The 243,279-nt window shown below is 38.9% G+C and overlaps 1 protein-coding gene across 14 annotated transcripts; it reads right to left on the minus strand.

The window, feature by feature from the left end:
* Positions 1-50,460: 50,460 nt before the first annotated feature.
* PTPN3 (protein tyrosine phosphatase non-receptor type 3) lies at positions 50,461-223,754 on the minus strand. 14 transcript variants are annotated; one of them, XM_065052842.1, is made up of 28 exons: positions 182,589-182,754; positions 181,807-181,985; positions 149,883-150,037; positions 139,869-139,976; positions 139,699-139,756; positions 138,560-138,638; positions 137,658-137,702; positions 136,700-136,752; positions 126,810-126,930; positions 122,607-122,694; positions 115,490-115,578; positions 110,313-110,376; positions 103,526-103,698; positions 101,310-101,444; positions 99,901-100,077; positions 88,869-88,892; positions 86,455-86,653; positions 85,416-85,493; positions 84,374-84,430; positions 80,073-80,229; positions 78,158-78,324; positions 75,276-75,366; positions 74,953-75,014; positions 74,073-74,219; positions 70,580-70,708; positions 62,788-62,933; positions 61,986-62,121; positions 50,461-57,761 (listed from the first exon to the last, which is right to left on the minus strand). In XM_065052842.1, the coding sequence occupies exons 3-28, from the start codon at positions 150,018-150,020 to the stop codon at positions 57,684-57,686; spliced, it is 2,799 nt and encodes a 932-aa protein (XP_064908914.1). In that variant the 5' UTR covers positions 150,021-150,037; positions 181,807-181,985; positions 182,589-182,754; the 3' UTR covers positions 50,461-57,683. The 14 variants fall into 14 exon arrangements, with proteins under 14 accessions (XP_064908914.1, XP_021137042.2, XP_064908913.1 ...); XM_021281367.2 differs by lacking the exons at positions 181,807-181,985; positions 182,589-182,754 and adding an exon at positions 223,582-223,754; XM_065052841.1 differs by lacking the exons at positions 181,807-181,985; positions 182,589-182,754 and adding an exon at positions 223,582-223,753 and having other exon boundaries at positions 139,699-139,741.
* Positions 223,755-243,279: the final 19,525 nt, after the last annotated feature.

The following is a 243,279-nucleotide window of genomic DNA, read 5'->3' on the forward strand; positions in this document are numbered from 1 at the left end:
TCCAAGCTTTGTTCTACTCTCTCTTCGCTCCCTGGATGAGTACATCCTGATATTGCCCTCAACATATTAAAAATTTGCTTGATATAGCCATTCATTTCTGGTTAAAACCTTCTTAAAAATACACCATAAAAACAAATGCTGATAGTCAGTAGCTTATTCTGACAAGTAATTTCCACTTAAAGAGCAACTATGTGCTCAACTGCAATCTTTCACAGAAACTCCCTGGCCATAGAGGATGGTTACTGGTTGTCTCTGCAGCAGGAAGCCTGCGATATTTGTCAAGACAAATAAATGGGAGGAGGTGCAAAGTACCTAACAGCTTATATGTGAAAACCTATTTCCAAATTTCCAATTACAGACTCTTTCCAAAAAGGTCCTCTCAGGAAAATGGGGCTGTCATTTACTTAATATAATTATCTCAGAGCATGTCTTGTTTTGCTATATCAATAAATGCTGTGTTGGCGAGTGCACTTGAAAAACTAGTACACAGAAATGTGGTATTTTACAGGAAGCTATTATTGATATTGAAAACCTTTCAGAAAAAAATAATAGCTGTAACATGTGCAAAATCATTGTAATGTGGAATAAATTAACCCAGGAATACTATATTTAAAAACTGGATAAGTCTATATGAAAATTGTGTATTAAATTGTAAATTTATTTTGTGTGATATCAATTATTATTGATAGCAACATCAAGCAGACAAGCAGATGAATCGAAATTATTCTTCTTCCCATATATTTTTAAACACATATAATATAATAAGTGTAATAATTATTTAGACTATAATAAATATTTTGACACAAAATATGGCAATGTGTCAATCAGGCTTGACTGGCCGGTAGTATATCCACTACACTACCAGTAAACAGGAACATGGACCTGAAGCCACCTCATAGCAGGCACCTGCTTTCGTGCCAGCCACATGGAAAACCTCTTGCCTAGCTGATACATGTACCATATCACTTTTTCTCCACCCCATTATGTTCCATTTGTGAGCTTTTGGCAGGTCCTTCCTAAATCCCACCCTTGTCACAGGCAGACCAGACTATTCCTCCTCCCCACGCAGTTCTGAAAAATCCAACTTCTTCTAGCTCGGAGACAGTGGTGCTGAAAAACTGGCAGTGGGGTAAGAGTAAAGCACAGTGTGGTAAGTACAGTGTAATAAGTACAAGTACAGTGTAGGAAGGCAACTAGTATCAGATGTAGGACTGGTAGGAGAAGGGACCCAGTAAATTAACTTCTTAGTTATTCATTTGTGTTAACCTTAGCCAGCAGCCAGATGACCACCCAGCCACTCTATCATTCTCCCTCCTCAACAGGGAGCAGGGGGAGAAAATAGGATGAAAAAGCTTGTGGGCTGAGATAAAAGCAAGATCACTTACCAGCTACCAGCACAAGCAAAGCAGACTTGACTTAAGGATAGTCAACTTCATTTATTGCTGCTTAAAATAGATTTGGGTAATGAGAAACAAAGAAAAATGAAAAAAAAAAAAAAGAAGAAAACTACTCTATCTCCCTACCCACAACCCCATTTTTTCCCAGACTCAACTTCATTTCTTCATGCCTGACTCTTTTATGTCCCACCACAAGAAGCACAAAGAGCTGCACCGTCCCCAGTGTGCCCATCCATGGCTGATGGGCTCAGCCGTGTCCTGTGGCAGGTCCATTGCAGAGGTGGCTGGGACTGGCTATGTCCAGTGCAGGGCAGCCCATGGCATCTTCTTACTGTGTTTTTAAGAAGGCTTTAATCAGGTAATAGACCCAGGCCCCCTCGTGCTGTCAACACCTTGCCACCTACACCAAATACACATTGCAATTGGTTTTGCTTAACGTTTCCAACCACTGAAGCTCAATTTAACAAAGCGGTAAGGTGAAAAGAGGTAGGGCATTGTATTGCATTGCTATAACAAAGCAGCAATCTCTAGGACAGATTGTATGGAGAATATCAGATTGTTCTTCCTTGCTGACCTTCATTGTCATTAATAGCCATAATGCAAAACAGCCATTCAGCAACCTTATACCACTGTTTACACAGCTGAGCCTAAAAAGATTTTAGGATCTCATCACCTGCTTTTTGCTTAACCTTACTGTGTCTTTGCAATGACACTTGTCATTACCATTACTGTTCCCTGGCACAGAACCCAAAGTGCCATTTGCAAAGGTACCTATGTCTCAGTCAAGGCAGGATGCAGCCAGAAAACAACAGAAAACAACACCACAAAGTGCTGAATTTGAGTTTATTATGTGCAACATGTGCAGAATCCCCTTAAGTACTGCAAGATGGAGTCCTCCTAACTCCCTTCTGATTTAGTGCCTCCACCTCCTAGAGCAAAAACAAATATCTATTACCTCTTAAATGAAGTAGATGAGAATTTTTTTGCTTTAGGGATCTTGACAAATATACTCAAGTTTTCCCAGTGGAATATCTTGCAATGGTTCATTTTTTCTTAAATGAGCACTCATGTACTGATGTATATTTACAGCATCTGGTTATGTAAATTTTTAATATAAATCTGTATTGAGTAGGAAAACAACACCTATCACTATAAAGAGATTTGCATGGATGCAAAGCTTTCCCTCTAGGGATTTCAAACATGTCTCATTTGCACTTACTACAGCTTATCCCTAGGGACCTGACCTCTCTATGACACTGAAGGAAGTCAGAGGCTTGGCTGCATTAGCACTGATACCTGTGGGCAAATGTAGCCACAACTATGCCTGGATGATTTTGATTTGCAAAACTAGGTTGGAGGTATTCATCTGCCTCCAGAGAAGTGCACAGCTACTGTTCAATGGCAGCAGCTTGTCACTGCTTTTAAGATCCCCCTTTCTGAGTAGGGAGTAAATACATTATGTTGAATGTTGCAAGATGAGTACTCATAGTGGGGAAACACATTTTCTTTTGTTATAACTTGTACATCTCTCTACTCTTGGGTGAGCTCTTAGCACAATCTTACGTAATCCATATGTTGTTGGATTTTTTTTCCCTTCACCTACATCCTTCTCTCCAGCTCGTGCTCACAGGTGTACCTGTTTTCCACCTTCAGCATAGATTTTAGAATTCAAACTCTATGTCTTTTGAGTTTCCTCTGTCCCTCTGGAATGGCTCTGCCTTCTACTTCCTCTGAACATTTGCAATTCCATCATTTACCCAGCAGTAGGTTGTGTCCACCCTTATCTGGGCTTCCAATAACAGGAAAAGTATTCTAGAAAGAAAGTCTTTGTTCCCACCAAAACATGCAGTCCAACATCTGTTTAAAGAAAGTGAACATTTGGTACATGGTGCTATGGCTTTGAGTGGCAATCAGACAGTGCTACATGGAAGAGAGGGTCTCGCTTCCAGAGACAACTCCTCCTGATTCAGGCCAAGTAGATCCTGTGTAGGCAATGCAGAGGAGGCATGACCTCCAGGCCTGACTGCAGACACTCACCCTCTGGCCTTCAAGAAGTGAGCCTTGCAGAAGCAGGAGAAGACTGTCTCCTGCCTGCAGGATTTGCACACTGTCTACCATTTGTGCTGTGCTACCTCTCCTCTTCTTGCATAAGTTCTCCAATGTTGATGGCTATAAAACAAAATGCAGCTGCCCTTCTACTGAAATGCTGATAATTTGATGTCCTCCATTGTTTTATTGCTGGTGCTGATAATGAGCCATTTGTTGTGGCACTGATATAAGAGATATCTTTTCCTGAAGAGAAGGAACTGCTTCTTTGAGGCTTTTAAATTGTTCTGGCCAGGTTAAACCACCAAGCTTGTTATTAATCTTTCATGTAGATTATTACCAACAACATTAGCATATTAACTATTCCTCTCTGAATTCCAATAATGTTAATCCAGCACATACTGCTAATAAAAGAGGGCACAGCCATGAAACTAAACAGAGACTAGAGTCTCGTACCCAACAGAGTTTTCTGTTAGCTGACAAATAAGTCAGCTTTCATTACTCTTTTTGACACTGAGCTGGAAGGACTGCATGCCTTGGCTCATCAACACATAGTGACTTCCCACAGAAAGCATGGCATCCTCAGGATTATTCCTGGTTTGCCCCCAAAATGTGGACTCCTAGATATTACTATATAATCTAATTCTACTCTTTCCATAATGGCTTGATCTGGAATTGGGAGATCAGGGAAAGTCTTCCATTTATCTTCCTGGGGACCTGAATTAGGCCATTAGCAATTCGAGACAGGCTGACCTTGGATTTGGCTTCTGTGTTATGCTGCATCCCATTGCAGTTGTCTCCACCTCAAAATTCAGTTTCAGTTTTAGGGTTACTGCTTAAGACTTCAATTTCATGTACAAATACTCTATCAATGAATCTGTGAGAAGAGCCACTACTGCCACAACCAGGCTGCAGTCATCTGATATTGCCGAACTTCTCTTTTTCTTTCCCATTAAAGGATGTTCCCCAGTGTCTGGCAGGACCAGGCAGAACTGCTGGTGGTCTGCAGGACTCTGTCCTTCAGAAGAGAGGAATTTCCCTAGACTGTCATGTGTATGGGGTGTTTCCAGATCTTCTCTGGTCAGACCAATATCCTATCAGAAGGGAGGCCCAAGCTCAAGTCTGAGACTCGGATTCAAGGTTCAGGGACTATTAGTTCTTGCATTTATACCAAATAGGTGCAGAGAATCCACATCTGCTTCTGATCTAATTCCCTCATTTGGCTAATTATTATGGCAGATTAGGGTGAATACGTCTCCTTAATATGCACTTTTTTACCACTCTCCATAACCATCTAATTTACCAAACTAGTAAACTTTGTGAAGGAAAACCCGAACTCCTGTGTCTCCCTTCTGTAACACGTACCACAGGAGATGGGAAGCCCAATTGGTAGCTCCATGTAGCACCAGCCTGACCTGCATGACTTCTCACTCAAAATCTTAAAGCCTGATTAATCAGACTGTAGAGACAGGTGTATGTTAGAAGCCCTCCAGAACTTGTTTTATCTCACTGTGCAAAAGATGGACTGACTAGGTCGAAAAATACCATTATTGTGAGCCATGAAAGAAGAGAAAGTACTCGTGAAAGTGTCACTGAGTGTGTAGACTAGAAGGGCCAAAGTCTGCAAAACAGAACTGAACAAGCCCTTTGGCTTCCTGATCTCAGCCAAAATACAATTTTTCTTATTTGCCCTTTCTTTACTCGAGTTAATGTGAAGTTGTATTTAGGCTTGCTGGTAAAGAGGTCTGGGATCTTCTGATGAGGACTGCTGTAAAAAGTCTAAGGCATTGTCAAACTGGGAATTTTCTAAATCATAGGGAATTAACTAAAGAAGATAAAGCTATTAAAAACTCCATAACACAATTGGTTTGGAGGAAATGCTGAGAGATAATTACTAGTGGGTTTTTTTTAGAAGATAGAAGGGTGAAGAAATGAAGTACCACTAATACATCTTTTGTCCCTTAAATAAGAAAATTAATGTATCTAGAAAAACCAGAATGCCTTTTTCTTATAAATAAAATGACAATTGCTAGAAAAAAATCCCACATGCATTTTGTGCCCTCATAATTCCTAATAGGCCTTGAAAGCATGGTTTGAGAATTTTGTATTTTTGGTAAATTACGTGCCAGTTTTACATATTGGATGGAAAGATCCCCAGACTTAATAGCATGAGCAAACTGTTTCATTTGGGGTATAGCTTTGCTTTGCAATAGCTTGAACAATATTGTTTCTATTGGTCAAATACAGCTGTTTAGGTGAGAGCAGTGTTAAAAACAGACACATCATGGCTCCCATAAAATGTCATTAGGCTGGCATACACAGGTTTACCCAAAGAACAGAGGAGGGCATGTGAGCAGAACTATATCTTAGCTATTCTATCAAATAACGGTATTGTTTAAAAATCACCACAAGAATATTGTATGTCCCAACTCCCTTATGAGTTCCTTCCCAGCAGAAAAAATGTGTAGGACAAATCAAGCTAGCAGAACCCCCTTGGCTTCATTACTGCTGCACTTGCTAAAGCAAATGCAGTCTTATTTTAGTACTTGCTCACTTTAAACCAATATCTATTTCCAGGTCTTCTTTCAGCTGCACTCAGTATTGTACTGACACCATGGAGTTATACCGTTCCTACATCAGCCTTACAGTTTGAAATAAAGTAGGGAATCCTTATTAACACCTCACAGGCAAGATCACTGCAGTTCTTTATTCAAGCTGTTTATCTAAGTACTGTGTTCCACTTCTTGCAATGAGATTTCATCTGAAAGATGGCAGAGTGCCTCTGTTTATCAACTCCACAATACATTTTTTTAAAAAAGTAATGTTTCTCTTCTCACATATTCAGCTGGTTTTAAGATCATAGCTAAAGGACACATTTTCAGTCAAAACTGTGTGTGATCCCGCTGAAAGTCATAAACCTCCCTAGCTTTAATTGTTCTACAAGAGTACTTATTTAGCTGCTATGGAAGCATAATGTAAAGACATTCATTGGGAAGCAAAGTTCATATCTGTTCAGCTGAAGCGAGCCCTTGGCTCAGCACAGCAAAATTGCTCTCTGCGTGTTGGCCCCACTCTGCTTGCAGACACTGACATTGCTGTGCTCCTTAGTGCTGCTGCAGTTTTGCTACTCCTCCTCCTTCTCATTTCCCTACAGCACGTGGAAGACAGGAACGGAGAGACTGTAACAGAGAAGATCTACAGCTGTAAATGCCCCTAATCCAGGTTGTAAAAGACACAGAACAACCAAAATCCAATTTAAGCATGACACAGAATATGGGTCCTGGAGCATTTTGAGTCTGCTTTCTTCTCTGCATGTGAAATCTCAATGAACAGCTAGTTTCCACCATCATCATGGGGAGCTTAGCTTGTAAACTGTCTGACCAGAACAACAGAGAAGCTGAATGAATGGTGGTCACACAGTTGACACATTAATAACTAGCATTTGCTACAGTCTTACAGTACATTTCATCCTCCAGATTTCCATCTGGAGGTTCCATAAGCTGCCAACACCAAACTTGCTGGCCACACTTTGGCTTAGACATAAACCCTGAACGAGAAGAGCGTATATAAAGAACCGACTATACCTCTAGGATGCATGGGGTGGTCCTGCTTTTTGTTCGATCATACCTGATCTAATTTGCTTTTTCTGCCTGCTCCCTGTGCTCTGGATTGGGGCAAAAGCAGCTAGTGGAGTTTGTCTTCTTGCTCTCCAAGGTCTAAATGCAAAGTCTAAAGGCAAGCCAGTTCTGCAGGGCAGGGTAAGGGTGCTTCTTCCTGCAACCCTCAGTCCCTGAATGGGGATGTATTGCCTGAAAAATAGTCCAGCCCTTGGAACATGTCTGTTTGCACACTACGGATGGAGGGAGAATAGCCTCAGCATTTATAGAAAGAATTTTTTTGACTCATCAATGAGAATATATTTAGAGTCCAGTTCTGGAAAGGGTGCGGAAAATCTGATGATGAAGAGACAAAACTGACACAAAGAGGAAGAAGGATACAGCTAAGGTATGCGTAATGCAGGCCTTAACTCTCTCTTCTAGGACAAACTGAACGTGAAGCTTACTTGAATCAAAAAAAAATAAAGACGCCAATTTGTACAGTAAGAATGAAAAGACCTAATCATACAGTGATATTTCATCCACTTTCAGGGCTCTGGGTGAAGCTGTGGTGTGATGTTTCCACTGGCGGCCACCAGTTTCAAGCTCCTCATGGAGGGAAATAGAGGAACAGAGGGAAAATGAGAGACATATCCAAGAATTTGTGTGTGTGGTGAGTTTTTTTGTTTTGGTTTGGTTTAGGTTTTTGTCTGTGTGTATGTGTGCATGTGTGGGGTTTTTTTATCCCTCTGCAGTCCTCAGCTTGCAAATGAGCTTCCTTCAGCTACATGTGCCTGTTCCAGGCCTTACTTTTGCTCCACACTGGGATTAACTTGGGAGCAGATCAAGCAGTCAAGCCCACATTCATTCATTCAGGGCTGAACTGCCTTGCCATCACTTCTAACCTTGTCCCCTGACACAGAAGATCTCCCCTGTCCCCATGCGCCCCAGCTGCACGGAAGCCTGCTGCTTGGCACCAGGAAGGATTCATACAATTAGAGGCCATGTTCAATAAACACAATGGAGTGGAAATGGCCAAGGTATATTAGTAACACTGCCAAAATAGGATTCATGGAGAATAGCAGTTTTATCAACTTTGAAACAAACAGCAAAAGCCATCCTTAATGGAAAGGTCACTGTGCTCTCTGCATAGTGAGTGATGTGACAAGTTAAACAGTTTAACATTTCAAGAATGGTGCCCAGGAGAAGACGATGTGTCTGGCACCCAGCAGTGACCTTGTCACTGCCTGTGGACTTCCCATCGTAGAGCTGGCATCACTGTTCCCTACTTTCCCAAGGCAAGGCCACAAGAAAGGCTTGGGGAAGATGGTGGAGAACCGAGGTAACGCAGTGCTGGTGAGAAATATCCAAGTCAAGCCAAGTCAGCCAAACATGACACCTTGTGTAGCTGAGGGTATGTTGCTGTAGTACTCCATAAGCACATGATCAAGAGTTCACTTCGATGCAGTGTTGTGAAATTAAAGTATCACCAAACCCAAGCTAAAAGTCTTTGTATGTTCTAAGAGGGCCCTGTGCCTACAAGATACCATTTAGACCTATGGTAGATCAGTTCACTGCAGATTTCAATCCTAGTTTGGGCTGCAAGCATGTAATTTGCTCTGCATGAGTAATACAGAAAGATTCACCAGAAGTCTATACCTTTCGGCATCTTTTGCACTTGTATAAGACGGACCCTGTCTGATCTGGCAGGATTTTACACATAATTTGCATGAGCACTGAGGACTGCAGCAGAGATCAAGTCAAAGAAGAATCACTTTCTCTCTCATTTATGATTCAATTTCCCTTGGGTCTTTCTCAGTCTCATCAAATAGCCTGTAGAATTCTAATTTCTATTCCACTTTAAGGAATCAAAATAAATGGCTCATGATACTCTGTGTCCCATTTTCCAGCTATTTGTTGTAATGAAATTAGAGTCTTTTTTTTATTGTTGAAAGCTGATACTTCTAAATAATGGACAGACCAAAACAAAAGCCTTAAAATAGTTACTGCCACAAGAGCATTTGCAGTGCACAGTGAACACCTCCCAGCTGTAGCCCATTCCTCCCGCTTGCCTGCGCAGTTACTCTTGCAAGTGCCAGGATCTTCTCCCTTTCAGCATCGAGGGCACAAACTCCCTGAGTTGTCATAATTTGGGTTTATTGATGAATTAGAGTACTGGACAAATGCAGTATCAGTGCACGTGTTTGACATAGCTTGTTTCTCCTCCCCCAGCCAGTTCCATACAGACTGTTATCTCTGGAAAGTATATTGCCAGTGAGGGCTAGTGTGCAATGCTTCTGATGTCCTGATAGTGTGTACTCTCATTAGGCAAACCCCAAGGATAGCTCAGAAGTTAATGAGAATGGTTACAGATGCATTAACAAGGTCACTGATAAGAATATAGTCACAAATCACCTAATTAGGAGGGGATAAAAAAATCCAGGCACGCACTTCTATATTTCTGCCTTACAAGTGACCCTCTGCAGCCAGTTGCCAGCTATTGCTTCTCTTTCCCCTACCTGCATGGATAGCTGCCAAAATACCTCTCCCAGCCTTCGGGCCTGAAAAGAGAGGAAGAAGCAGGAACTCCTGAATTCTGGTACTTTGATCCTGTACAGAATTTGCAATTCTGGACATATCTTTTCAGGCCCGCTTCTCCTCTACCCTGAAGAGCTGCTCACATCCCTCTGACATGGGAGTTTCCCTACTCCTCCCCTGAGTCAGTCACATTCTGCACTGATTTTATGTCAAAGGACGCTGAAGGTGATGCAGCACTCACAACACTGAATACAAAAGCCACAGAAACCAAGGGAAACATCTGTTTGGTTTCATCAAATCAGACCTCACTGTATGAGAATTAGGGTGAGTGAAACTTCTCAGACCACTGGAAATTCTGACTTAGCCAGGTTCTGTTTGATTTGTTATAACCAGGACATAAAAACAGTTATTCCCTATGGGACCAAATAAAAAAATTAACTTCATTCTGATTAAATAAATGGGCTAGAACCCCAAAGTTACATGATTCTGTCATTCAATAGGAAATATAAAATCAAACCCCCTACATAACCACCAGGTCAAAAAAAGAAAATAAAACAAACCCTTCAACGGCATGAAGACTAGTTGTTTCAATTTAACCAAGAGTTTTTAGCTTAGCTAAATCCGTACTTTTTGAGAAAAAAATTCTTCAGAAAAGTTTTGACAAACTACAGAGACATGAAAAATAATGAAATGTCCTGAATCTGCAGCTGTACTCTGAGTACCTCCTTACTGTTACATCAGCAGGAGATCTATTCTACTAACAGTGAGAATTTACCTGTTAATATGAAACTACTACAACCTTATGTATTATGGGTTTACAATACAAATAATTTACAAACTAATAATGATGTAGTATACACATAGGTACAATAATATGTGTACACATCCACAGAATTCTATAAATAGTGAACACACATGTTTATAATAGTCATACAAATGTGCCTAGATATAAAACCCTTATACCAGTCATACTGAATGTGTTTATATAAAAGGAGTATATATATGCTAACTGTTTGTAGTAGAGGATGATACCTTGAAAGCAGAGGTAGTGTGCAATCAGAATATGGCCTTAAAATAGAGATTTATCCTCCTCTCCATTAATATTCACCAAATACTGCTCACTCTTGCTCAGTATAATGAATTTCCCCACCATCCTTCATGAAGAGAGGCAACTTCATTCTTTCCTGGCACTTTCAAGGTTGCTTTCTGCTTGAACAAATGATACCTATAGTACCTTTTCCCAACTTTGACAGAAATCATCTTGTCCTTCAGGATCAGTGTGCAAATGTGTGTGCACTAATAAATAACAACACCACTCATTCAGACAGTCTCCTTCACAGAAGTGCTTTCCAATCCACTAGAATTAATAGCAACAACAAACAAAACCCCTGCTAGCTGGGATATAAATATAAACACCACATTGACTGCCTGAATCTGAAAAGAAGTTAAGGTACAGAATAAACACGTGAATTTTACTCATATGTTTCTGAAAAAATTAAGCAAAGGTCCTTTATAACCTGGCAGCCAATGGCACCAGCAGCAACAGTGAAACTTTCTTGGGTGCCTTGGTGTCAGGTACCCCCTGCACACACAGGAACAGAGCATTGTGTATGCTGAGGACTTGCTGGTGGCAGGGACTTCCATAAGAGAGAGAAGTTATCTGGTTTTCTGTGTAGTCAGCAACACAGATACTCTCTGGAGAGAGGTTAAGTCAAGTCTTGTGCTCAGGCAGCTCTTAAGCCATGTCTGGGAGGCAGAGGTGGAGGAGAGGAGCAGGGACTATGCCTATGGGAGACACATAACGAAGCATTTGCTGAAGTCTGCAGAGATCCACAAGAGTGGATCCACAAGCCTTTCAACTATTGCTGTAAAGGTTGGCTGCTTGGTTTGGTATCCGTACCCAGGAGGCTTTGGCAGATGGTAACTCTGTGGGTCTCTAACGTAGTCAAGCAGCTGCCCTGGAGTTTAGGTTTGACCTTGCTGTTGGTTGCAAGAGAACTTTAAAGCAATAGGAAAAGGAAGTTAAAAGGTAGCGAGAACCAATTCAATAATAGTAGTGTTTCAGAGGCAAAGTCCCAATTGTAATTTAAATAAATCAGTAGTTTAAGAAGAAAACTGGGTATTTTTTCCATTTTCAAAGATCTCCATGCCCTTTGGATGTGTCATGCATTCAAGTACACTATTTAGCCTGAATGACTGTAAACCAAAAGATTAGCTTTAGAAAAAATATGTATGATTTGAATGCCGAGTACCACGGCTAGTGCTGCTCAGAACTACAGTGGCTTGGTGGAGACAAAGCAGGTAAAAGTCTCCACTGCAGCAAACAGCTTGATGATAAATGAGGAAACAAGGTGGCCTGCCCAAGGCCCTGAGCAAAGCCCATCAGAAGGCACTAGAGAAAAGGAAACATGATGGAATAGCAGCTTGAGAAAGCATAAAGCATAAATAAGAACCCACAGGACAAGCTTGAGTGCATTTGGGTGCCAGTCTTGAATGTCCCCCTTTCCACCCCCACTGACATAAAAAAATAACACAAGACTTTAAAGCTGTAAAAAACACAGTCACAACCTGTGGCCCAGCATTTCCAGTCACCTCCTCAGGCTCAGCAGCTGCTGCTGGCCAAGGGCACGCTGACTTAGGGGGGCAGGTAGGGCAGGACTTGGTGAAGAAGGTGGCAGCTGCCAGGGACCAGCCGTTTGCGGGGAATATGTCAGCAGCAACTTGCTTGGCAGGCTCTAAGACAGCAGGCATATGCATAAATAACTCTGCATATTATTATTTCTTGTTCGAATTAGAAGATGAAAAGAGTAGGGAGCTCATCAGTGCAGAATAGGACAAAGAGAGAACTATCATGCCTGACAGCCACAGGTTTGTGGAAACTTCATGAACTATTGCTCTGAGTTACTTGTGGAGGTTTGCACCCACGTCTGTTCATTGCTACCGTGCAGCTCCGAGCTGAGTCAATTCCAGGATGCTCCATTTATTCTCTGTAGTTTTTAAGAAAACTGAGGTATATTTAGGAGATTAGGTTCCTGCTGATTTTGTTAATAACAGAAAAGGCCAAACACTGTCTTTTGGGACTTGGAAAAAACCACCATTGTGTATCGGAAAATTCAGACTGTGATTTAAGTGTGCTTTCCTCTTGTTTTCAAAGTCAGTGTATGTGCCTTGGTGTTTTCTGTAAGGGCTTAATAATCAAAGCTTTTGACTGATTTTGGAATACAGATGTGTAAGCCAAACAAAAAATCTTCACGTTGTATTTCAGGTTTTGTTTGTTTGGGTTTTTTTAGGGATAGATGTTTTAAACAATGTTACCTATAAGACTGGAATAAATAATATCTCTGTCTTGAGGCTGGCATGCAATAGGAACAATATATTATAATTTAATCTGTCTGTCTAACTTGTATGGTTCTAGGTAATCAAATAGAAAATAAACTAATAATAATAATACTAAAAAATTGCGACTAGAACATCAATCCTTTCAACTTACTGCTTTCTCCCTTCCTAAAACAGTGTGGGAGAAGTGAGACTACTTATTTATTTCAACACATACTTTACAGTTTGAAGGAAAAAATATTTTACATTTATAAGACTCTTGACAGCAGGAACAAATTCAGACTTCACATTAAACTTAGGCCTTCAAAACATTGGTTAAAAAAAGGGTATCATGTGCTTCATGTGTGAAGAATGCCCTGTTCTTCAAACTGAATCAGAGTTATTTTCACATATGGGTCAATATTTTATCTTGATTTGCCATATTTAGCTTTCCCACAATGAAAATAGACAAAATAGAAAATATTCTAATTATCACAGATTCTGTGTGAAGCTACAATGGCTGTATGTCACCTTGATAAGCAGCTTAGCCCGTACAAGAGAGCTGTGTTCACAAATTAATGTAAATTATGTGAAAGCACCCAGGAGTGGAACGCGGGGCTATTATTCACTGAAAGGAGTGACTCACAGTATTGCCACTGGAGTAGAGCACAGAACCGTGCTCTTCAAAATCCCTGCTTCAGTTTCATTTCTCAAAATACTGTAATTCCATTTTCTAATGAAAGTAGCTTTGGCCTTCAATTCAATAGTCTCGCCGTATTAAAAATGTATCATGTACAATTTAAATTAATATTTTATCCCTTTTTGTTCCCTGTGGCCTTTCCATTCTGGGGGTAGCTGCACTCGGGTGTCGCATGCAACAGTGGTTTCTGCAGGCACCATCCCACCTGGGCTGCAGGAGCAGCATGCTACAGGAAGGCAGAGTTTCTGCCTGCTACATGTGGAAGAGTCCCCACCTCCAGTTTATAACTCTGTGGCAGGATACACGAAGGTTCATCCTGATGTCGTCTTGCCTGGGAGATACAGCTGGTTGTGAGCTCCTCGCCCTGGGGAACATACAGTAGTCAGCAGACCCCAGACCACCCAGGCATCTCACAGGCTTTTGGGCTAAGGCCTTTCACCCTAATGCATGACAAAAATGGGTGTGTGGGAATTTTGTATCCAGAGGGGTCCAGCTTGGGGCCAATCGTCATTGCACAGGACTTTGCCTACTGAGGCACCAAGCTCAAATTTTGTCCAACACAAGCTGCAGAAGAACTTTTCCAAGGACCAGCCCTGCAGAGATGGCCAGGTCTGTCATCCAGGGAGCTAAATGAACCAAGACTACTTGTGTCTAATGCTTTACTAATTCCAGGTGGTACTTTTTTTTTTTTAGTTTCACTTTACTTTTTTCCCAGAATTATCAAAACAGTTGGAAAACGCTCTAATCACAGTAAAGTCATGCTTTATAGTTGTTTTGTTTTTCATGTTTTAATTGTCAGTTGTTAAAATAGAAATGCCTTGGAGTTTCACAAATGCAAACGGTGCTCAGAAGCTGCAAGCAGGTCTCTTCCCTCTTCTGTTTAGAAATTCACTAACAGCTGGAAAGTTGCTGCCCTTTCTTTCAAATTGAAGGCAAAATTTAATTGTGGATGAGACAGTGTTTATTAAGCATGATTTGTCATGATCTTAGAAGAAAAAACAAAACAAAACAAAACCAAAACAACACAAGGTCTAAATCAGCATGTTCCAGCAAAAGTTTAAAGTCTGTCCATACTTTTATCTTCTGCCCTCAAAAAGAAGAACCTCCATGTTGCTCTTAGTCTTAAATACTTCAACCTTTATTTTAGGATTCAGCTCCAAACTGTCCACAGCCTCTTCATGGAGTGACTATAGTTTAATCCCAGCCTTTGTCTCAGTTTTTTGTCCTCTAGACCAGGCCATGCCTCTGTTCCCACATGTGTCAGTTCTGGGTCAAGAGGCTTCTTTGATTAACTCTTGTCAACTGTATAGTGCTTGTGTGCCTCCTCACCTCTCCCATCTGGCCCACCCTCTTAATTCTCTGTTATCATATTTAATTTTAACTTCGTATGATTCAGCCATTAAAAAGCATTTTACGGCACAGTCTATAGACAGGCATTTGACAAAATAAAAAGCTGAAGTGCATTTCTTGGGAAACAAAACAAAAAAACATTCAAAAATGGTATGGTCTCTATTTAAGTTATTTGCCATTTTTAAAATGCTTTTTCCTCTGCGGCAAAAGCTTCACCCACTCTTGCATTCCAGCCCACGGCCACTGTGAATAGTTTGGAGCACCCACACATGCATTCAACTTCCACAGGTCTAATCACAGAGTCCTTTTCCCAGACTGATTTTCAGATCAACCTAGAAGGAAAGAAAAGAAAAAATAAACTCACAGTCCATTTAAAGTCTGGGAATTTTTCAGATGGTTCTGCAGGAGTCGGGAGAGGCTCAACCACAAGGTGAGCACTGTCACAGAGACATGATGTTGTGCCTACCTCCCTGGCATCAGCTGCCGTGACTTTCCAGTCTTTGATCTTTGTGCACAAATTCCCTGCGATATTGCTGTGAACAGCCTGCACCAACAAATCTGGCTTGTTATTTCATTTTTATACCCTACACTGTCTTATCTTTTTACCAATGAATGTAATTACTGACAAATCAGCTCAGAAAGTAATGGCAATCACTTGCACAGTGGGAGGAGAAATGAAAGATAAAATAGTTTTTCTCCTATCTGTCTTTTTAATGACCGTGAAAAAAGCCTCTGAAATTAGCTGAATGAATCTTGGCATTCCTTTCTTGGCTGAGATCATCATTTCATGGTTAATTATTCTGTATCTAAATTCTCTTTGCTTGCAGCTTCCATGAACTTCTATTGCTTTACCAATATTCCTTAGTATCAGAAGTCTTGGTTTCTGTTTACCAGGGCAGCAATACACACACTCAGGACAATGTCTCGGCTTAACTTTGGACTGTATAACTTCAGGGTTTCTTTTATGCGCACAAGATAGAAGGTCAGGTTACGTGTTTGTTCTAGCTGCATTATAGCTGTTGAGCAGTGTTAGCGCAGGAACAAATGAACTTTTGTTTCCCTTAAGGGTACAGCTAACTTGATATTAAAATCTGAGAAATTAGTTAAAGGAGGTTTCTGTCTCTTCTCTTTGTCTGTTGCAATGCCAGCTGGGCATTGCCATTCTTTAAAGTATGCTTTTCTTGTCTACTGCAGGGAGACGCAAATTGGAAATTTGGTACAAAATATAATGAAGTACTTACTCTGAAAATCTTAAAGTGTGTTTTTTTCCTTTTAATGTCTTTCAGTTAAACGTTATTTGCAGTAATAATTATTTTTTAAATTCTGTTAGATGTGATTTTAAGCTGTGTGTGTCTAAAACATTGCATGCAGTAACTTACACTTTCATACAAATACTAATGAATTGATGCCAAAATACACCTCATACAACAGCTAACAAAAACTCTCTGCTCCAGAATCATTTAGCTATTGAAATCAGGGTCAGTGAAGAAAAAGAAAAACGTTCAGTCATTCTCCCCTTGCCTTATTTAGAAGTGTTTTTTCCTTGGCATTACAATTTACTGTGGAAAAACAAAAAGTAATTGTCAGCATGAAGACAGTAATATTGAGTAGCAGGGACATGATCCTGTTCTCAAGTGTTGCTCTGGGAAGGCTCTCACAAATTTCAGGTGGATTCATAACTAATGAGTGAATGTGGATCAGGCCAAAGGCCTGTGTGACTACAGGCACTTGACCTTCAGGCAATCTTCCTGCAGCTGCTGTCTTGCAGCTTTTTGCCTGTACAAAGAGCACCATGAGAGTCACGGGCTGGGGTCCCCCCCCACCACAGGCAGATGAGGTGGCTCTCATTTATCCTCGGCTTCAGAAGAAGCTGATGGTACTCCATGCACTGCAGGTTCAGGCTTTTAATCAGCTTTCTTCAACTTACAAGAGAAAATGTTTATCAACACCTGACACTTAATGTCCCTCCTCTCCTGCACACATTTGTCTAAGAGCACACTGGTCTTTCATCAGGCACCAGCAGAGCTTGTTTTGACAACAGGGTTATTCATGGTGGTTCCTCCAAATGGAAACATTTCACAGCAAAGTTATTCATGCTCAGAACGAGATTTCTGAGCACAACCAATGCAACCACTGGATGCTACCTGGACCACTAAGTAGCTGTTAATTGAATGATAATAAATGGGTTCAAATCTGACTTGTTGCAGGGCAGAGAAAAGACTTGAACCTGGATATTTTCACTTTAGATGAGTTTGCTAACCACTAGGTAGTTGGTTTTTCCAGTCTAAGAAACATTCTCACTTCTCAGAGCTAAATTTGCAGGTTTCTAGACAGGTAGAACAGGAAATGTATCAAAATTAATATAATTTCTTTTCATGCAATGAGGTAGCCTTTGTCTGTCCAATCTCTACAGCAGAAAACTGCTTCTCAGGTGATCTCCATAAGGAAACATACTGCATTGCTAATGTGATTGCGATGAAGATAGTATGAGAGTGGTTCACTATAACAGCTTAGGAGCGATGTTCCTCTCAGCAGCACAAGCATCAGGATGTCCAGCACACCAGACAGACATGAAAAGATGCACCAATGTGCTACCTGAGGATGCACCTCCTCATGATCTAATACCTCACTGTTCTCTGAACAAACTTTATTTTCTTCTCTCTCTATGTGAAAATAATAGCTTTTTTATGGTAATATGGTAGACACTACTTATAATCCTACACATCTTCAGAGTGCAAACGGACATCAGCAGCTCCATGCTCCACACTGAAAAGTAAACAAACCCCAAGAGGAGAGAGACAAATAAAAAATAGTTATAATAAAAATAAAGGGACCTGGGGGTCCTGGTGGACAACAGGATGACCATGAGCCAGCACTGTGCCCTTGTGGCCAGGAAGGCCAATGGCTTCCTTGGGTGTATTACAAGGGAGGTGGTTAGTAGATCGAGAGAGGTCCTCCTTCCCCTCTACTCTGCCCTGGTGAGACCTCATCTGGAATATTGTGTCCAGTTCTGGGCCCCTCAGTTCAAGAAGGACAGGAAACTGCTGGAGAGGGTCCAGCGTAGGGCAACAAAGATGATTAAGGGAGTGGAGCATCTCCCTTATGAGGAAAGGCTGAGGGAGCTGGGGCTCTTTAGTTTGGAGACTGAGGGGTGACCTTACTAATGCTTATAAATATATAAAGGGTGAGTGCCACGAGGACGGAGCCGGGCTCTTCTTGGTGGCAAACGATAGGACAAGGGGTAATGGGATCAAGCTGGAACACAAGAGGTTCCACTTAAATTTGAGAAAAAACTTCTCAGTGAGGGTGACAGAGCACTGGAACAGGCTGCCCAGGGAGGTTGTGGAGTCTCCTTCTCTGGAGACATTCAAAACCCGCCTGGACATGTTCCTGTGCGACCTCACCTAGGCGTTCCTGCTCCAGCAGGGGGATTGGACTGGATGATCTTTTGAGGTCCCTTCTAATCCCAAACATACTGTGATACTGTGATACTGTGATGATGGAAATTAAAGGTTTCTAACTATTGAAAAGGCAAAGTTCTGGAGCAGCTTTACAGAGAAATCCAGATTGGAGAAAAATGAAGTAAACAAATTAAAAAATCCACCCAAACAAGCTAATGTTTGGCTATCGAGCTTCATAAAGTTAAGAAACTGTAGCCATAGTACCACAGAGCTTGTCCTTTTGTTGAGTGTATCAACATGTTTTGGACCACCAGCTTCACTGACCTTAGAAACAAGCAAACTCCTAGTTGTTTCTCAATATTATTCACCATTTTTTCATTCGTTCTCTTCTTTTGCTGTAGGCAATGTAATTGGGCAAATGAGTGTTTACAGGTATCAGATACAGGGATAGTGCCACAAGTCAAGGTAATACAGAGAATGTAGCTTTTAAAAAAGCTGTCAAGGAAAATCATTCTTAGGAAAGGGAGGAGGAGTATTTAAAAATAAAACAGAAACATTTCTCTATGCCAAAGTTCTATTGAAAAGAGGGAGGTTTTTTGCCAATTTCTTCTCCGCTGGCCCCCACTGCCCCCCCAGATACACATGCTGGGGGCCCAACTGAAAATGAACTATTAGAGAAGACTCATCTGGGCTGTTTTGACGTGGGATGAAATGTCTCCACTGCTGGAAAGGCATTTTCTCCAGGTACGGCTCTACAGGAGAGCTTGCCAAGGCAGAAGCAAGTGAGCAGTTTCGGGGTTTGTTATGCTTTCATAACCGGAGAGTAACTTGGAAAACCCCTATGTGCCCTGCCTGAGACAAACAGATGCAAAAAAGCCTTGTCATTGGTACTATTCATGACCTGTGGGAGACAGAAAAGGATATACAACAGGGAGCAGTGGGAAATCTATAAATTGTCCTGTGTGTAAGGCCCCTGTGCTTGGTGTTTCAGCACCACTGAGCAATACAATGGGAACAGAGCTGTATAGAAGTTTGCTTTCAGTGCTGCATGGTTCTGAGAGTGTGCTGGCTTGATGAGTTGCACTACCAGTTCTTACAAATATGAATTATTTTCCCACTTGTTCATATTTCAGAGTCTTTTTTTTTTCCCTCTTTTTTCCTCATGGACACACAAATGTATGTATCATCAATGAAAGGCAACTGAGGGAAGTGAAGTGAAAAAAATACAGCTGATGACTTTTGAGTCCCTTCCCTTATTCTGTCAAGGGAAAAGCTCACTCAGCCAAGAAAGGGAACTGATAAACCTTTGAGTCTGACTAATTCATTCAGCCCACCAAAAGGCGAGAAGATACACACACAGCCCCATTCATCCTGGTGTCCTTGCTGTATGTTAATAAGAGATGCATTCACCCTTCCAGGGGCTCTCAGTACATCCTTTCATTTTGGACAGTGCCTCATTCACCTACTCCTGAAGCACATCATTCCAGTAATATCAACCTAGGCGGCCATCAGCCCTGCATACTTGATCATTTCCAATTAAAACAGCAACACGTGCATTGTATAGGAAGTAAAAATGCTGGAAGATTAAAAAGGCCAGTACCTAAGTTTAGATATCAGAGGTGAACTGAATGTAACCTAATTTTAATGTGATGAAATTAGACCATTTGCCCTAATTTTCATGCCTTTAGTGTTGTCTCAAGAATACTGATAAGGATGGAGCGAGCACTTGAGAGCTGCCGGCAGGCAACATGGTCACTGTGCTGCACTGCATGCAAAGTTTGCTTTCAAACAGAAAGCTAGATTTATAAAAATGAGAGATAAGGGTAAGATATCTGGCTCTCCAGCTTATTTAGGTGGGAAAGCGAGAATACCAGCACCCTGTCTTCTAAATCGCAATGATTCCTTCTGCCTTGGCTAGCCTGCTCTGGCTATATATTGAAATCAACTTGATACTGTTTGTCATTTCAGGGGAGAAGGCTGCTCTTTGAGAGGTGTTAGTGGGAAAATTGGGATGGGGGGGATTATTTGTTTGCATTTTCCTTTTTAATTAAATGAAGGTAGGAAGAAGAAAACATTGCTCTTTTGTCAGGCCATAAGTAATGAAGACATTGTTGGTTCCATCTGTTGGTAGAAAGGCAAAAATGATGTTACTTACTTTCTAAAGAAAGGAATTCCAAGAATTTCTAGTGCCATCTATGAGTGAATACAGAGAACTGCCAGTATTCCTACCCTTGTTTTACACACACACATGTAAGAATATAATACAGAAGAGAGCATTGCTTATCTTGCCTTCTCTATATCCATATAATATCTTTGTGAATACAATCCTATTTCAATTATTTAATACACGCACTTAAATAAATCCAACTAGCAACAGGAAAACTTTAAAGCTGACGTTCAGTCTGCCATCATGATGCCAAATTCTTATGGGAAAGCTCAAAGGAGGTACCTGGGCTCAGATGTCTAAACTTCCTTAATCACAATGGTCTAGAGTCAAAATATACCTTTGACCCAGTACACACCAGAGAGCAATGCCTTCCCTGCTATAGCTCATTTTTTCAGAAATGCATCCTAATGCAAAACCACCTGAAAATGGCAAGAGCTGCTGCAAAATCCACTTACCGTCCTCCACTCACTCCTAAAAAGGCAAGTACAATCTGCCTGGAATTCCCCCCTGAATCTTTCTGGGAAGCAATTTAAAACCTCAGAATGATAATTATCTTTTTGTGATATGCTATAGGTTGAATTTAAAATGCTATTGAAAACACATCATTAGAGACTGTCAGAAGAAGGGATGTGGGAAATCACATAATTTAACATTTCCTTTTTGAAGGTTCCCAATTGTACCCATTTTAAAGTGCAAAACTTATCCCTGAGACTTTTTTATTTCTCCTCAGTCTGTTTCCCATTTTTTCTCTCCAAAGAGAACAGCAGCAAAGGAGAAGTGGCAATCCAGAAAATAAAGACGCGTTATAGTGGATTTCATTACAGAAAAGTATTAAGAAAAGGACTACAAAATATATTGAAAAACATATTCTTTTTCCCTAGAGTAAAAGTTAGGAGTTCACATTAAGGCTATATTCATTTGCGGAACTTTCTCAACAAAAATCTGCAACAGAAAATGTAAATGTTGTCATAAAAAGTAAAACACCAAGAAAATATTTCTCCCCCCCCCCCCCCCCCTTGTTTGTGGAAACAAACAAACAAAAAACAAACAAACAAACAAAATAAAACAACTTAACAATAAAAAAAAAAAACCCACCACACAAAGCACCAAGAATGCAAGCAGCTGTTTGGGGTAAAGTATTAAAAGCAAATCCCCAGCACTCAGAGGTGTGAATGTATAAGCTGCTTGGAGTCAGGGGGCTGTGGAGCCTCCACCTCTGGGGATGCTGAAGGACAGGTGAGAGGATGATGTTCACCTGTGGTCTTTGCACAGCTCAGGGCTGGCCACCCAGCAGTCTGTGGGTGGTATTGGACTCAGCACAATGAGGTGGCTCCTAAAGTGTACTGGCCAAAAGCAGACCAAGCAAACTGGGAATGTGTCTCTGTGTGTCTAGCGGGGAGGGATGCAGGACCAGGTCAGATCTGGAAGCATTTTCTAGGCTGACTGCAATGTCATGCAGGCACACATGTTGTTCTGGCTGCTAAAGACCTCCCTGGGAATAGAATCGACCCTGCAATACACAGATGTCATTGCTCCCAAGCAGCAGAGCCCCTTATTAAGCAGAGCATGTTAGATTAGCTCAGCTTTACCGTTTCCTTTCAGCTCTTTGCAGGCATGTTTTTGCAACAGTAAAAGCAATGTGTGTATTTTCATTACAAAGTTGCACATCCATATTGGCTTAAGTCAAATAAGTATGATCACTTGGGCCAAAGAATGACCTGGGTTTTCATACATAAGTAGACAGCATCTCATTACATTATGGAGAGATGTGCACAGGAGTAAAAATTGTAACATCTGCTCTGACTGCAAAGTTATTTTTAGTTTTAGGACAAGATTAAAAGAAAAACCTCGTAGATTATGAGACAGTTTCTGTATTAATCAATAAAGGAAGTGTAATTGTGTTGTGCTTCTTGCAGTTTCTCTAGAAAGCAGAGATTAAAGCAGGAGGTTTTCATTACCCAGGGACTTGCATTCTCTTGACATCAGGTTTATGGTAAAAATACAGCTAAACATGGATTACTGAAAGAGCACTTAACCCAAGAATTACACCCCAAAAATGAGACTCCCAGCAAGCAATGTACATAATAGTGCATTTCTCATCACTAGAAGGCATCAACTGAAAATGTGAGGGGAATAGAGGGTGTCATTACATCCATTGTATTTTCACCTGAATCTTTCCATCTGAATATTTTCTGTTAGTTTTAAGGTGACACCTGATTTACGGTAGACTTAAATGAACTAGGAAACATTTTCCAGAATCAAGTGCAAGGGAGACCTATAAAACTACCAGCAGCATTTTCAAGGTAAAACATTTTAGCTCAGAGACCATGGGTGTATAAAAATATTAAAAGATATGTGTTTGGTTTCCAGTAGCCAAATGTCAGCAAATGATTAAGAAGGGCACAGTGTAATAGAGTCCTGGACTGAGACCCTTTGTTTCAAAGCAGGTATAACTCAGTGAGTAAGGGGCTGGATCTTGCAGGGGTTAGTACTATGGCACAGTGTTGTGAAACACGCCCGAAGCTGTATTGTCCTCTTCTGATCTTTCGCTCATCCCTGTCATCCCTCACATTTCTGTGATGTATGTTCATACGATAGTGTATTCCTAGGTTTTGTCTAAGGCTAAGGACACAATCCTTATTCCATATAGTGGAAAGTTGGGAAAGTATGCAAGTACCTCTGAATTTGGGCCTTCTTCACATGTCCTGAGGCAAAAATCTCTTCTAACAAATCCCTGTGTGTCAGTAATTAAAATATAACTGCAGACAAGTATTTCCCATACAGAGTCTCTGCATGCCTCATTTTTTTTCTAAGCCATGTATTACCAGACAGCAAAAACTTCAATTTATTTACCCATAGTTTATGTATTTTTGCATGACAAGAATCTGTGTAGACACACCGTGAGAAGCAATAGCATAACCACTTGAAAATTTATCATAGGATGTGTTACTGAAATTTTAGCACATTTCCAAGAAATAGTGATAAGTTGGTTTTAACCAAAGTCCTCTATCTGACCTGTTCGCCTGAAGAATTACTTTTCTTTCTGTAATATACCACCATGGAAAGGACAAGGTGTGGCCCCTCAACTGGAAAAGGAGGATCTTCAATTATCTAATGTGCATTACTAGATACTTTTATTTTCCTAAAGGCTGATAAGTCTTTGTAGTTTTCTTTGGAGTATTTTTGTTTGTTTTTTTTCTTTGTTTTACTTCTTTTGGGGTTGGGGCGGGGAGGAGGGCTGTTGGGGAGGTGGGAGTTGTGGGGTAGGATTTTAGGGGAAGCAGAAAGGATATGCTTTGATATTAGGGGAAATTTGACTATATGGTAATTTCATGGTTGCAATTTACCTACTGCTACTTGTGTGTGTGTGTTTAAATTGCACAAATAAAACAATTGAGAAAACAGTTGAATAAATGAAACAAAAAAATCACAACCATATTTTAAGAAACGAAACAAAATACAACATAAACAAAATAAACAAGCAAACAAAAAATGACGGGAGAGATTTCTAGGAAATACACTCCCAGGCAGCAACTACCACATACATTCCTGCATGGGAGCTGAGCCCAGAAGATGCCCTTGGCTTTGCCCTTGAAAATAATCAGTCAAGGGAAGGAAATTTCAATTAACTAGAAAACAGAAGGACAAGTTTCTAGAAAATTCTTCTGAGAATTATGAAAATGGATCCTTATTTTTCTCCTTTTTTTTTTTTTTTTACTGGCTGCATTGATGTGGACATATAACAAAATCAACTAGAAACACAAATCTCTACTAAAACAACCCAGAAATCCAGAGCAAATCAAATTAACACCATTTAACAAAAACAAGGGTGTTAGAGGAAGGATTTAGAAGAGTTAGACCAGTTTGTCTTGGCTTTCTCAATAAAACATTTTGGTTCAGTCCTTTCATATTTTCACTGGGGCATAGAATTTTTTAACATGAATTGTGAAAATGATTCCAAAACTTCGTAGAGTAGATTTCATACAAAAGGCCTTATTTAGAGTCACACTGGTAGGCTTTTTCCCCTTCATTTTAAACTTTAAAAAGACCCCAACCAACCAACCAACCAACCAACAAAACACCTGCAAGAGAATTATTTTCCTCTCTAAGTTTTTCTTCAGCTGTCAATTCCCCCCTCACCCCGCCAAGTTCCTTGCTCTGCTCCATTGACGACCTTTCTTTTTATTTTATTTTATTTTTTTTAAGAGAAAAAAGAGGAAATAAGGTGAGAAATTGAAAATTCATGGAAAATAAGGCTGCCTGTTTGACTAATGCAAACATTCACAATCAAAACCCTGGAATTGATCAGCATATCAATTTGTTCCTGACACTGCAGGTAGTATCTGAAACAATGATACCTCCCCCACTTGATTGTGATTCAAACCCAGCATGTGTCATACCTCTGCGTACGTTGTTCTTCTGCTCGGGCTGAAAAGAATTAACAACCATAGTCTTATGAGTCAGTGCCTTCTCCAGGGAGCCTTCAACTGTAGCATTGTAAAGGTAGTAGTTTCGTTAATTCAATCTCAAGAGTATTTGCCTTCAGCCACTAATGATGGTAAAGTGAGTAATTCCTTTCATATTTTAGGAAATCCATCTTTCACATCATCAACAGAGTGGGTTTTTTGGGGAGAGTTTGGCCAATCTGGTATTCACCAGGACCACTTTCCCCCTGGTTTTGGGTCCTTACCTGCACGCCTGGTTTGGCTCAGTCTCTTCATGCAGCTGAGAGTAATACAGCTGCCTGCTCTTACTAATATGAGATTGTAGTATATTTGTATTTATAACCTGGTAAATCAGAAGTGCCTGAAGAAAAAAACCCAGGCTATTTCTACTTTTGAGATTATTTCCATGGTTCAATGCAGTTTGTGTGTTAGCGGCTGGCATACCAGAGTGGGGCACATGTATGAATCCAGCTTGTTTCCAGGCTAATCCACATGTCTGGCAGCCCTTCATGGGGTTGTCTTCATGACTTGTGCCAGGCAAAGCCTTAAAAGCTGAGGTCCCTACGCATGTCTGTGAACTAGCTCATCTGGCAGAAATAGACAAAGTAAAAACCTGCTGGCATACATCAGAATGATCTTACTATTAAGCACTATTCGGTACTTAAAAGGGGCCTATAAGAAAGATGGGGACAGGCTATTCACCAGGGCCCATTGCAGTAGGACAAGGGGTAATGGTTTTAAACTAAAGGAGGACACATTCAGGCTAGACAGAAGGAAGACATTTTCGACAATGAGGGTGGTGAAACATTGGCACAGGTTGCCCAGAGAGGTGGTAGATGCCCCATCCCTGGAGACATTCCAGGCCAGGCTGGACAGGGCTCTGAGCAACCTGATCTGGTTGAAGATGTCCCTGCTTATTGCAGAGGAATTGGACTAGATGACCTCTCTTCCAACCCAAACTCTTCTATGATTCTGTTTTCACTTATATTAAATGAGTTAATACTAGCTTGCACTAGTTGTAAAACTGGCCTTCAGCATGTAACTGATGACACATAGCAGCTGCTTTGGAGGAACAATAGATACTTCCCCCTTTCTTTATGAACAAGCTCTGTCCTTTAAAATGCTTGACAGATAGCGATGACTCCAAAGAAGTCAATGTACATCATGTTTTAAGATCTCAGATATTCCACTAGTAGGTGATAATTTTATTTTAGCTTTAGCTGTCATCAGTTATTAATTCTAATGCTAACGAATGTTGCTACACTTGCGTTACTTTGGTATAACAAAGGGGACATTTCACACCAATCTGTGCTGCTGTTTTGCTACTTGTGCTCTCAAGTAATTCTCAAGATATACTTTGTATTTAAAAGGCTCTTCTATACATCTAAGGGCTAGGAGTCTCGTCTTCAAAACAGGTTTGCTTTATTCCCATGGCTTGTGCAGCTGAAAGAGCAGAACCAGCAGCAAATAGTTACATCCAGCTCAGCTTGTTGTATATGGAACTTTTGTTAGTTATTTGTTCCCTGAAAAAACTTAATGCAAAAAGATATATGAAAGTTTATAGAAAATGTTTATTTGTGTTGTTAGCAAAGCATGTAGAAGTTGGAGTTGGGTCTATCTGCCATAACTGTCATCTCTAAGGGCTATGAGAGCTGATTTTAAGAGGTGTCTGACACCACAGCATCAGAAGAAACTAATGCTGGGATGACTTATTGGAGTCGCCATCCTCAAATGTTTCCTTTCCACAGCCCATTTATGGTGACAAAACAGACAGCAAATCCTTTCATTTCAACAACTTCTGGCTTCAGCATTGCTATCTCAGCAGGATGTGAAGACAAGATAAAAAGGCCAGCAGTGACTTTGCCTGTAGATGGGTCAAAGAAATTTTTCACGAAAACAACTTTCATTTCATCCCTAGGATGAAGTTCAATGACTGCAGCACAGTCGGGTCCCAAGCTATTACACATGTAAGTAAACAGCTCAGAGGTTAATAGCTGAGAAAATCTGTGGCTTCCTTCCTCCCTCCTTTCCTTCTTTCCTTCCTTCCTTCCTTCCTTCCTTCCTTCCTTCCTTCCTTCCTTCCTCCCTCCCTTCCTCCCTCCCTCTTCCTCCCTCCCTCCCTTCCTCTCTCCCTTCCTTCCTCCCTCACTTCTCCTTCCCTTCCTCCCTCCCTTCCTCCCTTCCTTCCTCCCTCCCTCCCTCCCTCTTTTTCAGCTGAAAAATTATTCAGGATTTTGCATCTACAGACACATGGGTTTCTACTCCATATATTATAGGATTCCCTGTGATTCAGTCCTCAGGAGGGGAAGCCAAAGAAGATGGAAGATGTTGACTTCTGTAATACCTACCACCACCTTTTCCTGGCCCATTATTAGGGTACAGTAACCAGCAACCACTAAAGTAACAGAGAGCAACATAGGACTGGCCCAGCCTTTCCCAAAACCATTGAAAATAGATAAAACAAGAGCCTAACATATAAGCCGTGTTTCAACAGAGGTAAATTTCAGAAAACAAGCTTGAGATTAGATAAGCCAATGCCCAGCTCTTGATAGCTGAAAGTGAAAAACTTGGAGACTCAGGGTCTGAGCAGTTGCTGAAACCATGGCTCTGCTGTACACACTTGGTGATCTGAAAGGTCTTTTCCAACCAAAAAGATGTTATGTTTCTGTGATTCTATGACATCGAGACCAGCAGAGGAGAAGGCTGGCACTTCTGGATTAGCTGCCTGTGAGCAGCTCCCACAGAATTGCCCAAGGAAATAGAATATTTTATGGATGGAATAACAGTGGTGCAGAGGGGTGAGCAAGATTTTTCTCCTGCCACTCTCCAGCAGGCAGCTTGCAGAGATCACTCGAACCCCAGGTTGGTGCAGCATCCAGAAGGCATTGAGGGTTGTTGAGAGATTCGCAGGGCATTTGTAGTGCAAGTGTCCTGTGCCCAGGACTTCATGTTTAAGGCAGAGGAAGGGCAGACTGCCCACTGTTTTCTGTCCCTTTTTAACCCTCTGAGGACAGCTAATGGCATCAGAAGGGGACACAGATAATTTCTACCAGGCCAACCATGAGCAACGATGTGTATTTGGAAAGGGATTTCAGATAGATGCTGAAGTGAAGATGACCTTGCCTGCTGGGCTGTCCAACACATGGGAGCCATCTCTGAAGAGCCTGTCTGTAAAAGTGGCAGCCAATGTCAAACTCCTCATTCCTCCATGTCACAGCAGAACCACCATAAGGATGGCAATTAATTCAGGTCAACACGTGTATACATTTAACATGCATGTACATGTGCATGTCAGGTAAGGATATTTGCTTTATATTAAACTACTTTGTAACAATGATGTGTTCAGACCTATCTGTCTGCACCAAAAGTGATCTGGGAACATAGAGATAAAGCTGAAGCTCTCTTATCAAAGATGCAATGTCTAAAGAATTACAAAAGTATTTTTCTGAATCATTGGGGTGGAGCTCTTAGACTGGAGCATTTTTCATCTACAAAGACTTCTATGCCCATCAGAGAGAAGCATTTCTATACATGTATCCAAACACAGACAACAGAATTGGGGAATTCTGAGCTGAACGTACAGACATGTTGCTAGCGTGTTCCCTGCATTATTAAGTGGCCAAGAAAACTGCTCTTAATCCACTTTTACATATAGATAGGAAATGTGGTTCTGTCAGATAACTTGTTACCAAAAAATTATTCCTTGTTTCAAACAGGTTATGACTATGTTGCAGATACCTCTGCTACAATCCTTTGTTACATTTGTTTGAGCATTCATAGCTCATTCTTAGTTCAAGAACGGCAGTAACTTTCAGAGTTACTTATTAATCAATGTACACAAATTTCTGTGTCTTGAGTCCCGTAAGAGGAACAGAAGGAGGTAGCAGCTATTTTTGCATCAAAGTGGCTCAGGCATATTGCTCTACATACTGAGCACTTTCTGTTTACCAGAGAGCATTCATACTTTCCTCTTTCAATGGCAGACCTCAGAAAAGTGCTCTTTCAGTTAAGCACACACTCCACAGATTTTCAATGTAAGCTTGAGAGAGGACATCTGAAAGTCCTACACCTAAAATGCATAACCTTGAATACTTGAAAAAGAGAGGTTTCCACATGTGTCAAAACACAAATCGTTCAGCCAGGAATTGTTGGTGTCAAAGCCAGAGCCTAGTTTTACTAATCTAGTGCTTCCACCTGGAAAAAGAAACATTAGAAGAAAACTGAAGATCACCAGCAAAATGGAAAAAAAAAAACAACGAGTTAGTGTGGGTGCCCTGTGGCAGCTCAAGGGAAAGAGACATAACTGTGTATGAAGAAAAGTCTCAATATGTCAGGAAGAGAATGAATTGGGACAAAGACGCTTTACCATTCTGACCTCCACAATCTAGAGGAATTACACAGGGGAGGCACGTGGCAGGGAACAGGGCTGGAGACACATGCCTGGGAGGTGGCTCTTTGAGCCAAGAAGGACCCTAGAAGGTCTGTGGCCCATGAAAGACCCACACCAGACAGAGCAGAAGTGGGTAGCATGGATCAGCAGAGAAAAACTGCTGTGCACTGGCCCCAACGTCATGTGTCACCTGTCACCTCACTCAAGGGACGGGGCAGGGACTGTATGCAACATGCGGTGAGAATAAGGGAAGTGGGGACTGGGAAAGGTGGAAGAGAAGTTTTGGATTGAAGCTGGGGATGGGGGAGGAAAGGAATTTCCGTCAGTTTCTTATCACTTGACATCTTATTTTTCTCCTCAGTAGCCAAATTAGTTATTAAAATTTGTGTTAAGTGGGTGTGAATTAAATTAAATGAAATTTGCTGAGTCAAAACTGTTTTGCCTGCAACAAGAGGTCTTAATTTATTTTCCATTTTCACACAGCTCTGAGCTGCTTTTTTTGCCAGTCACCAAAATGTGCTGATAGAGAAATATTTCTTCTTTAGGATAGGCATGTTCAGCACACAACACGTGGTGTCCATGGAAGGGGGTTATGGGGCTATAACGAGGTGCAGCTATTCCTGGCCGTTGCCTGTTCTGAGGACGTCATTTCTCTTTCTCCACCGTGGTGGAGACTTGCTCGGGGACAAGTGGCAAAAGCAGCTGTTCTCTAGCCAGTTTCTGAAAACTGAGCATGAAAGGAGGCTGCTGCTGTTGTAATGTTTCATACAGCTTTGCTCCTGGCCAGGAGCAAAGAGGGACTTATCTGTGCATAAACACCAGCTTAGCTGGTTGCACCACCCACACCTTGTCTGTAGGCATTTAGGAAATCCAGCCTTCTCAAGATGTGTTCACGAACTGCTGATCGCAGCAAGATGCTAGATGCACGTACAGCAGTGGGACTCATTGCAAACAATTAAGAGTACCATCAACATAAACCTGAGAGTGACAAAACCCTTTCTTAATGCATATGATAAAGCCCAAAATAGCTTTTGTCTCTTGAAAAAAAATATGCATCTTTATGGTCCACAAAGAAAACACTATCCTCTTGTTTCCATAAATTGTCATATCTCAAGAGAAACTAATACCTGCATAACAAAGGGATTACAAAATGTTCCTTATGGGGTCAGGAGGTTTCATAGCTTTTTAAATCAGCTCTTTGATATTTGCAATCTAGGCAATGTCCTAGGCCACTGGCTTAAGGGTTAGAAAAATGACAGAAATATTTCTTAAGCTGGTTTTGAAATCTTTAAGTGTTTTGTGCAACAGGGTGACCCGGCTCCAGGAGCAAGGGAGTCCCATCAGCCTGTCCATCAGCACAGGAGATGGCCTCCATGCAAGAAACATTTGGATGGGACCACAATGCAGGGTTATAGAGGATAACAAAGCTATGTGGGGCATGCCTTCATAGTTTGTTATTAACACCCAAAAACTAGCTTAAAACTGAAGCTGTATTGTTCTCAATTAATTATTACATGATTAAAAAAAAAAAAAAAAAGAAAAAGGCTTGAAGACACCAAGGTTCATAAACTGTTCTCCATTATCTGAAATTGAGTTTCGTTTCCAAGTTTTGCTGATGACACTGAGCTATTCTGGGTGTACTCCAGAGGGAACTGAAGAAAGGTGGAAAACCAGACATCACGTTGTCAGATTAAATGTATGCAATTTGAACTGTTTCCAAATGCTGAATTGAGTACATCAATTCAGAAGAGACACCGATGCATTTTAATAGACAATTTAGTTACAATATCTGGACAATCTGTCAGTAACCAAAACCAAACATAAAAACCAAAAGAAAACAAAATATTACAGAATAAGATAGAAAAGTATTCTACTAATACCTAGCTCATCATACAAATTACACTTACTTTGTTATGATAAATATAGCTGAGGCAGAATTTGAAGGCATCACAGGAGAACTGAGTCCCACAAGATTTTTGTGATGATTTAGACCACCTTTTTTAAAGGTCCACTGCAGTAGCTATTACATGTGGCTTTGAAATGCTGACCTCATTAAAGAATGGCCTTGTTTGGGAGGGGTATCTGTCAGCGCAGATCATAAGACTTTTAAAGAAATCAAATTATATGAGTAGCTGCAGCATACTTTATTCCCTCACCTAGCAGAGCACTCTTTACCTTCAGAGAAATGTAAAGGACCAATGCTGCCTCAAAAGCTTCTGCCACTAAGCTCTGTCAGCCTCAGGAAGGTTCAGAGGGCCCAGGATGTTGAGAGATGTGGGAAAGGTACTTTTAGAGGGAAATTTACTTTGTCATATCTCACCCACAAAGGTAATGGCCCCAGAGAAGGTTTAGCCATTTACCTGGTAAGTTCAGAGTCTCTGTGTCAAGGGAGCTATGACAAATGCTTACAGGGAGAAATCTTCTTTAGGATGGATCCCATTTAACATCCGCCTGACTGACCTGGAAAAGATTAATAATATGCTCATGACATTTACGGATGCTGATTAATTAGAAAGTGAGGTAAAGAGCTAATACACAGGTGAAAGAAAACTAAATAATGGTGCAGTGAGGCACACACAGTCAACACACGTGTGTGTGCACATCTGCTGCCACACATACTTAAGGAAATTATTCTCTAAATGACTGTTTTTATTGACATTGGACTCATTCTGCTGAATGGCTGATTGAAAACATTTTTCCATCAAATGCAACCATCTAACATCTTTTACCACTGTGGGCAATGTTGTTTGTTTCCACAAATGTGATTTTAGAACAGATTCCTGATAAATTTGTTTCCTCCTACCTTCTGTGTAAGGCTTTGTATATCTGTGTTATGAAAGCAGCATGTGGACGATTTACAGGTATATTTCAAACAGAAAAGGGTAAAAGTACAAATAAGCATATTAAAAACTATTAATTTATACCTGAGAAAATAAAACTCCAGTTTGACACATGTCCCGGAGATGACCTTGTGGTGAGAAGAAGAAGTGAAAGGGTGTGATTGCTCCACATGAACAGCATTTGCAGCAACAGTCAGGGAGCCGGTTCTCTTTGCCAGACAAACACACTCAACTATTTCAAGTCCTTTCCAAGCCTGGCTTCCAGATTGGGCTGCCTGGCTGGACATGATAACAGGGGAATGGCAGCCAAGGCGTGAACACCTTCCCACCTGTTTGAGGTCACTGGGGAAGCTCTTTTCTCTGCAATTACTCTGTGACCTGTGAAATAAAAGTTTTTCATCTTTGACATCTTTCACTGGGAGTCAGAGCTGTTCACAGTCAGCGCAGGGTCAAACCACTGGATTATGGCTCACTTTCCAGCTCTTCCTTCCCTTGGTAAAACAGCTCTGCCCTTTTCATATACTGCTTGAAAAATATCCTTTCCCGATTCATGGGTCAACACACAGGACACCTGCAGCAGGGCCACGCTAGGTCACAGCACAGAGGTGCCTGTCGTGCGTGCTGTGCTGTGCTGCCAGAAAGACAGAGCATCCCTGCCCAGGATCAGAGCTCCCCCAGGCAGGTGTGGGACCCCTGGCAGCACTGGGCTGTCCCAACAACATGTATGAGGTTGGCATGTTGTCTCCTAATGCAAACAAGGTCCAGCAGCATTCATGGGGTTTGGGCACCTCAATAGGAGACCAAGAGGTGGAAACAAAAGGACAAACTGTGTGTCGAGTACATGAGACCTGAGAGACCTGACTGCCCACTTAAACACTGCCTGCAAGTCTCGCCCTCACAACTAATTAACCTGATGCCTACCCCTGGGCTCCATGTAGCCTCTCTGCTCTCAGGCAGTCCCTGTTTCCACTAGCAGCTGTCAAGCATGTCTGCACACACACAAGGATAGGGTGGGGCCATGGGGTCACCTACAGACAGCAGGGACAAGTATCAGGAACATTGATCTACACTGTGTACTTACTGGCCCCACATTTTACACTCTGATACACTGTACCAGGGAGGCCTTGGTAAGCTAAAAATGTCTCACAGATTTGACCGGGGGCAGATTTTTAGCTTCTGAATATAAAAGCTAACAATATTTAAGGTTGGAGGGTTTTTTTTTTCCTTTTTCAGATACATCAATCTGCAGAGAAGAGGCTCCCTAGGGGAAACCAGCAACCCTCACACACACTCACAACTTCAGAATGGTTTGGATAAGTTTCTTCAAAAGATTTTTTCTTTAAATCTGTCTGCTTGTAAACCCAGACATGTATTCTATGTTAGCACTGCCCTGTGACAAGTCATTCCCCAATTTACATGGGTTAAATGAACCACTCCGCTCTGGTAGGACTGAGCCAGAAACTCCTGGCACTGGCATGTGTGCTGCTGACCTCCTGCTTCTCTCCTGTTCCTCATCTGTGGGCTGTTCCCCCAGTGCTTTCTCTGCAACACCTGTCCTGTGTGTAATGGAAATGTAGGAGGAGAAGGAACAACTTTGCAATTAGCTGGGTGATGAAGCCAGTTGATGTGGTACCCAGGGCAGCAGGTCAGATGGACTGTGAAGAAAATTATATTGGTTTTGCTTCACTGTGGTGTGGCCTGCCTGCAAGCCCAGGTTCATATAGCACACTGGGTGGCCTGCAGCATATCCTTTCCTACATCACAACCCTACTGTGTCATAAATGAGAAGATGAGCCTGTAATTCCCCTAGCATCGTTGCCACAGGAAAACATCTTGGCGTAATGAAGGTAATTCAGACTTTTATTAAATAGCATGTACAGCTTTGCAAGAGAGGCTGCCAATTTGAATATAAGAAGCAGAATTAGTGTGAATTCCTCAGCCTCTTTCCAAGGCATCACAGCTCTGAGGAAGAGAAAGACTCATCAGTATGTCACTCTTGTAGCTCATTGGGTGTCAAATAGCTTAAAGCTTCTTTCCGAAGCCAAAAGAAAAGCAGGAACTACTCTCCATTAGCAAAGAGACCTCTGATAGCATTTGTGTCTCTCTAATAGTCTCAGATTGTGGCAGACAAAAGCCCCAGACTTTGCTCTGGCAATAGGTGTAATTGCATATCCAGTGCTTGGCCTTCCAATGAGAGAACAGGCACAAGGTGGAAGGCATGGACAGAAACTCTGGGGAAATGCTATGTCAGCCTGCAGGAGCTGCAGCTCTGCACCTGCCACTGCTGGGTTCCTGCCCACCTGCCTGTCCCAGACACCCAGCCAGGCTCCATCCGTGAGGCTGCCTGTGCCAGCTTCAGGCATCGCTGCCTGCTGACTTTGCTCCTTTACCTTGCACACCTGCAGCAGAGCAGGACATGTCTCTCACCCCATCCACTGGCATTCACAGCACAGCATCTTATCGCAAGGCTGCATTCATCAGCCTACTGGTGTGCTGGTGTGGGAGAGAGAGCAGCTGCCTGATGGAAGGGAAAGGTTTTGTGTTTGAGTGAACAAACTGAAACCTAAGTGCTTGAACCCAAGTCCAGTAGCTCGTTTATGATATAATGCCAAGATATGTCACAGAGATTCATGTTCCACTTTCCTCTGCCCACAGCCCAAGACATGGCACATTTTTTACCCTCCTGGTGCAGCCAGAGCCCAAGCACAGCAGCTGCATCCTTGTGGCACATCCCCAGGCACAAAAAGCTTGTCTTTCTCTCACTATGTAAACAACAGCAGCCCAGGAGCAATATCTCCTACTACTACTGGAAAAGCAGCAGTGATGTTCGTGATTGAAACTCCTGAAAGAGAAATATTTCATGCTTGATCTGTAACACAGCAAAAGGTCCTTACTGCTTTGGAATGTATAGGTCTTAACCACTGTTTGAACTCTATATGGTACCGGGAGATGCACAGTACCCCAGAAATGTGGTGTTTCCCTACCTTTCATAGTTGTGTCATGTTGCATTTGCATCCTTCCTTCAGCAGGGATGCTTAAGATCTGTGCACTGTATTTACATTACCATCCATGTGGCTATGTGGAACTTAGTCAACTTAATATCAAATCCAGCACTCACAAGTCTGCCTGATCAGAACAAGTAGAGCTGAATGAATTGACAAAAAGTAATCAGCTTAAGCTGTTCTGATACAAAAACATCTGAAGCTGATATGGGATCACATATCTGCGTTATTATAGTGGCACTCAGAATATTGTGAATAATATGTGCTGGGTGCCCTAGTGAAAACCCTGAATCAGAGTAGTCATGACTAATGCTGATTTCTAGATGTGCATCATTCGAGGTCAGGAGGTCCCTCTGCACTTAACTTCAGATATGTTCAGATAACTCTGAGATCCTGGAGTCCACATGCAGCAATTCACACAAACAAGAGACAGAAAACAAAAGCATATATAATATTTAGTACAGTGCATGCCAGACAGCAGCTGGCCAGATGAATAATTTACCAGGAGAGCGTGGGAAAAAGTTTTTCTTTAGAAAGACTTGATGAGACTTATGCACACCATTCATGATCCAGAGTCTGGCTTGACCTTCTAGAGCAGGCCACAGAGCCAGGGTCCAGGTCATTTGCTTGACACTCCGACTGAACTGGACTGGGGCAAATGGGTCAGGATTCACCCCTGCCTTTTCATTGTCCTACAAAACAGATAGTGGCCTAGCATGTCCCACAGCATCAGGAAAGGAAAAAGTGTGATACCAGGTCTTTCTAGGACCAAAACTCAGATTACAAAAAAGAAAAATTTCTATTTTTTTTTTAAAGACTAACTAATGGAAATTTTCTTCTAAGAAGTAACAAAAAATGACCGACCCAACACAATATTCGTCTGTAAATATTTGTGTAATGAGGCAAAGACAGAGCACAGAGCAAAACTGATCATTTTTTGAGATTCTGCCTTCCTGTGGAGCAGGAAACTCTTAAGACCATTTAATTTCAGTTTCCATGTAATTAAAAGCATGATCAAATAAAGCCCAGGACACATGGATCTTTGCATTTGCAAATCTATACAAGTGATATGCAAACAAGAAACATGCAGGCCTGTGCTTTGTCCGAGATGAGAGTCACAGAATAAAGTAACTGTAACAGCAAGCATAAAGAAAGTTGAGTGAATTCTCATCAACTTCCTATTATCAATGATGTGATATACTATCAGCAGCAAAAAGGCATGCCAGGATCCCCAAGGCCTTTCAGAGAGGCAGGGCCCTCTGGCACAGCCCCACCAGGTCTCAGTGTAGATGCTGCAAGGCCCTTGCTCAAGCTAGAGGAAGGCAGCTTGCACATGAAGCGTGTGCTTCAGCAGATGACTGCTGAGACCTGATTTGCTCCTTTGAAAACATGCACACATTCCCATGGTCCCGTGAAACTGTGGGCTGCCAAAACAGATTGCCTCAGCTAAGCTGGCCCAGCGCTTTCCCAGCAGAAAATAGGAATATCTGAGAGAACTGTGGCTCCTTTAGCCTGGAGAAAAGGAGGCTGAGGGGAGACCTTGTTGCTCTCTACAGCTACCTGAAAGGAGGTTGTAGCATGGAGGGTGTTGGTCTCCCAAGTAGCAAGTGACAGGATGAGAAGACACGGCCTCAAGTTGCGCCAGGGAAGGTTTAGATTGGATATTAGGAAAAATTTGTTCACAGAAAGGGTTGTAAAGCACTGGAACAGGCTGCACAGGGAAGTGGTTGAGTCATCATCCCTGTAGGGGTTTAAAACATGTATAGATGAGATTCTTAAGGACTTGATTTAGTGCCAGAGTTCGGTTATGGTTGGACTCGATGATCTTGATGATCCCTTCCAACCAAAATGATTCCATGATTCCAGCAGTCTCCGATTCTGTTACACCTATTTCAACTTCTGCAAAGGTTAAAACCGATTCACGTCTAAGGCACTGAATGGGCTCATGATTGCACCCTCACAAATGCTTGTAGGGTGAGAAGGCAAGATGATTTTACCTGGAAGTGTTCCTGCAAAAGGTGGCCACATTGTTCAACTAAGCAGCCTGTGGGCTGGTTCTGCAAGAAGCCAGTGAATCTGCTCAATATATTAATTCTGTTTTCTCAGGGCTTTTGGTTGCTTCCTTGGGCATAAACATTATTGTGCTTGTTGTTTTACAAGTCAGAAGGTGAGGTGCACCTGGCTGTAGGGAAACTGATAGGAGAAATAAAGGGCTCTCCTTCTAGTTTATCTAAATACCAGGCTTTTTATGCAAAGGTACAGCCTGCAATGTGCTAAACTCACAGGCCTTAAAAAGTCATGAGCAAGTTATATGGCTTGCCAGATAGACTTTAAAAAAAAGCAAAAAAAGCTTAAGGGCAACTGTGTTTAGTTATAATTTTGCCTTGCAACAGCATAGTAACTCTCCCTTGCAGAGAAGGTATTATAATTTCTTGGGCTGTGGAAAACAAGGGATCTCATGCAGGCTCTTTCACAACACCCATGGTTGGTTTTCTTTCTCTGGAACAGTGTTAATCCATCCAGACCAAGTGCTGTAAAGAGACCTACAAGCCCAGGTTTCAGATGAGGACCCCAGAGTGCCTGGGAACACAGGCACCAGTGTGTGTTTCTCTTGCACTGCATGGAGCAGACTGGTGATCAGGCTGGGATCTACCATAGTCCTTGCTGTGCCTTGTCAATGGTGGTATCAGTAGGTGGCCCTGCTTGACTCTCTTGTTTCTTCAGAGAAAGCTTTTAATCGTCAAAATAAATCATAGTGTTAGGAATTGGGGCTTTTTTTTTTTTTTAACTAAGGTGTCTTGTTTTGAGAGAAATTGTGGCAGGAAGCTGGAAACTTGCTCTGAGACTAAGTCCCTGTATTTAGAGAGAAAATCTGCAAAACCACAACTCTGGGCTCATAAGGAAGAACTTTCTCTGAGAAGCTGCTTCTTTGTACACTTCTTGAGATGACCTTTGCTCCAAAGATAGTACATGTATATAAATGAAAGAAGGTGGGCTTTGAGTAGCTGACAGTCCAATTTGCTTTAGTACAAAGCAGTTTCAGAAGTTTGTTGTGATTTGGCCCAGTGCAAGGAGGAAAAGGAGAAGTATTTTTTCGAGTGGAAAGGCTGGAACATTTACATGGAACCCCTACATTTACCTGGGCCTGCAGAAGGACAACATACCAGCTTTGCGATTCTGTCATGTGTTATCTTTCGTCTTCCTCTAAGAGGTTATTTGTGCTTCTGTGGAAGAAAAGCCATTGTGACGTTCAGCTTTTTATCGCAATGCCTTTCAATTCAAAAAATCAAGAATGTTTATATAGTGAAGCTTGTAGTCACTTGTACGGCTACAGCATGAAGGCACCTTGGGACTGGAACAGTTTGTAACTAGAAAACCCTATACAATCACGCCCCTCATCACCAAGGAGCTGGACCAAGGCTCTGGGTTTCATTCTGTGTGCAGCTGCTTGATTATTCAGTCCTGTGAATTTACAGGAGAGCACAGAGCAGCAGCACATTGTGCCAAACTGCTTTTGGGTCTGCTGGGAGAAGGAAGGCCTAAAATATAAGAAAAGAAGTCACAAGTGCTGGGGAGAAATCGTGGGACCGGAGGAGATGCTGAGTGGAAGAGGGTGATGCAAGCACTCAAAAGTTACTGCTGAGTTATTTCGTGCAAATGGCCACCTCTGCTACCAAAGAATGGTTGGTGCTACAGCAGTTTAGGAAAACCCAGAGATTGGTTAGGTTCTTCAGAAGCGAACTGGCCTCTCATAGTCTAAACACTTGATATCTGATGTAGTTAAAGATTATACATGCTACAGAAAACCCATTACACCAACACAATTTAAGAAGATAAGAAAAACAAATGAGCCAAGAAGCCCACACCTCTCCACCTTATTCGGGGTAACTGTAAACAGAGCAAATCTTGGTCCTCAGAAACATGTCAAAAGGGAGGGGATGGAGCAAAGACTACATTTGTCTAGCTGGCATAATATAGCTGGAAAAATTATGCAGCTTAAAGTGCTCACTGAAAGGAGAACAAACCCCTAATAGCAGAGGTTTGACACAGCACTAGTTGCTTTATGTGAGGTGACCAAGCAAGTGATGAGTTTCCTTCATTTGCATCCAAGCCAACAGACTCAGTAGAGACATCTCCTGATATTAATGGAGGGGAATCCACCCTGGGCACTGCAAAAACGCTGGTGAATGCTCTTTTCATAACACAATATCATCAGTCCCAGTAAGAGAAAGAAGCCCAGCTTCTCAAAGCAAATAATTACATTTCTCATCATCTTGACTAACAAAAACATAAAGGGGCTGTTCAAGACCCCAAACAAAAACCGCCACTTTTTCTAAGCCATTTGGCTTCCACAGTGCTGGGATTCCCCTGGGCACTTGCTGGGGAGCTGTTACAAAGGCTCAGGCAGGATGGTATTTTCAAGTTGACAAGTACAGGAGATTCTGGAGAGCAGACTCAGATCCAGAAATAAGCAAGGGCTACAAATATGTGAGATGCCATGTTAGCTTAGGAGCCTCTAGGCTCCCTTCCTTTCCTGAGAACACAGCTTCCAGACACGTGGAGCTTTGATATGAGCCCATGACCACCTTTCTGATTAGAGCTGGCCATTTGCAGGGCTCTCCAGGAGTTATATTCTTCTTCTAGTCTTCCACTTGAATAAGCTAAGCCATCACATTAAGTGGTAGAAACTGCAGCAAAGCTATAAAACCCGCTGTCTGAAATTCCCCTTTGCTTACCCTTTGCTCCAAGGAAGGTCCTGCAATTACAAGTGAGAAGGCAATTTGGCACAACAAGAGGGATTTACCATTTAGCAATTCTCATGATTACAGGGGATCAAGCGCATCCAGTTCCCAGTGGCAGAGTTCCCTTTCCAGCTCTACGGGAGCAACAGCAGTCACTAAAGACAGCTGGTATGGCTGGCTGTAAGCTGAGCTGTAGGGACACATGTCACCTTTCAGCTACTCTTCTTTAAGGTGAGTGCATGTCTCCTGTTAAGTAGGAAAATTACATACACAGCAGAAATAGATTAAAGAATATTTATTACAAGGAAACCTCACAGAGAAGATGTTTTCTCTGCCTGCATCCCTTTCTCCAGCAGCAGCACCTCTTAGCCCAGAAATAAATTATCCACATATTTCTAAGCACTGAAGCAAACACAAGGGCTTTTTACATCACTCCCAGCTCTGCCTTCTCCACACAACAGTTGTTTCTAGTTACAGCCAGCTTCCACCAGCATCTCTCACTCTCCTTGCTTGCAGGGGCCAATTTGGATACTGACTTTGTGTTTTCACCTTAGTTGGGCTGTGTGGGAGGAAAGGGGAAGGAAGAAAAAGTGAATGTGAATGTCAAGAACTTGCCTTAGATAAAATATTCAAATCTTACAGTGAATAATACATGGGGATGTAAAACAATTACCCAGCTACATCCAAGCCCAGTGCAGTGGAGCAGAGGACTGTACCAGCCTGGCTAGCAGCACCTGACAGAGGACCGAAGAAGGCAAAACCTTTTGCATTACTTCTGTTATTCATTAAATTCCCCTTCATCAGTCCAACAGCAAATGCAGATGCAGGCTACGCACACACAAAAAAATCCTTTACACTTCTGCTCTATCAGCACAGGTGTCGTGCTCACATGCAACAAATCAACATGCAAACTTCTACAGAGGTCTCAGGGCAGCCTCAGCTGGAAGTTACGCCATTCTGTGCTGCTGATGGGCAGAACTTCTCTCAAAATTATTAACAGAGATTTGCCTCACAGCTGCCTTGTCACCTCCATTCTGTGCTCCTGTATTCCCCCCACCCCACTCCCTGAGCTTCCTGGTGGCCATAGCAACATCTCCAGCATAGCCTGGAGTACCAGCTCTTCCCTCCTTTCAAGCAGCCCCCACTCTAGGAAACAATCCTCTTGAGTAGCAAACCTGTGTGGCACTTAGAGCCATTTTAATCTGTGACCATTTCACAGCAGGCTGGTTTCTGACATTTACTGGTTGCAATTATCCCAGCACATCCCCCTGGCCTTCCCCTGCCTGTCACCAACACTGATAGGTGCTGATTAGCTCCACAGGAGAGCAAAACCGCAACACACCAGCCTGAAAGCATGGATGGCTTTACCTGCTGGCAACAGTTCTTAGCCACCCTCTCAATAGACTCTTCTGCCTGTTATGGAGGTGACATCATTGTCCTTGCTGCAGAGCTCAGGTCTGCTTGTTGCATCCCAGAGGGCTGGGTCTCTCTTCATTCTGCGTTATCCAGAGCTTCGGCTGGACTAAACCCCAGCAAGTCCTTTTGTAAGAGCTGCTGAATCAACCTGGGCACCATCTACAGTTGGGAAATAGGCATCTCACTGCACCAGACATGAAAAAGCCCATCTAAGCACATATTGTAACCTGGGCAGTTTGAGCATCCATTTGTATGGGTGCCATGCTAATGTGGGAGCTGCTCATCTCCCTGGTCTTACAAGTTACAGATGTTTGCTTTAGTGTTCTACTTTCAGGCACAAACTGCACAGAGACTGAAAAATAAGGAGCCCTAAAGGATTTTGTGAAACCCCCTAGGTGCAGCCTCCAGGAGACAGCATCCCTGCTGTCTCAAGATGCCATGAACATCTAGAAATCACTCTTTGGAAATCATAGTGGGGCCAAACGGGAGGGGAAAAGAAAGAAGGAAGGAGAGGGAAGACAGAAGCCATCCCTTCCCTCACACAGGCTCCAGGGGACACCTCAGCACTTGTACAAACCCAGGAACATGGACCCCTGCCCATAAACTGCCTGGCAGTTAATTCAGATAATGGCGTTGCCTGGTTGAAACTGCTACTCTGGACAGGTTCTATCCATTGCATTTCTCTTTCAAATTGCTGTTTGAACACACCTTGCTTCCAATGCACTTTTACTGTTAAAACAAAAAAAAAAAACCCAGACTGTCTCTAAGGCATATATACATAAGCATATATACAGCTTGAAGGAAAGATCATTTTCGTTTTTAAGCCCTTCAGTGCTTCCAGATCTAATTCATTTATGCGAGGAGATAAAATTCTACTTATTACAGGCCAGCGTATTTCCAGACAGATCTAATCATCATTAGCCTTTCTGATTACTAAGTAAACAACTCGCTCAAGTATTGATAATAAATCCACAATATCGCTTGGATTTGTTTTAGCTTCAGACGTTAGCATCAGCTGTTGCAAGATGCAAATACAATAGATTCATTTTCTCATTGTGTTTGCCAGAATATTGTGCATGTGCTACTTCAGTATCCCAGGCTCAGATATTGCATTCCTCCCCTAGGGTCTAGCAAACAAGGATTTCAAGAGGGCAGAAAATGAATTCCCAGCCCAAGGGAAAACATTTGATGAAAAAAGTCACATTGTTAATAGTTTTCATGGAGAATGAGATGAAAGCGGGGGTGAAAAAAACAATACTGGGCTGTTTTTAGCTGTAAGTGCCACCGAGGGCCTGGTAAGAGCCGTAGTTTGATACTGTTGAGCCCAGACTCTTGCATGCTGGGGACCCCCGTCAGGCTTACACACGCCTCACCGGGTGTAGGGTAGAAGGAAGGCTGCTGGTCCCCACAGAAGTCAGGCAGGAGAGGCTGTCTGGTAAAACACAAAATACAATTCAGGAAGCATTATGACATCTGGATTGACTACAAAATCATTATTTTCATTGGAGGTACTCTTTTTTGTAATGAGAAGTCCTTTATTCCTGTGGATAGCATGCACTTTCCACAAGAACTGTGAAAGCTTGATATGTCCAAGAGAAATGTCAATGGAAATCATTCAGGTGAGCTTTCATAATACCACCTTTACTTTGCTTGCAGTTTTCAAAGCACATCTTCCTGTTTTACCCTGAAGGAATTGATGGCAGACAGGGCAGGCAGATCTCAGGGTTGGACAGCAAGTCATTTTTAGTGCACAGATCTGCTGTTCTGCTCATTGCTTCATCATCAGAACAGGGGAAAGACGTACCAATGTATTAGTCACTGCACACATTGACTACATTCCCTCCTTGAAACAGAGGGACGGTGAATGCAGAAATCCATCTTTATTGTTCTTGGATTCACTACTAGTAGCAAACTGAAGTGCAAAAATTCCAAACCACAACAAAAAAACCCCACATATAAAATCCAAGAAGGCTCAAAGTGCCAAGAGATCTTACAGGAGCTCCTGGCAAGGCAACATGCAGCTGAGGTAACCAGCTTCTCCAACCTGCTAATTACCTGGATCCATTTTCAAGGAAAGGAATAAAATGTCACGATGACATATCTTACTTTAGCTAATCAATGCTGTGGGCTGCAAAGAAAAAGAAAATAGTGCCATGAATTCACAATAACCTTCTTCAGAAACCTTGTGGTTTTTTATGCTTAGCTACTGCAAAACAGAGGAGGTTAGACAATGAAAATGCAAGAGAAGCAATTGCTTCCATCTCTGCTGGGCAGCCCTTCAGAACAGGCACAGCTACGAGCTAAATGCTCTGTTATGATCAAGACCAGACACAGCAGCTCCCTCACGCTTCTCCGCCAGCTGTATTTCTAGTGTTCACATCGGTCAAGTGTTTGGCTTTTTCGTCTGTCCCCAAAAAGCAGGGGCTGGTGTTCACCAAGGAGCACTGAGCTAACGGTGTAGCAGCATTTGAACTCAGGATGGTTGGGAGCCTCAGGGGGTGAGAAGGACATGTCAAGCCATTTCCTGTGTGCTTCTTCAAAGAGCTGGATGAATGAGCCAAGTCCAAGCTCTTTAACAAAGGCAAAGCTTGAGGGTATTCCGGTGGGTGTGTCCTGTCCTTCCTCTTTCCCAAAACTGTCAGATCACCACAGATACGAACATGCCCTCCCTGCCTCACTGGCTCACCCAGATGCTTCTTCCAACCCTTTGTGTATCAGACTCACTCTGTACTCCAGATCACGTGTGCACTGAGAGTGGAAAGAAAGCAGCTTTCCTAGAACAAATGTAACCATCAAAATGAATCTCCATGAACTTAGAAGGCTTTCAGCACTTTTAAATTTTTTTTTTTTTTTTAATAAAAACACTCTGTGGAAAACTTTCCTGTAAAAAGCAAATAGACTAGTTGAAAAGGAATTGATGTAATTGATTAGAAAGCGATTAGAAAGTAATTAGAATATCACAATAGCTTGTTAGGTGACACATGTGACTGGACTATTTTGAGTAAGTTTATAGTTGTTTAGGAAGGGCCAACAAGAAAAAAAATCAGTTTGGTGTATCAATGAATCATTTCATTTATTTTTATATTGTCTTTATTCTAACAGGACACAAGGATAAACTCAAAAATCTTGACTTAGTAATGAAAATGAAAGAAGCATCATGGGACACACCAGGGGTTTGCTACAGGTCATCTAACAAGGAACATTAGGCAGACAGTTTCAATTTTTTAAAAATGTTTTTTAAGCCATTAGTTGGAGACTTAGGTAGCCTTCTCCTTTCACAACAGAAAGCTATGAAACAGGCAAGAGGCTCAAGAGCTTCTTGGGATGCGATGGCAGAGATTCTCTGGAAAGTTAAAGGGAAGAGGGAGTTTTGGAGGGTGGGTAGCTCTCTAAAGAAACTGTATTAAAAGCACACACACGCTATGCCAGTGCGGAGGAAGCATAGCAGGAGAGCAACTTGGCTCTGTCAGGAGCTGTGCAACAGCCTGAAACTTGAGAAGAAAAATAGGAAATAGGGTAAGTTATTCAGGAGAAGGATGACAGAAGAGCATGAATTTTTAAGGGTAAAATCAAGGGCCAAAGACACAGAACAGATCCAGAGAACAGCAACATTAACAGGAAAGTATGTAAATTACTCTGTTAGCAAGACAATAATGATCACATCTCAGTGGGAAGGGAGCAGCTGGCCGTGAGGATCAGAGCAATTAATGCCATTTGGCTTTATTATTCACTGAAAAGGATCCGGCTAGGATGCAGATGGGCAGAAGAATAATGCCCAGGGAAGGGGTGGAAGAGCAAAGATGACACCAGAAAAGGAGCAAGCCAAAGAGTAGTCTGGTAAGGCAGAAAACACTTAAGCTTATTTATCTGGCTGTACCTGAGGAAATGCACCCAGGGAGCTGGTCAGCCTGCAGGGGAACACATCAGAACTGCTAGAAGCTTTTGCTGAGCTCTTGGAGAAAGAATGGCACTGCATAATGGGAGAGACAAGCAAGATGTTCATCTTTAAAGGACGGAAATGTCCAAGGGATAACAGAGCAAACGGCAAATGGCTTCAATTTAAATTCCTAGAAAAGCACTGGAACAAATTATCTAATTATATGTGAACAGGCAGTAAGCAACCAAGATACAATCAACCACCATCACCAACTGATCAAAAACAATCACTTCAAATAAATCTAGTTTTTAACTCTTTGCCATACCAGGATGTAAAACCTAAGGGAAATTTTTTGTTTGTTCAGTTTTGTTTGTTTGTTTTCTCTGTTGTTTTAGTTTTCAGAAGGAATTTTTTGTTCCACATTCAGCTAGGTTTGGAAAGGAGAAATAATCAGTCGCCATGTGAAATAGACCAACCTTGCGGGTCTTCAGAAATACCGGAGTTAAATAATGTGCCATGAAATAAGATCTATTTAATGTGCATTTTTTTTTATTTTACACTCTCTGTTCTATATCTTTGCATATCCAGACCACATGAGATGGCTCCCCACTGTGACACTAGCCCTACAAAGTATTTCTTTAAACCACATGGTAAGAATAAGATTTACACAGCACCCTGGGGTTCACAAACACCGGATGAATGTAAACACACATTTCTGCGTGCACATGAGAGCACACTGCAGTGGCACCCAAAGCTGATTTAAAAATATTTATCTGCATTAGTCATGGGGTTGAGCACAGAACACTTTTATAAAGGCGGAGTTGTCAGCCTCCATCCACACGCAGCAGAGCGTGGGGAGGTGCAGGCAGCACTTTAATCTATTAAACCAGTTGATAAATACCTTACACCACTCAACATGAAAAATTAAGCTGTGAACTATACAACACACGTGAATTATCTTCTAATTTTATTACACAGGAGCTCACAGTATGATGTGACTGAGAAGGCATTGAAGCTTGAGTTGCAACTCCTAAGAAGTCAGACTCTTTGCTGCAGAACTGAAGAAGGGAATTTGGTGCCTACTGTCAATATCACAGGTCTTCAAGGGACATCTGCAATTTATTCCATATAAAAAAGTTCGCGAGCTGTTCAACATGAATACTCTACCTCCTCCTCCATGTTTTGCCAGATCTTCCCCCACATAGATCAAAATCGCTTTGGCTAAAAAGCCCCATATCCACCACAAATTAAACACTACAACAAAAAGTACTTTTATCAAGATATTCATTATGACTACAGAAAAAGGTTCTTAAAAAAAAAAAACAATGCCCAATGAACCAACCTTGGATGCCCTTCATAAAGGAAACCATTTGTACAGGTGGGTTGACTGGGATCTCATAAGACACATCAAACCACCTCAGAACCCAACACGGCCACAAATCCAGGAGCCAGGCATGGCCCATTACAGGTCACCAATGCCCTAGGGGTGATTTGCCAGCTGTTGCCCTCAATGGGTCCTTTACACCTTCTTTAATTTGTTCCCTCTACGGAGAGGGGGATCTTCAAGGACAGGGGCAGGGCACACCAGTCCCTGGGGAAGGGATCAGATGGTCACTATGCCAGGAGCTAGTGAGGAACCTCTGAGTGCTGGAGCTGCCTGAGGAGGGACATGTGGGCTTGGGGAAGTTCAGGTGAGAGGCAGGAGGCCATGAGATTTTGGGGATACATGTGAGAAGGAACCTGGTGGGTGGATGCAGGCTTTTCACTGTGAGGGAAAGAGACAATCTTGCAGGCTGTGATACCATGTTGGGCAGGCAAGGTGTGAGTGGCAGGTGATCTGAGTGAGGATCTTGGTTGCAGTAAGTGATGGGGACGTAACAGAGGAGATAACAACACCTGGAAGTTGTAGACTGTGGTCCAGAAATCCAGCTACTTTCAAGTTACTGAGATACAGAAAATAACTAGTTAGATTCCTCTCCTCTCAACCATCCTGTCATGCTACCTTGGCTCAATGAACCAAGTTCCCCTCATCTAAATAAACCAAACAACTGGCAACTACTGGTCACTGGAAAAAAAAAAATAAACTGACCTCAGCTTTTGAACTGTACTGCCCCCAATAAGTAAGAGAAAACTAACAAATCTTCTTTAACAAAACCTCCAAATTATCCCCTTTTCCCTTAGCAACCACCTACAGCACATGCACATAGCTGGTGGCTGCACTGCAGATGCCATCTGTTCCAGCACAACAGCAACTCACCCACTTCTACCCACTCGGCCTGACCAGAATTTAACACTGCCTGCTGTGTGCACAGGGGAGGCACATGTGTTGCAAATGATGGAGAAGAGTAAATTAGGATAAGGAAGAGATAGTCACTGGTAGAGGGGGAGGAAGGTGCAGCTGAGATGAACCCTTCTCTTTGGGAGGACGCTGAGTTGGCTCTACTCAAGAAGGGGGGGAAAATTCACACTGGGAAAACCAAATGTTTCACTATCTTGTAAGCTGCTTAGTCCTGATGCAGCCACCCAACCCTATTGCTACCTTACCACCAGCTGCAAACAGCAATACAATTGTTTTTGGTGTGAAGCTTCTCCAGTGCAGAACTCCACCGAATCATTCTGAGAGCTGGCATCAGCCCTGGCATGGGCAGAGGAACACAACTTAGCCTGCAAGTTCAGTTCCCTGATACAACAGTTTTGCTCTGTGGCTGTGAGCACCAGACAGTCTCTGCACCTAACCTTATTTATATTGTTCTCTGAATGGGTAACTGCATCTCACACTACTGTAAACCAAACTTTGCTTGGCAGCAAGATAAAGATGTTCACAGTCCATTGGGTGCTATACAAAAAATGTATTCTCTTTTGCAAAAGTTCAGCTATTGCTATCTTTCCTCCCCCCCACCCCATAAACAGGGAACAAGAAAGCTAGAAAGATCCTTGCATTAGAAAAGTAGCTTTGTTTGTTTATTTTTTTAAATGAACTTTTTAAATGATCCGTCCAGTTCCATCAAAATCCTGTTTCTGTGAAGCAACAGGATCACAGTGAGGACAAGTTCTTTGTCCAGGGTTTCAATTCTCTTTCCAGGAAGGGCTCTGCACCTCATGGGCTTCCTCTTGAGGCACATTGCCAATGCTTTACTTCCAGTTTCTATGATTTCCTTCTTGCTTGCTATACTTGGGTAATCCAGGCTCCATGCAATACCACTCCTTTTGTGCTTGGATGCTTCGGAAACTCTCTCAGTTCACATGGCTCAATTTCTGCTCCTAAAATGTCTACTGAAATTGTGTGTGGCATCATTTCTATTACTGAGCAGTTATTAAAACAGAGTACATTTACTTGTTTCCGTATTTAGCCTCACTAAGAGGAGGCTGCCACACACCTGCTTCCTTATATACCATAGTTTTGTTGACCATGCACACATAAACTGTTTTGTCTCTCCTCTGAATTGGCTTGAAAACTTTTTAAAAGTGGGATTGCGTTTAACAGTTACTTATTCAGTATCAAGCACCCTAATTGTATCAGGTAATAAACTTGAATATTAATTGGTTTTATTAAGGAAAGAAGACATGATATACAATTCAGTCTGTTTAAATATATGCTGAATGCAACCATGGCTACATAAAGAATTTTATTTTTCTTATTGTCTGCCATCTAAACTCCGCCAAATATCAAGAAATCACTTTCAGTCATTAGCCTTAAAAAGTCCTCAATTTACATAACCTTGTAATGAGAAAAAAGCAAACAGTTTCTACAGATGGCAATAAAGCAAGCAACATTCAGTGTTAATTGAACAAGTAAATCTATGCATTACGGGAATCTGCAAAAGCAAGCACTATGCATTTAAATAACAAAACCAAGTTATATACAGTTTTTTCTTCAGTTGTGTGAATCAAGATTTTACTTTAATAAAAAGATTACTATGGCACAGCAGAAAAAAACACTACTTATTTATACACTGTTTATATTACCTGTATTGCTACCTTCATTTTAGAGTCCCCCCTTTTTAATTCTTTTCATAGTTGAGATGTCAAACTGAATTTATGACTTCTCTGTCCTTTTTGGAGCTACTTCCATTGTTCACTTGTATCTTCTATTTTATATAAATATATATATATGCACACGTGCACATGTATCTCTCTCTATATACCCCTTTGATAAAGGGACAGTATTTGAAAGCAATGCCACTTAAGCAAACCTGTACGATCCCTCTTGTAATAGCAGTTGCTAAGATAGGGATTCTTAGTTACACAGCTCAGGAGCTTCAACTATTTTCCCTTTTTTAACCAGGCCAGTTCTGAGTACTCACAGCTGTGGGGTTGCTGGTACCAGAAGGACTTTAAAAGCTTACCTTGTGCACAGGAATGGAATACCTTGGTGCTTTGCACTGCCTGAAATCACCTGTAACACATTAAGGTCCTCTTCTCCCCATGAGCGATCAGCTGTGAAAGTCTTGGTGAGGCAACCATGGTCTGGGAGTCTGCTTCTGCCTTATCTCCTCCAAAAGCTGCTTCTGCACCCCATCTTGCTAACAAGCTGCAAAGACACTGGCACATCTTTCTCTAAGCTGTTTTGGATGGATTTCCAGCAAAACTTTTGTCTTGGCGGCTCTCTATACACCTGTAAGAGATTCCAGTGTGCACATATACCCCTTGTCAGAGCTGCCTGGATGGATGGTTGACAGCCACCCTGGAGCAACGGAGAGTGTAGAAGATATGACTACTTGGACACCTCTGGGAAGTACTGTGAGATGTGGGAAATCCCAAAAGGTAGGATAGTCTGCACGTTTTATACACAGTAGCAAAAAAGGAAATCTATGCTCAAATGTGGCCTTGCATCCCATGAGTGCAAAGGTTTAATGGCCTAATTAATTGAAACAATCCTCTTTTATAAAAATCGTTGCAAGTGAAATATTCCTAAGAATTCATGGCTTACTTGGTTGCTTTACTTCCCTAGCAAGAGATTTATGAAAGATTTACACACTGTATCTATATGGAGCAGACACTTTCCATACATATTTGCTTGATTAGATAAAATTCAAGCTGCAGCCATGTGTTTTTTTTTTTTAAGAATTAAAAAGCTCAGTAACTTTTTCTGCAATGCTTATTGTTTTCTTGAATAAAGCCACAGTAAAACCACATAGCCAAAAATGCTTTATTTCATCATTAGCTATATAACCCGTAAGAATAAAATGGTGGCTGTAATATTTTTGTTCAAAATAGTTCCAAAACCGAAGAAAAATATACTGAAAACATTAACCAATACTTTATTCCTATAAAAATAACAAGAAAAATGATACATTCATTTCAAGAAGTGTCTACATTTTTAAACAATAAATTAAGCTTTGTAATAACAACATCGATTTACATCTTAAATGATTCAAAAGAAAAGTACAGCTTAGGATACAAAAACTCTGTCCTTACCTTCCAAATACATTCTTTTATTCCTTTAAAGCACTGGAACCTAAGATCTCAGAAAAAGAAACTATCGAGTGCTACAGAAACCACCATTAAAACAAAAAATAGCCCAAGTCGCTCAATGCATATTGTCTTTGCTTCTTCTGCATCTCTGAAAAAAATGTTATCGTGTATGAAAATACAAACTTAGTGACCAGAATAGTGGAATCTCTTGCAAAGCTTGCAAAATCCTCCCAATTTTGGCTTTCCCAGCTGTTATGCAATTTATTCACGTACTATTAAGCACATTTTTGTACCAGTTGCAATGAAGGTCAGTTTTAACCAATCACATTAGTTACTATGAATGCCTGGCAGATTTTCAAAACCTTGATAGGACTGTCCTCACTATTTATCTTGTTTTTCTCTATAAAGGTTACACAATGACGTGTGAAAAATCTAAATTATCTTGAGTATTCACTGCACAGGTCACTGGAATATAAGCATTGATACTTGTAATTGATTTTGCAAAATCTGGATTTGAAATACATCTAAATTTGAGCACATATACTAATTTGCCACCTAATTTCTACAGACAGTAATTTAATTTCTATTAAAAACTAGGAAAGCAATGGTTACACCAGATTTTTATTCATGTATGTGAATCTCTGAATTAGAAGAGCACTGATCAAGAATAACTCAACAGTTACCAAGCTAACCTGCTGCTTAATTGAAGCAAATTAAGCCCATGAAAATTAACACCCCTGGTCTGAGACTTTTTCCCCTGCAAAATGAACATTTGGCTTCGCTATTCTTGCAAACTCACGTAGATACATTTGACTGTACATGAAACTGGGCTGCTCCGGTTAGTTAATACAGGTACAACCCCACTAAGGCCAATAGAGACTGCTGGTTTACTGAGCAGGCTTTCGATCTCTTCCCGAAGGAAGGCAGCCCTTTCTCCTTCCATTCTGCAGCCAGGACTTCTGAACCAGGGTTGCAACCAACCATTCACAACAAAGTTGAGAAATTAATCAGGTAGCTAGGTCAATGTCGACTTCTCTGTGCTTTAGTGGCCATACTGCTTACCAGTTGAGAACTGTTTTAGTTTATGACTACACAGATGCAGCCACAAAGAAGATTGTAAGCTGCTAGAAATTAGTATTATTATTATTTTTTTTAAACAGAGAAACTATTTTTTCTTTGTAAAAGGTGTAAGTGTGTTTTTTATATATTTGGGTAAACAAACCTTTCTTACTTGAAGATCCAGATTTTAATTTTATTTTATTTATTTTTTTAAGCATCAGTTCTAGTTCAGCACAAGAAGACTTCCTAATGCTCAGGAGAGCAAGCTCCAAAGGCTTCCCATTTACAAGATGGTTATTTGGCAAAAGGCTGATAGAAACATGATGCTAGACTGGTTTCAGTTGGTAAGTGATGTTAGGCAATAGATTTAGTAGATCGAGCAAAGTGTCTTAACATGTGTGGCATCCTCACTAGTTATCCAGGCACAATCAGGTTCCATTTATGTCTCGGAAAAAGACGTGAAATGAAAACAGCCCAAGTAAGTTTTAGAAGGAATAGATTTGAGTTTTGTTTAATGTTACTTAAAAACACAAAGCAGTAAATGGGGAAAAAAGTTCAGCTTAAAATTATTTTCTAGGTCAGTCTGACAAAAATTAAAACCTATCAACAGCAGGGCTCTTTACTAAAGAAATTGTTCTAAAGGAAAAGATGCATTCAAAACATGGAAAAATGTTTTGCAAAGGGAAAAAAATATTGCATTTCCTACACCTACCTTAGCTGTTAAAAACATTTCATCGTTTTTTATTTTTAAATTTTAAATAAGAACCAGGTCTTATCTGCCCTGAACAAAACATTTCCTACATGCTTTTTTGAGATATCTCTGTGATTTTTACCACTGTTAGCAGCACTGTTTGAATTCCTCAGAAAGCAGCTCAGTTGAGGTTGGTCTGAACACCCCATTACACCTTCAGCAGGTTAAGTAATATCGTATCTTAAGCAACAGCAACATCACTTAGCCTGTCTGCAACAAAGCCAGTTTTACAGCTGTGGGGAACCTCAGGACGTTTTTATACAGTAAAATAATGACAACTCAAGAAACAACATCAAAGCCAAGAAAACAGAAGCTGAGCAACTAACAGCAAACTGAAGTGTTTCATTAACGTCTATTAAAATCAATGCTTTAATATTTCAAAGAAGAATTTAATGAGATTAAAAACCTTCAGTTAAACTCAAAATACCACACAATCTAAGACTCTTATCCAAGTCTCCCACCCAAGTAGTCTGCAACAAAATTAGGAGAGTCAATAAAGGCACATTCTACTCCCCATTCCAAAAGTCAGCTCTTAAGATGAATGTCTTTTAAAAAGCAAGACAAAATAAAACAAGCCTCACAACAGTTTCTAGTCTGTTAATGACAACCGAAACTAAACAGTGTCAGCAGTCCACACAATCTGCTTTTTCTATTATTTTCTTGGTTCTCAACAGTTGCTCTGCATAGTAGTGGTCAAATCAGACCACAACTGTCACAGGATTAGTCTGAACTGAGAAATGGTTAAATCCATCAATATCATGTGCAATATCATCAATATCAAATTGCATTAGATTGCTATATTTCAACTGTTACTATAATACTATTGTTAAAGCAGAGTCACCTGAGATGGTTTAACACTATCAGTGTCAGAACTTAAATGCAAGATAATCCATTTAATCAAAACATTATGTTTTATACAATGAATTAATCATTCACTTGGCTTTCAACTTCCTTTGAACAAAGTATTTCATGACACAACTTTACCTTCCGCATAGTTTCAATTAATAAATGCTTTTAACCAAGTAGACTAATTGCAGGTTACCAACTGAAACACAAACATTTCCCAGTGCACATTCTTTCTGGAAAGGTTTTATGTGAATGAGTAAAATAAACTTGCACTTGAATGCTACATTTCAAGACATAACAATAAAGTCATTATCAGTGAAATAACTATGTTTAAATTTTAATTGACTGAATATGAACCATGTGTATTTTTCACACTTTCAATCAGTGGACCATTTATGCATTTAGTCAGACACATAAGAACATTATCTACAGGGAAGAACTTTTGTTGCAAACCAGTATCATATAACGCTTGTAATAAAGCAAATGCACAGGTCTTTAGATATTTCAGAACCACAAATGTGTGTATATATATATATTTAACCAACTATTGCATAGCAGAAAAAAGGAATGGGAAACAGAGAACCAATTGTTAAAAAAAATAAGCGTATATGAAGAGCTATTGCTGAATTCTTAAGTACATTTTGATTGCATATAATTTAGTACCAACACTTAAAAGACAGGATTAGTGATGGCAAAGCTCTGGAATAATTTTTTGATTATTTTTCAAAACACCACCAGTATTCAAGATTTGGTTGTATTTTAATAATTCATATTTCATACGTCCTGTTAAACAAAAGGCATCCAAGGTTTACGGCACCATTTTTCTTATTTTCAACACATGGTATAAGATCTGTCCCTCCCACCCCCATCTCAGAAGTGTTCCACTGTGATACTTCTGAAGACACTATGAATAGGCATTTTAGTTACTTTTGTATCAAATATAAAGCCACTTAGTTAAAATTTGTTTAATTTTGAAGAATAAATGTCAGTGTATTTCAGAGTCATGAAAAACCCCAAAGGCTTATGCCTCCATCTTTATCCACTGCCATGCTAGAAATTTTGAACACTGTCATGAGTACAAAAGCACAGGTGAAAACTGAAGGTTAAACTCTTTATGAAGGTTATACAGAATCTTGACTTCACAGCATTTTCTTCTATTTGTCAATTGCTTGAGAGTTAAAAATGTTGAGTTCTACCTTCTCCTCCCCCCCCCACCCCCCCAATATCAAAATCACCTGCCTTTTTAATTTCCTAATTCTTGTAGAAAGACAATGCAGCATGAAGAAAATGCTTTCATAATTACACTTTCATCGCCAGATCAGATCTAAGGCATACATCATCCAGTGCAAAGTCATCACATACTAGAGAGAGAAGACAAAACCCCCTTCATCGTCCCCTGTGGACCCTATAGGTACATGTGCAAAACCCAGCGAGACTGAAATAAAGATGGACACAAATTACAAGATACTTGCGTAGTCAAGATTTGCTCTATGGTTTTACAAAAAAAAAAAAAAAAAAAGAAAAAAGAAAAAAAAAAGAAAAAAATCAAATATTACAGAGATTACTATTTTTATAGCTTTGAGTAGTCTCTCTGTGGCCAGCAATTTCAAACAAGTTATTCAAATCTAAATAAGAGTTCATGAATGGTATTACCTAAACCATGTAAGTTTACCACAACAAGAGCAGCATTCGTTGTCAGAATATGATCATCATCATTTAAACACACACATACTAATGTAATCCAAGCCTCTACCATGTATTTTGACACTGGAGTTAAACGGAATAAATGTACAGTGTTTTGGTAAATGCATATTCAACATGAAGAAACATAAATAGCAATAGGAATATAGCAATAACCTTGAACACAAACAGTAAGTTTAATCAAGTACTTCCACAAAAGAAACAGATATAGAAAAAGACAGGCTCTCAATATTTTCTTACTATTTATTGCCTTGCCTTTTTCCTCCTTGCCTTTTTCACTTCTTGACAAACTATTAACTGCAAGTCATGGCAACTGCAAGGGATGACTTAGAGATCTGGGCACAACAAAACTTAAAAGAAAAAAAGAAAAAAGACATTTTAACAGAAAGGCACACACATAACAAAAGGGAGGCTTCTGTTAACCACCCACTCAGCAGGCACAGATTCTTTAGTGTCCACTGCTCCTCCAGCAGGAAAGGGTCACACTGTTTTCTCACTGCTCAACATTCTCTCCAACAGCAGCAGGCAGACAGCCCTTGTACAACACTTTTCCACTCTCATTAAAAAAAGAAAAAAAAGTCTCCTGAGCAACATGTGGGTGTCCAGTATCATTTTACATTTGGGGTCACAGACAGATTGAGTGACCTGATACAGTTTAGCAAGTTAAAAGTGAACCAGAGTTATGGTCTCTTGCCTTCCAATCTGTGTCCAGTCAAGGAAGAGGATGATGGTCCAAAATATTACAAAAACTTCAGTGAAAGTGAAATCTGGAATGCCGTTTTTATGAATGAGCAAAAAACTTATTCAGCCTTCAGCCTAACAAAGCCAAGAAGCTTTCCACATTGCCAATTACCCTGCACTTTCCAATTAAAACTCTTTTGATCAATAAATAGTAACCAGGTATCTTCTTTACCTATAACTCATAACGTAATCTTGAAGAAATGACTAATCCTACCGAAGAGAAAAGTCAGCAATTTTGCACATCCTACATTCACTTTTCAGCTCCCTTCTGGGAAAAAACATAACCTTCTGGTAACGTGAGAGATGCATGTTGCAGAGCTGTGGCAGTTTCTACAATGAAACTCCAGATATAAATGATAATATCCATAATAGAAACCATAATTCTAAAATATATCTGAATAAGTGTGTATATATACCTAAAAAGAAAATAATCTAATTTTCTCTTTTCTACACATATAAACATCTGGCTAATATGCACCATAACTTTTTTTCCCTATTTAGGACTAATCTTTTAAATAACAGAGTTTTAAACAGTTCCTCCGAATATTATTTTAAACACTATTAAAAAATGAAGAACTATCTCAGGGTAATCAAAAAGCACACACAAAATAAATTAACATCATACAAATGTGGTTATATTGTTCAGAAAGTCCAATTCTCCCATTTGAAATGAAATGGAGACCAGCGTACCTTAGGGTGAATTATTCATCAATATACAAATTCATTCTCTCTTTCTATGTAAATCTTCATGTGAATTTAGCTGCATTTCCATAAGCAAGAAAGACAGTAAATCCACAGAACTCTTGCAAAAGGGAGTTGTGTTTCACTGGATAAGAGCAGTTTTTACTGAAGGGCAGCAAGTCAACATTTTAACACCATCTGGACACCAGCAACAGCTGTGCCCTTGTAAGCTTCACACCTTGAATTAGCAGCAACATAATTTATGGGTTCAGTAGTAATTTTTCTTCCAGTATTGGGTTAGACTGCTTCGCATATACAGTAAATCGAAAGTCTAGGACTTGTGTGCAACATTAATCCACATTTACATCTGAGAACTCATAAATACACATGGAAACAAAGGTGACAAAGAATTAAACCTCATTTTAAGTTAAAATATTTTCAGTCTACCTATAGAGACGGTAGTGAAAGACAAGTATAAAGGAATGGACAGCAGAAACAGAACAAAAGGAGTAAAATAACTAAAACTGTAAGAAGTAGGTCACTGCTAAAAGGGCAACTTGCAATTAAAATTGATCAACAGAAGATGTAGATTGTACCATCTGCATAAATGCTTAAATGCAGCATTACTTTGCACATCACATACAGCAGATGTGATTCCTAAGAAGCATATTATAACAACTGGCATACTTACTAATAGATTTATGGTAACTGAATACTTACTTTCTCCAGCTCTTAATATACAGTAGTTATGCATTAGCCTTTAAAGCTCTTCGTCAGCCTTTTAGAAGTCAAGGTTACATTTCCATGAATATATAGTGTCCCAATAAGAAAGTTACAAATATTCACCTTCAGTGAACTTTCACACAATAAAAATATATTAAATACCCTCTTAAGCTGAATAATTTCAATACTGTTAGCTTTCTTTTTGCTATTTCAAAGGAAACACAAGGATCTTTGTAACTTCTAAAGTAAAAGATGTTTTAAGGCAGTAAAAGATATGTATTAAGGTTTCCATGATTGTTTATGGTTGTCTATGTGAATAAAGCATATTACACACAATTGCTCTCATATATTTATCTACATGACTCTGTTATACTGTACATGATTTAGCAATCTTCTTGAGAAATTTAAAGTGCCACAGTTCAAATGTGCTCATCTGTCTTTTCATGGGCTTCTAGTCCATTCTAGTTGCTTTCAGAAAAAAGCCCCTGATTTACTTAAAGAGCAGTCTTTTAGGTGAAAAAAGAATTCATCCCTCACTGCTGTGCTAACTGGAATCCAGTGGTCGAACCAATCCTTCTTTGTAAACACGAAGAATAGCTTCACAAACAAATTTGTATTGACTCTGTATAAGAAAGAAAAAACAAAACCATTTATGAATAATTAGTTAAACTCCTGATTATATAGTAGTATTTAATAGGACTAACAGTCCCACTGCTTCCTTTTCTCCTGGACAATGACAGGAGAGGAGATACAAAGAATGAAGGAGAAAATCCAGCTGTCCTGGTTGTGTTCACAGCATACACAGGTAACATTTACTCTTCTATGAAGGACGAGCATTAAAAAAATCTCACACCCTCTATTTTTTTTGTTACTGTTAATCTGATTATTACAAGTATTCTAACCTTACCAATTCTGCAGTTACATATTACTGAACACATTAAAGTTATGTGACCAAAAATGCATTTAAAATTACAATACAGAATATATAGGCCCCATTGCCTTGCTAAAAACTTTTTTTTTTAAACCAACTACACTATTGCAGAAGACATAGTTGCTTTATTTCCAATTTGCAATCAGACCACACATTTCCTTTAATAACAGAATGGGATCAAAACGTTTAGAATTAATATTTTTGAAGATCAGCAGCCACATTAATTTTTTCTGTCATCCAAATTTTTTCACTCATTTAGTTCTTATGAAGTCTGCAGAAATTAGATTACTGTTTCTTTTCTGAATTTTACTATTAGAAAGACTATTTCTTTCATGATCTTGTGATGTACCCATTTGTTAAAAGCAATTGCGCTGTGAGGCTCTTTCTGAAAAGTGATACAAGGATACATTAGTAACAGGACTAGTGCAGAACTTAAAGGCCACATAGCCTAAATAATATATTTTGATTAGCACAATCCCAAGAACACAGGATGACGGAAATGTAAAAGAACGTACAAAGATCGAAGTATACCTCTCCTCTGAAAGTACTTCCCACTACTGCCAAAACCCCCAAATGAACACCTTTCTCAAAAGCTCAATGTCATACATTCAGAGACGCGCAGCTTCGCATTTTCTAAATCCCTTTTTACATCTTTGAAATCTTTTCCCAGCTGGCCTTGTATGTCAGCTCTCATCAGCTCTCCAGGAGCCTCTGGAAACACTCTCCCAAAATCTCCCAAAGGACAGGGCTATAAGATACCACTTGGACTCTGAAGGACCTTAGGTTGCATTTAAATACCACTAGTTAGGAATGTTATTCTCCGTAACCTGCAATACATTTTATCTTAAGTACATAAAAACCTAAAGAAAACTTGGGGATGGAAATTAATTTTCTCTATCTTGATTTTCCTGCCTTTTCTTCAACCTTTCAGTCAATTACTCCCACCTTCAATATCACTCTGTTCTTTTGTCTTTATGTCTTAATTACCTTGACTTTTCTCTTCATTGTTATTGTCATTTGTGTATTTCTACTGCCTGAACAAGCCAAGTGTGATATTTAGAGCTCTGTTCAATACTTTGTTAACTCCTTTGTGTCATCAAGTTACTGAACAAATAGGAATGAACACTTGAGCATTGCTTCCTCTGACTCAGACTCTGACTACTTGTTTTCTTATCTGTAATGGGTATTCTTACTGCGCACTCAGCTGATAACTAGTCCTGTTTGTACATCCTAAAGCACTGCTTTCTGTAATGTTTTGTATCTGTAATTGCTCTTTGATGGAACATAATAGTTAATTATTATTTTTTTTAATTTTCTTTTTAAATGAAAGGCCATACAGTTACAGAAATTTTGTTGTAGCCTTATTATTTTGGTCAAAGCTTTTGTTTTGCTTTTCCTGATGACCAAATTACAGGTCTTTGAGAAACTACAGCTTTCAACATGATTAACAGCAGACACTAAACTGACCAGTTCATAGTTCTGATGAGTCCATTCTTACCATCCCCTGTCTGATGGTAACTCATAACATGCATCCGGCTATGCGTATCATCTTAGAACTGGAGCACACACACGAGCCCCCCAGGGCAGCTGAACAAGCTTCAGGCAAGGCTATTACAGCTGAACAATGCCTAATGGCCTCTCTCAGAAGCCCAAAGCCGCATATCAAATCTAGGGGCTAGCTGGAATGCAGGCATGGGAATGCGACGGAGCACCCAGGACACATCAAAATGGGAATACGCAGTTCTTCGGTATTCTGCTTTCTCACAGTTTAGTGCTTGCTTCTGTGTCTCATTTACAGCACAGTTATGCCAGTTCTGCTTATTGGCTTTTGACAACAGTATCTGCACTCTTCAGAAATGACAAGAGAATTTAATTTCACAGTATTGCTGCTACACATCATCCCTCTCCTGATTGTGCTGATAGTAAACTGTGGAACACAGCCAGTGAGGTAAAGAATCCTATTTTAGATACTCAGTTTCCCACATTTGGGATCTGTCTGTCAGTGTATTTATTGCTATTCCCCATATTCTTCAATTATGCCAAAGTGTGAAGTGCAAGAACAATTTCCGCTGATTCCTGTTCTAATGGGAGGTAACTTGGCCTTCTGGCAAGGTGAAGTTTACTTCAGGTTCTTATGTCTGATTGTCAAGAAGGCAATCACTTCTACAAAGTTTAAACCTGAACTTGCTCAGTTCATTTTCGAAACTGAGGGGCTTAGACAGGTACAACTTCATAAGTCAACATTCAGCTTCCTTAACCTTGAGACTAACCTTTCTCCTGTCATGACATCTTGTGTCTTAAGCTCGACTTTTATTTCTGCAAGGAACTGGCAGGGGACTCTTCAGAGAACTCCCTCCTCAGCCATACAGTCCCAATGCACATCCAGAGAGTGCACTCATACTGCAGTGAACAAGAATCCCAGCAGCAAGCATGAGCAACCTCTGCTCACAGAGCACTCTAATGATACACTGACACTTTCACATCCTTTGATAACACAAGAATTTTCCCATCTAGTCAATCATAGTGCTTGCTCCTGTAGTCATTAATCTGTTAATGAATAGAATTTGTCTTCTCAAGTTACCTTCTTCCTTCCCTTGATGATCAAGTGGAAATCAAGGCATTTTCTTTTGAGGATGAGACACAGAAATGCTCATTTTAACTGTTGACTTTCTGGGTCTAAACGCCTTTACTCCTATTCAAGTACTAGAGAGAGTGCAGAGGAGGGTGACAAAGCTGGTGAGGAGCCTGGAGCACAAGAGTGACGAGGAGCAGCTGAGCAAACAGGGGCTGTTTAGCCTGGAGAAAAAGAGGCTGAGGGGAGACCCTATGGCTGTCTACAACTACCTGAAAGGAGGTTGTAGCATGGAGAGGGTTGGTCTCTTCTCCCAAGTAGCAAGTGATAGGACGAGAGGAAATGGCCTCAAGTTGCACCAGGGGAGGTTTAGATTGGATATTAGGAAAAATTTCTTCACAAAAAGGGTTGTCAGGCATTGGAACAGGCTGCCCATGGAAGTGGTGGAGTCACCATCCCTGAAGGTGTTTAAAAGGCATTTAGACGAGGTTCTTATGGACATGGTTTAGTGCTAGAGTTAGGGTAGTTTATGGTTGGACTCTATGATCCTGAGGGTCTCTTCCGATTGAAATGATTCTATGATTTGTCATAGGGCATTTAACTCTCCAAGATAATCTGTACTTCATATTCTGTCATCCAACCTCTACTCAAGAAAGTAGGGCCTCCCAGACTTCATTGTTGGTCTCTAATGTCAATATGTTCATTTTCAAAGCCAACACAAAATTGCCCTCATGATCTCAAATTATCTTTGAACCACTTCCATCTTAAAATCACTTTATACTTTCATATATCAGCTACTGATACTACCCAGCTTTTCCTGAATTTCATTCTTGCGCTTTTTTTTAACAAACTGGAGTAGTGACATGATTTTAAAAAAATGCATATATTGTTCTTATCGATTTTCTATACCTAAAGCAGTCTCTTGAAAAGCCACATCCTCTGTTCAAATCATACCCCAAAACCTTTAAATTAACCTTCAGTTTAATAACTTCCTAAAAGGCTCTGTACTAAGAGTTAAAAAAAGATATATTCTAGCTTCTTGCAGATAATTTAGACAAAGAACTATAAACAGATGATTTGGGCAAGTTGATTCTAACTACTTGTAATATATAGGAATCAATTATCTTTTAAGGGCACAGTAAGACATATTTACAAAAAAGTTAAATACACACCTCACAGGCAAAGCAGCCATTGTTGCATATGTTATGCTCAATGTAGGAAGCATGAAATATAATGGCAACTGAAGATTCATACAACTAGATCATTTTAAACTAATTCGTAACTGGTTTAGAACTGGAGAAGTGCAGCATATATACAGAGGAAGAGGCTTCTCCATTACTTACTGATGTTTGCACCATCATAGCTCGCTGGTCTCGCATTTTTCGTACAATATCCAGTGGATAAACAGGCTGGTTTCTTTCAATTAAGCACATGGCTGTTTCCATAGTGACCAATACACCAGTGCGACCGATTCCAGCGCTGTGAAATGTAGCAGAAAAATAGGCTATAAAATTAAGTTTTTGCAACGTACCCGATTCATACCACAGACGTAATATTAGGATGCTAAATAGCTTAACAAATTACAAGAAGACCTTAATAAAATCAGAAGAGAGTGTGAAGCTTACCTTTTAAGCAACTTCAGTAATATTTCCTAACAATTATTAAAAAGAAAAGATTTTTTAAGAAAAATAAAATCTCACTTCAAGTAGAAGGATTTTTAACAATTATAACCGCTTACAAATCTAAACGTACTGGTTTGGTATTTTTGACTAACGAAGCTAAGAGCTAACAGACAGCTTTTTGACAAGGATTTGAACAGTAGGAAAAAACTTTGCAGTACCATTGAAAATGAGGTTACAGCAGTGGTAGAGGATAAAAATGGAGAACACTTATACTGCAGATTATCAGCTCTGTGACAATTATGTGACTAAGACTTTTCACCAAAAGGTTGCAGGAGAAAGGGAGAGAAAAGAAACTTGTCCTTTAGATACAACACTAGTGCTTCTGTCTCCATCAGTGAATGCTGGTGTTGCACAGTTCAACATTTTCATCTAATTCAAGAAACCTCCTGTCTTGCAGACAAACTTTTCAAAGCAAATGATATTCTAAAGGTGAAGCAAATCTACAATCAGAATTTTAAAGTACCTGCAGTGAACAAGGACCGGCTCATTCTCTACTCTCTTTGGCCTCATACAGTTCACGAACTCCAAGAAGTCCATAGAGTCATCAGGAACACCATGATCAGGCCAAGCAACGTACTGGAGATGAGTGACGGTGTGTTGTTGTTCTGTCTAAAATACAGTAAGATTTTCAAAAAAGCATTCAGAGTTATGACTCCTGTATTGATGTTTAATAGATACAAGTCATACTTTTCTCTCTAAGCATATTCTGCAGGTGCTGTAAGATGCATATGGCATAGAAAATATTTGTCATTTTAAAATTCACAATAAAGTATAAACACGTAAACCTTAAAAAACATGCAGAGGCATAACATTTTCTAACTAAATGAGGTGCCAAGGTTTATTTCTGTCCAGATTTTCTGGTTTTTAATTTGACTGTTGACCTATTCTACCTTGACATCAATGGTTGACCTGATGTTAAATGCTATGAGACTTATGCATAATAGTACTATATAATAGTTCAGAACAGGATGGAAGAAACAGCTGAAAACAGCAGAACTATTCAGGACATCAAAATAACAGGAGTCTTGGGACTAAACAATCACAGCTCAACAGGATGGTAATGATATTACACATACACTGATTATACATACACTATAGCATTGAGAAACGCTATGCTTGCATACTGTTTCAATGCTGTAAGGTGCTTATCACCTGTTCATTATCTGCAGTACATTAGGTCCTCCCATTAAAAAAAAAAATGAATGCCATTTTTATCTCATTCTGCAATCCAGATCAATCTCTCAAAGTACAGCTGCAGATCTATTTTCAATATAAATGTCTGTGTGCACTTTCAGATTCAGTTACAATATAAAGTTGCCTGTAACATTTGCTAACTCTGGTTTCTGTTAGAAAACAACATCTTTGTTGTTCTTACATACATATTCATTGCACATATATGAATGATTTCTGTATGATCCACAGAATATTTTTCTTTAAGAAAGGAATATAAATAGTTAAAATGTTCTGTTGTATGAATAGCTATTTTTTCATTCAATTATACCTAAAAAATTGGTTTTACAGAAGCTCTTTCAGTTTAGCTCTTTGTTAACTTTGATTATGAAATCAATCAATCATCTTTGCCTTCAGATTGGGCTCAACTGCTGCATTAGAGATATAACCAATGATTAGGGTGGGAAGGAAAAAACCTAAGACACCCTTGAGCTCTGCTGCATCACACAATGAGGATCTCTCACTCCTGATGAAGTGACACAAGTCTTCGCATTGTTCCTTTACTTCTTCCACATGTTTAGCAACAGTTAAGCTGTTAGCTGCATTTTATCAATGTCCATTAGTAGACAACATTTGACACCCTACTAAAATATAAGTCTCCTTTATCACCATATTCGTCTATAAAAGCTGGCCTCTCCCTAGTGTTCCACGCAAGAATGTTTCCATGATGCTAGTGACTTTAAGAGGTTTTTGTTCCTTTTCTCCTAAGTGTACAACTACTGAGATATATGACCTGTTTTAAATGCCTTCAACTTACAGACTCCAGTGACACTTCTGGATTACATAATTTGCCCAGTTTATCATCAGCCATTTAGCCAACATTTACTTGGCAAGTGTATACAGAGGCCTAAGACATCGTATCTGTCCTAAAGTTATTAGTTGCTGTCCTTCAGATGATGGTTAAATGTCAGAAGAAAAAAAGAAAGAGAGATGTACTTGTATCTACCCCTTCTATGCAAATGCAAGACATCTACTGCAAATGCAGCTTAATTGTGGTTAAGCTAGAATCTTGGATTTTGCTCAAAAAGGCAAGGTAAAGACACATGATCTTTTTTAATAAGTATGCTATTGGGATTGCATCTCCAAAGTCTAGGGCTCTCAGAGATAATGCCTCAAATGGCTGCTCTAACACTTGCAAAACAATCTCATTGTCAAGACCTTCAGCCACAAAAATACCCATTCTTCATCTTTCTGCAGTTTGCAGCCTTGCTAATTATAATTGAACCAAAATGCAGGTGTCCTCATTTAATTCTCCTAAAATGACTCCTTCATTAATAAAAGAATCGGGTATTCTATAGGAAAACAGCAGACACAGCTTAGAATGATAATACTCATACAAAAAGAAGGAGTTTAGGCTTAAAAGGTCAACCTTAATTTTGACTTTTCTTAAAATCCAAGCAACTGATTTCACATTTCATCTTTTCCTTTAATGTCCTTTTTTGTCTAGGTCATAACATGACCTTCAATTAACAAAAAATGAAAAGAAATTTCACCATGTAGAACTACATTAACCTTGAAATGGTTCTATTATCTTCTGAGGAGGAAAAAGTATGCTCTTTGCTAGTAGGCTCCACAAATATACCTGGAAAGCTGAAACTCACTGATCGGGGTTAAAGGGGAGTTTCTGAAGAGTAGATACTTTCACAGTGGTTATTTCTTTGGACAACTGTTCCCATCTCATTATGCTTCTGCACACCCTTGCCATGACACCTTTAATCTACTTCTGTTCTTCAGCTCTATAGTATTCAAAACGAACTCATTTTCTTCTGCCATGAGTATTTGACAGAACAGAACATGTTCAGTGCAGACACTTTTCAGAGAAGCCTTTGAAATACCTCTGCAGCATGACAGCTTTGTTCAAGACATTTATGACATGGTCAAATATATATAAAACTCCTTGGAAAGAAAATATACAAGGTCTTGTTTGATTTGTGGAAGCAAAAGTTTCAGTGACTTGATCTAAGAATCTTTGACATGAGCAAACTCAACATTTACCCCACAAACTCTTACGTGACACATATCTGGTAAGGAAGACAAATGGCATGGAGAGTCTGAGCCCAAACAATTAAGAGGTGTATAAAGTACACAGTTTCTGTTTTCAGCTGTTTATAGCAAAAAGTGTGGGCAATTTCCTCACTACCTGTTGCCTTTTTTTCATCTAATAGCATTTTAACACAGTCACTAGAAGGCCTACATGCTGGTCACTCATAAACAGAAAGATACCTGTTATTCTTTATCTTGCAATTTTGCCTTCTACCTTCAACAAAGAGCAATATCCTTCCTTAGGAAAATTAATTTATGCTTAATCTTCCATCTGTTTGAATTGCTGCATCAATTTATTTTCTTTTTTTCTTTAAGCCATCACCTCCATCATTGTGATGTCCATGGAAGGTGATAGCTTTTAAATTAAAGAGAAGTTTATCTCCCAAAATCCTTCTATTTGCATTGTCACTGTCTGTACATTCATGCTAAATAGTCCATATCATGACACAAGGTATTGCCTTAATTATCTTGACCTGGGTTCTTTATGAGGGCTAAGTGCTTTCTCGGCACTCACTCCTCATTCATTATAGCAATGGTATAACCTGTCTTTAAAGGATGAAGTTTAATCCATCTTTAAACATCTTGATTTTTTTTCTTTTTGTTTGAATGATTTAATTTAGTTGATAAAACTAATCAGGTGAGAGAATGACAGGACACTTTGGAAACAACTAACAAGGTGTGGCAAACACTAACATAAGATGTGGCACACTAAAGATAAAAAAAAAAACAAAACAACAAGAAGTCCCCCCAAAATAAACAGGCAAAATTATAGATCTTCAAAGTTATGTGAATTATATGCTTCAGCAAGTATTGTCTCCACAGTCTTACTAAGTTCCATGGCTGAGTTCTAGTAACACTTAACTGACATCAAGAGATGCTTGTTAAAACAAGGGAAAGCAGCAAAAAAGTTTGTTTCAAAACATAACTGGATGAAATTGGTGAAATCTAATGGGCAATGATATGTTGCAAGGCAATTATCTTAAAGGAAACTGAATGAAAGTTTGCTTCAGGCTTCCCATGATATTTTTTCAATGATTAAAAAGAAATATGTGTCTTGTTTTACAAAATAGTGCACTGTGTGATGAGTTTTGCACTCACAGTACACCATTTCTTTCCTTTGGTCTGTTATTTCTTGTCCTCAAAGCGTTCTGATGCTCTTCTAATAAACAGGTAAATAAATACCTCAAAAAAACCCTTTAGTACTCTTTTTTTTTTTTTTTTTTCCTTTTGCTACAGAATACCTTTCAATCTTGGTCTCAAAAAGGCAGGAAATTAATCCTTATTTCATTTCATGAGGCTTATAAAGGTTACAAATATTTCACACGTTTGCAGTCATTTACTGATCCTCATTTTCAGGTAAAGAGGCATCGAATCAAAGTGCATCAGAAAAATTCTAAAAAGTTTCTTGTTCCTCCAAGTCTTCTGAATGTACACAAACAAAAGGCAAAGGGCATCATTTCCCCTAAAGGTGGATTTGAAATCTGTGTAACTTATTTCACAGGAAACTCACAAATGCATCTTTTCAACAGAAATCAAGTCTCTTGTGAGTCTGGAAGCTTTATCTTTCTTAGTATTAAAAGCTGCTTGTCTTCATAAAGACCAGTCCGATGATGCTCATGTTAGTTCAGGGAATAATAGAAAGCTGTTTTGCATTCAGATGAATTTTTAATGTATTCTTCAAAGAATACAACAATATCTGTGAGAGGTAGTAAATATAAGGCTTTGCAAAGTCTACTCAAATGCAAGATGCCTTCAAAATAATACATTTGGTCAGCTTTAAGAAAGCAGCTCAAGTGACATGTAAAACTAGGAGACACTTTGGTGTTTCAGAGAATTCTTTCACTATGTTTTAACAAGCTACAAAGGATTTCATTTCCATCTGAAACACCAGATGGAGAAACAGCTATCAATTATTAGGGTCATATTTTTACTGTATGGGACAGCTCAACATTGAGTGTTCTTCTGAGTATGGCCACTTTGTCAAATAAACTTGCCTTTAATAAAAACAAAACAAAACACCACAAAAACAAACAAACAAAAAAAACCCCTCAAAACAACCTTGCCCTTATGCCAACAAACACACATCCACCTAGAACTAGCTTTAGCATGCTTTTGTTTAACTCAGAGAAATGTACAAATGCATAGGCCTTTGCATTAGAAGGGATGCTCTCAACAGAGATCCATCATGAGACAACTTGCACAGCCGAAGATTCTTATAAAACTTTCGCATCTGTTAACATATCTACAATGATACATTACGTGCTTACACAACTTTATCTCAAAAAGAATTAACCTGTATTAAAAAAAGTGGCCTGCCTCATTCTCCTTAGGATTTTGACTTACCATGTGCTAGTAAACCAACACCTGAAGTGAAAACACATACTGAATACAGTCCCTGGTGAAGTTACTCACAATTACCTATCAATTTTGTAAATACTAACCAAGAAAAAGAACAAGTATTTGAAAAGAGTAAACTAATATTTACAAGAAGCATTAGCTAACCAAAGCAAATTGGCAATCAACCAACTTGAGTGTCAGGGACTAAATGTTTGCCTACATATACTCAGCAGTGCTGCTTTAGTGAGGTTAGTTTCTTTTGTGCTGACATTAAAGTTCAGGACTTACAGATTAATTGGCTTAAAAACAGAACCGCAAATCACACTGCTCCCTGACTGGATGGTTTCTCACAGCAAGAAACTGAAACACTGTAAACCATCTAACTGAAAGACCTTTAAGGATTGGCATCTCACATGTTTATGACTACAAAGGAAATATTAATCACATTAAAACAAATTTGGAAGCACTGTCAAGTGATAGATTCAGTTACAAATTTATGAGACTGAAGGTTTGTTCTTCTTGCTGTAAAATATCCATGAAATGTTACATTTCAAAACAGATATTTCATGTTTCTTACTACTAGCAATTCTAGTAACAATAAAATCTGCTTAACTATACAGAAGTTTAAAAGACGGACTAGTGTTGTAAGTACAAATTAGCATTTGGTCAATACACAGTGATTTCTTACACATGTATCTTATGATAGCACAAACCCTTCATCCTTTTAGAAAATATATGTGACTACAGAATTTTGGAAAAGAGATGAAGAAGGAAACATAAGAAATGTAGGACAACTTACAAAGAAAAGCCACACTTCTTCCCCTATATTCAGGTTGTGAGAAGTCTAGATGTGATCTGAACATAGATTGCACAGCACAAGCTGCTACAAGAAGTACTCCATGCATTTAACTTTCTCTTTGCTTTATAATCTTTCATTAGCATAAAGTATTAACTTCTAAGGAATGTAAGTACTTTACATAAACTGAGCATATTTTGATTGAGATATATAAGGATTTTTTTCTTCTTAAAAAGTCCGACTAAAGATGAGGAAAAGGAACTGGTGAGATCACAGAATCACAGAACATTGGGGATTGGAAGTGACCTCAAAAGATCATCTAGTCCAATCCCCCTGCCAGAGCAGGAACACCTAGATGAGGTTACACAGGAAGGTGTCCAGGCGGGTTTTGAATGTCTCCAGAGTAGGAGACTCCACAACCTCCCTGGGCAGCCTGTTCCAGTGTTCTGTCACCCTCACTGAGAAGAAGTTTCTTCTCATATTTAAGTGGAACCTCTTGCGTTCCAGTTTGCACCCATTACCCCTTGTCTTACCATTGGTTGTCACTGAGAAGAGCCTGGCTCCATCCTTGTGACACTCACCCTTTATATATTTATAAACATCAGCAAGATCACACCTCAGTCTCCTCCAAACTAAAGAGACCCAGCTCCCTCAGCCTTTCGTCATAAGGGAGATGCTCCACTCCCTTAATCATCTTCATTGCCCTGTGCTGGACTCTCTCCAGCAGTTCCCTGTCCTTCTTGAACTGAGGGGCCCAGAACTGGACACAATATTCCAGGTGTGGTCTCGCCGGGGCAGAGTAGAGGGGAAGGAGAACCTCTCTTGAGCTACTAACCATACCCCTTGTAATACACCCCAGGATGCCATTGGCCTTCCTGGCCACAAGGGCGCAGTGCTGGCTCATGGTCATCCTGCTGTCCACCAGGACCCCCAGGTCCCTTTCCCCTACACTGCTCTCTAGCGGGTCGTTCCCCAGCTTATACTGGAACTTGGGGTTGTTCCTGCCCAGATGCAAGACACTACACTTTTCCTTGTTGTAGTTTATTAAATTTTTCCCCACCCAACTCTCCAGCCTGTCCAGGTCTCTCTGGATGGCAGCACAGCCTTCTGGCGTGTCAGCCACTCTTCCCAGTTTGGTGTCATCAGCAAACTTGCTGATAGTACACTCTATTCCCTCATCCAAGTCATTGATAAATACATTGAATAGCACTGCTCCCAGTACTGACCCCTGCGGCACTCCACTAGATACTGGCCTCCAACTAGACTCTGCCCCATTGACCACAACTCTCTGGCTTCTTTCCTTCAGCCAGTTCACAGGCCACCTCACTACCTGATTGTCCAGACCACACTTCCTCAGTTTAGCAGCAAGGATGCTATGGGAGAGATCTTGCATCTCTTCTCAAAACAACATAATGATTCACTTCTTTGTTACATTTCCTCACTGCATACGTCATAAATCAAGTGACCCATATTTCATCCTTCAAGGAGCACAGTTACTTAGAAAAAAATCTCATTTAAAATCTGAATACTCATGAAGAGTTAGTGACTGAAAAACCATTTACTGAAAATCACTAAACTTATTTATGAAATGTATTACAGTACCCATACAGCACAATGTATTAATGTACTATAGAACTTCAACAGGTATGTTTTTGAAGAAGCGCTAAACAAATATTCATACTATGTTGATTCATATAATACATTCTTTTTACAAAAATGTGTATATATACACATATTTGTATATTCACACACAGAGAGGTACATGCTCAGACTGAGATTCTATATCTAGCTATTCATATATGTAAGCATTCAGCTTGCTTTGGCATAATTAAAGATAACAGGCATTTACCTCAACTTTTGTAATCACCATTTCTCTAACAACGTAAGCAATGGTACAATCTTCAGAGTGGCACCTGACACGAAAGCTGCCATATTCCATTACATCTGGTGGATCAGGCCAGTACTGATGACATTTGGTCTGTAAAGAAAATCAGGCACACGTCAAGTCTTTATTGAAGCACTTTTGTTTGCATGCTATGGTTCAGGGAATTCAAGGAGAAGTATAAAATCTATTCTGGTTTGTTGGTGAGCTGCTTACAACCAAATTGGAAAATAACATGAAAAAATAGAATGAATTCTCTATAAACTTGTGCTTTAATCATTTTAATAAAAATTCAGGTAAACTGGATACAAGATGCTTTATATCTGGCACTAAACTGCAATCACTAAAGCTGGGGTATCAAACTCATTTTCTTCCTGGGGGCCACATTGGCCTCACACTTGCCTTCAAAGGGCCAAATGTAATTTTAGGACCATATAAATGTAACTACCCCTACATTTAAACATTTCTAAAATTACATTCAGCCCTTTGAAGGCAACTGCAAGGCCAATGTTGCCCCAGGGGGAAAATGAGTTTGACACCCCTGCACTAAAGTTACTTCTCCAAGCATAATGTAGGAGAAAAAACACATGGATTTGTTCCATCTTATAAAGAAAAGTGTAGGGATGCAGTTCATAACTAACTCCAGCCACCTAACAGCAGGTTATAGCAAAATCAGCACCACACTTTTCTTGAAAGTGAACAATGAAAGGACAAGAGGCGACTGAAACAAAACACCACCATCTGATGACACGCTGGCAAAAACTATTTCTCTGAGGATGGTCAAGCACAGAAACAAGCTGCTCTATGAGGGTGTGGAATCTCCAAACGATGGAAATAACCAAAACTTAACTGAAGTGACGCTGTACAACTTGTCTGAACTTCAAAGGTACCTCCGCTTTGAGCAGAGAGGAGTGGACCAGATCCCTCCACAGGTCACTTCAAATATGAATTATTCTTAGGCAATTAAGCAAGATCATGCTGGAATGCAGAAAATAGTGCAAACCGGCCTTTCCCCCCACCATTCTAACACTGCAGTCTCCCAATGGAGGGAAAGAGCAAGGTAGGCTCTGTTTCAGGGGGCACCAAGAGATAACTCATTCTTCAGAGAGAGAGAGGGAGATGGATCTTCAGATCCCTACCACTCTACTACTGAAATTATAAAGTCTTCCTTTTTCTGGTTCAGCTTCCAATGGCAGATAGATAGGCACATCTAGCCAGTGTACATGTAACTTCTGTAGAAATAATCCTAATGCCAATATCTATTCCTCAATTTAAAAGATAAGTTTAGATCAGCACTGATGACAGTAGGTTTGCCACCTCATTTCCCATCTCAAAGGCTGAAATGTGGAACAGACTGAACTTGAAAAAGTATTCTAGTGAGATATTAGTCCAATGAAATCCTTGTCCACTGAAGACAGCTCAAGTTTATCCATCAACATAAAGGTTACAACATTTCACCCTAGTAATTAAATATTCTCATCTTCCACTTCGGCAACTCCAGTCTTGGAAATAATTGTCTTCGTGTAACAACTGTAAATCAAGTAGTTTCTAAGTACGAGTCCACTGGACTTATGAAAAATACCATACCAAAGTCTAGCTGAGCTACAAGAAAACCCAAGGGAGTCATCAAAAAACATCTTAACATAACTCCCCAGACACTGTACTTAAAACTTTATTTTATTGTGCTCAACCACAACATCTGAGCTATAATTGTCCTCTCTACTGCCTAAACTTTTTAATAATTGTTACTAGCCCCAAAAGAAACCCAAAATATTCATATTCCAAACGTGTTTGTATTTCAGCTTTAGATCAACTTATCAATATTGCTTGTGCCATCTATAACATTTTTCATCTATAACATAGTTTTAAAGCTAATCTATAGTGACAAGAGCTGGAAATTTTGAAATGCTAAAATTTATTAGTTCTGCCTTTCTTAGGGCTCAATTTTCTATGTCTTAAAATCCAAATTTTAACCACTATACCTGAAACTTTTACTGTAGTAACGTATGTGAAATACTTCCCCCTAAGTGTAAGACAAAAAAACCATATCAGTTTCTAAAACATGAACACTACTGGGGGAAAACCTAAAAAAATAATGTTTCTACATTTGTACTATAGGATAAAAAACATTGAAAAGAGATTTTTCGAATATAAAACCTCCAGGGTTTGGGAAAAGTTTTGGCATTTGTCAGTGGGGATACTCTAGCAAGAACATACATCATCTGTTCCTGAGAATTCACCAACAAACTGGGCAAACACAAAACACCGCTGAAATTAAACAAAACCCAGAAAAAGTGTCTGGTATGTAAATATACCAGCAGGACAGTTGGAAGTTAATGACAAATTGCCTTGAATCTTTCAACTCACTGGGCAAAGCACAGACCAGCATGAACCTGTGTTTCTCCTCAATGTAAGGTAAAGCAAGTGGGAAGCGCTTTTGACACCAATACAGTTGAAAATGAAGGGAGCATTTTTGTGCCAAATGATGTTCAGTAGTGCCTGTTTCCATGAATGGCTGTGTAACCTGACCACGGTTAAACTCTGTTGTTTTTCAGGTTTCATACTTGTTTCACACATTTCAGTGAGGAATTCCATTGCTGCTTAACTGTCCCTTATTTACGTCTCAATCATTATGCTGTTTAGCACCTGAAGTACTTGCTCTCTTGCTTTCCAAAAAACATTGGTTTTTGACTGGGATGCCAGATGAATTTGATAGTGCAGGATAGATCACACAGGAAATACAGATAAAGGCTACAGTGAAGGCATACCAGAGTCACCATCTTCTTCACCTCTTAAAAACTGTTAGGTTTTCAGCTTCTAAAATTTCAAAACCAACCCCTTTACGTACATTAATAATCTAAAATGTTCATCTTTAAAACTACAAAGGATATTTAAAGTACAACAGAATATACCAGATTTTGCTTTAATTTTAACTGAAATTCTGAAACAAACGGAGTGCTGGAGTTTATTTAAACAGAATTAAAAGAATTATTAGAACAATTCCAGGAAAGAACCTATGACATAAATAAAAGTAAGCAGGTTAAATTCAGAACCACCAGCATGCTAGAGCTAGCAAGTACTTCAAAGACAGACTCTCTTTTGAAGCCAGACTGCAAGTTCTGCTCGATGTTTCCAGAATCATTAGGAAAACAACTGCAACATGGAGCCCAGTTCCCCGGGGGGCGGTACAAAAAGTACAGCACATAGTACCTGGCTGATCAGCAAAATCAAGTCAACGTAGTGATTTCTGTTTATCAGACTACTGGTTTGTTTTCAAAGAAGCATAAAAAAAAAAAGCTGTAGAGTACCTGTTTCTCTACGTAATTCAGAAAGCCTGGCCTTCAGAAAATTATTCAACAGGATAAGCTGGTCTATTTTAGGGTTGTTTAGTCATAAAAATGGGAAAAAAAATCAAAGGCATAGTTCATTTCTTCAGCACACAAGGAACCTGAACACTTACCCGTCCTCGTTCAGTTAGAGTTGTTAACATGATGATCAGTGACAACTTGTGATCCCAGACTACTTGCCAGAAGTGTGCACATGTATGTGGAAGAGGCCCCTGAGTAGCAATGTACCTATTCACAATGCCCACAGAGGGAATTTCCATCTATAAAGAAAAATTTGCTCTCATTACTCAAAAAGTTTGCTCTCATTACTCAAGTACTACTTTTCTTTAATCCAGCATTTCATTCAAACAGAGTTGAGGGAAGATTAAGGGGGCGAGATGACTAGTAAAACAATCAAGATGACAATTTCTTATGTGATGAACCCTTAAATATTTAATTTAAACCAGATGTATACAATAGACACTATAGTTTTTCATGCTGAACTAGGAAGAGATGACTAATAGCAAAAACGTATTTGAAAATTTGGAACTGCAAAGATTTCCAAATTTTCTTTAATATTTAGTAAGGAACAATGGCCAGGTGTACCAACAGTACACTAGCAAAAGCTGTTTATTGCCAGATGCTAGACACAGAAAGTTAATAGTTGATTCTGTGATTTCGGTGTTTAACTCCAGTATCTGACAAAAACATACACATTTTTTCCCCTCTTCTCCCAGTCTACAGATGTGATTAGGGTAATCAGGGCTCTAGTTTATCTTCTAGACCCTCCACCGCATAACTGATAGGCCATAAGTGGTTCTTGAGGGGAAAAAAGCTTAGTTTTAAGCTACACGAGACAACTTCAGCTTTTGCAGTATTTGGAATGGTAAAACATCTTTTACATTACAAATTCCCAAAATATAAAATGAAAAATTTTTAATCCTTAAAAAGCCTATATTAAATCTGCTATTGTAATATAGAAAGTAGGCAAATAAAGGTCTCTGTATGACTTACATTCACATAATTTGCGTTAATATAATCTTCATCTCCTTGCAGTATTATCCTTGTGGCATCATCTGCATGCGAAAAAACAATAAAGAGGAAATCAAATTAGCAATTAGGGGGCATGCTTCCCTTGTATTAAGTCAAAAAACCTGAGGAATTGCAAACAGCAGAATACTAACCAAAATAGATAACCTTTTGGAAAATAAAATGAACCATTATACAACTTCTTTATATAATGAAATCTTCAATCAAGAAGTTCAATATAACAGTTTTATAAGCTATCATTTAAAGGATAAAGTAAAATAGGCAGAAAGTCTGTACTTAATACTCACAAGGTAGAACATCTTTGTATCTATTCTTGTCCATATTCTGAGGTACCTTTGCACATGTAACAGCCAGTCCTGGTTTCTTTCTATAGAGTTGCTGCAAGACAGAATGAAAGATGGGAAGATTTTGAGGGATGCGATTATGCTGTAAACACACATTAAATAGGTTCACCTGAAAATAAAGAGACTGAAAAAAATGTTATTTTATTTAATATTTTTCCTAACCATCTGCAAAATTAACCTGAGTGATTTTTGTACTTTTTAATACAGCAAGAATTTCTGTTCTTGCTAGCCCATCATCATCTCTAGAAGAATCTCTAGAAAGTAAAAACAGGGGAATTTTAAGAGTCATTGATACAAACGGTTTCACTGCAAGGTTGCCTTTTTCTTATAAAACTGTATGCCAGAAGGAAAACAGAGGTTGAGCGTGGAAGTACAGAGCAATAAAAGGCATCAGAAGAAAAAACAGCTGCAGACTGATATTTTCTGGAATCAAAGGTACTACAAAAAATTAAACTTCTGTTCTCTGGACTAAACCACCATATTCAATCCTGAAAAAAACAAAGCTTCAACGTATCACAATCTTGTAACATGTGACTCCTCTTCTTTTGGGTCAACCCCTATCTTGCAAACTTTATCTGGAATACATGTAGGCATACAAGTATATAAGTGAAAATAAATTTTAAGATTAAAATGCATTAAGTGCGTCCTACAAAACAAGGAAAGCTATGGAGGGGGAAAAATAACAACAACAAAAAAACCCCAAGAAAAACAGTGATACAACTACAGATTTTCTGTATTAAATACAGATGAAAGTAACTTAGAACTGAGTTACTAACCTGGTTGTGCCAGAGTTTTGTGAACTTCATTACCAAAGAACTCACTATACCTTACATTTTTAACAAAGACTTAGAGTTCAGTTCCATACATGAAACAGAATGATACAAATAGGAGGCTAAAATCCCCTACTTTGGTTTAGAGAAAAGGAACATCACACAAAAAGCTTATTTTGCTGTGAGATTTATTGAATCCTAATACTTGGTATCACAGCTCACCATGTTTTTTAACCTGAACAGCATAAAAGAAGGCATATGAGAAGAGAACGCGATACTATACATAACTGAACAGCTTCTATCAGTCGTAACTCAAGTTCCATTTTACTAGAGTCAAGCTGCAATTTCTGCCTCTTTGGGGAGACAAGGAAGAATAATTTAACATTAAGAGATGATTCTGAAGCTTCATTATTGTTGCTTGGCAAAAAGTAATTTGCCATTGACAGACTTCAAAAATTCTGCTTAGGTGGAGGAAAATATTCTGGAAAAACTTGATTATTTATAGTCTATTGGCCAATTCTTTACTATTTTACTAATTTGAATAAAGACTTTGAGAGCCAAAGTTGATGAGGTGATTCTGGAATTGTGTCGGCTTCTGAAGATCACTAAACAATGAACTCAAAGAAAGAAGGCCACGAAGCTGTCCCCTAGTTTATTAGATTTCAAAATGGTTTTGCGCTTTTTTTGTAACATCAATAATTTCCTTTTATAAGCAGTCAGTAAAAAAGTAATAAACAATCAAATATCCTATGAAGATTATTACAGAACATTGTGCACAAATTTAGTCAGCAAATTTGACAATTAAGAAAGCATTGAAAGGCTAGTTCATATCTCTTGAGTTACTGTTTCAATAGCCAAGAGACTCATGGTTGCTGCATTGCAACTAGTGCTGTGGATTTGGGGAAACAGCTATGAACCATAGTCCATTATTCCTTAGAAAAAAAGGGAATCTTAACTCTCAGAAATCTTGTAAATGAAGCAAACCTCATAAGGAGAGGTGCAATAAGCAATACCACAACTCTTCAGCAACGACCATTAAATCTTACAGCATTTGAAAAAAACAGCGAAGAAAAAATAATCAAAATGGGGAAAAATTTATTGCTGTTTTACAAGTTTTCAGCATCAGAAAGGGTTACTCCAGAACTCCAAAATGTGAAATTTATAAATCATAACCACCACGGTTTCTCCAAAGTTACTATAAATCTTTGGATCCACAACAACAAGACAAGCACAAACATGCATACGCTGTGCTCCCTCACCATGAGAAAAGCAGCTACATTATCTTTTGGAAATTCTTAAGCTAACACTGAAAGAACTAATTTAATAAACTATAGAAACGTTTTATTAGTCAGTTTTCTATGGCATTGCTTGCTAACATGTCAAAGAACATGACAAACATTAATTCATTTATCTATACAGCAGTTCTTCCAAGTCTCATGCTATATACAGGGGAATCTCACCTATGAAGTAATCTGCCCAAGAAGTAACCATCAGTGTTTCAGATTGCCAAGGAGAAACACCGCAGAACTGGACATTACAAATGCCCTGCAGATGGAAATTAACATTCTAACACTTTCATATCAACCTCTAAGAGAAGAAGATGTGGAATGGTCATGTTCCTGTTATTCCACAAAAGAAGGCAAAACATGAGAACTTGAAATCCTAACTTAAAGTATAAAAGATGCTTTAGAAATGTCACTGAGTGGCATGGACAAAGAAATAAAGTACAAGACTGACCTCTGTCAAAACCTCATTATTTTACTCAACAAAATAATTAAGAAAAAAATATCAATTTAGTAAGTTTTGGGTACTTGAGCTAGAAACGTGTTAATTAAAACACAGTTTTCTCAGCAGATATTTTATCAAAGACTGGTAACTTGGTTTTCCCTGTCCTAAGTAGTGAAGGGTGAAACTGATGGGCAAGTCACATTCTTGCTCTCTTGAGATAAGACTGAATGGGAGCAATGAGATTTTCAATTAATTAAGCCTTTACATTACTTGCTGGTCACAGCTACTGGTCTATTTAATGGCACTTGAGAGCTGAGTATTACCTACCTCAAACTGAATGAGGACAGTCCCACTTTCCAGCCCTTTCCTTAGCTGCTCCATAGACTCGTCCAGTGTATCACCACCATATTGGGAACAGACAGGAAGAAGAGATTCTGGGAGATTGTGGGAATCAGCTTCATCTTCTGATTTAGGCTCCACAAACTGTTTAACTACTGAAAGATGTATTGAAAATTAAAATCCATTACATATTGCATTAATGTGTTTACAACACATTAAAATTTATTGGCTTGCAAGGACAAAGTTTGCTAAGACAAGATCTCAGGAAAACAAATAGCAATACATTTAACAGCATTTCTTTATCTACTATATTATTGTAGAAACTACTTAAGAGTAACATGTCCTTATGACCTTTCAGAAAATGAAACTCCTCAAGGTGCCTATCTATGAAGACAAAAAAACTTGACTTCCAAGTACAAAGGGTTTTTTGCTGCAACCTTATCTTACAGAATGAACTGCTGAATAGGCTAATGAATCATAACATCCACCATGGTAAAAAACAAATGAGTTTTGCCTAAAAAAGTTTAAAGCATAATTAATGGAATATCTCTGTAAAAAGCTTGGATAAGTTTGAACCCCCAATAGCAAAACAAGCACAAACATACCTACATTGTACTCCCCTGCCACTAGAGAAGAAACTGAATTATCTTTTGCAATTTCTTATGCTAACACTGAAGGAGCTATCTTAACAAATTTAAAAAGAAACATTAGTCAGTTTTCTATGGCATTCCTTGTTAACATGTTGAAGAACATGACAAACATTAATGAATTAATCTACACAGCAGTTCTGTCCCTATGAAAGCTATTGCATCACCAAATGTGTCCAGCTGTGGCTCACATCTGCCAAACTTCAGAAAATAGGGAGCTGTTCATACTCATGCCTATACAAATGACATGAGGCCACAGGTTATCTTTAGCTGGGAGCAGACTTCTCTTATCTTCAAGTAGGAAAGGGACTAGAAAAGTTAAGGGAAGACTAAATGCGGCATAGAGCCAGTGAAAAGGCCTGCAATAACAGGAGCAGGACTGTTCAGGGAAAACAAGGCCAAGAGCCCATCTCTCTTCCTAGAAACACAAGAAATTTTAAATCAAGTTAATGCTACAGAAATATGTATCAAATAGGCAGTTTTTATTCCCTCCTGCTCCCCAATGATGCACAATCCTTAATGTAATCAGAAACTGGGCAAAGCCCTTCCATGATCACGTTTGTTAAAGTCTTACCATAGCTCTTGAGGAAGGTAAATAATAAACTAGAAGTTTCACATCATCTGAAAGCTTTTGGGATCTGAATGTGTCTAAATATGGAACAAGCAAAACCAAGCTGGATGCTTTTTATTTTATTTTTTATTTTAAATATACAGGCTTAAGACACTGTATATTTCAGAGTTTGTCTCTTGTTTGCTGGTAGCAGTTTAGCAAGCAGCCAGCACAAATCAAGCTCAATAATGTCACAAAATGTCTATTCTAAGAATGGAAAGAGAGAAAAAAAGAAAAAAAGAAAAGAAAAGCTTATTTAACTTATTTCATTGTATAATTGTGCCGGGAAACAGCTGATGGGTATTCGCAAACTCGCAACTGGCGATTTGTGAAAATATGCTATATGTACGAAAACAACCCCCAACAAGCATCACAGCTTTTGCAAGGGGCTGTTTGTACTCCTAGATTTTTAAACTTAAAAAATAAGAAGAAATTCTAACTTGATAAATTCCTTGTTGCAGTGGTGAGAACCTACGTAGTAGCAACTATTTGTACTACTAATTCAAATGCAGGGAGATCTGCTTTTTAGCACAGATGTATTCCCAGTGCAATGAGAATATATTTATGTAAACAGAAGAGGGTATACCACCAAGCATTAGAGCAACTTTATCAAAAAGATTAAAATGAATAAAATTAGCCCAGTTACCTTTCCTCCTGACCAAAAGTGCAAGCTCTCTCGTGTGAGATTCTCTGCTGGCTTTTATGAACATGACCACCTGGTCATGCGTGTGCTCTGAGATATCTCGACCATTAATTAATACTATCTGATCACCTTCATTCAGTTTTGGAATGCATTTATCAGCCTGTTTCAAGACCAAAGAAACACATTAGTGTCATTGCAGCCAGTCATGTAAGCAGGAACACTTCAGGATAATAAGCTCATCACATCTTTGGAGTTCTCCTGACAGGGTTTCATCCACTGTGTCAGAAGTTCTACCAAAGGATTACATTCTAAAACTGTCTTTCTTGCTTCAAAGCCTCTCAATGAAGCCAAGAAACAGTTCAAACAGCATATTGATAGCTATAAAAAGATTTTGTAGTTATCAAACAGTCATCATCAGATTGCTCTTAAAGATCTAAATTTCAGACTCCAAGCCTCAACAACCACTGGTTATAGCCATTTGCAAAAGAATTTTTGGAAAAAGTGTTTTGGGCACATTAGAAAACACACTTCAGTTTTTATGCAGTGAACACCAAGAAATCCAAACATTATTTTGATTAGTGTAATTTAAGTAACATGACATTTCCCAGGCATGCACTTTTAAAATTTGATAATTTTGTTATTTATCAGATTCTTGTTTGGTGGATATCAAATGATGCCTACAAATAGGGAACACTCTTTCTCGCTTCATTCACTGAAAGTTTTAGCAAGAAGATGCAGGTAAGTATTCAACCTATGATGCTCAAGTACCCTGCATTTGTGACACAGTCTTTTGCTACCTGTGCTGCAGAGAACACTAAAGCAAAGTTTTCCCCATCTCAAATGAAAACTTACATTTTTTTTCGTGTCTTGGATGCAGCAATTTAGATTAACTGTTGACCCCTAGGGTTTGTTTGGCTTTTTTCTGCCACACTTCTTTGTATTCTTAGCTCTAAGTCCAGTGCAAAGCAATTCAAGGTATGGCCAGAACATGACGATGATGCTACAAAGATGATTAAGGCACTTGAGCAACCTAGTATGAGGAAAGGCTGAGAGAGCTGGGAGTGTTTAGCTTAGAGAAGAGAAGGCTCGGGGGGAATCTTGTCGAGTTATATAAATACTTGAAGGGAAGGTGCAGAGAAGAGGGAGCTGGGCTCTCTTCAGTGGTGCCCAGTGACAGGACAAGCAGCAACTAAAACACAGGAGGCTTCACCTGAACATCAGGAAAGACTTCTTTTATTTTACTGTGAGGGTTACTGAGCACTGGAGTAGGTTGCCCAGAGATGTTGTGGAGTCAGAGAATAAAGTAAAAGGAAAAAAAAAACTTAAGACATGTATGAGTACCACAAAACGGGTAAAGAAGACAGACAAAAGATAGATGCATGCAAGAGGAAAACCTCCCAAGCAGAAAAGCTGGTTAAAAATTTTAAAAAAGCAAGTTTTCCCCAGCTTTTTCCAAAGAAATATGGAAAGAAAATAATAAAAGATAAGAAAGATTGATAATGATTAGTTAAAAAGACAAATGTAAACAGAAAAATAATGGGAATTAGGAACAACCATGGTGTTGCTCAACACTGATTTAATTAGGTATTCATAGCTCCCTGAAATCACCCTTTCCATATTTTGTACAATTGACAAAGGTAAGACTGAAGAATGCAACTATGAATGACTGATTGCTTTAATAACTCAGAAATATTTTTATTTGAGATATAAATTACTATTTCTGAACTACAATTATTTGAAAAAAGAAGTTATATAAAGATAATATCAGGTCAGCCTAGGAGAGCCAAGAAGTTCAAAAGAACATGGAGGGAATAGTTTCTGATCTCCTATATTTGCGTATAATTTAGATTTCTTGGCTGGTTGCTGGCTTTCATTCTTTATTACAGAAAGACATTAACATCTTTGCTCAAAGAAACTTTTTAATCATGTGACATGTTAATGGCTCATCTATCTTACTTGAATTATCTGACTAAATAAAATCTCTCTCAAAGGAGAATTAATTCCTTCCATGTAAGCATAATTTGTAGATTTTTCAGATATCGAGCTTTTCCAGACAATTAATTATGTTAAAGGCTTCCTGTCCTATTGTACACACCCAATGTTTCATTTTATGCTAATCACCTTGTTATTGCTTCTAGAAGCATGCACTCTATTTTTCAATGAGAAGCTCTATTAAATAAAACCATAATGACTTCTTTAGTATCTTAGGACATTAATAACATTTGTGAAAAAAATCAGTATAGTACTTTAGTTAAAAAAAAAAATACCAGATGCAATAAATGATTGTTCTTAGATTTAATGCTCTCCCACAACAACTTTGGCTACTCTGTCCTACAATCTTCCCTTGCTGCTGTATTAGAGGGGGATTTTAAAAATAAAGTTAGGACCTGAAAGAGCAAATACGGCCTTATTTTGGTGATATTTGCTTCCTCAGATCTTTTTGTAGGAAAGTAGGAGAAAGTGACCTCCGAAACTGAGAAATAATCTTAGCAAATAGTATTACCAAGCAGCATCCCTGAGACAATTTACAGGGTACTAAGTGAATCTAGAGCAAGATAAAATAGTAGCAAACACAATGAACAGAGACATCATTGAACTATAATAACATAACAATGTATTCCATAGACTGCTTAACTTGAATTTCCAATTACAGCTACATTTCATTAAACAGTCAGGAACACGTGACATTTAGTTTATGGAAAACAATATAATCAATGTTAATAGTACATTGCTCAAAAAATAAGTATTTTTTTTCTCCTTGCTGTAGCATGACATGAGTTCTACAACACTCCTGTTGAGTATATTGTATTGGATGACTGTTCTCAATTTATTCCCTGACCCTTGATAACTTGCTCACTTGGTGGCTATGCCACTAACTGGAGATGCTTAAATGAAGTGTATAAGTCCAGTCTTTTTTCAATCCAAGATAAAAAAACCCCAGATCAATACTTTCCAGAAAACAATCTGAATCTGCCAAAAGAAATCACTGCCTCTGGAAAAGCATCTTTTATTCTCTGATCATGAAATGAGTCTGTTTGCCCTACATTAACTTCAGTATCTCAAATCACCCTCAAGAAGTTGCCTAGGTTGACCATGAAATATTTTAAGCACTGTTTTAATTTCACTTTGTAGATTTAAGTTATAATGATAATTTTCTACTATTTTATTCAAATAATTATTGTAGTTCATCATGGAGTACTATGCACTGCATAAGTCAAACCAGCAATCATAAATGTGACAAAAACAATTTCTCAAACAATCTGTTTTAGCCTGATTTACATAATGACATTTAGATATCAGCCCTGTGACTGCTTATCATATTCCAAAAGAGTCTAAAATGTGAAGAGTACATTGGATTTTTGCGGTTAAGTCAGCAATATTTCCTATCAAGATGGCACTGAAATTATTTTATGACAGTTGTGAAATACACTTTGGAAGAAGGTGAGAGGAAAAAAAAAATGAGATAACATATGCCCTCACAAATTTACATACTAATTATTTAGAAAAAAGTTACCAAGATGTTATATTACTATTATTAGTTCTCAGTTCAGCAAGAGTCCTCAATGGCTGTGTTAATTCTCATGAATGTTCCACCTAGTTCATAAATATTTCCATAAGCAAAAATCCATGGCAAAATAGGAACAGAGAAAACATTGTTCTGCACCCTTTCTCCCTCTCCTGCCAAGTACTCTCCCATCCTATAAATATTTTTAACCCTAAGTATTTCCTCAGCCTGTTGTGGTTTGTCTAGTCAGCAACTGTCAGAAGGTTTTTCTCCCAAGGTTTGTCCTCTCCTGACCACCCACACAACTATTTTAACCACAGCATCCTTTGTCAAGGAATTTCACAGGTATACTATCTTATGCATGAAGAACTGCTTCACTAAGCATAAAGAACCTGACTTCCACTAATTGCTTTGGTAGCCTGTTCTTTGACTGGAATTCTCTGCTCACAATGCTCCTAATCTTACAGATCTCTACTACATCTCCCTTAAACTAATTTTTTTTTTTCCCTAGGCTGCAGAGGCCCAGACTACTCCTTTCATAGGCACTGTTTCAAATCTTTAATCATTGCTCTTGCACCTCATCAAACATTTTCCATTTCAAGATGCACTTTTTGAGATGGCAGGGGAAAACAAATATGTTTTCTGCTGGTAATTTGTTTGGCTAACACTTCCAGATCTTTTAATCTGGGGTTTAAGAAACCACTGGTCAAGTCAGTTTTGAAAGAGAACAGCTCATACTGCTTATGTTAGTGGAGGGAATAGTAAAGGAAGGGATTGAAAATATTAAGAATTTACTTACAGGCGATCCTGGAGTTATTCTTGATACCACTAATGGCATTTTTTGATCTACACCACCCTAGAGGGATGTCAAGTAAATAACAACAATAAATTTACCATTGTAATAAGCATAAGCAGTATTTAAAACATGTAATCACTTTTGTTTTTATACAAAATTTATGCTCTGTAATTATAGGCAGGGCTGGTAAAAAGGAATTTTCATCAGTAAATGGGGGTGGGAAGGTGCAGTATCTTTAAAGCTACCAATGTCTGGTAAACTAGACCTAGGGCCTTCGCTTGGCCATGTATTTTAGTATGCAATAAACAGATCAAATACAGCATTTATTCTAACTCTACCATTCAAGCAAGTGTAATTTAACACTTGAATTTGTAAGCTGAGACATTGTGACAAACCTGCAAAGGGATTAGGCAGGATCACAGCTCCAGACAACTGTGCTCCCTTACTCTCTCTTTACATGACGTTCTATCACAGCCCTATCAATAAAATGCACAGGGTGAAAAGATCAAACTCTGCCCTGATTTTAATATTATGGCTGCTTCACACTACTCTATCAGCTTAAATGGAATTTCAGTGAGGGAATGTAATAAATTTACAAGTCATTTATCATTAGTAATTTCAATTTTCTTCATAAATTAATTTTCACCTTTCAACTACTATTTTTTAATGGATATGTTCAGTTGGATAGCACAAACTATCTAACTTGTTTTATAATACAGAGGTCTAATTTTCCAAAAGTTGATGCTTTAAATTAGGCTTTCGAGTTCATATTTAAGCTGCCAAATAGGCATTCTGCTTTGGAAATGTGCCATGCCCACAGTATATGCAACTAAAACCCACAGAACTGGTAAAGGCTCAGTTCTGTAAACGATGCTTTAGCATTTAATGATTAGGCTGCCACTTCTAAAAACTCTGTGCATAAGAAATTCCTGTTAAATATATTGCTTTTCTCAAAGCATTGCATTAAAAATGAAGAATAATCATTAAATCAAAGCATAGTATTTCTATAAAGCATTTAAAAATAACTACAAGATTGCTGGTTTACCTTTAGATTAAATCCGAACTTCCCGTCTTCGTCTGGTATGATACGCACCAAAAGTAAATCTCCCTCAATTACGTCATTCTGCAATATATAGAAAAAAAAAGTTTCCTAATTTCTATAAGGAAGTTGCAGCAAATTAGAAAATAGTACATCCAAATTCGAAATTTAGATGTGAACAAGAATACGTAAATCCGTATTTAAAATATGAAGAAGCTAAAGCTACAGAATATGCTCATGATCATAACTTTTTAAATTGTAAAAATAGCAACATATGTAACAGCAAACATGTTCTCGGCTTGCTCTGTCCTAACACTGTTACTCTCATGTTAGCTTTCTCAAATGATAGCTCCTATTAAAATATTCAACATGTAGTCTTTACTAAAGGTGACTTAAAATGAAAAAAAAAGTTAGGTGCAACGTATTTGAATCAAATCTACTCTGAAGACCATGAAGTGACTACTTTTCCCCAGTTTTTCTCCTCTAAATGGGTGCATTAATATCTTCTGCAAGAGATCCGCAAGACAGAAGGATTAAAAGCTGGCAGCAGCTACTGGACAGACAGGTTAGGAAGCTGTTTAGCACCCCTCTGGAACAGGCTGGAGAAATGGGGGAAATAACGTAACACCGGCAGGGAGCTGCTGCGCTTTTGTCAGTGCAGAATACAAAGGATGATGTTTAGCCATCCTGAAGAAGAGATGCCTTGGATAAAGCAGAGTTGTGCCTGATATCAAGACAGAGAGCAATGTGAGTTATCTGATCTTTCCCCTTGGAGGAAATGTATGGATTCCCATTCCACTAGGAACTTCCCCTGCAGATGCTTCTGGAAGCTCAGACACTGGAAATCAATGCAGCTGGCAGGCTTGCCTGCCACGTTTTGTACATGTTCTTGATAAATTCGAGTAGTAAGACAAGATTTATTCTTGTTACTGCATAAAATACGCTCATCCTGAAATACAAGCACAATTTTTGTGTGTTCTTAATCTACAGTTCAAAGCTACTTTCAGTACTAGTTTTGACTTTAAAAGCATACAATTGGACATACCTTATCACAGTAGTACTGACTGGAATCTTCTGTTGAGTTACTTTTTGTAATGTTGTCATACGTTTCTAAGAACTGCTTATCCACGCCTTCCAATGGGTGAGAGCCAGAAATGTTACCAACTCCATTGGGAGACTCAGCGAAGGCTTTAGGTGAGATATGGGTCAGAGGTCTCTGCACTGGACTGTTTCCCAATACATTCCTTCATTTAAAAAGGATAAATAAATATTACAAAGGTATTGTTATCCAGATTTTTAAATTAAATAGTACAACATAAAATTGTACTGCCCAGTTAAAAGAGCAAACCAACCTTAGATATAACACCACTTCTTGAGATGCAAGATAAGGCAATGGGAGTATGACTGAAGCCTATCATTTGATCAGTGGATATCCAGAAGAATGGACAAAACAAAACCAGAGTAGCAATAACACTCAAAATAAAATATTTGGATGTCATAATGGTACAGAAAATCACAGTAATGTGAAGAGAGCCAAACCCCAGGGGAAAAGCACTTCAGTTGCCAATCCTACCCATGAAAAGCTTCTGCTGTGATTCCACTGTCTTTCTTGCAAAGCGCTTTTATTTTCATTCCTCCCTCTCATGAGTGCTATCTCAACCTTAGCCCTCTGGGGGGGAGGTGGTTTGCAGAAAAGCCACAGCAAATTGTCAGAAAAATAGGAAATGATGTGACAATGAAAGGTTTAATTACAGTTAATATATTGTGCAACTGAGGTAGTTATAACCATGTAGAAGGACCCAGAATTAAACTGGGGTGCAGACCTGGTCTACTGATTCAAGAACCTTAAAATTCAAGGATAACAAAAGTCTTTTTTTTTAATATCTCAAATCTTAGAATCTTAGAAATCTTAGTTTTGAATATCTCAAATCTTATAATTGGCCAAGTTGCCTGGTGGTGCTCCAGTACCTTTCAGACATTCTTTTAGCACATGCCCTCTTACGAAAAGGATGAAATACAGTCCTGTTACACAACTAAAGCCCTTTTTTAATTGGACCAAACTCACAGATACCACACAAACTAAGTGCTCCATCTTTATAAATGCTACATAACACTGTGAAAAATCTCTGTCCTGGAGAAAGCTCAGGTATAGCTAAGACACTGTTTTCTGTCACTAACATACATCGCCGTGTATGGCACAGAGTTCTAGCCACTTGTACTACCCCACTGCAGACTGACCTTTCTTTCACTTCCATGACAGATCCCATGCTCAGTGGCAGTACATTTTGCAAGAACACTCTGTACTGCTACTGATGACAACCCAGCACCACAATGGAGCATGTTTGATCCTTGGAAGCACAAGTACTGTTAGTTGCTTGTTGCAGTTTATTCCTAAAAGTAACATCAAATTCTGACAGGGTTCAAGTAGCAGAAGTACAGCCAAGTAAACCTTGACAGCAAAATTTGTAAATTCAAACATTTATTTCTGCTCTGGTACTAGTGTAACTATATATTTGAGCTTTTCTGAACCATTTCCAGCCACGACGGCTGGCTGTCATGAAGAAATAATACTACACTATAGAGCAAAATAACTTAGGCTTTTAACATACAGGTTAGCATTGCAGCAAACTGTAGTAATGCAAACACTTATTTCTCAGCTTGCGGAAATCTGTCTGCAATAAATGCGAACATTCTGAAAGGTGCTATTAAGCAAACGTATTCTTGCCATAATATTTCTGATGTTCAGTTATACTACCTGTACTTAGTAATGGGGATGAAGTGTTCTGCGCAACATTTGCAGAATTTGCAGTTATTACAGAAAATATTTCCCAGTATTCAGGAGATATTATCCACCTGGCTCTTTGAGTAAGTGGAAAACACTTTGAAGTAGTGAACTGTAATGACACTTAGAGGAATTATAATGTCAAAATTTTGTTTTTATCTGATACCTTCTAGGACCTTTTGTAATTCCTGTGAGGTCAATATCAAGCAAGAAGGAACACTGTATATGTAAATACATCATAAGTTTTTCAGACCATAGCAATTTAAGCATTAACGTTTCACTTGCAAGCTGAGATTACAGTTCATAATGATTTTCCAGTGTAGAAAAAATTTTACATACCAGAAAAATATGACAAATTATTTCAGTTAATGACTTTCGGTATAATATAGAGAGTTACCAGATGAACTTACTAGTGGATTTTTGCCTCAGTTTTACAACAATTTTTGGACAACTTTTTTATTATTAGTGATTAGGGGTGTATTAGGACTTAAGACCTCTCACATTCTGATCCAAACACCTAATTTAAAAAAAAAAAAATCTTTACAGTCTTCATTGGTTTATACCTTTATGGTTATCTTCTAACCATACAAGACCACTACTTTGAGAAATCAGTTCAAATTATATATTTTATTCCGTATCTTAAAGCTAAAGTAGTAGAAAGCTTAAAGAAAACTCACTTTGGTGATTCTTGTTCAGATGACCTGTTAAAAAACCAAAATGGTAAATGAACATAAGTTAAAGCTTCAGGAAAATAAGAACTGAACTCTAACAAAAAGTAAAATGCTTGCATAAAAGCCAAAAGGTGTGCTCACAGTAAACCAAAGAATATTTAATCCTATGCTGAAAATCTGAAACAGGCAATTATGGAATCTATGAAACACTTAAAAATCCCAGGGAGCTCTAACAACTCACTTCCACTTTTGGCACAAGCCCAATTACAGACAACGCACATCTGCTACTGCAACTTAAACTATGTAGGAGTTTACAGAGGCAATTATTTAGCAAGACACACCATGTCACTTAAGAAAGCTTTAGATGTGGAACACAGTGACTGCAGCCATCACTCACTGTATTTTGCAAAAAGTCAAATGCGGCAAAATCTTTATGCATAGGTAACGAGAAAAGAGCACAGGCAGCTTCAGAAGCATGAGGTTTCTGACACTTTGTCTCAATGTGAGAGCAGAACAGATGTTGACAGAGAACTTTAAGACAAAGCATAACTGAAGCAGAGGTGGTTACACAGATGAAGAAAATCTATCATGGAAAAGAAATTAAAATTTGCAGTACATAGCATTTTCTAAGGCATCAGAGATCATCTGAAACAGTGAGCTAAACTATACTACATCAATTTAAACAATAGTTGTAATACTAAGATAAAATTGAAAGTAGAAGTTATCAAAAAGGTGCTTGCAAAGCAAAGTGAATTTAAGACAGACGGGATACCTTTACAAATTTAATTAAGCAGTGACCAAAAAACCTGGATTAATATAGGTCCATGCTGGAAAAATACAAACATGAAGTAGTTTGGTCTGAATGTAGAGTTGCTGAATTGTCAAATTATAGGCAACAATTCACAGCATACAGTTAAAATTTCAATTCTTGTTCTCTAAGACAACTTCAATACTAAGAATTATTTACTATGCTTCATCAAAACTACAGTAAGAATAGCAGTATCAGTTCAGATGCATTTTCCTGTATGTATTCTACAACATGAAGATTTTTTTTTTTTTTTTTTTTTTTTTTTGTAAAGCACTAAACCTCTTCGATTTTTACTGCCATCGTGCCCCTCTTCTGTTTCTACTGACATCCACCTCCATTCTCCCACAAATGCCTCTGGTTCTCCTTGTTTGCAATCCCCACAGTATTTTTAGCCCCTAAGTGCCAGCAGTGCACTGCAGATCCTTTGGGAACGTGCACTCATTGCCTGACCATCCCACGCCTAAATGGAACAGAGAACCACTGAACTCGTACTGTAATTGCTCAGTGAGAGGAAAATGCCAGTTTAAGGTGACTTTCACTAATCTTGTAGAAAACTTTGCATTGTTGAAAACTTGACTCCTACATTAGATTTGACTGCAATTCTCCAACATTCTCCAGTGGGAAGAGAGGCAGATGGGCAGTGCAATGACATAAGTCTTATTTCCTCAGGAAGGCATGCTAAAAATAAAGAAATATTGAATTTATTTTCATTTCAGCTAATTGATTTCCTTGTGAGGCAAAGAACGATGAAACTGTACATCCTTTCTATGTTTTGCTGCTGTAGAGCAAATTCTCTGTAGAAACCAGGTTGTTGTAAGTTAATCCTTGCAAAAGCCCTCACCAAAAATTTACACACATAGAATTACATTGCATCACATTTTAATATATTATCTCCCCTCTTTCCTCCCAGTAGAGTGAGGTTGTTAGTGACAAAAAAAAACTTGGGCTTCCATTCATATACTGTGTGTAAACATACAGCAAATATTTCACCATCTCAATATATTTGAAGACTTAAATGTGGGATATTAATTCTTAGTAATATTTGCTGAAGGTTGATCTGTTGAATTATTGCACTTTAATTCAAACATATCAGCTCTCAAAGAGTTACTGACTCATTTTATAACCTTTTAAAATTGAAAAAGGTAACCAAAAATTTAACTTAGGAAGTGACCAAATTCAAAGCTTAAAATAATTCACTGGGGACAATGCAGCTCTGTCTTCCTGAAGTCCTCAGTAGCTCAGCACACTAGAACTGCAGAATTTTGTTCTGCAACTCAGATAGTATTTCTAGCATTTAATTACTCACCAAGATGATAAAGTACCTTAAACAGGAATAACTAGATCTTTTCTGACTATGCAGTATTCCACATTCTATGAATGTATCTTCCTCATTTTACAATGTATGACAAGGAGCATATTTTAAGTCAATAAAAGCAACACTCACCAGACCAGCCATTCAACTTTTTCATCGAGAAAGAGAGCCCTTCCTTGCAAGGAGATTAAGCTTTCCATTGATGCAGCTAATAAGCAGACACTTCAAAACTGCATGTAATTTCTTTTTCTTACTCCACAATCTATCTAAAATGATGTCATTTCAATCTTTCACTCAATATGGGTTTCTATGTTGGTGCTGATCTTCATAATAAAACTCTTTGCCCTGAAAAGTCTTAACTCTCCTGTCAGGAGGAGAGAAAGGAAAGGTCATAAGGAAAGATCCCTCCCCCCCAATTTGCTGTGCCCTACCAGGGAATTCTGCTATTCTGAGAACTGAGTATGATGAAATACAGCGGAGTAAAACCCCAAGAGAAAAGGGACAATTGAAACAATAGCACTGTAGCAAAACTCCCTCTTTACAAACAACTGAAGGAAACATCTGTAGGTTTTGCCCTTGTGCTGTTCTTGAGGTTCTTAAAGCTTCTTTTATTGTAACACCTGCTAAGGAGACTGAATGTGCCAACACTTCCATTATCACCTCTTTTCTGAGAACTCACCGTTAAAACTGGGATTATTATTCATAAGCCAAACAAGTCGAAGATATTTGCAGCAACACCTTTTTGTTGCCTTTTAGATAAATTTATATACAGATTATTCAGCATTGCTATGAACAGAAAGACCATAAAAATGACATGTAAACTTTTTGTGCTGCATACTTAAGAGTACCATTAGAGAAAAACTTGAGGACTTCATGGTACACACAAGTTTCTTAGTGATTTTCTATAAATTCCAAACATTCACATTTGTAAGCTGCTGCCACCACCCATAAAAAGATACTTTCACGTACTCTGCATTAACTCTATTGACCGTATTCCAGTTTACTGACTTTCCATGAAACTTTCATATATTCTGATACTCTGTGACTTCTTGGTTTGCTGCAAAATTTGCCTTATCACAGATTTGCAATTCAACTTTGAGACTGACTTTCTGGATGCAACATGATTGGTTTTTGAATTGGCAAGAAAAGTGTAGTACATTTTAATAAGGATATATATTTAAAAAGAAAGGGTTACATGTAAGCAAGATATTATATATATGTTCTATTTGAATGTATATTTGAGTGGAAGAGCACAGAACAACTCATAAAAGTCTATTAGCAGCAGTCTTAAAACACTAATTTGAAACTAACTGAAATGTTCTCAGATCCATTGCCTGGTATTAGAAAGAATTCTTCCTTGAGAATAACTGAAGTACACAAACAAGAACAACAGACTTGTGGAAGGCAGCAGATTTTAAGAACAAGAAATTGACCATATCTGTATATGGTTAAAAACTATGGATAAATAGTTTTAAATTATTATTTAAATTATTTGAAATTTTCTACCGGGAAAGTAGCCACTAGGACTTGGGTGGATAAATTGGAATGGTACTTTCATCAACAGTAATGCTTCAAAAATTTTGTTCACAAAAGGAATTATATTTTAGTTAAAATAATGATGTGTTCCCATAGCACATTCACTAAAGCTCACCATGCAGCTACAGTTTATTGTCTATCAAAATGCTAAGCTGGAAGAATTGAACAAATGCAGCATACGTTCAGGAAATCTATTTTCAGTGCAATAGCTTCACCAGATGATGCATCACACTTATACCAGGAGTGTATATGCACTTCCAGAAATTCATAGCACAGTGTAAGTGAATTTCCTTTTCCTATACTAGTTCATCATTTCATTTCCTTCCCCTTCAACTCTGTGACTGTATACATTATGCCACCTATATCAGCAGCAAAAGATAGTTTTAGAATGCAAGTTAAAGAGGTTTATAGCTTTGCAAGCATGTTTAACTTTAAGAGAAAAAGCTTATGCGGGAATATGTTGCATTTCTAACAAGAAGAATTGTAGACTCAGAGTAATTTAGGTTGGAAGGGAACTTGAGAGATCATCTAAACTCCTGTTCAAAGAACAGTCAACAATGTTAGATGAGGATGTTCAGGTCCTTGCCATGTTGCATTATGACGTTTTCCAAGGGTGGAAACAACTCTGCCTTTCTGTCAATGTGTACAAGGGTTTAACTAAACTCAGTATGATTTTTTTTTCTCAGTGTCTTTTAAGCATTTCTCTTGCTATAACTTGTGTCCTTTGCCTCACACGTTTTTGCTGTGTGCCTCCAAGAAGAGTTGGCTCCATATTCTTGGTAACTCTCTTTTGGCAAAGATGAGACCAACCTCTCCTCAACCCACCCAGCCTTCTGGTTTTCCTCATACACCACACACTCACATCTACGAATAACCAGCCAGATTTATCTCATCAGTCAAGATATGACTCTAAATATAAGATCTATAAAGCCTCACCTGTCAGTAAGTTTTTCTTACTGACTCATACTATACCTTAGCACTTAGAAATGTGTTTTACAATAATCCTTTTGGTTAAACACAAAATTTCACAGCTAATCTTTTCTTGTCAGGCCATTGAATCTAGTGTAAAAAACTACCAAAATGCTTGTTCCTATGCCATCTGCTATTGCAAACCAAACATGTATCTTTGGTTTATTTAATTACAGAGTGAACAAAAGAAACTGAGTACAGTTCAAGTAGCAAGACCTTCCACACACCTTTATCAGGTTTTTTTTCCAAGCCAATAATTCAGTTATTTTTTCCCTTATGATAGCACCTTATGTAAATAAATTTATATATTCTTACCAACAAGTACCCTTCCCACTCAGAAAAGGGTGTTCAAAACATGAAAAAAAGGCATTAAGAGGGCGAGCAACAGCTATATTAACACTCCAAACTATTCCACCAACAGTGTAAAAAACATTTTAAAAAAGCTCAAACCAAGAAACCTGAATGTACAAGTTCAAAAATTAGCTCTGCTCCTCATTATCAAGGAGAAATTGGTCCTGCATGGGTAACATGAATAAGATTATCCTGAACCACAATGAAACCTGTTTGTTTCAACAACCCTTTGCATCTAACACTTTATTGTCTGAAAGAAACACCAGTTTATTTAATGAGACAACATTCAGTCAGGGGGCAAGTGTGGGTGTTGGCAACAAGGCATGGTATTCTCACAAAGCCAGATTAAAATTCAAATTCACAAACAGGAAAGAGTGGTGGACACCCTTCCCTTTTCATACTGAGCAGTGGAAAACCATACAGCTTCCCACAGCTGCGGTCTCAGAGGTTAAGACCATTAAACAACACAGTGGTTTGCAGTTTTTGTTTCTTGTCATTCATTCACTTTCATTTCTCATTGCACTGTGAAGTGTGAACATCTGATTCGCACCTCAGGTACCAGAGGATGCTTGAGAAAAAGGAATCGAACAGGCAGGGAAAACTGAAGTTCAAAGCTCCTTAAATACTATTTAATTTCATGTCTTTACATTTTCATGGCAAACCTTGGACTTTGGTATTTTAAGTTCCTGAAGTGTTTAAAATGTGTGTTATTGAAACATTTATATATGAAGATTTTTATTTTACAACAAATACTTGAATATAAGGAAAGAAGCAAACTCATTTTACCCATTTAAATTTTCACTTATTTACTTGAAGGTAAAGAGTAAACTAGTTTCTTTTAAGTTTTTTATTTTCTGTTCTTGTAACAGCTCATCAGCGAAGAATCCTATGCATGAATTACTGGGCACAATAACCCCTAGGCTTTTTAAAACTATATCAATACCAAGAACCAGAAGTTAAGCTGGAGATGGACAGTGCAGTCTTTCAAGAACAGAACTAACATCTGATGCAAGAGCAAGCATGTCAGAGTACATGATACTAAAATGTAATCTGTCTATTGCCCCAGTTAAAGCCAACTTAGATTTGAAGATTACTGCTTAAATCAAAGGTATCTTAGAATTTCCCAACCTGGTCTTGAAACAATGTCACAAACTTCAATATGACTACTTCATTTTCACTGTAGCCTTTTGCCCTTAAATGACAGCAGCATACAGATTGCACTAGTCTCACAGAAAGGCAAATCAGTAATGATGATTTGCTTCTCTCCACCACTGAGGGTTTCCTTATTCCAAATTTGGAAAGTGTCACAGTACCTTTATCAAGACAGACTGCAATGGTGGTAAATTTTCAGGTACTAGAGCAGGCTAATAAAAGGAAAAATTGCAATCAAAAAGAATTCCCTGCACAAGTCCATTAGCCTGCGTTTAAAAATCAGCTGCTATTGTTTAAACCTGTTGCACTGAAAGGGAAACATTTTTCAAAGGCAGCCTCTTCCAGGAGCTCTATCCAGGCTACCTATCAGGACAGCAGATGATCAGGACAGGTTGATGCCAGGTGGCCTGTTGGTATGACAGAACTTTGGAAAAAACACCGAAATTAAAGCAGCTTTTCCACAGAAATAACTTTAGAAATAAAAAAGCCTCATGATATAACTTATTTTCTGTCTTAAAGGAAAGCCACAAGACCCTCTTTTCATTTTGCTCCCCTAATACATATCTTGGTGTTCAAGGACATCTGAAGATATGTAACCTTACAGAACAGAGAGAAATTCTCTACTTGTCTTAAAATAAGAAATGTAGCAAATGCAAATCTCTCAAGAACAACATTTTCAGTGCAGCTGAATTCAAGACTAGGGAAAGTCAATTTTAACTGAAAAACAGTTATAAAACAAGTGCATTTACTCATTAGTATGTTTTATCTCAATTACTATCCTTGAAATAATTTTAAAAACAAAACAGTATCATGTGCATACGCATATAGACATGGGACAAATATAGTGACAGAGTACAGCACACAGTCAGAAGATAGACTGGGTTACCTGTTCTGAACTGGTGAGGCACAGCCATAACAGTGTGGTATAACACAGAAAGCAACCTATGAGACTTTGAAAGGCTCGGTGTGGGCTCCACATCTATGTTAATGTTAATTGTCTAGTGGCAGTTACAATCAGATGAGATGCACAGCAGTAGAGCAACAAAGAGGAGAAAGAACTAACAGGGGAGGCTTTCTTCACAAAGGCTGGGGAGCCCAGGGCTAAAAAAAATTCCTCTTGAAGTCCTCTTCAGCATTGTCTTTGATGACAGGTTTTATGTGCAGCTGTGATTTGAGACAGTTGGCTTAGACAGACAAACCTATTCATGCCCTGTGAATAAAGCTCTATTTAAAATACATTAATTTGGGATTAGAGCAATTTTTTGTCCATAATACATATGTAATAGACAGCTCCAATCTTTTCTGCAGACACTAATCTGGGAGAGAAAAATTGCTTCTTTTCACTATGTCCGAGCCTCATATTGTACTTGAATATGAAATAATTTTGGTAGCATAAGCAGTCTAGCTACACCAAACACAAGACTCATGAGCTTGCCCTTGTTTCTGTACCTCACCTATGCACATGGTTTGCTCTGTTTTCTACTCTCTTTTATTTTTCGAGTTACAGCCTGTAGGATATAGCTCATAAATTTCAGTTAGAAGCTAGAATGTTCGCACAAAGCACATTTTAAAAACAATCACTGTGTTCTTCTGAGAAACAATATAATAAATGACAAAATATTCTTGACCCTCATCTCCAGCATGCTCATTTAAAGTATTTAACAATAAATAGGTGTTGACATATTGATACAGTACAATGCATTTAAAGAAGTGGAAGAAGAAATGTTAATAACTGATACGTTTTATGCTCTCTAAACAGAGCTGTAACACATAATTTGTTTTCTAAATTGTGTACTGTTTTAAAGAAAGAAAATAGAACTTGATTGATTCTCTTAAGTGAGTAAACACAGCAAGGAAGAAATTCAGTTATTAAGAAAATAATTATATTCGGTATTGTCAAGAAGAAAAAAAAAAAAGGCGTATAGGGAAATAAATGCAGGTGTATGTACTTTGCCAGCAGTGGTGGCTCCTATAGATCTGATACCCACCAAAGTTCCAAACATGCCTCTGTAGGATTAAGTACACAGCAAGTCATTATATGAGTTTTACCTACGTATTTGTCTCAAAAAGCACTATATCAGAACAGATCAGTTTGAAGGTACATTTTGACAAAAAGGACTCAAGACATTGCCCAGGGGCTAAAACAAAACTGGTGAAAACCATCCCCCACCCGTGAAATGCGGATGGCAGCCTGAGAAATACAGAAGAGTGATATCCGGCACAAATTGCAGCTTGCACAGTCTTGAGCTCCAGATACAGTAAATGAAATAGATGTGAACATATTTAGTTTAGAAAAATCAAGCAGCTGCATGATTATAATTAAGACTTTAGGTCCCAGACATAACAATTCAGTGATTAAAAATTAGCATCTTACAGTGTTTTCTAGAAGCTCTCAAAAAACATTTCAGATTATTTTTTTATATACCAAAGCTATTCATTAGTTATAATGAGTATTAACTAACACCTTTTTTGATAGTCTCAGACAGCAGGCCAGGCAGTAAAAAAAGAGCCATCTAAAGACAATGAATATTAGCAGGACTATGAGAAGCTACTCTCTCCTCTAATGAAAAAGAAATATTGAAATTGCAAATCTGTTTTTTTTTCTCTGACACATTTTAATTATGTCAGTTCAAATCCACTGAAGACCAGCATGGCAAAAATGGGTAAGTTGGATGGAAGTGATTCATCAGTACACTGCAAGGTGTTTTATAATTAATATCTAGATATTCCTGAACTGTGGTAAAAGTCCAGCACAAGTGTCCATATTTAATATCGAAGATAAGTTAAACTTTTTTGTTATAAAACAGATTTAGCTGATAGAGTCAGAATCCCTCTTTCAATAAAGCATTCAGGGAAAGAAAGATTTACTACATATATATATACACTTAATTTTTCTTTACGTTTTTCAACAAGGGGAGTGAGGCAAGTAATTAATACTGTAAGAATAAAAAAGAAGAAAAAACTGGAACATGGACTAACATGAACTATTGAAAGTGTCTGTGTATGGTTACTGTATATTTTACCTCAACTGTTAAAAAGTATTAATTACCATTTTACTTCATGAAAGTCTAACAGTCAGCCCAACAAAGGACCATTCATTCCATGTGTTACATTTTCCTTGCAAAACACACGCTTCTAATTTAAATTCATCATATTTATGCAAGCATTTTTTCAGTTACCTAGCAAATATAAGATATTACAGACATATCTAAAAGAACAAGAATGTGTTGGGAATAAAACATAGAGAAAATTTGGTTTATATCAGGTAATAACAGTCATCTTCTCCACAGTGAGTGATATTACTCAGATGTAGCATAGCCATTTGGCGTTCAGAAAATAAACAAATGTGCTATTATCAAATTTAGAATATCCTATTTTCACTGTCTGAGAAACAGCACACAAGCAGGCTGTCCCACTCCATTCTCAGTAGGCACAGGAGAGGTGAAACAGGAAGGAAAGGAAAAAAAGAAAAACTACGGGGGAAGAAATAAAAATGAAAATAAAAGAAGAAACCCAACACGTACTAACTGGCAGGACACAATCTCCCAGTCATAGAATAGGGCATAGCAACCTCGCTTTCTGTCTACAGCTTCTACCCCATCATCTCCTCTCATGGTCTACCTCTCATGATTTTTACTAAGAAAATACTTCTAAAAGTGTAAAATATTTAAGTGTTAAAACACAGAAAAGACAAGACTTCCTATCTATGACTATTCACAACATCTAGGGGCATAACTTTTACATATTATAATGGCTATTACTGACACTACTAGTACTAAGGATCATCTGACTCAGTCAGCAAAATAGAAATACAATTTAAAACACCACAGTGACAAACCCCAAATATGCATACATGTTGAGTTTGCCCTTGTTTCATCTAAACCTCTCTGCTGCAGTGTAGTAAAAATGATAGTTTATTAAAGTTTGAAGAAAACAGTTTAAATCCAGAGTTTAAAGCTACAGTTAGTGGCTGCACACTGTCACAGAGATAGGTGAGTCCCACCAGTTTCCATTAATACATTGCTTCTTAAAAGACATCTTGCCTTAAAGTTACTACGGATCACTAGAAACCATTTTATTTTTGTAACATTACAAAGGAACCTGCATTTTAACACAGTATTCTCCCCAGCTTAAAGTTTTAAAGTAGCTCAGCTTTCTTTTTGAGACTGAATGATCAATGACTTTATACATTATTTCTGAAATTAATATTGTGTTAACCTGAAGTTTCTCATTAGGAAATGTCTCTGCAAAATCAGAGTGAAGCCACACATAAAACGTAATATATAAACAAGCAAATAATCAGTGCACAAAGACAGGTGCTTCGAGCCCTGGAAGCAAACAGTGGTTAGACTGCTGCAAGGGAGAATAAATTTGGTCTTCAAGGAACACAACAAAAGTGCCTTAAGGCAAAAAGCAGAGACTGCCTGTAGACAGGCAATCTACAGTTCCTCAGAAGAAAAGATGTGTGACCACTGGCATTATCATGTTCTAGTGTTTACTCAGATGTAGGACCTCTTCCAACTGACAATACTGAGCTGATCTTAAGATTTCAGTAAGACTTCCTCCCGCCAAAAAGGAAGAATTTATAACAGGTAGGAAAGGGTTGCAGAAATTACTAGGAAACTGAATATTACCGATATTAACAGCTTATCTAATTTTACTGAAAACTCAACTACTGAGAACTGTTTAGGGATGAAGTGCTGGTTTCTTTTTAACTTGTCATTTTGTATATCACAGCATTTGCAGTTCAGCGATTTGTCAAAACAGATCTTATGCAAACACAAAACTGTTTGAACTCATTTTAATATTATAACTAAAGATGTTTGTTTTATAGTAAAACTATTTAGGTTTTGTTTGGTGCTTTTTTTTAAAAAAGTCAAAATAGATGAGTTGTTTGTAGAAGTCCTTACCTCCTCTGTGGACTACGGTTCTGAGAGAACTCTGAATCACTGTCCTTCGATGTTGGAGAGCCCTTATATGTATAAAAAACATCCTCTGTTTCAGTAATATAACTAATTTCATTTGTAAGGTTATCTACAGATGAGTGTCGTGGTTTACGAATTTCATGACGTAGTCTAGGACTCCTCCTTAAAAATAAACACAAACACAAGTTGGAGGATCAGAATAATTAATAAAAATTTATCAAAGTGAAATACCTATCCTATTGCAATCTGTGTCCTGAAATCTTCATGACAGGCCTATAGATCTCACTTTAAATAACCGATTTTCAAACATTTTGGATAGTATACTAGGCAATCACGCACTGCTAGGTTCAGTACACCGAACTGATTTGGTTTTCTTCCCACCTCGAGAACGCTACCTGTATTGTCAAAGTTATAATCATAGGATAACTCAGGCTGAAAGGGACCCATGGAGATCATCTAGTTCAACCTTCTGCTCAAAACAAGGTCAACTGAGGTCAGAGCAGACTTCTTAAGGCTTTATCCAGTCAGATCTCAAGAAACTTGAAAAATGGATACCCTACAGCTTCTCTAAGCAACCAATGCTCAGCTGTCCTGGTGGTGAAGCAGTTTTTCATAATATCCAGACAGAGCATCTCTTGTTTCAACACATACCTCTTGCCTCATCCTGCCACGCCACCATGTGACACCGAAGAACCCGACCTCATTCTCTAGCTAGCCTCCTCCTAAGTATTGCCAGGCTGTTATTAGGCATCTGGGAAATGCCTGCTTCTCTGGACTGAACAAGCACATTTTTCTCAGCTTCTCCTCACAGGGAAAGTGCTCCAGCCTCCTGACTACCTTGGTGGCTACTACTTTGCTGAGCTCCCTCCAGTTTGTCAGTGTCTTTCTTCTTTTACTTGACACAGAGGTGGCTGCAGCATTCTAATAAGGTCTAATGAGTGCTGAGCAAAAGGGGGATAATCACTTCTCTTGATTTAACATCCATGCTGCTGTTAATACTGCCAGGTTGCTCTGATGACTTTGCTGCCAGGGCACACCAGATAACTCATGTACAGCTTGCTGCCTATGAAGATTACCAGGTCCTTTTCCAGAGAGTTGCATCACAGGCAGTACTGTTGCACTGGATTATTTTTTCCCAGGATTTTGTTTTTGTCTTCATTAAATTTCCTATTGGCCCATTTCTCCAGACTATCAAGGTCCCTTTGGATAAAAGCTCTACTCCCAAGCTTATTGACTTATCCCCTAAACTGCTGTCATCTGCAAACTTTATAAGCAAGCACAAGTCAAAAAAACACCAAGCAGGACAGATCCCAGGACAAACCGCTGCTGTAGTCCACTTGTTATTGGCCTCCAGGTAGAGTATGGAGTATGGGAAAGGCTGAAACTAGATTTACCAATTAGGGGTAACAGGAGGTGATCGAGAAGGAAGGCTTTTGGTCTCTAGATGCTCAACAGATAAAGATCGTCTCATAGATGGGTTCCAAACCATCCCGCCTATAACTTTTCTGCAGTACTGGCTATTTACAGATCTGAAAAGAAAAAAAAAGCATATGTGAATTATTCTGCACAGAAAACATAAAGGAAATAAAATATGCTTATGAAAATCAATTTTATAATTAATGTGTTCTAAAGAGTCCCCGGTGCTTACCCTTCCTCACTTCTGCATTTCCAGTCTCACAGAGCCATTTGCTGTCCTTCATCTGTGGCAATCAAACTGTTTGTTAACCCCTGATACAACGCTAATCACAAGCCTGGGTAAAAATACTTCTTTTTTTTCTGGGAGTTATTTTTAACCCAATTGTGTTTAAGTAGATGGACGGGAAAACAGGAAATTTGGTATGTCCTATTGGCACTGAGTGCCTGACAAAACATGGTTTACATACAGGCAAAAGATTCCAGATGTTCCCTGTTAAAACTCATATAGGGGTAACAATTTACTAACAGCTTCACTGAGTACAGGACTATTTTAACCATCTACCTGCTGCCTCAGCAAATAAGAGCTACACCAGACCACTCTTTGTTTCCAGAAGGAAGCCACATTTGAGTGATGTGTTCCTTATAGGAATAAGTCATTAACAAAAGATCTGACATGTAAAGGGATCCCCAAGTCTAAACTGTTTCTTGTGACAAGAAGCTGACAACACAAGGATTGCATCAGAACCTCAGCGAGGAAAGCAATAAAAATATCTTACTAGTAGAATTATACAGCACAAATACATTTTTAAAGTAGATCAAAATTGATATAAACTACCTTTTTACTTAGCATTCCACAAGACAAGCAGAGAGAGAAGCTGCTCATCCTCAAGTTCACAGGCCTAGGACTCCTCATGGAAAAGAAGCAATTTATGAGTTACAGAGAACCCACCTTTGGCTCACTATGTCCTGAGCTGAACATAATGGGTGGCTGGGATAGCAGAGCATGGAGCTAAAAAGTCTTAATTTTACATAGCATTAAAAAAAAAAAAAAAAAGTTGTTTATGCTGTGGTTATTACTCATGCTAATATCAAACCTTAAGTACGCTTTGCACTGTACTGCTTTTGTTTATACAAAACAAAAAGCAATCCAAAACTTTTTGTATTCTGAAGTATCTTATATGCCTTGTTCATTATTTTAAAGCAAATTAATTCCTTCAACATCTAAATTTGTACTTCTAAAGCTTCTCCCAGCATAAAAACCAAGAGGGACGACTTAATATGAAGCATCTACAAATTAAAATCAGTCGCCTACTTTAAACTTAGCAAACACAGTCCATGAATTCAGGAGAAGCTTTTGCCTGTATTATCCATTTTATTTCTGTAAGTCTCTTCTGTAAGATCAACTCCTCTGGTCTTCTACGAAAACAAAGAGTTCTTTCAAAGAAGCCTTACATGGGTAGAATAGAGAGGGAAAGTGGAAAAAGAGGATGTATTATAAAATGAAGGTCAATTGTGAAGAAATGCAGAAGGACAATATTACCTCAGGTGACTAGACAATAAACTGGCAGATTAAGTTTAATGGAGTTGGGGCCCAGTTGGTGCATATGGGAAGTAACAGCCCCAACCTCATATAGCAAAATGACAGGCCTGATGTAGATACTACTGTGAAACTACCACGCCCATGACCAACAGAACTCAACGAGGACAATAAAAGAGTAGAAATGTCACAAAAGTGATATCTTGAATGCTTGGGTGAGACATCTCAATGTCAGTAATAAGTGCTTGGTATGATGCACTCCAGAAATTGCCTAACATATTAAATAGACTGTGTGTATGCCCTAGTGGGTAAACAGTTCAAAACAAATCTGTTCTGCAAACTCTTATTGGATCAGTAGCTACTTAACATTTTTACTTTCTAGTGTTTTTATACCCCAAACAGCAAGTTTTAAAAATACCACTAAAATACAATCATGTTCAAGTATCTTTTCAGGAAATTATAAGAAAAACTCTATTGTAATGATGTCACATTGCAGAAACTGAAACCACAGTTATATAACTTGTCAAATAGTTCACATACAGATTGGGACACAGGTGCGGACAGAGCTGAACTCTTGACACTCTAACTTGAGCTATCACTGACACAAATACTTCTGTTCCTATTATAAAGCAAAGTATGCTTTCACACCATACTTACTTTGCTGGGTTTCTAGAACCCAGTGTCCAATAATGTGACAGTATCTTTTTTTCATGAGGTAGTGACTTCTTTGCCTGAAAAAATGTGTGATGCTCTACGCAAGATTTCCATAGATTTTTGCATGCTCTGTAATTTAACATGTTGAAGGCAACAATATGCTCTCTGGATTCATTCTGTAACAGTAGGAAACACCATGTTTCAATATATATAAGCAGATCAAACACAGTAAACAAGGTCACAAACAGACAATAAAATTACCTTTAACTTAAAAAGAAAAAATGCATTTAGGAAAACAAAAAAAAAATCAACGTATAGTAGATTTTGAGCTGTAGATGGCCGAAATAGCTCTGTGACTACATGACATTCTAAAGCTGCAAAATGAACACTTTAAAAGTTTGAGCAATACTGAAAAATGATTAAGTTTTTTCAGTTCCTAATCCTTAGAATGTTAATGAAATATTTAAGTTGAGAGTGGTAAATATTTTGTATATACCAGTGTAATATTAAACTATCAAACATAGTTTCAGATTTCCAGTCAGCTCTTGACCTCCTATGACAAAACTATTTAAAACATTCCATTAAAGGTGCAACGTAGAAAGGAAAATACCCTTCAATCTTTGAATTCAAACTCTTCACACAAGGCTTCAATTCAATAATGTTCTTTCAAGAGCCATAGCATGCAAAATGCATCGGCTTGATAGTCTTTTAGAAGATACTAAATATGTTAACAGTGATCCATCTTGTGGGAAAGACAGTAGTTGTGATGGGACTGGAGGTGCCGCTACTGCTGTTCAAATCCAGTCCTGCTTTCTGGATGATAACATGAGGCCACGATGAGGAGATCAAAAGGAAGCAGAATACAAAGCTGTGCGTCTTGGTGCAAACTCTCATTTGTAACTTCAGTGCCAAAGTGCCAGTGAAATTCAGGTGTAACACAATTGTGTCATCCATGTTTATGCCCTCACCAGCTGTAGCACTTGTTAAGTTATATCAGATCCCAAGACACTTTTGCACATGATAAATGGTTAGTTAATATAGTTATTGATGTAAAGAGAGTGGAACTAAGAGTAAAGCAAAGAAAGGAAGATAACATGCAACATGAGATAATTGCTATCACTGCTCAGCATGTCAGTGAAAAAGATCAAGTTTTTTATTTCATTGCTTATCTTTTCCACTTGTTCTGAATTATGACTGAATGTTGACATCTCAGCATATAACCAGGCAGACAAACATATCAGTAAATTCTAGCTCATACTTTGGAGAAAGTCAGGATTTGGGTTGCAAAGACTTTTTATTCAAAGACTCAGAAAGATCTAATAAAGCTCTTTCTCACACCATCCAGCAAGAAATAGAGGTCCCACCCGAATAACACCTCAATTTCTAGTTGCCATTGTCCTTTTGTTTGTTCACAGCAACAATCCCATAAAGAAGTAACTAGAGACCATTTTGGCTAGAATACTCTATTTTACTTATATCCTTTCTATTTCTAGGCAAAGTTTACAAATGTCACGCATCAGAGATCAATGCCATATTCTGCAAATCACTTTATGACTAATTTAGAGAATCCATGCCTGAAATAATTATTTTAGAAAACTGATGAGCATCTCAAGGGAAAGATAACAAGGATGTGCCTCTTGATTTTATATAGGCACTGCAAAACTTTTAACTGATTGCAACCTTTCAGGTACATTTTCTCTCTAGTAAAACATCTTTTTAAATACTTTTTTCTTTTTTATTTTTTTAGAAATAGGGTTTATTATTTGAGCCACACACATACTGGAACCAATTATTCTTTGTTAGTTTGCCACAGTTGCTTCTAATTAGCTTATACAAAATGAAGCATACAAGCATAGTAGAAGTTCAACTCAGAATTTCTTGCAATATAAAAAGCATATATCAAAGATTTAATGACAAATAGCATTTCTGACATACTCGGTTGGTTGAGTATGACTTGAAGTGCTTTACTACTCCAGAAGACAAACAAAAAAGGAAGCATATAGATATTTTTGCTATCCTAGAGCACTGGCCTTTCAGTTGCCACAAAAATAATTTTTTTCAAACATCTCAATGATACTGAAAAGCCATAGTGTAAAGACAATGAATTAAGTACACCAAATATTCTGGTTTTAAATTTAGGTTTGAAAACAGTAATGAATCTTGCTCTCTACATCACAAGGGTGTTCTTCCAACTACTGTCACAGAAACTTCTAAGTAGCTCCTAAGGGGGCTAAAAGTTTAAATATGGACTTAAACTAGGACAAACACTTTCAGGAGTTTCAGAAAAACTTACTCAATTTTTAAATTAACAAAATCTTTTGTTAACATAACCATCTGGCTCACTAACTGGCCACCTTGCAAGTCATGCTACTGAATCTATGCACTGTTTTAAAGGTGAAGAGAGTTCTAGCAGGATCCAACGATCTAATGTCCATCACACTTCAACTCAAATTCAAAAAGAATGGCATTTTAATAATTATCAAGAAATGAGGATTAGATAGATTCATGGCCATTAAAGGGAACAATTCTCAATAGCTAAACTGGGTGTCTTGCTATTTCAGCATCAGTGAAGAACTTTGAATCACATGTATGCCTCTTCCATTCAGAGAGAATTTGAAATTATCTACAAGCAGAGCAAGTAAAAATATATTTTAATATGCAGAAAATGAAGTTGGTTTTAAGCATTAGATAAGCACATTGGAAATAAAGTTTAATTTCTGGAAGCTTTAAAATGCTGCCTGTAAATCAGCATAGTTCCTGTTTCTACCTTAAATCTTGTACCCTTCATAAAGTCTACACATCATGAGCTTTTATAGCATCAGACATTCACTGATTCATCAGTCTTGCTCCCTGCTCCTTAAGCAGCTCTTCAGCAGAAACAGAAATATTGCCTAGTTCTAGCAAATAGCTGATCAACAGACTGAAGCAGTGGGAAGGTAAAAAAGGAGGTGAGTAGCAGGGAGAGAATGAGATAAGGCAAACTGAGTCTCCAGAACAGGGACATAAGGAAAGAAAATAAGAAAAGAAATAAGGAGAATAAATCATTGAAACATGGCACATCTCGGATGACTGCAAATCTGTAGCCTTTGAGAATATTCTGTAGATTTTGTAAAGAAATCTAAATATAACATACAAAACTCTGAAATGCTATAGCATTGTCACCACCTTTCACAGAATGGTTGGGGTTGGAAGGGACCTCTGGAGATCATCTAGTCCAACCCACCTGCTAAAGCAGGTTCATCCAGAAAAGATCGCACAGGGATGTCTCCAAGGCGGGTCCTGAATGTCTCCAGAGAAGGAGACTCCACAACCTCTCTGGGCAGCCTGTTCCACTGCTCTGGCACCCTCAAAGTAAAGAAGTTATCCTCCTATTCAGATAGGACCTTCTATGCTTCAGCCTGCGCCCGTTGCCCCTCATCCTATCGCTGGGCAACACTGAAAGGAGTCCTGTCTCATCCTCTTGACATCCACACTTGAGATACTGATAAACATTGACGAGATCCCCTCTCAGCCTTCTCTTCTCCAGGCTGAACAGACCCAGCTCCCTCAGTGTCTCCTCATAAGAAAGGTGCTCTAGCCCCTCATCTTAGTAGTGCGCTGCTGGACTGACTTCCTTTAATAAAACCCTGCCTATGAATACATAGTATCTGCTCTACTTCCCCGACATTCTTCCATCTTCCCTGCTTTCAGCCACATTTACCTATTTCCTCATGTATTTCCAAGCAATAATCTGGTCAAGCCAAAGACTGACACCACCTCAGTCATCCGCCCTCACAAACCCCTCATGAGACCCACCATTCCAAAGAAAACCCCTAGTAGTCCAGCTACCCAGTCCCGTTGCACTGCAGCAGCAAGCTTTCCAAGCAATACCACTGAAGTACTACAGGTGTGCTACCCTAAATTTCAAGCCAAGGGGCCTCACTGACAAGGATGGATATATCTAGAGATTTAATAGCACACTTAGTCTGCTTTTTCATATCTCTTTTGAAAGAGTAAAAAGGTCATGCAGCTAGCCCTATTTTTCCTATAGTTCTGTAGCTTTAAGCATGATACAGTGTGCGTTACTGTAATCTTAGTGGGTTATGAAATAAAGAACTATGATCATGTAAGAGGAGATTAACTAAAAGTATCAAGGGCCTTGAACTGTCATCATTTATCAAACACTTAACCGAACAAACTTCAAGAATGCAGCCCTCTTCAAAGGTGACACTGTCTCCAGAAATTCAATTTTTGACAGCAGTCAAATCTTCGTAACAAACACATTTTATATGATCTTTAAGTCCAGGAACTGTTATATATTGACACTTAATACTTCCATATTAAAAAAAAAAAATAATAATCCTGTAAGTACACTCACTTTACTATCCATTGTTACTAATCACTGCCAGGGAGAGTTCTATTCATGTGTTTATTCTCACAGACACATTTGGAAATTGCTGTCCATAAGCTTGCCCATATTTGTACACATGAAGATATTTATAATTAAAAATGAATGCTTATCAGTGAATTTTTAATCCACAAATCCAGAAGTAGATAAGTACAATTACATACAATATGTAATACAATTACACTGAGTTAAATACAAATACAATTACACTCACAAGATAACAGAATGGTTTCCCAACCACCCATTTCTTCACACAGCAAAATATATATGAACAGACTGAGACAAGTTTGCATATAAACAGTATATTTGCAAGCTTACAGCTTGCAAAAAAACTTAAGACACCTCTACAGTGGGTTAGGACACACTCTTTCAAAAGAGAAAACTGTCATTTGTGCATACTATAGTGTTATTGCACTAAGCTTACACATATCTCTAAATCCTAACTTTGTTTACACATGAGCCCTGAAAAGTAAGAACATGTACATAGATGCACACTCCTCAAATTTGGAAGATACCCAGCAAACTGCAAGTGGACAAAGAAAAAAAAAAAAAAAAAAAGAGAAAAGAGATGAAAACATTCTCCTTTTGGGTAAAAAAGCCTCCCTAGCAATCTTTGTTCAGCAGACCCTCTAATCAGTGCAGGTCAAGAGGTCATCTTGTTACAGAGTCACAGAATGGTCAAGGTTGGAAGGGACCTCTGGAGATCATCTAGTCCAACCCACCTGCTAAAGCAGGTTCACTCAGAGCAGATCACACAGGAATGCGTCCAGGCGGGTTTTGAATGTCTCCAGAGAAGGAGACTCCACAGCCTCTCTGGGCAGCCTGTTCCAGTGCTCTGGCACCCTCAAAGTAAAGAAGTTTCTCCTCATATTCAGACAGAACCTCACATGTTTCTATGCCCATTGCTTCTCATCCTATTGTTGGGCACCACCGAAAAGAGTCTGGTCCCACCCTCTTGACAACCACCCTGGAGATATTTATAAGCATTGATGAGATCCCCTCTCAACCTTCTCCAGGTTGAACAGACCCAGAGCTGGGTCTATTCTCAGTTTCTCCTCATAAGAAAGATGATCCAGACCCCTCATCATCTTCATAGCCATCCACTGGATTCCCTCCAGTAATTCCTCATCCTTCTTAAATTGGGGAGCCCAGAACTGGACACAGTACTCCAGATGCAACCTCACCAAGGCAGAGCAGAGTGGAGGATAGCCTCCCTTGACCTACTGGCCACACTCCCCCTAATGCACATATGATGTGCACTAGGACACCAACGGGGCACTCTGCTAGCCTGGGAGTTATCCATGAAACAGGAGCCTGGCATCCCTTAAAGAACGCTTGGAACCACCACCCAATCCCCAAGGAGAAATAGCACAAAAGAAGACACGGTGGCCAAGTCTCCTGCAGGGAGGGGAGGGAGGTCTGAGAGTTTGCTAGGTCAGAAGGGCCCCAGCTACACAGCTCCTATCAGTTTAAGAGCTCATTTACTACCAGTAAGAGACTTCATAAAGTTTATGTGTAATTTAACATTCACCTTTTACTATCTATTTGAGTTCTGTCCTTAACTAAATTAAGATATTTATGTATCTACAGATCACTAATTTTGGTGCTTTTTGTGTCATATTAAATATTCTCCTCTCTTTATAAAAAGATAACTTACCTGTTCACATTGTGGCAGCACAATACCGTAATCAAGATTTTTTTTTTTTCCTTAGTAGATAAACTAATATTACAAATGCTCTGAAAAAGCACACAACATTATAAACACAACTCTTAACAGCAGAAAAATTTTATACCACTTTTATCAACTATCACATATTTTGACAACTTCTAAACCCCTCTGTGTTACACACAGCAGGAGGTGTACTGTCCCCCCTTTCCAAACACGTCTTTCAGCTGCAAAACTCCTCTTTTCTCCAGGAACCTTCCTTTCTCTCAGAACTCTGAGCCTCATAAGCAGAAGAGACCTCACAAAGTCCACCTAGATGGGTTAAGCAGCTGTTTAGTAGTTTGACAGCATTGAGGAACTCTACAGAGCAGAGTGCATCAAAGAAAAGAACAGCAGATGCTGGCAAGAAAAGGGAAATACATTGGGTTATAAGTACTGGAGAAAGGATGAAGATCTGCATGTTCTCAAATCTCCATGGAAGGAAAAACTCGCATGGAAAAGATACAGTCCAATAGACTGAATATGGAAGGATTCTAGAAGGGAAAACAAAATGTGAAACAGAGCAAGGATAAGAGAAGAAGAAAAGCAAAGGCAACTTAACGAAACAGAATTTCAAAGGCAAGTTACCACAGAGACTTTTGATCAGCATTTGTTGTCTTAACATTTAAGAAAAAACGAACAAACAAACAAAACCCCACATGACCCCTGGAGCAATATAAAATTAAATGCCTACTTACATGTTTTTGCCGTTGTTGTATAAAAAACTTTTTCCTTTTAAAGGAAATTTTTAATATGTTCACCCTAAAAGAAACAAACAGACCATGAAATACTAATCAATGTTTAGTGGGATAAAATAATGAAAAATAATAAAGTGTACAGTAAGCCTAAAAGATTATATCTGTTAGATGTTCAATGAATAATATGCAGGCACCTCCTGTGTTGAGTGGTAGATAAATATCAAGAAACTCAAAGGAAAAACTTTAGCTAAGAAGGAAAGGCCTTTTTCAAATCGAGATTCTTCCTCATTTACTCTTTAAATAGTTCACATAGCAATTCTCTCCCACCAAATCTATTCTTGCAGCAAAAACTTGATGACATCCTTTACTAAACTGCACAAACGTTAAATGTGTCAAGTTTGTGTAACTTAAAAATGAGATGACAACTGTGACTCAGGGAACAAAATTTAAGACCCTAATGACATGACAAGGCTGGTCATACAACATCTGAAATTTCCCAGAGATTTCACAGAATTGGCTTCATAATGTGCAAAATATCAGGTACTTGTGTGAACAACTCAAACTTTGCAGTTAAAATCCTAATTGTAGAAGGATAAAAACTGTAAGAATGAGTGTTAATATATTTTTCACTTCAATTATTAACATTGCTACATAATTTACGTGGTAATTTCATAGAGAACTGAACACCTCTTTCCTATATATACACATAGTATGAATAAAGATTTTCTAAGGTAAGCATTACAATTGAAAGTGGTGCGTATCAGTTTTGCTAAATTAAACAAACTTCTACACCTTCCTACAGCAAAACAAGATTTGTCTAAAATATCTAAATTTTGTCTGCAATACATCAACAACTGAAAACCTACACATTCTGGAAAAAGAAATCTGTGATCAGTTGGAATTAAATGGATGCCTTGGGAAAGCTATTTAAGGTCTGATCAAGTCATATTTGCCTGAAAAAACACCATGACAGGGTTTTGGAAGGTTGCTGCTAAAAGTGTCAGAAGTGATAATGTTTCACAGCACCTTAGATCTCATCAGGTATGAACTATATCGAAGGTCATCTCTGTTTTGACCCCAGTTTTTGCATCGCTCTCAACAAGTGGGACAATGGCATATCATTCATTCCTCACTGCCCATGAGAGAGATACACCTCAGTTATAGAGCAATGTCCTTCATTGACATAGAGTGTATTTGTCAGTTATGAACAAGAGAGGTGATGGAATGAACAATCCCCCTCTAGCACAAAAGAAGTGGAAAACCGAATGTGTGCCCATTTCTGAAAATTCTTTTCTCTTTCAATTACAGAACCACAAAGAACCAGGAATTTCATTAACACTACTCTTTGGCAACCAGGCAAATTATTGTACAAGTTAATGGAAACTTGAAATCATATCTGCCTCTCCTGTTAGGCCAGCTCTTGAAATACTTGTGCCATTTTACTTTCTGCCTCAAACAGTAAAGAACTGAACTGCTCATCTAAAAGTTCTGCATTCTGAACTTCCCAATAAATTATATAAACTGTGAGTTTTATTTACTGAGATGCAACTCATTTATTAAAAAAAAAAATAGAAATAATCCTTTCTTAAGCCTAGTGCTACTCTGCCTAAACCAGTACCAGTCAAGCTTTGTGCTTCTGCTTCTTTCTTACCACATTTCTTTGACTACCAAAACTCTCTCAGCCCCTCTCCTCTCCACCCCCCGCTACCCGTTTTTTATAAAACATGATTCACTGTATGACCACATAATCACTTCAAGCCAAATCAGGGCTTTAAATCTCTTTATTTTGACTCTCCCCTAAGTACAGCATCCCTCTCAATTCCATTCATTTTTCTTAAAGTACAACTAAACCTATTTATTAATTCAGTGACAAAGAACACTTGCTAATCTGTCAGATTTAACATTAACTAAAAACCATTTGCAATGTTACGCCTACAAGTCGAGTGAATGTTCACATATAACAGAATCCACAAAAGAATCCAAGAGATTAAGGTATCAAATGATTTAGATTTAACAAGTGCTTGAATATGTCACATCCAAAACATGATCTGGATAGAATGCAGTTACTCTTATTCTAACTGGTGGCTCAGCTGCCCTATCACTCACCAATAATCTGTTCAGTGACTATTCAACATTCACAAATAATTAAATTTCACCATTTATTTGTAAAATACCATAGCATATTAATAATGATAAATATTTTTGGTCCCATCTTCCTATCATTCACAAGGGTCAAAACAGATGTCACTTAGTAGGCAACAGAATTATTCATTTCTGATCAAATTGGCAGTTCTGTCCCAGTACTTAGTGCTAACAGCTAGTATTTCTGCCTTGAAGCAAAAATGTTTCTTCAAGCTTTAAGTCTTATACTTTGCCACTTTTCAGCAGGAAAGGTTCTGTCAAATTTGCTATGTAAGACTGTCAAGTTGTTTTTTGAATTTTAACTAGCAATGTATTTCTTTAGCAGTTTTGCTGAAGTTTTCAAAGCAAAGAAACTGCTTAAGACTAGCATTTAATATACAACCTTAGCTGCTGATGTAGAGAGTGCTTGTATGTTTTTTTCCATTAAGATAATATTTTACTTGCAAAAAAAAAAAAAAAATTAGAAGTTATCACGAAACAGCTGAGCTCCCCCAAGAATAACTTTCCAGAGCATATAAAACACTGCTTTAAATCCAGAGGTATTTTTTTAAACCTGTCTTGACTTGCATTGCCTCTGACTGATCAGTCATCATATGTAGGTTGCTTTGATTGAAAATCCTCTTTTTGCCAAGGCAGTACTCTCGCACTGCCTCTGCTCCTGAAAACTTTTGGTCCCCTTTGACTACTACCATATGGCATAGCTGTAGTATTGTCATCCACTAATGTTGCAGAGTATTTTACTCAGTTTTGAAGAGTGCTTTGATGGTGTTTGCTGCCACCTGGAGTTCTACCATGTTCATGGCAAAGCCTGCTGAGCCCATGGGAAAAACTGCTTACTACGAATGGTGTTACATAAAAAGTCTAAATACCATTTCAATTATCTTTTTTTTTTTTTTTTTTTTTTTTGCATTCTCAGGCATATACTGTTCTGTAAGGAATTTCCATACCTGCACACCTTCAGCCCAACTAAGGTACATTAGAACTCCAGGTATTACAGAAATATATCCTGCTTTGAGGTCTAAAAAGAAATACAAAGTATCTACTACAAATACAGCACAATCTCATCTGCTCTGGTGACTTTCCTTGTTTGTTTTTTTGTTTTCTTGAGGGGGCGAGGAGGAGTGGGGCAGTGGGCAGGGAATGGACAGTGTTCCTGCATGGAGGATTATGACTAACTCATTCAGGAAGCCAGAAAGAAAATATGAAAAATTTATCCCCTATGTAGTGAATTTTTGCCCAAGTCGAGAAAATATTTTTAGAGGGAGAGTAGGAAAGCTCTGAACAATTGCATTAGCTGTCAGCTCAAAATATTGCTGCCTAAACATCACATTTTAGAGTGGTAATTGTTAGAACTGAAAAATCTGTGTTTTTTTTCCCCTCAATTTCTTTTTGTGAATGATGTTTTATTATAGCATCTGTGCTTTATTCCTCTGTACTGGTTTTATAATAGCATCTGTGCTTTATTCTTCTGTGGTCTCCAGAAGTAAAAGTAGCAGAGGAAGCTGTGAATTCCTCCTGTCTTGTGTGCTATAAAGCTCTCTTTCCTTTCCCTAACAAATCATATAGTGCTGCATTTTAAATTGCCAACGCTGTGGCTTTCAGGAATACCTATTATCCATTCATACCTTAGGTCACTAAGTTGACAGAACAAGACTTGCAGAAGACAGAAAATGTGGCTCCAGCTGGCACTTTTTAAAACCTGCAGCTGTTTAAAGAAGCTGATTAACATCTGAAAGGGCAGAGCTCAGGGCACAAAGATGAAAGACAGAAGTTTTATATGTTTTATTGTGCACCAGAAATGGAAAAATACAAGATATCACTGAGCTGGATGACAGCATAATTGACATACATTTAAGATGGTTATAGTACATCCAAGTGAGTTGAAACATCACTCACTGCAAAGAAAAAAAGAAAAATCCAGAGACTCTGCAATACATTTTCCACTAAAATTTAGATTGAAACCAATGTTTTTGCTTTCTCACAGGATATACCTGTTAGGTTGGGTTCAGTATAAAAGGATGGAATGACTGAAGTATTTAAGAAATATTGCTTAGAAGGACCTTTTTGTATAATTAAGGAGCACAAACCATTAGAATACACTTCTCTGTCATGATTAAGAACACTACACCACCTTACTGAAAATGCTCTCCAGAAATACCGTTACAAATTATACAAGGAAATCATGCATAACATGATAAATCTATATTTTATCAAGTATACAAAACAAACCCATACTTATTTTAAAAAAGAAACACTGAAAAAATTATTCCTGGTTCAATCAGAAATCCTTATGGAAATGCCCAGCCTCCATGTAATTTCTAATTTATGTTATTGTTTTTAGTATAGTATAACTAATAAAGCCCATAAGTACTGTAAATACTTATAGCTTAACTAATTTCTAATGTCATTCACATTACAGTCCTTGTGCATGTTGCTTCTTCATAGACATTATTTTCTACAGTGCTATCATGCATTCTAATGTTTTTAGTATCACAGAATAATGTAAAGGTCTGTCCCCCAGAGACTCCAGAATTTGCTAACGTTATATAGCCTTGTTTGATGATATTTAAAAATTTGTCTAAATCATATTATCCTAGTTCCAGTAAATCTGAAATTCCAAATAACTCATTTTATGTTTCTTTTCTGAGAACCAAGTATCTTCTTGCTGAATGACAGGATAAAAGGATCAGACCATTAGCTGTTGAGCTTTGTTAGTAATAATCTTTTTATAAAAAACATAGAATTGGGTATAACAGCTGCAAATCTCTAAGACCACAGGGTCCTCCTAATCATGTACTCACATTTCTGTGTAAATTAACTTGATCAAGACTTCACACAGTGCAAGGAGTTCATAAGTCTTAGAGAATTAAAAGCTCAGGCAACAGGTTTCATTTTTATCTCAATACAAAGAAATACCATGATACCCCATAAAAAACAAATTCTTGTACTGTAGGCTTCTTTGGAATAAACATTAAAGCAAACAGAAATAAGATTTAAAAGCCCAGACATACTTCTTTACTAGTAAAGGAATTTACCAGGGATAGAAGCTTGTGCAGATGAGTTTTCTATATACAGCAATTCCACTGGATGCAATCCCAATCATGAGATCTAGATTATGGAGATCCTGCAAAAGAAAAATACTGTTAAGAATGCAGACACAGTTTGTGTCATTCCCATTTATCTATTTATAAATTAATTTTCAAGTTTTAAATACTTAAATTTCTACTCCAGATGCAAAAACTCAATCACATATTTGGATTTATTTTCTCATGCACGTCTTTCCTTTGATGTTGTCTACTAGGTATTATGAAGTTTTACTCATTAACACACCTTGTAATTTATCTCACTACACTAGATACTCTTTAGGTCAGCAGACTAAATTTTCAAGTCCAGCCATATTAATTTAACCATGGGAAAGAAGTTAAAGCATGTCCCAAGATCAGTAACGTAAACGTAACAGAAATTTGAGAACTGTACAAAAATGACCTGATTGTAAACTGTTCAAAAAGACACACAAAATTGTCCTTTTTTTTTCCCAACCCCCAGAAAAGGTCTTACCAAGAAATACTGGCCAGGAGGTGACCACTATTCTGCATGTGAGAGTATGCTAGAGGAATATACACATGTACACGAATACGGGATACACCGAACTGAATCCATTGTTAACTAAACCAAAAACTAGACATTAGCTTAACACACTCAACTGGAAAAACAAATCCATCAATTTACAATCCTTTATAGGTATTGAGATACTCAAGAGGTAACACATGCTTTCATATAAGCAAACACTCAAGTTAAAAGAAGAAAAAAAAAGTTCGGGTGAGGACACTGAATGGTCCATTTGAGACTAAATCCAAACTGATATTACAAAAGTTACAAACCTTGGCTTCCTGTTTCTCTATGATTGACACATACTAAGATGTTATTACACAGATTTCTAAACAGAGCTGACCACGTTCATACATCTACATGTAAGTACAGAATCCATCGGTTAAAACATCAGCTTTGACTCAAAAGTAATTTCAGACTATTTTGTAATGCACAGCCAAAGATAATGGATTCTCTTAAGGCCTTCAGTAGCTTAGCTGCTCCTCTAGATGGTAGTCTGTGCTCAGTTAATATACAGTTTTCTTGTATGCCCAATCCCAATTTCTTTATGTTAGTAAGGTACAGAAGAATAGAACAGGTAGCATGAGCTCTAACAATACTACAGAAAGTCTACAATAAATCCATTAAAAATAGTTATAAGAAAGGCATATGAATGAATGAAGCTGAACCTAATTTGCAATGTGATTTATAAACAAACCTCCAGTGAAATACCACAGCAGTTCATAGAGTATGAGCATAAACTATATAATACATAGTGCCATAAGAGTGAATATTGACAAGATGAGAGCAATAGTCAGATCTCAGAGTATAATAAAAGAAAATCTTTAGGTGGGTAACAGTCTGAATACACTCAAGGTAGCCCAGAATCAGCTGAAATAATTAATAATCCTCAGCAATCTGGTGCTCCACTTTGCCAAGAACTGCTGCTAGAGGAGCTTGCTGAATCTCCATCAGAAGCAGCTCCTAAACTGGCAGTTTATGCCATTATAATACAGGAACCCAGAATCAACACCCTGTTATTTTAATACTTGGGGAGAAAATGAAGGTATTTCAGGAGATCAATCACATGGAATTTAGCTGCCCCTGCCAATGATACAGCCAACCTAAAGCAGTACAGAAACCTGTACTACTACACACTTGTAATTTATTCCAGGTTTCTGCTTTAAACAAAAAAAAAAAAAAACAAAAACCAAAAACAATAAAACACAACCCCCCAAAACAAACAGAACAACAAACAAAACACCCCCCCCAAACAAACCAAACACACACACAAAGAAACAACCAACCAACAAAACAAAAACAAAACCAAAACAAACAAACAAACAAAAAAAACCAAAAAAAATGCCAAATAAAAAAAAAACAACCCACAGCTGTGAAGGGAAAAAAAAAAAAACAGCTTTAGGAGAAAAAAAGGAAAACCTACATGATTTAGAAGAAATAAAGGATTAGCTAAACACTTGATAGGGATTAATTAGGCTACACTACTCTATTTTCTCCAGGAGCTTTGTCAGAACAAAGTTTATTCCCCACCCCCCTCTGCCTCAGTCCAAAACACTGATTTCCCATGTTATTTGTTGTAATGAATTCTCTTGTGTTAAACCTAAGAAATCCAAACCCAAGATTTTGGACAAGCATAAAGAAACAGGGTCTCCCAAAAGAAAGGTGATGTAGATCTGCAGTTATTTCCTTTTCAAAACATCTATGTTATTAAATTGCACAACTAAGAAAAAACTTTCATATATTTTTCTTTTTACCTGTTTCTTTATAAAAATCATTTAGAAATTATAAAGATAAATATATCAAGCCAGGCATCTAGCTAGTTAAATACTGATTCATATTCGATTTCATGTACAATTACCATCTGGACTTATGCAGATATGAAAATAATATTAATTCCACAAATTTCCTCCCTTCATCTCTGAGTAAAAATGAAATATGAGTTAATATCAGACTAATTATTGAGCAGATGAGATAGTGGTCCAGAATCAAAAGGAGATTAGGACTTCAAGAAATCTCAGTACAGTTTTAAGGTCTTGAATTCACTCTCCTGCCTGTCTTAACACTATTTCATTTTTGAATATTACAATTTTAGCAGTTCAGATCTGTCCTCAGAGAAAGTAGTGATGAAAACTGAGCTCAGATTAATTCACTAATGGAAGTTTCATGTTTAGCAAATTACTAAAAAGAAAGCTCGCTATCCAACTTTGTACCATAAAACATTAAAATTAAGGCAACCAGGTATTAATCTGTATAAACGTATCCTACTCAGCCACCAATGCAGAAGCACCAGCTTCTTTTGGCTATTAGTTTAAAACCAAGGTGACACCTGGTTCCTCTGCTATACACAATCTAAGAGGACTAAGACAATTTTAGCAGCAAAGAGATGAATCCTAAGGATCCACAGAGATAAACCCTTTCAAAAAGCCATAGTTTAACTGGTCGCTGCTAAATCTGTTCAAACCACTGGAATCTGACAAAACTGGAGGAGTGATTTAAGAGCAGTACTAAGCAGGGGGGAGGATATCAGCAGACATGGCAAATATCCCTGCCAAAGTTGGGGAGTAACGTGGTCACCTCTTAAGAAGCAGCATATTGGTGGGAGGTATCTAACTTTCACTAAAAAACTTCAGAAATGAACTGTTTCAAACTTCAGAAAAGTGTCATCTACAGCCAACACGGGCTACCAGATAAGACCAAATGTTGAGGAGTAATCTTCTGCAGGACTACTGCAGCACAGGCAAAACACTCACAAATGGAAGACTATGTCGAGAATGCCCACTTTGATATAATTCACTGCTGTCACAGGCCTTCAGGGGCATAATCAATGATAATATGTTGGTTGAAAGGTTTGCCTCATGGCATTCGGTCCAAACAACAACTTGTAATCAATATTTTAGAAGTACAAAGCTTCAGAGACTTTAAAAAAAAAAACCAAAACAAACAAAAACCCCCTCACACATCTACTAATGAACCTTCTTCTCAGCTTCTGGTAGTTTAAAGCTAGAGGATATCCAGGATCAGAAGCTTTTGGTATGTTTAATGGAGTCTAGTGAATCATTCTTCCACTGAACTACCTAATTGTTCTTGATACCTATTTCACCTCAGGCATCCCTTAAAATAGCAGAAACCCCCACAGTTCAGTTGCATCCATATAGAAAAAATTCCTTTTGCTTAAACCTATCTCCTTCTAGGGAGACCGAAGCTCCTTAGATCTTATGCTACCAAGCCAAAAAAAAAGCTCCATTCATTATTCATGTTCTCCATGCTGCTCACCTGCTACAGAAGGCTTTTCCCTAAAACATTAATGATAGTTATCCTTCTCTGTACTTTTCTTACCCACTTTGAGATAAAGAAGAAGAAGAACAAAACTCGCCATTCACATTATACCAAACACATATTTAAAAGGTGGCATGACATTTTATATTTTGCTTTCTGCTTCCTTCCTAGCAGCTTCTAGATGCCTAGATGTTCACTTCAAGTTCTAGAAAAAACAGAGACCACTTCAAACATTTTCATCCTTCAAAAAAATTGAATTGTGATAAAAATATTAATTTGGATTGAAACTGTAGCAGGATGGTCTGCATGTTAGCAGCCTGGAATAGAAAAGGCTTTGATTCAAATCTATACTCCATTCGACTCAGATCACACAGTTTGGTGTCAGGTAGAGTAGGGGCTCGTGACTAATATTCTGACAACCCATGAGTCCCAGGTCACTGAATATGAAACAACATATGGGGAAAAAAAAACCTACAATGTTTAAGCAGTCATGTCCAGAAGGTGTTTCACTCAGAGCTAACCAGTACACTGCAATGAAATTTCATTTAGTTGAAAATGTCTGAACCCACTTTAAACTACCCTCACTACCTGGCACTGGTATGACCACTACTGACATCCTGCAAGTAGGTCGGTGGCCTACAACTAGGCTTGCTACATCCTAGGAATGATGTGGGAAATTGAAGAACTTCCAGAAACAGCACCTTATCAACAGTATCCTCCTGGACAAGATGTCCAGCACACAGCTGGATCAACACACAATGCAGTGGGTGAGCAATTGGCTGATGGGCCAGGCTCAAAAGGTTCTAGTAAATGGGGTTATGTTAGGCTGGTGACCAGTTACTAGCGGGGGTTCTGCAGGGATCCATCTTAGGCCCAGGACTCTTTAATATCTTTATAAATTACTTAGACTCAGGACTTGAGGGATTACTAAGTAAAGTTTGCTGATGACACAGAATTGGGAGGAACTGTTGACAGTCTCGAGGGCAGAGAGGCCCTGCAGAGGGATGTGGGCAAACTGAAGAACTAGGCAATCACCAACCACATGAAGTTCAACAAGGGCTAGTGCTGGATTTTGCACCTTGGACACGGCAACCCTGGCTGTACATACAGACTGGGGGACAAGATGCTGTAAAGCAGCTCTGTGGAGAGGGATCTAGGGGTTCTGGTAGATGGCAAGTTGAACATGAGCCAACAGTGTCCCTGGCAGCCAAGAGGGCCACCCGTGTCCTGGGGCGCACCAAGCACAGTATTGCCAGCCGGGTGAGGGAGGTGATTGTACTGCTCTGCCCTGCACTGGTGCGGCCTCATCTGGAGCACTGTGCGCAGTTCTGGGTGCCATGGTATAGAAAAGATACTAAGCTACTGGAGAATGTCCAGAAGAGGGTTATGAGTTGGTGAAGAGTTTAGAGGAGAAGCCATATGAACAGTGGCTAAAGTCACTCGATTTGTTCAGGTTGGAGGGTACTGAGTGGAGACCTCATGGTAGCCTACAGCTTCCTCACAAGATGGGGAGGAGGTGAAGGGGCTGATCTCTTCTCTCTGGTGACCAATGACAGAACCCAAGGGAATGGCAGGAAGATGTGCCAGGAAAGGTTTAGGTTGGACATTAGGAAAAGGTTCTTCACCCGGAGGGTGGTGGAACACTGGAAAACAGGTTCCCCAGGGAGGCAGTCACATGCTCAAGTCTGACAACAATCAAGAAGAGATTGGACAACACCCTCAGACACATGGTGTGAATTTTGGGGTTGCTCTATGCAGGGACAGGTGTTGGACTCTACGATCCTTGCGGGTCCCTTCCAACTCAGGACATTCTATGATTCATTAATATTAAGAGAATAGTTGCATGGTAAAAGTCTTGGGACTTAAGTTGGCTTACCAAAATACTAGGATACAACAGAAGTTAAAAGGCATAGAGTAATCAAGTTAAGTGCATATAGTGAAATCTCCAGCGTGATGGTAAAGGGTTCTTCAATACAACAGAAAAGTGATAGATGACCAGATAACAAACCTGGACCAAGTCAGATTTAATAAGATGTCTGTTTACTATTTAAAGGTAATCACCTTATAAATTGGGAAGGCTTTTACATTGTTAGAAGACACGAGAATACATGAAATTTGTTCATGTATGCTAGATTACTTACCCTCAACCAATGCATGTGAACCAGGATATATGATCACCTTTAACAGTTGTCACATAACAGTTGCCTCTCCTGATACTCAGATGGTATGAGCACTGACAGTCCACATTTTGATCACTTTAGTTATTTCCTCCTTTCCGTTATACTTTTCCCCATCCTTAAAAAAGGTCTCTACCGTTTGAGTATTATGTTTCACGAATATAAATGTAATTATGGTGGTTTTATACAGGAGTACTTTAGGAAACTGTAGAAATCTTATGCAACACTCACTTATTTGTGGTAGCATAAAGAAAAAACAAAAAATCTCATGCTGAAGAAAATGACCTTTTCTACCCCTTTCATCATTACAGAAATGAATCATTTTTCACTAAAATTCTCAGTGTCAGGATTATTAACAAATCTTAGAAAAAAATTAGGAAAAACAGTAGTCACTTTCATTTAGTAAATCAGTCATCTGCATTACACTTCATTGAATTTTTATGCCACAAGCTTTATATCAAAATAGCTTGCTATTACGTAAAAGCACAAATGATAGCTTGCACACTAGGACGCAATTCGTCTCAAATAGCTCGTGTTATCAAGCAACTAAATCCCAGTAGCTAGTGAAGTACTAAGACATGTTTTTTATCAATAAGCACCCTTTATCTGAAAGATCTGAAAAGCATTTTTAGTGGTCATCTTCCACGCTGTTAAATACTACTTAGATCTAACCAGAAGTTAGGGAATACAGGAATAATAATAATAAATTCTCTATACTCTTAACACTGCATTGGAAAATTTAGAGAAATAAACTCTTAAAACACCTGCCAACTACATCATACCACTACACAAAGCATTCATTTTCTTTCATGCTAAGAGATTCATAAACTTTAGTAAGATTATTAAGTAAAATGTATTGCAGTATTTAAATAATTTATCTTAAAAATACATTGCTACTGTTTCAAGGAGTTTACATTTGGTTGAAATTCCAGCATCTATGTTACATAGAATTTATCGAAAAATTACTCAAATCTTGAATTAAAAATAACACAATAAAGTCAATACTTAAATGCTACTGGTTTTGCTGCTATTTAATTTATATTAAATAGGCATCTTTTTCCCCAAGTGAAAAATCACAATGTAAACATACTCTACCACTGTGCAATTCCACTCCATAGAATTCAAGTGTTCGTGCTATATTTATGTAGCAGGACTCTGCTTCAGATTGCTTGAGGCCACTAAAAGAGGGGGGAAAAGAAAATGGACCATAGTCAAAGATAAAAGACATGATGACAAATTTATTCCAAATATAGAAAAAAGAATCCAACTGCCTTGTGTCTGACAAATAAACCACATCATCTAGTGCTGCAGATTCTTCACTGGTTAAAGCCCTTCTAAACTTCTCTCAAAAAAAAATCAAGCAGATTATACAAGATGTTATTACCTTAGCCATTCTAGAACAGTTCTTTCCAGAAAAATAATTCTTATCTGTTTTATTTTATGCTGTAAAAGCTTTTTTTATGTGTAAATATTCTATACTGCTCAGTCTCTCAGAAGGAAATAATTTAGAGGAAAGATTAGGATCAGGAATGTGCTAAAAATGAGGAGAAAGAATATTAAATAAGTTAAAGTTACGACACTCACTGAGGAAAAGCCATCTGATTTTATCTACAATCTGTACGTCCTAAAATAATTTTTTGTCCCACTGCTAGATGTGAAATGTGCTGCCAGACTTACAAGGAATTTATTTTCTGGTCTTCTAGAAAGCCTCACTTTCAAGACTTTTCCTTCCAGAGAAAAAAAACTCAAAAATCCCCACACCTCAAATAAACAGATTATATATTTTCATGAAAGGGCTACAGAGAATCTATCAGGAGTTTTAAAAAAACAAAGAATCCAAAAGTAAACCCTACCTAGATTGTTCTCCCATGCAGCATACCATTTATTCATCTGAGAGGAATGCAAAGTGGCCTAAACAAGATTCCTTTAGGCTTGATAACAAAAGCAGCCCCTTTCAATAAGCTGCAAGGCTTATTGCAGTCTGCAGACTGGCTTATAACCAGTCAAGAACCGATCAAACAAGTGGCAGGTCTAACCTGGGATCTATCAGAGCCTATTGACACTGTGCTGTGCCCACAGAGATCCTGGTCTCACAGCACAGATCAGTGGCTCAGGCACTACAGCAAGTTAGAGTCACTGTAAGAGCAGAGGCTGAGGGTTGTATGCAATATCTACACACGTTTAAGTAGAAAAGACATCCAATATCATCCTTTCACACCTGCAAACAAGGGCAGGGCATGTAAAAACAGCTCTTTGCTAGGTGAGCTTCCAAAATGACACACATAAAATTACACTAAACAAGTGCAATTTAAATACAACCTGTAAAAAGCTGACATAACATTGTATTATGTTGAAAACTCCAGATACAAAGGCATTCAACATAAGGCAATAATTCTCTTTTTTAAAAGGGTCTTTACCTCAAAAGGTGGAGGTCTATTACTTCTAATTAATATCCATCCTTTCCAATTCCAAGTCACCAAAATACTATACCCTGAAACAGCCCCTCTAGGAGATATTACATCACGCTTCATGAAACTGAAAGTTACCTTGAACTGGAAAGCCACTACCAGCAGTGTGGCTTGTTGATGTCACAATATTGGAAAAAAGAGCAAAGATAAAAAAAGAGATGTTTGTCACAATCCAGAGATAAACTGTTTACTCAGATCCACATCTACAGTGATTACTTGTCATCTTGATTTTGAAAAATACTAGCAGACCTTATCTCTTCCACTGTATCAGAAAGGTACAGAGAAAAAAATACAAAATTATCATTTTCCTAATGCCTGCAAATTTTAATTCTCAGTTTGCCTACACCTGACCAGTCAAGCCTTGTGTCTTGAAGGGCCAACAAGAAAAATATCTCAGCACAGACTTAGGGTTTTTTTTTCTTGTTGTTGTTGCATCTCTCTAATCAACTAGAGATGAAATGAAACCTTTAGATCCCTAAGTAGGTGGTAGTTACTCAGAAAGACAGACAGTCAAAAGGTAACCAGTCTTGGTTTCTCCTTCCAACTTTTATAGCACTTGATACCCAAGTCCTAACAAACATCACCTGAAATATAAGCGTTATCTGAAGTTTCGAATGCGTCCTTCTCCTCAAACTGATGGCTAGAGCTAGCAAGCACTAAGAAAACATTACAAATTTGGATAATAGCCTGAGGTTTTAGGATGTGGATATTTATGTATTTAGCAAAAAAAAAGGTAAGAACCTTGTTAGAACAAACTACACACAGAAATCCACTATTATGGATTTAGGGATGAACACAAAAAGAAAATTTCTAAAGCTATACCAGTTCAATATTGCAACAGTTGCTTTATCAACAGCTATGTACTGTCTACTAAATAGTGCCTGAAATGAATGTGTTCATAGCACTACTTTCTCAGATTTTGCAAAACAACATACATACTGGCTATAAAAACCTTGCATTGAACTACAACATACAAGACATAACATGTCTTCTTAAGCCTGTATTGTGTTTCAGCAATTCCAGCCTTCTAATTTTCCTTTGTGAAAGCTTCCCAAAGGACAGACCCTAAAGAATGAAAGAGATGTTTATAGGGCTGGCTTTGCAATCTCAATCTAAGAATGTCAATTTAAAAGGGATAATAATTTACAGATATCCCATATGGTTTACAGCAAATATTATTTAATCCAGATCAGCAGAAATCTCATTCCAAAACAATACTGTTCTCAAATTGTAAGAAGATAATTTATCCTTTTGTGTGTTTCCTTCACAGTAGGCCTGGTGAACACCAGAACCATTCTTGTCAACTATGCTAATGATATTGGTCTAGTCAATACCACGTATTCACTATGAATGCCAAATGAAGATGCAAAAAATGCTTCCAGAATATGCGAAAACTCATCTGACTCTCCCTGCACTCTGAAATAAATAGGCCTGAAGAGCCAAGTTTCAAAAACATGCTAAAACTATAAAGAAACATTTTTTCACAGTCCAGTCTACTCAAGTATTTTTATTCAGAACTTTGATTACCACCACCTATGTGAATTCAAATACAGCAGTTAAACTTCTCAGTCATCAAGGTGTCTCTCTACCAAAAACACTCAATGAAAGCATCAATTTCACTGAAAGGACCCAGAAAACAAAGGAGGCTTTCATACAGACCCCACCACACCATTTTCTGGAACAATAGTAACTTCTAGCCTGTTCTCTGCAGGACGTAACCAGTTTTATACCTCTGGCTATGACAGCACTAAATACATGAGTCCAGCCCAACCACTTCAAGACTCTTCTCAGTGGTCTGTGAGATGATTGCTTCCTAAAGACAAGCAGATTTAGTCATGCTTGTCTACAAGGCCACCTCTAAAAACTCCTGAGCCTATTGGAAACTGCAAATTAATTTGGGAGGAATAGAGGCCTCAAGTGTTGTGTTCCTGAACATGAACCACTGGGAAAGCAGTTCAGATTAGCACCTACACAGAGGGAATGGTTGCAGTTAGGGTTCAATAGTTCTCTGTTTTGCCACATAAATGACAAAGCAATATGCATGTTCTGGTAGGCAGGACACATGAAGTTCAGAACTACTGACTACATCCACTAGCAGTAAAGAAACAAGAAGGGGAGGTGAGAGTACTGAAAGATAACAAAAGAAAGTGGGGGAATATTAGAGGAAAATGAAAATGGAGGTATTTCAGGCTATAAATCAAATAAACTAGGAGAGAAGGGAACTAGTTCTCCTGCAGTAAAGATACAGACAAAGATAACAAGTCCATATAGATTCAGATTTCATTTGCTCAAGTACTCATACAGAATTCCCTAGGCTGGTATATTTGCATTCATCTTGTGAGTACCCGATCAACATCACTGATTCTAAAGCTGCTGTCTTACAAGAGACAAATCAACAGGGTCAGAAAGATTAATTGGCAGTAGACTGACTCGAATAATCTGTTGTAGCCTTTATATTGCACCTACGAGACAAAAATAAAAGTCTATAGCATTTGAAAAATAGTCATATGGCCTTGATCAAAAAAAACCCCTCAAACATGTAATACAGTGCTCTAGATGGTTTCCATTAGTAATGTATAATGCTAACTGATCTACTGGTTGTTATAGCTAGAAATGTATTTAAACTTTTTAACACATTGGCATCATACTCTGAATGAGATTAGTCTAGCACCTATGTGATAAACCAAAATATTTCATTTAATAGAACCTTTAGAAACTAAAACTGTCTGTTGTACTGGAACAACTATGAACTTGTGTCTTCCTTTTGGCATCTTTTTTTTGTTTAAAATCTCAAGAGGTGAGAGACAACTTAAAGTTAATGTTACCTGTGTTGCTCATGTAGTGATTCTACTTTGACAAGAAAATCTTTGTTCTGTTCTGGTATAAACTTGTAATTTGACAGATATCCTGGACGATGCACTGAAGCATTATAGTCTCCAAGTTGTGCTGTTAGGAAACAAGAAAAACAGACACAATATTTTCATAGTTAATTGATAACTATTTAGAAGGAATCCCTTCTTCTCAATAAAACACAAATACAGGGAAATGTGGGAATTATTAATTAATTTCCAATGACCAAGCAGTGTCGAACACAGGGATATGTATGGTATCAGTGAAGAAAGATTTTTTCAAAATATGCTTACCATAACTATAATCTCAGACACTGAATGAATTTATTTAGTTACTTATATAGCCCCATTTTTGCATCAGAAGCTGTAACACCACCAGACAGGCAATACACACCATGTCAGCACAGATGTGCAGTACTATAACATTAGAGGATCCAAATTGCTTCAGAAAGAGATGGCAAATTAAATCAATTCGATATACATTTACTTGATTGTAACATACTAGAAGTTCTGTCACTTAGAAAGCATTTATTCTTCACATGGTCAGGTAAAAATTGTTCTGACTACCAGCTGCAGCTCTGTCCCAAAAATTCAGTCATTAATCTTGCCTCGGTTGAACACAAATTACTTAATATAGCATGAGAAACAATTGCTGATTTACACATAACAGTACTAAGGTCCTACCAAAAGTAAATACATGTTTACAGTCAAAAAAAATAAGGGGGAAAAAAAAAAAAAAAAAAAAAAAGGTTCCCTACAACTTTATCCCTTCAGAAATTATGTTAATTAGCAGGTATTTTTAAATAGTTACTAGATGAAAGCTAATTCTTATACATAGTTGGTGGTATATCTGAAAAGAAATGCAAGTATAAATGACCAAAAGTGTATAGCCTTAGTCCACGAAAGTTTTCTTCAAAAGCCAGGTCAGTACTTATACCAGAAAATATACATAAATATATCCTGGAAAATATACACAAACCTCTTACTTGTCATAAAGATGCAAGGTTTGGAGCAGCAGGGAGGTTGCTTCAAATAAAGTACTTGCCCATTTGCCACAAATTTACCTAGTTTCCATTAAGCAAGTAATTCAAACCCCATATTTCATGAATCTGTGTTTTTATGAAATAGTTGAAGAGATTAATAAAAAAATATGTGTTTAAGCAAATCAATAGAACCTGTACTATTCTGTCTTCCCTAAGGAGCATGAAAGAGTTATTATAAAGTATTAAAGCTGCTCAGAAGTTGTTTGTATAAGTAATTGCATAGACTGCAAACAATTCGGCATAGAAAGTCCCTCAACTAGATCAAAATTAAAGAGTATACTGCTAGGAACAGTACCGCTGTTTTCCAGAAAACACAGACTTTATAAGAATGATTTAAATGATTCAGGTTGGGGGTGAAGGGAATGAGGAAGTTGTGAACTTCAGAAATAACGGCTACAGTTAACTATGGAGTATCTGTAATGTAGGGGAACTAATATTTGCCACTTACATATTCAAAAACCATTATTTCTATGGCCTAGAAGACAAAACTACTGTGATACAAAACAATTCCTAGGCAAATGTGGTCAGAAGCTAATATAGTTGCAAATCAAATTGTCAGCATTAAGGGGAATATTTAAATAAAAAAGTGAACTGATAAACAGCAAGTAATTGATTTTGAATGCAGATATTCCTGCAATGCTCAGCCACTTTTTCTTTGTTTTTTTTTTTTTTAATTAGTTAGTAAGCTGAATGACAAAAGACTAAATATTTATCATTAGAACCAAAACACATATTTGAACAATTCTATCAAACAATACATCTCTGAGGAAGAAAAATATATCAAGAAAAAGACAGAAGATCCAGAAGTATAACAAAAAACTGCAGTAATTTTTAGGAATATCTACATAATAAAAGTCCAAGCTTCTGCCAAGACTAAGGCTAAGACAATAACAATAATACAAAAAATAAAAACTTTTTGAACAAAGTATGTTAATAACAGCATAAAAATGAAACAGATCACAGATGACAGTAGCTGACTGAAGACTTTTTCCTTTATTAACCATTAACGCAACCCATCTTTTCTATAAAACACTGCCTACAATTTTAAGGTTTGTTGCAGCTAGCTTGAATGACTTTCTTGTCAAAACGAAGAGACCAGATTTCCAGGCATAAGACAATGTAATTGTCCATTTCACTTTATTTTCATTAGGTAAAAATATCTTTTACTTTAGTTTTACCTGCTCTAAAGAGGGCAACTGCTGTTCCTTCATGCATTATGAGGTAGGGTCTTCTTGCTCATCTTCCAAATGTGGAGGTTGCTCTGGTCTTTTTTTTCCTCTTCCTCCTAGCTACCTGAGGTCATGTCAACAAGGGGTGCAGTTTAGAGTACTACTTGCTTCTCCAATTCCCCAGCCAACTGTCACAGTTGAAGAGAAACTATAAATGCTGATTAGTAGACATCTTGGAAGACTAATGATCTTGTGCATGATTTAATTATCCAAGGAGGAAAAAAAAGTCAGGGCATATCAAGGCCTCAGTAAGAAGAAAAACCCATGAAGTTTCTACCTCTTTACTGGATTTCTCCAGAAGAGAGCAGAGGGGAAAGGAAATATAAAAGACCTATTTCTAACCTGAAGTTTTCCTGACAGCTTCTGCTCTGATAACATGAGTCAGCAGATACTGACTCAATTAAAATACTGTAAAGAAAAAAAACAAGGGCATGTTTTTACCTTTCTCCATTCTAGCCAACTGCTGCTCTTGAATTCACTATAACTGGGAGAGAATATAAAGTAAAATGAAAGAAAATGAAACCAAGGAGGAGTAAAAAAAAAATAAAAATAATTAAAATCAGTTATTTGAATACCAGAGTCTTGTATTTTAGAGTTCTATATCTAATATGAAAGACTTAAAAGAACGGAACCATTCATTTTAGGCCATATTCAATAAAAAAAGGACATTTTATAAGTCTTTGTAAAACAATAGTGCAATAGTCAAGTAGTCATGGAATAATTTTCCATGGATGAGGTCCCATGTTGACCTGCCAAAATAGTAGTCAGACAAGCTCTCAATACAGTAAGAATTTATAAATGCTTGAAAAACAAAAATCTTGAGATCATATATGTTTACACAAGATATGAACAGCCTATGCTTTACTGAAACTTAAACAAGCCATCTTCAGACTTTTTAAAAATCATTTGTTCAGTTAGAACAATGTGGTGGGCATAAATTTTTTGTCTCTGTCTCACTGTAGCAGAAAGACTTTTGTGCTTGAAGGCATCAAAGAAAATTACTAATTCAAACAAAAAAAAAATTACACATTTTTACAAGATTAAGATACTTATGTAGATATTTATGTAGCACTGATAGATTCCGATGGGAATGCTATGGATACACACGCATCTTCCCTAGAAAGAGAAGCTCAAGATACATTGTTGCATTAACAGGGGGAACATGGGGAGAAAGAGCTTTGTAGAAGGAAGACCTGATACATAACTAAGCAAAAAAAGCCATTGAAGTCAATAACTCTTAGGGTAATTACTAAGGCTTCATTTATTCAGTGGTTTCTTCCAAAAAACCACTGGTCAGTCAGCTTATATATTGGGGTAAGGCAGCACTGAACTCATTTCTGTCTTCTACTACCCCAAAGACAGGGTGCAAGAAAGACAGAGCCAGACTGTTCTTTGAGTTGCAAACCAAAAGGATGACAGAGAACAGAAACTTCAGCACTGGAAATGCCAAACTGAACTGGAAAGGCTCTGAGCAACCTCATCTGACTTTGATGAAGCCCCTTCCAAGCTAAATTTGCCTGCGGTTCTTACTTATGTGAAATTATTTTTGACATCCAAGCTTTCTGCTACACAACCAAGATAATTATTTGTCTGGCTCTAGTTTTAGAAATCTTTTTTTTTGTTGTTGTTTTTGAATGTTAACAGTACCAAAATACCACCATTTCAATCTGGCCCAGTTTCCACAGACAGCCCCAGAAAGTGTAGTAGTAGAAACAATAAGCCTTTAGCTTCGTATAACTTAAAGGGTGACAGTTTTATACTTCCCAGCTATGTGTTATCTTTTAGGAAACAGAAGATAAGCTGGTCTCCAATTCTAAAAAGTTTGCTTGCAAACAACAATAAAAAAAGTTTGCACCAGAAGCTACTTCTGCATATGGGTATTCGAAGTAACTTCAGATGTCAGAAGGCAAATGTATGAATGGTCCATTGGCTAAGTATGATGGGGAATCAGCTATAGATAACATGGACAATTTGGTCCAAAGGAATGCCTAGAAGAGTTTATCCACGAGAACAGGTTTAATATCAACTTTCTAAAGACCTGAGAAGTGAACCAGGAAAAAAAAAAAAAAAAAAGGCAGTTTCACACTGAATTCATAACTTTTTGCAGGTTTGAATATTTAGGTGACATCACCACAAAATGAGTGGAGTTGCCTGGTTTTAAAAGAGGATAATTACATAAGCAGATAAGGTTCCCAGTGGAACAGAAAACAACCAAACAATGGGACAAGTCTAGCATACATGTTATACAACGAATTTAACTTTTCTCAATAATAAAAAATACTAAGAGATAAAATTGCAATCCAGGATTATAATACAGTTAGGGCCTTCTGATCAGTATCCAAATGAAGATAGCAACAGCAACTGACACGCTGAGCATGAAACATAGAAAGCTAATGACATACTTATCTTCCTATGAACATTGACGTAGAAGAAGAAAGATACTTCCTAATTTGTACACTTCAATCAGTTTAGACATTCTAGAGATCACTTCTTGCCTCAGATAGAAAAAAGAAGAATGATGAAGTGCTACATAAAGTAAAGCAGTTACTTTTGAGAAACAGTAACTACAAAGTATTTGTGTATGAAAATGCTTCTGGAATCAGAAAATAGTCCACTACAGCAGAGTTCAGTTTTGAAGAACCAACATAAAAGTATAGACACTCAATAAAGAGACACTAAAAGGAAGCCCTGAAATGAAGTAAAGCTTCACACTCAAGAGCCCTTAAAAAAAAGGTTCAATCTAGAGATGACTGTAAATAGCTGCTTATGACCACTTATGACAGCTGGTCACATTGTGGTAAAACAGAATGAGAAACATGCATTAATAGAACAAAGAACATTTGTAGAAAAAAGGGACAATTATCCATACACAATGATGGTCTCCTAAGTTCTCTTACCACTTCAGAATGGAAAAGGGAGTAATGGAAAAAAAAAAAAAGGGGGAAAAAAAAAAAAAATAAAAAAATCAGTAACTCATAAGGCAGCCAGAGATTAAAAAACAAACAAAACCTCCACACAACACAAAAAATAAATAAATCAGAAAACAAACTCTGAGTTGCTTTTTCTGCATCTCAAAAATGTACTTCAGAAGCCATACAGTCACAATCAGAAAAAGTATTGAGAAAAGCAAAGCACAACCCAAAGTACAAAGACTATTCATTTTGGAAAAATGAAGTGGGTAGGAGCAAGAAATAGGATAAAAGACCTAAAGGGAATAATTATCAGTAGTCCCAAAACATTGTTTTATAGAACTAATGGATCTGAACACTGCTGATCTTCTGTCACATATGTTGTCTCTCGGCAGTCACTACTAATTATCATAATACTGCACTAGATGGACCTTGACTGGGGTAACTGTTCTTTTCTCCATTTTAGTTATGTTACACAGAAATGTCTAATAGGTTCATCCACCTTAAAATACAGAAGAACAGTAGCCACCATGGCTATGAGGCACTGTAGAAAGTCAGCTCCTTCAGCTACAGAGTTCTCGAATGAAGGGATTAGAGCACTGCACTTTGTTTTGAAGTGTTACAGATTAAAACAATGATTTGTAGGATTATTGAAGAACACCAGATAAACTTGAAGTAATGATGTCCTGGAATGGCCTCTGTATTGCTCATGACAAGTGTTAAATATAATTAAGAGAAAGAAGTTCAAAACATCTGGAGAGCTGCCATGCATAAATTATCAGGACAGTCTTAGAAGAGCCATTGTACAAAGATATGCTGGCAATTTCAAGAGCAGCAATCTAGACCACAGTGAACCACGTGAAAGAAAGTGGGCATGTTTTTCAATTAATCTTTTTACGCAGACTCTTGTATTGACAGTTTCATCACCATCACACAGATAACACTCTGGTACTGCTGGTGACAGGTACTGTAAGACATGATAAGAGGTACCTGTGACCAAACAGCATTGCTGCAGGCTTCAGAGGAACAGATGGGACATGCACACAACCCTCAGACTACCCACCACATGTGGTAAATAATATCAACCGCTGGAGATTCAGGTCAAAGTTCGTTTTGTTCATCTAGTCTGATTTTGATTCTCAGGCATAAGGGCTATAAGTGCCCTGGAGAGCAGCAGGAACCCGACAGACCTCCCAGCAAATCTCTCAGCTTTCATAATGTACTTCTGAGCACTATTTCACTTCAAAAAAGTGTGGATGGGAAGCACACACACACAGAAAAAAATCCCCAAATGCTATCCATGAAAAAGGCAGGTCTCTGTAAATTAGGAAGTCTGAGGCTTCAATGTAATTTCTATGAAAAGAGTGGGGCAAAACGAAGGCAAGTTAGAAGACTCAGGCAAGAAGAAAGATCATGGGAGAATTATGTGGCGTGAATCTCACTGTGGATCTGCTGTTGATTTTCCTCTAAATCTTACAGCCCACCTCCTCTGGGATCTCAGCCTTCTGGCATTCCCTACATTTTAACAAACTCTTATGCCCAGCTCCAGAGGGGCTTGCACACTAAGCTCAGCTTTCCTCAAATCCTCATCCTTGCCAGCCTTTTCTTAGAAGAGGTTAAAGCCCATTTGCATCCCAAGCAACCAGTCAGCCCCTTCCTAAGCAAACTCTCAGACAGCAACATGCTAGAGAAACCTCCTGGTTGTCAGAGCAGAGGTGAGAAGGGAACAATATCACAGGAGATAAGAGAAAGACCCCAGTCAAAATGAATCACTGAGCAACTGATGCTCAGGAAAAACCAAAACCTTTTAAGTATTCATAACATCTCTTTTGGATTTGTTGTCATGCTTTAGATTCAAGTCTCAACCCAGCAAAGGATTTACTCACAGAAGAGCATATTCCCAACAAACCCTTCTTACATACTGATAGTCATTTAAATACTGTTCCGGAAATGGGAAGTTACTATACACGAAGTGATAAAAAACAAGTGGTGCTAAATCAGTTATGTGACAAGTTTAAATAAAAAATGCAATACACACACTGCATGGGTCTCTTATTTAATTTTACAAACTGTACAACATTCCCATTTTACACTAGTAAAAAACAAGAGGTACAATTTATCATTATATTGTGAATTTAATAAAATGGTATCCTTCAGACTCAATGACTTCAAAGTTATTTGAAATGGACCTTAGTAAATTCTCTTCAAAAAAGAATTTCAAAATCCACTGATCATTTCTGTCACAAAGCACACTTACTGACAATAAACTAACAACTTATTCTCCAAGTGTCTGAACAGTGTTTGTAATGCAGTTTAGTCACACGCTATTGAGACAGTGTTCACACCCACTTGTATTCCCTGGTAACTTAGCACCACCAGACAACACAGGGTGTGCCACAGTGGGACAGTGCAACTGCCACAGGGGGACAGTGCAACACATCAGAGCTTCATTTCAGAGCCGCAGTGCTGAACCCAACCACCTGCGCAAAGGGCAACGCAGAGACACAGAACTCCAGTGGCACAACACCCACCCCCACACACTGTCCCTTCACGAAGCTCAAACCAAGCAACTGCCACATGTAAAACCTCTAGTTGAAAAGTAAGAGCAAACTTCATGCACCATTAGAGACACCTCAGCCCAACTCCCAGTGGCAACAGCTCCACGTTTTAAATAAATAACCATAAGCTTGTCAGAAAATGATTATTTCCACCTGCATTATGGTAGCCTGAAAACTACCAGGAAGTGGCAGCAATAAGAAACAGCTCAGGTAGAACTGACCCATAGCAGCTTCAGATAATCACTTATTAATAAGTAGATATCTCATATCCAAGAACTTCAACTCTCCTTAAAAGAGGTATGATCAGAAATTAAAATGCTAAAAAAACCTCCTTATTTAAAACATTTTAAGTTGACAAGAATCTTAGTAAACATAACTCAATAAGGAGACCTAGAAACTCAGATTTCCAGTGATCTTTTCTATGCCATCATCTTCAGGTAGATGGCAACAACCTGGCAGCAAAACAAAAAACATGTTTTTTTTTCTTTAAAGAAAATACGTCTTTCTATTGAATGTTTCATTCTTTGCCGATGCAGAGAATTAATTTAGGCATCATACAAACAGCAACAGAAAGGCCATCAGGTCATAAAAGACACAGGTGGGTTTTTAAAATTTAGAAAAAAAAAAAACTGTAATAATAGCACTATCATGAGTTAGGAGAACCAGGCAAATAGCTGCATGGGAAATTCCAGAATCCATCAGGACAAAGAAAGATTAAAACATACAAGCACCCTTCCATGATCTTCATTGACCTTCTCCTTTAGTACAAAGAACCACATCAGTAGGTATCCAAAGCACTAAAAAAGGAATTCTCGTAAAACTGAAGGGAAAACAGGAATTACTCTGGGATTTAGGGTACACTACCTGTGACATAATTAATTTTAAATATCATGTTAAGCCTGATTTTGTGATAAAATATTTGCACTCTTCCATACACCTTTACATTTCTGAGTTTTAGCAAAATTGGGGTCAGCAACACTGTATTTAACAATCCTAAAGGTACAGAGTGTTTCAGGCTTAACATGCCTGACTGTGCCCAGGGATACAGGAGCTGGGACACATTTCCTCTGGGACTCCCACCTACTATGCAAACTTGTTCTGGTTTCAATCATTCTAAGCTTGAATGTGGTCATGGTTCCATTTAATAAAAGGGCCCAACATAGAATATACTAATACTTAAACATAAAAATGAATGTTTCATAGCCACTCGGGAAGTTCATAGATACCACCAACTTATCACTTTCTTCTACGAAAATGATATTTTAATTTTTTAGCTTTGTCCTTATTTCAAGCAAAAATTACCTTAGTGATTTCTGTGGACCTTGTGAGCTTTTCCATAAAGAAATGGGATAAATATCCATAAGCCAAATAATTACACAACTATCCTAGTACGCCTTCCCCTGTGAATCATTTTTACAAATATATAAACTCCATGAAACCATCAACCATTTTTTTGTTTGTTTAATGAGAAAGGTGATCCTCCAGCTGTTTTTCACTATTCATTTAGGGTGCTTGTAAGGCATGGCATCAGGCTTTATTTTGGTACAGGAGATATTTTTCTATATAATATCACCATTAGAATTTCTTTTTGACAGTTGCAGGCAATTGAGGAGATAAGTTCTTGCATGTAGAGTCACCTTAAATATATTAAAAAATGCCAGACAGTTTTTCCTATCTAACAAATCAAATTCCCTAAAAAAAAAAAAAAATCACATAAGAACACTGAAATTTCTTAGTTGAGTTTACCTTCACCTTAACTGTTCTCTTATTTCCCTGAATGCTTTCCTGTAGCTATTGTAACATGCAGTAAGTTTCATTATTTTGTTTCCAGTAACAATGAAAACCTGCCCTTTTTGTCAGCAGTACAAGCACATGTAAATAAGAACATGTATTCTTGTATCAACATTTTTTTTGATAGACCTAACAAATACACTTGCTCTACTTATACTGTCTGAAGGCTGCTTTAATAGCCTGTATGTTCTTTACAAAGTATAATCTGCAGTGTTTTCAATACTCCACACAAACAGAAAAGGAAAGAAATCTTTCCTTATTTTTCAGTGCCAAAGAGCAGAGAAGGTTGTCGGTCAAATACATTTATTAACAAAATACCAATTGGTTTTTACTTACATTGTACTGCATAGGATGCCAGGACAACAGCAGAACTAATGGGGCATGACAACCTGGAAAGAGAGGAAAATATTTTTATTTAGACATATATATAAGTGTATTGTTAACAATACCTCTGCAATTAGTTCAGTATGTGAAGATTCTTATCTTCAAAGAATATCTGATTTTTTTCTTACAAAGTTTAATTGTCAAAGAACAGCAGGACTAGACATTAAAAGGTAGTTGCTGTACAACAGCTGCTTAGGTGAATGGAAATAACTAGTCCTAAAAAGATATGTTCTTATTCTTGCTGAATGCTTATTCAAGAAAGTAAAAGGAGAAGGGATTTTTATGGGGCTCTGGACATTATTTTAATAGCTGCAGTCTAGCATATTTAAAACTAGACACAAATACTAAAATTAGCCAAATGCCAAGGACAAAGACAGCTCTGATCTCACAACCAAAACTGATTCCATTGAAGAAAAAAAGGCAACACTTGCTATGAAATTCTAAAGTCTATTTACCTTTGGCAGCAAATACTCAGAACACTATTTTTAAAATGAAGACATGCACAGGAAGCACAGGCAAAGGAACTACTAGGTATATGCTCACTGTAGAGGGAACATAACCCTGAAATCATGAGAAACAACAGCATGAACTGTGCTTTGCTACTCCCTCTCTGACTACAACAGTAGACAGCAGGTCCCCAAGTTTGGCAAACTATGCCTGGCACACTGTGTCTTACATAACAAAGATCTCTCAAGTTGACATCATACCTACAGACACATGGCATCCCCTACAGCCCATTCACAAGAGACTTCTAAACTGTTCTTAGTAAGTGAACTAACATTTCCTAGCAACTTCATTTTATTTTAAAAAAATATTTCACAAGGTACATTTTTATAGGCATGATACCCTCAGAAAAACACTTAAAATTATTTTTAAAATAACTATGGAAAAATTGAAGATTCTTAATTACCTTCCTTCCACAATATCAGTTTTCAATTGCAAGAAGAATAAGTGCCTAGAAAACAATTTTTGGAAAGAAACAAACATTTGTTTTCACATTTAAAAGGTGTAGTTTAAAGGGCTACACATAGTAATTTTATTTTATTAGATTTCCTGGCAAACTATACAAACAGATGAGTAAAGCTTAGTGGCACTTAAAAATATACAATCACACACCCACCCACTCTCACAACAGTTTAAAGATCTTGGCAGTCTGTACTCCAACTCCAGGACCACAGTATTAACGCCATAATGAACACTACAAAAACTAAACCATTACATAACCTGGACTCTTTGTCCCATGAATATTCATATTGGATGTATAGATCTTTGCATGTGATGAGTAATGGGCAAACTAGAAAATAAGAACTGTTATCTGTTCTTCCTGAAACAAAATAAACCACACCCTCCCACACCCTCAGCATTAAATACTACACAAGTTCAAAACTGAGTCAGTGTTGATATAAAACTTCTAACATAGACTTAGGGTATGCAGACAGCTTAGTCATTGAACTTCCCTATTTTTTAATAATTGTGTTTGTTTAATTGTGGTTTAGAAAACGAGAAAACACACAATAGGCAAGTACTTCAACAGATGAAGGGCTGAAAAAAAGTGGAATCCAAGGGGCAAAAAAACCACACGGCCATCTTTGTACCAGCTTATACCCTGCTGTGTTTTAGAGTTGTGTGCTGCGTGTAGCAGAAAACATTCATAACAAGCATCACATCAAGCTGTTAATCCCAAACACATTAAATACAAAGAGTTATATGAAGTTAACTACCTAATAAAGCAGAGTTTGACAAGCTGTGAGATGGGAAAGGAGGCCTGGACACATTTTGAGTTCACGTAAGCAAACATCAAACAGAAGTTACCTGGTTTGTTCTTGCTGAAGTGTGTTAGGATCAGGTATAAAAAACCTTACGCGAAAACGAAGGGTGCATGGAAAACCTCCTGCAATATTTTAGAAAAGCAAATCAATTTTTTGCTTAGGAAGTCCAAGGTTTTATTTCTATATTTATAGAAAAACTATATGAACAATCACATAGAAATCTCATGCTTTTTTCTCACAAAATAAAAAGAAACCATAAGAAGCCTCTCCTGATCCCCCAACACCAACAAGATAATACTCAAACATTGTGATGCTTTCATTTAATACCTTGTACATGCTACTTTACATAAAAGGCACTATTTAGTTATCTTTGCCTCATAGGTTTTAGAAGATAAAAAGCAGCAAATGTATTTGAAGTATCTGAATTGTGATAATGCTCAATTCTATCTAAGTACAAAAAATAATTCAGAATGTTAATGTATTATTTTTTCAATTCATACAGAATCTACAGCATATGGTAGAAATAAGAGAGCTTAATAACACAGCTCAGGATGCACAGCACAAACTGGGACAGTGTCACTCAGTCCTCCTGAACTGCTATCTGGCAGGGTCACGCTGACTGGCCTGCCCTCAAGCTTTCCTTTCTTTTGGTAAGCATTCTCTACTACCCAAAGCTGTTCATAAATAAGACATACTAGAACACATACACTTGGAAGCGTGTGCTGGTGGTTTTTTGTTTGTTTGGGTTTTAATAAAAACAAGTATACAAATTTTTTTTCTTATTCTATTTGAGATAAGAAATTGTCAGAACCTATATATGAAAGTGGCTCCATTTCCTTCTACCAAAAGCCCTCTTCTTTATCTTCCCCATCAGGAGGAATTTACTGACATCATAATATGACTACTACTTTCATGGCTATGATGTCCAAGACTGTTCAGAAACCATGTTTGGATGCTATTACAGCATCAAAGCTAGTGACCTTCCAGGTCTCATGAGCATTCAGGTAGCAGTAAGATATGTGGAAAGCTCTGCTGAAAAGACTGGCCGAGATAAGACATGCTCTTAAAGAAAAGCTACCAACTGGATGCACTAGTTTGCAAGACCTGTATTTATTCTAGTCATAACAACACAGAAAAGCAGGACTATACAGTTACAATTAAGATATTAAAAACAAGTCTTACCTTTTAACTGTTTTCTAATAGGTTTGTTTGGTTCAAGCCATCGCTGTGAAATGAAAAACTATTAGATGGATTAAAAAGTTTACAAATAAACACTCTTTATTTATGTGTGTGTTTGTGTATGTATATATACATATATACATGCACACACATATATTATTTACTGTACTTACAGGTGAATCTACCAAGCTTTCATTCTGCTGTAAACCAAAATATTCCTTCTCTGTCACACCCAACTGGTTATAGGTCATATCCAACAAAATCTGTCCAGTGTCTTGTTTCTGAAAACAAGAAAACTTTAGAAGTGAAACTCTGCAATGCTTACACATTTTAAGATACAATTAATTGAAATTATTTTGGTTTTTAAAAAAGTGTAACTCAAAAATAGCTGTTAATCCATTGGTTCAAAGTTTCTCAGCAATAAGAACTATCTTCCTTTTTTTTTTTTTTTTTTTTTTTTAAAGAGGCTTTCTTTCCAAAATACATTAGGCACATGAAGTCTCACAATATGAATTGACATTAACTCAAGCCGTTGAGGTCAGTCCAGCAGTTTAGTTTTAAGCAGACAGGCTCTCCCTTGACCAGAGCCTTTCGGAGCCATGCCGCTGTCCAGAGGTGCAGCCTGGAAGGATGGCTCACAGCCGCATGGGGCTGCCCCAGTCCCTGCAGTGACCACCAAAGCAGCTGGATCAGTTCCCATGTCAGCTGTCAAAGGGCAGAGTCTGTGCACACTAGGATGGGGCAAAAATTATGAGGATGCTGTGCTCCAGCCATAAGATCCTGTACTTCAACTCCCACCTGCCCCTCAGCCTTCATACACTCAGCCATCATTCACCCACCCCACTTTCTGCCTAGATGTCCCTCAAGACAGGTATCCCAGAAAAACTGGTGTAATTGGGGAATTACGCAGGCAGCAGAGACCCAGAAGGGTAAGCATGGTATAATTTTCCCCAAACCAAACAATTATCACCAACTTGTGCCAAAGAACACTGTGAATCATTTCAAAAAAAAAAAAAACCACAAACAAACCCAACCACAAACACAAGGAAAACCCCCTCAACAAGAATGCAATCCCAAATATGCAAATACATAAGAGTTTGCAAAGCTATATGGCGTTTTAGGTCTAGATTTTTATATACAAAATTGCTGGACAGAACAAAAATCAGGGCGGATTGCTTGGTATCTTGTCTGTTTAAAAAATTATAGCAAATTAATTTTTCATATGATCTTCCAAATATCACTCTTATAAGTGGAAATAAACTGCACACATTATAAAAAGAAGAGGAAAATTATTTAGACTATAAAGACAAGAACTTTGTTCTGAAACAAATTTCTCAAGTTCTATTTTCTTAAACAAATTTCTTAATTTTTTTAAACAATCTCTTGAAATAAAGGACTTAATATATACACATGATAGTGACCACATTTTTGTGCATGGCCCAAATTTCACTCAGTGCATAAGAGTGTCACTTAATAAGCCAAGAAAACAATAGTGTATTCAATCCTCTTTGTCTAGACTCTGCTTATTATATCACACTCCAGTCCTGTTCAGAAGACAGGGTACCACACTGTTGTAATTAAGTGCTTTAAATTGTAACATATTCCAGAGTCTTCCCTTATCTCAAAAAAGCATTCTTCGTATTTAAAAGATGGGAAAAGAAGAACAAAGATTCTAGCAAAAGACATCCACTTGGCCACCTTAATTTGGAGGATGGAATATCACCCACCAATAATGCTAGAGCAGAACTCCCACTAGGTCGTTTGTGATCTGAATATTCACTGTTTCTATATCAGGCCTCAGATGCAAGGTAAGGTAACTGACAGTCAACTACTGGCCTTTTGTGAAAAGCTGTGCCCATTATTCTGGAGCAAAGTCACATATGAAGGAAACAATGTAGGCAACGCTGGACTGTCTTCTGTATGAGACTACCCTTTCCCCTCCAATAGTCTCCCATCTTGTTTACTTTTCACAACAAACAGTTGAGGTCTTGCAATAAGCGTGAGTCAACTCAGGCTTGTGCGTCTGTGCTACCACCCAAAGCAGCTGCTCTGTCTCCTTCTTCTTCCCCAACTGCACATTCCTACTCCCCTACTTTCAAATGAGCTATTGTTTCTTGGTGTATTCAAACCACTGATCAAACCCAATTCTGTTCTGAAATAGCGTAGACCTAGACCCAGCTAAGAAACTGAAATCTCAGTGACACGTAAGGACCACGCAACCAAGTATTCCTCATCACGCCCAGCCACGGTGCCCTGCACCTCTTGAGCAGCTCTGCCCAGCACCATCAGTGAGGTTGGCTCTGCTATGAAGACACTTGCTATCAGAGATTACACACATATGTACACACGAGGGCCCTACAAAAACAGCAGATACCACCTTAACCCTCTGAGACAACAGGCGTTTCCTGACTTGAATACATTCATCTTCAGTACTGCCTTACTATACATACCATATTTGTCTCCCCAGGGTTGTGTTTTCATAAGCAGAACATTAAAAAACTTTCGAGTGACATCACAACACCTCTACAACTAGAAAGCATAATTGCACATATATGGCACATACTTCTGACAAGAGCTAAACAAGCAACTAAAGTTATATTGCGACCAAAAGCAGTAATTACAGGGGATACGACATACACTTTACTGAAAGAAAGTGTTCAGGCATCTCAGGTTTCATTACAAATGAGGCAGGAGAAGACCACAGAGGGCAGATTCTTCTGCTAATTTTCTCTCTGAATTTCCACGCTTCTAATGCCCTGCAGCCTCCTTTCTTTGCAACAGCATTATCTCCTATTTCCCTTCTCCTTTCTCATGCTTCTGGCCCTTCATCCCAAGCCTTCACTTTCTCCCTCCCCACTCTCTCACAATTGCCCTGGCACACATAAATTGCTAAGCCTTCTCACTGCTGCCCTGTGAAGACAAGCAGCCTCTCTGCTACAAAATTCTTTCTCAGCAGTTGCAGTTCTCTCTTTGCAATGGCCCCATGGGTCTCTCAACCCTAAACCCAGCTGCTTAACCAGTAGTAGTCTCTTCCATCTGCCTGCCTACCTACCATTTTCTTCTCCTCCTCCCCATATTTCCCTATCACAAGCAATTTTCAGCACTACTTTTCTACAGTTCCAGCTCTTCCTCTCTATTATTAAAAGAACAAAGTTTATTCTGCAGTGCCTAGACCACTCACCCACTCCAGAAATCTAAGCTAAGTAAAAAAATGTCATTTTAAATTGTTAAAATTCCCCGAAGTTGAAGGCTTTTGTTGTTTTTCCTCAACAAAATCTGTATTTTCTTGGCTTGATGAAACACCTGAATTATTTTTCAGCCTATAGACGTAAAAATAAAGATGCCACGCAGCCCACACTGCACAATCTTTCATCTGTTTTGCAGATAAACAGTTTTGAGATCTAGGTCTAAAGTGAGGCAGGCTAAGTACGTTTCATCATTGCTTTTGAATTTTGACATCCATTGCAACACAGTCCAAAGCCACAGTGGACTCTAATACTACAATGTGTCAACTGCTTTACGGGACATTATATTTTCACTCCCCTCTGCCATAAGAAGGCAAACCAACATGAACACTGCTCAGCTAAAGTGGGCATTAGAACCAAGTTCACCTTAACCCTGTCAACCATTACAGCAAGTTGTTAAGACATTCTTACTAAATTTCTTGCCTTTCTACAAGGAGATAAAAATTTCCAAACTAGACTATTCTATTACAATGACACAAGCTCTTAAGGTATCATAAGCATTTAAAAGTTTGTGGGGTTTTTTTACTAAACAAATATTCTCAGAGGTTTGCTTGTTTCTACCCTGAAAAGAAATTTCCATTTATCTTCCTGACATCTACCAATCCTTATTCTGACTGTTAAATGCTTTGCATCAACCACCTCATAACCACACACCATTCACCTCTGTTTAAATCTGCCTTGAAATATATTTCACCTCAAGTCTGATAGGCCAAAAATTAATATTTAAAGCAGCCATAACTCAGAACTAACACTCAGAACTAACATTCTACCTATGCTACAATAATTTCCTGCTATATTTAGGGAATTTAGATAAGTAAAGTTTAATTTCTAGTAAGCTAGATGATTTTGAAGAGAAAGAATTTCTTTATTATTTTTATTGTCAAGTACTGCCTAGAAGTTGGGGTGATCAAGACCCACTGTCCTAAGAACTACATGAACATATAAATGAAAGCTGTTAGTTCTTTGGAATGGAGTGGTAAACCAGAAAGTAATCTTTTCGGTTTGTTAACTTCTAGAAGGTAAGTAGTAAAAAGTGACACTTTAAGAGGACAGCACAACATAGAGCACATGTCCCTGTCCCTTTCCTCTGCATGAGCTTTGCCCCCACTTTTTGGCAATGATAACCTCACAGTTAAGCACCACCTAAGCTTTTGCTAATTTAGTGTCACTTTGGACACAATACCCATTGCCCCTCATGTGCTGTTTGAGGTCATCCTTTCCCAATTTAGCCTGTAACAGTCATCCACCACCAAACAGCTTGTCCTTTGGTCCCAATATGCCTATGAGTTTGAACAAAGTGCTACACTTACTTTTAATTTCCCCACTAATTTTAGACACGGCTAATTTATTTTCTCTTCTGCTAACTCTGTCATTTTCTCTTCCTGGAATTTATTTAGTCACCTGATGCTTATTCAGAACATGCAAGATTTTGTTTAGCTACAATAAACAGAACAGCCTCTTCTTTCCCTAGGTCCAGATTTTTGCAGAGCATCCTAGTTGTACTTTCTGTGACTGCCTGACTGGAACTTCCCTCTTTTGTCTGCAAGTAGCCAGGATCCACATGTGATATTCCCCGGAGGGTGGCCTCAATGCCAAGACTAACCCTGTTAATGTTTCCTTGACACTGGCTGAAGATTCCTGCCTGGTGCGTAATAGCGCTCACCTTTTTCAGAACGATAACACATGAGCAGCTTGGCCTGTAAACTACCAGTGTTCTCTTCCTCGATTGTTTGCAACTGAAAATTGAGCTTAAAAAAACATTACCTCATCTTATGAAAGTTTACACTACTGATTTCCCTCACAGCAATTACTCCTTGGTCAAGATAACCTATCTGCTACCTCAAATTCCTGTATCTTTTTTATTGTTAATAATGCCTTACACCTTACATTTTTGATGTACTGAAAAATATTCAATACCAACATGCTAATGAAATTCGATAGCTGAGAACTCCATTAATATCCTTGCACTGTTTAACATCTCTTTTTTCAGCAAGATCTACTTCCACTTCTTGAGCCAACTCCCTGCCCATGCCGTAACTCGTTTAGATTCCATACACTCCAGCACAGTATTTTCCTACATAAAGGTCACATGAAATATTTATCTAAGCCCACAGAGTCTTGACCCACTGCATTTCTCCTGCCTCAAAAATGTTTTAAAACAAACATATACATGAGGTTAGTCATCCCAGTTCTAACTTTGGAAAAATCTCCCATCCACTAATTCTTTCCTTCAGCATTTATTATGAAGTCAGGCCCCAGGGCTAAGACTAACAAGGCTGCTGTAGGTCAGATCACTTTCTCACTGTCCTCAAAGGCATCATCAAGTTTCATACTGTCTTACTGTTTTCCAGTCACAGAGTATACTGATCTGCCTCAATATAAAACTAAATATTTGTTGCCAGTCTGAAACTTCATGCAGCAGTTCTTTCAGCATGCAGGGACACAGATTAGCACTAAACTGTCCTTATCAAACAATATCTGATAGGAAAACATAGTGACAAGGATACAACAATTCTGCATAATTGTATTTTATTACAAGCTGTTTGAAATTATAAAACTCACACCAACAATTAAAAAAAAACCTTTAAGACTTGTATCTCTTCCCATCATTTTAAACATACTCATAGTAATTTTTAGTGTTAATTGTAACCATCATGTTCCTTCTCAAATACTGGAAGAAGGAGCTTAATTGAGATGGTGGGGAAGAAAAAAAAATCCTTACTATTTGCATTTCAAGTTGCGCAGCTTTTCTCATTATTACTGCCTCATCATTTTATTTCTAGAAAGAAACTATTACTAAAAGCCAACTAGTCTAAATGTGAAAATCACAGGTACTAAGACATAAGTGTCAACCCAGAAAGATGATGCAATACAGAAATGATCTGACACAGTAAATTTTAACCTTTCACAAAATTCAATTTGCTGGAAATGGAAAGACATACTTCCCAAGTGGTCATTCTTGGTAAATGAGTCAAAACAGAGCAAGAATGGAAAGCTCCTGCATGTTTATACGAGAAGTTGCAAATAAATTTGTATTATTGCTCAATATACACCTATTAAACACACCTAAACATGGTAAGTGAGCACATTCTATATATGCTAGAATGACAACTAACATTTTCCCCATGTAGGCAGAGGTAACAGAAGTGAATTAACCATATCAGAATATTCAAACACCTGAAATTTATTGGGAGGCTTCAAGAAAATATGGTTATAATTAAAGTCAAGTGCGAGCCTCCCTACCAAGTGCAGTCTAGCCTCTGTCTCAAATGTGTTTTTGAAACAAGAATGTTTGCAACTCTTAGCTTACATGCATCTTTATTCTTTCCCTGGACTTTGGATATGTTCCATCTAAATACTGAAACCCATAATGAGGGAAAGACAACAAAGGCCATTTGAAGCTTGTGGAGTTAACATACACTTCTATTTGAACTGAAAGCAATGTAGTGGAATGTATCTGTCTGTACTCTCATGTGAACTTTCTTGATAATGATAACCTAAGAAAAGCACAGACCATAAGCTATAGTGATTAACTCTTTGTGATACCATCAATACAAATTTCAGATTCACCAAAACTAGAAAGCAATGAACATAAAAGGCTAATACGTCACTACTCTACCAAATCCAAAAATGCAGGAGAAAAATGGCATTGTTTTCCTGAAATTAAATCTTTTTTTACCGTTGGTCAGGGTACTGATATTCTTTGGGAAAAGTGCTTAATAAGAACAAATTCACAGGAATCAAACTAAGCAGCTGACTTCTGGTTTCTCAGTAGATAAAAAGTCCCTCAGATTATTTCCATAAGCAAAGTCCACCTTCCTTCTTCCTTTGCCCAGTCTTAGGATGCTCAGTTTTCATTCACAGTGCTACAGATACAACCACTGGGAAAAGGAAGTACCATCTAGCAGAACGATAGAAACCTACAGCTACCAATGGGAAAGTTGCATGAGCCCATGCAATTTGCTAACAAAGTTTGATGGAAATCAACTGTGCGGGCTTTATAGAGATCCTGTTGCTACAGAATTAAAAGAAAATCATATCTCCTCTCCCTGTTCCCTAAAAGGTTCAGTATTTGGTGATAGCATTAACGTTCTGCCATCACTCTAAAAATGTCACTTACTACAAGTTCAAAATTTCAAAATACACGAATTTTTCTATTCAGTGTGTGAATAGGTTGTAAGCTTAGACTATTTAATCTACCATCTTTGTAGTAGATTTAAATTTATCTCACATTCACTCTTTAGCATCTGTGCAGTGCCAAAAATGTTAGAAATTATGACTTAGGGATATCTATTTGCTTAAACTCAAAGCAAGATTCTCTCAAGCGCTTTCTTATCCTTCGATAGGTTTTTTTTGGCACTTTATTTCCTTCTTTAATGCCCCTATGCCTTTGAAAGAAAGAAATCCTCTCGCAGTAAGAATTCTGTGTTCAGATAGCTGCTACATGACAAAGCGATGCTCACTATTTTCCAGTTTGTTCATGTTGGAACAAAAAGACTCTTCAATTCCATTTATGCTATTACATGGAAGAAGGCCAAGCTTTGTTTTCTGCTTTTTCTCATTCACTTTCTATTTGTGGCAGAAAAGTATAATCCTCTCTATGAACATAAAGCATACTTATGCATACATGAATATTAGCCATACATACAAATTTAGAGCTTTCATAAATCATAACCAGGAACCACTAGCCTACAAACATGCAACACTGAAAAATTCCCAATCTTAATTTTCCACAGATATAATACAGTTCCTTTAAAGAGAAAATGCTACACACTTTGCTTTAAAAGAGGTGATCCTGTTTGTTTCAGTTCTCCAAACTCAGACAGGAGCAAAAATTGAACAGATTTCAGCAATAACAGTAAAAAATGAGAAAGCAAAACATTAGAAAATGTATTTACAACAGATTAAAAGACATGGTATGTCTTCTGAATATGTATCTTGCACTTATATCTAGTCATTTCAGAAAACACCTTCATTTTAATAAAGCATTATTACATTATTGAATATGTTTCTGTTTATTTGTCATACAGATAATCATGTCATGCATTCACATTACACTGAATGTCTTAAAAATACAAGTATCAATTGATCTGACATCTAGAAATGAATAAAGCATCAAGCAAAATCAGATCTATAAATCATTGTCTTGATATGAAAAAGTTTCTCTACAGAAACATAGAAAGATTTCACTAGTGGGGAAAATGTGCTGAGATCAAAACTTGTTTTCCCTTAATCCATGCCTAGTTGATTCCCAGACTGACCACAGACCTGAGTTAGTCTTTGCTCCAGACATAAAACCAAATGATGCTGGCAATTACAATAAAAACACACACATTTGGGCATAAACTTCAGTAAGCTGAATTTTTCTGTTAACATAAGTAGAACTTGGACGCAAATTTTCCACAGCTGACTTCAAACCCTTTTGAGAACTTGACCTTGTGACACAACCAGAGAGAGGCAAAGCCTGTTCCTAGGTAGTCGTCAAGGTTAGATAATCAGGAAGGGCCATCCTGGCAGATAAGCACAGGGTCCCTAAGTACCGGTATGAAAGCTCAGTACTCAAAGAACATAAATCTTCTGGTAAACTTCTTCCTTGTGTTAGCCCATTACATGGTGGGGTAGCCATGCTCACCATTGCTTTTCAGTAAAGCAATAATGGGTCCTGCATCACCCCTACAGCGGTTAAGCATCACAGCTGCAGTAAAGGAGGCCCTTCTGATTCCCAGCTGGAGGCAGCAGGGTTACCTTGGGGATACACTGAAGGCAGGGAGAGAAACCAGCTGGGTTTGGAGTTTCAAAACAGCTCCCATTTATCCTATTGCACTCACTGCTTAAGGGATGAAATGTGAAGCACAAGGTTCACCTGTACAGTACTGGACTTCAGGCCAAGCGCTAAACCTAAGGCTGTGTAAATTTTTGTTTACAAAGGAGAATATACCACTCTGCATGGATTTCAAAAGGTTTTAAATTCCTCGTTTGTCAAAGGTCCTTGTCAGGGAGGGGAGGGCAATTATGCTAGCTCACTGACAGAGAAGGCAATCCTATAGGCCAGGGATGTCAAACTCATTTTCACCAGGGGCCACATCAGTCTCATGGTTGCTTTCAAAGGGCCCTGGTCTAAGATATCCAACAACACAGCTTCCTCAGCAAAATGCTGCTTCTCAGGGTAAATTGGATAAAGCAAGTATCATATACATAAATTCACACAATTATACTTAAAAGTCATCCACAGTTTTTCTGCATGGTCAGATAATTCTACTGAAAATTGACTGAGTGAAAGTATTTCCTTTGTTTTCATTTAAAAATGGACTAATACTTTTTAAATCTGTACTGAAGGTTATAAACCAAAATATTAACAAAATAAAATACAGTGCAAATGTAGAGTACAAACCCCCCATTAATCCCCTTTCCCTCCCCGCTCCTAGCTAGAGACTACACTGAAGTACAAAAGACTGAACAGAACTGTCCTACTAAGCCATGATGCCTTCACTATTTACGTAATCTTTGCATTTCAGAAAATATGTACTGACATCACTACAGGAATCTACAAGGCCTTCTCCTTTCAGTACTTCCAGTACTTTGATAGGACAAAGGGAAGAGCACATTGAAATTTGGGAGTGCCCTTTAAAAATTAATTACTTATACACAGCTGGTAACCACCACTATATCTGTTTCTTCATGGTTTCCATATCATACAGAAGACCTTTTTCCAGATACAAATTGCATGCCATGATTTTATGACGTTTCAGTTGGTTGACTTTAAAGAAAATTAAAATAGCACTTTATAAATCCATTTCATAACCAGTAATTTTGCAACTTGCAAATGGCAAAGCTATATCTTCAACAGTTTTTGGAAATCCCATGCCTCAGGGTCCCACAATAGATCTTCAGCGTGTAAACAAATTTTTATGTATTTAGGAAAAAGCAGTTTTCCAAACTTACATTGACTTTGAAGCTTTGTACTGAGCCATCCAAAAAGTGGACGTTACAGATTATCTCTGATCGGGTTTTCTCTTTTGGTAGTTCTGATGCTCGTATGTTATTTATCCTCCCACCTAAGGCTCGTAAACGGGAGTTCATAACTATTGCTGAATAACCTATAAAACAAAAAATAGGTTTAATAACAGTTCTTATAATTCACTGTGTTTCATCTTCATTTTTTTCAGAGAAATCCACAACAATATGAAGGCCTCGTTACACCTCAAATACCTACAGTAACAAATGTTTCTTATATAAAAGAACAAGTTGTAAAATTAGCGAACTGTAAACCAGAACATCAATGTATACATAGAGGGGCTTCCATGTTCTAAATGTACCCAGTTTAAGAGAAACCTCTGCACAATATATACTTAGATTAGGCATGGGACATTCTCTTAGTTTAAATCAGTAAAAAACTAAAACACCTACCGTAAAACAGGAAGGCAGTGTCAAGACAAGTTTTTATCAACTGTAACTAGTAAATCCCTCACCCTCATAAATTTCCTACATATTTCTACATTTACCACACAGGTTTCACTACAATAAAACAATTCTGTTTACTCTCAACTGACAAGAGTCTTGAGTTAAAGAAGACTGCATTATGTCAAAGAGTGTTTTGTTTCAGGAATATATATATATGCACATAAACATCATATGTAAGGCAACCTGGATTAACATTAAAAACATGTCAATATTTTACAGTCTAGCATACATAAATTCCCAAAGCGAGACATTTATATCTGAGAAGAACATCCCTCCCCCCAAAAAGTTGTTTTGTTGGAGCTTTTTGTCTCTTTTGGAAAAACCTTCATGAAAACCAAAAGTCTGAAAATGAGCTTTCAAATAGAAAAAAAAAAAATAAAATCCAATCAAACAGAAAAAGCCATTCATTGAAATAAGAGTTAAATTAAATACAGTCAAGCCTGTAAATACTTCAACCCTCCCTTTCACTGGATCAGTTTACTAATTAACAACACATCATATAAAGCCAGTTGGCAAGTGAAGCAAAGGGTAGTTTTCCAGGTTAATTACCATACCAATTACCAAATCATACCTCACTTATTAGAGGCTAACTACAAAGAGACTTGCATAATATAAGTGTTTCCCAGACAGCTGTCCAAGCTAGACAGGATCAACATCAGGATTATTTTGCAATCTCCTCTTATTTATGTATGTGCCTTAAAACATAGGCTGGCTTTTCTTTTCAGCAGCTAAAGAAACTGAACAATTTAGATTAAAATAACTTAAAATTCTGAAACATTGTATCTATTCACACATCACTACAAAAAGCAAATTTGAAATGCATGACAAGCCATGAGATTGTATAGAGCACTAAAGCCAAAACAGTGCAGGGATGCATCCTTGTTTAATGATGCATAATCTATACATAGAAGCAGCTAAAGCAATTCCCTTCTCACGGAAAATTCGGAAGTCAGACACACAAAAGCATTCAACAAGTACTCTCGCACATGTTCTTTTTTTTGTCAGCCCATTGACAGTGTGCTACTGTATATTTTTTGAAATCAAAATGTTATGTAAGTTGTCAAGACTTATTTATTTAGCCATCACATTGCATTTTTTCCTAGAAGATCAGCAGTATTTTCCTTCCATTCTTTTCCAAAGGTGTGAGTTTAGGGGCTAGTTTTTTCTGTTTTCTTTTGTTTTTAAAGGAGGGAAAAAAATGCAGAGGTGATCTTTAGGTGAATTCTGAACAGTATTTCCAGTTAAAACACTATACATGCCTATTGCTTTGAAATTGTTCTTGATATGTACTCTGCAGTTAATTATAGTAAGTTAATATTTTATCCAGAAAATGAGCTTTCTTATTCAGCAATGGTTATTGCTAAAGAAAACATGCAGTTATCTAATTATGAAGGACATATACAAAGGTGAGGACAGACTACAACTGGATGTGAAACCAACATTCTCATGTTCTCTAATTTTCCAAGCAGCTGAATTTTAAACTGTTTATTCAGCACTGCTTTATCTTTTACCAGAAAGCCAGTTGACTAACTGAATTATACTGCAGTCTTTTCTACCCTTTCCACCCTCAAAGGTCAAAAAAAAAAAAAGTTTCACTTGCAGAAATAGCTTTCTACACGCTAGTCCACTGATTGGTAAAAGGAGAACATTATTCTTTGCTGTGGGACAGCTTTTGGTAGCCAGATTCAAAGCTTTGGCAGTCTGTCATGCTCTGGCCTTTGGGTCTCAGTCTGCATTGCAACGCCCAATGCTTCTAGAACTTACAGACTTCTCTACTCTTGGGAAGATGCCATTTGACCCTTCTCCTCACATTCCTCAACCTTTCTCACCTGCTGCCCCCAATGTTTCCTATCTTACACTTGCGCTATTCACTTTTTCTAAGTACATTCTACTTCTCTTCTACCTTGGTCAGGCTTCAGCAGAGAACAATGATCACAGGAGTCTCCAGCACTCGCCTCCAAATCTTCCCAGAGAAATCAAAAGAATCATGTTCAGCCCCTGAACTCCTAGTGCAGAGTATGATGCAGGTCAAGCCATGCTTGGAGACCTTGCAGTAATTTTGATGGCTAATCCTAATCACTTTCCAGCAGAGCATTATAGCTAGGTCTTGCTACTCACCTGTTCAAGCTTCAAATACAGAAACCAACTAAACAGCGTCAATAACATTTATATGTGTGTTTGCTATCCAGAAACAATCAAACAAAAAACAAAAGAAAACCAAATCAACAAAAAAAGCCCTCTATTATGACTGTGAAAAAATAAACCTGAAGAAAACAAATTGATTATTTTTATTTAACTGACTGTGGAATAATAATAATGAAAATTGTGAATGCTATCAAAGAGATTGTACATTATGCATTGTTGTCACTGAACTTCCACATGTCCTCCAGCAAGTCAGACCTGCTCTTTTCTACGCCACAGGCCCATTAATGGTCTGTTTCCCAGCATCCATAGAAGCTATCCAAGAACTAACAGTAACATGTACTTACATACTGCTGTTCATTATACAATCTGAGAGGTACTTAGTTTCAGATTAAAGTCATGGTTGGTTTTTTTATGCTATTTCTTCACAGTTACATTTGTTTTAATACCTTCAGGTTACATGCTGGATGACCCAACTGAAATAGTAACTCGGAAACCCATCACAAGAACTTGAAACCTGTTAGTATCATCAGTTCACTTCAAGTTCACAAATAAAAACTTGAAATCCATTGCTTTTTACAATTTTATGTAAAATCAAACCAGTAACACAGTCACAGTTCGTGTTTATCATGTGCAAAGAGCCCCAGCTGGGGCTGCCCTTGACAGAGCCAGCTGACGATGGAAACTGTGCCAAGGCTGGGATAAAGGGCTGAGTGTTTGGACACCACAGCCATTAGTCAACTAGAGCTCAAATGGCCACCTCAAGCCCCAGAAAACCACCACCAGCTGGGAGTTCTGAGCAGAGAAAGCCAGATTCTCTGCTTCCCACCTGCATGGCCTTCAACATTACTCTGCAGCCAGTAAGCTCCTGAGGAAGCTGTTTAATAAGGGTCACACCATAGGCACCAGACTAAGTCATTTTATATGTCCCAGCTTAACGTGCCAAATTCCCACTAAGTCTGTAAGGAAACAACTTTGCAAATACCTAGTCTAAAGGGCAAGGGCAGGAGAAGAGAAGAAAGGTGAGCAGCTGAGTTATTAGCACCTGATCTACTACTTTTGCTCCAAAATGTGCCCTTATGGCCAAGAAGGCCAATGGTATCCTGGGGTGCATTAAGAAGAGTGTGACTAGCAGGTCAAGCGAGGTTCTCCTACCTCTCTACTCTACCCTGGTGAGACCACATCTGGAGTACTGTGTCTCAGTTCTCAGCTCACCAGTTTAGGAAGGACAAGGAATTACTGTAGGGAGTCTGGAGTCCCCCACCTGGAGCAATCCCATACAATCTACTCTAGGTCTACCTGCTTTAGCAGGTGAGTTGGACTAGACGATCTCCAGAGGTCACTTCCAATGTCAACCATTCTGAGATTCTGTGATATATGACCTGTGCTAAAAGCTGTATTTAAATGGGCCCAGATTACTGAAATGGCTTGTCAAGCCCAGGCAATATAAAGAAGTATATGGAAGCACATTAAATGCACTGGCAACTGCTTTTGGAATAGGCAGAGTATCACTGAAATCTCAGGCAAGACCAGATGCCAGATCTCAACACCAGCAATCAACCTTCAGCCCTGAGCAACCAGGACCAGCCATTACATGCAAATTCAGCTCCTACTTTGTAGCCTTGGGCAGGAGGCTAATTAACAAAACAAAGTAGTAAATAAGACCAAATATGAACATTATCAGTAAGCGAATACCTGAACAATATTCCCCTTTCCCTACAATAAACATCCCAGAAACCTGAGTTATGTTTTAATTACAACAAAAAAAATAAATAAACCCACCCCCAAAACAGTTATTTTCACCCTAAGGTATAAAACAAGCACATGGAATTCCATCCCATAATCAAACTCACAGAAGCAACAAATACAGCTACAGAAAGAAGTTAATGTTTTCCAAGTACATTAAACACATTTCTGGACAAGTTTGGTTATGCATGCCTTCTCCTACAGTAATGCTGCAGTCAAGCAGAACAAAAATAACATGTTTTCCTCATCTTTTCTATTGAAGACTGACTTTTTAAAAGACCTTTTCTGTGACAGTTTCTTTCCAACTCACTTGGAATTGTTGGTAAAGAAACTTGTGGCCTGATTCTTAGTATACCATTTGGTATATTACCATTAACGTGTTCGTTACCAAGGAATTAAATCAAGAGGAGATTTGCTGAGTATATACTCAAGAATCTTCTATATATATAATCATACCATATATAACTGTGATTTTTAAAAAATAAATCATTCATTTTATCACCATTTCATTGTGTTAAATGTGGATATTTCTGCTCCTGCAAGTGGCTGCACTCATGTTTCTTTCTCGAAGGGGAGTGCCACACTATAAGTGTTCTCAGAGTTTCTTTAGAGTCAGCACTGAAACTTGGGCTCTTGAAAATGGAAAATATTGCAGAATCTGTGGGAATGTCATTTATGAAAGGACAGTGCTTCTAACCCGCTTTCATTGAGTGACCACCCTGTCAACAAAAGGAAAAACTGTAGTACTAAAGACATGGTCAAGTCTTAAATGTATTTTCAATAATAGTTACATTTTATGGTTACTTATTGCTTTATTTAGAAGATACAAAATAAAGTAAATGGGAAAACAAAGACGAGAACAAATTAAAGGTGTCTTTGTATCAACATATAGCCCTAAGACAATTAACAGAAATGCTCTTCAGCATGCATCAGCTTTCCCTATTTGCTAGTTAAAATAATCTCCCAAATTATCATCAGAAAAAAAACCCACTAGTGAACCTGAAATTTTTGTAGTAATATATGTTCTGATTATTCTTCCCATGTATTTTAGAATTATTTACACACCTCAAGGCCGTATTTATTATCAATGTAGCTTAATGAGGGTTATATTATCCAGCCAGGTTTTCAAAATAGAAGACCGAAATTTAACTCAACACCCATGAAAAACAGATTCTGTTTTCACCTTCTGCAGAGGAAACCCACCATCTTTTCTACATTCCGAATGGGAATCTAGATGTCTCCTCATTAAGCTAAAATGCAATTGATATTTTGCAGGAAAACCCCATGAAGTATTTAACGACAATACAATATTTGCAAGTTTCTATACAAATTATGGGGCATTACTAAAGCAGCAACCAAAGTATTCATAAAATATAAACTTCATTTTGAGCTATGTGTCCAGGTTATCACTTGGTCCTTGTAGTTATTTACCACAAGCTTTTCCTGACATATTGATCATAAATCATACAGAAAGTCAATTTGAAAGCCAGAAGCATAACGATGTGATAAAACTTCGCAGCACTTGAAAAAAATCAATTAAACTATGAATATTAGCAAGCATGAAGGCCTTAGACAATTAAGCATTACAGCTTATCACAAAAAATACCTCCAAATTGAGGTACAAAGAATAAAAATGAAATCTTGCTGCATTTTCTTACTTAGAATGAGAATAAAGGTTAACATCTATGTTGAAAGTCTGTGTGTGTGTAGACACACAAGTAATCTCTAAAGCATTAGCTGCATGTTTTCCAGCTGTCACTCTTAAGACTGATTGCAATATCTTTATCATGGAAGCTTTTCATCCCAAAATTAAAATCAACATGAAAAAATAAAGATTCAGTTTTCTTATATTTGTTTCCAGTGGCTAACACTTGTGATGTATTCTAGCAGAAGAAAATTATTTACCTGTTATATAAATAATGAATAGGTCTAGCAAAGCATTCTGAGAATATTTGTTATAAAAAAATTGCAAGAACAAGGTTTCAATCATTCTAGTTATCATCTTATGTTTTCCAGAAAAACAGATCATACAGACATTCTTCACAGAAAATGAGTCCATTAAGTAAAAAAAAAGTTATAGGCGTAGGTGTTTTAAAGTTGTACCTTAAATAGGTATGAAAGTACCTATATTAAGATATATTCTTGCACATATTGCCAGCCCAATATTTACCAGAACTAGTACAGAATAAAGAAAGAACAAGTCTTCCATAGTAAAATATGGTCCCTCTTCTTCATCTGACAGCTCTTTACGCTGGAGTTCATCCACAAATAAGACTTCAGTGTAGATGGTATACACATTGATATCTCTATTTGCTTATTTAGAATGTAGTTGAAATCATTTTAGTTTAAATGAAGGTAGTTACATGGAAAAAAAATCCTCAATTCAAAAAAAAGCAAACCACAGGTAATTTTGAATAGTCTTTCCTTTGCTAACCTCCACAAAATGGGAACTTAAAATTTTACTTTTAAAAGTCAATAAGTAGACAAACTAGATTGGTCCTATGTCTAGAAATCAGGTGCCTACCTACTGCTTAGTAGTCAGTGCCTCTAAGAGAAAAATCCAATATATGCAGTTGAAGAAACTGAAAAAATCCCCATACCACTACAAGAAGCTAGGTGCCTAATTAGCACATAAGACTGAGTTATTAAGTGCTTTGCAAGCCTTTACTGCAATCCATTTAGCTTTCCATTGTAATGTATCTCTGGTAAACTCATATTGCAAAGTGTTTTTAAGAGAAATCCAGCTATTTTGAACACTGGATTCAGCAAGACCACACATGAATGTCAAAGGTAGATTGGAGGAGGTGGGTGGGAGAGAAAATAAGCCTGAATTTTAATTCTAGCATTACATACTATCTTGGTTGACATGTTCCCAAGATCCCACTAAGTCAATAACATACTAAAGGCAATGCAAGCACTGTGAGAAGCTGCAAATACCTGGTGCAGATAAGCCATACAGCACAGTAAGCCACCCACTCTTCATTCAGTTCGGCTGCCTGGTGTGTACGTACACTCATACAGCTGGACTGGGGACAACACTTCTATCAGGGACTACCCAGTCTCTCGATGGATGGCAGAGAGGGACTTGATGACAGACTCAGTGTCCTCAAAATGCTGTATAGGTGTAACAGAAAAGGCTCTACTCTCTCCAGACTATTAATTATACATTAATATTGGTTAAGTTACAGAAAGCAGAGCTGCATTTACAGTTACAGAGTAATAACACAAAGTAAATTAATTATCCTTAAAAAAAGAAATACTCATGTTAAATGTCATTTCTGTATAGATATTATACACACACATATATATATATATGTATTCACTTTGAAAGAAGTTTTACAGACAAATACCCTACTTCAACTTCTTCCCTTTCCCCCTTCCCTTTTTTCCAAAGGTTTGCACTACTTGCACCTACAGATTTTTGCCTGCAAGTCTTAAAATGAGCACAGGCTCAGGCATAACAAAAGTTCTTGCTGTTAAGACTGAAGAGGATAAAGACTGGCTATCAATAAAGCATGACAGGATGCTGTTATAGGTTAACAGTGAGTATTTGGCCAAAATAGTCATATTGTTTACATAGTCATAGTCTTGACATGTAGGGAAACAAGGAATTATTAAGACCCCAGCCTCTCATCAACATGTTCAACAGGAAGACTGGCCACCTGAAAGCTTAATCTTGAAATTGGATAACCTAAAGGTAATTAAATTCTAGAAGAGCTTGCTGGCAGAAAAACAATACTGACCATCGATTTCAGTACTCGAGTTCTTAAACAAGCTTTAATCCAGCTTCTGAGGAAAATACTTCAGGTCATATTCGCAAAGGTTCAAACCAGATTGTATGAATGACCTTTCAAACTTCAAGGGTGTGAATCTGGTCATGGCAACTTCACTGATGCTACTTCACACACATAGAATTAAACCGCACAGCTAAGTCATGGCAGGATCCAATGTGTCATCTTAAAGCGTAAAGCATTACTGTTAGATCTTAGATACTGGATTAGCACTAATACAGAGATACCAGCTACTGCATGCAGAATGAGTCAGAGAAGAAAAACAAATAGGAGGAAAAAGCAACTGAAGTAACAGCGGATACTGCTCAAGTACTATATAATACAGATGAGAATGAGACACGCTTGTAATGCTTTCACATTTTCAGTAGCTTTTAATCACTTGTGTAAGAGATATTGATTATGTTTACTTTTAAAAACCTATATATAAAATAACACCTTAAGCCAGTGTGTTTAGGGCAATAACAGCTCATTGCTCCATTTCCTGCACTGAGCCAACTGAAGAATTCAGGAACTCTACAGCTTCCTCTATTGCCTGCCTCAGCTTTAAACGGCACCGCAACACAAAAGAAAACCATCTCACCAAAAAATGCAAGAGCTATCACTAATTTATTTCCTATATAATGCCTTTTGGGGGCTACAAACAGTGTTGCATGAACTCAAATTAAAAACTGCACATTCAAAGTCTAAGTTCGCATTCCTCACGTTGATAGTGTCTTATGTCAATGGCACTGAAGAGCAGAAGAACATGAAAAGATTAGTTAAAGTGGAAGCTTAGAATTGCAGTGCCCAGCTACCAACAATTCCCATAAACAGTTCAGGACAGAGTTAAGTATATGAAGGTAATTTTGGTTTGGTTTTGTTTGTTTTAAATTAACTGTCATGTTGTCAAATCAAATAATCAAATATGAAGCTGTGTTCACACCTACAGTATTTGGCTAACAAATAATGTCATTACTTTATGTATAATAAATAATTTATGGCCTTAAATTTTCAAAACCAAATAAGTAAGCATTCACCACTGAATTTTACAAAGACAAGCTACTAAAATATTCTGAAACCTCAGGTATCAAGTTAATTACCATAATAAAATTTAAATACAAAAATACCTCATATTCTATTAGCAGGAAATAAGCTGTATTTCATTAAACTATTGTATGACAGATGAGAACCATCAAGTCAATTTTAGTGCCAAGTGAAGTTGTGATAATTAAGAAGATTTTTAATTATCTGCATTACAGACTGAGGAAAAGATGTAGAAAAACAAGCAAAAGCTCTCTAAGGATTAAAATAGGTATGTCCAAAACACACTCTTAAAGGGGAAATGTTACTATTTTACTATATCCATAGCATGATACTAGTGAAGCAGTCTAGAAACTACCTGTGCTACTTTTACTGATCTCAAAAACACAGAAAAAAAACTTAGAGTAAAAGAGAGATTATCCACACAAATGTCACACTATCCACCAGAGTTCACAGGTCAATTCTAATCTCTACCTCCCCTAGTGTAAAACAAATAAATAATCGCACTTTTGAGAAGTCACAGTGACAAAACTTTGCTGAAAATGTCTGAAAAACATCAGGCTCCCATATCACGTTTCCTGTGTGAGACATGCCGTTTTCTGACAGAGGACAACAGTTCCAAGTTACTATTCAGGTGTTAAAAGACTACTGATCTACATTGGAGTGATGTTTCATTTGCTAATGCAACATGGTGGCCTATAAACTAAGGAAAAAAAAATCATGGCTTGCAGGTAATAATACCTCTTATGAGTTGAATCCTACAAATGTGTTAAAAATAAGGGTTTTCTGAAACGAGCCTCTCCTCTTACCTCAACTGCGTGCCCAAAGTAATTTGTTTCTTCTCAATAGGTCTGATGTTATTGTACCTCACATTTCATCACCTTTCTTTAGGGTAAAAAAGAGGTTTAAGCTGTTTTTTTTAAACAGCAGGAAAGAAACAGCCTGTAGGCAGCACAATAGAGTAGTGGATTCAACACAAGATGTGAATCTAAATGCCCTCACCAAGGGCATTTTTTGAACAGGTCACTTTTCCAAATTGAACACAGATCATGACTCCAAACTGACTGCCAAAGAATACTTTTTAAAAACTTGTAAGAGCATGCAGCATGTTCTAGGCAACTAGACTGTGAATAAACAACTTAAGAGCTTGTTACAGTGCTAACAACTTCCATAGCAAGACTTTCTACAAAGAACTGAACAGAGCTTAAATGTACTATTAATGTATCAGATGGTGCTGCCAACAGCAGTGACTGCCACCCATTGCAACAGAGGAAGGAGAACAAACACCTTAATCATGGCTGTGAGAGTATGAATGCCACAGAAAGCTAACTCCACCTTTAAAGAAAATGGAAATTCCACACGAATTTCAGTGATATATTGTTACAAGACCTGAGAAATACCCTGAATTTACCCATGACTGAGGTTTCTTTCTTGCGTGGCACAGCTGAGTAGTAGATCAAGATGGTGAAATCTACCAGCCACTTGAAAATAGGATGAAAAGCAAACAGAAAATAAAGAGCAAGTGGAACAACTTCAGAACATCCTACACAGAAGTACGCAAAGTCTGCGCTGGTGAAGTTCCCACCTTAGAATTTTGTGTTTTCAGCAAAAGTCTACCTCATCTACACATTTAATCAACAAAATTGCAAAAAGTTTGGAAGTGCTGGGATCTCCAGCTGCCTGAGGTAATTTGAAGTAATCAGATATAAAACAAAGCAAGCCATTAGTAGCAATGTCTTCGCAAGCTTACACACATCCAACATCAGAAGGTCTCCCAATATCAAAAACAAAACTGCATATTTGCCCGTCTGTTCAAGATTTCTAATGTTGCCCAAACATTAGCTAAAACAGTTATTGCTTTCACAAACCTCAGAATCAGGCAAGCAACAGCCACCAAGACCAATGACAAAAGTTTTCTGCTACAAATGGTAGTCAGCTGACAAAGTCAAACAGGTTAAGTAACTTTTAATGACATGCTAGATTTAGATCAGAACTTTTGATCCTATACTAGGCAAACCCAAATTAAAGTTTTCCACTGTTACCCAGTATTTTGCATTGAGGACCATTACTCAGTCTGTTTCTCAAAACAACGTAGGTCTATGTGCTATTCAAACTTGGGAAGAAAAAGTTTAATAACTGGCAGCAGAAAAAAAACCAAACTAACACCAGTCCGTATTTTCTGCAAGATCACATTCTTTTTTGAAGAAAGCCTGTCCCGTAAACTGTGTTAATGAACTACTTTTCAGAACTACTGTGAATCGTCTTTCTACTCCCAGACTTTTCTTTCAGACCTTAAATCTTCAGACTTCATGGAACTGTTTTCTATACATTCATGCTTCATGTATTTTATCATCCATGTTCTGCCATGAGCTTTTAAAATACCATCCCTCAGGCATGACAGAGGACTTCCTCTGCTATAAATCTTACAGCCACAAAAGTTCCCCAAAGGGATCTGCAACAAAGCACTGAAAATCATGCAGTTAACCACAGAATACTATTGAAAATTATAAGATGGTAGAATAACTTAACCACAGCAATTCTTCCTTTAAAAAAGCAAAGGACACAATAGTCATAGGAATTATGTTATTGGGGGGAACTTAAAACTGACAACCTTGAAATATAAGTAGAGAAAAAAATATTGTAGACATTATGGTTGTTTTGAATTTACCTTTCAGGACCGTTCAAAATGACACAAGTTCAGAAGATTCTAAAGTGTCACAAAACTAGTTTGTTTGAAGGAATTACACAAAGTTCTACCTCTTGACCTACAGGAAAGAGCTTGAAAATGTGTCACAAAAGTCTTGTAACTCAGAGCCAGAATCTAAACAACATGATGAAATTAAAATACCTCCTGTTACATATTCAGATTAGCAAATCTGAAGGTGTTCACGTTGTTCACGTATGAAGTTTATTTGCCATATCAGGGGAAAAAAGTTTACAAAGATGATATTTTGTAAGTCTTCAGAAAAAAAACAAATGCACACTGTGAAAAGCCAACCTACGACCATCTGCACTTTGTAACCAACTCTCAGGAAAGAACAGTTTTCTGCTATTCATTCCTCTCTGTCTTCATCTCATCTTCCTCCCCATTTACAACTAGCTGACAAATTTATATTTTAAACTTACCAAAGCACACCTTTTTTTTTTTTTCTTTTTGGATTGTTGCAGAGACTTCAAAACATCTAGGATCACATAAATTTCTTATCTTCTATCTAACAAGACCACACTGTTTGCCAGGACCTGCAGTGGCACTAACTGCATATAGTTTTTGCACAAGTCCTATTCCTACACGAAGAAATTAGGCAAATAAAACAAACAACAACAATGAGTAACCGCCACTCAAAACAGCTAACCATTTTTCCAATCCTCACACATGCTAGTGTCCTCATTTTAAAAGAAGAAAGCAATTACTACACACAGTGAAAAAAAAAAAAAAAAGACTAAACATACAGCAGAATACTTCATAGCTTGCAAACAATCTGTGCTGTTTTTCCATCAGCATTTAAACAGTACATGCTTTAGACCACTGAAATCTAAACATTTACCTCTTTATATTTCTGTTAGGCAATTTTTTCATCACCTTACAAGATTAACATGCACCTAGTGACCACAGTGTACTGTACCACACAGAAACCACTCCGAAAAGGATCCATCTAAAACAGATGCTCCTGTGTCTTCCCTCAACCATACAGTGGCGGCTGTCTTTTGGTCTTTTCTTTCAAGAAATTAATTCGTTTAAGCCCCCAAATAGTCAAAAAGCAGCCACTCTGTTGGTATCCGATGCAGGACAGCCGGGCCCCTGGCAGCACAGAAAACCTCCCTGGACCAGGACAGGCAGAACACCCTTCCACCATCACAGAGTGGCTGAGAATATTGGGCCAACTTTCTAAATACTGGCTGAGAATATCGGGCCAATGTGCTAAACCTTCCACCATGAAGCTACCAAAGTGATACACTTACTTGTCTCAGTTGTGTGAGCTTTTAATTCACAGTGCTGGCAAAGAGGTAATTCTGCCTATTCCAGTGCCTACAAATGATGTGAACTGGCACTGTTCTGACAGCTGTTGTCCAGTCCCACATCAAGGAGAACATACTGGGAAGCTGAGGCCAGTGCAGGAGATACCAAAGGAGATACATCAGGAGGCCGAAGGAAGGCAGCCTGCATTCTCAGTGAGCAGGAGCCACAGAAGCCATGACTGGAGTTTGAGGGGGGAAAATGGCGCAGGGTAGAGGATGATCTTGGAAAGATGACGTGGTAAAGAGCTGCTTAGTCTTCAGTGGAGTACTCCTTTGGGTGTGTTTTTTTGCTGTTTTGTTTTAGGGATTTTTATGTTTTGTGGGTTTGCTGTTTTGTTTTATTGGTTGGTTGGTTTTTTTTGGGGGGGGAGGGGTAGGTTTGTTTTTTTTTCTTGTGTGTTTTGTTTTTGTTTTTTTTTTCTTCAATTTTCATACTAACATATAGTGTCTTCACAAGTAATTCAAGCCCACTTAGGTGCTTTTTGTTCATTTTTTAACACAGCTATCCAACGAATCAGTGTTTATAACAAAGCTTCCTAGTGTTATCTGAAGTAATGCAAGTCTCTTGAGCCCTTTATATACAAGCTTGTTAAAGCTCCCATGCACAGCCAGGCTCACATAATTTACAGAATTAAACCACCTCCTAGTTTGAAAATGCATCACTGCCATCCACCATATATCAACTGCTGCTATTTTTCAGAGATTTAAACTTGGAGGCTAGTTTCATTTTTAAGTTTCAAATCACTTAATACTCAAGACAATGCCAAGCATTCTTAAACACACACACCAAATTTTGCCAAGTAGATCTGACATTCCCCAATCTTTCTTATTTCAGCTTTTGTATTCCTAGCTGGCAGGTAGAATATTTATCTACTTCCCTCAAAGCAATCTTAGCATGCTGTGGCAACCGATTACAGAGGAATGCAGGCACTGGGCCAGTGTTACTGGTTTATACTGAAACAGGAACAAAAAAAGGGGATAGCATTGCTTACAGTGCTGAGATCCAGTATCCCTCTCATAGCTCCCCCACCATTAGGCACTTTTGCATGGCAATGATAATTAGTAATGCTTCTCAACAGGCAAATTTCTCAAAACTTAACGTGGAAGAGCTGGGAAAGGCAAAGAGGGAGTTGACTGCAGAACCTTATCAGGTTAGAGCTATGACCACAGTACAGCTGGACTGAGAAACAGGACAGAAGTCCAGAACTATAAATGTTTTCTTTCTTCAGCATTTCTCTCACAACTCTGCAATACACTAGAAATATATGTTAAAGGAAAGGCATCAAAACAAAGAGTACTCGAAAACACAATATTGTGGTTTTGGTTTTGCTTAAGACAAGTCCATTGACAAAAAACAAGCATACTGGCTTGTATCAGAACTGGTGTGGTCAGTAGGACCAGGGAAGCAGTTGTCTTCCTGTACTCAGCACTGGTGAGGCTGCACCTCAAATCTTGTGTTCAGTTACGGGCCTCTCATTGCAAGAAGAATTTTGGGGTGCCAGAGAGAATTCAGAGAAGGACAACAAAGCTCATGAGGGGTCTGGAGCATGAGTCTGATGAGGAGCAGCTGAGAGAACTGGGACTGTTTAGCCTTGAGAAAAGGAGGCTGAGGGGAGACCTGATCACTGTCTACAGTAACTACCTGAAAGGAGCTTGTAGCATGGAAGGGGTTGGTCTCTTTTCCCAAGTAACAAGTGATAGGACAAGAGGAAATGGCCTCAAGTTGCACCACAGAAGGTTTAGGTTGGATAACAGGAAAAATTTCTACATGGCAAGAGTTGTCAGGCATTGGAACAGGCTGCCCTGGGGAAGTGGTTGAATCACCATCCATTGAGGTGTTTAAAACACATGTAGATGTGGTGTTTAAGGGCATGGTTTAGTGACAGTGTTAGGTTAAGGTGTGAGTCGATAATCTTGATGGTCTCTTTCAACCTAAATGATTCTATGATATGGCAAATCAATGACAAAACAGTCCACTTCACTGGAAAGAACTGACTGTAATTAGAGCTTTAAAGGAGAAATTATTTTTAAATAAATTCTTCAAATAATGTTGCCAAGCTTATTTTACCTCAGTAACTGAATAAAGTGGATTAACAACTTGATTTTAAAAGCTATTAACTTAGCTTTTATATAGATTTCTAATATTTAAGCTTAGCTTTTATATAGATTTCTAATATTTAAGCTTATGCTGTGATCAGTAACAAAGGTAATAACCTCTGTTGCAGATTGCATACCCTAAATTACGCCTCTATAAAAAATACTTAGCTTAGTTTATTTAATCTTAATTGCTTTCCTAGTGAAAAATGTACCTTGTTATAACCATGTAAGTGGTCTGATTGCCCACAAGAGCTTTCTGAATGTGACATCAATATTTACACGTGCTGAATGCACTCAATTCCCACCTGATCTTTGGAATCAAAGTACAAATTCTGGCCTATGCTATACACACTTTCCTACTATTAATAAAATCCATAATTTCACCTAAGCAAGTTTGTCCCTCTCAAAAATGGGGTGGAGATTCAGTTTTTGTGTGTAATAGAAATAAATGGCCAAATCTAGCCAAAACTTCACTGAAATTGTTAAGCAAGGTATATAACATTTGACATGGGTAAATTAACGCAGGAGCATACAGTCCCCCTTTTGAAGTACAGAAGAACAAGAACAGAAATCCATTCCAAGTAAAGATACTTTGCAAGACTAGACAGAATTAAGTGGTACAAGAGTTTTGTTGGGGACTGAATGCAATGACAGGCTGGTTGCCACCCTGAGCCAGCAAACACAAAGCAGTCGAAGAGCAGCACAGCAGCACGCTTGGAAGGGAAGGGTAACAGAACTTCAGAGCAGAGCTCTGGCTGGAAAGCAGTTCAAAACCTTGTGGAAAAATCACAAAGGGAACACCTCCTGGCTTGATTCTTATTGCATTTATGAAGAAAGGGCTTCCCTTTCTTAAGTTTCAGAAGCATTAGATCAGATAATGGTCAAATTAAAAAAAAAAAAAAAAATCAGAACTGATAAGGCTAATTGAATCAATGATTAGTGCAGGCTCTGAAGAATATAGAGCTTCAAGTACAATAAGCAGAAGACGAGACATGAAAACAAGTACTGGATGAATAAAAGCATAATGAGATGGGTTGGAACAAAGCAAACAGTATGAAGAGTATGAGAGCAATGCAGAAGAGTGGAAAAAAAAAAAAGAAATTAGATAAGATAGTTATTTGGTGTCTTTAAAACAATGAATAAAGTATGTTCCTAAGGAACTAGATCAAAGCAAGGAAAAGAAAAGTTTTAGGATGGGTGATGTTCTCATTTGTACAAATTCCTACTAGCATAATTAAAAAAAAAAAAGTTTAGACCATCAATTACTGTGAAATACAAGACAGGGATTTGGGGTGGGTTTTTTTGCTGTGTTTTGGGGGTTTTCTTGTTTGTTTTTTTAAATGTCCTTTGAAGTTCCATCATCTTTTGTGAGTTTCCCTTCATAAGATATTAGATAGTATGATTTCATGCTGAGCCTGAAATGTTTCCTTGACAGCACTGCTTTTTAGTCTTAGCCAATCTCAAACAATGTTATCTGCACAGTTGGGCAAGGAGTCTGATGCATCTCATTCAACTATTTGGTATTCTCTTACTGACGAATTTGTCATCTTTTCTCCAACATTACTGAAATACATAGTGTACAGACAGCTGACTAAGAGAGACCACATATGCACATTACTCTCTGTGCCAGACATGAACTACTACACTTAAATACAGATCTTAACTTCTTGTTTTCTAAACAGAAAAAGGTTTGACCTGCTGAAATATAGAATATTTTGCCAGCATTCACTTTTAACGCTTCCAGACCAACTCAGCTCCATCTAATTACCATCCGCACAAAAAGATGGAAACTAAAACCTCAGAAGAACAAAGATGACAACTCTATGCAGCAGCATTATTACCATCATCATCATAGACCATGCCAAATACTTTCTTCCACCCCAAGCTTCCAAGCACATTTCAGCATAACAGTTTATCAAATTGTCTTCTTGCTGCATCCAAGAACTTTATGCTCAATGACCAATATTAAACTATTAAGGAAAAAACTGTCAGTATTGTCAAAGGTGCACAAAATTAAAGTAGTGTACTGTAGTGTACTAGTTCTGTAAGAAAGAAGTCTGTAGATACATGTGGACTATGTGCACTCTTAAGTGAATAGGCTGAATCAGGAGTCCTACTGTAATATGCTCCATAAGAAACACAATGTTAATATAATTGTTTTGATGGATTAATCAAACATTTAGAAAGCCAAGAGAGCAGGATATCAAAACAGTTGAAGTCTTTCTGAGGCTGTAGCACTTTTTCCTAAATTTGAGTCCAGTTCGTAGTAAATAAGTTTACTCCAGTTCCCTCTTCATCAACTCTACTGTTACCAAGTCTAAGAAATTCAGTATCAGAACACAATTCTCATTAAAAATGCAGTAAAGAAGAGATTTAAAATGTTTATAAGCAAAGGAGTCATGTATCTTTTGGAATAATGCTGAAAACCAAAATAAAGGAAATTAAAGGAAGATAGAAATTAATTTTGGTTTATTACAGCCAACTGAAGACCTCATTTGCAGCATTATTTAAGAGAAAAGAAAAATAAAAAACCACACACTTTCAAAAATTCAAAATGCAGGTTTCAGATGGTCACTTTCCTCTGCTTTCCGGCCATACATATCTCCAAAAATGGATCGCAAACCAAGCTTTGGAAGGGAGCCGTGGCAGCACTGGACCCCCATCATCCCCCCAAAGAGAGTGGCTCCAGGGCGCTGAACCCTGGCACATCCCTACCCACACCGCAGCAGCAGTCCCACACTGTCAAACCCACTGCCAAAACCAAATACGGAGGTTCAAGCAACTATTAACCTCACAGCCACAAGTCCCCACCAGGGCATGAGAGGCAGCTTCAGGAACAGCACCAAGAGACGTGTTCCCAGAGAACCTGGAAGATGTGCTAACACAGGAGCCTCGCAGCCTTGTTGCTGAGAATAAGCCCCAGGGGACTCCTGTGCCCTACCCACCTGGAGAAAATGGACTCATTGCCAGTAGCAGGCATTTAAAATCAACTTCTCTATTTTAGGGCTAGTCCATTTGAGGATCTTTTCCCCCCTTCTTCCCCACTCCGCCAAGGAAAACTCTCACCTACATCATTATATCTGTAATTGTGCAAACAGTTAATTATACATCTAGCTATCAGTACAGAAAGGTGACAGCCCAGCAGTGCCTGAAGCAGCTCTATCTGTTTGAACACTGCCTGTGATGGCTGCAATTATGCTAAGGAGTCAGGAAAGAGCAAGAAACAGCTACACCCAACATCTCTTCTCACAGGCAAGTACAATGGCAACACCTTGCTCCCCACCTCAAGAACAGGTCCTAAAGTGGTTAGGTGCCAGGGAAAGGAAAAGGTATGGTTGATCTAAATACAAAGAAAAAGAAAAATATCAAACAGTAAAAGAAAAAAAAAAAAATCAACAGCAACAATACATGAAATAGAGTTTTTTAGGGGTTTTTTTATTATTATTTATTTTAGAGACCTGCTCTTTCCCTGCTAAAATGCTTTTATTAGCTAAGACAACTTAAAAAAAAAAAAAAAAAGAAAAAAAGAGAGCTTGAGAGTATCAAGCCGTTTTCAGAGGTAAGGGAGAAGGAGTCATTATAAAACAGGCTTATAAAGTATACCCATATATATGTATGTGGCTTTGATTGCAAAGCCTTTGAAACAGTATCCAAAAGTTGCTAAATAAACTCAGCCCAAATCATAGCTAAGCCAAGTAGTCCCTACACTTAATTTTACATGCAAGTCAGTTACAGGTTAACACACAAAGTTTTGAATATTTAAATATGTTTTCCCATGAAGTAGCTAACAGGACTTCATTATCTCCAGCAAAAGACACTGAAGTTCCATTCTGAAAGGCAGGTTGAAATTTTTAGGTTTTTTGCTGCATTGTAGACATTTTATGTATTATATAGACAGACATCACCATGTAACACAGATTTTAGGATTATTTCCTGAACCAGTACACAGCAGAATTCCCTTGGCTCAATTTGAAAGGCCAGTTAGTATGCTGTTACACAGATTTTCAAAAGACTACATAGACTTTTGAATGATTTCTACAATGAACCGGTGGGACAAAACAGAAAAGACTTGATGGAGGAAGCTTGACCACTACAGTTGGCCATTTTGGGGGAGGAAAAAAAAACAGGAAAAAAATTAAAAGAAAAACAAAAAATAAATAAATCTGAAAAATAAATTTAAAAAAAATGACACACACACCAAAACCAACAGGATTTGTCTACTTCAAGGTGTCTTGAAACATATATCTCCACTATTTATAAGTTTGCCTTAACATGCTCAATTGGTTCTGCAACAAATATATCAATAAGTATATTATGTGTCTATTTATATATATATATATACACACACACACTCAGCCATAACATAATCTTCATTAAGGTATTCATCATTTAAACATAACCAATAACCAAGAAAAGTGGGTATTTGGTCTACTAGTCAAATGCTTTCTGATTATATTTGAAACTAGGTTTTTAAACACTAGCCTAGCAGCATGGTGTACATCAAGTAAAATCCTATAGCAGGCAACCTGAGAGTTCTTTCCTTATTTTAGACTCTGCTCTCATGTAAATAAAAATAACTGAGTATCAGTATTATAGCTATTTCTCTAATATAGAAAAAACAGTGTGTGGTGGTAAAGTTTTGCATTGGTGGACTAACTTATTTCCCACATTTATTTTCAGCAGGAAAAAAAAAAAAAAATCTATTATTTTAACGAGATTAAGCTATCACCAATATTTTAGAAAATTGTGGATATATATGACCTAGATCAAAGAATCATAGAAAAATCTAGGTTGGAAGGGATCTCTGGAGATCATCTGGTCTAACTGTTCTTGAGAGCAGGGCTCTAAAATAGATTTTCCAAGGTCCCATCAAGTCAAACCTTGATTATTTCCAGCAAGGAAGACTCTACCACTTCTCTAGGCAACTTGTTCCAGGGTTTAATAGTTCAAGGTAAAGATTTTTCTTCCCCTTATATCCAAGAATCTAATTTAAAAAACACAAACAAAACCCCCACAAACCATATACACAAGCAAAGAAAACAGTACAAAACCCCTCCACATAAAAGCAGAAATAAACAGGTATTTTAGTACACTAACAATTTCATCCTCAAATTTCAACACACTAACCTAATGTTAGCATATTGTCCAATAATATAGTCTAAGTATGCAGACTGAGATCTCTGTATTGCAGAAACTATCCAACACTGGACAGCTGTCATGTCTTAGCACTAGCAATGCAGCAGAAGCCAACAAGCATTAGAAGTTAACGTCTGCAGAGTATTTATTTCAAGTAACTACAGTTTATGATATATGTAACTAATTAAGTTATTTATTTAGTATTGAACAAATTGGTAATATATTAGTGATCCCTTTTGGTGGCTACCTCTAGCACCACTCACTGTCCCACTGAGGCCCACACAGGCATGCCAGGATGTCTCTGATCTTGTAATGTACTACAGCTGTCATTCCTTAGGATTCTAGGCTGCCACCTCTCCAAGTCTGAGCTCTTGTCTTCTGCTCCCAGATCCCAAGCCTTTGAGTCCCACATATGTCTCTGTACCACCCATTCCCTCTCTTGTCTTGCCCAGCTGTTAGTTAGAGGATGTAGAGTGAGGGAACGTAGGTCATGGTTGAACCCAAGTCTAGTGCCTGCTCACTCATCTGGGCAAAAAAATATATACACCTGCTGAGCCTCACCCTCAAGCTCTATCCTTAGGGCAAGGACTAACCTTTTTATATAATTCACAGCTTAATGTCTTTAAGACATCTCATTTTATTTTTTTATTTTTATAAAATGTGTTGAAACTAATCAGCAGAGTCAGACAACACTGGAATAGGGATGGACAACCAGTATGCTGTTTAGACAACAAAACAGACTCAGGAGTTGAACATTCATTTGATCCAATGTTAGTTTAGGTCACCTGACACCAAAGTTAAAAGTACTGAAGAAACAGAATCTTTCACCTTGCTTATTTGTCACACATCAACTGCCAAAAGGGATCTCAGTGGATGGAAAAGAAGGAGACTAATAAAAGCCAGGCTTGTCACACTGTCTGGCCTTATCTGCTGGCAAGAGGCACATTTGCCAATCACCTTGAAGCCACCATCTAATCAATCCAGTAAAACAGGCTTTTTTTTATTACCCTTGTTAAGAGTTCAACTTTGCCTTACTACATTCAGCAAATGGTTGTAAAGCCAGTTTTTCTCCTCACTGCCTGAAAGAAAAGCAAATGAGCTTCAGTGAACACCGCAAGCTGTCTCTAACCAAGAGGGGCCATCAGACAGTTCTGAGTACGTGTACCTGGCAGCTGAAGAACATCGATATGCACAGGACTGACCCAGTGCTGTGACCATACATACAACCGAGGTGACACTTAGGAGAATGAGAATGCCTTCTTCACAGAGCATCCGTAACATCTGGCCTACAATCTCCTTTTGCAGAGAAAGTTATAAGGATAAGCATGTTATCTTGGGCTTAGAAGTAGTTTTATTTAGTAGAGTGGATAAAACCAAATCTGGCATTTCAGTTCATGTTTTCGGTTTGCAAATGTTTGGGGGATGGGAGGGAAAGGGAAAAACAGGGGACACACACACAAAATTACTTTTGCCTTTTGTAAATGAGGTGATAAAAAAAGTTAACAGTGTTGGGCACCTGGCAGACTAAGCAACATGCAGATTTATTTTCTTCATACCAAGCAAATACAGCTTGCATTTGTCTTTGGCTGCTTGCTTTGACACCCAAAGGAGAAAATTTAAACCAGTTCTCTTATACTGGAAGAGATTTAGTTCCTGGGTAAACAGAAAAACCAAACACAGATGACCCTAGCACACAACATGACAATACTCAAAGTCAGTCAAACATAGCACATGCTGGTTAACAAGTAACAGAGTTTGTAACTCATAATAGTAACAAAATCTCTTGCTCTGGAGAGTACCCAATGACAGCCTTAACTTTAGACTCCAGTGCATCTGACTCTACAGGGCCACTTGTTAAGACTGCAGTTCAATTCATTACTTAATCTCAGCAGATTCTACAGGAAAAGTATGTTATCCATCAAAATTCCTTTTAATGAAGGGTCAGAGTCCTCCTTCACAATGTAAGGAAAATGGGTAACACATTTTATATAGGAAACCAGCCTTATTCATAAAGATCAAAAATCCTGTATGTTTTGTTCCCTGAGGATTTTTTTTTGAAGAAACATTATTTAATGTTCTCAGAATCAAGAATTCAGCACAAGTAACAGCAAGTTATTCTAGTGATGAATTACCTTTATTACTAGGTCTATTCTGAATATACCCAGCTTCATATTCCACTGACTCATGCTGTTTGTTTACCACAAAACCTTCGATTCCTCACAAGTCAGATATGTCTGTTTAGCAACCAAGTATAGTTAGGTGACACTTACTATAAAACCATATGTACCACTATCTCAGGATCTGAAGCCAATATACTCAGCTCAATATAAATTAAAAAACAGGGTTTAGCTATTTACCACAGATTTTAAACAACTCTGCAATTGTGTTGATCTGTTCATATTGATAAGGAGAACTGATTTTACATTACAAAACAGAGTTAAGTGTAGCACTTCCATCACACCAAAACAAAAGAATTTCACAATTAATAACAGAAAAGAAAAAAAAAATCCCCCAATGAGAGAGGCAGGAATGTGTTTCAGCAGCCAGGTCACAGTGAAAACCTGGAGTGGGGCTTCCAGAGGTTTTTGTTCTACACTCTGGTAACAAAACAAGTGATCCATGGAAAAAGGCAACAAACTTCTTCCTAGAATGCTCAGTGAAATACTTGAATAGAAAAGAAAAAACAGGGTCTTCCACCTTTACCTAAGGAGTTTGAAATTAAGTATGTAAATTCACCTTCATGTTATGTAATACATTGATAATGAATTAAATCTCTAAGGAAACGGGGAAGAAGCACTGTATTTGTGCTCAAGTGTTTACCAAACATGTGAAACTTGTGTCAAAAGGGTAGTATCACAACACACAGTCCTCCTTTACTATTAAACACATAGACAGTTTCACTACACCAAGACATCAAAGCCAGTAATGCAACTGTATAATAATATAATGACCAAATGCAACTGTATAATTATAAATAGGCAGTTGTGGGGGAGAGGTTGTGGTGGTGTGAATTGATATAGTATTGTACCAGAAAAGCACATGCTATCATTAAAAGTTGTCTGTTACCATTGCACTAGCAGATAGGTGTTAGTTTCACGCTTTGAAGAAACTTGATGTTGCAAGCCTGTGCATTCAGCCACAACTCAAGTATTGTGCTCCCTATTCATTCAAGGGAGACATTACCTGATATTCACAGCGCACTGGCTAGAAGCAGAATGTTCTTAGTCAATTAAGTGTTTCTTAATTAAATAGTAACAGCACTCTCACATGCTCCATCAGTTATTTGATATCTTGGGTCAAAGGTAGCACATATCAGGATAGAATGAAAAGTTTAAATATTTATCTGAAAAATAATAAAGTCATATCTGCTCAGAAAAGACATAAGACAAAGGAAAACACAACCTTTCTCATTATTAAACAGTGAATCACTGCCTAGTTACCAAGAAAACACTGTGTTCCCCTTAATGCTGGAGCCTTATCAGCTCCCAGGTGCCAAACCACCAGCTTCCTTCAGATGGATATCTTTCTCTCCAGGTGTGCATTTTCAATGTGAATAGGAAACATATATAAGCAAAGCTGGAGAATAAACTTAAATTCCACTGAATTTAATGAACAGAAAGCTACAATTAAGACAGCTGCTTTACTACAAGACTATTGCTGGAGAGTTCTGAAATCTGTCCGGGATTTTTGGTCGTTCGCCACATCAGTGGTGTGCCCTGACTGGCGCGGTCCCACAGATTTTCCCTCAGCTTATGAAATTTTCTGGCAGCTACTTCAAAGAACAACTGTGTTGCTAAAGTCAAACAAATCTGAAAGCAAGAAGAATCAGTTGCTGAAGGTTTTTTTTGGTTTTTAATGAAAAAAAAGAGCTCCATTATGGCTGCAAATATATAAAAATTAAAAATAAAAAGACACTTGTGTGCAGTCTTATTAAAAGCTACTCTTAATATACATGGAGTACAGTATCACAAGTATTTTCACAGATGACGAGCTGCCCAATATTTACAAATCTGAATTTTCTCAGTGACACTTCAAATTGCTTTTACTTCTGGAGCAAAATGGAAAGTAGTGATTCCCTCCCCAAAATTGTTCTCCATTATTACATATTGTAAAAAAAATCTGTAATTATATCACTGGCTTTCAAAACAGTAACAAACAGCCATCAAGTGCTGCATACCTCAATGATCAGCCTAAGCTGCATTGTTCTACCATTTTTAAAATTATTTTATTAAATACATGGACACCTTTAGTTCTTAACTAGCTATTCAAACTCACACATGACTGAATTCTTAATATTTTAGATGTCAAGAAAAACAAATTATATTTACAGAAACATATTTTGAAGGCAAAAAATGTTTATGATCCTGTAAAAATATTCCCAAAAGACACAATCTCCTTTCAAACAAATCCTGAATAAAATACCAGAGAAGATGATTTTGAGAGTTCATCATCGGGTTTCCACCAAGTGAAATCTGTGATGCCATTTTTACCAGGCATCTGAGAAAGCCATTGTTGGAGGTGACAATGGACAGAAGAGAGACTGAAATTGCAACCAGGCTCCACATATCATTCAAGTCAACAGAAGGACAAGTCTAATAAAATTATATTGATTGACAAATGAAGAGAATCAAGATTTAAAACTGAGTTATGCAAGGGTGGAAATCTTAATCAAACAAGAGTAGCCTAGCGCGTGCTGTGTGAAAGTAAACTAGCAGAGTTCAAGAACTTTATCTCCTTAAAGCATTCTGATAATTAACAAAATCCACTGATATACTGGATCCAAAAAGTAGTCAGGGACACAATACAAATTCAAACTATACCATAACTGTGGAGTTGATCCACACTGTAGGCCAGGATGTTAGCCAAGTTTTTTAAATTAGTTTCCAAGGTGCTTTAATAAATCTCTACTGATATGTGTGTGCGTATGTGTGTGTATATATTTATACACACACACATACGCACACACATCACTAGAAGTACCTGCAAAAACTAGAAACAGTCCCATCCTATAACAACCACTGAACACAAATGAGAACAACTTGTGCTCACTAAGTTGCTCAAAGACACTCTTCTGTCCTATAGTAAACATAGACTAACATATTCTGAAATAACAACATGAAGATAGGGCCAGGTGTACTTTAGCATGTGCTAGCTGATCTTCAACTTGACCAAAGTACAACCTGCTTTATCTACAGACTAGAGATATTTGTTATTTAGAACATTTGCAACACATTCAAGAAGTTACCCTCTTCCAGACAAACCACTAGTACTGAAGCAACCACAATACTCAAAAAATCCTTGCATGTGCTTAACTTCAGGTACATGTCCAAGTTTGCTGAGAACCAAAAGCTGTGCCTCTACCTATACCATTATAGTTCAATAACTATCCTCATCTATGTAAGTATTCAAAGAGGGGGGAAAAAAAAAAAAAAAAAGGGCAGAAAATTGCCCAAATTACTAAAAGCGTTTTACACTGATATAGATGTAGAAACATAAGCCAACTGCACATAAATTCAATGCTTGGCATAAAAATATTAAGCTTTAAAAGAAACCACCAAAACTCAGTGAAAGAACAGAGTCAGACCTCTGCATGCTGGGGGCCAGTCCCTGGGAGATGCCCGATGTTGAACAACAGGATCCATATTCACAAAACTGTAGGCAAAACAACACAAGAACAACAGTACATTACAAAAACCCACGCGTATACAAGTCACAGCTCAGGCTCCCAGCTTCAATTCATAAAATGCGTCATTCCACAGAGCGTAACTATATCACATAACTTGCTAAGGAAATAGCCATGGTTACTCATCACAGTTTGGTGTTATGAACCGTCTGCTTTCCATAACACTACACACACGAGATCAGAATCTATCTGGGGGTGGAGGGAGAACACAGTGGGAAATCAATGAACAAGATGTCAAATTGCAACTACTTTGGTACTTTAAAGTGCAAACAAAAGAGCATTTCACTTAGTAATGAAATACTGTTGATATCAGTTGCTTGCAACTGCTCTTTTTCCAATGCTATTTTTTAAAGTCCTGCTTAGGTTAAAATCAAACAGTGTAAATAACACATGATTCAAAAAGAAAAAGAGCTGCTTGTTTCTTGATATACAAAAAAAATTTAAAGGAAGCTTAACTTTGTGCATGTTACATTTTACTTGATATTAATACTTAAAACATATCAAGACATCCAGCCTAGGTTAGTACTACTGGCATCTGCCAGAATCACCAAAACTAAAGCTGCTACCAAACCATTGGAACTGCATTTGCCAGCTACAAAGGCTGAAGCACTGTATGATTTCACACCAATTTTACTATTTCTTCTCTTTCAAAAAGAAAAAAATAAAATGAAGCACACTTCAGTATTGTCCACCTTACCATTTCAGAAATGAAACCTTTTAGCTTGTTAGAAATATTATGTGAATTTAAAGGAAGAGTACATAATTAGTTTCATATTACATTACAACAGAACAGCAAAGTAGAGTTAGAGTCACTTTCTGTACATAGTTTTCTTTTTCTTTCAGAGAACTTAAAAATCTATTGATTTTATTTTCACCTTGAATTATGAAACACCTCTTGAACCCCTTGTAAAACTTTACCACCCACTATGATAACATACATGTACAGGTTTGAACTAGTGACTGGCTGTTTTTCCCATTTTTCATTAATTTCCATGAGCAACATCACTAAATCTTAGTGTGGAAGTTCTAAAAAGAAAAACAAAAGATTCCTATGGCTGTTAAGTTACTACCTTAACACTGCAGAGTATTGATTAAGAACAATTATCTAACCAGCTGCAGAGTGCACAGACAACTAGGTCAAATTAGGAAGATAAAAGCTGGCTGTTGATAAAGATGATACAAAGTAGATGGCTGTGACAAGGGTTACTACACTACCTCTTGAAACATACTGAATTGGTCAACAGACACAAGCATGCAACAAACCACTTTGGCTGTAATTCTATTCTGTGATGCAAGGAAAAGTATGTGTTTTGCTTTTGGAAAGTGGCACCTTTCAAAAAGCCCCAAATTCCTTCTGCTAGGAAAGGGATTATGATCACTTAGCTTGAAGAGCTCTCCTGAATTTCAGATTCCAAAAAATATGGTTTCCTCAGCAGGGCTTTTAGTCATACTTTAAAGCTTGGGACACACTATCCTCAATGTACATTGCCATAAGTGCTTGTATGAAACCTAAACTTGCCCAAAGAGGGAGCTGATGAAATCTCAGCCAACATGGCAGATTAATGTATGGCTGGCTGTACCATGTGCAAGCTTCACTGTTTCTTGTGATTTCTGTTTTGTCTGTAAAACTGCATTTCTTCTCTACTATTCTTTAATCCTCATATCAGTGATCCGAGGAAGTTTAACAAGGGGAATCTAGTAATCTAGTCACAGAAATCAACTAGATTAGCCCAATCCTAATGACCTTAATTTCAAACGGAGGCAACTAGGATACTGTTCCGGCTTCAGACTAGGGGCCTACAGCCTGCAGAGAATCCATCACATCCCTCATGCAGTGATACACTCTCCTGCTACATCAGTGGTGAGGATACTTGGACAGAGGAACTGAGTTCAATAAAAGGAAAGGTGTTACTATTGGACAAAGACACATACCAAGATGAGACAACAATGCCACCTGAGAAGAGGAGAAGGCCTTTGAACTGCAGAAGTGTGTGAGCCAAAGCCAGAGAAATTCTCAGAATGGTGGAAATCTTTCTGCATATATATTTTTCAACTTCTTTCTGGAACCTGATTAAAAAATATCTCACGTCTCACTGAGGAGGGCCAGATGGAGCATCTGTATTCTGAATGTATGCCCAGAGCCCAGATTTTGAGTAGAATTCTCAAAGTTGCAAGCCAAGAGCACATGGCAATCATTAGATGAACCACAGTACAGCAGGGCTTCGGGCACCTATGATGTTTTGAAGTTTCTCTTGAATCTTCCTAGCCCAGCAGATGGGAACCTTTTGTTGCCATTACTTATTTGCAGTGTTTAGAAACCTAGAACATAAAATCTAGAAGACAGGCATGACCGGAGTTCAGCATCATGGTGATTTCAGCGTAGCTCAAGTGACAGAATTATGCAAGGAAGCATCAGCATTTTTCTTTAGGAGAAGACTCTTCAAGATTTTGAATGTAGTTCACCAACAGGAGTAATGTGAAAATTAAGACAAAAAAAGCTTTATAAAGCAAGTTATTGGATAATGTTTTCTATACTATCTATTTCCTAACATTTCATGAATTATTTTCTGTGCAAGGATATGAAAGGAAGAAAGAAAAGGAATACAAAGTCCTATACAGGACACGTGACTAAGCTTCATATTACAATGCTAATAATAGAAATAAGAATTCACAGTAAGGTTCAGTGCATGCTGATATGAAGGCAATGGTATCTTAGGGTATGGAGAGATTAGGATAAATTATCTCAAGATAAGTCAGGATGGAACTTGCAGCACATCTGTTACTCCACTCCAACTGCCTCTGCGCCTGCTCTTTCCCCTCAGTAAACAGCCCAACAGAAGAATAGATTACCTCCCATTAATTCACACTTGTCATGAGGTAAGACTGTACACACCTTCTGATTTTTAGGCCTTGATAACAAGAAAACACTATAGCTCATGAAAAGCATCCAGCTCCAAAACAAAACTGCAGGCAGAGTGCTTCTGGCTGATACATTTCCACATAGCCTGGACTCAGTTGACTAAATTCTGCCTTTCCTGTAGGCTTAAGATACAACTCCAGCTTCGAATTACCTGTTGACTGATTTGGGTAGCTTCCTACTAAGGAGCGAGCCATCCTATGTTCTAGCCGAAGGTACCTGATGTTCCCATCAGGGGGATTCTCACCACAAGCCAGACACCTGCAAGCTGGATGCACTAGGGCTTATCAATATTGTGCCAAAACCCCCGTGTTGTTGACTGACCTCACGCACTTAACACTGCAGAACAAAATATACATTGCATTGCTATACCTAGGCAGCCAGAAGAGAAACCGATGGTATAAATTAACACCAACTAATATAAGGATAAATTAAAACAAATAAATTTTGCCTAATATAGTCAAGGCTGTAGTCCTGGGAACAACTAAAAAATTTTGTTTTCTCACTTTTCCACTTTGGTGCAAACTTTTCAGTAGATGAACACATGTTCATGCCTCTGACAGCAAACAGCTCTCAACTTCATGGTTACAAAGCTTATAGAATCAGTTTGCATTCAGAAAACCACACCATAAGGTTTCTACAAACCTTATAATGCACAGTTGCCATAATTAAAATAATATGGTTGGTAACAACGGTCCTCAGCACCATTAAGCTTCAGTTTACTTTTAACTGCTCAATTTGTAATGAACAAATAGCCATATGTATAGATGCCAGCATGGCAAGTGTTATTTGTGAACACACAAAGTGACAAAATAGAAGAACTGCTCACTGTACTTGCATTTAGTCCACCTTGGAGAATTTAACATTAATGGCTTCTTTATGCACCAGTTTTACTGTCATGACTATGTAAAGTTATTCTTTTTGCGTCCATGTAAAGCTGTTATTTACCCATCAGTACAAAAAGTAGCTCACAGCTTAAAAATTTATAGAATCATAGAATCACTTAAGTTGAAAAAGACCCTTAAGATCATTGAGTCCAACCATAAACCTAACACTGCCAAGTCCACCACTAAACCACATCCCTAAGCACCACATCTACACGTGTTTTAAACACCTCCAGGGACAGCAACTCAACCATCTCCCTGGGCAGCCTGTTCCAATGCCTGACAATCCCTTCCAGTGAAGAGGTTTTTACTAATATCCAACCTGAACCTCCCCTTGCATAACTTGAGGCTCTTCACTCATCCTATCATTGTTACCTGAAAGAAGAGACCAACACCCTCCATTCCACAACCTCCTTTCAGGTAGTTGTAGAGGGAGATAAGGTCTCCTCTGAGACAGCTATATAGACAACTGTATCGACAACTGTTTCTATTATAATATACTGACTGTTAAAAATCCCCACCCAAGATCTTTGGAAATGAGTTGCTATTTTAGATCACAGAAGTGGATGATAACAAGATTTATCACATGACAAGTCACAAACATATGCAGGAAGGTGATGTTACTGCCATGCTAGCTTTTTCATTATCATCTTCTGCATTAAGCATATTACACCAGTAGTAAGAATTGGTAAATTAAAAAGCAATTATGGAGCTTTCTGGTTATGCAATTAAATGTAAAAGTTCACTTAACCATAGTCTTATTGCAGTCTTTACTTGTACTACAAGTATTTTGGAGGTGTAGGGGTAAAAAGTTAAGTATTGTTACAGTACCACATGTCACTGCGATATTACCCAAAATATCTCTCCTGAAATCATGAACTTTCCCAGTCTAAGAACATGCAAAAAAGGTGATCACAGACATATAAGAAACACTTATCAAATCACAGAGATGACAAGGGTTAAGAGTTTTTCCAGGAATGTACTGCCAGCAGTATAAGGGGTTTTAATCAACAAAATCAATCATAAGTTGGTTCTCCAGGTGACCTGTTTTGCTAAGTGTACTTAGAAATATGTGGAATATTACATTTTTCTTATGAACTAAAAAGCAAAGATAGATTAAACATTTGTCACCAACCCATAAGACATTTTTGCCACAAGACTGTGCCTGAGAATGCCAGCATCATAACAATTTAATATTTGTATTTCATTAGCAAGTTTTTCCAGATATGGTAATGAACTTGACTTTTCTTCCCCACAGTCCTGTTTTTAAATGGTTTCCTTTACAATCAAAACTGCCCAGGTGATAGGGACAATTTCTTTCTTCTACATATTAGTTTCAGATTAATTTAAAAAAAAAAAAGTGAAAGTGTAACTCTCCTCCAAAGTTAAGTACTCTACACATCTAAATTCACTTTTTATAAACAATTTTCTATGCAATACTGTGCAAAATTAGTACTTCAGTAATATATATTTCTACCAAAAGATGTTTGGGATGATCAAAGTAGCAGTACCAGTATTCAATACTATCAAAGCACTAATTTGTTCTGATTTCGATCAGATAGGTATTAGAACAGGAGCAATTTGTATGACAAGCTGTACAGCCATGAGGGAAGCAACTATCCTAGCAGGGAAAACAAAACAAAACAAACAAAAACCCAAACAAACAACAACAACAACAAAAGCAAACCAAACCTCGTATCTTTGAAAGAGAGGAGCAACAGAAGGCAACGCTGACTAATTACTTGAGATTATCTCAGTAAAGAGAGGAAATGAGAAATGCTGCAAGATTAACGGGAATTTTATATCAAAAGATGTTGCGTCTGTTTCACGACACCAATAAAATAACTTATTTTCACACTTCATGTATATTTATATACTTGTTAGATACATTATAGATATAGATATACTATATATTGGAGACTATTGTATCTCCACACTATCAGTCTGTAGCCAAAATGCTGTAAGTAACTACCGTGGAGACCCCGTAGCCTTTGGGGTGAGGTAGCTCCACAAACTCTAACACTTCTCCCGGGCTGAGTTCTGATGCCTTGGCAGACCAGTGCCGAGCAGCCGTCTGTCTGTCCGGTCGGCCGGCTGTCCGGGCGGGCAGGGGCACAGGCAGAGCCGGCGGCGCTCCTCTCCTAAACCCGCCTAAGGCACCCGGACGAGATCGAAAAAAAAAAACCCTTAGGCGAGGTGCTCCGCCAAAGATTTGGGGGAAGAAAAGGTCGGATGAGGGAAGGAGTCAAACGAGCCCTATGAGACGACTCAGCAAAGTCAAGCTCAGGAGCGAGCGGGGACGGGACCTTCCCCCGTCTCCCTCCCGGGGGGCCGGCGGTGCCCACTGCCCAGCCGCAGCACCTTCGCACCCCACTGCAAACACAGGGCGGGGAGCGCAGCAGAAAACAGAGTGACCCCGCGGGGCGGCGCCGCACCCCGGGGCGCCCAGAGCCGCCCGTTCCCCGCCGGCACTTCACTGCACGGTACGGCACGGCAGGCTACAGGCTGACAGCCAGCCCGGCACCACCGCTCACCTTCCCGTTCGCTTCCCCCCTCGCTCCCGCTCCAGCGCCGCCAGCCGCCGGGAGCAGCCCTCGCCCCCGCTCTCCCGCGGGGCCAGCTGCCCGCCCGGGCACTCCGCCGGCTGGAGGAGGAGGAAGGCGCGGGGGCGGCCCCGGCGGCGCCAACTTTCCCCACAAGCCCAGCTTCCGCGCCCCGCGCCACTCGCGCCGCTCCCGCCGCCCCGCCTGGTACCTGCCGCCGCCGCCGCCCCGCTGCCCCAGGGGGCGCGGAAGGCCGTTACGGCCGTTGCGGCCACCGCCCCCGTGCAGACCAAGGCGAGCAGGTGCGGAGCGCAAGACCACGTAACCGACCCCGCCGGCTCCCGCTCCCGAGCCTGGGCTGGGCGGGCGGGGCGGGGCTGCGAAGAGCGCGCCCGCCCGTCCGCCTCCGCCCCCTAGCGGAGCCACAGGCCGGGACCAGCCCCCTCTCTCCCCACGCACAACCCGACCTCAACTCCCAGCTTCGGCTTCACTCGGATTCCTTCGGTCCTTTCCGCCGCTTCCGGAAAGGGGAACGGGAGAGGCGGGGCGGGGGGTGAATAGGAGCGGAGTCACCCCATGGGGGGCTGTTCCCTCACCCCCTGGCAGCCCGGCGGGGGGCGCGCATGCGCATTCCGCCCCGCGGGCACCTGTCCCCACACGGCGGGGCTGCCCGGGCGGCGGCCATGGCGGTGCCGCTAGGTCCCCGGTCCCTGCCCTGCGCTGCCCGGCGTGCGGGCTGTGCCTCCCGGCTGTGTACGGAGCTGCAGCACGAGGTTGACGAGCCCAGCCTCAGCCGCTTGAGGCAAATTCAGAGACGCGCGAAGGATCATCAAAAAAAGCGGTTTATAACGAACCCTCCACCCCTCGCTTCTCCTGAAGGGGGTGGGGTGGACAGGTCTGGCCGGGGTCCGAGGTCCCCAAAAGTCGCGGGGTGGATGTGCCGTGCCTCCTGCTTCCCCCCAGCTTCCCTGCTTCTTACAGAGCACTATGCAGAGGGATTAGCTCGGGTCTTGGAAGTGGTGTAACTGTGTCAGGGCAACTCAATACCCGTGCTAATTAACTGAGTCTTTCAGCAGAGCTAATTAACTGAAGCAGAATACCAAGCAATCTGGTGGTGTGTTTTCTCCAGCGGCAAAGCCTGTTAAAGAAATTTCCAGATGCTTTTTCCTGCCCTCGTAGCACAGTTGTGCCGATGCAACTGTAAATTAGATCGATGGGACAGTCCAAGTTAAAACATGTACAAAAACTCTCCAAAAAATATGCGAAATCCAGACATTATTGTCCTGATGTGTTTTGGACTCTATCCTCGGACATCTCTGTTAACACAAATGGCGGGGGTGGGAGCAGGGAGAAAGTGATCTGTTGTGCCATAAACTTCGTGCGAGAGACACAGATCCAGAGCAAACCAGAGACACACCAGAGGAAAGCATATCAGTCTGTTCCTTGACATACCTATATTGTTTCAAATTCCAAAATTACCCTTTCCAAAATTAATTTGAGGACCGCTGTGCTGCGTAGAATAAATACGCCTGCAGTGGAAATGTGGCTTTCCAAAATGCAACTTGGCTCTTGCAGTTTGCTTGCTCTGTTCTGCTCATACACTCAGTCATTCCTTGGTACAACAGGGGGCTGGCTAGTTTGCTTAAGTAATTTGAAGGTGGCAATTCCAGATACTACGTATCTAAAGTTGAGTACTGAGAGGAGCATAGCTGTATCACACATTTTCCCACCAGGGATAATGCACACTGCTGTTCAGCATGGCTGATTGACAGGGTCTTTCAAATTTCCTGCGGGTTCCATCCAGACAGTTCTGTCTCACGTTCATGAACATGTTCATCAATACCTCCCCTGAAGTGTGATCTACCCAAAACACTAGACTGAGGAAGTAATCTAATAATCTAATCCCCCTTCATTTATAGAAGGGACATTGGCTTAATCTTCCACACATTTCAATCCTAATTAAGTATTCAAAGACAACCGGCTTCATTCTAGTTACCTGGTTCTGAGACTTAAAGTAGGAATAAGTTCATTTGTTAACTGTAAACATTCCTCTGGAAGTGTCAGAATATTTAAATCTGGAATGACACAGTTTGTAGAAAAGCGCTGGCATCCAAGATCAGCCCATTAGGTCAGTGTGTTTCCACCAGAACCTCTGCTTCTTAATGAGTGAGGATTAGACACCTCGAACACTTCGTGTGCCGTGGAAGGAAGTTAAACTTCCTTTAGACTTACAGTCTGCATTTGCCAAACAGCGGAAGTACTTTGTAAGCAATAGTCATCACCCCTTCCTTTAGAGGGAATGCAGTAAAATGTGCTACATAGCAGGTGTATGAAGTTAACACATGGCCAAAGGCCCAGCTGATGATTTTCAGAGATTAAATGAGTGTATTAGGCATTTGATTTAGTTGTACAATTCCTATGTTTCCAATAGAACCAAAGCTGTGCAGCTAGACAACTCTTTCATTACAACATGAGAAATTATGCTGACGGACCTTGAAGGAAATCAGTAATCCCTGTCTTCCTATATGTTAAAACTATTACTTGTATCAAGTACTGTCAGTCATACCAGTGAAGAAGAGTATCCCCCACTCTGTTGACTGGGAGTTGCATATTTAATGGCAACAAGCAACAGTTTTCTATTACACACAATTACTTACAGCTCCAAAATTCTGTTTCTGGAAAGCACTTCCACAAATTCCTTGGTTGCATGGAAAGGCGGAGAATCCTGTACTGATTAAAAGCAGGGAAGACAAGGAGGAATATAACAGCTATGATGGCCACACACAGGATACCACAGGAGCACTAGTGAACTTCTCCTACCAACAGATGTTCCTCCCACCAAATGTGATATCAGCTAATAACAAAACAGCTATGCCTCAAACACACTTCTGTATATTTTGTTCCTACACATCACCTACTTGTTAGAAATGTGCCAAATTACATAGATATGAATTCACTACTTGTGAGTCTATTAATTTCACCTTTTGTGGCAGAGGCAGCATTATTTTCTGTAATTACATAAGCACAATAGTTCACTAGTGTTTGTAGGATTGTCTCCCATTCACTGCATGTCTTAACAGCTGCCTTCACTGCACATGTTGACACCTCCAGAATGGGTGGCTACTCTCATCCTGTTGAGTATCCGGCTGAAGGCATCTAGGACACAGGCTGCCCAGGGAAGTGGTAGAGCCACCAGCCCTGAAAGTGTTTAAAAGACACATAGATGAGGCTTTTAGGGACATGGTTTAGTGCTAGAGTTAGGTTATGGTTGGACTCAATGATCTTATGGGTCTCTTCCAACCAAAATGATTCTATGATTCTAAGACACAGTTTTTCAACTCTCACTTCCCATGTGTGTATAGTCACATCTCCAAGCACTTCTTTACATAATAAAAAACAAAACAAAACAAAACAAAAACAACAAAACCCACCACAACCTGAACTTCTCTTCAGTTTACTCAGACAAGGAAAGCACTCGGTTTCTGAGGGAAGAAGTCCTGCTGGAGTTAATTCCTCAGCATCACCCAGGAATGCTGTGGCAGTAGATCACAGTTTGTGCAGCTACTTAGCCGGGGATCAGGTACTGATTCAAACTAGGTAAGGAAACAAATTGTGGGTAGTGTTAGTAGTGTTACTATTAATATAGATAAGTTCTCCAGTTAGGTTAACTCATAATGATATGAGGAAGAGTGTAGCACTGTAAAAAGTTGGGGGAGAAGGATGCTTATTTGAGTGGCGTAGCCAGCTTATGCTATCCCTTAGCTTGGAGGAGACTGAGGTGTGACCTTATTAAAGTTTACATATATATAAAGGGTGAGTGTCACAAGGATGGAGCCAGGCTCTTCTCAGTGACAGCCAACAGTAGGACAAGGGGTAATGGGTTCAAACTGGAACACAAGAGGTTCCACTTATTTATGAGAAGAAACTTCTTCTCAGTGAGGGTGACAGAGCACTGGAACAGGCTGCCCAGGGGGGCTGTGAAGTCTCCTAGTCTGGAGACATTCAAAACCCACTTGGACACATTCCTGTGTAACCTCATCTGGGTGTTCCTGCTCCAGCAGGGGGATTGGACTGGATGATCTTTCGAGGTCCCTTCCAATCCCTAACATTCTGTGATTCTTAGAAAGTTAAAAAAACCACAGCCTGATTTCACATTTTAGACTGGCTTTCTTTTCCTAGTGTTAGTAGCCAGGGAAAAAAAAGCAGGAAAAAGTCCTGATTGCTGTTCAGCTGTGACTTAGTTGGAGGTAAAGTACAGAGCATGTTTTGAGAGAGGTATAAAGTCATTCTGCTATACTTAGTGCCCAGTTTTGGACAACCTAGGGGAAAGAAGTATTAATAACTGATTTAGCAAACAAGTTTAATTGTGAAAATTTAAAGATTTGGACAGGCTAAGTGTTAAGGAAGTAAGGTTGGGCACAAGATAACAAGATAATTGTCTCCAGTCATGTACAGTGTCCCCTGTGGCTGGGCTGAAATGCAAACAGCTCAATTCAAACTGAAGATTACAATTAAATGTTAGAACAAATCTTTCTAGATATAAACCAAGCTACCAAGGCAAATGGCAGAAACACTTTCACTGCATGTTTTAAGTGCAGCTTAAGCAAATATCCTGTATCTAGGAACTGATATCTTATTAGAAAGGAGTGAAGACTTCCTGGGGTCTCTATCAACCCATGTCTGTAGTCTGTATGGCCTGTGGATGAAGAAAGACTTGTGTTGTCAAGCCCAGCAAGCCTCTACTGAGTAAATATATTTGTATGTGTGTGTATATATATATATATGTATATGCACACACAGAGATTTTCAGAAGTTAATCAGTCAAATTTAAGAGGATTTCCTTCAAGTCAGCAAAAGACTCCTTGCTGTCGCAATCATGGACATGCTAAAGCTTCTCAATAGATAGATACAAAGAGGGAGTTTGTGTGTTTGTTTTTAGTTAGTAATTCTTTACCCTAGCTCTTCTTCTTGAAAAGGCTAAATTATGCTTAAACTCAGTTCAGCCTGAGGCAGAAGCTCATGATGGTAAACTTCAACCCAAATAAGTTCTGGCACAGTTGTAACTGAAACTGGATCTTCATAAGGAAAATGTTTGGCAACCCGAGCTGTAGACATTGTGGTCACTCTGCCATATAGATCCAAATACATGTGCACCAAATGAGCTTCACTCCACTTTCAGAGACGCAGAAGTTCTAACAACTGTCCTTATCTCAAATTCATGAGATATATTTTGAAGTCTCTGTCTTTTAAAAACATAAACCAACAGTGAACTTTCCAACAAGTGACCTGAGGTATGTTCGCACTATCACAATATGCTGATTTAAGTGAACACGGACTGGGAGTACCCACATGGGCAGTGAATGTTGCTCAGCAGTTCAGCAGTGCCTTGTTTGGCTAAAGTAATATATGTGCTTGCACACTGCTCAAGGGTCTTATCCTCCTCCCACACTTCAGCTGAAATTGTCAAAAATGCCTACATTTACTCACAGGCATGTATGAAGCATGTCATGCTATGTGCCAGTTTGTGAAATACACGTCATGAAATATTGGTTAAACAGAGTGGGAGGGTACAGAAAAGAATTGACACTGGGGGCATACCTACAAGGTTGCACTTAGTCCTAAGCAGTGAAAATGTTCCAGACTGGAAAAATATGTTTCTAAGGGAAAGAGTGAAAGTACAATCAACTCAACAATTTCAACTTGGACAGAACTTTGTTGATTAAATGTATTGCTGGGAAATTACTCTGTGCATACAGGTATAAAAAATTAAGTAATCATTTTTATCTTTACTTTGATTATCTGATCAGTCATATAGTTAATATGTATTCACATGAATATTGGCCTTTCTGTCGCTGACAAGCATATATCTCAAATTATCTTTTTGGCTTGGTCTTCCTTCACTCCCGCTTATGGTTAGTCAATGATTTCCTTTTATCAGCAATACATAATGATTTAAAATTATGAGAGAGAGAGACACATTGTTGTAACTCACATATTTTGCTTGCATTCACATATAACACTATTTCCCTACTTCAGGACATATCTTTTTGAATCTAAAAAAAATATGATTCATAAGAAAGGAGTGTCAAATAATTTTTTCTTTGTCTAAAATTTGCAAATGTTTTACATTTAGCAATTAACCATGAAAAGCATATTTAAATGGATCTTATTTAAATGAACACAGTATATATATTTAATATAGCTGCACAAGAGAAACAACATGGCACTATGCTAATTTTCCGTAAAACATATTTTGTTTCTTTCAAAATTACCACTCCCTAAAGTATAACAGGAGCCCATTTTAAGTTCTGTGTCATTTGAATTTGAGATGGAACATTGAAGAAAGCTGCTTTAATTGAAGCTTGAAAGGTATGGAACTGAGCCTTCAGGGAGTGTTGGGCACTTTTCTTGTCATTCTGGTTGATTGATTTGCATGATGTGGGTGGGGAATGTTGTTGATCAGGCTGTCCATTTTAATTTTGTACTGGTTGTGTCAACTTCAAACTGAAGTACGAGCTCTGCCTTAAAGAGAGGGGCAAACATACAAGCTTTAGAACAGACACCACTGCAGGCTAAAATAAGTAAATCGTGTCATTTACACTCTTTTAAAAAGTGTGATACTCCAAGTGAACTAAGACTATTGTATACAGTAATACATTATCATTAGTCTCCTGTATTGAATAAGTGCCTTCTCTTATTTGGTTTCCTGATTCACGTATATATAAACAAGCTGGAAGAAAAATCTTTAAACTTAACGCGCTACTTTCCCGATTCTGTGAGAAATATTACTCTGAATTTAACAGACAACCAACAAGCCTTAATGATGAGACTTCATATGTCCCCTAGAGGAAAACGAAAATACAAAGCTTATTTTACTGTTCTGATTTACTCTGCAATGTGTGCCAAACTAACCTGGTTACCATCAGATCACCTTGTCTTGCTGCTGCTTGATTTTCTGTTGAATCACTCTATTTAAGAGGGTTTGAATCAGTCTCCTAATTTGTTGCTACATGCACACTTATTGCAATTAGATTTTCTTTCTTTTTTTTTTTTTTTTAAAAAAAAAAACTCTACACTTACTGTTTTTCTGCAAACCATTTCTGATTTCTGCCCAGACTGTTTCACTGGGTAACTGTTCTTGCTGCATTGCTTGTAGTACTGCTGTGACCATCAAGAAAACCAAAAGCACCAACAGATGGCATATAGGCCAATTAATGACATTATTGCTTCTACATTATATGGTGTTCTACATAAATGGAACAAATAGCCTTCCTTTTTGCCTGCGTTATCATACAGCAATGTTCCTTAATGCTCTCAAAAATGGAAAAAACAAATCAGGTCCCTCTTCCTACCCACTTCCCACCCCCTGACAAGGAAACCGTATGTTTCAGGAGATCAGTAATAGAGCAACTTCTTTCTGAAGGTCACAATTAATGCAAAAAATAAAACCTTAACTATACTTCTTTTAAGAGGTTGTTAATGAAATGCACAAATGCCTCAGCATTTTTGCATTCAGCACAATTCAGTCCACTAGCACACAGGGTTATAATGTATCTAAGGGGAGAAGACATAAAGAATTAGGTCTGGAATCTGGGGATCGAAAGGCAGCAGCTTGGCTAGACTAATTGATTTCCAGACTGATGTTTTGAAAATCTATACAGTGAAAATACTAATGAGGCCCTGTTTTGGAGGGAGGAGAAGTTCTAAATTTAGCTATAAACTTTCAGTTACTGTGAGGTCTCTTGCTCCAGGTATTTAAGATTTAAAGCAGCTAGAGCAGTTTTCTTCCCGTGAGCACTCCAAACATATCTTCTATATGTCTGGCTCTATTGGTTGTAACATGCACAAGAAGCAGTATGTGTCAAAGGACTAAAATACTGGATGTTGTAGCCTTGAACTTCCAGATGCCCAGTTCTGGAGTAAAATCAGGACTTCTACATGCAGCTCTTGGGCTGCTTCAACAGAGTATGTAGGAAAAGTTTTCCAGCTCATGTTGTTTTAGGGAACTGCCAACACACTGGATTGGGAGGTCTTGGTCAACATCTTCAGCAGAAAGATGCCAGTGTTAGGGATGGGAATTGCTCCCTACACAGATACCTGTTAAGTCTCACATCTCTGCCTCAGGCGCTTCAGAGAGGCATCTCTCTTCACTTGAGATCTGTTTCCTGGAAGTGTGCTCCTGAACACAAGTGAAATTTGGGTCCCTTATTTCTGGATTCTAATTGGGACCAAGTATTACCTGTGTTGTGGTTTCACAGCCCTGTTGGTGCAAATATGAGTTTCTGCAGGAGTGCAACTCAAGGGACATAGACTAAAATCAGGTGCCCTTAGAGTCTCTGATGTGCTGTCTTGTAAACACTAAGGGTTATAATGCAGGAGTTTTACATTTACTTCAAGTCCCACTGTAGGCTTTCTAAAGACCCATGTTGTATCTGGCCTCTCATGCTGTTCATACTTATCCTGACTCCCATGAGAAATGGTCTGAAGCTCTGAAAAGGCTGTCATCATTCTGTGGATTACACACAGAGAAGAATTAAAAGACAGCATGCAGCTTTCATAGTTATGCACCCCCAAACTAGGAAATATCAGTGTTTAAATCATTCACAGGTTCATAATTCTGCCCTCCTAGTAAAGTTCTCAATTACAGGTTCCCATGTAATATTGGAATGTTGCATATTCCCTGTCACAAAGGTATCTTTTGGGGGGTTACTGAACTGTTTGAAATATAGTCCAGTTTTAAGAAGAAACACAACCTCCTGATTTTTTCATCTTTGTTGCAAAACTGTGTCTCAAATTCAACATGATTTCTCAAAAGCTAGAATTTGGGACAGTACAAGAGAGCAGTGCTTAGTTTTCCTCTTCCTGAATCACCACCTGATGAGGTTTGTGGTGACACTTGTGTCCTTACAAGACAAAAAATTAGAAAACATGTCCAGAGAGAAGGAAAAGACAGTTTTGTCACAGCCTGGCCTTAGATTGGCCGAGGCTGCCCTGGCTGTGTGCTGAGTAAATGTTTGTGGACACTGAAGTCTGTTGGGTCAGGAGAGGTAGTAGGAGGGCAAGGACAGGAAAGAGGAGGAAGGGATAACAGCCTTTGGAATTTCTTGTAGTAAATCTTTGGAACGGGGATGTTCTTGATGTTATTTTTCACTGGCTATTTCTTTCATTCATGCGTAATAGAGGCTTGGTTGGTTTTAGTCTGCTCTGAATGTTACTATTGCTCTTCTCTACGGAGTGGGCCAAGGGATGCTAGCACCCTACTGCTATTTTGGACTCTTAGGTCTGTACTTCAGATCCTTAGATTGACTTGTTCTTTTCTGCAGTAAAGAGGAACGAGTTTTGTTATCCAGGTCCCAGGACCGCAGTCAAGTGCTCTCATTCCTAATTATTCTAAGCAGAGCAAGACACATTCCCCAGAGTGACCAGATGCCTAAGAAACCTTTTTGAATTGCTTTAGTTAGAGAAAGAAGTAAAATCATTATTTCCTACTTTCCTAGTAAAGGATCAAGGCCAGCATTTCTAGACTGAATATGGTAAGAGTGGCATCTAATGGCTCTGAAATCCTCAGGATGGTGGGGGAGTGCATACTCATTTGTTAAGGATCACATATAGATGTTTTGCCACTTTTATTAGGAAATGCAGGAACAAGTTAAGGATTTGGGTTGCTACCAGGCATCTAGTTCCACTGAGAACTGCAGCTGTTGATGCCCAGGTGCATGTGGATCCTGTGTGGAGCTAGCTTGCTGATATGGACAGTTTGGTACTCTTGGTTAACTACCATTTCTATAAATAAACAACTGTATAACACCATCACATGTTCTTCCTTTCTTGCCTTCCACTCACATATTCTAGAATTACAAATATGATGTAACCACCAACACTTCCGCTGGTAACATTACTATCTCTGTAAAACCTGATAGCTAACAAAAACTGTTTTCAAAGCAGAGCTGATCTCATTGCTGATGCTTGTACATAAAGATGTTTTGGCATTATGAGATTCTGTATAAACTGATTTGTTTGTTATTGAAACATATCTTAAGTTTTCATATATATTCAAAAGGGAAAAGAAAATAAGAAAAAATAAGATAGCAACTTCTTCCCTGGATGGAAATGGCAAAGCAAAAGGATTTTTGAAATCTTTCAGTTGCTGAAAGACTATGGAAAGAAACAAATTAAGATGACAAGATTAGTCTATTTGGCCTTTATGCAAATAAAAGTTCAGTTGTTTCACTACAGCAGAACTGTACCCCTCCTGATGCTTCTCCTCCAGATGTTTCTTTATTAGTAAATAGCTCCAAGTAGTTAACAGCAAACACTGTTGTAACCCCTGTGCTACTATCTGGAAATTTCAGATTATATGCTGTCAAAAAACTGTCAAAGAATGGACAACAATATAAAGGGGGGAATTGCTTACAGTGGGTTAGAGACTGCTGTTCTATTAAGAGAATTAATTGGAGCAAAATAACTACAATTATAAGTAGGAACTATAATGGGAACGTGAATGAATTATATATAGTTATATGACCCACTAATGACTCCACAGAAAGCCATAAGAATAATGAGTCACCGTGTTTTAAATATAGTTCCCTGCTGCAACAGTTTTATCATCATACAAGTCTCCACTTGAATTGAAGGGGAACAAGGGCTATATGATGGGGTCCTGTGGTCATGCCTCAGTGATTCGTACACTGACAGCAAAGGCAGAGGCTGCACAAGTAGTTTCTATTATAAGTGATGTAAGAGAGAAATGTTTGGAAAGGGATGACTCACTGATCAGAGGGCTTTCAGTTTGACTGTGATACGGTGGTTCAGATAAATGCGCTCATTATTTTCTATAGCCTGTGACCTTTTCTGCTTCATAAATAGTAACATTTATTTTTCTGCACAATATTTATTTTAACATCGTCACTGTTGATTTCCCTGTATTTCATCAGTTGTTCCAATTGTAAAGTTAGGCTCGCTTGCTAATGTAAGATCAGCAACTGTCTAAAGGCAAAGAAAATAGCAAAGAGGTGCTACAATTTTAACAGCTGGGAACAGAAATAGCCTTTGACACAATGCTTTTAGAGTGTTTTTTTTACTGCATGACACAATTTGTTTTTAAAGAACTGTGATGTGTCTTACAGACACACGTCTGGCAAAGCAAAGTCATGAGAGGGGTAAAACAAACAAAATGACCTCTGCTCTGCTGGCCACCAAAACAGCACAGGCAAGGAAGTGAAGAATTTTACAAGGTCCTTTGGAAACATAAACCCAGAGACTATATTGCAAATGTTCTTACTATCATTTGCAGTGCTGTCTCTGAAGGTCATTTCTAATTTCAGCCACAATTTCCATGAAGGAAGTAATTCAGATAGCCTGCTAAAAAGTTTGTGGGTTTTGGGGACCACACATTGCTACAAGGAGCTTTTGAGAGCTTATATGCAAAAGAGCATCTCACCACTTCAAGACATTTTCTTTGTACATCTGAAAAAGTGAAAGGAAACTTCAAAATAATGAGAAGAAATGGTAACCTATTTCTTCATTTTCCCATTTTCCCTCTCCTGCATGACATATGCATACTCCTAAAGACATAAGAGGAAGAAACTTCATTGCCACTGTTCTGCAAAAGTTCATAGAGACAAACTTAAACAACGATTTATTTCTCAAAATAAATAAAATAGAGAGCAGCCTTCTTTCCCCGTAAAAAATTGGCCTAATTTTCTGATATGAAACCACAAAAAGCATCTGGTATTTAAAAGCTATTAAGAACCCAGCCCAGCCAGCCTTTCTCATGTCTATAGTTCAAATAAATTGGCATATTCTTCAGAGTGAACATGGGATGAGCACACAGGGCTTGCCTCCCGGTGTGGTTGACTGCTGCGCACTATTGCCTGAGCTCATCCTGTCAAAGCAATAGAGCTGAGAGTTTAGGCTGCAATCCAATCCCTAGTTAAGCACAACCTGTTTACAAACTCTCCAGTAGCTTGTAGCACACCACCATTTACATTGGCTATAATAACATCAAAGGAGTAATTAAGAAAGAAAGTTTTAACTGTACCTGAATTTAACTTGTCCTTTGTTTCTATTTGGATCATCTGGTGTGCATAGAACCTCACAATGAAAACATAGATGTAAAAATAGGAGGTTCATAGATAAAAGTAGTCCAGAAATATAACAGTATTATACGTGAGAATGTGCAGGGCTGGCTAATTTGTTCCTGTCAATATCAAAAGAACTGTAACCTGCACAGAGTTTCTTTGAGTTAGCATTTTCAATAAATTCAACCCTGGCAACAGTGCGGATGTCCAGCACTAGGGTTACAGACCATACATCCATAGCAATATCTTCTCCCATCTATTGTGAAATTCTGGCAGTGCAGCTCAGAGAAATGGCAGAGAGATAGCAGGCCTGAAGCAAATGATGAAGAGCTTGCAATCTCCTTGTGCTTATTTATGTGATGAGTCCTAACAAGTTGGCATTTCCAGCAAGTCACGTGTGTCTGGGAGTCTTTGGAGATTTGTGGCAGAGTGATGCATCCTTTCATTTGTAAGCTGGGCATGCCTTTTAGGAGCCTCATTGGTCTATGCAGGGATCCCTCGCAGTTAAATTTCTTATTGTCTCTACCACACACTGAGGCAATTGCCACAATGGAAGATGAAGGTGTGTGTTATACATTTAGATACATATTTATGAAAAGTTTAGTATTTTTAAATCCATGCATTTTCAAATAACCTGCTTTCATACTGTTCACAGCTTAGTGTAGAATTAAATAGAATTTGTGGTCCATGCTAGAATAGGAGTATTTAGAATGTGGACTGTTTTGTGGGATATTAATTGTAGACTGCCACTATCTTTGCAAGGCCAAATTTGATGGAAAAGTTTGGTTGATACCCTCAATATCAAACGCCAAAATATTAATGGTAGTAGCACAGATTTTCACATCAAAAGCATAAAAATGTTCAGAACTATTTAGTTACCTTTTATAGTAAAGACCTAGGAAATGTCTTAAGTAAAATATTATAACTGTATGGGGTAATTATGGGGAGCTTGGTAAAGTTTTTTAAAGGATTATTTTAAAAAATTGACAGCAGTAATTTATTTTACATCAGAGTGAATCTTATGCTATTTTCATATAAAAGTAGAACCCTTAAAAATACCTTTTTTCTGTTCTGTGTGCCAAAGAGAACTTGTATCAATGCAATACTTTACTGCTGAAAATAATATTCTGCCAAGGATGTAAAATGTAGTATGACATGAAGATCAATTCTCATGAAATTTTTCAGACAGGCAGACCTTGGTATATACCAGAAATCAATAACCATTTTAGTCTCTTTTAAATCTTGTTTTTTATTTCAATTCGAATAGAGGGAGGGAATAAGAAGACCCCTGGTGACAAAACTAGTATCTTTGTATTGAAATGCATATTAAACCAGCACAGTATGGACTTAGGGACTCTAAACTGCAGATGCTTGTGTGCTTTGTTCTGTGCCCATAAAGAGTCCCACGGAAACTGAAGGTGACTGTTCATGTGCGTAAAGTTAAAGCATGTTCCTAAGCACTTGTAAGCTGAAGGGCTAGTTTAATAAACACATTAAGGATCCATCACCTTTTCCTCTTAACGCTTATATCTCCAGTGAAAAGAACATTTCATATCTTGTATCTTTGTCAGCAGAAAAAAAAACTGCACAGTAACTCTACACATCATAGGACAAGAAATGACATGCAGGAAATAAAAATCACTGTCAGCTCAGTTGTATATAAGTTTACCGTGGGACATATTCTTTCAATACCTTAAAGCCACTCCTCCAGGCTGGATTTCAGGGGACAATATGAGAATATAAGCTTAGAAAGTGACACCAGGGCTCTGAGCACTGGAAAGCATTGGCTGTCAGTCACATCTGGGGACAGCTTGAAAAGGATTAATGCAACAAAATAAATTGAGGATGAATTCAAATTACCTGATCAAGCTGAATCAGAGCAAAATTTCTATGATGTTGACTGCCTGGGAAACCAGGCCTTGCTGTTTTGTGATTATATCATCTACTTTGTTAAAAAAAACAACAGCATGTGTTATGGTTTTCTGGTAATGGCAAAAATCTCCTTTTACATCGAAGACTGAGATTTTGTGATTTAATAGCCCACTTCAAAAGGCAGGTGGAAGACCATCCCTGCCCACAAACTGTGTTTTTGAATTATTTTATCATTTGCAGAAGTAGACCATTACAGAAGAAATAGCTTGAAAGGAAAAATGACAGTCAGACCCATAGATGGGTGGTGTTCCAGACTTAATTCTGTGGGTTTTTTGCTGAAAGGAATTGACCTTATAGTTAATATAAGATGGTATGATCAACCAAATAAAGTTTTCCATTCTGAAACTGCTGTATGATTGTTTGGAGTGTGTGGAAGAGGGGAAAACACTTTTAATATGATCATACATTTAGCTGAGAATGAGAAAATAGATTATATTTAAAGAATGCTTTTTTTCTGGTGGCTGGGACTGATGTTCAGAAACAAATCCCTTAAAGTGCTATTATTAGCCATCTCAGAGGAGAGAGATATTTTATCTGACTCTGCCCCAGTTTGAAGACCTCTCAGTAATACGGAGAAATTGAAGTAAAACTGTATGAAAGTCATTTGTCCTAATTTCTGGTGCCTACTAAAGTGATCTGTATTGAAAGTCTAATCTAAAGAATGATGCTTTAAAGGACTAGTTCCCTGCTCCCAAACATAAACCATTCTTCCCATTAGCTTCTCCTTTGCCATAGAGAGGCTCTTGTGATTTTGTTTTATAGTTCCAGTATAAATGTAAGGTTTAATAGGAGCTAAGATTGTTCAAAATTCAAGACACAGTTTCTATGCACAATGGCAGAATTGTATTGGGTCACAATCTACAACCATCACTTTATTTTCTTGTTAATTCACTTGGTGGCAGGTTGGTTGCAGGTTTGACTTAAATGCAGTCAAATGGCTAAAGAAAAAGCCTAGAAATTAATCTGATGAGGTGATAACCCTTCAGAAAAGCCTGTCCTTGAGAAAACTGCCTCCTGGAAAACAGATGGAAAATACCTTAAGGAATGAGAATTACTGGAAAAGTGTGGCAATTAAAACCAAACCAAACCAAAACAAAAAACCATTAAGAAATGTGTGAAACTGTAGCACAGCATTTCCTATGATGGCATCAAAAGTACATGAAGATTTAAGAAAAAAAAAAATAAAATGAAACAAATCTCGAGGTGTCTTGAATGTTGTTGAAGGAGTTTGAGCCAGGAAAGCCACTAGTCATTTACAGCCAAAAATACTGTGGATTTCTGCCAACCTTGTCTTTCTAGGTTTGTGTCAGTCCATATTTTCCCTGTCTTTCTGTTGGCTACTTGCCTTTTCAGTAATTTAACTAAAGGGTAAGAAATAAAGCTATACTTGGCCAGCAGACCATACTGATGAGTCAATACGCTGCTTCCTTGGAAGCCAAAAATACCTTTCACATGATGTAATCACAGACTTTTATTTTAATTGACAAGTAGTACTTATAGTAAATGTCTATGCTAAAAACTAATGATCTGGATAGTTGAGGCACCGAGGTGCGGAGGAGACAGAGGAGCTCTCGTAATCATTACTTACCAGGCACATCCAGTCAAATGCCTGTACAAGGCAGCTGCAAAGATTATAGGTTTCTATTGGATTCTGAAGGGTAAAGTTCAAGAAGGCATAATTTGAAGAGAGAAGTAAGATTTTCTTAGATAAACTGATAAATTAGATCAAAGTGTGCTGTGCTTGGTCATGGAATCTCATGGCTACAGCTTATACCAGCAAGGTGTGTAGTGTCTTTCTAAACCTAAAAGATGTTGCTTCCCTTTCTGCCTGCATTACATGGCTTTTAACCCCATATTTACAAGTAATTTACAGTGCTTGATGACTAACAAGACCAGGATAAGGCTCCTGCTCAGCCCTGCTCACTTTCTTGCCCTAGCAGAAATAAAGAACAGTACAATCTCATTTTGGATGCAAAAAGAAATAGCTGTTGAGTAAAGTCAACACTTGAACTGAAGAGAGGGTGTGAACAACAGTAGGTAGGTATTTCTGAGTAACTTGGTGTGTGAATGTGCTGGCTGGGAGAGCGGAGTGCTTTGTTGCAGGTGAGCAACTCATGGATGAGTCAGGAGCAACTCTCATGACAAACCGTCAGGAAGTGTAATTCGCATAAACCCTTCACATGAAAACTGCCTTTAAAGGGATGTACGTCTGTGACACCAAATACTCTGCATATCCACAGCAAAGAAAATCTTCACAAGTCAGAGATCTGAGATCAGTCAGACCACAAGAGCCAAGCCCGTAAAAATGGCCTGAAGTTACCAAAAGCACATAAGAAAGTCACAAACAAAATGATCATTCTCAAAAAGACCTGGAGGGATAAAAAAGAAAAAAAAAAAAAAAACCAACAAAAATCTTTCAAAGCTCTAGCACTTTTGAGAGTCCATAAGGTTATGGAAACGCTGCTGCATTTTGTTTGCTGTTTGTTTGTTTAGTTTTTTTTTTTTTTCTGTTGAAAAGGCCTGAGATCATTAAATAAAAATAAAATTAGCTTTTAACCCGAAAAAAATCGATTCATTTGTAGCTTGGCTTTGATAGAACTGGACACTTATTTCCTGTTTGACGATTATCGATTTTTTAAGGCTGCTTTTGCCCCCGTTCTGCCGGAGGGAACCGTGCTCTCCTGCTCTTCCGCAGGGCCTGCGCTCCCTCTGGCGGCCGCAGCCCGGTCCGGCTCCCGCAGCTGCGCCCTCTCCGGGGCAGCGGTGCCGGGGGGGCGAAGGGAAAAGGACCAAAACCCGACCATTGCTACACAAAAGTGCTGATCCTGCCCGTCCTTCTCGGTTCACAGTGGGTGGTACTTACAGAGACTTGCACCTCCTGAGAAACGCATCCCTTCGTTTGCTGTGGATGTGCCCTTTAGGTGGAAACGGACCAGGGTGTCCCCAGTTCGTCTTGGAACAAAGGAGCTTTCAGAAAGCTGCAAATTTGCAGCCCTTGGGCTTTCCATTTCCTGTAGAAATGCTCCGGTCTTGAAGCTCTCAGTCAAACAAGAAGCTGGAAACTGGATGCCTGGGACTCCAAGCCCAGCACAGCCCTTCTTGCGTCCAACGCCTTTGGAAGACATCCACGCTGCTGTTTGCATTGCAGTACAGCCTACCAGCCTTAGTCACGGGCCAGGAACCTGTTTACACTAGGTTACAGCACAGTAATAATCATTTACAACTTCTGGAAATGAAGGGGTTTTGATTTGGGTGGCTTTTTGTTTTTGTTGAGTTGGGTTTTTTTGTTTTTTTAACCTATGTGACATTAGCTGTAAAGAAAACAGTGGAACTCCCAGCTGCAACAGCCCTGGTAAACTGACCTAAGAGTTTGTTGTGGCTTGTGCTCCTGTGGTTTCTGGTGTGTTGACACTGAAATCATGTGCAGTAATAACCAAAATACTTAAACACAAAATACGAATCCCATAGCTAAAGATCTCGTTCCGTAGCTCTGTTTTTCATCTCTCCTCAAATCCCTTTCTGCTGTCCGTTGCAACCTTCCCACTGCACGGTTCTTTCTTTCGAGGTTATCTTCAAGAGTTTTGCCTTTTTCCACAGAAAGCAGCTTATGATTTCCCAAGGATACTCCCAAACACTCCGCATCGCTTTCACTGCTTATCTTTGTTATGATGATGCACTCTCATAAGCGTGTTTGAGCATTACAATGTACATCAAATTAGATTCCCTGCAGAGAGGAAGTAATGTAAATTAAGATGAGGGCAAACGGAAGAACAAGCATGCGGTACGTGTTGTGTACTGAACTGCTGGAGGTAGTTGGCTGCTCAGCAGCAAGCAGAGCTCAAAACCAAGACTGAACAGAGGAGAGGAGTTGATAGCAGACAGTGGAGCTTGGAGCACAGAGAGAAAGAGGAGGAATCAGAGTGTGACCACTCCATCATGTGGCATGTTCCTGTCTGTGTCTCGCATGATGGGAGGAGGAATGTTACCGAGCAAGCCATACTTTTTCTCATTGCCTATAATTACAGATACACCCATAGGTGCACACACAAGCTTATCACAGAGGATTTCACCTCCCTTTGGACATGAGCAATGCTACTATAGCTTCTGTTACAGGCAGTACCTTTGTGCAGGTGCAGTTCAGTGGAATTCTCTGGAAAGCAGTAAAGTCTTAATTTTAGTTTTCAAGCCCCTGTGTTAAGCTGGTCTAAATTATTCAGTGCTGCAGCCCAGATACCATCATACCCACACACCATCACATGAGGTGACCCTCTCTACCCTCAGAAATCCAGCAGTATATTTGGACACATACGGACATAATTGAAGGTTATATGCATGATAGCCCTGTCTCTGTCTCCTTACTGTTTATACACGTGCAGAGCCTGAGGAAAAAAAGCAACTTATGAGTCACATGTAAATCACCTGAGTTTGGGCAGTGCCACACAGTTCAGCTTCTGCCACACACACTGAGATTGCAAGGCTGGCTATTGCTCCATCCACCTTGTTGGTAGGACCAAAGATTCGCATCCTCTGTATCTCTGAGGAGATTCAAATCCTAGCTCCAAATAAGGCATATTGGAAAAAACAAACAACAACAACAAAGAAACACCACCAAATATCAGTCTCCTCTATAAGCTGAGAGCAGAAACTCTAAGACCTGCAAGCTGTAACTTCTTGTGTTAGTGAAGACTTGACCTGACTTACACGCCCATATCCAAGAAAGTGTCCATGGCTGCAATTCTTCCAGCCAAAAGATATAATAGCTTCTTAGCTTTCTCCCAACTGCTGGCTGAGTCCTTGAGCCTCTCCTTGGCATTTCCTACTATGATAACCATTTGGCTCCTTGATCAGAAACACAGCGTTCAATATGCATAAGGGCTTGCTGGACTGAGGGCTTGGGGTTGGATTCACCTCTCCTCTGAAGGCAAGAAAGAGCTTCTTCCTGACAGCACTAGAAGTGCAAAGGGGCTACACATATCTAGCTAAGGCAAAATGAGGGAAAATACACCCCACACGTTCTTTCACAGTATTTTCCCTCCCCAAAACTGTATTAAGCAGTTGCTCTTCACCACTGAGCATTGAAATAATCACAGCTAGAAAAAATTAATATTCTTTCATGACACTTAAGGAAGCACAGATGGATCAGCAAAAGGTATCAACAACAGGCTTGACCAAGTATTTATGACACTCACTGTAATTTTCTAGTTATATTCTCACTTTTCCCTGAGATAGTTTAAGTGGATTGGAACAAGGTAAATACAAGCACAAACTTTCAACATCCTATTTGTTCCAAAGAAGGTGTATTCCACTAATTTTGTATGGGTTTTAGATGTTAATTTATGACTATCTTCTTTGATGAAGTGATCTTTCAATCATAAGTCTCACACAGTCAACTTCAACCATTCTTGTTGAATTTTGCCTGTGACTTCAATAAAGCTGTAATTTTGATTCTTACTTAAGCACTGAAATAAAGAAACATTAGTAACTGGGATAGTGCATGGGTGCTTTATGTAGCCCCATACCAAAGATACTTCTGTTTTCTTTCAACATAAGTCATTCAAGATCCCCTGAGCCTGAAAGTTCCCTCCCATTTCTTCTTAATCCTTCTCCTACGCACTTGTTTTCGTCCATGCCCAAATATCAAGGCATACAAAGTCTGTTTATGTGGGTTGAGATAAATGGCAAAGACATGAGCAGTTTAAAGGTTGCTACCCTGCTGACTTCTGGATTTTAGATCGAAGTTCAATTTTAAGCTCTTCCAGTTGCTGATTCTGAGATAACAGTTATTCCTCTTACTTTTAGCCATGAATATCTTTGAAATTAACATTTATTTGGTGATGAATCTTGCATTTGTTTCCAGCATCAGAATAAGATTTTCCACACATGCATTTGGCTGTGTTGAACCTTAATTAGAAAAAGGAAAGAACAGATACACATCTTTGAGAATTCAGTTAGCATTTGCTTGTACTTCATTCGCTAATGCCAAATGCAGGAAGGAAGTAAACATTACATTCTTCAAGAAAATTAATGTATTAAAGTGCGTTACAGTGTGGAAAAAATAACATAGGAAACATTATCACAGGCAGAAAGTGTATTATTCCAGTTCTGATGCTGGAGAAGGAAAGCAAACTATAACTTCCGTTTCAGTCAGCTCATGCCATTCCCAGTGTTTTTTACAGTAGTATTTGAAATGTGGTTGTTTCCAGAGAAATGAATTTTGGGTCTGGATTTACCCTTATTTTCCCGGGATGCACTGCCACTGCCTGTGGTAGCAGTGATTTGAATTCTGCCTGCTCGCACTCTGCTTGCAGACGCAGACGACGTGCTGGAAAGGTGCTGGTCACCCTGGCTGCACTGTTGTCACTGCAGCTGCTGCTGCTGCTGAGCTCTGGGTGACCTGTGTGGACGTGGCCACCTGTGGCTTCCCAGAGCTGTGATGCTTTTATGCACAACAGCGTCTAGAATGTGCTGCAGATAACCAAGATCTACAATCAGCTGTCAGCATCTAAGCAGCAATAGTCTCCGAAGAAAAAAACAAGCAACCTGTCTTTGCTCCCAGTCATCCCTATCAACCAGTAACCAACCGGGAGCCTTGTTGGCAACAGCTGTGCTGAAATCCCATGTTAAGCACCACTGTGTTGGCCATCCCTCCATGATGAGCCCTGCCTCCCCACTGGACTTGTGATTGAGCATTGAGCTGCCCTACACACATGTAGAACAACAATGAGCCTGGATAGCTCATCATCTGCATACAGCTGTTTATAAAACTGAAAGGCTAATAGTAACTCCAGCCAAAATAGAAGTGAACTAAGTATCAAATGTATAATGTCTCCTGAGATAAATAAATTGCATGAGTCACAGGGAGCTGCAATAGCAGAGGCTGTTGAAGTTCAGAAAGCAACAGAGATGTAAATGTCATCTCCTTTTAGGGACTGTGTGCTTGAAAGAAGATGCCACTGAAACCTGCTGTCCTTTACTTCTTCTTTTTCTTTATATTTTTTCTGAACCTCAGTGGCTTTGTGTTCAGCTGAAAGGGAAATCCATAAGAGCGTCTTGCACCTTGGTTCTCCAAACTCATAAGGCTGTAATGCTCTCTGCTTTTGTTTTGGGAATAAAAGGACAGGATCTGGTATCTCCTCACCACAATACATGGCCTGATAAGAGTAAGGCATAACTTTGTTTCAGGGTCTTTACCTTTTTCCAGTTCTTTATGGTGCTAACTGTCTTCAGCTTTCAATCATAGCAACACACCTTGTGATAACAAATCTCAAACATGCTGCTGTTGAAGCTGGAGCTCCAAAATTAATCAGAACAGGATTTCTCTTATAATTTTATTTTCCAAGCTGAACTTTTAGTAATCTGCTGATATTTGTAGCAGTATGAAAGCATTGGTAAAGAAATATTCACAATGTGCAGTCACTCAGCTGGATTTCTACATCATGTTAAAAAAAAATGAAGAAAAATAACTTGCTGGAGACCATTAGTATCTATGATTCTATGAAATACTGTCCTGGGAAATGATGGTCACTGAAGAAATGTTTAGCTGTCTGGCTAATCTGTAGCTTGTCCACTAGAAATACTCAACTGAGTATGGTAAAGCATTGCTGAATGCTGGGCTGTTGCATCACATGCAGGTGTGTGGAAACTTCTGTTGATGGAACCTGTGGCTTGGCGTGGACTTGCCCAACCCTGTGTATTAGGGACTTGTTCTCTTCAGGCTTGGGTGGATCTCCTTAAGATTTACCATCAGTGCTAATCAGTAAGCAATATGTGATTTTGAGGAGTGGGTTTGGAGGGCAATGGTGATCTAGGTGCTGCACAGACATAGTGTAGCCCTGTGGCTTCATCCCTAAAACAACTGGAAGATGCAAAGTGGTGGTGCAAGCAGCAGCAAACTGGGACTTAGCCCTGTACTGGATCCTGTCCTTCTAGAAATGAAAGGACATTCTTCAAGGTATGAACCTGGCAGGGCTGGGTTGCAAGGAAGCCTGTAGCTTCCTCCTGCTGCCCTGCACCAGCTCAGCCCCAGTGCTGGAGGGAGTGAGCGGGATGGACAGGATGTGTAAAGTGCAGCCCAGGGGACTACAGCGCTGGAGCTTCCAGCACTTCTGAAGCAAAGCAGGGAAGGGAAGGTACAAAGCACCTTTTACCTTGCCCATCTGACTTGATCCTCAGGATGAACTGTTGTGAAATATTGCAGTAGGCCATAAGTAGCCTTAAGACAACAGCTACTTTTTCTTTTAAAAAGGATGTATTTGTTTACACAATGACTCTAACATTGGTTCAGTGATCACCACAATATCACCAGTCTTCCTAAAGGTAAAACCACAGCTGTAATTAGATGTACAGCTAACATAATCCATGAAAGCTTTATTGAAGCCCATGCTAATTTGCATGGCTTCATCTTGTGTGATATGTGGAAAGACAACATTGGAATGGCAAAGCCACTATGGAAAGATGGACAAAGGAAAGTTAGTAACCTTCACTTTGAGGTTTTTCGTTCATTTTATTTTTCTTTATTTTTCTTTTTTTTTTTTTTTTTTAATATTATCTCTATTTTATTTTTGCAGGTTTCTGCCTCAAATTAACATTGGCTAATGAAGTTCTTTGCTGTGAACAGTAGGTCAGTTACTGTAAGGATTACATTTGTCTTCAATAAAGCAAATCATGCTGCTATTGCTCCTGCTCAAGGATATGCTAAGAAATGAAGCCTTGCATCCTAATGAGTTTCAGACACATTAGAAAATGATGAATAAATAAGAAAGCCAAAAATAATTTTTAATTACGCGTGGATTGTTCTAAAAGGTAATCGATCTCGGACAGGGAGGTGGCTTAAAATACCTGGTGGTTTAAGAAGAACCATTTCCAAAGGGAACATTAGAAAATTCATCTTTTACAAATGCAACATTAATGGCACCTATTAATTAATGAAGCTCGAAATTAGCATAGCTTTAGTACAAAATTAGATACAAAGTAGCTGTTGGAATCTAAAATAGAAAGTCTAATTTTTTTTCTTCTTGGTTATACCAGCAAAGCAGAAATTAGACTTTGCACTGTAAGCACTTCCTTAAAAATAATCTTTCCTATCTGCAAAATTAAGACTGTGCGATGAAATGTACCTTAGCCAAAAATACCTTAATTGTTGTGAAGTATCAAAGTATCACTGAAACAACTGGAGCAGTACTGATAAGTCCCAGCAGAGCAGCTGAGCCATCAGGGTTTCTGTGTGGAACAGAACTGCAGTTTGATACTTGCCTGTTCTACGGTTGATTTCAAACTCCACGTGACTCCTCCTGATAGCAAAATGAGCCCAGTCCAAATCTATCAGTCATTTTCCTTGTTGACCTGCCAGTCTTCACTATCCTGTTTTCTGTTTCTGATTTTAAGTCTAATTTTTGCATTTAATAACAAGTTGTATCATCTCAGATGAGTTGAATAGCTTGAATTTTTTGTACAGTAGCTCATCCATCCTTGTGCAGCCATGCAAATGTAACACTGATAACCACGGCAGTACTTATACTTCAGCAACGAGGCAACTAAAGCCATGAGAGCAGATAAAGTGCCTCTAAACTCATGTCCATAGGGTATAAATCCAAGCTGGAAAATCCGACCAGACTTCCAGCTGAGTAGGACAAGGTCTGGTTAATTTTATTACAAAGTGGCTAAGGTGCCCATTCCTGCTACGACTGCTAAAACAGTACTAGATGAAGGCAAAACATGGAGATGACACATGTCCAAACAATCTAAAGAGCAGAAGTCTCCAAATTTACCTGTTCTACAGCCTTCCAATGCCTTTAAAACAGGGGATGTGGGTTTTCCTATGAGTGTTTTTCCAACAATAGAAAATGACTTGATGTCAACTTCTATTTTCAAATGGCATGGACCAAGTTGGGCGTAGGAGGAAGGAGCCAGCCAAGAGGAAATTTGAGGCTTTTTAGTTTCCCACTGTAAGCAGGTATGCATTGACTGTACTGCTTCCAAAGGCGTATGCTGCAAGTCAGCATTAATAATAGCTCACAAAAATGTGGCTAAACCTGTGTAATACACAAGATGCAGTCATAGCACCCTGTAGGACAGCACCCATATAAAGCAACCTCCAGATGTTTAATAAACCCTCTATCTCTCCCCAAGTCCACCACATTCACACTCTGTTTGTTCCTAAAAATCCTGTCTCAAACTTAAAAGAATGAATATGTCCGGCAAAGGCAGCAAAACTCAGGGTGACTGGGGATTTTCCAACAAAATGTTTATATTGGAAATTTCCACTTATGAGAACTAAAATGTTTCTCCAAAGTGTAACTGTTAAAAAATAAATTACCCAAAGATACCAATGAAACAAGATATCTTGAGAAGACACCTGATGGACTATGGTGCTCCCACAGCTTGTAATGCTTGTAATACTTGTGGGCTTTTCAGCTGGATCCTTGCACAGCCTTTCCACGTGGAATAAAAACCCCATCGTGTTCCTGCCCAAGAAGCAAAGGTCTGGTAACCTGGGGTTTTATCTTCACTGATACTTAGCTTTAGACTCTGTAATACAGAGCTTGAAAACCTCAAATACCAGTTGACTCAAGCACTGGTTTCCAGACTTTTATCTCATCATTGATCCCTCCTCTCACTGGATCTTAAAAGCCACATGGAAGCAGTGGAAAGTGGACTTTCAAGCTCAATTTCATTCATAAACAAAACATTTTGATTGTTTCCAAAACATTTTTTTTTCTGACACTGTGAATTTTTTTTTCCCTCTACAGTGAAACATTTGTCCTTTTTCAGAATCTTTGGATTCCCAGTAAACATGGAGATTCTCATTTTAAACAGCTTCAACCAAAGTCCAAAAGTGGAAAGAAAGTAGGAAAGTAGGAAAAAAACCCCAAGCCCCAGTAACATCCCCTACGTGGGAAAGCTGTGGAACTTTTTGTTCCTGACAGCAGAATTGAATCATGGGTTAGAAAAAGCAACACCCAGAAGAGTTTTGCATAGGAAACATGGATGAACAGGAACGGCAATGGTCTTTGTCATTATAATGAGAAGAAAAAAGTCTTGATCCCTTTACTTACATAAGCTAAAGATTTAGTATTTCCCTGCTTTTCATCTAAGTGCTTTCCTTGAGTCTTTGCCAGTGGATGAAGAATTAGTCAAGAGGTTTGAGATGATGCGGAAAAAAAAAACAACATCTGCTAGACCTGCCTTTGTTCAGATGTTTGGAACTTGTAGGAGCAATTAGTGCTTTGTTACAACAACTGAATATGGTTACCTTCTGAAGTGACTTGATACATGAATTAGATTCCTTTATGTACTTAGTAGGGACTAGAAGTGGAAAAAAAAAGAAAAAAAAATAGTAAGGTGATTTTTGTTTTTCCCATGAAGGGCAGCAGGGTTTTGGAGAGGGTTATTTTTTTTAATTGTTATTTTACTTAAGAACAGAAAGCTGCAATGTTCTCGAGTTCTCAAAAAAAGTCAGTTTGAAATAACTTTTGTTTTGGGTTCATTGAAATGTTTCCCTTCAACAAACTCAAATTTTGACATTTTATTCGGATTTACAAAAATTTTATTTTAGAGTATTGTGGAGGAGGAGAAAGTTATTTGTGATATGCTTCCTTCTCTCATCTTAAGGAAATGAGGAATACATTACGATGCTCTCGGTGTGCTTCTCTGCTTGCCTGTCCTCCTCCTCTCTTCCCACACCCCCAAAGGGTTTTGAACCTTGTTTTATTCACATCTGCCAGAAAGTTCTGCAGTTCTTACACTCTCAGGAAAGCAGGGTGGTGAGTAAAGGCAGAAAAGAAACACTATTAATAAAACATTAAGGGTAGAAAAAAAATATACACTGTATTAAATGTGGAAGAATCTGCACCAGAGTTTCTCATTATGGTCCCACCACTTGTTACCAGTGTTGGGGAGTTCAGGCTGTCTGCATGATGGTCTCCTGGCTGAATACGTAGTGTTAAACGAAAAGTTCTAAAGAAAAAACAAGAAAGAGCAAAATAGGAAGAAAGATAAGGCTCTGAAGAAACAACCGGGAAGCCTAATATTGACAAATTCTCCTCAGCTGGGAATGATCTAAAAGGGTGTCTTCTCACAATGCATGACAGTGAAAGAAAAAAAAGAAAAATTAAAAAAAAAAAAAAAAAAAAAGGAAAAAAACAAAAAGCAACAGCCAAACAAACAATATCCCCCCAAAAAAACAACCAACCAAACAAAAGGATGATCCCAAAATGTTGCTGTATCTTGCATCTAGAAATCTAGGTAGACCAAATCATCTGCGAGTATTATGGAAGAGTTTCAATTACGGTAAGGCAGGCCCTGGAAGAGAAGACTCCTCATCACAGAGCAGGTTGTTCCTAGCCAGTGATGGAGATTTAGATTGAAAGGAACATATGTGTGTTTTCAAGGAAACATTTAGAAATAGGGAAATGGACCTGTTTCAGCCTTTGCTATAACGTATTGTGCATGTGAGTAGAAGAATCAGTAATATTTTGAAAAAAACCTGTTCATAGGTTATTAGTAAAGCACTAATATTGTCTTCCATAGAAGCGGCCTTAAACCTCCAAATGCAGCTGGGCTTTTCTGGGATCTGGACAGAGAGGATATGACAATACTGGGATCCCACTAGGAGTGCCTGCAAGTTTTAGAGGCAAAAAAGAGCCAAGTGACAGTGTGATTGTGCAAGGCAACATAAACCACTCGGGTGTACTGAGTGCTCTGTAGCAACTGCCCTGTGACACTATTCCCCCAAAAGCACGATAAACTGGTCTTCAATTACCAAGCAGGTTAATTCACTCCTTTAAACATAAACATAGATCTAAAATGAGATTATGTTACATCAGAAACAAGGCGAAGTTTGAAGATATTTTTTGAAATTTGGCTTAATGACTCTTTTGTCATTATAATTCACACCTTTCACCTTCTTAATATCTAGCAATTGCAAATTGGCATCCTAGCAGTAAATGAAAGTAGTATCTTTCACCTCTCCTTTCTGTTTGCTTTACCTGTTCTTTCCTATTTTTTTCTGTGTATTTTTGCAGACACAGTGGATTTTCTGCTAGAAGCTGCTAACCGTTTCCGTTTTGTAACTACTGTAGAGCCAGCTCCCTGTCCTTTGTTTTTAAAAATTAGATACTTTTGCTAAGCTTATAACTTGAAAAAGCTTACTCAACTCTGTACGTTTTACACTCGTTGGCTGACAGTGGATTAGATGAATCCCCGAGCTGGCCAACCTGCATATGGAGCACTATCTGAGGGGTCTCCAGCCATAAGCTCCTTCACTGTGGGATGGGTGGAGCACACAGCTGGCAAGAGGTCTGCAGTGGTGTGGGGGTGATACCCTGGAGATGCGAGGAAAGAAGCCAGCACAGCCTGATTTGAAGGTGGTATTGCTGAGCTGGGCTGGGACCCAGCTGCCCGCTGAGTCTGGTCCCCTCCCACGGTGGAGAGGCCACAGCCCTGGAGAAGTTGTTATCATCCGTCACCACCAATTACTTGCAGAAATTCTCCTCCCTTTAGTTCTCCAGCAGATGTCCTGTGGCTCAGACTCAGGAAAATCACTACACCCATCTTGGACACATCTTCCAGTGGCACAGAAAGTGAGAAAGGAATTTGCCATATCCTTATAAAGTCAAATTTTCCATATACACACAGCTACACAATCTGCCAGGCTGGGAACTGCCCTGTTTCATTTAACACATGCAGGCTGTGCTGCCACTGTGCCCAGGGGGCTGTGGCAACATCCACTACACCCATATATATCTATAACTTGTAGTATGTTATTTATTAAGTATTCCTTCCCAGTAGGATCATCAGTGTTAATCAGACCAGAGAGAAGTCCTTTTTGCCAGGAAGCTTATCCTCTCAAGATTCCAGTTTAATGAATCAGCTTTCCATTTAACTCATTTTATCTGACAGAAAACACAACAGATACGTTCTGTGCAGAGAAGTAACCGTGGGAAATGATGCAAACATCTTTCTGGAGGGAAGAAGCTAGTATATCCACTCCATTTGACAGTTGTCTTTCCTTCAAGCTCTCAGAACTTGCCAAGTAGCTGCACTCTGCTGTTGGTTTTTAGCCTTCTTTCTCTTTCTTAACACTCTGTCAGGAATCAACACTCATGTTTTGTAAACATCTGCACCCCAGTTTAGGAAAGGACTGGCTACAGGGGCAGCAGGAAGAATTTGCAAGAGTTTTGTTGTAGTGTTGACATGGTCTCAGCGGATATAGCAATGTACTTGATTCAAACAATGCCTTGCAGATCTGTTTTCCTCCCTTGGTTAAACAAGATTTAATCTAGTAAAATGCATGGTGACCACCTTTAAAACATATATGGTATGAAAATACTGAATTGTGTATCTGAGATGGAAATGCAGCCCTGTCTTTTCACTGACAACATGTGGTGCATTCAGTATGCTTACTCATCACAGTAACTAGTCTGGTGCATCTTTCCAGGTTTTCAATATTAGATTTTCTGAGCATATAAAATCAAGATGATGGAATGAGTCATCTGATAGATTATTGCCTGCTGAAAAAAAAGCACAGGCTTGTCATAATATTTGCTTACAAAGCACCACACATACCTATGGATCTGCAAAGATAATCAGCATGAACTTGATTACTGCTAATATGCTCTGCTTCAAGTCTCATATACACAGTGTTTTTCTTTTATATAGTAACTTGTTCATTTCCTAGAATAGACAAAATCCTTCAGAGAAATTAATCTGATGAATACAGTTTAATTGGCCTCATTAAAAATTCAAGCAATAATACCAGAATAGCAGTAAAAGTTATTGTTCAAAATATCACTGCAGTCCTGGGTCATTAAATGTGTTGTCTGTTCCAGCCTAACAGAATCTAATACACTTCAGAAAATGGCATGCTCCAGTGGTAAGGAGAGGACACTTCATGTTGCTAAAATGATTGTGGTTCTTTTTTTGTTTGTTTGTTTGTTTTAAAAATTTTGGATACTACACATATGTCTTGCTTTTTGTAAAGCTGAAGAAATTTCACTTTACACATGAATATTATATATTTTCAGCGATAGCTGGGAGACAGAATTTCTGTCTGGTAGTTGCTGCTGCTGCTAATTCTTTACACAGCAGAGAAAAACAAATGACAGCAAATCAAACAACAGTGATATTCAATTAATAGTCCCTCTGGAACCTGGAAGCAGTTGTCCAGTCTACTTCACCACCAGGAGCCTGTACTTTCTCCCACTCCTTTTGCTGACATGCCTGTGGCTTAGCAACTTAACAGCTCCCCACAAATTTTGACTCAGGTCAGGGCTGGCCAAGGGAACAAATTTGGTGGCCTCACTTTGCTCCCGCGGAACAGTTTTCCGTGGGTTGACCTGTATGACAGGTGAGCTCAAGCTGCAAAAAGTCTTTCAAGAAGATGCTTAGGGAGAATCCTGCTCATCTTTCTCCTTCATTGACGTGGGCACTTTAGCTACAAATACCAAAAGCTGACTGATAAGTAACAGTGTCATTTCTAATGAAGAATCAAAGTGAATTGCACCAGCAAGGCGGTCAAGGTAAAGCTGTGGGACTCCAGCCTGGCCCATTTCTTCCAAAATGATGGAAAGTGTTCAACAGGTAATAAAGACCAAGTTTGTTGCACAGCTTTGGACTGAACGCTTGCATCAGGGCTGGATGCCTCCAGCTGAACCTGCAGGCAGCGGGAAGGCCAGGCACACTTCCCCACTGGGAGCCCTTTGCGGGTAAAGAAACATCTGTGGTGGGTTGACTCTGGCTGGATGCCAGGTGGTCATCAAAGTCACTCTATCACTCACCCTCCTCAGCTGGACAGGGAGAGAAAATATAACGAAAGTCTCATGGGTCAAGATAAGGACAGGGAGATTGCTCACCTGTTACTGTCATAGGAAAAACAGACTGGACTTGGGGAAGTTAGTTTAATTTATTACCAATCAAACCAGAATCATGCAATGAGAAAATAAAAACAAATCTTGAAACACCTTCCCTCCACCCCTCCCTTCTTCCTGGGCTTAACTTTACTCCCAAATTCTCTTCCTCCTCACGCCTGGCAGCACAGGGGAACAGGGAATGGGGGTTGTGGTCAATGCATTGCATGTCTCTGATGCTACTTCCTCCTCACGTTCTTTTCCTGCTCCAACGTGAGTTGTTCCCACGGACTGCAGTCCTTCATGAACTGCTCCAGCGTGGGTCCCTTCCACGGGGTGCAGTCCTTCAGGAACAGACTGCTCCAGCGTGGGTCACCCACTGTGTCACAAGTCCTGCCAGGTAACCTGCTCCAGCATGGGCTCCTTTCTCCATAGGGTCACAGGTCCTACCAGGAGCCTGCTCCAGTGTGGGCTTCCCACGGGGTCACAGCCTCCTTTGGGCACATCCCCCTGCTCTGGTGCAAGGTCCTCCATGGGCTGCAGGTGGATCTCTGCTCCACTGTGGACCTTCATGGGCTGCAGAGGGACAGCCAGCCTTATACAATCTGCACAATGGGCTGCAGGGGAATCTCTGCTCCAGTGCCTGGAGGACTTCCCGCCCTCATGCACTGAGCTTGGTGTCAGTGGAGCTGTTTCTCTCACATATTCTCACTCCTCCTTTCTGACTGCAGTTGTGCATTTTTTTCCTTTCCTAAATACATTATCCCTGAGGTGCTACCACTATTGCTGATGGGCTCAGCCTTGCGCAGTGGTGGGTCTGTCTTGGAGCCATCTGGCATAGGCTTAGTCAGACATGGGGGAAGCTTCTGGCAGCTTTTCACAGAAGCCACCTCTCTAGCCATCCCACTACCAAAACCTCACCATGCAAACCCAATGCGGCATCTCATCCTTCTGGCCTGCCTGGGGGAAGGGGAGATGCCAAGACAGCTGGCCACCAGCCCTCATCCCAGGTCTTCTCCCATGGCCAAGAGTGGGGCCCTTGGTGATCAGCAGTGAAGCTGATATTGCAAAGGAAGAAAAAGCTAACAAGGAGGCAGGGAAAAAACAGCAAACGAACTATGATACTGAGGTGTGGAAGGAAGGAAGCCAAGTTGCCTGAGCCCTCCCACAACGTATAAACAAATGCTACAGGCAAAATCTGAAATGGCAGAGCAGAACCACAGTTTCCATAGGCTTTTCAGTCATAGAAGCCATGACTACTAGCTATTAAAACAGACTTAATGGCCAATAGCTTCCTGTCCTCTCAGGTGGTTACAAAACAACAGGGAGGCAGGCACTGCCAGCCCATCCTGTGTCGTGACCATGGCAGATGTCACCCTACAGTAATGGTCCCTCACTGCTTCCGAGGATGATCCTCATGCACAGCACATCCTAAAGAAATGTGCCTTTTTCTCCCCCCCCACGCCGGGTAATTTCTCTTTAATGATGCATAACGAAATTGCTTAGTGTTGTTTTCTCTGAGTGTGAACTACTGCTCATAGGAAGAGAGGGTAGCTCCTTCCTGCAGAACTATGATGGGAGGAAAGGATCTGCCCTCATTTATTTAATAAAGTAAAAATGAATGAAAATAAAAAATATTCTTAATGAAAGGTGATTTTTTTTAATTAAAAAAAAAACAAAAACAAAAACAGAAACAAAACATAATAAACCCCAAATCCAAATAGGAATAGTCTCCCAAATAATTGAGATAAACTTTAAAAGTTCCACTCAATGTTGAAGGAAAAGCGTTAATGGAAAACGTTTCTGAAGCAGAGAGAATTCTGTGTTTATTAACAGGAAAAGTTCAGAAGATTAATCATATAGATTCTTTGATATTTCTCCTTGCAAAAGCATCATCCTAATAAGAAAAAACTTTTTGACAAGAGAACCCTCACTGTTGAATACATGATGGTTACTCTGGAAGAGGGAACAAGAGCTAGCTTGTTGAAATGACACTGCAAATGCAGAAGAAAAGCAGGCTTTACTGAGGATCAGTTCTAAACACTTCTGTAGATGTTTGTCTTACAGATGCGAATTAAGTGGGAGCTGCAGTCCAACTTCTTGGACTACCTCGAACGCAGCATCAGTGGGAGGAACGAAGGTAGAAAAATATCTCATCCTTGCCATTTATTTTTTTCTCTGTTCCTGCTGGTTTTAATATTGGCAGAGGATTCCCTAGGGTGATGGTAAGGCCATTTGCCTCTGAAGTGCAGAGATCAACAGGCAACTCAGAGAAAAGCCATGCTGGGGGAAGAGAAATCCAAATCGCAAGCCAGCAAGTTTAGTGTTTCCACCCATGGTTTTGCAAATAAAAATTTAACTGACCTCTGCTTTGCCTGTACAGCTGCAACATTAATAATAGCCATGCACCTTGTAGATCTGTTGTTATTTCCATCACAGCAAGTCCAAAGCAGTGAACAGAGCTCTGAGTTTTTTTTATATTACTGAAATTCGCATAATTGTGATTTTCTGATCCTTTTCCTGCATTATCATTAAAAAGAAAAAATGAAAAACTCTTTCTTCTTCTACTCAGAGTCCTCTGTCACTCTCCATGCCCACTGTATGTTATCTGCCCCCTCATTATCTCGACCAGAACAGTAAAAGCACAGACAAAAACCTCTGGAGCTAACTTAGAATACTGGATGTTGTATATTACCTAACTAGCCAGGTTCCTTTTGCAATCAGATTTCGATTTGATATCATGGCTGGGAATCTTGAAAATGGTTCTGATTCTGACCTTACTTCTGCTTCACTCTTGTTTATGCACTTTTCTCACCTCCAGAAGCTTTGAGCTTTATTTCCTTTGTTTTTTATTTTACAAATATTAATGTTTTAGGTTGCATGAAAGTCTGAGGTTTCTAGAAAATACTAAACCTAGGGTTTCAGGACAACCCACACACTTCCAGTGCTATACTAAACCATTTCCAGTAACAACCCATTAAATGTGCATCAGTACAGAAATTTTTGGTTGATAGTTTTTTTTTTTCTTTTCTCCCCTGGATAGGAGGTACCTCAGACTTCAGAACAACTTAATTTCTGACCTCATGAAGGTTCCTAGTGCTATTAGCTCTAACCCAAACTCCATTCCTGTGCTTTCTCAGTGGGGGAAGGAGGGCAGAGGAGATGGGCACCCATTACCTTCCTGGCAACACCAGAAGAGCTGCAGGGACATTATTCACAGGTGGTTTGGAAACAGGCCAGCTACAGTATATGAAAGCCAAGTGAAATGCATATGGCAGTCTTGGTCTTTTGAGCTGTTGTGTTCTGATAATATCACACCAAATGAAAAGCAAAACAAAACAACAACATCAGATTTGACCTTCTCTGGTTCTGGACAAAAAAAACATTATCAAGGAGGCTTTTGGCTTTCATATCTCTTCCATCTAATATGTGCCTCCCTAGTGAATGTTTTACAAATCCCAGTGGATTTTTTTTTTTTTTACTTATTTTATTCCTTCTTTATTCTCTTGTCTAGAAATGACAAAATTGGTTCCTAACTTGGAATGCAATTGTTTACGACAGTAAAGCAGTTGACTTCACTGCTGCCGTGCCATCCAAAAGGACTTTGTAATCTGGAAAAAAATGATTGTGTTGAGGAGAAAAGGAGCAATGGCCATTTCCCAGGCTTTTTTGACCTTCTGAGTGAGAACTGGAACTTGCCTAGTGGTTTAGATGCTAATCTGTCTACCCAGTGTGTGGGTGTGCTCTGAGTCACAGCCAACATGTGCACTCACTTCTAAAACAGGGCTTCCTAAATATTTTTGTAAGGGTAACTTTTGTTTAGCTTTCATTTGGCAGAGTCCCACATTGGGAATGGTCAAAAGCTCAGGAAGGACCATATGTTGTGTACAGAGCTGCTGAGAACAACTTTGAAAGTTTTCAAAACTTTTTCTCTCAAACTGAAGAAGAAAAGCCTCACCCCTCCTCCCAAACATGAATTAGGATATTGCTTGTTTCTCACCCACTTGCCAGCAAACTACATCTGTCAGCCTTCAAGTGTGCAACAACAACTGTCTGTCCACAGTGAAGATAAATGTATCTTTTTTTTTTTTTTTTTTGTGTTTGCTGTATTTATTTTTTCAATCCATGCCTAGTTACTTAAACTCAAGGGGCATTCTGCTGAGGACGCTCCAGGCAACTGTAACTGTGCAAGTACTGAGCAAACGGGATACAGTGGCCATATAGAGGCAGCAGGTATCATACAGATTTCTGCAAAGAGAAGTCTTTTTTTAATTTTTTTTATTGTTCTGCTTATTACATAACCGGGAACAGGGATAATGAACATGTTTCAGTCAGAGCATCACAGGTGTTACAAATTGCTTTCTCTCTTGGAGGCCCTGTTATTAACCCAGTTACTGCTGGTAATAATACCTACCGCTCTGCAAATAAGCCTGAAAAATGCACTGGGGCCAGATTCAATAAAAGGGCTTAGATGACTCAGCGTAAGCTGGTGTAATACCCTGTGTTTAAGATGTCAGGCCTTTGAGCAGAGTCTGAATCCTGTACCATAGCTCTATAAAGTGCACAAAGAGTGTTAGGTGCCTGCAATAACAACCCCAAGCAGCTTAGCATGCACCTGCTTAGACTTAGCCAATAAATCTGGCTGGGTGGGGAGAGGAACCTTAAATCCCACCTGACAGACCTGCAAGGAGATACTTGCATTCGGTTGAGATCTGCAAACCAGATCCCTTCCAAAATGTAGTTTTGTGAGTGTATTTTTTTTTCACTTTTGCCTTTTTCCCCCTTCCTTTCAGAGAACTGAGCAGGCCTTACACTTTTTAGTGTTCCTCCTGTGCCATAGTTGCCACACATTCCTATAACACCCAGCTGCTAAAGCTGTAACCTAGGAAGTGGATGTCCTAAGTGTAGCTCCCTGCTTTGGCTGCACAGTGTGTGTGGGAAGGGGGCTTCAACCCCCCCCCACTCCCCAGAGATTATGCAGTTAGCAGCTCTGAATTAGGTCAGTGTGAGTGGGCTGGAGGGATATGCTCTTCATCCTCCAGCTGCAACTGTGCAGAAAACAAGATTCATTAGTCTATGAAGAGAAAGGACATATTAAGCAACCGAATCATGTTTCCTCATGCTCAGGACACTCACCTGACATGAGGGCAACCAAGTTTCTGGCCCTTGTCTATGCTTGATTTTCTGTCTTTTAACCAGGGGTGGTTGTTTGTAAACTGCAAAAAAAGAAAAGAGTCCCAGGAGGGGAAGTAAAACCCAGGCCTGTCCAGCTCTGTGTGGAGTGAGTTGCCATAACCACCACCTGGCTGGTGATGGGGCTGGAATGGGACTACCTGTTGCCAGAATAGCCTCTTTCCTGCTGGCCAGGCTTTGTCTCAAGAAACTGAATGGATTTGAACCCAAATATATTTGAATATTCCCTATTCAAATAGGGAATTAAAATTTCCAGCTCTTCTAAGCAAATAGTCAGGCTACTATGTAGTGCTCAGGCAGAGGAGAGGAATTTTGCATTTCAGCAGCAAACAGCAACGGCCACTGCATGTGGTGAGAAACAGGTCCCCGAAAGCTCAGTGTGCTCTGAGGACACTTGTGGGACTGACTTTCCCTGTGTTAGGCTTAGTTAGGAATGTGTACAAAGCAAGACTTCAGTTGCTCACTCAGCTCCACTGATGTTGAGACAACTCAGGATGTGTGCGGAAGTACAGCTCCAAGCTCCTGGCAAACCTAAGAGCAAATAAGTCCTTGAACTTAATCACCACCACCTTTGTTGGAATTTTAGTCTTAAATGTCTTAGTTGGGTCAAGTTCCAGATCAGAAAATCTTGTATGGATTTGACACCTAACTCCTTTTCATATGAGCAGCAAGGGATCGAGCCCTTTGCAGACTGCAGTACTCCAAGGTACACCATCCCTCTGGAAGGAAACACTATGCAAAGGGTTCATCTCAGTTACCCCATTACAACTTTGACTCAGTGATGATGCTATTGGCAACATAACTGGGCCAAAAATATGGCAGCAGAACTGGGTTCTTTTTTTAGAGGCAAGGCCACACTACAGGATGATGAGGATAAATGCAAGTAAGCAGATCTGTTGCTAACAACAGCCAATCCAGTAGAACCTCCGTCCCTTGTAAATCCAGTGCAGCAGAAACCTCACGGATGTGATGAAGACAAACTCTCCAAAGAGTCAGAAACCTTTCCAGACCTAAGAGCTCAGTGGACCATATATGTACGTGCCTCTGAGATGCAAAGTATATGCTGAGCGGTATGGCAAACATATCCCAAGTCCATTTTAAACTTCTTTCTGCTGTTTTCTTCTTCAGTGTCATTTCCCTTCCTTGTAAAGCCAGCCTCGGCCAGTCACTCATTGTCCCTCAGAAACCATATGCCTGCACGGGGAGCTGAACACCACTAGCTACTTGGTAGCATTCCCATCCATGTTACCACAGCAGCAGGAACAGCAAAATATTAAAGAGAAAGATGCCATGTGGGCAAAGTCCCTGCATCCCCTGGGTTCGTAAGTAGCCTTTGTACAGCTGCCAGGCCCTAAAACAGCCTGCAGAGCTCCGGCGTTCGCTCCCGCTTCTTTTCCTGCTGAGCCTGGCACATTTCTGGGACAACTGAGATTGTGTGCAAAACGAGTAGCCAGCACTGGTTATACCCACTTCATGTGTTTTTCAGAGAAGCATTTTGGTGTCCCATCTACTCAGAGTAAGCACAGCTTAGTTTCCCTAATTATACCCCTCAGTAACCTTTGACTGGTACAATTGTCCTTCTTATATTTCTGACTGGGCTCCACCCTTGCATTGCATAAGCCCTTCTTCCAGAGATAAGTCAACAGAGAGGAATTCACATGGAAATATCTTCCAAAGTGGGGCTGAGATGAGGAGCATATGAAGAGCATGTGTTTTACTTGTGGCTTGTTTTCAGTTTATTTTTTCTCCCTTTGGACATATCCGATCTTCAAAAAGTAAGGAGTGGTACAGACTTCATTTCTCATTAGCTGACTACAGCTATAGATTGGATTGACATAAACTAATATCTTAACTTGGCAAGTTACCAAAAAATCAGGGACAAAAAAATCTGACAGGCAGCATGATTCCCTGAAAAAAATTCCTTAAATAAATCTTCTGTTTTGATAATATGACAGCTCTGTTCAATAACAGTAACTGTAATGGGACTGTATATTTTGATTTATCCAAGAAAGTCAACACCATATGACATTTTGATTTAAAATGTGCGTTAACTGGAACTTACAGGATGTGCATTAGATGGATTAAGAATTGATTCCAAGGTAGATCTTTAAAAGGTAGTTGTCCATGAGGAGATAGTTAGGGCTGTTTTTCTTGTGGTCCACCTGGGACCAGTTCTTAGTCTGACATGCTTTACTATAGCAATCCACAATACAAACAAACCAACCGAAGAATCTGAAGTCTTTACTAACAAATTTGGTAGGTGATTAAAAAAAATAAAAAGTGAGGTTATTAATAGGGAATCACACCTACTTTGAGAATGATCACTTTTTAAAATGGTCAACATCTAAAAAAATGCATTCTGATATGATCAAACAAAAGATTTTTAGATTTGAAAATAGAGAAATGAGGCTGAGGATGAGCAAATATCTGGGAAAACTGTTCCAGGAAAGGACTTTTTAAAGACTCCACCTAGACAATCACCACATTTTTATCTCCTCAAGACACAGAGAGAACAGAGACCTCCCACATTTTTTCATCACCAGACACATAATACCACAGTGCTGATCTTAAGCAGTGAAAATGAAATATATCACTTTTAGAATTCTTTCTCAAATCTTAATTCTAAGTAAGCCATCCTGAAAGTGTATGTTTGACATTTTGTGGCTGGGAAAACTTCGAGATCATAATAAAAAACAAAAGCAAACAAGCAAAGAAAGAAACAACCACCCTACCCCAAACAAAATTCCTTTTGGGTTAAAATTTCCTTGCTTGATTTTGGCTTAAAGGTGATTGCCTTTTGGAAAGACTGAAAAAAATAATTTCAGTAGTTCTTAATTTTGTGACACATAATTAAAGTGTAAGCACAGAAGTTCTGTGTATTTTTAAAAAAAGAGTTGTTCAGACTGATTTTCTTCCCTCTCCCCCCCCTGCTTCTTTTTTTTGTAAAGGTTTAGACCTGTGTGCTTTGTGATATGGTCTTCTAGACTTATGAAAAAGTATATATATGGGCTCTGGGAATACACAAATATTACCAAAAGGAGCAGACCAAGAAAAGATATTCAAAATACATGAAAAAGTATGAAACCATTATTAAAATAAACAATAACACAGAGGCAGAAGTGCAAAAACATGGCTTCTGTTATTTTCCTTTGAAATCTACGTTTGCAAGCAGCTGCTTAGGAATATCTAGGACTATGTCACATAGTTAGGAAGTCTGTTTACCACTGTTCCAGAAGGAACTGCATTTATTAGATACATTTTGCTTTCTAAGAGGAGTTAAATTCATTGTTATAGCAAATGCAGTATATATTCATTTGAAAACCATCTCTGCCAGGAGGGACTTTTCAAAAGGTTTCAGAAAGGTTGACAAGGAAGGTGGTGTGCTGAGCCTAGTTAGGTAGCTGTGCCTGTATGTGATATGTACACCTCCCACAACATTGTTTGACAACTAATAGTTTTTGAGACAGGAAAAATACCCCACAACAGTAGCAAGAGATGGTGGAATCTCTGTGCTGCCATTTTGGACATTTTGTCTTCTTGGTATTGTCATATCTGTCATGAGACAAGCCTTCTGAAGAGAGACCTGACACCAGACGTTACTAATCATTAGTTTGCCCCAGCTGTCTGGTGAAACAGATTGGCAGACCAGAGAAAATCACAGCTAACACTCACAATAAAGGAAGAGTATTCACCTGTGGAGTGAATACCCTGGCACTAGAGCATTAGACCTTCATGGGTCTACAAAAAACATGTCCCATTACTAACTATAGGATAATTTTTCGATCTTGTAACCATCCCAGTGTGTCTTGAAGAACAAAAAATACCCCGTAAGCGTCTTAGTTTATCCTTGAAAGACATTTAGGGAGACAAATGACATTAAGCAGAAGACACATGGAAATGCATCATCGTGGACAGCTAGACCATAGGTTCAGGTACAAAGTTTTGAGTTTCTTGTTGACTTCACATAGCAAGAGCTACAAAGCCAATGGCTCCCAACAAGTAACTGCAGACTCCCAAAGATGTGCCATGCCCATTTTGCTTAGCAGAAAGGATTTCTAAAAATATATGTTTTTTTTTTATTTAAAAGCTAATATCTGCAGCTGGTTGACCTTTGGGAACAGTCCAAGAAAGCACCTAGTTTTGAGCTGAAATCTGTCATCCACTGAGGCACAATTCGGCCCTTTACAGCTAGAATGGACCATTAGTTTGTCCGTTTAATATGTCAGATATGTGCACTACCTGTTCCTGGCAAGTGCTTAATACTGTAAATGCAACAAGGCTGGTCCTCCACATAGTCCTTTCTTCAGCCCATTTGATAACTGCATTGGCTTCAGGGGGGTCACTGCTGATTCATGTCACCAGAAGATGTAATTAGAGTACCCAGATCACCCATCCTGAGGTATTACAGGGCTTCATTCCTCCTATGGATTTATTTCCTTTGGGCCAAACTGATAGAAAAATCTCCCCTTCTCTTTTACACACATGCAAAAAAAAAATGACATGCAGTATAAAATTATATTTCATATACAAAACTGAGCCATTTGAGAGCTCCAGTGAGCTTTTATGTCTTCCATAAAAGGCAATTGGATTACTTTAACACAGTATGACTCTTGTTTTCTTTTTTAACATTAAAGGGAACAACAGAAAGAAAAAAAAATCAGTCCATGAAAGAGAAAAATGCTCACTTACATTGCTCAGGTTACAGCAAAGCTAAAAATAAATCATTGTCATCCTGTTTTTAAAAAATCTTTAATAAGACAATAGGCAGCAGACAGGAAAGCATCACTGGTTTTTTGTTTGTGTTTTGTTTGTTTGTTTGTTTGTTTGTTTGTTTTGTTTGCTTGTTTTTAAACACATATATGATAACTCCAGGTTTCATTCAAACTTGGTTAAAATCAGTTGGTTAGGAGTGGGCTGGCTCCTAAATCAGCTCAGCAGGACACTGTACATAGGAAGATTTTTAACTTTCACCTTTTGCATATGGGACTCTGTAGGTAGTAGAAAAAAGGACAAAATATAAAACATCTCTTGGTGGGTAAACTGCACCTTTGCTGACACCCTTTCCTATTCTGCTGTTGATAACCAACATAAATCACTGTACAAAGTGACCTTTTTACATCCAGAACAAAGGTGATCCTTCCACCTGGAATAAGTTTTAAGTAACATCAATGTGAAGTTGGCAAAACAAGCTGGGCCATTCAAGAGGCAAAGTTTCTTGAGTTCAAAGAGAGAAGGTTTTTTTGCACTGAACTTTGTTCTGGCAGTGTATTGAAGTGGCTTCAGGACATACTAGTTCCATTTCTACCTTTGCTTACTATTTTGTTCAGACAAGTCCAGTCCAGACGTAGATACCTGACTTAATTGTAGTCAGCTACATTTCTGCCTTTCTGTCATATACGTTTTTAGCACACTGGAAATCTGACTTGGTGTTTTTCGGAAGTCTTTTAAAACATTCCTAACCATTTTAAAAGACGACATATACAGATTTTTGATGTTTTTGTTGGTGGTGTTGTTTTTGTGTTTCTGTTATTATTGTTATTTCTTACCTGTGTTACATTTTCTAGTAATAAAAAATAAAACTTCTGGTTATCAAGGAAGTTCTGTGACAGCTTAGTTTGGGGAAGAAGGGATGGATCAGGGAATATTTCCACTATACCGTAACTCTCAACTGACATTTTCATAAAGTATTAGAAAGCGAGCTGATGCCTTAGGAAAAAGAGGCTTTGCATTGCCAAAAAGGCACCGGTTTTAATCATGCTATGTCCTTCTAGAAAATGCTTTCACGGCACTCCAGTCTGCCACTCAGGCTGCTAAATCAAAGCTCATTGTTCACATTCTCCACCACACAAGCAGCCCCACGCCACAGCGCTTTGCAAATACAAGCAGAAAGTCAAAGATTAAAGCAAGTTTCTTCGAGTTGCTTTTATATCAGAGTTCTTCATACAAGTGTCCTTTCTATTGCTTATAAGTACACTAATCACATTTCAATTGCATGCCTACAATATAAAGTTAATAGCTTCCTTATTTCCTTATTTTAGCATTTCCCCTCTACTCCCTCTGTCTTTTCAATTATACTGGCTAGATCATTTCTTTCATTTCCTTTCACTAGTGTCCTGCTCTCATTTCTTATACAAAATCATATTGGGTCACTTACACTTTTCTTGAGGATAAGCACACGACAGCAGCATCTCTTGCTCCACCATGGTGCCGCCTGTTGCAGAGGTCAGTGGTCTTTTGAATAGCGCTTTAAGAAAATGTTTTGGAAAGCTAAGCTCACTCATGCAGGCTTCTGATCTCCTCCAGTACTCTTGGCTTCTGTATGTTGTCACATGTTATCCTCCCTCCTGAGAAACCTGTGAAACAGGTCTGGCAACACGCATCTTGTGTGTCAGAAGAGTTTTAATTGATTCATTGCAACAGGCACCCACCCTCATTAAAAAAAAGAGCTGTTGAAAGGAGTAGTCTCTTAGCGCCTCATTTAAAATTACAGAACTTAACGAATGTGACAGCTGGTGCACTTTAAAGGGAAACTACTTTTGGGTTTGCGAATATACAGGAAATGATTTAAAATCAAACTTACATGCCAAGTAAACCACAGCTAGCGGTATAATTCAGACACTCCTGTGCTGTGGGAGAGCAGGAATCCTGCTGCCGTGCACCACGGTGGCAAGGGCTGCCACTGCGTCTCCCCAAGGCACGATTTCTTGTGGGACAAAACCACCTACGTCCTGGCTACATAGGCCTCTGTCTCCATGAACAACAACTCTGATTGCTACTGATGTAAACAAATTGTGTGGACTTGATTTCTGAGAAATGCTTCCCCAGGAACACGAGGTTAATAGTGCTTCAGAGAGGATTTCTCCAACAACTGCAGAGGTCACTCTGCCTTTCAGCAGCCCCTGTCTGCCCACCTGGGGCTCAGCGAGGACACACAGCACTACCCGGCAAGCCCCTCACAGCTCAGTTAACATCTGCTGCCCTTGTGACCAAGAGAGATTGCAGGCGGACCCTCACTAAGACCTGTATCAATTTCATATCAGGGCACATCTTGTAGTACCCCCACAGCAGTTTCCTACTGCTGTTGCTCTTGCAAGCTGGGGGTACCATTGTCAAGTGCAAACTAGGCTGTAGTTAGCAAGGAACCAAAAAGCAGGAGACGCGGGATTTATGCCTGACTCTGCCTCTAATTTGCCCTGTCACCTTGGGCAAATTGCTTTACCTCTTGGTGTTTCTGTTTCCCCATCTCTCACACATGCATAATTATAGTTCCCATTCTTTGGAAAATGCTTTGAAATCTCTGTACAAAATGCAGCATGAAAGAAGAAGCTATCATTATTGCACACTTGTAAAATATTGGGATGAGGCTGACAATAACCGGTGAGCATTAGAGATTTCATGCATGTGAAGTGGTGTGTTTTAAGAGGAACATGACCTTATTATAATAATGACTTAAAAGTAAAGATACTCCTACAGAATTTGGCAAAAGTTCAGTTTCTGTTTTCACAGTAGAATGCTGAGGGAAAAATCTAAATCAATTCTCACTTCTAGGAACATTACGCCCTCCTGGAAACAGCAAGCCCACCAGAGGTTCCTCAGTGGAAAATGACATAATATGGCAGTTTCCTGCTTTTCTCTCACCTGGGTAAATAAAATCTCTTATTTTGCAGCCTCTGAGTACTTACATTGTACTCAATAGGTCTAAATATGCATCCTCTCTCTCTCTCTCTCTGAAAACTAAAATTCAAAAAGCTTACAAAGATTGGCTTTTTTGCAGTGCAGGTAAGATTGAACAGATTGATGCAAAGTTATGTTTTCCAGATGCTGAATTCAGTCACATGGGAGCCCATACTTGTTTTAATACTTCAGCAAACAAAATGGAAGAGGTGTTTTTATTCACCCTGTTTCTAGAGTGTTGCTCATTAAGGGATTGCAAAAGGGCATGATAGTGACCTGATTTTCCCCTGGAGTTTAGAGCAAATAATTTTTCACCCTCTCTGCTTGGGAAGAGAGCAGCTCCTGGGCTGTGAGAAGTGCAGGGTGGAGCTGCCTTGGCCTTCCTGCCTCTGCTTCGGCTGCCGTAATCTATTCACTTTCCCTCTCAATCCGAAGACATCTCAAGTGATAACAACACTCTTGAGATGATACACTGAGGACCCATATAAGGTTGAAAATGAAGACAAACTTGCAGAAGTTTTCAGGATTTATATTGTCTTGTGTTGTCTGTGAAGAAAATAAGTCATTGCTTTTTTTCCACTGTATCCATTTTCTCCAGAACAGTTTCCAATAGAAATTTATTTATCCGCTGCCCTGCTTAGACTAATATCCTGGGTAATTCTTAACATGGGCGATAGCGCAGAGATTAAGTTGGTCAAAACTGAGTTGAAAATAAGTGGCTGTGGGGAAATAACTTTTTGTGAAATGCCCCTTGATTGCGCACCCATACTGGCACATTCTGAAAGCTTACCTGTCTTGAAACATAATTCTCTACATGACCTAGCATGGCCACCCAGGTTTATTACAGACCAGGAGAACGGTAGAAGTATAACCTACTCACTTCTTACTCCATAATCCATTAATTTCAGAGCCATGTTCTGAGATGTCCTAAGGTTGCTGCACTGATGATTTATAGTAAGAAGTGAATCACTTAGAGCTGCAAGCTCAGAAGCTCTTGGAAGTACATTTGCAGAAGGACACACATTGATTTGTATCGTCTGAATACATACAGTTGCAGTAGGTGACTTCCCAATAGTCACATTCTTACGACATCTGCAAACTCGTACTGGGTATCAGATTAGTATAGCCTGATTTGAATTTCAGTGGAAAGGACTGTTGTGAAAAAAAGAAAAGCTGCTTCTAGAGAGATAATATAAAAATTGCACGAGAAACCCTTTATTTTTTTTTTTCTTTCTATGTTGAGCTGTAACTCTGTCTCTGGACAAAACAGGTCAGGAATTTAAGCTGTTACCCAGCCTTTGGAAATGGAGGGTACACTGTGAGTTGATTCAAACTTTTCACAGCAGAAAACTGAAAAACAGCAATTGAGGCTAGGCTTTTTGTGCTTGATATAACATTTGGGTGAGTGAACACATTTAGTCAAACATCAAATCCTAAAAATCTTAAAATGTTCTAATGATCTAAGTGAACCAGTATTGTCAACTGCAGCAAAAACATTTGGCAGAGTCAAGTTTACATACAAAAGCATTCTGTTGTAATAATGAAATTACAGTATGAAGTGATAGCAACCATTTATGTCTTTGGACAGACTCCAGGCATTCAAACTGATGTATACATTTGTACATGAGCTATTGCAAAGAGTGTTCAAATGACAAACATCCTATAATTGTGGTGCTTGATCTTCGAAGAAGCTCATATCTATAATTATAATCATTGTCTGAAAAAAGCAGTGCAGGTTTACAGTAACTGTGCAATTGATGTTTGTCTCCACTTCAGTCACTGAAGTGACAAAATAACAAAGTCATGCTCACATCTGCTTCCTTACAATGCTGCATTTGTCCTCACCCCAGTATCTGGCCACAACCTACCATTATGTGTCATTAGCTTTCCATGGAACTCACCAAAGGCTGTCCAATTCAAGAATGATTTGGGAAGATGCCAAAAGCCCGAAAGTGGACCCTAACTGGCATAAAATGGAGCAGGTTTAAGCAACTGCTTCTTCAAACAGCACAGGTTTCCCACTTCAGGTAATAACTGTTACCCACTGCAATGTGAAGATGAAATCCTGAGTACATTGGTCCACAGAGACATGTGATGGTGTCATCCAGGCCACTTGGGTAATCTTGGCTTTTCTAACTGAAGGACCCTAAAATGCTTAATTCAGCTGAATAGTGTTCAAAAATGGCTTTCAGGTATTACTGCAAAGCCTCTGCTGTTTGCAGAACAAGTGGTACAGGACTTGGGCAAGAAGAGAAAAGGGAGACAGTGCTCCCTTTGGAAGGGTTGAAGTTCACTTGGGGAGAAATGATGTTGAAATTGCTGCTTCAACCTGGAAACAGTGAGCTGTGAGGTTATAAAAGACAAAGATGTGAAGTGTGGCATTTGCAGAGTACATATGCACAGCAGCCACGTGCGGGTGAGAGGCACAATGCACACTGGACCCAGAGCTGCTTGGTACAAAAGGCTTTAGGAATCATTAGCTAGCTGCATCCATGTGCTCAGAGTGAGAGGCTGCTTCCCTGCGCTGAGTTTTGGACACCTGCAGTGTAGATCCAGGTATGTGAGGTGGTCAGCCCAGGATGACTCCATGGTCAGTGGAGAGAAATAGTCATGCTGAGGACATGAGTCATCTGAGATGTTCCAGACTTCTCTTTTGGGAGAAGACAAACCATGCCCTAGACCCCTTTGTGCACTGATTCACTCTCCATTGTCTGTAAAGGGGACATACTGTGACCATCTCTGAGGTGAACTTCTAAATTTACTAAGATTAATTCTGCTTTTCAGACACTGCACAAAACCAAAAAGGTTGCATTAGTTCTTTTAGTTGCACTTTTCCCTTCCTTATCTCAGATAAGAGGATGACCATTTTCCACTAATTTGTGCCCTGTGGACTCTAGGGTGGACCTGAGACATACCTCATCTTCCTGAGACCTACCATTTGGACCCTAAAAAGTAAGAGGAACCACAAGGAAATATACAGCAATACCACTGCTGAACATATCACTGCCTAGAAGGAAAACCAGGGGACCTGTGTGGAACACTTGAAATTTATCCTAGAACAAGATTTCCTGAAGTTTATATAAAACTGTTGTGTTTGGGGTTTGCTGTTGGTTTTTGTTTGTTTGTTTGCTTGCTTACTTTAAATTAAGCAATGACTCGACAGTTCAGTTTCTCAGGGTCACAAATCAAAAGCCATCATGCATTTTTAGGTAAACTCCAAGTATCCACTGGCAGGGTAATTTCTGTGTGACGTGTATCTGCTGTCAGACACAGTACAGATTTATGCAGAGCAAACAGAAGTGAGAGAACTTGGCACACTGGCTGCTTCATCTGGAGTCATTTCAAGGACTGCAGCTTTAAATACTTGCCCATTCAACACTACTATCAAAGGTTTTCCTCCGAAGCTGCCAGCTCCTTTAGATTAATGAGCAGAAAGCCCATCAGGCTGAAAGGGCCATGGGAGTGAAATCAGCCTGGCAAGCTGCTGCAGAAACCTGAAGGGATGCAGGGACCAAATGCTATGAGGAAGCGATGTGCTTTCATGCTCTCTTTGAAGGCAATGCAATGTGCTGTTAATTCAGTGCTATTATTTTTTTCTAGCTTCAGCTCAAGGGATCAACAAACACACCTGAAGGCACAAGGGATGTGTTTAAACAGAGGAGATGTGAAGAGATTCAAACCTCAGACTTAAAAACAGGCAAACCAAAAAGACTGCATAAGGCAAAAAGGAGGCAGTTGAAGTAATTGCAAAAGCAAAACTGTGCAGAATAATGAATCTAGTGATCAACTGCTGCCAGCACACGCAGATTTCCAGTTACCTCTCTGTGCTGTTCCACTGCCTAATCCTGCCTCTTGAGGAAGGCATAACCTGGAAGATAGTTTTTTAAGTATTAAGTTCTCTTTCCAACTTGTTTTCTCTCCATATTGGGTCACATTGTGGTGTTTCTGGTCAATGGGTTTGTGAACCACAAGGGCTGATGCACTGTGAGTCTGCTTCTGCCACATACCAGCACTTGCAGCACGTCCTGTCAGAGCCCTGCTGATTGACTTAATTACTTGCAGCTTTGAATCCAGATTCAGGATTTCCTAGAGTTCATCTGGCCATTACAGATGAAGCTGCACTGAGATGCTTGATGGGCTGACATCGCGTAGGTCTGTAGCTGTTTGCTTTGCCAGTAATGAATCAAACTAGTCTCATATCGATAAAATAAAGTCATATGTAAACTGTGAGAGTCCCATGTTAAAGTCAGAAAATCATGCTCTGCAGGTCAAGATTGTTCTTGCTGAAAAAGGTAGGGAGAGGTATATATCCAAATGTCAGCCCTGGAATTCTTTATAATGACAAATAAAGGCAATACGTAAGTTCCTTTTTAATGCTCCTACATTAACCAGAAAAGGAAGGACTGCATTAGTTGCTTCAATTCAAAATATGTTAATAGAAAAAAAGGTCTCCACCACTGTTTGTGCTTGGATGATTTTCCATAATTATCCTCTGCAGATCACCCTAAAACAAAGGAATGGGGAAGCCAAATTAATTGAACTGAAGGAGTGAGGATAGCTGGAGAATAGAGGGCATGGTTAATTCCCTTGGTTGTTGAAACCCACAGTTAGGTGTCCTCCTCAGAGCCCATTTGCAGCTGGTCCCACCACTTGGAGCATCTCAGTGTACATCAGGGGCCAGAAGCATCTTCAAGCAGTGCTGGGTTAGGGGAAAATGAAGCTGGCTTAAGAACACTGTTGTACATGTATTCCTCTCACTGCTTGTCACAGTAGATTTCAATCTATTTTTCAACTACAATTAACACCAACGCCTAGTTCTTCACCCTTGGTGCTGAAAATTACTTTCACTGGGAACAAAAAAAACCCAGAAAGGTATAATAATGAGAGGAAGAGGGCAGTCTTGCTAATTAGCCATTGCATGTAGCCAGGTTCTTTCATAAAACAGTAATTAAGCATAAATAGATCAGATAATTCTAATCTTTGCTGGAAGTGATAGGTTAAAACTAGAGAGCACATTGAGTGTATTGAATATACAGGAGATCCCTAGTATAATTATATATATGTGAAGTTAAAAAAGGGTATAATTCCAAGGGAGAAGAAACAAAACAAAACAAAAAACCAAAAAACAACCACAAATGTTCATTTAAAAAAATAATAAAAAATCACTTAGGGTGCAGGCTGTTGCTCCGAGTTACTTGGAGGGTTTAATTATGCTGCATTTCTTGGATGAGTAAGCTTCTTGACTTCTTTTCGATGTGCTGACCAGAGGACATATGTAAGCTTCACTGTATTTAGTACATACCTTAGGACAGACGAATTCCAAGTGACAGGCACATAGTTTCATGCAGCAAAATGGTGACTCATCATCACCATCAAGTTATCATCACACAAAATGTCAACAAAGAAATGGCTAAATTCCTGGCAAGTGAGTGTGACACCTTAATGACACGGAGTGGCATTTTGCTTCTTTTCTGCAGTTGTAAGCCTCAGAAACATGACTCCTTCCTTGTTTAGTTTTAAATCCCATCATTCCTTTTGTCTTGATACTCATTTTCACAAACATGACTCTTACACACCCCCTACAAGCAGGCAGCCCCTATTAACTGTATCTTTAAATTTTAAGAAAACCTAATGGAGGAGGAGCCCAGCACCAAAGGAACCCAAACAGGAAAAGGCCTTGCAGAAGCAACCCAGATTCAGGCAATCTCCAATTAAAACTTTAATTCTACTAGATTATCTGTAGAGTTTCCAACAATTGAGGTGAATTTGAAGCTCAAAATGCAATAAGATTTACACTTAAGGAAGAAGCTAGAAATGCCCCCATGCAACTCCATTCTGAACTACGAAGCCAGATGTGTCCACACAGACCAGAAAATAAATCTCCGCCACTCAGACAGCAAGACGACAGGGCATCCTCTGTCTAATCTAATCATCTCACTAAGAACTGCACAAACTCTTGGTGTGGCTTCAAAAATCAGTTAAGTGTTCAGTTAGATATTTGTATACTTAGGTGAAAAGAAGTGACATGTTGGGTACAGATTAGCTTAGAGAAGGATAGCAAGAAACTATTTTTAACACTGCATAGGATCAATGCTTCAAGAATATGACTTTTGTATATATGTTTGCTGAATTAAATCAGTCTTCACTTATGTTCATTACATATCGATGCCGCTTTAACTTATGCACAAGACTCCAGCTTTGTCACATCTAAGTGCAATATGCTTAATAACTCAGAACTTTGAAGTATTATATCTATTGATGTCTTTGCAACTAGCCATGGAGCTGTGATTTTAAGAATTCTTTTATATTTCCAAATACTTTCTACACAAAGGGATGACATCTAGCTTATTATGCACTGCTACTGATTTCTTTGGCGTCTGTGCTTTCCTTGCTGGGGATCAGGAGATTTGATCAAAGTTGTAAATAAAAAAATACAGTCTAGGCTCAACTTTTTTCTTCATCCAGGTGACTTAGGTGTAAATGCTCAATATATTGTACAATAGAAGAGATTGTTCTAGAAGGTGTCCAAGACCATTAAGTAAACATGACCATTTAGAAGGTAATTTTTTAATGCTTGACATTAATTTTCAAAAGACAAAATACTTATTCACATAGCTATTCAATTTAACTTCACCACCAAAATAAATTCAATTCAGTTTCTTACAACTATCATATTGGTTTTATGGTAGTAGCTTTTAAATTAAGAAAATGAAAAAGCTACAATTATTTTTTTATTTTTTTTTTACACTGCTTTACGCCTATATATAGTTCTCATATTATGATTCAAATTACCAAAATAATGTCATCTCTTCATGGCTTATCCAAGGAGGTCTGTGATATAGTGCCAACATATACCTCTCAGTATTTCTGCTGTTAATTACCCTGATCTTATAAATCTACACTGACACCATGATTTAAAGTCTTCTTGTTCTTGATGAAGTCACACACACCAGCATGGAGCATGAAGGTGTTAGCTAGTGGGTCTTAGAACTGCTTTATAAAACTCTGTGCGAACACTGAATTTTAGGAGCTAACAGAATGCCATTCCAGCAGAAGATGTCAACATTTCCTGGGAAACAATTCAAACTTACTTATCATCTGCACAAGGATGCCTTTTTGCCTTTCAAGAGCCCTGTTCTTACAGTGACAATGCTGATGTTCTGTTATTTGTGGTTTTTTATTCTTTGGGTTTTCTTTTAAAAATTGTTTTATTATTTAAAAAATTTGTGGTTTGCAGTCTGACCTTTTTTGGTCTGCTCTTAAGGACCAGGTACAGTTTGTAATTGAGTGAGTCTGAAAAACAGAAGTGGAATGATGGTCCTCTGATAATTGAGTAAATGAATGAGATCAAGTAATTAAAAGGAAGTTGATCCTATTCTTATCTAGCATGTGTTGTATACTTTGAGAATAAATTATCTTTTTCTGTGTTTGCTGCTTGATGTAAATATCAGTGATTACCGCAATCTAAGCCCAGTACTCTGTAGCAAAGGCTTTAGAAATAAGTGTGAACTACCACCGTGTGTTGTGTGTTTCTGCTTTTAAACCCAGAAATTCTCTTCAGTGATTTACATCAATGTAGTATTTGTTCCATTAACAATTTTGATGAAGTGATAGAAAACCAGAAATAAAAATAATAGGGAATCCAGCTGATTTCCCGTCTTTGAGCAAAGATACACTAACCAAAAAAACCCCAACCCCTTTTATAGGATGCATTAGATACCTTATTTCATCAGTCAGTGGTACCTCAGCATATAATGTCATTCAATATTTAATGATGTAAGCGGATCAGACTTTTTGCTAGTGTGAGTCAGCTTCATATTCATGATGCATCTTCATTAGCATGTTAGTCCAGATCAGGAGGGCCTGCTAAAGCAAGTTCCTGTGCTTTGGTTTGCCCTAAGAGCATGTGAATTGCACAGAATTCCAGCCACAAATAGGCATTTAGTCCATGGACTACAAAAATCCCTGACACAGAGATAATGGGGATACTCTATAGAGCCGCTCGAATGGCTCTGCACTGATTGCTGAAGTAGACATGGCCTCAGACTGCTCAGCACTGCTCCTTTGGTAAAATGCTGTGTTTTTTTTCTGGTGGTCAAAACACGTTGCCTCCAAGAGAATATGTTCAATAAAAGAAGTTTCTTCAGGGGAACAGGCCATATTTTTGGAGGGAAAGGATGAGAGGAAGATTAAAACTATTCAGTACTGTGGAACTGATGGAAATGGGGGGCTTGGGGCTTTTTTGATTGACTTTGCTCCAATTTCTTATGGGATTTTAGGAGACTTACTGTTAATTATGCTAAGAATGTGAGTATTTTAACAGTGTCAAAAATACATCTTGAAGTTATCTTTCTATTTCCAAATAAGAACATTTTTGCCTCTAATTTTTTTTTTTTTTTTTTTAAATTGCATTTTCATCTAAATCCATGCTAAAACTCACACACTTTGGAAAATCACAGTTTCTTATGGGACTGAATTTCATTTTCCAGAAAGCTCTTCTCTTAAACTAAAGCGGAACGGCACTAGTATACCAGATACTGCCAAGCACATGTTTCATAACAGAACTATATACTACAATTCATTTTAGTAGCTGCTGCTACCTAGAAATCATTTTGTTAGTTGCGAGTTGTTATTTTTCCAGGAAAAGGCAGCAGAAAATTAACCTGTATATCCGAATTTGTGGTAAATGCCCGAGGAGCCTCACTTTCGCTCTAATTGCTTGTTCTCCTACAACAAATGATACAGTACTCTGTGTTCTTGAAGTTTTGTGCATTTCAAGGAGTCAAAGGAAAGAAAACTATTCTGTAGCCATGCCAGGCTCTGCACCTTCCAAGGAAGCACATTGCCGAGCATGCAGAAGAGCAAATATTCCCTTTTCCTTGCCTAACGCCCTGCCAACACCCATAGTGTTTGGGCTCCTCCCAAGGTCAAAAATGACAATAATTTCTCATCCTGGAAGAGATGGCATTAAAAACATTAATGTGAAGGTGTGTGAATCTTGGAGAGCACGGAGCTCACCTGCTCTGTCAATGCAGTAGAAAGATTTATAGTTTCTAATTTATTTGGGTGGCACCACTTTTAATGTGGTAAAAAAGAGATTGTTTTTTTTAATCCTGTTACTGCTTTAATAAGCAGATGCTATCTTGCATTTTTTAGGATAGTCAAATAACAGTGTGCACAGCCAAATTTATGCTTATACTAAAGAGTTGTCTTGGTACAAAATCTGTTCAAATTTTTGGGCATTATTTGTGGGGCAGCTTGGTTGAGGAATGGGCTTAGCATTTGACTCTAATTACAGCCATTGGTTTGTGGGTGTTCCGGTTTTATTGGGCACTGTCTTAGCTCAGTTTCTGTGCAACTTCTCTCTCTTGCCACCCAACAGGCAGGTTAACATTTCCAGTGGAACAAAACCCTCCTATGATTTCAGCTTGGACACTGGGGTTGCGATGGCGAGAGGGATTCCCCTAAGGAAGCAAGGACCAGAGAAGGAAAAGATGCTCAAAATTAGGGCAGCTGTGCTTAGCTGAAGGGTTCAGGCAAAGGCAACCAAAGAGAAAATGGAACATGTTTTTTATTGTCCTACCACGAGCAATGACAGCTGAGCCTTGATCTCATGAACATGTGAGAAGCAATGGCATGATTGGAGCTGGAGAGGGCCTGATTCAGCCTCCTGGTCAGCAAGGGTGGAAGTGCTGAGGTTGACCTACTGTGGCTATTTGGGTAAGCCCAAGGCAACAGCCTCACTTGGGTAATGCTGAATGCTGAGGCTTTTAAAGTGTTTCCTAATCTGTGGGCAGCCATCCTGCTGTGTCAGGCTATTAAGGAGAGAGAGGCATCTTCTCCAAGAATGGTCACCTTCCTTTCATCCTGGTTCAGTGTCAGCAGCTCCTTTTCCTGCCTCTGCTGAGGCTTTTCGGAAAAAAAAAATCTGTATAAAGCTGCTGTTTATACTGGAGGGAAAAGAGAAGGCTGATATATTAATAACAAATTAAAGGACTTCCTGAAGGTCATGTTAAAACATGCTTCCTGACACTGACTTCAATTAGCGAATGAAGTCTCAGATTGCTTTGAAAATTTGCCTGTGTCTAAGAGCCTTCTCTTAACCCTCAGCTTGGGTAGTTCTCAAAAATCAAATTTCAAACTATTAAAATCCGTTTGCCAACACTCTGTGCAAAGCAAATATTACTTCTAACTCTTTCTAAAAAATTGCCAATCAAAATGCCCTGTGACTCAGTTATTCATGAATTGGTCTAATTTTCCTGTGAAAACCATAAAGAAATTTTCAAATTGCTTGTATGCCTCAGCAAATACATTTTTAACCAGCTCGGTCCTATTTTTGGAGTGAGTTCTCATGAGCATATAACCAGTCAGTCCTTCTCATTTTTATATTATTTGTTTTGTCTGTGTTTGGGGGAAATATGTGTCATTTATAAATTAGCTTATTACAGCCTTGCGTTGGGCTCACATGGGGAGCATCACTGATATAAATTAGACTCCTTCATTATTTTAAATTGTAGCCCTAACAGAGGAACTAGTAGCTAAATACACAATTATATACTCATAATGACATGACTCTGGCCAAAAGTCAGTGGGGAGATGTGAGGTGCTGAATGAGCCAACTGGTCAAGCAAGAACAAAAGTCCTTTGTACAGCCAGTCATTTCCCCTAGGGCTTCCCTGAAACCTAAAGAGCACTGTTTACATTAGAAAAGCTTCTTACAAAGGAAGCCCAGGCTGGGTTATGACCACTGGCTTGCCATTAGGTGGGGATTTCTTCCTCTTTTGACAGCTCTGGTGACATCTGTCAGCTTTGGCTTTGCTCTGAGTATTGGACTGACCTTTAGATGCCAGTTCCTGTCCATGATGCCCACCTATCCCTGTGTACAGGAAAATATATGACTGTGATAGGGCAACAGATGATGGTTTTCCAATAAAGTATACACTGGGCCCCAGGGACTTTGACTTAAAGTTTACAATGCTGCTTTTAAGGAGATCTGGGATGGTTCTGCTCTGGGAAACAGGCAGCTAAAAGCAAAAAGTCCAAGAACTTGGTACTCACCAAGCATCCTGAAGGGTATGTTCTGCTTGGAAAAGTCTCAGGAACTGAGAGTTAATCACTCAAAGAAAAGGCAAATGATAGCAACAAGATGTAGGTCATGCTCTGGAAGAGCAGATTAGGGATGGATCATTTGCAAATGTCCTCCAGCTGGCAGCCATTCTCTCTTCGTAATAAAATCCATGTAGTATTTGCTATCAGCATGAACAGCATGAGTTTAAGATTATGTATAGTCTGGACTTGCAAAGCATGGCTTTTCCAGAGGCACAGAATTTGTTAGCTTGTCTTCAGTGCACATTTAGATGTATGATACACAGCCGTCAATATATAGTGCAGTGTAGGATAGGGTAAGACACATCACATCACATTTGTTGTTGAGGTAGGTAAAGAAATTCTTTATTCCAAAGTTCCATTTCATCAGTGTTATGAGACATTCCTGATTTGTGAGGAGATTCACAATATATCTATACATGTGTATTTATGTAATTTTCTTAAAATATATTTCATCAAAAAACATTTTCATCAAAAAAGAATTCAACTCATGAAGAACTGCAAACCTACTGCACTTTTAATGAAGGAGACAGAGCATGAGCTCAGATTTTACTTATGCTGTGCTTAAACTACTCCTCAGTTACAGCAGTGCAAGGGAGGTTAAAACAAGAGGCCAAACTGTCACAGAGTCATTGGCTACTGTAAGAGGGAGAAGGAGACTTTAAATTGCCCTGCCATTTCATTTATTCCTATCAGGCAGAAAAATGTACCTAAGCAAGTGCTTATGCACCCCACAAAAGGATAATATGACCTCCATGCACTGAGCTTCTTGTGAGAGATCCTGCCCTCTGGGTCTACTCCTGCCTGGGGGAATAGCCTGGAGCAAAGGATGTAGGGGTGTGTTTAGTTTGCATGACCTACTCCTTTGCTAGTAGAAAAACAGGCCAAAAATAATTGTCTCAAGGTGTTTCCATTGATTCTTACTTGAAGAATACAATACAAGAAATATAAATCTTCAAGCACCACTCACAGATCCACTTCCAAACAGTGTGATGAAGAGAGGAAAAAAAAAGTGCCTAAAAAGTGGGGGCATGGATAATTGCACACATATCCAAACTATAGTATTTAAAAAAGAAAAAAGGAAAGAAATGGAGAGACTAAGCTTGAGTAATGCTCAACTGCAATACACAGCAACCACAGCATATTTCACATACAAATCTGTGAAGAAATATATCCTCTTCGCAAAGTCCCTACCTGGCACATTGACAGAGGCTGCTGTTTCCTTCACTGCTTATTCAGCATAAGAGACGCTAACATTGTCATTTTATTCCCAGCAGTTACGTGCACATATTTCCAAAAGATTTTCTGGCATTTATCTGGATACTTTGGAATGCTCTGGCCTTGAATGAGAAGGTCTATGTGCACCTATCTATCACGCAGGGGAATCTTTTATTTAGGGTGAAAGAAATGCCTGCTATGTGAAAAAAAGGCAGTTGAGATGCTGATTATTCCTCTCTGCCATGAGGTAAGACCAAGACCATGTTGTGTAAGGCATATCACAGGGACCTGTGGAAGATTCGGTCCCATAGCACTTCTCCATCTAACACTTTGAGGAAGGGGTTAGCATGTCATTTGTCAGTCACACTGAGAAGCTGAGAGCTAATGGGCAGGGATTCATACTACCTTGTGTCAGTTTAAAGGGATATGCTAAATAAATGCAAAGGATATGAAATCAGTTGCAATATGGAAAGGGAAAGCTGACTATCTCTGGATCTTCCAGAAGGCTGTGCTGTGCCATTGCCTCAGGGTGGGAGAAAAAGGCTCCTCAGGACGCTGTGTGCGCTGGGTCATGCTTGTTGTCTCCTTGCTTATAAGCAGAGCCAATTAGTCATTTTTTTTTCCTCTTTCAGTGGTAAAAGTGGGGGAAAAATCAAGAGAAAATAAATTCTATTGGTTCAGATGAAGCCAGATTAAGTTATAGCTTTCTTGTCAAACTAAGGGAAAAAAATTGTTCCAGACAACACAATAATTCAGTCATGTTTATTGATAGCAATGGTCAAAGTCATGCATTTTATGTATTGGCATGTAAGGACATGGCACATTCTCCTGTTCATTATCAGTCAACCTTCTGACTCAGTAAAAACCTGGAGGAACTAGATTAATCCACATCTCCTGCTATTCTGGAGGACAGCTGATGTCTGATCACAAAGTGCTCAGAGGTGCAAGGTGACCTTAAGCAGAGGAAATCAAGACAACAGGTCTCTTGGTGCCCTGACTGGAATAGTTATGCAAGAACCAGGCACAAACCACTCTGTTATCTAGGGCAGGCACAGGAATTGAAAGGTGGGGAGCTCAAGGCAAGAAGAAGCGTCGCTGTGAGGGACATAGGTGTGTGAGGCAACGTGGCAGCAGAAGGAAGATGACTGAAGAGACGTCTCATCAGAGAGGGGAGATGAGAAACTCTCTTGAAGTGACTCAGCTGAGATGTGATCAGCAAAACTACACAGAGGTCTGGGCGTCCCTCTGCTAGAAAGCAAATCCTGAGTCAGAGGGAGGTCAAGTGGTAACAGCAAAGATCTCCAGGCTGGGAAGACCAATTTGAGGAAAATTAAGAGAGCTTGGGTTAGCTAAAGGCAATTCCTGGGACGAGACTATTTGAAAGGTGAAAAGGCAAAAAAAGAGAGACAAATCACTTAAGGCAGAGCAAATAGTATGACCAGGATTGTTAGGTATTTATACAGCACTTAAATCTTGCTCAGAAATATTATAGAACAAATAAAAGTCCATAGTTTGGGACCCTAGTCAGAGGTATGACAGCATGCATGACTTAAAGATTGGAAGGAAAGAAAATGGAGCTTCACTAATGTGTTGCAACTAAGACAGGACAAACCTAAACTGAACATTAAAATTCAAATAGATCATTAGGGCCATAGAAAAATCTCCCAAGAAAATTGATGAAATATTCCATTTATTACACCTGAGCAAAATGCTGCATACAGTATCACCTGGGAAATTAATGAAGTGATGTCTCCCCAGAAGAGTTCACAAACTGTTTCATGCAGGTTAAGGAACACAGATGGGGTCTCAGCAAGGAGCACACTAAAGCAATGCAAACATAAGAGTGCTGGACATGTGTCAGCATTGGCAGAGAGAAGTTGTTACCCTTGTCCACAGAAAACCTAGAATGGCAACTACTGTCACATAAAGTTCCATTGCACCAGTGATATATCACTAGAATGGGGTTTTCATAAATACTGAGAGAGTTTTTGGAAGCTCTGTTTCTGTTGTATGAAGCATAAGTGCTGAGACTATATTCTGATTTCCAGAGAGAGATATGGGCTTGATTCTTTGTCATCTTGCTCCTCAGTAAATCACTTAATACCATGAATTCTGTGATGCAATTCTGTGTCACAGCCCTACCATCACGCTTACTTCATAGCTGTTCAAAAGACAACCTAGGATGCAAAATATCTGATCTTTATTATAATTCTTCTCTAATATTTAAATATTGGATGCATGAAAGACCAGACATCTTACAGTAATTTTATACTAGGAAGTCCACTGGAGTAATTTCTAATTACACAGGAGTTAGATCAGGATCAGGTCTCAGGGCAATTTTATTGATTTCCTCATTCTATTTCAATTCCTTACATGTGTTCCTCACTGAGTTAGCAACAGTGAAAGTAGCGATCAGCATTAATACCTAGAAAAATTGGGGCAGAGAGAGAAAGAGACTACCCTCGCATTCAGCACAGCAAAATCCCTCTGGAAGTAAAGTGGAAAACATCTTCATTGTTAGGGGCAGTAAAGGAGGCTTGCAAAATTAGTCATTTTTTAAACAAAATTTCATTATTGTACATTCCAAATCATATTCCACCAGTAAACACATTTCTCAAGGACTTGATGCATCATCCACAATTTTGTTTCCCTACAGAAACTTGCTTAGTACTCTAGGAACTGATATTCCAGAACTGGCTAAATGGTCCCAGTAGTGTATGATATTTTTTCCAGTGTAGCTGAGCATGAACATACTTGCTTTTGAATAGATAAGATAAATAGAACAGAAAAAGTTTGCCATCTAGAGGAACTGTACAGAAATCCACTTTTCTTTGTACTGAATCTGTTCTTGCAGTTCCTAATGTGAGCATGAGCAGGCCAACAAATGCAAGCGACACATTTTGGTGTTGATCATAAGAGCTAACTGCTGAAGTGATTTAAACAAGATGATAGGGAAACTCGCCTGGAATTTTCTCTTTTTGCCATCCAACTTCTCCCTCTTTTTGCATCCTGTAGAAGGATGCTTGTTCCATCTTGCTCCCACAAATACTGAATGGTGATGTCCCCTTCCTACACCTTTCTGTGCAATAACGAGAAGAAACAGCAGACGGGTGAATCTCTGTTCTGGCATTTTGGTGAGGTAGGATGTGAAGGATGGACAGGATGCTTCCCTGAAGCCCCAGGAAACCTGAGGTATCCTTACGTGATCCGATAGAGCCCTGTGGATGTTTTCTAGACAAGACACATGAGCAGCTTCTCTTTTGCAGAGCTTGCCACTCCCAATACTGACATATAATATGGAAGCTGGGGCTCAAGTCCCTCATCTGCTTCAAGAGACTGAACTATAAACTTCTCCCTTTTCCAGGATATCATCCTCTGCTCTTCACAGAAAGACGGTGTCTTAGACCATGGAGAAGGTGAAAGGACAAGTACACGCTGCCTCATTCACCTGTGGATAAGTGGAAGTCATTAAGTCACATCACCTGTGAGTGATTTTTATCTCAAACAGCAGAGGAAAAAAAAAAACACATAAGCAACCCTCAGAGCCATATCTGTAACAGGATGAGCCCCAGACCACATGGAGTTTATAGAGCTTAGCTCAGATCTCGAACTACAAAGACCTTAGCTCTGAGTAACCTGCCCTCTGAAACAGGTTACTTAGTGAAGAATAGGGTTGTGAAGAGTCTTACTGCACAGCTCCGCACACTCTTCATGGGGCTTACTGCTGTTCCTCACCAGCCCTAGCATCCTACTGACCTCCAAGAGGAGCTGCAAGCTGACTGATCTGCAGGTGTCAGTCCTGGAGACTCTGACAAAACTTCATACCTGGGTGGAAAGGGTAGAGGCCAGCCAACAGGAGCTAAAGATGAAACAGCAGGTTATGGGCCAGTTACTTCGACTGGGAGCATAGGAACGGAAAGGGATCCAGGCTACAAGGTATTGGAGATGCCTGAAAAAAGCAGTTTATAAATCAAGTGTAAGATGGTATATCTGTGGTCTTGTACAATCTCACAGGCACAGCGCAGTCCCTGTGTGGGACACCTCTGTGGTGGGAATCACAGAGCAGCTGCATGTGGCTCACTCACTTGGTAAAGCCAATGGGATTTCCAACCCTGCTGTGGTGCGTGTGGGATGGGATGGAGTGGAAGGAAGGTGACCATGGTGGGCAGCCATGAATATGTCCAGGCAGCAAAGATGAGGAAAATCAGGTGTCCTGCTCTTCAGGTGAGAGCAAGCTGCCCTGGCTGTATGCAATCCAGTGGAGGCTGCTGTGCCACTCGTCCTCGTCAAACATGTGAAACGACTCCTGGCTACTTTCTCTTGCATAAGAGTGTGTTAGGTAAGCACCAGCACACAGCACAGTGGTGCAATTATTTGTTTAGGCACAAGGTCATCGCCACTGTTTGTTAAAATGTTTCAGTTTCAGACTTTAACTTCTGCCTCAAGCACAGATGCTTCAGAGACATTATGAGAGGTGTGAGTATCACTCTCATTTCACTGGGTGGAAAGTAATATCTCCATCCAGCTTCAGGCACAGCAGGGTGAAACAGTAAACAGAGCTTCACATTAATTCCCATTTTATTGGTAGAGAGGACTTAGTCTAATTAAGCAAATAGGTCTGCCCTGCTTCTTTTGAAATCAAAAGGAGTTTTGCCATTTACAGAAATTAAAACCAGAAAAAATGTTCGCTGTAATTTCTTTTCACAGGCACACTTGTAACAGGAGAATCATGTCTCTGTGGAAGTCAGTGAGATGCTGCCAACTTACACCAGGGGAGAGCATGATCAATCGTGAGCCATCATCCCTCAGGCTAATTACGAGCTCATCAGTTCAGGGATTCTTCTGGGTTCACATTTAGGGATCAGTGTGATTAATCCTCTAAACTGTAATTTTTAGCATTGCAATGGCGTACCTCATGACCTATGTTTAACTTCTGAATGACCACTCCTTTGGGCTGGGAAGCTGGCAACAATTAGATGAGTTGTCCCCAGTTCAGTGCTGGCCTGATATGCTACCCACCCTGCTGTACTCTATTGTTTAAACATACATCACTCCTCTTAATGAGATTCATTTATTTTTCTTTCAAGTTTCGTACTATTTCCTGCTTCACTGAGATTTATGATGAAAGAAACGTTGCTAATTGATCCTCTTAAGGTGACATTATCTCTTGCAAGAGCATCAATCAGTGGTGGTAAACATTGGTTTGACAAGAATATTCCTTTTAGTATTCCACTTTGGAAATATTAAGAATAGATACAGCTCTCCTGATAAAGGATGAGCAACACACAGACTTCATCTAAGAAATTACAAGTACAGGGAACATGCTCATAGAAATCTCTCAGACCTCTGTTAGCTTGATGGTGATTTTAAGATCTAGTCTACCAGAGCAGCAAACCTTTTAATCAAGAGCTGCCCTTTGCACATTAATTTACATGTGTGCAAGGCCCTGGACGCAGCGTGGCTCGGGCAGTCTGCAACAGCCTGTTAGCACGTCTGTGTCAACCCATGGATGAGAAATGTTTCTGAGTTCAACTGTTTATCAAAAGAGCAATAAAGGAGTGATATCTTTGGTCCTTGGCCCACATCAGTTACTTCACAGACAGAAAAACACAGGGAGAAAAGCAGCGAAATTGACTGACCAGGGCATCCAGCCTTGTGCAGAAGCAGACTGACCACCTTGGTCCTTCATTGAAGTAGTTATTGCTGCTTTCTGGCCCAGGTGTAAAACAAATCCTGACTGTCGTACAGAGAGAGCTGTGTGTTTTCAAGAGCAGTTTTCTCCAAGTTCAGGCCCTGAGGACACTGATACACCTCATCTGCCCTGAGCAGCCTCCCAGGGATGCCCACCGTCCCT

This window comes from Columba livia, chromosome 2, assembly GCF_036013475.1.
Source record: "Columba livia isolate bColLiv1 breed racing homer chromosome 2, bColLiv1.pat.W.v2, whole genome shotgun sequence".
In the NCBI taxonomy this organism is placed as follows: domain Eukaryota; kingdom Metazoa; phylum Chordata; class Aves; order Columbiformes; family Columbidae; genus Columba; species Columba livia.

Excerpts from the sequence above, each read along its gene's own strand:
- PTPN3 (XM_065052840.1), bottom strand. The coding sequence starts at position 199,397 with ATGGAAAGCCCAAGGGCTGCAAATTTGCAGCTTTCTGAAAGCTCCTTT. Across the intron at positions 74,220-74,952 it reads TTAACGCAAATTATGTGAAT|ATGGAAATTCCCTCTGTGGG; the intron begins GTAAGTCATACA and ends TTTTCTTTATAG. Across the intron at positions 57,762-61,985 it reads CTATGATGGTGCAAACATCA|AGTCAATACAAATTTGTTTG; the intron begins GTAAGTAATGGA and ends TTTCTTATACAG.